Here is a 215,232-nt window from a genome sequence, read left to right on the forward strand (position 1 = left end):
TATGAGACCTCGCTGTGCACAAAATTGACAGCTGCAGTTGGTACATGACAATGGTGACCACAATTCCAAAATTCCTCATTGATTGGTTGTCAAGCGCTTTATGACATTCCAAGGATGCAAATGGCACCATATCAAGGCCAGTCTTCTTTCTTTCAGTGTGATGTGGAGATGCCGGCGTTGGACTGGGGTGAGCACAGTAAGAAGTCTTACCACACCAGATTAAAGTCCAACTGGTTTGTTTCAAACACAAGCTTTCGGAGCACTGCTCCCTCCTCAGGTGAATGGAGAGGTATGTTCCAGAAACATTTATATAGACAAAGTCAGAGATGTTGGACAATGCTTGGAATGCGAGCATTTGCAGGTAATCAAATCATTACAGATCAAATAAATCACAACAGGGATCTTGGATTCATGTCGCATTACATCCACCCCCCACCATCTGGCCTGGACTTGCAAAATCCCACCAACTGTTCTGGCTTGAGACAATTCACACCTCTTTAACCTGTGATTATTCCTCTTCCTGGATCTGTAATGATTTGATTACCTGCAAAATGCTCGAAATCCAAGCATTGTCCAGCATCTCTGACTTTGTCTAAATGTTTCTGGAACATACCTCTCCATTCACCTGAGGAAGGAGCTGCGCTCCGAAAGCTCGTGTTTGAAACAAACCTGTTGGACTTTAACCTGGTGTTGTAAGACTTCTTTCAGTGTGGGATGGCATCAGTCACCATAAGGCTGTAAGCTCCTAAGAAATAGCAGGAGTAGACCATGTGGCCCCATTCGGCAGCTCCGCCATTAAGTACAATCATGGCTGATCTTCTGCCTCTTGGACGAAGAAGAGGGAGATAGTGACTAAAGAGAAGTAACAAGAAGTTTCAGTCCAGTGATTAATGTGCTGGTCGGAGAATTCTTCAATTGTGCCGTATTAAACAGCAGGTGTCCATCTACAGGATGAGGTTTGGACTGGTTGAGATGTTACCTGGATTCCAGTGACAAAGATCAGAAGAAAATTAAGTAATTCCTTGTAAAATCACCAGAGTAAATAATTTTATTAGCACCGATGTCGTATCCAGTGAAATACAGTTATTACTGAGTTGACCATCGATGAATCATCAACCATCGAGTTGACCATGGGAAACGACAAGGCTGTCTTATTTGGGAAAACTGTGGGCTTTCCATTTACACAGACTGGACATTGTTATATTCTGTGAATGAATCCTAAAGCAATTATGGGGCGGGATTCTCCCCTACCCGGCGTGACAGAGGGTCCCGGCGTAGGGGAGTGGCGCCAACCACTCAGGGGTCGGGCCTCCCCAGGGCCAGCCCCGCGCCGGAGCAGTTGGCACCAGAAGACTGGCGCAAAAAACCGGCGTCCCCGGTCGGCGCATGCGCCGGCAGTGACGTCAGTGGCAGCTGGCCGCTGACGTCACTGCCGGTGCATGCGCGATGTGGGGTTCTCTTCCGCTTCCGCCATGGCGGAGGCCGTGGCGGCCGCGGAAGAGAAATAGTTCACCCAGGGCACTGGCCCGGAGTCTGAGCGGGGGGCCCCGATCGCGGGCCAGGCCATCATGGAGGCACCCCCCGGGGTTCGATCACCCCCCGCCCCCCCCCCCACACCCCCCCCAGGAACCCGGGGCCCACTCGCGCCGCTGATCCCGCCATTCCAGAGGTGGTTCAAACCTCGGCGGCAGGAGAGGCCTCCCAGCGGCGGGACTTCGGCCCATATGGGCCGGAGAATCACCGCAGGGGCCTCTCCAATCGGAGAGGCGAGATTCCCGCCACCGCCACTTCCCGGGTGGCGGAGAATCTCTGCCACGGCGGGGGCGGAGAATTTCGCCCATGGTTAGCATCAGTGAACAGGGATTTAGAAGACAAAAAATTGACTGTGTTAAAATTGCACTGACAATTTGCCCACCTGTTTTCCCAAAGATTAAAGAAGAATACACCAAACCTATAAAGCAGATAAGCGATAGATGTGGTAAATGTAAGTAATCTAGAAGAACGGCATCACTACCCATGTGACTATGCCCAGAGCGAGAGATTTTAATGAAGTTGTGGCCATGGATTTTAAGGTATGGGATAAAGAAAGGGCGGTTCATTTCACACTTTGTAGACTTGGCAACTAGGTTTAGTCAGTTGACGATTATATGCAGTAATGAAAATAATTGTGGAACGGATAATGGAGAAATAGATAAGAACGGAATTGGGGACACCAACTGTTGCGTTCTAGTGCGTTGCAATTATTGAGTCAGTGCACCAAAAAACATCTAGTTTGTGACTAGTAAGATTTATTAAATTACTAGTTAAGATTTATTAAATGGGTACAAAACAATATTAATACTGCTAACGAACTGTAAATTGTTAACAACTAGAATACAAGAGCTAATATAAACGCGGCTATCCATGACGACTCCTCACCCAGACTCCCCAAGGTTGCAGTATCAAATGGCGTAGCTTTACTGCCGCCTGCTGGTCGGAGGTCTAACACAGTAACATACAGAATTGCTTATGAATATCATTACATCCCCTTTCCTATAGATTTTAACAAAAATATAATATACATCATTTCAAACAATTATCGTACATACGATATGCATAGCATAACAATTCAGATTATTTACAATTAGTGTCCACTACTGATTAGGTCTGTCAAGCTTCCTTCGATGTCTCGTTGAACTTCTGAGCTTTTGTTGTTCCACCAAATCTGCTTGACAGTCTAGTGGCTCTGAAGATGCTTCTGTTGGAACTCATTACCCTGGTGCATCTTCAGGTTGTACACTTGATTCTTGTTCAGGTTGCGTTGGTTTGGATAGAGAGAGGTTTTCAGACACATCATCTTCTGATAGTGAAGTAGCAGGTTGCTGAATTTTTAACAAAGCTCTTCTGTTCCTCCTGAGTACCTGCCCTTGCTGTGATGACTCTGTAGGATCTCGGACCTATCTTCTGTATCACTTCACTTTGACCAGCCATCAGGATCCTCCACCCTTACCATAAAATTGTGTTCTTAAGATTGTAGAGACCTGGTTGACCTGCCACAGTATCTCTTCTGCTTCCTCTTTTGAGACTGCAGTTGATGTTTTATTTTGTGACTTGTTGGTTGATTTGAAAGACATGGCAACGTTGTTCTTATCTTTTTGTTCATCAGTAATTGTGATGGTGACAAACTATTGCACAAAGGCGATACTCGATAACTGAGCAATGCGAGATACTGGATCATTGCCTTTTTAAGTAATTGTTTTGCTATTTGTACACCTTTCTCTGCCTTTCCATTTGACTGTGGATATAAAGGACTGCTTAATAACGAAATTCTAGAAGTTGTATTTCTGCGCAAATTCCCGCCATTCCTGACAACTGAAGCATGGGCCATTGTCACTCATGATGAGCAAAGATAACTTTTGTATGCACTATAATACACCTGGCTGATGAGCTGGATAACTGTGCCACTTCAAGAAAATTGGAAAAGTAATCGACACGACCAGTAAATACTCATTCCATTCAAGGTAAAATAAGTCTATCCCTACTTTCTGCCATGGAAATGTCGCTAGACTACCCATCTGTATTGGTTCTTTCATTTGTTCATGTTGGAATTTTTGACATGTCGCCCGTTCCTCTACCATCCTTTGAATATCCTTGTTGACGCCTGGCCAATATACCGTGTCTTGTGCTCTCCTTTTACACTTTTCAATTCCGAGGTGGCCCTCACGAATGTTTTGTAAATTTTTGGCTCGCAGTGACTGTGGTATTATTATCTTTGTTGCCTTAGTATGAATCCATTGGCTACACTTAGTTCTGCTCTGATGCTGTGGTACTTTGAACATGACCCTTTTGGCCATCGCTTGTTAAGATTCTTGATTAGCAACTGCAGAACTTCATGCTTTTTGGTTTCTGCCACTATTAGTTTTGATTTTTCATCAGACACTGGCAGTGTCTCTGCTATCAGATTGACATGCAGTTGGACATCATCTTCCATATGATTGTCTTCCAGCACAGCTGTAGCTTTTGATAGCGCATCTTCAACTACAATGTGCTTACTGGGAGTGTAAATATGATCAAAATCATATTGTTAGTGCTTCATCATCATTCTCTGGTTGCGTGGCAACATCTCACTCAGGTTTTTTTAACGATGGCTGCCAGACGCTACGACAACGGATGAACGGACATTGAGCAACACTTGTTGTTCCCGTCAAGTCGGGGAACACTTCAGCAGTCAAGGGCATTCAGCCTCTGATCTTCGGGTCAGCGTGCTCCAAGGCGGCCTTCAGGACACGCAACAATGCAGAATCGCCGAGCAGAAACTTATAGCCAAGTTCCGCATACATGAGTACGGCCTCACCAGGGACCTTGGATTCATGTCGCTTTGCTCCCCACCATCTGGCCTGAGCTTGTGAAATCCTACCAACATTCGTGGCTTGAGACAATTCACACCTCTTTAACCCGTGATTATCCCTCTCTCCAGTTGCTCCGTCTGGACCTGTAGACTTAATTACCTGCAAAGACTGGCATTCAAAGTATCGTATTGTATCTTTGACTTTGTCTATGTATATGTTTCTGGAACCCACCTCTTCATTCACCCGAGAAAGGAGCTGTGCTCTGAAAGCTAGTGTTTGAAACAGACCTGTTGGACTTTAACCTGGTGTTGTAAGACTTCTTACTGTGCTCACCCCAGTCCAACGCCAGCACACATCATCCTATGATTACAGTAGCTCTGGTAACTCTTGCAATAATTTATCTAGGCTGATGATCCAATGTATTCTTGAGGACATTTGTCAGTGTTGTTCTGTAAAACACTTTCCACCTCACTGAAAGATGTGGCAGGGTGAAAATGGAAGTGTTTTGTTTCGCACTATATTCTTTATTGATGTAATTGCGACCTCTGGTGGTCACTGTGGCAAAACAGACAGAAGAGATCATCAGGATTTTAACCAAAATGTTTGATAGTCACCTTCCCCAAACAAGTTTTGACTTTGGTACTTATACAATTTCATATCACCACTGTAGTAATCCACGGGAGGCAGGAGTTCCGTCACCACACCAATATTTATTTACAATAATGATATTACAGGAGCAGCTACAAACAGTGCTGCTAGCAATCCAGTCAACTTAAGACTGCTCACAAAGCCTACACAGGTGATTATATGGGCCCCCTCAATGAGCTATCATTGAGGGAGCTCATACTCCAATTGGCCAACCAATAAAGCCAATTGGAGTTCATTACAACCACCTTCAAACATGTGGCCATCTTTTTTGCTTTTGCTCAGAATGTGTATGTTTCAGCTGTATAATCAATCTCTGTGAAAAATGTCATTTTTTTATGTTTAATCTCAGGATGTGGATGTCAATGATGACACTGTATCATCCATTCCTGGCGGCTCTGAGAATATTTGCTACATCTAAGTGGCTTACCAGGCCATTTAAAAGGGCAGCTAAGTGTCAACCATGTTGGCATTGGACTGGACTCACGCAGGTGCCAGGCCTGATAAGGAGGTCAGACTTTCTTTCCTGAAGGAAACTTGTGAACAAGTTGGATTTTGATGACAATCCAACAGTTTCATGGCCATTTTTACTGACTGATGCCAGCTTTTGATTTCCCGATTTTAATAAAAACTACATTCATATTGGCAAAACTGCTAATCTTTGAACAGTCCTTTCGGATTTCAACTTGGGAAAATTAGTGTAGATTGAGAGAAACTGGCCCTTGTTGGAGGAGTAGAGAGCTGGAGAACACAGATTGGCCAAAGATGCACAGGCGACACGAGGAAAACATTTTTTTGAATGCAGCAAAGTGAGACAAATTCAATTGTGGTTTCCAAAAGAGAACTGAATAAATACCTGAAGATAAAAAAAAAACAATTACAAGGTCATGGGTGAAGGGTGGGAGTAGCTCTTACAGAGAGAGAGAGAGCATGAACACAAAGGATCAAATGGCCTCCTCCAGTGCAATATTCTATGATTCTATGTGAACTTGGACACTTGAAAAGAAAAAGCAAAAGATTTCATTCTTCTGTTGATTGCGATCCATTATGGAACAGTGAGGAAAGATGCCGCCCAGTGTCTCTGTATCACTCGGGGATATATGTTGTGGTAAGGCACTAAAATGCCCTCTCCCCTCCAGCCCCAGATTTTTTTTTTAACAAACAAATTTATTGAGGTAGTTTTTTGGCATTGTAAACAGTTACAAACATCAACAGAAAGAAAGCAAAAAAGGCAAAAATGTGCAAACATCCACGTACATTTAATACTTCAGTCGTAACATACTGCACAGGACCGCTCCTCTCCCACTGGTACTACCCACCAATTTATCCCTCCTACTCTACTCTACTCTACCCCCCCACCCCCTGCTGACGCTCACTCTCCCGCAAAGAAGTCAATGAATGGCGAACCCCTGTACAGATCCCCTCAAGGCGAACTTAATTTTTTCCATACCCAGGAAACTTGACATGTCCGTAAGCCACAACTCAGTCTTCGGGGGCTTTGAGTCTCTCCATGCCAATAATATTCGTCGCCGGGCTATCAGGGAAGCAAAGGCCAAAACATCGGCCTCTTTCTCACCCTGGACTCCCGGGTCTTCCGAAACCCCAAAAATTGCCACCCCTTGACCCACCGCCACCCTTGTTTTTAGCACCCGGGACATGATCCCCCCAAATCCCTCCCAGTATCCCCTAAGCATCGGGTATGCCCAAAACAGGTGTACGTGGTTCGCTGGTCCTCCTGCGCACCTAGCGCATTTGTCCTCTACCCCAAAGAATTTGCTCATCCGAGCCACTGTCATGTGGGCCCGGTGAACGACCTTAAATTGAATCAGGCCGAGCCTGGCACATGTTGCGGTTGAGTTTAGCCTACTCAGGACTTCTGCCCACAGCCCGTCCTCCATTTCCCCGCCTAGCTCCTCCTCCCATTTGAGTTTCAGTTCCTCCGTCAGGGACCCTTCCTCCTTCATGAGCACCTTATAAATATCAGAGACTCTACCCTCCCCTCCTTCCCCCCCTATATTCTGTCCTGGATCCCCAATTACGGGAGGCGTGGGAAGGATGGGACCTGTCTACGGACAAAGTCCTGCAACTGTAGGTACCTAAAATCATTTCCCCTTACCAGACCAAATTTCTCCTCCAAGCTCCTCAAACTGCCCCAGATTTATTATTAGATAAACAACAGTAAGAATCTCGACTCGGGCAGCATGTGGTGCGGTGGTTAGCACTGCTGCCTCACGCGCCGAGGACTCGGGTTTGATCCCAGCCCTGGGTCACTGTCCGTGAGGAGTTTGCACATTCTCCGCGTGTCTGCATGGGTCTCACCCCCATAACCCAAAAATGTGCAGGCTAGGTGGATTGGTCACGCTAAATTTACCCTTAATTGGAAAAGAACAAATTGGATTCTGTTCGCCTTCATTATTGATTCATACAACATCAAATAATTCGATAAATTTAAAACAAGAAAATAAAGAATCCTGACTCAACTATTCCTGTCTGTCCTCTCTAGGAGACTTGGTGCTCAACCGCTTCAACTGACCTTTCATGAGTAATCATACATACATATTTATAACCCTTGCTCTATCCGATTATGCTGTAATATGTGGGTGGCTATTATCTAACTGGAACAACTATAACCAACTGAAAAAAATTATTCTGCCCCAGACCACATGTGCAGCAATGGAACTGTTCAGAATGAGCTACCACCTTCAAGGGGCTGGTTTAGCTCACTGAGCTAAATCGCTGGCTTTTAAAGCAGACCAAGCAGGCCAGCAGCACGGTTCGATTCCCGTACCAGCCTCTCCGGACAGGTGCCGGAATGTGGCGACTAGGGGCTTTTCACAGTAACTTCATTGAAGACTACTCATGACAATAAGCGATTTTCATTTAATTTAATTTCAAGAGGTGAGTATTGGGAACGACCAGTATAAAGGCTTAAAGTTAAATATAGTATGTAAACACATAGTCTGCAAAATTGGTGATATAAGTTCACATGACAACAAACCAAGCATGGCGAGCGATAATTCTATGTGGAGCCTCCTGATAAGCCTATAGAAACCCTATATTGTTAGTATAATGATAATAGATAAAGGCTACCAACAGTCTGGCCTCCAGCATTATTTTGCAGTCCAGGTCATGAACAACGCTCCTTCAGATCAACAATGGTGATAACAGACAAGCAATACTAATTAAGGCAGGCTTCGAACAGCAACAGTGGCCATGTGCATTAAAATAAAACTGTCCATGTGATTTATACAGCAGCTTTTGTTTGCTGCTCACTACTTTGTATCTGTGGGGAGAGGTGAGGGCCTGCTCCAGGTGCTCTCTTACCAGTTTTGCATATTTATTTATGGTGCCGTGGGATAATGTTCTTCCTTAATTTGAACGAAGCTCATTTGGATGGAGTTACAGGGTGATATTGTATGAATCAATAATGAAGGCGAGCAGAATTATTTTGTAGATCTTGTACACCGCTGTCCTTCCTGGCATGTCAGAGATTACTGGTACGATTCCGCGGACTCAAGTTAAAGTCCGCTGAACGGCACATTTAGCAGGGTGTTTCTTGACGTTAACAGCACTTTGCCATTTTTTTGGCCTTGGTTAGGAACTCCCCATTGAGGCCATTCTGTAAGTCATTTACTGCATTGGGGAGCCTAGTGGCTCATTTAAATATGCACGCCTTGATCTCGTCCAGTGAGGGCTAGATCGTGATGCGCCGCGAGAGTCCATTGAATCTCACAAGACGTTTCGAGCATTGCGAATCTCGAAGCAGGCCTCTTGCGAGTTTCAACGGGCTCGTCTCCACACCAAGGCGGACACGATGAGGTCGCTGAAACGCGCCCAATAGTCAGATTAGAGGTGGGTTTTGCTGGAAAATAGCTCACTTCATCAAAGTGGGCTTCATCAAAATGCAATAAACTAAAACTGGGAGTGATGCAAAACTGGGAGTGAGTTGACTCACTATCGCCTGTTTTATTACTCTTGTGAAGTCTGCGAATGAAATCCCATTTGTCACTAAGAGATTGCTTAGAGAAAGATTTTACAAATCTTTGTCCACCTTTGGTTCACCCTACACCATCCTGTTTAAAATCTAACAAAAGATGCTCACACTGTGGGACTAAGGTTTCTCTGAGGGAAGGAATCCCAAGCATCTGTTGTAATTTTGGCAAAATAATCCTTTGAAATCCAAGAGAAACAGCAGAGAGGGCTTCTAACATAATGGACCTTTGTAGAAGCTCCATCTTATGACTTAATAATAATAATCGTTAATATTGACACAGTAGGCTTACATTAAAACTGCAATGAAGTTACTATGAAAATCCCCTAGTCGCCACACTCTGGCATCTGTTTGGGTACACTGAGGGAGAATTGAGAATGTCCAATTCACCTAAAAAGCACATCTTTGGACTGTGGGAGGAAACCGGAGCACCCGGGGGAAACCCACGCAGACACGGGAAGAATGTGCAAACTCCGCACAGACAGTGACCCAAGCCAGGAATCGAACCCGGGACCCTGGCGCTGTGAAGCAACAATGCTAACTGCTGTGCTACCGTGCCGCCCATTGCTACTGTGCCCCTATTTACATAGCACTGTCCGTGGTGCAAAATGCCACTTCAAAGAGATAAGCCCCAAAAATGTGGTGGAGGGGGTGGTGAATGGTGTCCTGGATGATGTCTGAACAATAGTGTCCATTTTTGATACTGTTCATGTTCCCTTGTTGTAAATGGCAGTGTTGGGTACTGAACCACTTGTAATCCCTCTAGAGGCACAAACTGTTCGATACACTGGACAGTTCAGTGCAAAGTGTTAGCTTTTATTGGTTGAGGAATTGAGTTTCGGAGCCATGAGGTCATGTTGCAGCTATACAAAACTCTGGTGCGGCCGCATTTGGAGTATTGCGTGCAGTTCTGGTCGCCACATTATAGGAAGGATGTGGAAGCAATGGAAAGGGTGCTGAGGAGACTTACCAGGATGTTGCCTGGTATGGAGGGAAGATCTTATGAGGAAAGGCTGAAGGACTTGAGGCTGTTTTCCTTCGAGAGAAGAAGGTTAAGAGGTGACTTAATTGAGGCATACAAGATGATCAGAGGATTAGATAGGGTGGACAGTGAGAGCCTTTTTCCTCGGATGGTGATGTCTAGCACGAGGGGTCATAGCTTTAAATTGAGGGGAGATAGATATAGGACAGATGTCAGAGGTAGGTTCTTTACTCAGGGAGTAGTAAGGGCGTGGAAGGCCCTGCCTACAACAGTAGTGGACTCGCCAACACTAAACGCATTCAAATGGTCATTGGATAGGCATATGGACAACAAGGGAATAGTGTAGATGGGCTTTAGAGGGGTTTCACAGGTTGGCGCAACATCGAGGGCCAAAGGGCCTGTACTGCGCTGTAATGTTCTATGTTCTATGTTCTAAACAACTCGCTCAGGGAAGTGATTGGATCCAATCTGAAACAAGTTATAGGTTCCCTCTCGTGCACTTCGGCTAGTGTTTCAGGCCTCACTCTTAATGTGGACCCTCAGGCGTACTCCATTTCTACTATTCCAGTAGTTTTTCCACCTGGGTTAACCTGCCAACCACACATGGAGAGCTGGCAAAGTTTGACTTCCAAATGCAGGAGGTCTCCAGCCCCATAATAAAATCTTGTGAAGTTGAGGCAACTGGAAGTTTGACCTCCATAAGGCCAACCAAGAAATTCCCAAGCATGCCCAAATTCCATGGGTTCCTACCAGTAGAAACACGGATATTCAGGGCCCAGTCCTATTACAAAATATATTTTAATTGCAGAACGGACAGAAATCACTTAACAGAGACTATTTGATGCGCTGGAGGGCTACATAACACATTTAAATGTGTTGGGGGGCTCATATAGAACATAGAACATAGAACAGTACAGCACAGAACAGGCCCTTCGGCCCTCAATGTTGTGCCGAGCCATGATCACCCTACTCAAACCCACGTATCCACCCTATACCCGTAACCCAACAACCCCCCCCTTAACCTTACTTTTATTAGGACACTACGGGCAATTTAGCATGGCCAATCCACCTAACCCGCACATCTTTGGCCTGTGGGAGGAAACCGGAGCACCCGGAGGAAACCCACGCACACAGGGGGAGGACGTGCAGACTCCACACAGACAATGACCCAGCTGGGAATCGAACCTGGGACCCTGGAGCTGTGAAGCATTTATGCTAACCACCATGCTACCCTGCTGCCCATCTTTGTGAACTTCAGATAACTGCATTAATTATATGAAGTAGGTTCGACAGTGAAGAGATTCAATTTCTACTTCAACAGACCCAAGAGATATATTCCAGTCAGTGTACTCTCAGCTCATCAAGGCCTCTTAAATCAATGCACTTGTAGCTTGCAGAAATGGAGTTCAAAAGGCCATAGCAAATTGCCGCATATTAGTAACAGCAGTGGCACTAATCCACTTTTTCTATCATCAGTTGAATCATCTACCTGAAGAGGGAGCAAATGTACAAGACTAGTATAATCTCTGCTGTATGGTTTCCTAATGGCCCTTGTTACTTTTAACACACATTTCATTTCCATTTTTGTTGTTCTTCCGTTAGCTATCTTGTCTTCTGCTATCTTGGCTCCAAGCTTTGGATTTCCCTCACTAAACCTCTGCATCTTCCTATGTCGCCAGTTTCCTTTACAGGCAGATGCATAAATTTTTTTTAAATGGAAAGTTGTTGTTGTGGGACAAAAGCCACGAGGAGTCTGGAATAAACTGAAGTCAGAATGTCTTCATTACAACTATGCAGGGAGGGCCTTCAACGAACAGAAGTGGCTAAAATAAAAACACAGTTACAGCCGATTAATTCACAAAGCAGTTTACCGGGAAGTGTCCCTTTGTTAATATATTTGTGTCCCCTTGTATAACCACGGCCGGGATTCTCCCTCCAGCGACGCGGGAATTGGGAAACGTGATCGGGCGGAGAATCACGGTTCAGCCGAAAATCAAGGCCAGGCGTCCAACAGAAGGCCCTCAACAGCGCGTGAATGCCATTGGCATATCAGTGACGGGCCTGACCTGGCAACCTCCGGGGGGGCCCCCCTGCCCTCCCCCACCCCCCCCCCCCCCCCCCCCACCCACCCCCCCCCCCCCTCCCCCCACCCACCCCCCCCCCCCTCCCCACCCCTCCCCACCGATGCTCCCCTTCCATCAGGAGGAATTACCGACAGTGAGGTTCACTTGAGGTATTTCAAATCTAAATCATGCACCGTGGCTGCTGAGGGAGAGAGAGGGGTTACGAAAGTGTCCAACATCGCTATAGTGTGCTGTCAGTTGTGGAGCTGGCCACGGATGGTTCTGCCAGGGCCCGGGGGGGATTCGGCCAAATGTGGGCAGTGGGGTTAAGGTAGACAGGCACGGACCACCGTTGCTGCAGTCTTCAATGTAGCCATACGGCTGCTCACACTGCTGACTTTCCACTGTGAACCTAGCGCCATGGGTCTTATGACCCCCCCCCCAGATACCCTCTGGCCCCAGCTGACCCATCAACAAGATGGTTGTGCTCCAGTGCCATCTTCTTGGCTGGGATGAGAGTGTGTGGCGAGTGGAGAGCCGATATGTAGCTCCTGCATGTCAGGCTCCCCAGTGCCGATCCCGGTCATGTCATATCACATGCAGGCATACGTTGGAATTGCATTAACTCCATGTGGCGTCAGTACTAGCCCATTAGGATGTCCTGAATTGCTTTGGGACCAGCGCCGCTATTATGAACGCAGAACACTCGTGATTCAGTCCCGGCATCAGCACTTAGTCCCTCAGGTGGAGAATCCAGCCCCACATTTCTCCTGAACACACAGATAACACACCCAGGGAGGAAAACAGCTTTAACAATGAAATCTGGTCACCCTTCACTCCCTACGTCAGTTGTGATGCAATAGGTCAGTTAGTTCAGTTTGCTAGACGGCTGGCTCATGATGTATTGCGTTGCCAAAAGCAAGGTTTGAATTTCTGTACTGGCTGAGGTTATTCACGAAGATCCCACCTTCTCCACCTTGCCCTTTGTCTAAGATGCGGTGACCCTCAGAATCACCACCAGTCAGCTCTCAAAGGGAAGAGTAGCCTATGGGACTGTGGTGACAATTTATTTTACATCAGTTGTGATGGGACTAGGGAGACTAAAAAATGGACAGAATAAAATCACAGGCAGTCGTTTTGCAGCACAGAACATAAGCATTGCTAAAAAAAAGACTTTTTTGTCAAAGATTACTGACCAGGATAATTTGCAAGGATACCAAATGTAAAGGAACAACAATATACTCTGAAGAAGAGTCACATGGACTCTTCTCCCCAGATGCTGTCATACCTGCGGAGTTCAGCCAGCATTTTCTGTTTTTATTTATAATTTATACTGTATGGAAAGTGAGTGCTGATTGGTTAGCAAGTGAACTCTGATTGATAGAAGCACTGCCATGGAGAATACACCAGTTTTGATAGAGGCATTATCACGGAGAATGCACTAGTTGATGGTAATTGAAAGTTAACTGCCAAGCACTGACTGAAATTTAAACCAGGACTTGAATCTGATTGGTCAGGGCATTTCCCCGAGGAATGAATGGCAAATGGCTGCACTTATTTCAGCTAACCAATAATTGCGAATTGTCCTGTTGAGTACAATAATTCAAATCACAGTAGCGAAATGTCAGCGTTAATGAATTATTATTTTGCTTAATAATTATTTCATGGATCAGGTAAACATGATATCTGAAAATAAGATGAAAAATAATACAAATAAATTTAAAATAAAAAGACGAGAAAACTATTCAATATACATGTACGATATTGTTTGTGACCTAAACCATGGTCTGGTAGAATATTCTTCCTCAATCTGAACTCTAGCAGATAAAGTCACACCATAAGTGCGTATGCATCACGGATACCATTTGACCTGCGTAGGAAGTCTCTTCGTACTCAAACAGCAGGTTGCGAAAACAGCAGTCAGAGGATTAAAGCCCTTTAGGCAAGTCTGCGAAGTAGCGAAGTAGCCAACAGGCGGCAATAACCAACATTTGTATAATAAGCACAGGCAACAAGGGCGGCTCTGTTCACAAACTGAAAGCCGTTGTGTATTTCATGAAGCAGAGCATTCACAAAAAATCATGTTTCTTTTTGTTTAAACCACCAACGTGTGCTCGCAAAAATATAGCAGCTGTTGGCAACACCTAAAGAGATTTGAAGGTAGAAAAAGCACGGAAGGCATCAGATTCCTTTCCTGTCTTTGCCTCGACTTCCTAACTACAAAGAACCCCAACCAAAGAAAGAGAATAAAATAATTTTGCCTCATCAGAAGGGATGATGTGTGACCCAAATTTAAACAGGAGGAAATGCCACAAGTAAACTGTGGAAGGTTTAATGGCATTGAGGGGGCAGCACAGTAGCACAGTGGTTAGCACAGTTGTTTCACAGCTCCAGGGTCCCAGGTTCAATTCCCGGCTTGGGTCACTGACGGTGCGAAGTCTGCACATTCTCCCCATGTCTGCGTGGGTTTCCTCCGGGTGCTCCGGTTTCTTCCCACAGTCCAAAGATGTGCAGGTTAGCTAGATTGGCCATGCTAAATTGCCCTTAGTGTCCAAAAGATGGGGTGGGGTTACTGAATTATGGGAATAGGGTGGAGGTGTGGGATTGGGTAGGGTGTACGGACAGGAGAGTGGCATGGGATACCCAAGCCCACACCTCCAAGGGCCAGTGAAGACCCGATGGGCCGAACAGCCTCCTTCTGCACTGTAATTTCTATGACCTTGAAGAATGCATGGGAATGAATGTATGCAAATGTTCCTATTGTGGTTTTTTTTCTCCCCTTCTGTGATGTCTGGTGATTGCATGAACTTATGAGGTGGTTGGACATTACATTTTTAAAAAGTAGATTTGACCAGATGGGCTCCAGGTGATCTTTGTGCTTTCTGTCCAGATAGGGTTTGAGTCATATGTAGGCGTGCCTATGGGAAGTCAATAAAATTGGGGAATTCCATTAAACAGACATCAGAATGCAACAGACCACTTGTGAGCTCAAAAGTTATTACTGTCTAAATATCTATAGGAACTGAGTTACAATAATCCAGATTTGGGGTAAAATGCAATTCCACAAACATGGATATGAAGAAAACCACTTCATCACAAGAAGATGCAAGTGGCTGAGATTCATTCCGCATTGCGTGACAATTTCTTAGCCCATCAAACTACTTATGTGGACAATAGGAATATCGACACTGTGGTTACATGACAGAAACCAGCTCATGATAGGAAATATCTTATTAATTCACGATGACAGCCCAGAACAGGCATTTTGGGACAAAGACCAGAGAGAGGAGAAATATCAACCAGAAAAGAACCATGCCTAGAAAATTCACCACAGGAAAAGAAGTGGGGTTACATTATACCTTTACATGATCTCTTCACTACAAGAGCTCAATATAAAACTTTGACTAGAGAAAAAGCAAAAACCTAATGTTGTATGGAATAAAGCACTACAGGTTAGCTGCCAGAAACTTACAATCACCATTGTTCAGTGAACCAAGGGAGAATTCTTAGGCATGCAACGTTTCCAACTAGCGTCTTGCGGATTGATAATAGAAGCGCCTACTTTTTAATTCTTCAAGAAGTCTAAGTGCATGTCACACCTCTTGTAATCATCTTTCTTGTGTGCCCTGTGTGAATGAGCTATGGCTGTTGTTGCAATTATAGTTTGGGTGTTGAGAAAATAAGTGTTTACTTTTTTAACTAAACAAATCTTACGAGAAAGCCTGTCTTGTGTCCATTCTTGAAAATCATGACACTCAAGGGGTTAAAACATTTCTCATCTAAAACATATTTGGTGGGAAGTGGGAAAAATGATCCCATGCCACTCTCCTGTCCGTAACAGGTTTTTCGCTAAAGAAAGCACAAACCTTGAAGTAAATTTATTTTTTTAACTGGTATTTCAAATGTGCTGGCAGGCCTAGTTTTCCAGCTCAGATGGAAGCATAAAATCCCATTTTACTATCTGAAGGACTGTGGTTTTTGTTCCTCCAGTATCCTGTCCAAAATTGTTCCCCAAACCAACCCTATGAAAAACAGATTAACCTGCAATTCATTCACTTGCTGGTTGTGGAATTTAACTGGGTGTAAATTCTGTATTTGAAGCGACTTCACTTCAAAAAGTAATCCTCTTGGGGCATTGCATTGTGTGTGCTGCATTTGCCTACAATTCAGCAGTCACTACACTTCAAACTAATTCATTGGATGTGAAGTGTTTGGAGACATCTGTGAGAGCCACTATCAGGTACATATAAATACAAATCTTTATTTTATTTAAATCTTACTGTCAATTAAGAAATAATCAAAGAGAAGGGTTTATTTTCTTACTTCTCAAGTAGTGTTATTCTGTGACTGGCCCTCGAGGGAATACTCACTGTAAATTTGGAGTGGTGAGTAAGCAAAGGAAAACAATCACATTTCTACATATATTAAGTCAAATTAGATTCCTTTTCATAGAATTGGTGCACGGCATTTGTAAAATACCTGATCCTACTTATTGTGAACAATAGAACCATGTGCAGAGCGGCATTAGCTAAAAGCATACACTGACCGGTCAGCTTGACCGTTACATGCTGCAATGGTGCTCGTTTATTTCACATGCAGATAAGCATACAGGGAATGTGAATGATGGGAAAAAGCTCACATGAAAAGAATTAACTATCAAATGTGTTGAGTTTTATTATATTTCGGTCATCGGTAATAATGATGAAACAATTAACAGCACTAAAATTCTACTTAACTGTATTAAAAAACAGCAGAATATCTTCCCATTTGTCCTGATTCTGCTGGAGTTGTGGAATGTGCAGTGTTTGAAAATGTATTGTAACTTGGCTCTGTGAACACTGTTACGTTACCCGGACCAAACTCCAATTTATATTAGGAGACCTGACGAGGCCCCAACAATTTTTCAATTTGTAAACTGCACGGAAAGGATACTTTGCTCCAGGAGTGATTCCACGGACACCTCGGAATCTTTTATATTAAAACAACTTTGTTATTAACACAGAACATACCCCACTTACATCCAAGAAAAAAATAGCTTTTCAATTAACAGTTAAAAGTTCTGAAAGAAAATAATAAAGAAAGGTCTTTGAGCTTACTTTCCCATCGACTTCTAAACTTTCAATTAAGCAAAATCCACACAAACACACACACACACAGGTCAAATGCCACTTATTAATGTAGTTAAGACCCTCTTGGGAGATAAGCTTTCAGACGTCAGTCTGAGAAACACACCTCTTTTCCTCAGACCTAAAAATGAAAATAAAAACAACAGACATAGGGCAGGGCTGAAAAACTAAAGGAAAAACAAACCCAGCCCCTCCCATAAGTGACATCACAGCCTGCCTATCTGTTAACCCCTTAATCACAGCTTTAACAGACATATATATGGATACCTGAACCCAAGTTCTTTTAATAACATCACTGCAACACAATAACACAATATATATAAACATTTCCTGCACTCATCACAACACGACCAACGCTGTCTTATCTTCATAGTATTGCTTCCCATGCCGTGGCTGAAGTTACTTCGAGTGTTGTATGTGTATCCATTCCTATGATTTTCTTTCTTTAATTATCAGCCTGTGATTCATGCTGAGGCTTCAATGAAAACAATCAATTTATTTATTTATTTCAATGATGAATTGATCTCCGATGGCAATTAAAGCTTGAGTCAAAAGTAAAGGCAGCATTCAGGTTGTGGTCTTTGTCCCCTTTAAGGGGCGATCTGAGGAGAGGGTTGTATGACCCAGGTAAGCAATCGGGGACCAGGGTGGGGGATCACCCAAGCAGGGCTGGGTTTCTGGATTGGTTCGACCCTGGAAGCCGACTCACAGCCACGAGGATGCAAACCTCTGCATTGTAGTTATATATAAATAAACGTTGCAGTTATTATTCACCTAACTGATGAACGGAAAATGTTGCAGAGTACGCTTACAGAGGGGGGAGCTGCCACAGAGGGGAGGGGTGGAGGATGGAGTAGATGACAATTCCGAGGGAAAGAAAAAGAGAACAGAAAGAAGGGGAGGATAGTGAGAGAGGTTCAACAGGAGGTTGGAGTCAGGAAGGAGGGCTGAAGGGGGAAATTGGAGAATGGAAGAGAAAGATCTGCAGTTATCGTGACCATGGGATGTTGCAATGCACTTTACAGCAGATGAAATGCTTCTTGAAGTGCAGGAAATGTGATGAGACTGATTTCAGGCAGTGGGCGGGTGGGAGGGAGGGGAGCTCCAATATCCTGCTCAATGGGTGAGTTGGGGGAGGGGTTGGGGGATGGGAGGGAGGGGGGGGGGGCGCAGGTGCTGTTTGTGAGAGGAAGTCATTGCTGGGAATACCGGTGCCAAAAACCAAGACTGGCTGGGATGAAGGTGAGGTGGAGGTTGAAGAAATCATTGTTCAGTGAAAGCAGTAGGTGGGTTGCAGGGGCAGTTCGATTGGAGAGGATATAAACCCAGGTACCCAGGTTCGATTCCAGCTTTGGTTGACTGCCTGTGGGGAGTTTGTACGTTCTCCACGTGTCTGTATGGGTTTCCTCTGGGTTCTCTAGTTTCCTCCCACAGTCCAAAGATGTGTAGGTTAGGTGCGTTGGCCATGCCAAATTGCCCCATAATGCCCAAAGGCTAGGTAGGGTTCGGTGAGGGCGTGAGCCTATGTAGGGTGCTCTTTCAGAGGGTCAGTGCAGACTCGATGGGCTGAATGGCCTCCTTCTGCACTGTAGGGATTCTATGATATCAGAGGAAGAACTAAAAGTGCTGTTCAATAGGGGGCATTATGGAGAATGACACTTCGGGAAAAACCTTAACTCCAGGGAGTAAGGTGGATTGGAGAGAATGAGTGGACCAAAGAGTACAATTTTGTTTGCACAGGAGGAGGGAATGCAGAGGGTTGCTGTGCTAAGATCAGTGCTTGTGTTGTAAGAATCATGTACAAAATGAAGCAGACACTTGATCAATAGGGGTGGGAGAGTTGGGCAATTGAGGGATATTTTCACAAGTTTAACGCCTGAATCATGTTCATTATGAGGGACTGGGTGAGATTGCATGGGGTAGTAATGTTCTGTTTGAAATATTTGTTTGATTCTTCTTGATTGGCTGACAACATTGTGGGAATGTGGACAATTCTGACAGGCCTTCATTCATGCTCTGCATGTTTCTTATTTGGAAGCCCTTCTTCATTGCTGAGTTCCAGGAATACTGCATCATTTAGTTTGTCTTTGTGAATGATTGGGTTGGTTCTTGCTGGAAGCGTGTAGGTTGCGATTCTCTGATACAACTGCATCCCTTTCAAGTCATCTTCTTTGCTGATAAATGAGCCGCTTGAACTTCCTTCACGTACCTCAGGAAGTCAGAGTTAGACAATGTATTTGTCAATATCGGAACACACATTACTTCTTGCTAGTTCCAGTAAGGGCTAGTTTCTTTGTCTAATGACAGCTGAACCCCAGTCCACTTAATGCCACAGACAGAACGACCCCCACAACTCAATACCTTTAGAGTTTTGAGAGCGCTTAATTTTTTTTAATAGAAAACAGAAATAAATGGCCAAAAAAAAAACCTTCAAATATCCCATTTTAAATGATGATTCACCGACAAATCTGTACAACGAAAATGGTTACTGGTCTTCACCAAAGATCTTTCAGATACGAATTTGGGCACATGCTTCAGCCTTCGCTGTATACCAGTTCTATGGAGGCTGGTTAGATCAGAAGCAAATTCATGAGCTGTCTGCTGTAGAGCTTCAGGCTGACACAGCATGCCATAAAAAAGATGTTGACATACAGATGAACAAACTCAGTGCAGATCAATCTTGACTTGTATTGTGTGGCATGGTCAGTTCCTGTGCACGGGTAGAGCCAGAGGAGTAGCTGATGAATAGTCATTCCACTCAGAACCTGCAACACTTTGAGAAAGTTAAAGAAGGAATATTGTAGAAGTCAGGTATTTTAAATACACTTAATATAGGTAAGAAGACTGTTTAAGACAGAAATATTAAATCCCAGTTTTAAAATGAAAGAAATATACAACTTCCAAACTCAGACATGTGTTTGGGAAAAACAGAACCACTGATAAAAACATCACATTTTTCCAAGGGCAAGGGCGGAATCCATAGCAACGAGGGATAAGGATGAAGGATTGTACGGTTCTCACGCCGCTCGAGATTAGGTTGAATCATATCCCATAAATTATACAAGCTAAAAAAAATATCTTGAACTATATTGCCTTGTTTTTAATAAATGGACAGTTAAAACATCGACTCAAATATAATATATATGTATATATTTGATTCCAACATTCTCAGTGAAACAATCTTATAAAAGACAGTTTGAGTTGTATGTTCTGAATTATGCCTAGCCTAGCATGATGAGATAACATGAGGTCTCCATGGTGGCAATAGGTAGGTCAGCATTAGACCAGTTTTTGCTGGTTTTGATAAAGCACAATATCCCATGAGAAACATACCAATAAGCAACAATTAGAAGTGGCGTTACATTGTCATGATGGACGGCTTGTTATCAAATCAAATGTGTTTTGAATATAGCTTAAACCAATTAGGATTATATTGGGGTGTGATCGGATCGCTTAAGACAGATATCAAAGAGTATATCCATGGATAATTTGGCCACCATTTTAAGACTAGAGACTAGAGACTAGAAGTGAGGAGAGGAGAGAAACGGGGGCAGTGAGGAGAGAAACGGGGCGGAGAAAAGACAGGTGGAGAAAGAAAGAGACAGGAAAGAGACAAAAGAGAGAGAGAGAGTAAAGGAAGAGAATTAGAAAGAGTTCTGTATTCCTATTTCATTTTCATACTTTGACTTCAGCCTTTGACTTTTAAAGTTGTGTTCAGGCTATTGTCTCAGAAGATAATTCCTGTGATTCTTTGAAGAAAATCAAATTGTCTACAAACTACCTTTTAAATCATTTTCAAGTTGTCACCAATGAACTTCAATAAAACAATTCTTATTTGCACCTGACAAGTTTTTAACTTGAATTTCTACTGAGTTTCAGCAATGTCTCACCAACAACCGGCAACCGTAAATTAAATAAAACTGGATCAAATCCTAAGATACCACAAATATGAATTTAATTCTCCCAATCTTGACTACAGGTTACAGCTGAAAACACTGAATTTAAGCACACACATCTTATCAAGGTAATCCAGTGACTATTGCTTGGTGCAACCTCTATGAAAGCAATTGTGTTGTTTCGCTGAGGCACCTTGATTCCTTGCACAGTTCTTCCATGCACGTCAAGTTTTCTAATAGTTTTAACGAAAAGCTCGCTGCCTGAATTTAATAAGAACCAGTCACCAATGAGCTTTGCTAACGTGTATTGTGAAATGACCTGAGGAAAGTTCAGGAAGTTTCAATATAATCCCTGATTTTTGGAAGCAAATGCTGAGAGGCGACTACTTGTTAAGATCTTGTTAAGCACATCAGCCTCGTCCAACACCTCTCTGCTGTCATCTGGCTGGGTGGGGATACAGTTGGTTGGCTCCATTCTTATCTATCCAATCACAACCAGAGAACTACCTACAATGACTTCACTTCCTGCTCCTGCACCTTTAACATCTGGTATCCCAAGGATTTAACATTGGCTGCTCCCATTTGTCATCTACATGCTTAGTGACATCATCATAAAGACAACAACCATCTTCATGCTGACAGCATACAGCTCTACCTGTTCACTATCTCTTTCGACTCCTCCACTGTCTATGAATTGTCAGATTTCTGATCTGACGTTCAACGTTCAATGAGAAAAAAAATCCCTGGAAGTGTTTGGAAGACAAAGCCATGTCTTCAGTCCCTGCCAATTAATCCATCCATCTTCCTGGCAACTGTTTTAGGCTTAATCAGACTGTTCACAACCTAAGGTGAGTTTTCCTCAGATATCCACATCCATGGGTTACAGGGATAGGGCAGAGGAGTGGGCTTAGGTAGAGTGACCTTTCCAAGTGCCAGTGCTGACTCGCTGGGCCGAATGGCCTCCTGCACTGTAAATTCTATGATTCTATGTAGTCTACTTCTACCTTTGTAAAATCACCTGGCTCCATCTCGCCATAGCTCTACCTACCTATTTGATCTGTTGTGAAAATCCTTGTCCATATCTTTGTTACCTCCATGCTTGATTATTCTAATGCTCTCCTGGGCATTCTACCATTCAAAACTCAAGATCATCCAATACTTTTCTGTTCATGTTCTAACGTAAACCAAATCCTGTTCACCTGTCACCACCTGTCCTCGCTGACTTACACTGGCTCCCAGTTAAGCAATGCCTCAGTGAAATTCTCGTCTTTGTTTTCAATTCCCTCCCTGGCTTCACCTCTTCCTATGTCTGTAATTCCCCTTCAGCTCTGCAACGCTCTGAGATATCTGCATTCTTCTCATTCTGGCCTCTTGAACATTCCTCATTTTAATTGTTTCATTGTAGATGGCTGGGCCTTCAGCTGCCTGGATGCTATAGGAATTCCCTCCCTGAGCCTCTCTGTTTCTTTCACTCTCTTTTATTCTTTAAGACATTCCTTCAAACCTGCAATATCTGGCATGGGACCAAAGGGATGGGAATGCTGGTCTTCCCTGTTCTCCTTGCAGTGTATGAGGCCCCCCACAAGGGGGACGAGGAGTAAACTGGTTTCCAGTTGACGCTGCTACCTACTGATTTTCTGGACCCAGATTTGGATTTCTTTGATTTACCATGCCTCTGTTTGGGCGGTTAGATGCATTTAGCACCAGTGTTGAAGATAAGGACCAATTATTTCTTCTGGGTCAACACTATCTCAGAGAACAAGCGGCAAACGGTCATATTCTTGACTGCCTGTGGACCGTATATGTTCGGGTGATCATGTACCCAGCGACACCAGATACGCAAACATTTGACCAGCTCATGACACTTATAGCGCAATACTTTAACATCTATAATCGTTTAAAGATATTGGTTAAATACAGTGGAGAGGTTCACCGGTGAGTCCGTCACCAAGTTTGTGTCTCAGCTATGGAAGATAGCTGAGTTTTGTGAGTATGGAACTGTTTTGCTGATATGCTCTGTGATCGCTTGGTCTGCGGTATCAATAATATGGAAAATCAGAAAAAACTTTTGGACAAAGTCTCGTGAACATTTCAGCAAGTACTGAACGTTTCCCTATTCCAAGGAAGTGTGGAACGCAACATCCAAGGGATAGAGGTGAATGTTTTGGGGCGCCACCCTCACCTGCTATCCCTGTGGCCTGAACCGAACGTCACTGCAACTCTGGTTTCTGGACGAAGAGCCGGCTGCTGGGATGTGTGATGTCCCTGGATTCAGCTGAAGGCTATTCCGGTCCATGTGTTACATGTGGACGCCGGTCATGGTGTACCCGCCAGCAGCAGGAAAGCCAATGTTCTGGCACCCCAGTTGAGGTAGGCGTCGGCCCCAGGGCCAGGGCCTGGGACTTGGGATGACCCAGAAGAGGCCGAGGATGAGGTGGAGATTCAGCTGATCTGTTTGGCCCCTATTCGTGGTCTGATAAAAGTGAATGGTCAAATTTTCCAAATGGACGTGGATTCAGGAGCAGCTGTTTCTGTAGTGGCACAGAGCACTTTTGATCTTATCAAACAAGAAGTGCATACTTTATCCTGGCTGACACGGTGGTTCATTTGGCCATTTAAAGAGGGGAACGATTGAATGTTGTGGGATCCACCCTCACTCTGTTGGTTATGGGTGCCAGTCAGTGCGCCTTCCTGTCATTGTCATGCAAGGAAATGGCTCTAGCCTGTTGGGCCATGATTGGCTACACCGGCTGCAGTTGGATTGGCAGCATATACTCCATGTGGGGCCTGGCGGTTTGTGGAAGGTGCTGAGCAAATTCCCAGAAGTTTTCCAGCCAGGTTTGGATATCATTAAAGGGGCCATGGTTAAAATACAGGTGGACCCGGAAGCTCAGCCCTGATATTTTCGTGTCTGCCCGGTTGGAGCAGGTTGAGACCCATCTTCAGTGTTTGGAAAGTTTTCGCATTATTTGGCCTGTAACTTTGCTGATTGGGCGCCACCAGTGGTCCCTGTAATGAAGCTTGATAAGACAATCTGCCTCTGCGGAGACTATAAATTGACAGCAACACGGTTTCAAGGTTAGACCATTACCCTTTACCTCGTATCGAAGATTTATTTGCAACATTGGCCGATGGCTGTACATTCACAGAATTGGATGTGAGCAACACTTGTCTGCAGCTGGAGCTCGATAAATCCTCATAAAGGTATGTCACAACTAATACGCTCAAGGGACTCCATGGATATCGAGACATTGGTAGTGCTCCATCTGTCAGTGGCGCAGTGGTAAGCACTGCTGCCTCACGGCACCGAGGGCTCGGGTTTGATCACGGCCCCAGGTCACTGAAAATGTGGAGTTTGCACATTCTTCCAGTGTCTGCGTGGGTCTCACCCCCATAACCCAAAGATGTGCAGTGTAGGTGGATTGGCTAAATTGCCCCTTAATGGGAAAAATGGATTATGTACTCTAAATTTTTATCTAAAAAAAAACACCAGAACCTCTCCGCGGTGGCACCCATACACCCTTAGGCGTAGTTAGGGTGCCCTTGGGCCCTCGTGAATATCGATTTCCCTGGTCCCTTCTTGAATTCGATGTTTTTCGTCCTGATGGACACCCACTCAAAGTGGCTGAATGTCCCAAAATGGTAACAGGATTCGCCATGTTTGCACCACACATACCATCCAGCATCAAGTGGCTTGATAGAGAGGTCCATGCAGATGGTTAAATAGGGGTCCATGCAGATGGTTAAATGAAAAAGCAATTTGGTTTGACGAACACAAGACTGGCAAGATTTCTATTCACGTGCAGGAAGACATCATAAGCAGTAACTGGGATAGTCCCTGTGGAGATGTTAATGGGTCGTAGACTTGGTTCATGACTCAGTTTGATACTACCATATATCGGCGCGAAGGTGCGTCGTAACCAAAGTTTTCAGGGGCGTTGCGCAGTTCAATGCCGACCTCTTTGCCGCTTTGCACCGAACGGCGTGGTGTTCATTCGGAACTTCAATGACAGTGTTCGCTGGTTCTCTGGAATTATCATCCTTCATACAGGATCAGTCTCTTACAAAGTTCAGGTCCGAAGCGACGCCTGGATCACTTTAGCTCATGGAGGTTGCTTCCTCGTGAAATGCCTCGGAAGAAGCCCGCCCTAGATTCTCCGGCTCCATTGCCGAAGCAGCCTGCTGTAATTCCTCCAGTCTCTCTCGACGCCGACATGCCCGACCTTGTGTCATCCGACTCTGAGATGGAGATGCAGACCTCGGACGCCGATTCCTTGATTCAGCCGCTTCCTGACGATAATCACCATGTCCATGCCTGCCGACAAGGACATTCACGGGCGTGGTGTACGGCGATCGATCCGGCGCACTAGCTCCATGAGGACTTACCGGAGACAAACAGACTCCGAAGTCCTCCGCCTGCTCTTCCTTCTCCGTCTCATCGCTCGTCGAGGGGGTCTTCAGACTTTGGACGGGGTGAGGGGAGAAGAAGGAATGTAACATTCTCTCCATGGAGCGGGAATGTTTGTCTTCTCCGTGCTACTTGCGGAGTACGAGCTCCCCCATTAGCTCCCCCAGCGTATATAAGGTTGGCTAGTAAGGCACTGACCAAGCAGGAACCTGGTAGGAGTTGACCGGGAAGTGTCTATATACATATATATATATATAGTTTGTAAATAAAACTTTGTTCTTATTTTTACTCGGTGTGGACTCCCCGTGTCCTTATTAAAAAACCTACCTCTTTGATCCTGCTTTTGGTTACCTTCCCATATACCTCCTGAGTGGCCTGATGTCATATTTTGTTTTATAATGCCTCTGTGAAGTGCTTCGGGACATTTTATTATATTAAAGACAACCGCATAAAGATAACTTGCTGCTACTGCATCCCATTTATTATTTTGGAAACATTAATTCTTATCATTGCAGTCTATATATTTCCCACATCCTGTCACCATCCTGATCTGTTAAGAGCTCCAAACACTACTCCAACCATCAGCTTTCTGGGCTTAGCATTATAAGTCCTCTTTGGTCATCAGCAGTACTTATTGCTCTCATTTGACATGTTCTGTGCAGAAGTGTTTTGCTGAATATGTGAACATATTGCCAGCTTTTAACTCAGATGAAAGATTGTCTGAGCTGCCTTGTTGTCAGCCCACATGCGTGATCTCAGTTTCCTTATGATCTCTGAACTATACTCACTCTGAGCACTCCATTCCTTTGACCTGTCAGGGGGCCAGTTTCTTCATCATTGAGGCTTAACAATAACCCAACGTTATTTGTGCAACTGTTGAGGAAAGCACCAAACCCTACCCAATTTCTGTTTCGCCTGCTCCCAGCACTCATTAATTTTTGTTAAACACTCATTGAACAACAATATTTTATGGTTAACCTTTCTTCTTGCCGTGAGCAAGTCAAAATATTCTTGGGGCTCTGGCCCACCCTTAGAAGATTTGACTTTGGCTCTGAATTTGCCGTTCACTGTAGCTTACTGTAACTGTCAGACTTCTGGTCTATTTATTTTGGTGAGTACCTGTCTTTATGTATTTTAAGTATGAGGCAGCACGGTAGCACAAGTGGATAGCACTGTGGCTTTACAGCACCAGGGTCCCATGTTTGATTCCCCGCTGGGTCACTGTCTGTGTGGAGTCTGCACTTTCTCCCCGTGTCTGCGTGGGTTTCCTCCGGGTGTTCCGGTTTCCTCCCACTGTCCAAAAATGTGCAGGTTAGGTGGATTGGCCATGCTAAATTGCCCTTAGTGTCCAAAACAATTGGAAGGGGTTATTGGGTTAAGGGGAGAGGGTGGAAGTGAGGGCTTAAGTGGGTTGGTGCAAACTCAATGGGTCGAATGGCCTCCTTCTGCACTCTATGGTCTGTGTTCCATTCTATGTGTATCACTCCAATATCATTATCTACTTACATTCAAAACTGTGGCAACTCCAGAGAAGAAGGAGAGAGAGGAATTGTCAAATAAAGCGATATGTTTAAATTACCACTAAAAGCCAATAGTGAAGTAAATTAACCTTCACTTAAAATGACAGTTGGGAAGGTCTGACAGGTTACTTTTGAGGAAGCTAGGATTTGAAAGCTACATTTTAACATTTTTATTACAATAGATGCTGATGTATAAGCCGAACTGTAAAGCCTCAAAAAATCCCTCCAAAAACATGGGTGACTTGTACGCTGAGTTAGAAGAGTGAACCGCCAGCATTGGTGTGAATAATGGTCATCTTTGTCTTTTGCCACGTGGGTCTGCTTTGGGTGGGCATTTCTTAAACTCCCACATATCTTTGTAGCACAGCCTAAATGCCCTACTTGATTCCTTTTACCCAGCTATAAGAAACTGGAAAGTAAAATGTCCATTTGTGGAGCTAAGAATTGAAGCTGATGACGAACGCGAGTATGGAATGTCATAGCTGGAAAGAGGGTCAACTAACACGCTATTTACAAAAACATGATTTTGGGGCCATAAAAATGCGAGTCAACATTATTAGGAAAACAAAGGTAATTTGTATTGGTAAACATTAATTAATTAAAATCTCTTATTGTCACGAGTAGACTTCAATGACGTTACTGTGAAAAGCCCCTAGTCGCCACATTCCGGCACCTGTCCGGAGCGGCTGGTGCGGGAATCGAACCGTGCGCTGGCCTGCTTGGCCTGCTTTAAAAGCCAGCGATTTAGCCCAGTGAGCTAAACCAGCCCCTGTTGAATGTTGAGCTGAACGAACTGTTCTGATTACAGGAACACAAGGTTCTGTCCCTGGACTGGGAATCCAGAGGCCTGAACTACTCTTTTGTGACCCACCACGCGTCGGCCGCATCATTCTCAGCGCGCCGGGCCTTGACGCCAGCGACAAGGCCCCGCAGCCGAGTTTCCCAGCACGGCCCTCCTAGCCCCCAGGCGGGGGGAGAATAGGGGGCCAGGCAAGGCCTCTGACGCCGTGGTGAACCTCTCCGTGTTTCACGACGACGTTGGGCCTTTGGGAGAATTCCGCACATGATTTTTACTGCAGAACACTGATTTTGTATTCCAAAATCTAGTCTAGGTTTTCTAAGTGACTCTTTTAACAAAAGCTTCCACTCCAGTACAGTTTTAAGTGTGTTTAATTTAATGTTTCATCCCTGGAAGGGCAAAATCTATCGTTAGATTCATGCTTGACAAAGTTTCTTGTATGTGCGAGGGTTGGTTGAGTTCCAACTGTGTTTCTATTGTGCTTAGAGAGGTCTATAGCGTGAAGAGTAAGAAATAGCAGCCATCATTCCTTAGCAAGTGGAGGCACTGTTGAGGTAGAAAAGCTTTTACGTTTTTGTTTTAGATGGATGTGTTGGGGACAGGACACGACGGAGTGAATAGACGGGATTCTCCCGTACCCGGCGGAGCGAGGGGTCCCGGCGGGACGAGTGGCGTGAACCACTCCGGCGTTGGCCCGCCCCAAAGGTGCGGAATCCTCCGCAACTTCAGGGGCTAGGCTGGCTGGCGTGGAAGGCCTTTGGCACCATGCCAGCTGGGGCCGAAGGGACTCCGCTGGCTGGTGCGAGTCCGCACATGCGCAGGAGCGTCAGCGGCTGCTGATGTCAGCCCCGCACAATGCGCAGGGGGGGTTCACCTACGCGTCGGCCATCGCGGAGGCTGACACGGCCGACGCATAGGAAAAGAGTGCTCCCACAGTGGGCCCCGAACGCGGACCAGGCTACCATGGCGGCACCCCCCCGGGGCCAGATCACCTTGCCCTCCCCCCAGGACCCCGAAGCCCGCCCGTGCCGCCAGGTCCCGCCGGTAAGGGACCTAGTCTAATCTACGCCGGCGGGACTGGAAAAGAACCAGCTGGACTTGGCCCATCACAGGTCAGAGAATCGCCGGGGGGGGGGGGGGGGGGGGGGGGGCGCTGTGAGTGCCCGCCGACTGGCGTGGCGCGATTTCCATCCCCGCCAGATCTCCGGTGTCAGAGAATTTGGCGGATGGCGGGGGCGGGATTCATGCCGCCCCCTCCGGGAGAGTCTACGACCCGGCGCAGGGGGTCGAAGAATCCTGCCCATGTCTCTCAATTCTGCCAGGAGAAGCTGTACAAGACAAGGGTGTTACAAAGATGCAGGCTTCCTCAGGAACAATCCAGATAACTAGGGAATTGGGACAGAAAGAATGTCTTAGTACGACTGGAATTAAGAAACCAGGAACCAAGGTATTGTTCAGAAGAATTCAAGAAAGAATAAACAGTATTCTGAATTAAAGGGACATTTGCAGTAAGCAAATTTAAAGTAGGACATCAGATTTCAGAGGTAAATCAAATATTTGATGCCATTGAATGAGAGGAAATCGATAGTTAAAGCAATTGTGAACAGCTTGTCCAACGGTCAAAGCAAATAAATCTGGAAGGGGAGTTGAACATTCTGGACTAGATTCACTGTTAAAACTGGAGTGGAAGCTTTCGTTAAAAGAATCATTTAGAAAACCTAGACTAGATTTTGGAATACAAAATCAGTGTTCTGCAGTAAAAATCATGGGCGGAATTCTCCTAAAGGCCCGACGCCGTCGTGAAACACGGAGAGGTTCACCACGGCGTCAGAGGCCTCGCCTTCCCCCCTATTCTCCCCCCGCCGGAGGGCTAGGAGGGCCGTGTCGGGAAACTCGGCCGCGGGGCCTTGTCGCTGGCGTCAAGGCCCGGCGCGCCGAGAATGACGCGGCCGACGCGCCTAATGATGTCAGCCGCGCATGCGCAGGTTGGCCGGCTCCAACCCGCGCATGCGCGGTTGCCGTCTTCCCCTCCGCCGCCCCGCAAGATGTGGCGGCTTGATCTTGCGGGGCGGCGCAGGGAAAAGAGTGCATCCCATTGAGACGCCGGCCCAACGATTGGTGGGCACCGATCGCGGGCCTGTCCCCTCCCGAGCACGGTCGTGGTGCTCAGTCCCCTCTAGTCCCCCACAAGCCCCAAACGGGCATCTCACGCCGTGTTCACGATGGCAGCGACCAGGTGTGGTTGCCTCCGTCGTGTAACAGTCGCGAATGGCAGGCCGCTCGACCCATTCGGGTCGGAGAATCACGTTTTTCACGGCGGCCCGCGATTCTCCGAGCGGCGTGTCGCAAAACGCGACACGCCATTTTGGGGGGTGGGAGAATCGCGGGAGGTGCGAGAGCGTACCTCCCCCGATTCTCCCACCCGGCGTGAGGAGCGGAGAATTCCGCCCCATATGTTCACTGATATTATAAATTGCCAATATCAAATAGTCAGATCATGTGGATGGTGTGTAGCTGGAGCTCATCACCAAACAGGTTGGAGGGCGAGGCTGGAATTCTCAGAATTCACTGCCCAAAGCAGAGTGAACTTGTGAAAAGTTGACTGGTATGTTGAAGAAACAGTCCTGATGGGTTGAATGAACATATTCAGGGTAGGAAAAGATTGAATAACTTACCAATGGTTAGGTTTCCAATGAAATCACAGAACTGAAAATTAATAGCGACATGTTTGATCATATTACCAATCGCCCATGTGGCAGACGGCTGGCGAGCTGGACAAAACAGTCTGTGCCATTGTTGGCCCCTCATTCTCTTCTTCAAGTATCTGCTACCCGCTTGAATGCTGTGGTTGAATCCACCTCAGTAGCCACTTACAGTAAAACATTCATTTTCTTTTCTAATAACAGTTTTCTTGAAAGATTCTAACATCTCTCTACCTGAAGAAGTGCTACACTGTCGAAGATGCATTCTTCGGGTGAGATATTAAACTGCTCTCTCAGGTGACTGTAAAAGATCCCCATGGCATTAGTTTTAAAAAAGGAAAGGTGGGCCAGTATTTATCTCTTAACGAACATCAAGCACATCATCTGGCTATTATCAAATTGTGGTTTGTAGAACCTTGCTGTGCCTACATGTCTAACCAAGAGAAAAAAAAACTGCATTCTAAATTTCATAAAGCTTTCCTATTAAACACAGCTCTTAATTCCCAGCGAATATGGACAAAATATACAAGGGTCTAGTTTTAAAACCTTCAGCTAAAGTTATGTTTATCGTTAAAACTTATTTCTCCGTACAGAGGTACAGATACCCTGGCAGCGAGGTTACCATATTTTCAGTATTGCAATTCAAAAGGATTTCATTTGCTGTTTGGGATGCTTTGAAGCTGTGAGAAGTGCCAAAGAATGCAAGTTGTTTATTGTATTCTTCTCATATAAGTCTTATTATCGATTCACTCACCTGGAAATAATCTATTATAACTTATCCCATCAACACTGTAATGATCTCCAATTAGCATTATTGGTTGGCCAATTGGAGTATGAGCTGCCTCAATGATAGCTCATTGAGGGGGCCCATATAAGCACCTGTGTAGGCTTTGTGATCCAGTCTTAAGTTGACTGGAATGCTAGCAGCACGGTTGGAGCTGCTCTTGTATATAGTTATTGGCAATAAATATTGGTGTGGTGACGGGACTCCTGCCTCCTTTGGATTATTACAGTGGCGACGAGGTAAACAAAGAACTTTGCGGAGACCAGCTGCCGCACTTGGAGGGTAAGCCTTGCTATTTCAAAAATGACGTTTTTTGGGAGGTTAGATGCATTTGACCCGACTATTGAGGACTGGTTCCAGTATGTGGAGAGAATGTGTTATTTCTGCCGGGTAAATGATATAACGACGGACGAAAGGAAACGGGTTATCCTGCTGTCGGCGTGCGGACCCTCAGCTTTTGCCATTATACGTAGTCGAACTTATCCCGATGCGCCGGACATGAAACCTTTCCAAGAATTAACGGAAATGGTGAAAGAGCACTACGACCCAAAACCACCCCTCATTTTGCGTAGGTACAGATTCTACACAGCGAAGCGTGAAGACAGGGGGTCAGTCACAAATTTCTTGACCCGCCTGAGAAGGCTGGTGGAAAAATGTGAGTTTGGCCCAACGCTAAATGAAATGCTTCGGGACCGGTTAATGTGTGGTATAAACGACCTCACAATACAGAAATGCCTATTGGCAGAAAAGCAGCTAGACTGCAGGCAGGCGTTACAGCTCGCACTGTCCCTAGAAAAGGCAGCAAGTGGGGCGCAGGAACTACAGGGCACGCCAATGGAGGTAGATACCTGTGAGAGGGACTACCACAACGGGTCCAGCTACCAGATAGCCGCTCTCAGGAAAAGCCTGAGGAATAGAGGGCCAAAGGAAAACCCCAGAACTGCCCCCAAGTCTGCTAGGGCTAACTGGAGATAGAGGGAAGTACCGGCTGAGGCTCCCTCAACAGAGAAGGACCGTTTCTGGCACCAGACAGAGTGGGGTAACAGCGACAGAAACCCTAGAAGGAGGTGGCAAAAAGAGGAATAGCAGGTGGGGACGCAGGGAAGTACACAACCTAGACGCCCCATCCTCCTCCGAAGGGGAACAATTATATAATATTGCAATGAAGAAAGCAGAACCTATTAAGATTACCCCATGGGTGAATGGTCAGCCGACAATAATGGAAATAGACACGGGGGCGGCTGTATCAGTAATGGGAGTGGCAGCATTTTAAAAAATCAAAGATGGACTCCGGCCACTAACCCTAACAAAAACATCGACTAAACTTAAAACCTACATGGGGGAACCCATGGAAGTTCTAGGCACGACTCATGTACCCGTGGAATATGAGAAACAATTGCTCAGATTACCGTTGACGATAGTAGAGGGCTCTGGACCGAGCTTAATTGGATGGAACTGGCTGAAAGACCTAAAATTAGATTGGATAAAAATTTTCCAGCGTGGAAGCGGGCAGTTGAGTGGAGTACTCCAAAAATACCCGGAGGCCTTCCAAGAAGGTTTGGGGGAAATCATAGGCGCCAAAGCAACTTTGCATGTGGACCCTGAAGCCCTTCTGAAATTTTGTAAGGCCAGGCCGGTACCTTTTGGATTAAGGAAGAAAGTAGATGACGAAATAGAAAGGTTACGGCGCGACGGCATTATCAGGCCAGTACAGTTCTCGGAATGGGCAGCGCCGGTGGTACCAATTTTGAATCCAGACGGCTCGATACGTCTCTGTGGAGATTTCAAACAGACGGTAAACAAATACGCACTGCTGGACAAATACCCGATCCTGAAAATAGGCGACCTATAGGCCAAATTTGCAGGTGGGCTTTTGTTCACGAAACTGGACATGAACCACGCCTACCTGCAGTTAAAACTGGACAAGGGCTCCCAGAAGTTCGCTACGTCAACACCCTGAAGGGCCTTTTTCGTTATACTAGGCTACCTTTCGGAGTGTCATCAGCCTGCGCTATATTCCAGCGTACGATGGAAAATATTCTGCAGGGACTACCGCAGGTGGCGATTTATTTGGACGATGTCTTAATCACGGGTAGGATGAACAGGGAACACTTAAGGAACCTGGAGGAAGTGCTCAGGCGTTTCGCAAAGGCATGCGTTCGGCTTAATAGAGAAAAATGTGTTTTTCTGGCCTCACAAGTGACATACCTAGGATATAAAGTAGACGAGTCGGGCTTACACCCATTGGAAAACAGAGTAAGGGCAATAAAAGAAGCCCCAGCTCCCACCACGGTCCACGAGCTATGACCATTCCTAGGGTTGGTAACCTATTATGGCAATTTTATTGAAAATAGGGCTTCCATCCTAGAACCCCTCCACCAGCTACTAAAAAAGGGGCAAGAATGGAAATGGTCCATCCGCCAAAACCGAACATTAAGGAACAGCTGTCATCCGAAAATGTGACGCATCCCCTTACGGGGTAGGAGCCATCTTAGCCCATAGAGGAAGGAATGGAGAAGAACGGCCAATAGCCTATGCTTCAAGGACGTTGGCGATGGCTGAGAGGAAGTACGCCCAAAGCGAGAAGGAAGGACTGGCGGTGATATTTGCAGTAAAAACATTTCACCAGTATCTCTACGGGCGGAAATTCACCACAGTAACGGATCATAAGCCGTTATTAGGGTTATTAAAAGAAGACAAGTCAATACACCCGATCGCAACAGATGGAATCCAGCGCTGGGCGTTGCTACTTGCGGTGCATAGATACGTTCTGGAGCACAGACTGGGAACGCGAGTAGCAAATAGAACATAGAACATAGAACGATACAGCGCAGTACAGGCCCTTCGGCCCTCGATGTTGCACCGACATGGAAAAAAAACTAAAGGCCATCTAACCTACACTATGCCCTTATCATCCATATGCTTATCCAATAAATTTTTAAATGCCCTCAATGTTGGCGAGTTCACTACTGTTGCAGGTAGGGCATTCCACGGCCTCACCACTCTTTGCGTAAAAAACCCACCTCTGACCTCTGTCTTATATCTATTACCCCTCAATTTAAGGCTATGTCCCCTCGTGCTAGCCACCTCCATCCGCGGGAGAAGGCTCTCGCTGTCCACCCTATCTAACCCTCTGATCATTTTGTATGCCTCTATTAAGTCACCTCTTAACCTTCTTCTCTCTAACGAAAACAACCTCAAGTCCATCAGCCTTTCCTCATAAGAATTTCCCTCCATACCAGGCAACATCCTGGTAAATCTCCTCTGCACCCGTTCCAAAGCTTCCACGTCTTTCCTATAATGAGGCGACCAGAACTGTACGCAATACTCCAAATGCGGCCGTACTAGAGTTTTGTACAACTGCAACATGACCTCATGGCTCCGGAACTCAATCCCTCTACCAATAAAGGCCAACACACCATAGGCCTTCTTCACAACCCTATCAACCTGGGTGGCAACTTTCAGGGATCTATGTACATGGACACCGAGATCCCTCTGCTCATCCACACTACCAAGAATTTTACCATTAGCCAAATATTCCGCATTCCAGTTATTCTTTCCAAAGTGAATCACCTCACACTTCTCCACATTAAACTCCATTTGCCATCTCTCAGCCCAGGTCTGCAGCTTATCTATGTCCCTCTGTAACCTGCAACATCCTTCCGCACTGTCGACAACTCCACCGTCTTTAGTGTCGTCTGCAAATTTACTCACCCATCCTTCTGCGCCCTCCTCTAGGTCATTTATAAAAATGACAAACAGCAACGGCCCCAGAACAGATCCTTGTGGTACGCCACTCGTAACTGAACTCCATTCTGAACATTTCCCATCAACTACCACTCTCTGTCTTCTTTCAACTAACCAATTTCTGATCCACATCTCTAAATCACCCTCAATCCCCAGCCTCCGTATTTTCTGCAATAGCCGACCATGGGGAACCTTATCAAACGCTTTACTGAAATCCATATACACCACATCAACTGCTCTATCCTCGTCTACCTGTTCAGTCACCTTCTCAAAGAACTCGATAAGGTTTGTGAGGCATGACCTACCCTTCACACAACCATGCTGACTATCCTTAATCATATTATTCCTATCTAGATGATTATAAATCGTATCTTTTATAATCCTCTCCAAGACTTTACCCACCACAGACGTTAGGCTCACCGGCCTATAGTTACCGGGGTTATCTCTACTCCCCTTCTTGAACAAAGGGACCACATTTGCTATCCTCCAGTCCTCTGGCACTATTCCTGTAGCCAATGATGACCTAAAAATCAAAGCCAAAGGCTCAGCAATCTCTTCCCTGGCTTCCCAGAGAATCCTAGGATAAATCCCATCCGGCCCCGGGGACTTATCTATTTTCACCTTGTCCAGAATTGCCAACACTTCTTCCCTACGCACCTCAATGCCATCTATTCTAATAGCCTGGGTCTCAGCATTCTCCTCCACAACATTATCTTTTTCTTGAGTGAATACTGACAAAGTATTCATTTAATATCTCGCTTATCTCCTCAGCCTCCACACACAACTTCCCACCACTGTCCTTGACTGGCCCTACTCTTACCCTAGTCATTCTTTTATTCCTGACATACCTATAGAAAGCTTTTGGGTTTTCCTTGATCCTACCTGCCAAAGACTTCTCATGTCCCCTCCTTGCTCGTCTCAGCTCTCTCTTTAGATCCTTCCTCGCTTCCTTGTAACTATCAAGCGCCCCAACTGAAACTTCACGCCTCATCTTCACATAGGCCTCCTTCTTCCTCTTAACAAGAGATTCCACTTCTTTGGTAAACCACGGTTCCCTCGCTCGACCCCTTCCTCCCTGCCTGACTGGTACGTACTTATCAAGAACATGCAATAGCTGTTCCTTGAACAAGCTCCACATATCCAGTGTGCCCAACCCTTGCAGCCTACTTCTCCAACCAACACATCCTAAGTCATGTCTAATGGCATCATAATTGCCCTTCCCCCAGCTATAACTCTTGCCCTGCGGGGTATACTTATCCCTTTCCATCACTAACGTAAAGGTCACCGAATTGTGGTCACTGTTTCCAAAGTGCTCACCTGCCTCCAGATCTAACACCTGGCCTGGTTCATTACCCAAAACCAAATCCAATGTGGCCTCGCCTCTTGTTGGCCTGTCAACATATTGTGTCAGGAAACCCTCCTGCACACATTGTACAAAGAACGACCCATCTAATGTACTCGAACTATATCTTTTCCAGTCAATATTTGGAAAGTTAAAGTCTCCCATAACAACTACCCTGTTACTTTCGCTCTTTTCCAGAATCATCTTCGCCATCCTTTCCTCTACATCCCTAGAACTATTAGGTGGCCTATAGAAAACTCCCAACAGGGTGACCTCTCCTTTCCTGTTTCTAACCTCAGCCCATACTACCTCAGAAGAAGAGTCCCCATCTAGCATCCTTTCCGCCACCGTAATACTGTCCTTGACTAGCAGCGCCACACCTCCCCCTCTTTTGCCCCCTTCTCTGAGCTTACTAAAACACTCAAAGCAGATGCTTTGAGCAGACTTCCCCTCCCGCCGCTAATACCGAAAGTAGAGGAGACAGTAATGACTCTAAACCAGTGGATGCACAACATATTCGGTTGTGGACGCAAAAAGACCCAGTTTTAGCCAAGATGAAGCATTTACTGCTAACAGGGGAACTGGAAAGACCAGGGGAGCCCCAGATGCACCCATACTGGAGCAGAAGGGACCAAATAACCATTGAAGACGGTATCCTATTATGGGGAGCCGGGTAATAGTCCCAGCTCAGGGCCGTCGGGCAATCTTAACCGAGTTATATCACGGACACCCAGGGGTGTCTAAAATGAAGATGCTGGCTCGAAGCTACGTTTGGTGGCCAGGTTTGGACACAGACATAGCAGCCTTGGTACGTCGGTGCCATGAGTGCCAACAGGAGCAAAGAATGCCACCAGCGGCGCCATTGCACCCGTGGGAATGGCCAGACAGACTGTGGACCCGCCTGTATATTGACCACGCCGGCCCTTTCATGGGCTCAATATTTTTGGTGATAGTGGACGCCCACTCCAAATGGTTGGACGTCCACCGGGTAAACACGGCAAGCACAGCATCGACAATCGAAAAGCTCAGGGCCTCGTTTGCAACACATGGACTTCCGGAGATATTGGTGTCGGACAACGGAACGGCATTCACAAGTGGGGAATTTGGAAAATTCCTAAAAGAAAACTGAGTCAGCCACATCAAAACGACCCCTTACCATCCAGCGTCCAATGGCCTGGCAGAGAGAGCGGTCCAGACACTAAAAGCGGGACTCAAGAAGCAGCCGGCAGCGTCAATGGACACAAAGCTCTCCCGCTGGCTGTTTGATTACAGGACCACACCGCATTCCACAACGGGCATACCGCCAGCTGAACTAATGGGAAGGCGGCTGCGAACGAGGCTGAATCTCCTTTTCCCAAATTTAACGGGGAAAGTGGAGAAACAACAGGAGGCCCAACGCAGGGGGCATGATAATAGTCGGCAGCAGAGACATTTCCAGGTGGGGGCACCGGTTTGGGTCAAGAATTATGGGAATGGACCAACGTGGGTCAAAGGCACGGTAGAGTCCCAAACAGGGCCCATATCCTATGAAGTTTCGATAGGAGGTAAGGTGCTGAAGAAACACCTAGACCAAATAAGGGCAGCGGAACTACACCTGGAGGCAGGCGAAGCAGGACCGCCTCAAGCTGGGATAGCTCAGACGGAAAAGATCCCCAGCCCCGAGCAATTTCTCCAGACCCAGTCATCAGAGTCGGAGATGGACACATTTTATGAGGCCGCCACGACGCCTCTCCCCGAGGAGGAGGAAGAACAACTCCCAAGGAGGTCGTCAAGAAAAAGACGGGCACCTATAAGATACACCCCGCCCACGTCGGAGGACGACACAGGTGACAGGCCCGGACATGAGGAGCAGGAAGAAGCTCCGAGGAATGCCAGCTGGCAGGAATTCCTCGGACCTTGGGGGGGGGAGGGGTGTAATGACCTCCAATTAGCATTATTGGTTGGCCAATTGGAGTATGAGCTCCCTCAATGATAGCTCGTAATTACCTGTGTAGGCTTTGTGATGCAGTCTTAAGTTGACTGGAATGCTAGCAGCACCGTTTGTAGCTGCTCTTGTATATAGTTATTGGCACTAAATATTGGTGTGGTGACAGGACTCCTGCCTCCTGTGGATTATTACAAACGCCCTTTCATAATTTTGAACATCTCTACTAAATACCCATTTTCTCTCCTACATATATTTTGTGATTTTTGTTTACAAAATAATTCAAATCGAAAATCCTCCTTTCTAGCGCAAGTCCACAACTTTATTTTCCATTGTAGTTGGGTGTACACTTGTGGTGTTGTGACTTTTAATTTAAAACCTCCATAGGTTAATCAAATCGATGTCAACATGAAAGCTGGATGAAATATGTACTTGCCTCAGGACATTTGTTGTGGCAGCAAAGTCCGTAAGGACTCCCTGTCATGAGACCCAGTTTGTCTGGAAACACACACGTGCTCTTGTTTCATACATAAGCTAATGCTTCCTTCACCAGCTGTTTACAGGTTTACCTATGCAGTGCACCAGCTGCCTGTAAACAGATCAGGGCATGGCACCAAACAATCTCAGTTCACATGTTCGTTTGACTTTGAAAGAGAGGTCATAACTTGGAAATGTACAGTGCACGGACTAGAAGCCAGAAATAATTTGGACAAGCCCAATTTTGGGTGTGGCTTGGTTTCTTACCAACAGTTTTTAAAAAAAAAAAAACATGCCAGCCACGTTGCACTGTGCCCGCAATGCCACGTAAATAGGTTACTGAGGCTGGTTCTTTACAATAACCACTTGCATATCTACACATATGTAATACTGGCATAATTTCATTGTGTGGCATACTGCTCCTCTGTAAAGACTACACAGGACAATTATATTAAAAATGCAAGTCTCTCCTTTTGCCTGAGTGAACCCAGAGGTCATACTCTCAGACTCCCTTGGCACAGAACAACAACTCAGCAAGTGAGTGGTGTGTGATGTCAACACAAGCTGTTCTTAACATTCAGGTGAAACAAAAACAGACAAGTGAAAAGGGCACTCAGCAGAGTGCATATCTCTGCCACGCTGTGTTAACTCCATGTTATTACATTTAAACAGCTCTTCTTTTGAGGTTTACCCCTGCATGGCTGATGCTTTGTAACTACAAAGTCGAAAAATGAAGTATTTTTATTCACAGCTTCCACCTCACTGAGGAGGCTTCAGGCCAATCCAAAAGCAACAAGCTGCTCTGAAAACTCTGCTCACGTTTTGACAGTTGTGACAAATTCCACCCCAATGCAGTGGCGACAATTCACAACATTCTACAACAATCATCAGCATTCTAGATGAAACTCAAAATATGCTTCAAAAAGTCAATTTGCTCTAATTCCTAATGTTAATTGATCCCTTAAAATATTACAGAATCCAGATCTATATTTTCAGGAAAAGTGTAATCAGTTTTCCATGGGGCATAACCGATCTATATACCAAACTTTCTTCACAACCGTCCAATAGTTGTTAAGATGTATTGTTTACAGACAAACTAACTAACAGGGGTGGAAATATTACCTCCACCCGTGTTCAGTGGCACAGGTAAAAACGCTGGATGCTGCACTAGATCCATCAGCATAGGTCAGGAGCAGTTCATCTTTTGGATGGAGACCCTTTGATAGAGCTCAGACTTATCTCTGGCCAAGTTTTTCTTCAAATTTGTTCATGTTGGTTGTCGGAAAGCTAAAGATCCAATTCTACCAGAAAATGCGAACCCTCACCCCCCCCCTCTCCGTGAGCACTGCAAGTCATTCACTTTGCTGATGACAAAAGGAAGACTGTGTCTTCTACTCTGCCACGATCAGGTATAGACCTCTCCTGTTCACCCCGTTCATACCCACAAGACGTAAACAGATAGTTACTTGCACTTTGCCAAAAGAAGTCTGGTATTCCCACTAAATATGTAAAAATCTATTGTCAACGATTAGATTATTAAGGATGCAACCCAATGTTGGATTGACAGGGATTTAGCAATCTCTACATCAACAATTGTGGGGCAGTTTTCAAATTTTCCCCCTGTCGGTCAAGTTGTGAACATCCCCCCCCCCCCCCCAATACCCCCACCTATTGGATAGCCAAACACAGTTAGGTAAAACATTACCATTGATTTTGTGGCTAATATTTGTCCACTGCCTTTCATAAATCTAGAGAAAGCAAAAGAGTGACTGTGTACCAACATGCGCAGAATAACCCAGCTGATATTTTTTGGAAGGTGGTTTCTAGTGGAGCTAGGCCAAGCCTTGGATGTGAAAAACATATTTCCCTCCATTCCCAAAGCAGACCTTCCATTCCGTTCTGGTCAGTATAAGCCGTTGGTATAATGATTAATTCCTGCATTTTCCTTGAAGGAAAAGCTATTTCAAGGTTGGATGATTTCACTGAGTGAAAGTTAGTTGGCAGTCTATTGTACTTTGAACAGAGCCTCTTCACTTGCCACAGGAGAGCATATCCATACCTTCTTGTAGCTTTATCTATAAAAGCATCTATCTATATACACATCTATCTGTATATATTGATATATTTGAGAGTTTGATTTATTCCTTTAGTAAGTTACTAGTGAGAAGGTCCATTCTTCCACTGGAAACATGAATTTAACGTGACAGTCAGAATGAGAAAAATTGAGGTTCTGGGGTATGGGCCTCTTTTCTGGACCATAGGCTTTATCAATCCTTACACAAGAGAAAAGATTAGATGTCAATGTCCATCTTGGGTGTGCAATAGGCCCCAGCTAAAATGCAGTACTTTTGTACAGCTATGCCTGGCTGCCCTTCCTAATCCCTTGGTCTGGAGAGTATCTCATGTTATATTAACCTCACAAGTATTTGGAGTAAAATTCCTTTTCAGTGGGAGTGCAATTGAACAGTAGCAATTTGATGACCTATGATACAATGATCTGATTTTCCTGTCTTGTGAGATCATGAAGAAATAATGTGCAACGTATATATCAGGCAGATGATTTGCTGCTGCCCACTTTGAAGTCCCATTGTACTTGAATTGCATCTACATGAAGTTTCCATTCAAGGTTTCATGAAAGGTTATGAAATGATTACGCTTTTGCCCTGTTGTTTCTGGTAGACTGTCAATAATCGGCAATTCATTACACCGCTTGCCCTAAAGGAAACCACCTCACACCCAATATGCTAGAATTGCTTCCATCCCATTTCCGACTGTGAGCAGGAAGAGATAAAGCAAAAGGTGTAATTTGGCTTTGAGGAAATTTGAGCTTGAAAATAGCACTTCCACTTTTGATTGGACACTTTACAGTCTTCAACATTCAGTTCAATAATTCCAGACTGGAATGTTTGACCCCGATTTTGTTTCCTTTTTATTTGCTGCTTTTGGTTTGAACCTCTTGTTTTTCTCTCCATTTGTTGCTTTGAGATGGCAGCAGTCCAACATTTTGCTATTCGACTTCCTCTTCCCTTTACTTTCCTCCTTTGGTCTTGTGGCACAAACGCTTTGTTATTTGATCTCTCCTGTCTTTGACCCCAGCATAGACTTTTCCTTTTCTACTTTACTCACTCTCATCTTTCACTTATTTAAAACCTATTATATTTCCAACTATTTTCAGTCATTAATCTGAAACATTGGGCGGAATCTTACCAGAATTTGACAATGCCAGGCTCAGACTGAAAACTAGGGCGTAACACTCCAGTTGCACAGACCAGTTTTCTCGCCAAATATTGAGCATTTTGGAAAGAAAAAATGTGTGGGCGTGGTTTACTCTGGCAGGGTGGGGCCTGATAGTAGCTCCGCAGAGATTGGGTCACCATCTTTAAAGGGTGCCCCAAGCAGCACTGTAGCCTAACGACCTTCAGCTCCCACCACGGAGGTATCGGGGGCTCTTTTCCCCCCCCCCCCCCCCCCCCACCCCTAACAATGCTCACCGGCATTCCAGCAGCCCACCTCAATCTTTGACGGTATTCTACACCCCTCCCACCAACACTGGGGAAGTATTGCCAGCACTCTCCTCCTCAGTGTCTGCTCGCCCCTCATTCACCCTGCACTACACATCAATGCACCCCACCCTATGGGGCTCCCACTAGGGCCCACACTGGCACTGTCCCCTGGCACAGGTTGGCACTTAGGTTTGAATTGCCAGGTTGGCACTGTGCCCCGTCTCCCCCCTGATGTATTGGGCGCTCTGGATCTGTGAAACACATACAGGCCACCAACACTTAAAATAGTTCAACACTATTTTATTAAATCTTATAAACTGCTAAACATAACTGTGGGTTACATGATGCTAGATTAACTAGAGATCTGTGCCTGTCCTAACCAGTCGAATCACTCAGCACATGGTGAGAGTCTGTGCTGTAACTGATAAGCTCTTGTGCTTCTGGGAGGCAGCATACCGAATGAGCGGGAAGAGTCTTTATAGTGAGTGTGTTCTAACTGGTGATTAGCTGTGGTGTTTGTGCATGTTGATTGATCCTAGTGTATGTCCATCAGTGTGTGTGTGTCTGCACCATGGTACACTGGTGTATATTATGTGTATATATCCCTCCCTTTTAAAAAATGTTGTGTCTATGTGACAATAAATAGTGTGAGTGTGTGAAGAATGTTCCTAACTACATGTGTGGTGCAAAGACTTATTTACAGAACTATGCGCAGGAAAACTAAGCTATATACAAGGGAAGGTGCCTGGTGCAGAAAAGTAGTATGCAACACATTGAACGAGAACAGTACTATATACAATCTAAGAGAAAACGAGCAAACAAGGCAGGGAAACATCTCAGAGTCCATTAATTTGCAAAGTTCATCAATTCAGTCTCTGAGGTGGGCGACGATTCTGGTTGACTGCCTCAAGGGTGGGTCAGGAGCCGCCAGGTCAGGAGCAGAGTGGGCTGCAACACAGTCAGGAGGAGGCAGAGTGATCGGAAGCTCTGCACAGTCCATGGCTGGGTCAGCAGAGGAGCAATCTGGAGGATCCCGTGGCGATCATGGAACAAAGCGAAGAGCACGCCGATTGCGGCGCAGAATAGATCCATCTGGTAGCTGAACCAGGAAGGAGCGGGCCGGGGCCACCTGCAGTTGCAGACCAGCCACCATCCGGGAGATGTCCGCGAACATTGTTGTGCGGTGCGATAGCAGGGAGATCAGCAGCACGTGAATCATGTGTCGCCTTTTGCTGCGCCCGAGACGTCTGCATCTTGCGAAGAACTGGAATATGGTCGAGATTTGGTACATAGATAGACGGCACCGTCGTCCTCGGGGTGCGATTCATTAATAACTGTGCGGGCGACAGACCAGTGGAGAGCGGGACGGAGCGATAGGCCAACAAGGCCAGGTAGAAGTCAGACTCGGCAGCCTTGCAGAGGAGCCTCTTGACTATGTGAACCCCCTTTACTGCTTTGCCGTTGGACTGAGGGTACAGGGGACTGGATGTAACGTGGGTGAAATTGTACCGCCAGGCAAAACTGGCCCATTTCTGGCTGGTGAAGCAGGGGCCATTGTCCGACATCACCGTGAGCGGGATGCCGTGCCGAGCAAATGTCTCTTTGCAAGCCCGAATGACAGCGGACGAAGTGAGGTTGTGCAATCTGATTACATCCGGGTAGTAGGGGGTCAGCCGCTGTCCCGCGGCGAATTTGTATCAGGCGTGCATCCAATGCAGGTAAATGGGAGGCTGGGTGTCGACCTGGCAAACTAACCTCTCAGGGTCACATGGAGTGGTGACTGACCTGGAGAGGGTGACCGCAACGATGACGTCCTTGCCTGGGGTATAAACGAGTTGGAAATCATACCGCCGGAGTTTGAGCAGGATGCACTGGAGGCGAGGCGTCAGGTCGTTCAAGTCCTTCTGTATTGTATTGACGAGCGAGCGATGGTCGGTCTCGACAGTGAACTGGGGAAGCCCATAGACATAATCGTGAAACTTCACAAAACCAGTCAGAAGGCCGAGATCATTGCCCGTGATGCATATGCAACGGGGGCCCATGACGAGGCCTCATCACGCTGCAGAAGCACGGCTCCAATGCCAGACTGGTGGCCGTAGAGATTTTTGTCTCTTTTGCCGGATCAAAGAAGGCCAGAACTGGGGCCATGGATAGTTTGGCCTTTAGTTCCCTCCATTCGAGCTCGTGGGCAGGGAGCCACTGGAAGTCCGTTGTCTTCCTGACCAGGTTCCTGAGAGCCGTGGTTTGGGAGGCGAGGTTAGGGATGAACTTTCCTAAAAGTTTACCATTCCCAAAAACCGGAGGACCGCTTTCTTGTCGTCGCATGTTTTCATGGCAGTGATTGCAGCAACTTTGTCCTCATCCGGCCGCACACCCAAATGGGATATGTGGTCCCCTAGGAATTTGATATCTGACTGATCGAAAGAGCATTTAGCTCTATTGAGACGGAGGCCATGCTCGTGTATGCGTTTTGAAACACGCTTGAGGCGACTGATATGCTCCTGCGGGATGGTGGACCAGATTATTATGTCATCAACGTAGACGCGAACACCTTCGATTCCCTCCATCATTTGTTCCATGAGTCTGTGAAACACCTGGGATACCGAGGTGATCCCAAATGGCATTCTGTTGTAGCAATATCTTCCAAAGGGAGTATTGAATGTACATAGCTTTCTGCTAGATTCATCTAGCTAGATTTGCCAGAAGCCTTTTTGAGGCATCGAGCTTTGTGAAGAGCTTGGCGTGAGCCATTTTATGAGTTTTTCACGCTTGGGAATTCCAGTGCATCCTGCTCAAACTCCGGCGGTATGATTTCCAACTCGTTTATACCCCAGGCAAGGACGTCATCGTTGCGGTCACCCTCTCCAGGTCAGTCACCACTCCATGTGACCCTGAGAGGTTAGTTTGCCAGGTCGACACCCAGCCTCCCATTTACCTGCATTGGATGCACGCCTGATACAAATTCGCCGCGGGACAGCGGCTGACCCCCTACGTGCTCCCTCATGATATTTCGATTAAATCCTTAGGAGCTATGCAAATTCTTAATTCACAGGACGGCTTCTTCACACAGATCATGGAACTCACTCAGTCGGTTGGTTTCGTGACCCTGGAGATCACTACTTGGTCCTGGAGGTCTTGGAACTGTTAATAGAGGCGGTCCTTAACGGGCGCTGGGACCCTGCGGGGTGCGCGTACCACCGGCGTGGCGTTCGGCTTGAGTCGAATCTTGTATGTATACGGGAGTGTGCCCATGCCCTCGAAGACATTGTGGTACTGCTGGATGATGGCGTCGAGTTGCGCCCTAAAGTTGGTGTCAGGATAGGCAGACGCATCGATGGGAGAGAGAGAGTGAACCCTCTGCACCAGATTCAGCAGCTTACATGCCTGCGCGCCAAGCAAGGAGGCTTTCGAAGAGGCAACGATTTCAAAAGACAAGACAGCTGTGTGAGCACGATGCGTCACCTCCAGTTGGCATGAGCTGTTGGCAGTAATGGCATTTCCGTTGTAATCAAGCAGTTGGCATGCAGATGGCAGGATGGCTAGCTTGACACAAAGACTTTGAAGGTCAGACCGTGCAATGAGATTGGCAGAGGCACCGGTGTCCAGGCGGAACCGTATTTGGGACCGGTTGACTGTAAGGGTGGCACACCACTCATCATCCAGATCGATGCTGTGTATCGGAATGGGCTTGGTGCTGTGCTTTGGAGACATCCTGTGCTTTGTTATGATGCCGACTTGAAAAGGGGCCTGCAGGTCATCGCTGTCAAAGTCAGGGGACATGTCTGGGACAGGCTCGTTGACTGTGGGCTGAATGGCCCGGACATCCCTGCGAGGCTGAATGGATCGACGAAAACTAGCAGGCTGAATTGACCTGCATAAAGCAGCATAGTGGCCGAATTTGCCACACTGCAAACATCGTCGGGACTTGGCGGGGCACTGCCGCTTTAAGTTGGCAGAACCACAGTTGCCGCAGGCCGTTGCGTCAGTGCGTTCATTTTGCCATCGCGCACTCACAGTGCGATCCGGCGTGGTGAGGCCACGTGACGTGCATTACGTTGGTCGATGTCACCGTCCCCTCGTTCGGTGCGTCCAAGCGCGGGAGCCCCCGAAAAGGTGGCCGCATTCATCCAGGCTGAGGCCCTGGAGCGATTTGATGACTTGGACCCGTTCTGCCTCGTGGGGAGCTTGCCACGCCGTTTCAGCCGCCTGGATGTGGGAATACAGAGTGGTGGTGTGCTCGTGTAGCACGCAGGTCTCCATGGCAATCGCTAGGGTGAGCTGCTTGACCTTAAGAAGCTGCTGGCGAAGGGGGTCCGACTGAACACTGAAAACAATCTGGTCGCGTATCATGGAGTCGGAGGTGGACCCGTATTTGCAGGACTGCGCAAGGATACGGAGATGAGTGATAAAGGACTGGAAAGGTTCGTCCTTGCCCTGTAAGCACTGCTGAAAGATATAGAGATCGAAGCTTTCGTTCACCTCGACATCGCAGTGGCTGTCAAACTTTAGGAGGACCGTCTTGAACTTAGATTTATCTTCCCCATCGGCGAAGATGGGAGAATTAAAGATGTGGAATGCATGGTCCCCGGCTGTGGAGAGGAAGAGAGCAATCTTCCGTGCGTCTGAGGCAGCTTCCAGGTCCATGGCCTCAAGGACACGCTGTTTGAAGATCTTCCAGTTGGACCCCAGGTTGCCGGTAATGCGGAGGGGCGGGTGGACGCTGTCCATGTTGCAGGATGGCTGTATGCTGGTGGAAGGCTGATCACTGGCAGGTAGGTCTCAGAAGTTCTAACATCCCTCAACTACTGGTACCATGATGTGTGAGGGCTCTGGATCCGTGAAACACATACAGGCCACCAACACTTAAAATAGTTCAACACTCTTTTATTAAATCTTATAAACTGCTGAACATACTTTACTGTGGGTTGCACGATGCTAGATTAACTAGAGACCTGTTCCTGTCCTAACTAGTCGAATCACTCAGCACGTGGTGAGAGTCTGTGCTGTAACTGATAAGCTCTTGTGCTTCTGAGAGGCAGCATCCTGAATGAGCGGGAAGAGTGATGCCCTCTGTCTTTATAGTGAGTGTGTTCTAACTGGTGATTAGCTGCGGTGTTTGTGCATGTTGATTGATCCTAGTGTATGTCCATCAGTGTACTGGTGTATATTATGACACCCCCCCTTTCCCCCCCCAGTGGCTACACTTACTTCTGCACCCAGGAAGGATCCCTTTAACTGCCTCTTGTTTGGCCAAGCCTGTTGTAATTCAGTGAGGGGGGAAATCATGTGGCGGGGGAACTTGTTAATGATATTTAAATAAACAGAACTCTGACCTCACACAGAATAATAGTGCCGAAGAGGCCCTTCGGCCCATCAAGCCTGCACTGATGCATGAAAGTCACCTGACCTGCCTACCTCATCCCATTTACCAGCACTTGACCCAAAGCCTTGAATGTTATGATGTGCCAAGTGCTCATCCAGGTACTTTTTAAAAGGTTGTGAGGCAACCCGCCTCTACCACCCTCCCAGGCAGTGAATTCCAGACCATAACCGCCCTCTGGGTTAAAAGGTTTTTCCTCAAATTCTCCCCGAAACATTTCGTCTTGAACTTGTGTCCTCTTGTAACTGACTCTTCAGCCAAGGGTAACAGCTGCTCCCTATCCACCCTCATAATCTTGTACACCTCAATCAGATCTGTGCATGCCCCTCATAATCTTGTACACCTCGATCAGCGTTCTTTGCTCCAGTGAAAACAACCCAAGCCTATCCAACCTCTCTTCATAACTTAAATGTTCCATCCCAGGCTACATTCTGATGAATCCCCTCTGCACCCCCTCTGAGTATTTCCAACATTTTCTATTTTTATTTCAGATTTTGTACCAGGTAATTCTGACCTTGGGTAGTGTTCTAAATAGTAACACCAATTCAGGTGGCTTTATAGATCATGTTCATTTCCACTGACTCTGCACAGACAGTTAACACCCTATTTCCACCTCTGTGATATTGTTTCCACTTAAGTTTGTCTGCCACAGAAACACTAATCCATGCCTTTGTTACTGATAGACTTGATTATTCCTATCCTCTCCTGGTGGCTTTCCATAAACTTGAACTTATCCAAATCTGCTGCCCATATCCTAATTTTTAAAAAATTCTTTCATGGGGTGTGAGCATCGCTGGCAAGGCCAGCATTTGTTCTCCATCCCTAATTTCCCTTAAACTGAGCGGCGTGTTGAACCATTTCAGACAGCAGTAAAGAGTCAACCACATTGCTACGGACCTGGAGTTGCATGTAGGCCAGACCAGGTAAGGAGGGTAGATTTCTAAGTTCCCCTTTTTCTTTGTTTTAAAAAAAATACTATTTATTAGTCTAACTATCTTGCTTGTGCCAGAGTCTGTTTTGCAAGCGGGAACCTCAGACGCCTGAAGCTTGTCACAGGGATAAAGAAAGGTACTGCAGCAGATGACGGAAATTTGTATCGGAATAGTGAGTAGGTATCGAGGTGGGTGGTGCAGTGGCATAGTGGTTACCACTGCTACCTCACAGCAACAGGGGCCCTGCAGTAGTCCCACATTGGTGGAAAGGCGGCCAATGTGTATATGGGAAAGCATACATGTGAAAAGCATTGCGTGCATGTCAGTGAGAGCGGGCGTGTGTGAAGGGGTATACGAACGAATGCCTGCCTGTGCATGCCTGTAAGAATGTGCGTGTACGAGAATGAACCAGAACACCGGAAAAGGGTGCACGACACGTGCCGGTGGGAGAGAGAGAGAGAAAACACCCCTTCCCTTTCATGAGGGGGCACAGTTCAACCCAAAAATGCAGTTCCAATACTCAGACCAAGGCAAAATACAGGTTAAACACAAAAGAGACACAGCGTAGACACCATGCAAAAAAAATGTATCAACTGCACACCAAAGACAAAACAACCAATAAGCAATCAATAAGGCGGCGAAGACGTCAGTACCCGAGTCAGCACACTCTCACCCATCACACCCCCCCCACACCCCCCCCAAACATCGGTGGAACGACACCCAATACGGGAAGCATGCCTATGAACATCAGTGGGTGCACGTCTGTGAGGGTATCCCTTTTTGGTTTTAGGTTGGGGGATTGTTGGTGGTGGTGGCAGTGGGGGGCGGGGACCAGGGTATAATGGTGCATTGCTGAGGATAGTGTCATGATATATATATACACACACATAATGATATACAGACAAGCAGCTAATGGACACAGAGAACAGGACATGACCAATAAGCAGGCAGGACACTCGGGGGTGGGATGTGACTATAAAAGACAGGCACTCGCACTCAGCCTCTTTCCACTGATAAACATCTGGAGAGTCAGTCAAGGGTATTGTTACAATCGCACACCTCCACCACGTGACTAAGAGCAAGTCTGGTTCAGTCACACAGAGTAACCACACTTAAATTTGCAGAGTCGAACTCACAGAGAACTGTGCTAACTGTTATTAGTTCAATTAACCTGACTGAACTAACTTCTGATCTAAGCTGCATCCAGTTGAAGCCGGTGTTAGACCAGTACCTAACACGACATACAGCAGAGGTTTGTGACAGTCCTCCACCCCTCAGGGTGTCAAATGGTCCGGGGGGGGGAGGGTTGGGCAGCAAAGTCAAGCCCAAAGTCCAGTTCGAATTTCTGGAGAAGGAGCGTCGAAAGTTTAATATTTTTTTTGCCATCACTTGGCTGGTTGTGGCTCGGGTGACAGGTGCACACCAGGAAGCCTTTATCACATCATCTCATAGCAACACCCCACAAACCAGCTTAGCAACCGGGACACACGGTGCTGGCGACCATCCAACTTCACAGCATCACCCAACCCAACCAGCCCGCCCCCTCTCCCTCACTCTTCTTCACTTCCTTGTGTGTGTTTTTAAAGTTGTCGAGTATTTCTCTCTCCTCCCTCTCTCCACCCCCCTTCCCTTTCTCTCGGTGATAAAGAAGAAGAAGAGGAGGGGGGAATGGCTGCCAGGCTCACCGGTTTGCTCCTCATCGCGCTCTTTGGCTGCCCGGTGTCCTGCGACCACAAGAGGGAATTCCCCGAGCTGCCGGCCCACCGACTCGAGTTCTTCCAGCAGCTGGCAACCTTCAGGGGCGCCTCCAGGTACAAGAGAGACGCCCCCCACAGTCGAAGTGCCCGCCAGGGGGACTTGCCGCCCACCTGTGGCGGCGCCGCCTCCGACCGGGCCAAGCTGAACAAAAATACCCACAAGGTGAGCCTGTTCTTTATTAACCGTTCAAAAGCAATCGACAGAAACTTGGAGGAGTTAATTTGTCCCCCCACCTCCCCCGGTCAAGGGACAACTTGTCACTTCTGACACCTTTCTGGTTTTAATTCCCCATCCCGTATTTTTTTTAATAAGATAAATATAAAGTGTGGCCACTTGGAGTTTACAATCAGAAAGTGCCGTCATTATTTAGGCTGGAACTCTCAGATTTCAAATCTCACTCGCTTCGCACTGACTCTCGCCCAATTTTGACTTGCACACGACGCTTCGGGGCGATGTTCTGAACAGCTGTTGCACGAAGCGGCTCTCTTTTTTTTTGTTCCCCCTCAGCCAGGCTCATGGATCTCACCCCTGCCCTGCTCCAACCGTCTCAGCTGCTGAGCACTCAGTCAAAGCTCATCCCAGTTCAAAACGACTGGACTTGCTTGCTCAGTGCCAAGCTGTGTGTCCCCACCATATATATACACACACACACATGTCCAGCACTTCCAGCCCATGTACACGCCTGTGAGTACTGTGCAAGTCAGAAGTGGACTGACTGAGAATTAAAACGACTTATTATTTATGAACAGAGATGACCATCAGAAAGGATGCCAGGTGAAATTCCATGGTTGGCAAACTCAAATCTTACAGGCAAAGCACAGGCAAACGGTTGCATTTGAAATGATTAGATAGACATAGCAAAGTAAATGTTTATGATGAAACAGGAAAATAATTAAAATGAAATATAGATGATTAGATAGTCTAAGGAATGGATATTGAGGGACATGGGAGTCACGGCAGATACAAAGTTGTGATCGAGATCAACCGGGATGTAACTGAATTGCAAAACCAACTTGAACTGGAAAGCCTACTTCGGTTCCTGTCTTTCTGGATGAGTATTTTAAATGTTTTAAGGGACATTTTACCCTCAGTAATGCATAAAACCTAGTACTCTGTACTCAGTTTGCTTGAGTTTTTGTTTTGGATGTGAGATGTAGGACAAGAGTACAGATCGAGTATCCTTTCTCAAAACCCTCAAGGCATATTGCATTTTGGTATTCAGATCGTTTTGTTTTTTTTGGTTAACTCATATAATCTTACAATAGCTGACGTTTAGGCTAACTATAGTCTAAATAAATATAATGTCTGGAAAAGTAAGATTATCACTGATTAATTAATACAGGATACCTGAAAAAGTTTAATTTTGACATGTTCACCACAAAAATCCCAATGTAAACATAGAATCCATGGAGTACAGAAGGAGATCATTCAGCCCAACGAGTCTTCACCGACTCATCCACCTAGGCGCACTTCCCCACCCTGTCCTTGTAACCCCAACTGACGTTTGGATGCTAGGGGGAATTTTAGCATAGCCAATTTACCTACCCTGCACATCTTTGGATGGTGGGAGGAAACCACAGCACCTGGAGGAAACTCAAGCAGGCAGAAACTCAAAACATGCAAATGCCACATAGACAGTGACCCAAGGCTGGAATTGAACCCTAGTCCCTGGTGCTGTGAGGCAGTAATGCTAATCACTGTGCCATCATGCCACCCATCACAGACAAACAACTAAACTCCCTTTGCTAAAAGTTGATTAGGTTCAAATTGGGCATGGCTTTTGAATGTGTTCAATTTTCAGATTTACGGATGAAGGATACTCAACTTGTACTGTGAATATTGAATTATGTGGCGTGGTTGGTAGTGTTACCTCAGTTGTTTTGCACAACTAAATAAAAGTTGTTTTAAAACAAATGTTCACTTTATTAAGTGTGATCGAGATCAACATGATGCATTGCAGGAAACAGTTTTAAAATGATTTTCATTGCATGTGTTAACTTTGCATGATAAAATGGTCAGGTCAGTGACTTTGAGTTCCTCCTTCTCCATTGTGGAAGTAAGCAGTTTAAGTAATTAATTCTGATGAGCTGTCAGGAGTGGGTAAGAGTGATTGCCATTGACAAACAGGATAATTTTAACGATTGTCACGATACAACACAACTGGTGTTCCAGGGATTAACAATGGGAATTTGGATGGTGAATGGCCTAACAGCCACATTTGCATAAAAAGTCAGATAATCTGTTTTTAAGATGTTGACTGATAAATTTGGCCTGGATACCAGGAAACTCCATGCTGTATTTTATATAGGTCATGGGATCTTTTGCATTCACCCATTGGCCTGGATACCAGGAAACGCCCTGCTCTACTTCAAATAGTGTCATGGGATCTTTAGCATTCACCGAAGATAGAAAATAGTCTTATATATAATTACATCTGGTCATTTTGTCATGTGCAACTGGTAATAACACATTCTTGTGGCCATTTGTGTATGTGTATAAACAAACCAGAATAAACCAAGTTCAGTTGGGTACATGAACTCCATGTTCACCTATCCAATACTTTGTCCTGCAAAGGTACCAATACCTGGCAACAAGGTGGGATTCCCTAGCCAAACAAATTTTAGGTTGGAGAAACTTCCAACAGAAGAACTGAGCGTTTCTTTGCTGAGAAATAGGCTTATAATTATGACCTTGAAATGTTGTTTGAATGCAGGTGGTCTGGCCTTCAAAAATGGCTGAAACAACTGATATTATTCCTTGACTGGAAAAGTATAGCAATGACCGACAGTCTTTTCCTGTTTCGTTGTGTATGTGGAGTGACTAGAGATGTTTTTCACTGCTAACTATCCTGGACGATCATTATAATCTAGCTGTTAATTAGGGAGTTGGGAAAAGGATGATATTTTTGACAGAAGCTGGCCCAGGTCAAGAATTTGCTCGCCCCTGCTCAGCTAAAAGACACACCACTGCTCGGTCAATTTGTGCCAAGCCATTGGAGATCGCAGAAAGCAATCAGTTTGGAATAAGGAATCAGTTACTCGATGAGGACATTGGAGACTTTATCATGGCTTTGAAAAAGCATTGTAATTTTGGAAAATTTAAAGAGCGAGCATTGTAGGACTGATTTGGGGTGCAGTTTAGAGAGTTGGTGCATTTACAGTAAGTTGCTGAAATGGCAAAGGTACCTTTCGGCATAGCTTGTCAAACAGAAATTGTCCTTAGCACAGCATGAGGAAAGTTAGGATTTAACCATCGTCAGTGATCTGCTGAAGTGAGCTGTGGCTAAGTATTCAGGAAGCCCCAACAATGACAATTAATATTAGACGTATAGCCAAGTCCTGTTACTGGTGCTCAGGCCAACATTGGACACACTAATATCCATTGCTGAAGGCAGAGTGCCACAGCTTCAGGAAGAAGGGTCATCTTGCCAAGGCATGTCAAGAGAATATAAATGAAGAAAATATTGGCTGTAGGAAACAACTATCACTTCATTTGGTTGTCGAACAGCAGAAGGTTAATGAGGGGTCGGTTGACACACACATGACCAGTCGAAATTCACAGGGCATCGTTGTCCAATCAGCATTGGATGGAGCTCTGATAAACATGGGGATCGACACGGGGATCGACACAGATATGTCACTTAGTGTGGTTTACCACGAGCCAACGTCAACTGGACAAACCCCGCATAGAATTACAAAGTTATGGAGGAGAGTAAATTTCCCTTGGAGGAAGTGTGTCCGTTTCTGTCACCTGCAAGGAGCAATTTGTGGACAAGGGTGAAAAATCAGCCTGTTAGGAAGGGACTGGTTAGCAGCATTTACGTTAGAATGAGCTTTTTCACATAGAACGATATTAACAATGAAAGACAAAATGATCCGGTATAGCGAAATGGCAACTCATTTCACGGATATAAGGCCAACATACGATTTCAGAAGAAAGCAAAGACAAGTTTGCTGCAGGCCTTATCCAGTGCTCTATGCTCTTCAAACAGCAACTGCAAAGGCATAGTGGTAGGACCAAAGCCACATGGTTGTGTCAGAGTATGTGACGATTATAAGACACCATTACATCAGATACTGGAATGTAATGCACTTTTCTAACTGTGGAGCATCTATTCACGATATTGACAGGAGTCCAGATTTTTTCAATATCGGAGCCCAGAGATATTCTGAGGGTGTGCTGCATTTCTTAATGCCCGAATCTCACCCTTGGTAGGATAAACCCATCTTTGTCTACCCAGTGACCCAAAAATGTCACATTTCGAAGCATTTCACATTTATGCCTTTGCCCAAACTCCATGCTTTCCTAAAGGTGAAAGCATTGGTCTGACTGTTTGGAACGCAAATAAGTATGTTATCATAATATCACACCGATCTCTAAAGTCGATGCAAAATTCAGTTTGTCAGGCTTTTGAGAATTCTGGCAGTTGAAGAAATACTAAATGGAAGCCGATGAAACTAAAATAAAAAACGTGTTTGTTAGGAGTTAAATATGACTTTGACTCATTAAGCATCCGTTGGACCTAACAGAAAAATACTGGATTTAGAAATTGGCCTTTTTTTGTGCGTCAGAATGAATTTTTAATTGGTTATGTGGGCAGCCAGGGTTGGAATTCTTCACAATTGTGATGTAATCTTCATGATCAATGTTGGGGCTGAGTTTGACAGAGTCTGGCAAGAAGCCACCTTTGGTGGCCAGAGTTTAAAAAGGACATAGAAGACACCGTGAAATAGTGCGGAGTTTATCAAACAATAGAAAATAAGCCACCATGCAAATGGCCAGCTAAAGTATGGCAGAGACTACACGTTGCCCTTCATATTCTGAAAAATTAACTATTTATTGCGAAAGCCATTCAAAATGGGTTGAGGGATTTCCAATGAATCGAACAAGAACAAGATTCTAGATATTTTGCATAGTTTTTTTGCTGTTTGAGTTCCAACGGTAGCACAAGTGGATAGCACTGTGGCTTCACAGCGCCAGAGTCCCAGGATTGATTACTCGCTGGGTCACTGTCTGTGGAGTCTGCACGTTCTCTCCGTGTCTGCGTGGGTTTCCTCCGGGTGCTCCGGTTTCCTCCCGCAGTCCAAAGACGTGCAGGTTAGGTGGATTGGCCATGCTAAATTGCCCTTAGTGTCCAAAAAGGTGAGGAGGGGTTATTGGGTTACGGGGATTGGCCGGAAGTGAGAGCTTAAGTGGATCGGTGCACACTCGATGGTCCGAATGGCCTCCTTCTGCACTATGTTCAATGTCTCCCCGGAGAAAACTGTCTGATTACGGCCTCACAAATCTTTAAAATTCATGAGCATGAACAGGGTAAAACACACATGTCTCCCCATATCATCTTGCTTCAGAGCAAATTGCTAAACGTGCTCTTGCAAAGAGAATGCCAGATACAAATTGGAAGAAATGTCAGTTGTCGTTGAATCGCAAACTGGCAATATTTTTGCTTATTCATTGACACACACCCCACAATACTACCAGCAGGACACCAGCTGAATTGTGGTTTATTGCATTACTGAAGCTATATTTAGCACAGCCAGGAGGAGAACAAAAATGTGAGTAGAAAGAGTGTTATGATGGGAGCAGAGTGAGAGAAAGAAGTCTGAAGCTGAACCAGAAGGTCAAAATGAAAGAGAATCATCATACAGCTATCAGGAAGAGTAGTGAAAATATGTAGTCCAAGATGTTTGGTAGTGGAAAGATTAGGTTTGTACATATAGTTCATGTTTACTTTTAGAGGATCGCTTACAAAAAAAAGGAAGTTGGAACAAATCGAATGAGTCTGATGCATTGGATAGTTGGGATATGAGTAGAGTACCAATAATCACTCCAACACAAGCTGTGCCTGACATCAATTAAGATCCGAGTCAGAGACAAACAGATATGTTTCATGAAGTAGAAATTACAATAGAATGTCAGGGTCAAAATCAGGCTCAGATATGTCAAGGTCCTTTCTCAAGTTCTGAAAGTGTCCATCTTGGGATAGGATGGCTTTATAAATAAATGAAAAACCAATTTATAAAACTGTATGAAATTTTAACTTTGTGTAACACTTTCATGAAGGAGAGAGGAACAAAATAGCCCCTTCTTGTGGCCATTGGTGTATACATGTATATATGTAAATCAGAATAAACCAGTTTTAGTTGTTACTTACACTTCATGTGTGCGTGCGCATTAGTGTTTCTATCCTGCAAAGATATCCTGGCAGTACTTCCTTCTACTGCACTGAATTGCCAGTCTAGATTATGTGCTCATGTTTACGGAGTGCGACTTGAACCAACAATCTGAGGATAGTGGCAGGAGTGTGAAAACTGGGCCAAGGAGAAGATTGTTTGTTGTACATACTGCTGTCTTGTCAATGCATGTTAGATTAAATATGAAACACCTCTGAATATGTTATGATATTTCTGCCTTCACTGATTTAAAATAAAACAATTTTGTCAACCAGCCGTGCATCACAATAGTGTTTGGGTCACGGGCTGTACAGAGTATCACACATAGACCCCTACACGTTACAAGACAGTCAAGAAGCCTGCACTATAAGCCAGAGTGAAGGTGCTTTTCCGCATGCTCCTTCTGTAGTTTGAGTCACCCTGAGTTTACGTTGCTAAAATTAGCTCCCTTCTGATAGAGTCAGAGCCCATGTCCTAACCGAGACAGAGTCAACTTTAGCCATGTAAACATGGGGAGATCATGCACATGATCTCATACGTTCATGTGATATAGGAGCAGAATTAGGCCATTTGAGTCATCAAGTCTGGCTGATCATGGCTGATCTCATCCTGGCCTTTACCATCCTGTCCATTCCCCATAACCCTTCAACACATTACCAACTAAAAATCTGTTTAACTCTCCTTAAATTTACTCATTATCCCAGCATCCACTGCACTCTAGGGTAGCAAATTCCATAGATTCACAATACTTTGGGAGAAGTAGTTTTTCCTCAACGCTGCTTCAAATTTGCTACCTCTTATCCTAAGTCTATGACCTCTTGTTTTAGAATGCCCCACAAGAGGAAGCATCTGCTCCACGTCTGCTTTATCCATACCTTTTATCATCTTCTCTACTGCAATTAGATCTCCCCCTCATTCTTCTAAACTCTAGGGAATATGGGCCTAAACTGTTAAACTGTTAAAACTGCACAATACTCTAGGTGTGGTCTCATCAATGTCTTATATAGTTGCAAAACTTCCTTAACTTTATATTCTATACACTTAGCGGTAAATGCCACCATTCTATTCACTTTCTGTACCTGCATGCTAGTTTTCTGTAAGTCATGAATGAGGACCCCCCGATCTCACTGCATGCTGAACAGCCAAATATATGTGAATCTGAACAGGATTGAATTGAATTCGTCAACGTAATCCAAGCCCATTGAATCACCAGGAGTGGGATTCTCCGACCCCCCGCTGGGTGGGAGAATTGCCGGGGGTCGGCGTGAATCCCGCCCCCCCCCCCCCTCAAAACCGGCCCGACGTGAGTCGCACCGCCCACCTCGGAGAATGGCGGGGTCCGGCGCGACTCAATGGGGGCCGGGGCTGCCCGAAATCTCCGGCCCACGACGGACCGAAGTCCCGCCGGCTGTTGCCGGTCCAGCCGGCATAAATTGGACTAGGTCCCTTACTGGCGGGATCTGGTGGTGCAGGTGGGCTCCGGGGTTCTTGGGGGGGCATGGGGGAACTGGCCCTAGGAGGTGCCCCCACGGTGGCCTGACTCACGATCGTGGCCCAACGATCTGTGCGCGGGCCTGTGCCGTGGGGGCACTGTATTCTTCTGCACCAGAGGCTGTGATCCTCCGCCATTCCCGGTGCGGAAGCGAATCACTCTGCACATGTTGGGATGACGCCAGCTCACGATGGCACTCCCACGCATGCGCCGGCCGGCGGAGGCCCTTCGGCGCTTGTTGGTGTGGCGCCAAGCCCCTTTCCCACCGGCCGGCGGGGCGCCAACGACTCTGGGATGGGCCTGGCCCCTGAAGGTGCGGAGGATTCTGCACCATTGTGGCGGCCCGACGACGGAGTGGATCACGCCACTCCGTCCCGCCGGGACCCCCCCACCCGGTAGGGCGAAACCCGCCACAGATGTTTCAATGAAATGCTGGTCTGTGTAATTAACAACAATCTGAAATCGATGACTCATGGTACCATTTTATTGTGGTTTAAATGACCGTGAAAAATGGATGGCAGCTGCTGCACTTAATGGATTGTTTTTTAAAACTAAAATTGCATTGCAGCATGTATTTTGAACTGCATTGATATTGGATTATTTATGAATCCTTCCTGGTTATTTCTTTTCCTCCCGTTTCTTTTATTTTATTATTTTGTTCCGCGGACTCATAATCGGGATGTGCCTTGAAGCAAAAGACACCAAGTTGAAACAGCCTGCTTGCCAGGACACTGTGTTCCTTGGTTTTGTTTTTGGAAAGGAGACGCCAGATGCCATAGAACGTAGAACAGTGCAGCACAGAACAGGCCCTTCAGCCCTCAATGTTGTGCCGAGCCTTGTCCGAAACCAAGATCTAGCTATCCCATTCCCTGTCATTCTGGTGTGCTCCATGTGCCTATCCAATAACCGCTTGAAAGTTCCTGAAGTGTCCGACTCCACTATCACAGCAGGCAGTCCATTCCACACCCTGACCACTCTCTGAGTAAAGAACCTACCTTGGACATCCCTACTATAAACTCCCACCCTGAACCTTATTGTTAAGCCCTCTTGTAACAGCTACATCCACCCGAGGAAATAGTCTCTGAACATCCACTCTATCTATCCCCCTCATCGTCTTATAAACCTCTATTAAGTCGCCTCTCATCCTCCTCCGCTCCAGAGAAACGCCCTAGCTCCCTCAACCTTTCCTCATAAGACCTATCCTCCAAACCAGGCAGCATCCTGTAAATCTCCTTTGCACCATTTCCAATGCTTACATATCCTTCCTATTGTGAGGCGACCAGTACTGCACACAATACTCCAAATGTGGTCTCACCAGGGTCATGTACAGTTGCAGCATAACCCCACGGCTCTTAAACTCAAGCCCCCTGTTAATAAAAGCTAACACACTATAGGCCTTCTTCACTGCTCTATCCACTTGAGTGGCATGGCATTGAGTGGATCATAGGAACCAGGTTTGGAGGGCGTCGGATTGATTGGTTAACTGGAAACCGGTGGGTTGGCCAGGGACAGTGTTCTGCCTGACAATGGTCAATGATTGGATCCTGTGTGATGCATTCTGAAAGAACTGGACAGAAATGTTTAGACCTTGGAAGTGAAAAGAACTATCTCTCTCTCTGCACCTGAAATAATGCTGAGTTTTCAGAGAAAGTAGATAACCTTTCCAGAGAAAGCCATCTGAAACCGAGAAAGAAGTACCAAATGGAAGCCTAAACTTTAGAAAGACATTGACTAGAAGTCATCTTTCTCCTTTAATTTTTATGAATATTTTCTTTCCCTTTTGTCCAGCCATTCTCCTTTGTGTTGTCTGTGTGTGTGTGTGTGTGTGTGTGTGTGTGTGTGTGTGTGTGTGTATATATAGAGAGTGGGGTGAGTTAGGAAGGGGCGGGGTTGTTGGGGGAAAAGGGTAGTAGACAGTCAGTTACATTTTCTTACGGTTAATTATAATACTGTACATAATAAAAGGTTACTTGTATTTTAGTTACAAACCTGGTGACTGTAGTTTATTAGGCTCAACCAAGGACCTTGGTCAGGTATTTTAAATAAATCTAATTTTACCTGTGTTGCGACTCTGGGTCAAGTGGAGGGTGTCGTGACAATTCAATTTCACTACATGTTATGGTGAATCATAACTTTTACATGGCTACAGCATGTTTGTAGGGCAGTGTGAGATAAGTCAGCCAAAGCAAAGATCACAATTCTTTCAGTATGCAAGAGCCCTGAACATACATTTAACCATTTAAAAGCATTCCTCCTGAATTCAGGGGATTTGGATGCTGTGACGACTTAGAAAACAAAGCTCAGTCGGGTTTTTAAAGTCATCTGAAACCCAGGATTATATTGCAGATTTTTAATATAAACATGTTCAAGCCAGCTGATGTTTCAAACATGCACACCTTTCAATTAACATTTTCAAATATTTGTTTTATTCCCCTGATATGTTTTGGTAGCACTGCACGTTTTAAATGATTGCAGGATGGTTCTTCTGAAGTAAACATTCAAACAGTTGGAAAGAAAGGAGTTGTTAACTTGCTTGCCAATTTTTACATCAATTTTTCTCCTTTCCTGAAGGCAATCATTCTGCTGGGTTACAGCTTTATAGGTCAGAATTTTCCAGACCTCCCTCATGGTTGGTGTGTTTTCCCACAACAGAGGTGGCACACCAGGGCTACTGGCAGGATCTTCCGGTCCTGCCGAACTCGATGGCATTTTGCATGCATTGTTCAACCAGCCGGCGAGGTTGGCAGGACCAGACGATCTCACCAGTGGGAAGGACCAGAAAACCCTGCCTACAGTGTCATTTGCCTTCTCATGCCTTGGTAAAGTGCAACTCTTACATAGAATTGTACTGAACATACAGCACACAAACAGGGCATTTGGCCCATTGGTCTATGCTGGTGTTTATGCTCCACACCAGTCTCCTCTCACCCCTTTTCATCTCAGTATACCCTTTGCTTATTTTTTTCATGTGTTTATGTTTTCAAGGCATCTATGGTATTCTTGTAAACATGAATTCTGCACACAAACCACTCTTTGGGTAAAGAAGTTTCTTCAGAATTCCTGATTGGAATATCAGTAATTTATTTAATATTGTTATGTAATTCTTGGCCATAAAGGTGAATTTTGCACACAAACTTTGGGCTAGGGTGGCATGGCGGCGCAGTGGTTGGCACTGCTGCCTCACAGCACCGAGGACCCCGGGTCACTGTCCATGTGGAGTTTTCACATTCTCCCCGTGTCTGCATGGGTCTCACTCCCACAACCCAAACAGATGTTCAGGGTAGGTGGATTGGCCATGCTAAATTGCCCCTTAATTGTGGGGGGGAAAAAAAGAATTGGGTACTGTACATTTATTTAAAAAAAACACTCATTGGGCAAATGAGTTTCTTCTGAATTCCTGATTGGAATATTAGTAATTTAGTTAATATTGTTGCATAATTCCTGGCAGTAAACATGAATTTTGCACTCAAACCACTCTTTGGGTAAAGACATTTCTTCTGAATTCTTGATTAGAATATTATTTAATATTGTTACACAATTTTTGGCAGTGACTGTTTATTTCAAATCCCCATCCAATTTCCTTGAAATGATTCATCATCCCTGTTTCCACTACCCTTGTGTGTAGCAAGTTGCAGGTTATTACATCCTGCTGTTTTTGATAAAAAACCTTCCTCACATTTTCCCCTGCATATTCTTGCTTGAGACCTGTATCCCCCAGCACTTGCACCTTCGCTAATGGAAACGGTTCTTCCTTGTCTACCATATTCAAACTGGTTTTAATTTTTAAAATAAATTTGGAGTGCCCAATTCATTTTTCCCAATTAACGGCAATTTAGCGTGATCAATCCATCTACCTTGCACATTTTTGGGTTGTGGGGGCGAAACCCATGCAAAAACGGGCAGAATATGAAAAGTCCACACGGACAGTGACCCAGAGCCGGGATCGAATCTGCAACCTCAGCGCTGTGAGGCAGCAATGCTAACCACTGCGCCACCGTGCTGCCCCAAACCTGTCATAAACTTGTACAACTCTACACAATCTCCCCATAATCTCCTTTGCTCCCAGGAGAGAATAACGCTGGCTTCTCCGTCCTGACCTTGTAGCCAAAATTCCCCAACTCCAGGACCATTCTGGTAAGTCTCCCCTGGCATTCTTCCAAAAGTGTGGTAACCAGAGTTGAATGCAATATTCTAAATGTGGGCTGAGCAGAGATTCAGCATAACGTCCCTGCTTTTGTACTCAATACATCTATCTATGAAACCCAAGGTCCCAAATACTTACTACTCTCTCAGTATGTCCTGCCCACTTCAAAGATCTTAACATGCCCCCTAATGTCACTGCACACTATGTAGAACTGTGCCATTAAGTTTATATCGCTTTTCTCTCCTGCCAAAATTCATCATCGTACAAATTTGAAGTCTTCTTGCTTTGTCTCAGCTACTCTTAGGTGAAATTAACCGAGCAGAGAGTGGTATGGAAAGACGTTTCACTCTATTATTTCATTACCATCTCTCTTACAGCAATGCTATAAACAGTAGATGGTTTTACTGAAAAATAATAGCAGTGCTTTGAAAGGATTTAAATTAGCCTTTGTGTATATGTATAATGTAAAACAATTTCTTGCATATTTGTTATATGGACACCAAGAACGTTCTTTGACTTCTCCATTATGCATGGTTAGCAGATTATTTTTTTGGCCATAGTATGGTAAAGCTCTTAGAAACATGCAGTTCTTTCAGCATGAAAAAAATGCTCAGATAATGGATTAACTATTTTAATTAGAGTGTAATCCATCTTTAGATTATTATAGAAATGTACTCAAGCTTCCACCGAAAGGTAACAATAGCCTGAGTGCTCTTATGTTGCTCTCATTACAATACCTGGTACCACTTCCTTCAAAATTAGTATGTTATTGATTTATAATTTAAGAATGTAGTCAATTCTAGTGCAGGTAGCTCTCTTAATGGCCCAGCTGGTAAGGGAGCGTTTGGTGTGGTACTAAGTCCAATGGATCTGAAGGTCGCAGCAGTGAGTTCCCCTGTCTATGCTGACTTATATGATCCAGCTGCAACAATAACAAAGATTGTACTTACATAGCACTTGTAACAAACCAGGAATAAAATGATCCCCAAGTTGGTTCAAACCAAAGTTTAGCCTCAAACCATAAGATACTTGGGCAGATGACCAAAGGAATATGTTTGAAGGAAAGAGAGGTTGAAAAGCGGAGAGGTTTAACAAGGAGATTCCAGAGCCTGGGGCCAAGGGTGAAACTATCGGCAATGCATAATGGGCCAGAATTAGCAGAGCGCAGAGATCTCAGGGGATTATAGGGCTGGAGGAGGTTAGAGAGGTTCATGGAGGGTTAAAAATGAGAGGTCACTCAGGAGACTGGTGGAATAATCACGTCTGGAAGTAACCAATGCATGGTGAGCAGTCGTTGGGAGTTCTTCAAGTCAGCCTCTTATGGCCCATGGCTAAGAAATGTTTAAGATCAGCTCAAATTCTTGCCTCAGTCTCCTATTTGGAGTGTCATGTGTGGAAATTGGATAAATAAATGCTTGGTATTTACTGCACGGTTCATGGTTCAATAGCCTGGTATCACTCATTGTACTGCATGAAGAATGACCGTTCTCCCGATGGTTCAGCAGTATCTCCAGTAAGTTGCTGAACCCCACAGATCATGATGTTTTCTGGTTCCATCCCCAGTCCCTGTTCATTTATTGATCTCAGTTCAGATATTAGGCGGGCTATCAAAGTTGTCCTCGATACACTTCAAAAAAGTGCATAGAAAAATCATGCAAATTTTACACTCCTGAACATGTCTGAATGATGAATGTTAAAAATAAATGAGATGAAACTCACTCCTGCCTGGGCTTTGATGCATTGACGAACCTGCCAGCGTTCACTGCCAAGGTTTGTATGTCAAAATGGCCATCTGGTTAAGCATGTAGAGGGTGTTTGTGAACTGTAGACTAACTCCATAGAGTGGCATGGTGACGCATTGGTTAGCACTGCTGCCTACAGCACTGAGGACTCTGGTTCGATCCTGGCCGCGGGTCACTGGCTGTGTGGGGTTTGCACATTTCCTCCGTGTCTGCGCATATCTCACCCCCACAACCCAAAGATATGCAGGATAGGTAGATAGGCCACGCTAAATTGCCCCTTAATTGGAAAAATATATAATTGGGTACTCTAAATTTATTTTTTTTAAAGTACGAGGTCAGTGCCTTCAGGAGATGGGGAGGTAATAAAATTGAAGAAAAAAGCTTCATGGGAAGGCTATGGAGCTTGTGGTCAGAGATTACTGTCAGAGTCTCCAAGAGAGGAAGGCAAAATCCGAGGGGGAAAAAAATTACTTCATTATTGTACAAAACAAAGAAAATAGAGAATTTAAAATTTTAGGATGTCTTTGTAAAAAAACAAATGAACATGCAATTCTATTAAATGCAGGCCTGGCCTGCTAATTGCTTAAGTTCAGCCCAGCCCCAATAGCCCATTTCAGTCCTGCTCTTCATTGTACTCCTTCACAATTAACATAAATCCTCCTTTTGTGCAGTTTCCTGGTTGCTACAAATTATTGTTGGCCAGATCAACGGACAAACATTATGCAGGTCATTCCTCTGCTAACACAAACCCAACTTGTCTGTGACAAATGGCAGAGCTGAATTAGCACACCAAAAAAATTAATCTGATGCAGTACAGTAAACCGATGTCATCATTTCTTGCTGGTCATTGTATTAATCATTTGTGCAAGATTTTCTCCTCATTCTTTGGGTTTTTGCACAGGATGCCAGTCTGTCAATGCAGGCCTCCATATTCATATAGTGCCTGTAGGCTGCCTTTCAGTTCCATCTTCTCGTGGAGAAAGTGGCAACCATAGATTAAGGAGAAGTGTCCATTCATGTGTTCAGAATCACTGGTAATCCCCCACTCTCCATGCTGTGATGTAACCCAAGCTCTACGCCTACTCTGCTGCAGTGTGGGTTTGGTATCGCAGCAAGTTTCTGAAAATGCGTTTCGAGCTTATATTTTGGACCAACACTAACAGTGGGATTGAAGCTTCATTTGCAAAGAAACGGGAAAAGTCACAGAGTGCAGGGTTTCAACCAACCAGTGCAAGGCATCACAGTGAAAGGGCAGAAAATGATTTGCTTATGAATGTAACATATTCCATACAAAACATTCGGTCATCACTTGTCAAGAATCAGCAGCCAAAGCACTTGCGATGAATGAAAGAAAATAATTTGTGATTAGAATTTTGTTTAAACTGCAAAGAACCAATTAAACCCATTTCTGTTGGAGTCACAGTTGTTTATGGCAAAGTGGGAGGCCTTTCGGTCCATCCATGCTAGCTCCCCGTGGAGCAATCCATTCACTCCCACTCCCCTACTCAATCCCCATAGCCCCACAGGTTTATTTCCTTCAAGTGCCCGATACCCTTTTGAAATCATTTGATCTTTTCCGCTTGCAGACAGTTCTGGGTCACTATCTCTCCTTATCTACAACCTATCCCTGAGCTTCTATTCTGCCCACCTCCTCTACACTCCTCTCCCACCATATAATCCGTCACATTCCTACCCCTCTTCAGCTCTGAAGAAGAGTCATACGGGCTCAAAACATTAACTCTGTTTCTATCTCCTCAGATTTGCAGTTTATCCAACATTTTGTGTTTTTATTTCAGAACACTACCACATGTTGCATAAACAGAAGTTTTATCTCCATGCCTTTCTGCAAAACAGCTCTGCTACTCTCCGTTATATTTTATTCCATCTTGGAAATTTAATTAGCAGGGACCAGAATCAGAAATAACTTAATTACAACTATTCATGAATCTAGCTCCAATTTCTCAAAATATTTCATGGTCTTACATGTTACCTGTATGACGTCTCGTTTAAATAGACATTCCTCTGCCTATGTAGACTTGCAAAGTGGCCCATTGCTTAACATTGATCATCTGCTTTCTTGGGCAATTTGATGTGTCTCTCCTCTTCTTTCCATGAAGACATGTATTTGTTACCGGAAGATGATTTCAAAGATACTTGCTCCCTCGTCTGTCTCACTCATTTTTGATAGTTTTAACTTTTTAGTGTCAGTAAATCTCAGAATTGGAAATGTAGGTTGCTTTGTGGCGCATAGCTAAAATACCCTCTGATGTATCCTTTGAGTCTCTCCGCCTTATCCTCACCCCAGTGAGGTTAGGAAAATATGAAGCCATTGTGGGGGTGAGGGGCAGACCAATGCTTTAACTGGATATGGAACACTGAATTCCCTTTGATAACCCCAGCTGATTACATGCGAATGTGCACCTGTTTGGAATTGACTGGTCATTTGGTGAAATTGTTTAAATACTTTACATTTTTATCCACATCAGTTTGTTCCTTTTAGCTAATGGTCACAAAGTAGGGGTTATGGAATTTGTTCTTGCCCAGCCAAGAGGAATAGCCTATACTTTATAATTAGTTGGGTGTACTTCCTTTCCCTGAGTGAAACTGGAGTGAAAGAAGGTTCAGCAGGAAGAGATGCACAGCCAAACTTGGAAGTGACATCAATTGAATCAGGAAGGCATAACATTTCTAGGCCAGTTAAGTCACAAAAAGGATCAATCTATAAGCCCCCTAACAGTCTGAGAGAAACAGAAGAGCAGAGATGTAGGCAAATTTGAGAGAGCAGATATGTAGGCAAATTTCAGAAAAGTGTAAAAGTAATACGGTAGTGATCGTGGGGATTTCGACTTCCCCAACATGGATTCAGGAGAACTTTTTAAGCCAGTTTGTAGAAGGTCCCACAAGAGAGGGGGCAGTCCTGGACTTTATGTAATGAAGCCGAGCAAGTGGTTAAAGTCTAGGTGGGGGAGCATTTTGTAGAGAGCGATCATAATTCCGTAAGATTCATAGAATTTATAGAATTCATAGAATTTGCAGTGCAGAAGGAGGCCATTCGGCCCATCGAGTCTGCACCGGCTCCTGGAAAGAGCACCCTACCCACGGTTAACACCTCCACCTTATCCCCATAACCCAGTAACCCCACCCAACACTACGGGCAATTTTGGACACTAAGGGCAATGTATCATGTCCAATCCACCTAACCTGCACATCTTAACAAGACCAGATATGTTTTGGCCAGAGTGGACTGGGAGCAGACGCTTTTATGTAAATCTGTGTCAGAACAATGGGATGCATTCAAGGAGAAAATGATTGAATTTTTTTGAATAGGTGACCAGGTGTATAGATGAGGGCAATGCTTTTGATGTCGTCTACTTGGACTTCAGCAAGGCTTTTGATGAGGTCCCACATGGGAGACTGAAAGCAAAAGTAGAAGCCCATGGGATCCAAGGAAATTTGGCAAATTGGATCCAGAAGCAGAAGCAGAGGGCGATGGTTGAGGGGTGTTTTTCTGACTGGAAGCCTGTATCCAGTGGGGTCACGCAGGGGTCAGTGTTGGGGATCTCGCTGTTTGTGGTTTAAGCAAATTATTTAGACATGAGAGTTGATCAGTAAGTTTGTGGATTATACAAAAATTGGTTGGATGGTGAATAGTCTGCGGGCCAAGTGCTGGAAAATGGGATTGGAATACTTGGGTGGTTGCATTTGACTGGCGCAGATGCAGTGGGCCGAAGGGCCTTTTCTTTGCTGTAGACTCTGAGAGCATGGGATGCTGACCTGCTAGCATGTGTTTGTTGACATCACTCAATCACTGTAGGATTGTTCTCGGGAGGCATGTCACTTTTAAATTGCTTATTTCCTTTTTTTGTGGCCAAGTACCTCACCTTATTGAGATCTGTGGTATGCCAAATATCAGGAGCTTTCTCTGCGGAGAATTCAGTGCCATAGCCCACATGGTGCCATGCAATGGCACAGCACACTAGTGCTCCAATAGATAGGGGCATTATGTTCTTACCCAAGGGTCTATCCCAATCTTTCCCGCTAGGCAGGAAGTTCTTTGTTTGATGGGGAAATAATCTTCTTTCCACTCACAGTAGTATTAGGAAGGGACCCTATATCTGATTTGAGGATTGGGTGCTGGCATTTCAGTGATCCTGGTTCACTGTGTGGCTATTTGATTTCCAAAGAGATGCTTCTGGTATGCCATTGGGTCATTTGGCCATTGGAGCAAATTGAGCTGGGAGAGGTGGAATGTGTCTCTTACATTAATACTGTAGGCTATTGTCAAACAACCTCCCTTTCCTATTCCACCTGAACAGCACGACTTGAGTCTGAACCGATTAAAGTTTGTTAGACTCATGGGATCTGAAAGTATTGAGAGCCAAGGGCCAATTCAGGACTGTCTTGGGTCTTTGGTCTTTTCTGGCATGTGATTCCAGCATGATGCTTGGCAAATGTCATCCGTGACCTTAGTCACTCATCTGCCTTCTGGGTACCACAGGAATGCTCACAATAAGATAAGTGCAGGTGACGTGGACATAGTGGTTAACATGAGATTTTAAATGAGCTGACATCCTCACCCATTTAACCCCACATGATAAATCTCCGTACTGTAAATTTATGATTTCAGCTTTAGCGTCACTCTGTAATGTTTATCATCATGGGGCATTTGCAATGTTTATCATCATGGGGTATTTTAAAAGGGAACATGTTCAGTAAACTTTTTTTAAAAAAGGAAATTGAATTCCGAAAGAAGAAAATGGCATTTCTATTGTACCTTCCACAACAATGCTTCATTGTTATTTAGTACTTTGGAAGTGTTTCTACTATTAACACTTTAGGGAATTGTGACAGCCAGTTTGGGCAAAACAACAATGAGAAGACAAATTAAACTCTTCTAAAGTTAGTTGAAGGACTGTCAGGATGGCAGGAGAACTCCTCTTCCAGTAGCGATCAGTTACTTCCATTTGATGGGTAAATGGGGTCTCGGTTTAATACATAACACCTCCAGCAGTGCAAGCACTGTCTCAGCAATGTCAGTCAAGATTATGCGGTGTGAGAGTTGAATTAATGATCCTCCCTCTGACAGAGGCTACAGTGCTACTGCTGAGTCAAGCCCAACACCTAAACTTGATCCTGACATTTCCTTAAAAGGCAGAAATGGGACAAAATGAGAATAAATGTTCAACATGGGGAGAACAGGTAGTTTCGGAGAATGGGCCTTTTTAATGCTTACATCATTTCTTGGATCAGTGATTATCCTGTTGACTTTTGAAGTGATAAGTATTCTCGGGAATAAAAAAAATACTATCTTTCCCTTATCACTCAGCTTTACCAATCTGCTTGCATTTTTTTTGTGGGAAGTCACCTGTTTAGTGGATGAGATTTAGTGGTCACCCAGTAGGCATTATTAATCTGGACTTGCAGAGAGCTTTGATTAAATACAGAATAAGAGAATTCTCTACAAGAGGAAATCTTGTGGAATTAATGGAAATGTATTGTGATCATGAATTGTTTGAATGTCTGTCAGCAGAAAATGGCCAACTGGGGTCATTTTACGATTTACAATTTTTATTGACTATCTAGGCACTGGGTGGGGAAGACTGAATGATCTGCATGTTTGAGGATTATCCTGAGATCCGTGTAAGCGATAGAACGAGAGAGCATATTTGACTACTTCTAGCATTTACTGGGAAATTGCAACACTGGCTGTGATCTTGAACCGCACTCACATCCGCGCGATAGGCGGCACAGGCGAAAAATATTGTGAGAATTGTGAAACGGGGTTCTCACTGGAGAGATGGTGTTTCCTGATTTTCCCCACCCCTTGCCGGTGACATCACAGGATTCACGCCCAAAAAGGGCGAGAACTCAGTATTAATAAATTTGAATGTATTTAAGTACCATTAGCCCCTGCCTGCCAGCAAATAACCCCCTCACTAAATATTCATACCTGACCGACGTGACATCACATTTGTGAATTTTACAATAGGTTTGGCCAGCCGCAAGGTAGTCGAGTGGATCCCTCCAGGGGTAGGTTTAGTCCCTGGGGGCACAGAAGGACATGCCCTGGGGCACTGCCCTAGGCACAGGTTGGCACTGCCAGTTTGACAGTGTCTTTTAAAGATGGCATGCTGATCTCTTTGCAACGAGTTCACGGTTTGGTAAGACACCCCCCCCCCCCCCCCCCCCCGCCAAAGTGTGTAAACTATGTCAACTCATTTGTTTTGACAAAGAGGCTCAAGATTCCGTGAGAAACTGTGCCACTGGATAGTTACAAAACAGCTTTCTATTTGAGCCTGACACTTTGTCAAATTCTGGCGTTATGGGCCAGGGTTTAGAAATTCCAAAGTATATTGTGGAGTTGACCTGACCTAGAACTTTTTGTTGAATTTGGCTAGGATGAGCACAAGAGCCTTCACTTGAGGTGTGATTCAACAGTCTTCTTGGACACTTTAATCAAAATAAGCTTTATTCTAAGAACTTAGTTAACATTTATATGACCACACAGCAAGAATTGTTATCAATTACTAACATAAAGACACCCCACAGCTACAGCAATCTATGTATAACACTTAATGAATTTCCCCTTAACTGTTCCAATTCAAAAACAAAATCCCATAAACGAAAAAAAACCTCTTCAAGGGCGTGGCCACACTCGGCATTCTCACTTGAATAAGACTGGCTTTTCCTGAGTTTCTGACCCCATCTCATCAGCAAGTTTAAACCCTTCCAGGAAGTAAACTATATCTTTTACGTTCGCAAAACAGCAGGTATTTAATAAATTGCTTTTTTACTGGAAGAGATATTTAAAATGAAACTAGAGAGAGACAGGCCAAAGCACTTTTGTTCTCCATCTGAGTCCCCATTAGCCAAATGTGAAAGAGAAACCAAAAACAGCTCACAAGAGCCACAGCCCAGCTCCATCCACAAAATGACATCACTTAAATCAAATCGAGTTTACCCTTGTGAAGATCTTGGTAAGTTAGAATACTGTACCCAGTTTTGATTGCCTGTGGAGTTTATTGAGACTTTGGAATGGCACAACTGAACGTCACAAGATCAATTCCCTGTTTAAAACACCTTAATTAAGCAGGCTGACTCAACATGCCGGGTTCCTATACTTCTAGAGATGTAAATCAAAGTTTATGAAACAATGAAGGGATTAGCTTCTATTTTTTTTGGCCAATTATAGGTTAAAGTGGAGGATTAGGGTGTTGTTCATAAATTATGTAAAGTCAGAACTAGGTTGAATGTTGGACATTTTATTTGTTTTCTCAACTGGTGGAGCAGGTTGCTGGCTCATGTTGATGACTATTACTTCATTTCAAGCAATTATTGGATCTATTTCTGGGATGGAACAGCTTGTATAAGATGTACCCTGCAAAGGAAAGCAAGCCCATCTGATCCTATCTAGTACAATTGCCTCAAAGTGTCAGAAAGAAACGTTCCAGTTTGTTTTCCATAATTAACCTGGGACTGAATTCTCTGCCGGAATTCTCTGTTCCGCCGAGAGCGTACCCTGCCCGCCGGTTTCCCAGCGGCGTGGGGTGGCTACAATGGGAAATCTCATTGGCCGGCAGCTAGAATGGAGAATCCCACTGCCAGTGGTTGGCGTGTCACCAAAGAACACGCAGCTCTCTCCCTTTGCCTCTCCAGGAGATTCCATGGTTCCAGATGGTTGAGGACTGTATATGTTGTGATGCACAAGGTATCACAACTGTGTGGGACATGCTGAATGGAACTATCATGTCCAGAATTTTCAAATAACATTGAAGTTATCAACAAGGACTTTATAGAGATATTCAAAAATTATGAGATAGCATAGACTGGAGAAATGTCCTCATTGGCAGGAGAACGGATAGCCACAAGATGCAGATTTAAGATAATTTTGCAAAAGAGCCAGAGGGAAAATTGGAGAAAAAAAGAGAATTGGATAAATGCTTGACAAAAAGAAAACATTGCAAGGCTGGGGAGAAGAGCAGGGAGGTGAGCCAACACTTTCAAATAGCTACCATTTGCACAATTGACCAAATGACCTCCTTTGGGGGACTGCAAGATTCTATGAAAATATGATGGTGACTGAGTGACAAGAAACAATCAAAAGTAGTAAGTATGACACTTGCAGTCTTTGTATTGTGCACAAAATTTGAAATATATTATCAGCCAACTCTGGCAGTGCGGTACAGAGAGGATGAACAGCGCATGCAGTCTTTCGGTAAAGAAAGGCTAGTCAAGGTAGAGAAATTGGACCAAGGTGTGCAGACGTAATTCATTTTAGAATCGTACATTTTAGTCTAATGTTAAATACCCTTCCACTTCGACCAGTGCTGCTTAAATAATGCAGACAATCATCTAAATTGGGTAAATGGTACTAACCACTCCCTATTCCTATATTGTCAATGACAAAATGTTGTTTACAGCATGTGAAGTATTCCTGCTCTTTCGTGCAGTAACAGGTGTTTAATGAGCAGTTCACACCTCAATAACATGCAATTACCTTGTACACTTAATCCCAGCTCAGCAGTGTTGGATTATCATTTGTGATCAATTGTTATCAGAAATAGTGCAGGTCACTTTTACATTCATTTTCATTGTACAGCCCCGTTCAGAACTTGAGGCTGTTCCAAAGCGCTTCACAGCCAATGAAGCACTTTTGAAGTATGGTCACTTGCAATATATGTACACAGGAAGCTCCCACAATTTGCAGTGTGATGACACACAGCTAATCTAGTTTAGTAGTGTAGGTTTCTGGGATGAATCATCGACTGGCACATCAAGGAGAACCAAACCATTTGTCATTGTAATAATGCCATGAAATCTTTGACATCTACCTGAGAGGGCAGATAGGACCTTTTGCTTAACATCTCTTCCTAAAGGTGACACCTCTGGCAGTGCAGAATTCCCTCAGTACTGCAGTGGAGTATCAGCCTGGATTTTATGCTCCTGTTTCTGGTAGGGATCTTGTACCCACCACCTTTGAACTCTGATGTGAGAATATGTCCACAGAGCCACAGCTGGCAGACATGTAATATGAAAAATGGAACTTTTCTTAAAGGCTGAGAAAATTCACATCGACCATCCAAAAAATCAGGATGAGAGCAGAATAAATATTTCCCACACTCTTACGCAAGAGAAACAATAGCAAGATGAGATCAAGTACCTTCCAATGTTGTGCTAGACAGGGAGCAAGGCATTTCGCAACCCCAGTGGAAAATTGATTAGATATCCACCACTCATTGCGATAAGTGTACCAAGATTGCATATAAATCACCCAACTGTACAAAATCATATTCGTATCAACATGCCCGTCATAATTGCCGAGGGCTGTAATACTAGATTTAGTTGTGTTACTGGTTAACTAGCAAAATTGGTGTGAATTTGACCGGCAGAAATATCGACATTGTTAATGGTTCTGGTGAATCTGCACTGCATCCCTGCCCATATGTTGTCAGGTAGAAAACGGAGGTGCTACTGTGAGAAACTTTTAAAAAGATGTTTGACTTTCCAGAAGAATTGCAGAAGATTTCAACTTTTAAAATTTTTACTGTAACAAATTAAAAGCCACGTTGACTAACCGATATTTAGTAGACACCTTCTATTTTAATTACAGAGAAGCTCCCCTGTGTGACTTCTAACACCCGGATAATGCCACACTCGGGCCTTTAAGCTAGTGAACTAGTGCTAAGCTTTACCTCAGTCCTGATAGCTGCTTCCATTTTCCTTTCCCAGCAGGGTAACCTCTTTTTTTATTTTTCCCGCTTTCCGCACATTTCCTGGCCTCCATACCCACAGTATGTAATTGTCCACCAGTGTGAGCATCTTGCACCTCCTTCCCAATAAACCTGTGGCCTTAACAACCAAGCCACCCAGGTTTGTTATAGGACAGGGTATGGAGCAGCTCACATGGCTCCCTTCATTCCCCCATGTTATCTTAAATTAAAGAGACAGTCCCAAAACATACAAATACAAACTTTATAAGATTTTTAACAGATTATGTCAGTAATTTTCATTGTAAAAGTAGATATCGGAACTTAAATTAACCAGGTTGATGGCATGTGTGCACAGACCTAGATACGGTTGCTTAGATTGTGATTTGCATGGGCTCCTTTCTCACCTTCTGCTCTGGAAACACCCTATGGGCGGAATCTTCCGATCGTTTGCCAGAGTGTCGGTTTCGGTGAGGAAACCGGCGTGTGTTGTATCCAGCTGCACAGCTAAGCTTTCTCTCCAGATATCTCTGTACACAGAATGCCAGAGAATCTGGGGCATTGCTTCCACCGTCACTTTGGCAGGGTGAGGCCTAATAGAACCGGCTCCAGTGGAAAATTTGGGGCGTCAATCTGCATTTGAAAGCCACCCTCCCCCCACCCCCTCCATGGAGACAAGGGACACTCATACAAACACTGGGACTGCAGCACAGTGTGAGGGTTGGAGTTTGGGGACTGAGGGAGCGCTGTCTGGGACTGCAGCTTTTGGGAAACCTCACCCACCCCATCCTCCACAAGCATCGGGGCCACCCCATCCTCCACGAGCATCGGGGCCACCCCCCCTCCCACCCCGAGCGCAAGGGCAACCCTACCCCCCCCCCCCCATACACATAATGAGGCGGCTACCTGGGGGCAGTGCCAGGGGTAGGGACAGTATTCCTCTCTCTCTGGGGGCTATACTCTGCATCCCTGGCAGGTCCCCCTCGACTGCTTCCCGTTTTGGAGTAGCCGATGTAAACATTGCTGATGTGACGACCACATCAGGGAGGGGCAAATTCCCTATCTTCTGGGGGGGAAACCTATGGTGGAGAAGCCCTTTGAATACATTTAAATTTATTTTAGTACATTATGTCACCGGCAAGGGGTGTGGACAGAACAAGACCTCGTGAGATTTTCTGCTGGCGCTGCGATTTTCACTTGTGGCGAACTCTGGCTGAAAATCAGACTCTGTGTGTGGGATTTAAATGGTCCATTGAATCTGCCCTGACCACTGCCAACCTGGCAGTGCCAGCAGGCTGTACCAGGGTGGGCCTTTTGGGGAGCCCCATTGTGGAGTTCCTCTTGTATGTTTCGGGGCAGGGTTACCCCAGTGCTTGTGAGGGAAGGGGGATTACCCCAGTGTTGGTGTGGGTGTCCCCAGTGTCCATTGGGTGGGGGGAATGGGGAAGAGTGTCTTTCAAAAGCAGATGATTCCCGTGGTGGGAGAGATCGGAAAATGTACCCCTATATTTTACAACCTCCTCTCCACTTTCTGAAAAAAAGGAAATAATTTTTAAAAAATCTAACATATTAAAGCACGGATAGGCATACTGAGCATGTAAGATCAAAATCTCATGCCTAAATATTTTCTATTTACAAAATCTACGTTTGCTTGCAGAATGCATACATGGTGGCTGAATTTCTGCACTGTAGAATTCTATGATTCTATGACTGGGCATTTAGAACATCAAAATAGCCTCACAAGGACCTTCCATTATGATAAACACATGATCATCAACTGATGAAATAGCTCTAAGGCCGAGGATGCAAAAAACCATAGAATTACTACAGTACAGAAGGAGACAATTCGGCCCATCAAGTCTGCACCGACCCAGCCTAGACCCAAACCCCTGCCCTATCATTGTAACCCCACCTAACCTGCACATCTTTGGACCGTGAGAGGAAACCAGAGCACCAAGAGGAAACACACACAAACACTAGGAGAATGTGCAAACTACACACAATTACCCCAGGCCTGAATCGAACACTGGCCCCTGAAGTTGTGAGGCAGAAGTGCTAACCAATTGCCACCACTCTTGTCACTGTGACAACAGCTTCCCAAACGCAGATCACACATACATTACAGAGAGGCTAGAGTTTTCTGTTAAATGTCTACTCCTGAGCTGCAGAACTATTGTTTTAGGTGTGGCCACGCTGTGGTTAGGAGGATGGTAGCTATACGGTTTCAAATCTTAGATTGTGTTGCACCACTCGACTTTCTTGGCTTTCTACTACCCACTCTTTGCATGGGAAGTGTTTTGGTCTTATTTGGGAGACTAAATGTTATAGCTTGACCCAGCTGTGGGGTTGGTGAGAGTGAGTAAACTGTCCAGAGGTTTAAAATCAGCAGATGAGTGATCTCCACCAAATGCTTCAAATAAGCACCTCACAAGTTACAACATGGTATCTGTAGAAAACCTGAACATCATTGCACTTTCTGTAATAGCCATTTTGAAATGTATGAAATTTTGTGAATAAAATATACCTTTGCAAAGAAATATTTCTAAAGGGTGGATGACATAATAAAACAAAAGTTTGGCAGTTGCTTCATGTTTGTAATAATACCATATACAATTAAATCATGTTGAAATACTGCACAAGATATTCTTGCAAGTACACCTCAATTTTATTTTATTCATTTACGGGATGTTGGATGTTGCTGTTTCGGTCAGCATTTATTGCCCATCCCTAGTTGCCCTTTAGAAGGTGGTGGTGAGTTGACTTCTTGAAGTCCTTGAGATGTAGGTACACCGACTCTGCTGTTAGCGAGAAAGTGCCAGGATTTTGCCCCAGCGACAGTGAAGGAACGGTGATATATTTCTTTAATTTAGAGTACCCAATTAATTTTTTCCAATTAAGGGGCAATTTAGCATGGCCAATCCACCTACCCTGCACATCTTTTGGGTTGTGGGGGCGAAACCCACGCAGACACGGGGAGAATGTAAAAACTCCACATGGACAGTGACCCAGAGCCGGGATCGAACTTGGGACCTCGGCTCCATGAGACTGCAGTGCTACCACTGCGCCCCCATGCTGCCCTGGTGATATTTTTCTAAGTCAGGGTGGTGAGTGACCTGGAGAGGAGCCTCCAGGTGGTAGTGTTCCCAGATATCTGCTGCTTTTGGTCTTCTAGAAGGTGGTCGTGGGTTTGGAAGGAGCTGTCTAATAAACCTTGATAAGTTACTGCAGTGCATCTTGTAGATTATACACACGGCTGCCAGTGTTCGTCGGTGGTGGAAGGTTTGAATATTTGTGGAAGGAGGAGCCGATCAGTCTGTGGCTGTACCGGTTGCTTGATTGGAGTTCTATTGTCCTGGGAAAATGGGCCATTAAAATGTAAACGAGCGGGGGTTTTGGTCAAGTCTGGTTACCTGTGTTTTAGATACACATAGGCTATGTATCTGTCTGAGCCCTGGGTTGGCCATAATGCCCATGGTCCTTTGAAGGTGGCCATCTTAGATGGCTACAATTGTGAATGGTGCTGAAAATTGTGCAGTCAGCTGCAGATATCCCCACTTCTGACCTTATGATGGAAGGAAGGTCAGCTGAAGATACTTGGACCAAGGACACTACCCTGAGGAACTCGTGATTAGTTCAGTATGCCCAACTATGCAGGTGAATTGCAATTGTATTCTGGTTTCCTGACTTGGGAGTGACATTCCTGAATTTCAAAATATCATGCTAGCTTCAAAATTGTTGCTCCTAACTTAGTTTCTCAACGTATAGAAATAAGTCCAGACAAATCAAGTCTGAAATTCTCAATTTGTTTGTCACATTCATTAGTTGGAATAGATGAGCAGAGTCTGCATGTTCTCCCTGTGTATGCGTGGGTTTCCTGGGGACAGGAGGGGCAAGAAAGGAGAAATCGCAGTGGTGGGGTGGGAGGGGAGGGGAGGGGGTAGACCAGATGGAGTTCCAATGTCCCAGTGGGGAGGGCGCCCCAACTCGGAGGAGCCTTCAGAATGAAGTGCCACCCCCTTCCCACCTGAGATGGGGAAAGGTTTTTATTTTCAGTTTCCCACCCTACCCATATCTGCTCCCGCGGCTGGGTTTGGGTGGGCGGGAATCCCATTCTTTCACTTTTATACCCCCACCCCCCAACCAGTCTTCGGGTGAAACGCAAAATTTTGCCCATCATAGAATCATAGAATTTACAGTGCAGAAGGAGGCCATTCGACCCATTGAGTCTGCACCGGCTCTTGGAAAGAGCACCCTACACAAGGTCAACACCCCCGCCCTATCCCCATAACCCAGTAACCCCACCCAACACTAAGGGCAATTTTGGACACTAAGGGCAATTTAGCACGGCCAATGACACATCTTTGGACTGTGGGAGGAAACCGGAGCACCCGGAGGAAACCCACGCACACAAGGGGAAAACGTGCAGTCTCCTCACAGACAGTGACCCAAGCCGGGAATCGAACCTGGGACCCTGGAGCTGTGAAGCAGTTGTGCTAACCACTATGCTACCGTGCTGCCATGGTGCCTCTCATCAGATTTTTCCATCAGTCCATGTTTCTATGTGCTGTGCTCTGACGTCCTTGCTTGAACATTGCGAGACTATACCAAAAAGAATGCAACTTTTTGTCCCCTTCACATATTTGTCATGAGCTTTTGCCATATGAATGACATTTTTGCAAATACTGTCCATTTATTTGTTCACTCATTGGAAACTTTTCACCTGATTTTCAGTTATCTAAAATAATTAAATTAATCTTTTCTTATCCTGCGGTTTAATGTATCTAGCTGTTGCCAGTAAGAAAGAAATGAGGAAATGAATTTGCCAAAGGATAAACAGAACAAGAAAGTTGAGAGACATGTTCTTGCAGACCTTCATATCAGGTCAATTTTAAACCTAACCACTAAAACCTCTCTAGAATTGGGAAAATAATTATATCAAATGTGTTTGCATTCCTTTAGTTATTCTTGCCTGAGAGTTCTCTGAATTGTATAAATTGAAATAGTTCTGTTCCAAGAGCTGATGATAGTGATGTGTGAACTGAGGCACTGATGAGTTGGGCAGCACATGCAGTTAGCGCTGCTGCCCCAAAGCGCCAAAGACCCGGGTTCAATTTAAGCCTTGGGTGACTGTATGTGGAGTTTGCACATTCTCACCATGTCCACGTGGGTTTCCTCCAGGTGCTTCGGTTTCTTCCCACAGCCTAAAGACGGTGCAGGTTAGGTGGATTGGCCTTGATAAAAAAGATTTCCCCTTGATATCCAGGGATGTGAAAGTTGGGTGGGGTTACGGTGATAGGGTGGGGGAGTGGGCCTAGGTGGGGTACTCTTTCAGAGGGTTGGTGCAGACTCGATGGGCCGAATGGCCTCCTTCAGCACTGTGCGAATTGTCTGGTTCTACAGTTCTATAGATGTATTATTGCTTCATTTTGAACATCACCAAAAATTGGTATATCGATACATCCACATTTTACGAAATGGGATTTGGAAAAAGCCAATCAAACCTGGATTAACCATAGAGTGTGCTACCAGTCCAACTCATTATTGGAACATAATTCTTGGGCAGAATGGAGCTTTTGAGGATCTGTGGGGATAGAAACAGAGTTAAAGTTTCAAGCCCATATTACTCTTCTTCAGCGCTTCCTTTTTCAGAGGAAGAACGATACCGACGGTTTCTCTCTCCACATATGCTGCCAGACCTGCTGGATTTATCCAATATTTTTGGTTTTTGTTTCAGATTTCCAACATCTGCAGTATTTTGTTTTTATTTAGAATTGTAAGTCCATCTTTCTTTTGGGGCATGGTTAAGATAATGGGTCATTTGCTCACAGTTGTTGTGTGATTCATTCTCAAAAAATGGAACTTGAAGGAAACCTCTCGTCCCCATTTTATTTATGCTGTGTCCCCCCCCCGCCTTCCTACCCAAATCCACCACTGTTATATTAACAATTGATGTGTTGGGTATGCTGGGTCTGCGAGGACTGCGTTTACCAGAGCAGTGAGAGAGACAGGCTACCAACACTTGTAGAAGTACAACTCTATTTTATTTAACTATGACCTGTTAAACATACTTGCACTGTGGGTCGACACTGTGTTAGGTTGACTGGAGACCTGAGGCTAACCTGACCAGACTATACTGCTAGCAAATGGTAAATGTTCGTGTTACTGATTACGGGCTCTGGCTGTCTCAGAGGCTGCATCCCGAATGAGCAGGAAAACTAGTGCCCTCTGGCTTTATAGTGGCCGTGTCCTGTCTGGTGATTGGCTGCTGTGTTCTGTGTGTTGATTGGTCTTTCAGTGTCAGTCAGTCAGTGTGTGTCTATGCACCATCATATACTTGTGTGTATATTATGACAGCAATAACACTGGACTCCCACAGGGGCAATTAGTCGACTTCATTATCAGGGAGTGTTAGCTACCAACAGCAGGTTTTGTGAATAAATAGTATGCATCTTGCATATTATTTTACTCTCTGTCTGTTGAAATGGTCATAACATCAGACACAGAATGTGGCAGAACTATCAGTCAGCACTGCCTGGGGGTGATGCTCCTCTCCTAGCCCCCCCCCCCCCCCATTCCTTTTGATAATGCAGAAAATCAACATTTGTATTTACGATTGATGATACGAAAGGATACTTGCCTATTTTGAAGGGGAAATAACGAGTTTACTGACCTGTGATGGAATAACAATACTGTAAAATAATGTCTCACTTTCTTAATCAACTGAGCCCCCCTTATCATTGAGATCAGCAATATTAATCTCTATGCTATTTCTAATGGTCTTTACTGACACCTTTAGAATAATGGTTTTTCTGGCATTTTCGTTCAAAAGGAAATTGCTGTTTTCTCAGTTCTTTTTCAACTGTGTTAAGCAAGCTGACATTCGTATTTTCTGGCATTCTCCCACAACATGTCGATACGAGTTATTTATGAGAATTCAGTTAGGCTTCAACTGACAGTCTTTGACCAGTGCAATATGCAGGCAGCATTGTGACATTGTTCATGGTTAGTCAAAGGTTTTGTAAAATTGGGGGTGTTGCATCTAGGAACATTACAAGGAGACTGAATTTTTTTGTTTGTTTTTGTTCTCAGCACTGAGGCATCCTGTGTCCTTCGTGCCCTAAGAAAGGAACCTGTATTGTGGCAGGGCTTGCAATGGTAGCAGTAGATTGGGAGACTCGAGAGTCGTAGAGTCATTACCACACATAAAAAGTCCATGCCCGCTCTCTGTAGAGCAATCTTGGCAGTCCCATTGCCTCGCTGTATCTCCATAGCCCTGCTAGTTTATTTCCCTCAAGCGTCTATTCTGACAAAAGTTCTTGCTCACATTTCCCCTGGTATTTCTTTCCCAATACCTTAATTCTTTGTTCTCTGGATCTTGTACCATCAGCTGTTGCAAACCGCTTTTCTTTGCCTACTTTATCTAAACCTGTCATAATATTGTGAACCTCTATCAAATCGTCCCTCAATCTCCTTTGCTCCAAAGTGAACAATCTCAGTTTCTCTAATCTAACCATGGAGCTAAAATTCGTCGTCTCTTGAACTATTCTGGTAAATCTCTGCTGCACCTAACCCTTGAATCATTCCTAAAGTGTGGTGACCAGAACTGGATGCAGTCCTCTAGTTGTGGCATAACCAGAGCTTCAGTATAACTTGGATAAAATCAAATTACCGCGGATGCTGGAATCTGAAACAAAAGTAGAAAATACTGGACAATCTCACCAGGTCTAACAGGATCTGTGGAGAGAGAAGGGAACTAACATTTTTAGTCTGGATGACTCTTTGCCAAAGCTAGAGAGAACTAGTAGGGTCAGATTTATACTGTTGTGGGGGGTGGGGTTGTGGAGCAGTGGGGCTGGATAGAGGGCCTCTGACAATGCTATCAGCCTTCCTGAGGCAGCGAGAGATGTATACAGAATCAATGTGGGGGTGGCAAGCTTGTGTGATGCATTGGACCGAGCAGCTGCCATACCAGGCTGTGATGTATATAGCGCACATCTGTAGAAGTTTGTGAGAGTCGATGTAGACATGCCAAATTTCTTTAGCTTCCGTAGGAAGTAGAGACGTTGTTGGGCTTTCTTGACTGTTGCATCAACGTGAGTGGACCAGGACAGACTGTTGGTGATGGTGACCCCTAGAAACTTAAAGCTATCGACCATCTCCACTTCGGAGCCATTGATGCAGATGGGGGTGTGTGTCGTGCTACGCTTCCTGAAGTCGATGATCAGTTCCTTGGTCTTTCCAAAATTTATAGAGAGGTTGTTTTCGGTACACCATGCAACCAAGGGATTTATCTCCCTCCTGTAGTCTGATTCGTCGTTGTTTGAGATACGGCCCAACACAGATGTATCATCCGCAAACTTATAGATTGAGTTGGGGTTAAATCTTGCTACATAGCCATGTATATACAGTATAAGGAGTACAGAATAGGACTGAGCACACATCCTTGCGGGGCCCTGGTGTTGTGGACTATTCTGGAGGAGGTACTGTTGCCTATCCTGACAGATTGCGGTCTGTTGGTGAGGAAGTCGAGGATCGAGCTGCACAGGGAGGGGTCAAGTCCAAGATTGCGGAGTTTGGTTATTAGTCTTGTTAGGATAATGGTGTTGAAGGTGGAGCTGTAGTCTATGAACAGCAGTCTTACATAGGTGTCCTTGTTGTCGAGGTGATCCAGTGTTGATTGTAGAGCCTGGAAGATAGCATCTGTTGTGGACCGGTTGCGGTGATAGGCAAACTGCAGTGGATCGAGACCATCTGGGAGGCTGGCATTGATCCATCTCATGACTAGCCGCTCGAAGCATTTCATGATAACAGACGTCAGGGCCACCAGTCGGTAGTCATTGAGGCAGGCTACCTTGTTTTTCTTTGGTACTGGTACTTCTTAAAGACCACTTCTTAAAGGAGGTGGGGACCTCAGAGCGGAGGAGTGAGGTGGTGAAGATATCTGCGAATACACTTGCCAGCTGGTCCATGCAGGCTCGGAGTGCTTGCCCAGGGACTCCGTCGGGGCCCATCGCTTTCTGCGGATTAACTTTCAAGAAGGCAGCTCTTACCTCTGAGGCTGTAATAGTGGGTATAGGTGTGTCCAGGGCTGTTGGGGCGGGTGGCACTGATACATTGGCTGACTGCTCAAAGCGAGTATAGAACTTGTTCAGATCATCAGCTAGGGATGCTTCAGCCCCAGATATTCTGCCTGCTGTTTGCAATCCGGAAGTAGGAATACCAACTTGTGGTCGGATTTGCCAAAGTGAGGTCAGGGAATGGAGCGGTAGGCTCCTTTGATGCTCGTGTAGCTGTGATCCAGGGTGTTTGCATCTCTGGTGGAGCAGCAGATATGTTTATTTTTAAAATAAATTTAGAGTACCCAATTATTTTTTCCAATTAAGGGGCAATTTAGCGTGGCCAATCCGCCTATCCTACACATCTTTGGGTTGTGGGGGTGAAACCCACGCAGACACTGGGAGAATGTGCAAACTCCACACGGACAGTGACCCAGGGCCGGGATTCGAACCCAGGTCCACAGCGCCGTAGGCAGCAATGCTAACCACTGTGCCACCGTGCTGCCCTGGGAAGCAGATATGTTAATGGAGTTTGGGTAGGACCTTCCTGAGGTTGGCCTGGTTGAAGTCTCCAGCCACAATTGTCAGGGTTCGGGGTGATTTGTTTCGTGGTTGTTGATGGTGGAATGTAGTTCGTCAAGTGCTTTCTTCACTTCCGCCTGGGGTGGGATGTAGACTCCTGTGCTGAGTACAGGGGTGAATTCACCTGGGAGGTAGAAGGGGCGACACTTCACAGTTAGGTATTCTAGGTCTGGGGAGCAACGGCACGCTAGGGACACCACATCCCAGCACCAGAAGGTGTTGACCAGGAGGCAAACACCCCCGCCTTTCGACTTGCCTGAGGCCTTCGTGCAGTCCATTCAGTGGATTGAAAACCTTCGGGTTGGATGGGGCAGTCTGGTGTGGCTGGAGTGAGTCATGTCTCGGTGAACCAGAGCACACAGCAGTTTCTCACTTCACTCTGGGAAGTAAGTCTAGCGTTGAGGTCATCCAGCTCAATCGCTTGGACGTTCGCCAGGGGTGCGCTGGGGAGAGGTGTCTTGAAGCCGCGTAATTTAAGTTTCATCTTCAGGCCAACGCGTTTTCCCCTCTTCCTGGGTAAATGGTGTTCTAAACGACAAGTAGCAACAGGGAACAGGTGGCTCAAGTGGGGTCGGGTAGGGGGAAACGGGGGAAGGGGAAACAATGATGAGGGGAAAACAGATGGATGGTAGAAATGAAAATAAATTGATAGAAATAAAAGTGGGGTGAAGGTGGAGGCGAGAACTCACAGTCTGAAGTTGTTGAATTTAACGTTAAGTCTGGACGGCTGTAAAGTGCCTAATTGGAAGATGAAGTGCTGCTCCTCTAGTTTGTGGTGGGCTTCACTGGAATGTTGTAGTAGGACAAGGACAGATATGTCAAAATGAGAGCAGGACGGTGAGTTGAAATGGCAAGTGATGAGAACCGTGAAAGCCACATCTCACAAGAACCCGATGTTTGCTTCTTCATCCCAATCTCGTTGCCAGTGTAGAATCCGCTAGAGCAGCACAAATAGATCAGCCATGCAGAAAACAAAGATTCTGTTTATTCACAATATTACATTCTCCTCTCCTCGAAGGACCTCCCCCCTGACCTGTACCCAGGCCGGGGTTTTTATACTGGAGAGCTGCCAACGGGGAGCTCTTATTCAGAGGAGGTCACCTGAAATATGATTGTTCTGGTCTTGTGACTTCCCTGAGGGTTATCTGGAGCTAGGTCCATGTCCATGTCTGCGGCCAGATCTACTGGCTCTTTAGGCATCCTAGCTGGGAACGGCCTTCAAGGGCCAGTGGCGTGTACCTGGGGAGCACTTTGACAGGGTTGTAGGCACTGTGGCAGCCAGGGTCATGGACATGCTTGATCAGTCAGTGGAAATATGTCCGTATCGAATTCGGAATCAGTGTCCAGTGGATCCTCATCTGGCATTTCGGTGTCCTCTCCATCCAAGACCGGTTTCTCGACAGTAGGTGCTTCCAGGACCAACCGCAGCGATTGGGGCAGAGATGCCAGTTCGAGCTGGGGATGGTTTTGGTCCGAAGTCTCCAAAATCAGATCTGGCGTCTCTTGGATGTATGCTCAGAGGTGATTCATTTGCCAGTTCAGTTTGCGTCCGTGTGCTCGTACTCGAGATAAGACTTGTCCAGTCTGGGCCAACATGATGCCTGGTGTCCTCGTGGTTCCTTCTCCACAATTCCAGACACTGAGTTTCCCACCACAGCTTCGGCTCGATCCTGGCGACTGCGGATTTTCTCTGCATTGACCAGGAGGACTAAACTTTTTGCATCATTAATTCGGCCAGAGCGACCTCTGTCGTGGCATTTGGCGTCATTCTGTGACAAAAAAAGAACGGTGCAGGCCACGTTTCCAAGACCCCAAGGTCTGTTTCTTCACCCCATCCTCGTCGCCAGTGTAGAGTCTGCTAAAGCAGCACACTTGGATCAGCCAGGTAGAAAACAAAGATTCTGTTTATTCGCAATGTTACATTCTCCACTCTCTGAAGGGCCTGACCTGCTCCTAGGCTGGGGTTTTTATACAAGAGAGCTGAGCTCTTTGTTAAGAAGGAATCCCACCCCCACGTTACCAGGGGAACTCCTATTCCAAAGAGGTCAACTGGAATCTGATTGTCCTGATTTTGTGACCTCCCTAAGGTTTATAACGTATCGTTGGCAAATGCTGAAATTTTACTCTGTATTCTAATATCCAAGTCAGATAATGAACAGTGTTTATAGTACTATACCTTGGGGAACTCCACTCTGCCATCATCCTGTTTTAAAAATAACCGTTTACCACAGCTCGCTGTTTTCTGTCCTTGCATCCGAAGAGTTAATGGCAGAAACATTCCGTCCTCGTTCGTGGCTGGGATTTTCCGGTGCCACTGACAGTAAATGGGGCTTTGGCTGGAGCGCCAGATTCTCCGTTCAGAATGGGTCCCACCACAGAAGAGAGCCAACGTTTTGTGTCCAATATGACCCTTCATATTCAGTATGACCCTTTGAACTAAAGAGGGGTAGAAATATGTGAGGTTTTATGCTGTTAAAAAAGCAGGGAGGGCCATGTGCAGAGAAAGGGACAATCGGGAATAAGTTAGAGGGTGGGGATTCAGCCTCGGACTGGATGCTAACTGCCTGGTCATGTTGATTTGCACTCCAGCTTTGCTGACTGAGCGTCCCAACACTGGGTCCGACTGTACAACAGGGTGACCGGCGGCATCCACACCCCCCACCACCCACCCCATGTTGAGGCCCTGTGCCTCGGCATGGTGTATTTCATTAAAAATCCACCCCTGAGCCCCTCATCCTAGGCGTGATTGTTAAATTACTTTACCCTATTCATGACCTTGACCTTCTTCACAAAGTAGGACACACAAAACGGGGCCAATATATTTTCCCACCTTACTTTACTGGAGGCCTCTTATCTCATTCCAATATTTTTTTAAGATTACAAGGTTTCATTAGCTAATGGCATTCCTATTTATGTTGTGGTTGCAATATTCTGTGATTATAGGTGCTGCACGCCCATGCCAGTCACTGACACATGAAAAGGTGTTGACCAGTTGACTTTCTGTGATGAATGTTGTGCAGCCCATTTGCTCTCCTCTTTCAAAAAAGGCAACAAATACTGTTGCTCTATTACACGGTCAAGCTGTTGGTCAGCTGACTGGTGCCCTGAACTCCGTCGCCCATTGCTTTGGCCAAAGCGTTGCTCTGATAAATCAAAGTCGACTTGACAACCTATCAGCGCCCTTCTGTCCTGTAGTACAAAATGTTGTGATTGTTTGAAATTTAGCATTCTTGTGTTTGTCTTAATAAGTGCAAGATGATACAATTTGGCAATGTGTCTCTATCCTGCAGTTTTCAAATACAGAAAAAGGAAATGCAAAATCTTGTTGGTTTACATTCTGGCAAATTCCAGTGTATCAGTTCTCCTGTCTCAACTTTGAGATCCTGGATGAGCCCCCAATGTGTTTTGATTGCCCTGGAGACTAATAACTTGAAAAGAAAGGTGTTCTCATCATGCCAATGGAAATAAAACCAATGGACATGTTTTAACTTTTCAAAATTGTACTGTAACAAACCAAAACTAAAATTAATGCAACTCAAACATTAAGTGTAAATGTCACCACAGTCCTAGAGGACCATAGGCTGTTCTCTCCTTTTGAGGGATGACTGGTGGTGATTTAACTTTAGAGTCATCACACCTCAGGTGAGGGGCAAGGTTGAGAAGGTGGGGCCTTCATGAATAACCTCAGCCAGTACGAGAATTGAACGCACGCAGTTGGCATCGTTCTACATCATGAACCAGGCGTCCAACCAATTGAGGTAACCCTATAACTCAAACAATTAACAGGCGAAGGATATTTCAAATAAAAAGATACATTTTACTTCAACTAGTCAATAAAGCAAAGATACACCTCATATAACATTACTTCCTGCTCAACAGTTGCATTATGTGCAATTTCCCAGTTTCCCTAACTCAGCTTCCACTATGTAGTATCGCTCATTTCCCACTCAATCATTTTGGTCCTTGAGTCACATTCACCAGCAAGGTGCATTAAGGGCAGCAGGGTAGCATGGTGGTTAGCATAAATGCTTCACAGCTCCAGGGTCCCAGGTTCGATTCCCGGCTGGGTCACTGTCTGTGCGGAGTCTGCACGTCCTCCCCGTGTGTGCGTGGGTTTCCTCCGGGTGCTCCGGTTTCCTCCCACAGTCCAAAGATGTGCGGGTTAGGTGGATTGGCCATGCTAAATTACCCGTAGTGTCCTACAAAAAGTAAGGTTAATGGGGGGGGTTGTAACGGGTATAGGGTGGATACGTGGGTTTGAGTAGGGTGATCATGGCTCGGCACAACATTGAGGGCCGAAGGGCCTGTTCTGTGCTGTACTGTTCTATGTTCTATGTAACCCTATTCCGTCCAAAATGCCTAGTCATGGTTCACAGCACAAGGGCCATATCTACAAATCTTCTCTCCCTGACTGTGATGAAACATAATCCCAGAGACTGGGCGCGTTCCTCCGATCACGGGACAGATGGCGCGAAACGGGCACAGGTACTAGCGATTTCACAGCGCTGGAGCGGTTCACGCCGCTCCAGCCTCACTTCCTGCGCGCACTGGGGGCAGCGCTAATCCGCGCATGCGCAGTGGTGGCGCACCAACCCGCGCATGTGCAGTGGCTTTACAGAACGTGCCGGCCCCGATGCAACATGGCGTGGGGGTTCTGTGGCCGGACACGCAACAAAGTAGGCCCGGGGGAGGGGGTGGTGGGGGAAGAGGCCGGCCCACCGATTGGTGGGCCCCAATCACAGACCAGACCCCATCGGAGGCCCCCCCGGGGGCAGACCACCCCTCCGCCCCCCCGACCCTTCGTGCAGAGTTCCCGCCGGCAGCGGCCAGGTGTGGACGGCGCCGGTGTTACTCTGCTTTATCCGCGCGGCCTCTCGGGCCGGAGAATTGGCGGCCCGGCCTCGTACAGCGGCCCATGACTGGCGCCGCACCAAACATGCCAGCACAAATGGCGCCGATTCTTCGCACCTTGGAGAATCACGTGCCAGCGTGACGCAATTGCAGCGATTCTCCGGCCCGGCACGGGGCTGGGAGAATAGCGCCCTCTCTTCTCCGATCCATTTAATCAGTCTGCTGGACTCTGGCAACACTGAAACAGCAGCAAAGTCCTTGTCAAATCAATAATCCCTTGCTCTTTCTATCTTCAGTTTTCTGTCCTTTCTAAATGCAGGAACACAGTCTATGCTCTCTTCTCAGATACCTGCTTCAACACCAGGATCTGTTTGAAACTGCCAAACAGAAACCTTCCATTCAGAGGGCAACCCTTGCTTGCTTCCTCTATAATGAATTCCCAATTTGAGTGAACTGCCTGTCACCTCATGGACTGAAATCCAGCACCACTGCAATTAACTTTGTATTTATGATTTCATTCCCATGGAAACCTTGGGTCACATGGGCATTTCTTGGAACCTAATGATCTCATAATCAGTAAACCAATTAACCCTCTTTCAGAATATTCCCCCATTCACCATGGCCTTAAATTGAACATTGCTGTTTTGTATGTACATTAATGAATTGGACTTGGGGATAATGAATTGGACTTGGGGGTATGGGCACAAGTTAGAAATTTGCAGCTAAAATTAAGTTTGTGATTGTAGTAAGCAGTGAAGTCGGTAAACATCGACCTCGAGGACATAAGCGGGTGGAATGAGTGGACACATAGCACATGAAATTCAGTGTAGAAATGTTTGATATTTAATGGTAGGAAGAATAAGGAGAGCCAATATATGCTGAATGGTTTATTTTTAAGCAGTGCGAGGTGCAAGAAGGAGGGACTGGTATCTGTTTAGGGCTGTTTTAAATTAGATAGCGAAGAAAGAGAAACTTTCCACTGGCTGTGGTTACCAGGGGGCACAGGTTTAAGGTGTTTGCCAAAAGAACCAGAGGTGGCACAAGGAAAACCTTTCTATGCAACTCGTGTTTGGGTTTTAGAATGCATTGCCCACTCTTGGTGGATACAGATTAGCAGCTTCAAAAGGAATAATCAATTGCAGGGGTGTGGGAGAAAAGAACCAATTTAATTTCTGTTTGAGAGAGTGATGCAGAGCCGATGTGCTGTATTATTCTTCCGTGCTGTACTATTCATTGACTCCTGACGCGCAAGATTGTGAAATTCTGATGGTCCAATCCGAAACCTCTGAATCATTGAATCCTTATAGTGCAGAAGGAGGCCATTTGGCTCTGAAAGAGCACCCTACCTAGCCCCCCACCCCACCCCCCTGCTTTGTCCGCATTACCCCATAACCTAACCTGCACATCCCTGGGCAACTTAGCATGGCCAATCCACCTAACCTGTGCATCTTTGGACTATCGAGGAAGCCGGAGCACCTGGAGGAAACACACACGTGCAAGCACCATACAGATAAGAATTGAACCCAGGTCCCTGGCACTGTGAGGCAGCAGTGCTAAGCACTGTGAGGCCATAGTACTAACCACTGTGCCACCCAACATGCCACCCAAAACAAAATCAATAAAATAAGGGGAACATGTAGCGCTTTAAAATTGGGGCAAAATTACAACTGCTCCTGTGTCCATTTATCTATCGACTGCTCTCTAACCCCTTCCCCTGAAAGCCACACCACGTCTTAGCCTTGATTTCCTGTCTGCAATCCCACAAAGTCATCCCCTTTTAATTTGTTGCTCTTGATCCATGCTGTAATTTTGAAACTAAAAATTAGAAAAATAAAATTGTAAACTTCAGATGGTCATAGTATACACAGCTCTCATCAGCATTGAGGACCGCGGTGTCATCCTACAATTTGGGAATATTTTCTACCAGAGATTGTGTTTCTTCTCTCTCTCAATTTATCTATGCATTGTTGAGCTTTCCAATAAATGATCTTTTACTCTGCAAAGCCAACCAAGTTGCAGCTTTCTCTTCGCACGTCTGGGAGGGTATTTCCACCTCCACTGGGCGATAAAGCGATGTCTGTTTTTCTTTCCTTTGTCACAGACAATTTTAAGGTGTTACTTTTTGACTGCCCATGATGATTTAGATTTGTACGTGAGTGAGTCAATTTTAAATAGCCCAGCAGCAAGCCTTTTGTGTTTAAAAGGGAAAAATGTTAATTTACTTTTTATACCTTTGCCCTGGAAGTTACAAAAGAAAACTGTGCGTGGGATTTTTCAGCCCCCTCCTACTGGTGGGAACTTCCACTCCTGCTGGAGTCAACTGCTCCTAGTTCCCCAGAGCCGGGGCAGGGATATGCCAAAGCTCATATAATTCAGCAGGACCAGAAGGTCCCACCAGCGGCAGTGGTTCGCCACATCCTCTGCAGGGTGGGGGTTGCTGGAAACTCCCAGCCTGTGTCTATATCTCATTCACTTGGGTGAGATTTTCTGGCCGTTCACGCTGGTGGGATCTTGCGGTCCCACTGATGGCACTCCCGCCGCCGTGCATTTCACAGCTATGTGGGATGCATTCAACAGGAAATCTCATTGACGAGGGCAGGGGAGGCACAATGTGTTCACATGCTCCATCTGTCTGTAATGGACTGGGTCCTGTCATGCCTCTTTCATGCATAAGTGAATCACACTGCAAGCCCAACCGATGTTTTAATTAGTTTTCAGTGTAATTCTCGGCATAATCAGAGTTCTTTAGCAGGTGTTGTTGCATCTAATATTGGACACTCTGGGGGTGATATTGAGCCCGCGATAGCAGTCCGCTGGGATTGCCGACATGGTCGGAAAATCCAGAGAGAATTGGGAAACATAATTCTCTCCGGAAAGACAGTCTTCCCGATTTTTCCACGCCCATTACCGTGATGTCACGAGATTCACGCCCACACATGGTGAGAATATAATGTTAATGGTTTTGCATACATTTTAATATGCCAGCCCCTCCGCCACGTGATCTCCCCCCCCCCCACCCCACCCTGTCCGGGACACAATGATAAGTATAGCCCCTGGCGAGAGGGATGTGTCTGGGCAGTGGCGTGGCTCTACACCATGACACAGGTTGCCAGACGAGGGTCCCTGGGAAGCAAATGGGAGGGATATATGCCCTTGTGTTAGGGAGGGCTGATGCCTGTGAGGGAGAGAGAGTGCTACCAAGACTGCTTGGGGTGGAGGATGGCCTACCCGACGCCTGCAAAGGGATGGGAGGTCTGGGGGGGGGGGGGGAGGGGGGGGGGGGGGGGGTCGCCGGCTGCTTGTAAAAGGAGAAGGGAAGGGTGGGGAGAGCCCCATATCTTGTTTTGGTGGGAGGGGGAATCCCCTGATGCTTTTGAGGGGGTCCTAATGTTTATGTGTGTGTGTGTGTATGGGGGGGGAGGGATTCATTTTATTTGCTCATTGGGGCACCCATTAAAGATGGCGCCCCAATCTTTGTGGGCCAGCTCCATCAGGCCCTTCCAGTGTAACAGTGCAAACCACGCCCACTCATTTATTTTACTCCAAGAGGCTGAAGATCTGGAGTGAAAACTGGTCTGTGCAACTGGAGAGCTACTTACCGGTTTCAGTCTGAGCCTGACAGTCTGAAAGAAATATGGTAAGATTCCTCCACCCTATGTTTTGAGTTGTGAAAGCACAGGCTGTTTGTGAATGGTCAGTACCTGATTATTATTAGCCTATAGGTATGTGCTGTGTGATCCACTATTGTTGATATGCAAACCTGGCACTGAAATTCATACATCATGTTACTCATTAATGTGATAAGCAACATTCTTAACAGTTCACGTCATTGTGCCTGAAGAGAGGCCACCGAAAGTCAATGAAGAGGTGCTACCTCTACCGTGAGACTATTAACTGGACATTGTAGTGGACCATCCTATTGGGCCTCCTACTTCCCTTGTTCGTCCGCCATGTTTAATTGGACAAGGAATCCTGGAGGTCGCTTCTTAATTTGTCACTTCTGGGAAATTTGCAACCATCTTACCACGGCCACATTTGAATTCCCAACCCAGAATATCGACTGGCATCAGGATCACAACCCTACTGCAAAAGTATAGCCCAGTGAGTCGGTTATTTCAGTTTTGTTGCAAGGAAGAGGTGCCGATTTAAAGAACAGTGCCTCCCCACAAGGCAAAACCTCTGCTGGTTTTCTTTGAAAGATCAACAATTTCCACAATGGTCAGTAATCTATATGTGGGGTTGGTCCAACGTGTGAAGCTCATATGCAAGTCCTGATGATTCATTTCAACTTTTCATTTTTCCTTCGATCACATATTCACTTTTCTTTGACTGTTTAGATGTTGTTCTTACATTTGTGAGATTTTCACCAAAGCCTCCCGGATCAGTTAGGGATGCAGAGGACCCTGAGGTTGCCATTTCATATGAAGCGCTCACCTTGTTGTGAAGGCTTGCACTTTTCAGTTGACGCCTAAAGCAGTATGTAACAGTGGCTGACTGTATAGTAGCATTATTAGAAATATGAGCACGTTTCTGAATTGTGTTGCTGGCCAACTGAGCCGGTTTTTGGTCTTTTCTCTGTATGGGGAAGTGGGTAAAAGCCAATATTAGACACACAAAAGGCATTCGAAACAACTCAAGGAAAGTCTCTTGTGGAAAAGGAGAAGGCAAAAGGAAAGTGAAAAGACAATTTTTAAAGAAACGTTGCATGAAATTTAATATTTCTTAACTAATTTTTTAATATGTTGAAGAGATATTTATTTCTGACAAACCTCCTTGATTTTAAGGAATGCACCTTTTGAAAAAGGAATTATGGGCCCGATGTAACACGCAAAAATCAAGTCCTGTTTTAGGCACGTATAGCAGGGTTTTTCATGGTGCCTGCACCGAGCGATTGAGAACGACCCCGCTGACAATGAGGCTCTCGGTTTTTTTTCTGGCCTTAGTTGGGAACGCCCCACTGAGGCCGCACTTACCTAATTTCCAGCACTGATGTCAGTGCAAGAAGAGATTAGAGCGCCATTTATAAATGCAGTCTCAATCTCTCGACTCTCCCTCAGTTACCCCAGTGTGGCCTCCGGAACCCCTCACTTCCCCAACTTCTCTCTTAAGAGGACCCCCTAAGGGCAGGATATTGCTGGGCCTGATGCCTGGTAGTGCCAACTTGGCAGTCGGACAGGGTGCCCAGGTACCACTTCCAAGGTGCCATGCTGGCACTGCTGATGTGCCTGGGTGGCAGCGGCTGCGCCAGGGTACCACCCGACTCCGAGCCCAACCGCTCGGGGCCTCCGATGGCAAGGGAGCTTGCCCAGAGAGGGCGAGATCCAGATCGCGAGATCTCTCACAAGGAATTCTGAGCGGCGCAAATCTCCCAAGAAGCCTCTCGCAAGATTTAACAGCCTTGTCGCATCACCGAGTCAGTCGCAACGAGGCCATTCGATCGCGTCTTGTTTTCCAGTTATGGAAATATTTCAGAAATGCCAGTTACCCTGCTGGATGCACCAGGAATTAATTCCAATGTCAGTGTTTTTACTCGATTAGAGATTTGATCATTTTTCAGTTTTTAATTTGTTCTTGGGATGTGGGCCTTGCTTACAAGGGCAACATTTATTGCCCATCCTCAAACTGATAGTGGCGAGCCACTTACAACTCATTGACTTGCTATGCCATTTCAGTGAGCAGTTCAGAGTCAATCACTTTGGTGGGAGTCTGGAGTGACATGGAGGCTAGACTGAGTAAGGACAGCAGATTTTCTTTCCTGATGGATGGTGAACCAAATGGGTTTTCAACATTCCGGTAGGTTCATGATCATTATGTTAATGGAACTAGCACTTTAGTCCACATGTACGTGTTGTCTGCTCTGCTTTCACATGAAATCAAGAACAATGTGTGAAGTTTTCAGAGTTGGTGGTGGTCTGTTTTACGCAGTGCTGATATAGTGCCATTGTGTGAGGTGACTTTGTTCCTGTTCATATTACCAGTAGAAATGAGGCAATGAGAACTATAAATATGCCATGATGTGGAGATGCCGGCGTTGGACTGGGGTGAGCACAGTAAGAAGTCTTACAACACCAGGTTAAAGTCCAACAGGTTTGTTTCAAACACGAGCTTTCGGAGCACGGCTCCTTCTTCAGGTGAATTCTTCACGGCTCCTTCTTCACCTGAAGAAGGAGCCGTGCTCCGAAAGCTCGTGTTTGAAACAAACCTGTTGGACTTTAACCTGGTGTTGTAAGACTTCTTACTATAAATATGCCGACAGAGGTCAAACAGTGCACTGAGTACACACAATAGGCAGCGGCAAGGGTTAGAGGTTATGGGTTGTTGTTACATCAAATAGAATAGTAAGAAGTCTTACAACACCAGGTTAAAGTCCAACAGGTTTGTTTCAAACACGAGCTTTCGGAGCACGGCTCCTTCTTCAGGTGAATGGAAAGGCTTGTTCCAGAAATGTTTATATAGACACAGTCAGAGATGCCCTGGAATGCGAGCACCTGCAGGCAATCAAATCATCAAAGATGCAGAGAGAGAGGTAACTCCAGGTTAAAGAGGTGTGAATTGTCCCAAGCCAGTTCAGTCGGTAGGCCTCTGCAAGTCCAGGCTTGTTGGTGGGGGCCGAATGTAATGCGACATGAATCCCAGATCCCGGTTGAGTCCGCATTCATGCGTGCGGAACTTAGCTATAAGTTTTTGCTCAGCAATTTTGCGTTGTCGCGTCTCCTGAAGGCCTCCTTGTAGAATGCTGACCCGGAGATCAGAGGCTGAATGTCCTTGACTGCTGAAGTGTTCCCCAACTGGAAGGGAACAGTCCTGCCTGTTGATAGTCGCACGATGCCCGTTTATTCGTTGTCGCAGTGTCTGCATGGTCTCGCCAATGTACCACGCTTCGGGACATCCTTTCCTGCAGCGTAAGAGGTAGACTACATTGGTCGAGTCGCACGAGTATGCGCCGCGTACCTGGTGGGTGGTGTTTCCACGTGTAATGGTGGTGTCCATGTCGATGATCTGGCATGTCTTGCAGAGATTACCCTGGCAGGGTTTTGTGGTGTTGTGGTTGCTGTTCTGAAGGCTGGGTAATTTGCTGCAAACAATGGTTTGTTTGAGGTTGCGCGGTTGTTTGAAGGCCAGTAGTGGGGGTGTGGGGATGACCTTGGCAAGATGTCCATCCTCGCTGATGATGTGTTGGAGGCTGCGAAGAAGATGTCGTAGTTTCTCCGCCCCAGGAAAGTACTGGACGACGAAGGGTACTCTGTCAGTGGTGTCCCGTGTTTGTCTTCTGAGGAGGTCGGTGCGGTTTTTTGCTGTGGCGCGGTGGAACTGTCGATCAATGAGTCGAGCGCCATATCCCGTTCGTACGAGGGCATCTTTCAGCATCTGTAGGTGTCTGTTGCGCTCCTCCTTGTCTGAGCAGATCCTGTGTATACGGAGGGCTTGTCCATAGGGGATGGCTTCTTTAATGTGTTTCGGGTGAAAGCTGGAGAAGTGGAGCATCGTGAGATTATCTGTGGGCTTGCGGTAAAGCGAGGTGCTGAGGTGACCGTCCTTGATGGAGACGAGTGTGTCCAAGAATGGAACTGAATTTGGAGAATAGTCCATGGTGAGTCCACAGCGAGGATGGACATCTTGCCAAGGTCATCCCCACACCCCCACTACTAACTCACCATGGACTATTCTCCAAATTCAGTTCCATTCTTGGACACACTCGTCTCCATCAAGGACGGTCACCTCAGCACCTCGCTTTACCGCAAGCCCACAGATAATCTCACGATGCTCCACTTCTCCAGCTTTCACCCGAAACACATTAAAGAAGCCATCCCCTCTGGACAAGCCCTCCGTATACACAGGATCTGCTCAGACAAGGAGGAGCGCAACAGACACCTACAGATGCTGAAAGATGCCCTCGTACGAACGGGATATGGCGCTCGACTCATTGATCGACAGTTCCACCGCGCCACAGCAAAAAACCGCACCGACCTCCTCAGAAGACAAACACGGGACACCACTGACAGAGTACCCTTCGTCGTCCAGTACTTTCCTGGGGCGGAGAAACTATGACATCTTCTTCGCAGCCTCCAACACATCATCAGCGAGGATGGACATCTTGCCAAGGTCATCCCCACACCCCCACTACTGGCCTTCAAACAACCGCGCAACCTCAAACAAACCATTGTTTGCAGCAAATTACCCAGCCTTCAGAACAGCAACCACAACACCACAAAACCCTGCCAGGGTAATCTCTGCAAGACATGCCAGATCATCGACATGGACACCACCATTACACGTGGAAACACCACCCACCAGGTACGCGGCGCATACTCGTGCGACTCGACCAATGTAGTCTACCTCTTACGCTGCAGGAAAGGATGTCCCGAAGCGTGGTACATTGGCGAGACCATGCAGACACTGCGACAACGAATAAACGGGCATCGTGCGACTATCAACAGGCAGGACTGTTCCCTTCCAGTTGGGGAACACTTCAGCAGTCAAGGACATTCAGCCTCTGATCTCCGGGTCAGCATTCTACTAGGAGGCCTTCAGGAGACGCGACAACGCAAAATTGCTGAGCAAAAACTTATAGCTAAGTTCCGCACGCATGAATGCGGACTCAACCGGGATCTGGGATTCATGTCGCATTACATTCGGCCCCCACCAACAAGCCTGGACTTGCAGAGGCCTACCGACTGAACTGGCTTGGGACAATTCACACCTCTTTAACCTGGAGTTACCTCTCTCTCTGCATCTTTGATGATTTGATTGCCTGCAGGTGCTCGCATTCCGGGGCATCTCTGACTGTGTCTATATAAACATTTCTGGAACAAGCCTTTCCATTCACCTGAAGAAGGAGCCGTGCTCCGAAAGCTCGTGTTTGAAACAAACCTGTTGGACTTTAACCTGGTGTTGTAAGACTTCTTACTGTGCTCACCCCAGTCCAACGCCGGCATCTCCACATCATCAAATAGAATGATAGCTCACAACAGGCAAAAATGACAAAGTGGGATAATAAATGTATGGAAAGACTTGCAGCTCTGGAGAATTTTGCTGTCGGAGTTGGATACCGTTGAAGCTCGTGAGGGTGTGGTAAATCTTGCAGTTCACTGATTTACACAGAATATGCAGCGACAGAAAGTGTGCTCAATTAGTCTGCGTCTCTGTTCATACTCTGCACGAGTTTCCTCCTATTTCACCTACCTCCTCTCAGCCTTTCAGTAAATCTTTCTGTTCTCTAAATTTTCTCTCATCTACATGTGTAGTTTCCTCTTAAAAGTATCTGAACGATTTGCCTAAACCACTTCTTCATGTGGTAAGAAGTTCCACAGTAACCACTCTCTATGAAGAAACCCCTCCTCATTTCCCTGTTAGATTTATAAGTACTACCTTGTATTCATGGTTCCTTTTACATTTGCCCCGAGTGAAAACATTCCCCCTCCATGTCTATTCTGTTCAATACATGCTTAATTTAAAACCAAGGGCTGAATTCTTCCACCCCGCTCGTACAAGAACGCCATGGGGTGAGACGCAATGGAAAAGTTAATTGACCTCGGGCAGGATTCTCCAGTCGCAGGGCGGACGCAGCCAGATTATCCAGCCCCGTCTTTTCTCCAAAGAAGAGACCCCATCTGTTGATCTTTTTGTAGTATGGAGACCAGGACTATCCCACGTGCAACCTGACCTGAGTCCTATATACGTTTAATATAACTTCAGTGCTTTTGAATTCCATAGTTTTTGCTTCTCTTCCTTTACTTAGTTTTGCCCAGGATGGACTTTCATCGCCTGCCACCAGAAGCTTCTTGCGAGATGGGCGCCAGACCTCATGGCTGACTAGGAGCCTCTCCCGTTCTTACTGCCTGTCATTGATGTCTGGAAAGGATTTTGCTGGCTGCTACTCAGCCTGTTTGGCAGTTTTATGAATGCACCTTCCTTGGCCATCAAGCCCTGGGTGGGACTCGAACCCAGAACGTCTGGCTCAGAGACAGGGATGCTACCCACTGCATCACAAGTCCTACTTTCTTTGTACCTATACCCTTGTAGCATTTTAAATTGTTTTGCTGACATGTAATGTTGCTTTTAATAACTTGTAGATCTGCATCCATAGATCTTTTTGTTCTTTTCCAACATTCCATAATGGGCCCCTTTTGTTTTGCACATTTCATAATATTACAACCATGTGAGGAGGGATGAAAAGACTTGTCTATGCTTCCTCTCCAGATCTCCCCATAATGTGTTACCTTGTATTCATGGTTCCTTTTACATGAGAGAGAGAACAAACAGCATTTGCCACCTTTTTCAGTACAGCATTTGTAATTGATTTACAAATGCTTGGGAAGCAGTCCTTTAAAATAATCTGCTAGCTCCAGGAGAACTCTATTAATTCATGTCTACTGCGGTTATTGTTTGAGAACCAGCAATTACATTTTGATGTCATCTCAAAAGCATTTGAAACGTGCCAGATTGGTAATTCCAGGTTGGTTTAAAGCCAACAGGAAATGGGTTATTTCATGATGGGGGCCCACGGTAGCACAGTGGTTAGCGCAGTTGCGTCACAACTCCAGGGTCCTTGGTTCGATTCCTGGCTTGGGTCACTATCTGTGTGGAGTTTGCACTTTCTCCCCGTGTCTGTGTGGCTTTCCTCCTAGTACTCCGTTTTCCTCCCATAGTCCAAAGATGTGCAGGTCAGGTGGATTGGCCATGATAAATTGCCATGCTAAATTGCCATGCTAAATTTCCCTTAGTATCCAAAAAAGGTTGAGTTGGGTTGGGTGGGGTTACTGGGTTACCGGGATTGGATGGGGGGTGGGCTTGGGTAGGGTGCTCTTTCCAAGAGCCGGTGCAGACCCAATGGGTTGAATGGCCTCCTTCTGCACTGTAAATTCTATGATTCTATGTTCCCCAGGAGGCCTTTTTTTCCATCCCACTTGGTGGAAGCAGGTTGTGAATTTTATCAGTCTGGCCGTTTCCATGATTTTCAGAGGGTTCCGTTTTCTTTTTTAAAGTTCAACCACAAAAATAGAAAATTGTAAATTGTGTCTTGAAAAGAAACACGTCTTGAAGCAATGTCACTCTGGAAATGTAATGTTCCTAGGAAAACTTTGGCTTTTGCTTTTAGTGCACTGAGTGCGATTCATTGAAGAACCTCTGTGTGAGCATGAGAAACGAGGTGCTCCTGATGCAAGGATCATAGAACATACAATGGGTGAATTGCAGTCGGGTTACCAACTCTGGCTGGGTCTTTTCGGGAGACGTCGGCAGAAGTGATGTCACAGAACCCTGGTGGTGTGGCGTGGACAGGTGAACCCATCCAAGGAAGGAGGCAAAGTCCAAAGCCCCACACACTAGCAGGTGGAGATAGGTTTCCTTCGCATAAATGGACAGACGTACTTTGTATCCATGTTTAGAATTGGCGAGTTCAGGCACTGCTGCGTGCAAATGCCAAGTGGCTCCACAATCAGGTACTTTTAAAGCAGCAGCTGCTGAATCCCCGCTACCTCCAGATCAGACCTCACTCTTCCCCACCTTCCCACACACAGGCACACTCCGCGCACCCTCTCCCAGTCGGTTACATTAGCAAACTCGCGCTCCATCCCGGGGACCATGGCCTGTCCTGTACCCGATTGCTCCCGAGGCACCGATTTCCCCTGCCGCTCTCCCTGCATCCACCTCAGCGCCAGGGGGGGAATAAATCAGGCAAGGCAACAAGCAACGACGTCCATCAGCTCAGTACATGTGTGCAACCGTGATGTAATGTGCTCTGTCATTACAATGGCTGCGCCTGAGCAGGAGCACTGCCGAGTCTGTCTGTGTAATGCCATTCAGTGAAATGGACTCTGTGGCTGCTTGGGGCATTAGCCAATCAATTAAGTGGGAATCCTATTTTAAAATCTCCATTACTGCTTTCAATAGCTGCCTGACAATTGGGGGCCACCTTTCAGCAAAACAACTTGTGTAACTTATATTAAAATGCTAAGATTTTTTGAACGAGGAATAATTTTCTCATCTTGAGCATTGTCTTATAATGGTGAATTATAAAACTTCTAAAGCTGAAAGAATGTTATATTCCAATGCTGTAACTCATTCCAATGACCAGTTTGTGAGTTTATCATAAACTTGTTTCCCTCTGGTCTTTGAAGCTTGTTGGTTTCAGCCAATCAAATCTGTTGGTGAATCCAGTCGATGATCAACTATTTTAAAAAAAATTCATTTATGTGATATGGGTGTTGCTGGTTAGGCCAGCATTTATAACCATCCATCGTTGTCCTTCAGAGGGTGGTAGCGAGCTGCCTTCTTGAACCGCTGCAGTCCCTGAGTTGTAGGTACATCCACAGTGCTGTTAGGGAGGTGGTTTCAGGAATAGTGAAAGAGTGGCGATATATTTCAAAGTCATGGTGATGAGTGACTTGGAGGTGAACCTCTAGGTGGTGGGGCTCCCAGGTATTTGCTACTCTTGGCCTTCTAGATGGTAGTGGTCAGGGGTTTGGAAGGTGCTATCTAAGGAACCTTGGTGAGTTCCTGCAGTGCATCTTGTAGATGGTACACATAGCTGCCACGATTCATCGGTGGTGGACGGTTTGAATGTTTGTGGAAGGGGGAAGCAATCAAATGGGCTGCCTTGTCCTGGATGGTTTTGAGCTTCTTGAGTATTTTTGGAGCTACACTCATCCAGGCAAGTGGAGAGTATTCCATTACACTCCTGACTTGTGCCTTGTAGATGCTGGACAGGCTTTGGGGAAGGTGGGGTGGGGTGGGGTGGGGTCAGGAGGTGAGTTACTTGCCATAGTATTATAACAACTACCGTTTAGGTTTGTTTACTTAGTGTTTGTTTAATTTGTAAAAGTACACCATGATTCAGATATACAGATAGCCTATTGTGTGGGCGTTGTCTGGTTATGAATTGTAACTTGGAAAGTCGGTTTTTGCATTAGTGTTGTTACTGCATGTGGAGCATGACGAGAGTTAGAACTGTCTATATAGCATAATGAGCAAACGTGGGATGAATGTAGAGAGTGCTAATTACTAATATTTTATTTACAATCAAATTCCAAATTGGAGTCGAGTCATTCAGGTTCAACTGAAAGCACAAAGTTCTCCTTTCTGGCTCTGAAAAGCACATTTGCAAACATTTTCAAATTAGCAATTGCATTATGTAATGATCATTATTTCCAGTACAAGAAAATAAACTTTTTTGTTTGGTCGAACAACCAGTAAAGACACTGTGAAAACGTAGAAATCGTAAGGTCTACAGCACTGGAAAGGTCTACAGCCAGTGTCTGCGCCAGTCAAAAAACAACCACCTGAGTATTGTAAATCCATTTTCCAGCACTTAGCCCATTTCCTTGTATGCCTTGGCATTGCAAGTGCACATCTAATTACCTCTTAAATGTTATGAGGGTCTCTGCCTCCACCACCTTTTCATGGAGTGAGTTCCAAACTCTCACATGTTTTCCTCACATCCCCTCTAAACCTCCTGCCCCTTACCTTAAATCTGTGCCCCCAGGTGATCGATCCCTCCTGCAAAGGGAAAGGTTTCTTCCTGCCCCTCATAATTCTATACATCTAAATCATATCCCCCCACCCCCGCCCCATCCCCTTCTGCTCCAAGGAAAACAACCCCAGTCTATCCACTCTCTCTTCATAACTAAAACTCTTCAGCCCAGGCAACATCCTGGTAAATCTCCTCTGCACCCTTTCAGAACTGCACAAAATACTCTAGCTCTGGCCTAATCAACATTTTATACAGTTTTAGCATGACGTCCTTGCTCTTAAACTCTGTGCTTCGGAAGGCCTTCTTAACCACTGTATCCACCTGCCATACTACCTTAAGCATCTGAACATTTCAGGAAGTTGTGTGTGGGGACATTATTTTGCTATGCGTCGTTATTAAGTTGGATCTCACAAACTGAGGGTTTGGGGCGACTCGCCACACCTCACTTTAAAAATAATCCAGAAACACCTCTGATTATGGATAGATGGGGAGAGGATTAAAGAAGTTCAGTTTCCCTCTCTCCTGCCCATAACAGAAGGTGCTTAAAATCAGTGATGTTCAAGAATCCAGGGTTAGACGAGCGCCAATTCATCGGAGAATTGAGAGTGGAGGGCCGGGATTCTCCACTACCCGGCGGGCGGGGGTCCCGGCGTATTGGAGTGGCGTGAACCACTCCGGTGTCGGGCTGCCCCAAAGGTGCGGAATTCTCCACACGTTTAGGGGCTAAGCCCTCACATTGAGGGGCTAGGCCCGCGCCGGAGTGGTTCTCACTCCACCGGCTGGCGTGAATGGCCTTTGGCGCCACGCCAGCCGGGGCCGAAAGGACTTCGCCGGCTGGTGTAAGTCCGCGCATGCGCCGGAGCGTCAGCGGCTGCTGATGTCATACCAGCGCATGTGCAGGGGAGGCGGTCTCTTCCGCCTCCACCAAGGTGAAGACCATGGTGAAGGCAGAAGAAAAAGAGTTCCCCCACGGTGGGCCCCGATCGCGGGCCAGGCCACCGTGGGGGCACCCCACGGGGTCAGATCGCCCCGCGCCCCCTCTCCAGGACCCCGGAGGTCGCCCGCGCCGCCAATCCTGCCGGTCAGGTTTAATCCACGCCGGCGGGAGAGGCCTGTCAGCGGCGAGACTTCGGGCCATCGCTGGCCAGAGAATCACCGCGGGGGGCCTGTCGACCGGCGCGGCGCGATTCCCACCCCCGCCGAATCTCAGGGGGGCGGAGAATTCGGGACACGGCGGGGGCGGGATTGACGCCGGCCCCGGGCGATTATAGAGATAGTGAGGAAAGATTTAAAAGCAAGGATGAGAATTTTCTCATCCAATTTAGAAGCCAGTGTAGGCCAGCAAACACATAATAGGTGAACGGGATTTGGTACGAGTTAGGATAAAGGCACCAGGGTTTTGGATGATCTAACTTTTGGGTAGAATATTGAAGACGAGCCAGAAGTGCATTAGAATGGTCAAGTTGGGAGGTAATAATGTGGACAGGGGGCTGAGACAGGGAGGGGACAGATGATATCAAAGAAGTGGATGAAGGAGGTCTTTGTGGCATTGCGGATTTGTGGTTAAAAGCCCATCTCTGGGTCATGACGTAAAGATTGTGAACAGTTTGGTTCAGCCACAGAGGAGTTGCCAGGGAAAGGGATAGGGAGTAGGTGAAAAGGGAATTTTTGGTGGGGACTGAAAACGTCAGTCTTCCCAATATTTAATTGGATGAAATGTCAGCTTATCTAGTTCTGAATGTCCAATCAGCAAACTGATAAGTAAGCAACAAGTGGAGATGACGAGAGAGATGGTGATGGGGTAGAGCCTGGGATCACCGGCATAAATGTGGAAACTGACGTTGTGTTCTTGGATGATGTTGGCCAGGAGCAGCGTGTAGCTGAGAAATAAGTGAGGTCCAAGGATAGGTCCTTGGGGGACACCTGAGGTAACTGTGGGAATGAAAAGAGAAACTGTTGTAATTCTGGATGCAAGTAGGTAGGAATGAAAGTAGTTGAGTGTTGGCGTAGTTAGCTGAACTACGATGGAGGAGGATGACAGGGACAACTGTGTCAAAGGCTGCAAACAGGCCGAGAATGACATGGTGGAAAGGTTTATCTTTGTCACAGTCACATAGGATGCCATTTGTGACTTTGGTAAGAGCTATTTCAGCACTGTAGCAGGGCAGAAACCTGATTGGAAGGATTCAGACAAAGAATTTTGAGAAAACTGGGTATGAATGAACAACGCAACACATTCAAGGGCTGTTGAGAAAAAGTGGAGATGCTGGTTTGCAAGGACTGAGGAATAAGGCTGGCTTTCCTTTAGGAGACTGGTGATGATGTCAGATTTGAAGGCAAGAGAATAGTTAACAATATCTGCTAACATGGGTACCAGGCAGGAAGGTTGGGACTCACCAACACTAAACGCATTCAAATGGTCATTCGTTAGGCATATGGACGATAAGTGTAGATGGGCTTTAGAGGGGTTTCACAGGTCGGCGCAACATCGAGGGCCGAAGGGCCTGTACTGCGCTGTTATGTTCTATGACTTTTTTGGAAAAGGGTCAAGAGATCAAGAGGACTTTAAACTTGAGACATTGATAGACTCGAGCCAATTTCAGTCATTAGAGGTGATGGGTGAATGAGACTTGATGTGAGTTAGAATGCAGACAGCAAAGCTTTGGATGTGATAAACTTTATAGAGAGGGCAGCACAGTGGATAGCACTGCTGCCTCACGGCGCTGAGTTCCCAGGTTCAATCTCGGCTCTGGGTCACTGTGTGGAGTTTGTACATTCTCCCCGTGTCTGCATGGGTCTCATTGGATTTGCCAAACAGCCTGGTAAGAATGGAACCAAGCAAGAAGAGTCCCACTCAGATGGAAACACAAAAGAGGTGTTGGAGGAAGATAGCTTGTAAAGGCTACAGGTCGGTCGAGAAGATTGGCATAAATAGTGCATCATGAGGATGTCATTTGTGCCTTTGATTAGAACTTTTGTAGTGCTGTGGTAGGAGATCTAAATACAAAGAAGTTATAGGAGAGATTGGCAAAGATCTGAGAATGAACACAACAATATTCATGAGCTTTGGTTTGGATAGTAAGATTTGAGGTGGGGGCAGTATTTCATAAAAACAATTGAGTTTTTATGAATTAAAACAGCTTAATAATTCCTAGCAGGCCTTGTCTAGCCAACCATTGTGTGGTATTTACTTGTCTTTTCCCAGCTTGGTTTTATCCATATATGTTACCCAACCTTTTTAAATATTGGTCAGCTTGGGAGTTAAGTATATTTCTGTTGAACAAAATAGGCAGTGTTACCAGTTTTAACCATATTGTGATTAGTTGACAAACTTGGGCTATCTTCAAAAGCCAGAAGTTCAGAGCTGTTATTTGCATACTTCAATTTGTTATACCCTGGACAAGTGCGCGGTCAATTCCAGCCCCACTGTCCCAGAGTCACAACACAATTGAATAACCAATAATTCATACAAAAACTTCCTGTCTTTGGCCCTTGGCTGCCAAAAAATTACAGTCACCAGGTGTGTAAGTTTAAACACGATTGTGCATTTATACCAAGAAATATCATGAAATATGCAGTGAATACAACTGGATAGCAACAAGTTAAAACCTACTTACCTCATTCAACTGTCCCATCCTCTACCCATACACACAAGACAGGCAAACACAGAGGGGTGGAAAGGGATAAAATAATAAGGGTGAAGGCCAAAAGTCTTTGCTTCAGATGGTGGTTCTTTTCCACACTTTCCCAACAGGACCCAGCTGGTTAAAGTATCTGATTTGCCACTAGTAATGGTCTTCTTTGTAGAGTCATTCATTCAGGGTCCCCTCAGGTTAGAAAATGCAGTACTCACAGGCAGCAGGCTTTCTGAAGAGATACTTTATTTCTCATCAAACTGGGCCTTCGGCTTGAGGTTCACATTCAGGCCTCTATCTTTCTGTATAGGAAGAAGTCTTACAACACCAGGTTAAAGTCCAACAGGTTTGTTTCAAACACGAGCTTTCGGAGCACTTTCGGAGACTTTAACCTGGTGTTGTAAGACTTCTTACTGTGCTCACCCCAGTCCAACGCCGGCATCTCCACATCATTTCTGTATAGGAACTTTATGTCACATCAAACTTTTCTTCCAGCTTCTGGTTTGACTTCAGGCCTCTACAGTCTCAAGAGAACGGTACCTAGTCTTGCTGGAGAGAAAATCAGCCTTCACAGTGGCCTCGGAGAAAATCTGATCATATGTCATAGAATTTACAATGCAGAAGGAAGCCATTTGGCCCATTGAGTCTGCACCAGCTCTTGGAAAGAGCACCCTAACTAAGCTCACACCTCCACCATATCCCTGTAATGCAGTAACCCCAACCTTTTTGGACACTAAGGACAATTCAGCATGGCCAATCCACCTGCACATCTTTGGACTGTGGGAGGAAGCCAGAGCACTCTGAGGAAACCCACGCAGACACGGGGAGAACACGCAGACTCCAGACAAACAGTGACCCACGCCGGGAATCGAACCTGGGATCCTGGAGCTGTGAAGCAACTGTGCTAACCACTGTGCTAACTACTGTGCTACCGTGCTGCGCACGATTAGTTGGATCTTTTTTGGAGAGAGTTAGTGAGATACCTTTACCAGGCTACCAGAATCAAAACTGAAACCAAACTGGAACCTCGGGACTGTGAAAAGTCTTCCAATGGAATAATGTCCAATAATATACCTGTTACCAGGCTAGCACAGCCTTTTGAGCCAATTCAGTGCCCATCAAAGAAATCAATCAAATCAAGTCCCAATCATCTCTGCCATTGGTGCCGGTCAGTTTACAGCTCCAGTTTGAACCAGCATAGACTAACAAAGTGATCTCTCCTGCTGTTGAAATCCTCTGCTTGAATTAATGGCACAGGTCCCTTCTTTCTTCCTCTTGAATTAAAGATACAGATTGCCTTAAATTCACATGTCCATAAATCATCCATGGATTCAAAATGTAACGGCAAAAATAAAAAAATGGGGAAAGAAGGGAATAAACGGAAATGACCCTTACTATTTGTACAATTAATTAAGAGAACCAGCTTTTTTTAATAATGCCTTCTACGGTGGATTAAAAGCTTTGAAATAAAAGCAGAAAATGCTGGAAACACTTGGGTCAAGCAGCATGAATGGGGTGATTAACAAAATTAATATTTCATGTTAATTCAGGTCATCAGAAACGACACTAAAAGCTTTGATAAATTTTCACAACTTTTATTTTGCATTTCAGTACACATTTGTGGATGATGATGGTTCTACCGTAACATTGGCTTGGGTTGGAGATGGAACTGGGGTAAGTTAATATTTTGATCTATGTGTCACAGTATTTCTGTTGCTTCCCTTGTAAAATGTAGCAAGCTTTTTATCATTTATAAAGTCGGTCGTTTAATAATGTGCTTGTTTTTGGGAAACATCCATTTTGCACTGACTCGAAACTGAAAGCTGTTTTCACGATGAAGCTAGTGCCAACTATTAGGCAAGTAGGATGGATTCCATGATCCTACTCTTCTGGTAGGGAAGCTGTGTTTTCAGAGGATGCTGGGCGGTTTTGGAGCTACAAGATGGGTTCTGACGTACAACTCCTGCAAATGCAGATATCTATCCAGAGCATGGAATTGCAGAATCATTCCTACTGAGTAGTTAAGGTATTTCAGTCAGTTATGCGACATTTGCTGTCTGTGTTTACTGTAATATTGCTGAAATTAGAACATTCGGGTCTGCTATAGATGACAACGATGAGTTGCTTGATTGGAATGAGGATATCACAGCTATCAAAGTTCTAAGTTCCAGTCTGTGTATTGTGTCATCATGTCCTGGAGGATTGTGCAGACTCTCCACATAAGTAGTTGATAGATTGTGATTTAAAAATTGGAAAAATGTGTTACTACACATACACCTCATTAAACTTACTGGAGCTGATCGGCACGCTCACTACGCACACAGACGATGTTTCAAGTGACAATGACTCTCTGTGATGGTCTAATGTCACATTAGTGTGGTTTCTGATGTATTGTGCTGTGACAATATTACAAAGCATGCTCATTGGTTGCTCCATAGTTAATTTGCTAACTTTACTGATTTTTCAATTCATAGAATCCCTTCAGTGCAGAGGGAGGCCATTCGGCCGATCAAGTCTGCACTGACCCTCATGGCTCTGATCATAATAATGCTTCAGTTTCTAATTTACATACATGATAAAGCCCCAGAATGTACTACAAATTGGGCAGAATTTCCAGTGATAAGCTAAAAAGGATAGTGGAATTGGAAGAGGAAACTCAGAAATTACAAAATAAATTGGCCAAAATCTGAACGTGGGCAGAAGATCTCTCTCAGTTAAAAGGGCCCGTCCAGTGCCCATCATATTTTCATTCTAGGACGGAGGTTTTTGGGGGGTGGGCTGTGGCTCAGACCCATCGCTGCAGGACACAGTTCAAGGATAGCCATGGAGTTGGATGAGTGCTGAGGCAGGTTGTTTAGAAGGTACACCTTTCTTGTCTGGGACTTCAGCTCAGTTAAATTAAAGGCTGTTAAGCCCTCACTCTCTCATACACCGCCCCCCAATTTCCCCCAAATGCCTTTCTTACCCATTGCCCTTTCATATTCCCTGAGCCCTCTCACATCACCTGCTGTCTGTTATACTTGTATGAACAGCAATCACTCATGAGGGTTTGTCTGAACACATTGTGGCTTCATTTGTTTAGAATAGGCATACGGGAATATTTGTACATCGGTCAAAAGCTCGAAGACTCAGCAGTTGCAGAGCTGAGTGTTGGTGTGTGCGCTAAAAGGCAAAAATGAAACTGAGACTGGATTATACAACATCTAGTGAAGGGATGCTGCTATCCTTTGAAGGCACACCATGCCCCTTCTGTAGCCCAACCAATACCCTCATGCCCCGCTCTATGCTAACTCCTGCAGTCTTCATGCCCATTCATCCAGTATGCACTGTGTACAGAACAAGTGGGTCATATAATAACAGTGGCAAGTTTTTAAACAGCTAATGAAAAAAACGCGAGAAACAGCTGAATAAATCTCTGAAAAGAACTATTGCTCTTACAACTTTATAAAAACATTCGCAGATACTGCCGTTGATAGTATCGAACGCAGACATTTTACCCACTCCACACCTCTTAATCCTGCCCAAGTAAACATACAGACATTGAAACACCACATCAAATGGTAAATTATATTTCCATAACGATGACAGTCAATCAAGCTGTCATCCACACTGCAGCTACCTTGAGGGCAATTTAAGCAGAGCAACTTGGCAACAGTGAAGCTAGGGTCAATTACTAATCGATGTAATTGAAGGTGGGGGGGGGCATAAGAGTTTGAATGAGTAGCCCGCCTCTATGATTGGTATTATTTGGTGACACGATGAAATAACAACAGATACGAAGATGTTATTTATTCATGGTGACCTTGTGGTTTTGGTTGAGCTGCCACAGATTTATGGAAGTGCTGGGGGTTTCCCTGTAAGCGGCAGAGGGAAATCAGAGGCAGAGTCAGCCCAAGGATTTCAATGACAGGCCACCTGTGGCTTTCACAACTCGATTGGTGGTCTTGCTGCCTCTCGGAATCCTAAAATAGTGTACAAATGTTTGCAGTTACATTTGGAGAGAAGCATTTTGGCTTCTCTGCATAAAAGTCAACAGACATGGTTGGGCTGGGTACCATGTTTTGTGCAAATTACCAGATGGTGGATTTTTCTAAATATTCTCGTAGTTGCAGTGCACGGGTAACAAGCAAATGCTAAGCAACTTCTCAAGAAATTATTTTATTTTTTGTCTGTGGTGGTATGGTTAGCATAGCTGCCTGCCATTGGTGCAGAACACCGGCTTACCATTGGCCCTGGTTGGTCATGTGCCTCTCGACCGGTTGGTTGAGACCAGTCATGTGACGGCTCCCCGATTGGTCGAGAGGCTGAGTTAACCCCGCCTCCAGGGCAGGGTATAAATACCCAGTACTCCTGGCGGTCGTCCTTCTACTGTAATCGACCGCTGGGCTTAACATAGAACATAGAACAGTACAGCACAGAACAGGCCCTTCGGCCCTCGATGTTGTGCCGAGCAATGATCACCCCACTTAAACCCACATACCCCTAACCCAACAATCCCCCCATTAACCTTTACACTACGGGCAATTTAGCATGGCCAATCCACCTAACCCGCACATCTTTGGACTGTGGGAGGAAACCGGAGCACCCGGAGGAAACCCACGCACACACGGGGAGGACGTGCAGACTCCACACAGACAGTGACCCAGCCGGGAATCGAACCTGGGACCCTGGAGCTGTGAAGCATTGATGCTAACCACCATGCTACCGTGAGGCCATCTAGTATAGTATTAACATCTAGTATATTAAAGCCATACTTTTGTTCAGCAACTCGTCTCGCGTTCAATTGATGGTACATCAATTTAATATACTAGAAATTTGAAGTTGGAGCTCCGGATGAAGCCCGACTGCCTCCGCATCAACCCACAAACTCCGAACGCATCGGCAATCTTCAAGCATTGGCTGGCGTGTTTCGATAGCTATTTGGCGACCGCAAGCAGCCCTCACACCATGGCACAGAAACTTCATATTCTCCATTCCAGCGTAGGCCTGGCGGCCTACGCCTTGATAGAGGAAGAAAAGGAATATGACGTGGCCATGGATACGCTAAAAGGACAATTTCTTAAGCCGATTTCGTAAACCGAGTGTACGCCCGACATCTGCTGGCTACCAGACAACAGTACCCCGGTGAGTCCTTAGATGATTTTTACCGGGCCCACGCTGTCCTGGGGAGGAATTGCTCCTGCCTCCAAGTTTCAGCCACTGAGCACATGGAACATTTAATCAGAGATGCTTACGTGGCTGGGATGCAGTCCGCCGCAATCCACCAGCGGCTGCTGGAAAAAGATGACCTCAGCCTAACTGAGGCACGGACTCCCTCCACCTCCCTGGAGGTCGCCGACTTAAACGCCCGCGTCTATGTCCCCAGCCGCGCTGCAGCGCCCTGGGCCTCCTGGCATGCTTCCCCACTGCCATCCGCCGCTCCCGACCCCCCTCATGCCTGCGCCGCGGGATGCCTCGACATGTCCGCGGGGCGCCGCTGCTATTTCTGTGGGCTTGCCAAACACCCCCGCCCGCGCTGCCCGGCCCTCTCCGCCCTTTGTAAGACCTGTGGGAAGAAGGGCCATTTTTCGACGGTCTGCCAGGCCAAATCGGTCGCTGCTGTGCCGCGCAGCAACCGGGGATCTCCTCCTCCGGGCCCTTCCAGCGCACCGCGTCAATCTCCCCCCCCCCCCCCCCCCCCCCCGGCCCCTGCATCCGTCCTGCGCGCCTCTCTGCCCCCGCTCTTAGCCGCTCCGATCGGCCCGCCGGCACCGCTAACCCCGCCCCCAGCAACCACGAGGGTCCTGCGGGCGCCGCCATTTGGGCCCCGGACGCCACGTGCAGGTCCTGGGTGCCGCCATCTTGGGGCCTCGACTCCACGTTCGGGTCCTGGGCGCTGCCATCTTGGGGCCCCGACCCCACGTGTGGGTCCTGGGTGCTGCCATCTTGGGGCCCCGACTCCATGTGCAGGTCCTGGGCGCCGCCATCCTGGACTGGCACACAAGGTCCTGCCAGCACCTACTCGGCCGACGACGACGACTATAGATCTTCTCCACGGCTCGCGGCCATTCAGCTCGACCAGTCACGTCCACGCACGCTCGTCAAGACAACGACGTAAATCCACCTCAACGGGCACGAGACGGACTGCCTGCTGGACTCCGGGAGCACGGAAAGCTTCGTACACCCTGACATGGTAAGATGCTGCGCGCTCCCTGTCCACCCTGTAAAACACAAAATCGGGTTAGCCTCAGGTTCGCACTCCGTCCGCATCACCGGGTGCTGCATCGCGGACCTCATGGTCCAGGTTTTTAAAAATTATAAACTCCTTATCCTCCCCGATCTTTGTGCACCGGCACTCCTAGGACTGGACTTCCAGTGCAACCTGCAGAGCTTGACCTTCCAAATCGGCGGCCCTATACCCCCCTCACTGTCTGCAGTCTCGCGTCCCTCAAAGTAGAACCCCCTCCTTGTTTGCTAATCTCACCCCCGATTGCAAACCCGTCGCGACCCGGAGCAGACGGTACAGCGCCCAGGACCGGACCTTCATCAGGTCCGAGGTCCATAGGTTGCTGAAGGAAGGGGTCATCGAGGGCAGCAACAGTCCCTGGCGAGCCCAAGTGCTGGTGGTCCGGACTGTGCAGAAAAACCGGATGGTCATCGACTACAGTCAGACCATCAACCGGTTTACACAACTGGGCGCGTATCCTCTCCCCCATATTTCCGCCATGGTAAACGAGATTGTGAAATACAAAGTCTTCTCCACGGTGGACCTCAAATCCGCTTATCACCAGCTCCCCATCCGCGTGAGTGACCGCAAGTACACTGCGTTCGAGGCTGATGGGGGCCTCTACTACTTCCTCAGGGTTCCATTCGGTGTCACAAATGGGGTCTCGGTCTTCCAATGGGAGATGGACCGAATGGTCGACAAGTACGGATTACGAGCTACCTTCCCGTATCTCGATAATGTCACCATCTGCGGCCACGACCAGCAGGACCATGATACCAACCTCCGAAAATTCCTCCAAACCGCAAAACTCCTTAACCTAACTTACAATAAGGATAAGTGCGTGTTTAGCACCGACTGTCTAACCATCCTCGGCTACGTAGTGCGTAACGGAGTGATAGGCCCCGACCCCGAACGCATGCGCCCCCTGATGGAACTCCCTCTCCCCAATACCCTCAAATCCCTCAAACGCTTACTACGCCCAATAGGTTCCCAATTACGCTGACAAGGCCTGTCCCCTCATTCAGTCCACGACCTTCCCGCCGTCGACAGAGGCCTGCCAGGCCTTTGGCCGCATCAAAGCGGACATCGCAAAGGCCAAGATGCGCGCCATCAACGAGTCCCTTCCCTTCCAGGTCGAGAGCGACGCTTCAGAAGTAGCTCTGGCGACCACCCTGAACCAAGCGGGCAGACCCGTGGTCTTCTTCTCCAGAACCCTCCAGGCTTCCGAACTCCGCCACTCCTCAGTGGAAAAGGAAGCCCAGGCCATTGTCGAAGCTGTGCGACATTGGAGGCACTATTTGGCAGGCAGGAAGTTTACCCTCCTCACAGACCAACGGTCAGTAGCCTTCATGTTCGATAATGCACAGAGGGGCAAGATTAAGAACGACAAGATCTTGCGGTGTCGAATCGAGTTGTCCACATACAACTATGATATCTTGTATCGTCCTGGGAAGCTCAATGAGCCTCCTGATGCCCTGTCCCGCGGTACCTGCGCCAGCATGCAGATAGACCGCCTCCGCTCCCTCCACGCGGACCTCTGCCATCCAGGGGTGACCCGTTTCTATCATTCATAAAGACCTGCAACCTGCCCTACTCCATCGAGGAAGTCAGGACAGTAACCCGTGACTGCCACATCTGCGCAGAGTCCAAACCGCACTTCTACCGCCCCGAGCACGCGCATCTGATCAAAGCATCCCGCCCCTTCGAACGTCTCAGCATTGACTTCAAGGGGCCCTTTCCCTCTAGCAACCGCAACATTTACTTCCTGATGGTGATCGATGAATACTCCCGCTTCCCCGTCGCCATTTCCTGCCCCGACATGACCACATCGACCGTCATTAAGGCCCTCCTCTCCATTTTCTCTCTGTTCGGCTACCCCGCATACATACATAGCGATCGGGGGTCTTCCTTTATGAGCGACAAGCTGTGTCAATTCCTGCTCAGCAGGGGCATCGCCTCTAGCAGTACGACCAGCCGGGGTAACGGACAGGTCGAGCGGGAGAATGGTACCATCTGGAAGACCATCCTACTGGCCCTCCGTTCCAGAGATCTCCCTATTTCCCAATGGCAAGAGGTTATCCCCGATGCCCTACATTCCATCCGCTCCCTCCTCTGTACAACAACTAATCAAACACCTACATGAACGTCTTCTGGTTTTCCCCAGGAAGTCGTCCTCCGGATCCCCTCTCCCGACGTTGCTGGCCGCCCCCGGACCCATCTTGCTCCGGAAGCATGTGCGGGTGCACAAGTCCGACCCGTTACTCCACGCTAACCTGCAGTATGCGTACGTGGAGTACCCCGACGGTCGGCAGGACACGGTCTCCCTCTGGGACCTGGCATCCGCCGGCGTGCGGCCTTCCTCCCCTTCACCACAAACCCCCACCCAGGCCACCCCTTCCCCATCCATGGTGTCTCCACCACCAGCCCGGGGTACGGAGACAGTTCAAGGACCACCGCTCCCGGAGTCCAGGACATCAGCTGAACCACCATCATCGGCTGAACCAACGTTACCAACTCCCCTGCGGCGGTCTGCCAGGACGTCATGGGCAACGAAAAGGCTGATCGAGTCCATTTAACTTCAACACTACCATGGACCTTGTATGGACACTATGTACTGTTGCTAAATGTCTGGGCCAGTGGGAAGCCAAGGAAACATTTTTTTTTCTCCTTACTACTCTTACCACCAGTTCCCCCCGGCTTCTTTATCCCGAAGGGGTGAATGTGGTGGTATGATTAGCATAGCTGCCTGCCATTGGTGCAGAACACCGGCTTACCATTGGACCCGGTCGGTCATGTGCCTCTCGACCGGTTGGTTGAGACCAGTCATGTGACGGCTCCCCGATTGGTCGTGAGGTTGAGTTAACCCCGCCATACCCAGTATTCCCGGCGGTAGTCCTTCTACTGTAATCGACCACTGCGCTTAACATCTAGTATATTAAAGCCATACTTTTGTTCAGCAACTCTTCTCGCGTTCAATTGATGGTACATCATTGTCTTTCCCTCTGAAATATTTTATTCTTTACAGGGTAAGATTATGAACATGCGTTACCTGCTCTTTTGAAATTTTCCTTCCCCTCTCTCTATAATTACTAGGGGGGGGCCATAGGTTTAAGGTGCGAGGGGCAAGGTTTAGAGGAGATGTACGTAGGCATGTTTTTTTTTATGCATAGGGTGGTGGGTGCCTGGAACCCGCTGCCGAATGGGAATAGAGGGATACGGACCCCGGAAGTGTAGAAGATTTCAGTTTAGACGGGCAGCATGGTTGGTGCAGGCTTGGAGGGCCGAAGGGCCTGGTCCTGCGCTGTACTTTTCTTTGTTTAATAAGGACAAATCATTTTGGAGAAGCAATACGATCAGGTGTGCAACAGTTAGTGCTCCAGTGCATTAGTGCTTGAAAAATGAACTATTTTTGATATTTTTAGAAGCCTGCAGCATATTCCTAAATGTGAATTGTTATATTTTCTTACTTAATATGCATACCTCTCAACAGTCTCGTTAACTAAAAGGGTGGGGCAGCTAAAGTGCTAAAGTTACAGACATCTCAGTCATAACTCTCATCGGTTCAAGTGTAACCAGTTTTCAACTGACACTCTGTAATGTGGAATGACCAGCTCTGCCAGTTTTTAATCACCTTCAAGAGGAATTATTCATTCTGCTTGTGTAAGAGAAACTTGTTCTGCCTGCTCGCTCTTCTGACACTAAAGTACATTATCCTACATATTCCTTCCCCTTCCTGCAAGAGTTCACATTGTTAAACTTAAGCTTCATTACACAATCTCCTACACTCAGTCCCTCTTTCCGAGAATATTAAAAACTGCAGGTCTACAGATGCACAGGAGTCTTTCTGACCAAGTTAAATTGAGGAACAAATCAGCCTGCCTGATTTTCATTTTTAAAATTTATATTTGCATTCAAGTTTTATTATTTTTATGGATAACGCAACAAACATTCAAAAAGAAACTGGTACAGTACAGAACAATTTTTGCTGTATACATCTTAGAAAAAGACAGGATAACCTCAGAACTATGGTTCTGAGAATTTTGTGTCTCTAACTGTACAATGGATCGAGTAGAGAATGGAGGGGAAGAGGGTAAAGCCACGCGAGCATGATTGAATGACATAAACAGATGCACTCATTTATGTAAAGCGAAACTAAGACTTGCTGCATGGAGCATGGTAGAGCAAACAATGTGGAGCCAACAAATTTGAGATGGGGTTCCACACTTTTCAGAATGTGTCAGATTTGGAATGAGGTACAGAAGTCAGGTATTTTTGGGACTGCAGCGCTGAGGACCCAGGTTCAAATCCCAGCCCTGGGTCACTGTCCGTGTGGAGTTTGCACATTCTCCCCGTGTCAGCGTGGGTTTCACCCCCACAACCCAAAGATGTGCAGGTTAGGTGGATTGGCCACGCTAAATTGCCACTTAATTGGAAAAAAAATAATTGGGTACTCTAAATTTATTTAAAAAAAAGGAATTTCCTAGGGATATAATCCATAATTATTTTATGCCAATTTTGAATCAAAGGATACTTGTCACTAATTCAGGAAGAGGGGATATTTTACAATGCTGCAAAAGTTAGGGTATTATGCAGCCTTTTTTCACTCGTGTCAATCATTCTCTCGCCTGGGAGACCTAGAATTAGGAATAAAGGATACAATTCCTACGCCATGCCTCATATCATCTCAAGCTCTTTAACTACACTAGAGCAATATGAATAAATTGTTACACCGGCCTGTTCGCAGTGTGTGTAGTCACCTGTGACTACCTGGCACTTTAGGTACATTGAGGATATAGCAGAATAAAACCTTTGCCTCAAACGTGGCGCAGTATGAAAACAGTGCACTATTTTGAACTGAGACTCTTTCATTCTATTGCATACTGAAATTTTATTGGCATATTCCCATATGCTACCCTATGCCTCATCATCGATGTTGAGTGCCAAGTCTCTCTCCCAAGCCTGCCCAGTATAAGAACAAAGAACAGTACAGCACAGGAACAGGCTCTTCGGCCCTCCAAGCCCATGCCGATCACGTGTCCTATATCCTTCTATACCCTGTCTGTTCATGTGTCTATCCAGATAAGTCTTAAAGGTCGCTAACGTATCTGCCTCATACTCAGGATCTGGAAAACAAAATATCCTAAAACCTGCTAATTAACTGTTTAGGGTCCGCCAAAGTCTGAATCTTTACGCCAGGGACATTGAAGCACAAGGTGCACAGTTGTCTTATTAAGGATAAAGTCTCTAAGTTGCAGATATTTAAAAAATGAGTGTCTCAGGATGTCAAATTATTGGCATAGTTGCTCAAAGGATGATGAGGAGGCACCACTGAACACCAGATATCGAATCCATGGGCCCTAAGGCCTGGTGGAAAATCTGGATTAGAGAGAGTGTGGAGATGACAGACCATCCTCCAAGATCCTAATTGTAGGATTCTCACACTTAGCAGAACCAGGCCAGTCCTGTAAAACAATAAGGCCTGCAAAAGATGCACAGCTGGGCCTGTTTCAACATCGAGCCAAATGGAGGAAGGGTCCTTTTATAACCCAATCCTTTATAAACCTAAGATGAGAGGCTAATTGGTACATTTTAAATTTCAGCATCCACAATTTCCCCCTTAAACTCTGGAAGCTGCAACTTAATGTACTTCAAACGAGGTTTCTTTTTATTCCATATAAATAAATTGATCACGCCATTGAACAACATAAAAATCTCTAAATACCTTAATATCCACTACCCTTGGAATCTAGCACAGAGAGGATAGCCCTAGAATTGGCTCTCTTGTTAGTCAAAAAAGCCAAGTGTTTGCTCCCAAACTCGTACAATTTTTGCTTCGCAAACTTTAAACTCCTCTAGGCCCGCAGAGTTAGCAAGGAATCGAGCACCGGCTGAACTGCGTTAATCCCCCTCAACACCGAGTGGTTGGGCTTCCTACTGTACTCCCCCCTCAGCCTCAGCCAATCTAACTTCCGACCGATGCTGACACCCCCGCATTCTACGCCTTTCGTTGGCTGTATAAGAAATAACCAACCACCTAGCATAAGCCTTGCAAGTTTCCCACAAAATGATGGGGTTACATCGGAAAGGAAATTGAATGAATAAGAAAGCTGAAATTCCAAAGGTTTATCCCTGAGCAAGAACACGTCAAAAAACCATGGTGTGGGTCAGGGGACGGGAAAAATCTTTGAGTAAAAACTCAAGGTCAACAGGAGCATGATCAGAAATGACAATATAGAGCAGGGGGACACCAAATGTCGGATTGTTCTTGGCATGAAGAAATAGTCAATTCTAGTATGGCATTGATGAGGAGCAGAGAAAAATTATTTGTCCCTAGGTTACCGTGCTCTCCACATCATGTCCTCGCATACCGATGCTAGCTTCGTAGCCTGAAGGGTGGGAGGATTTCTGCTTACTGGGAGTTCATCCAACAGGAGATTTAGGTGACAATTAACGTTCCCACCCACAAAATAATTTGCCAATGACAGCTTGGGAAATACATGAAATACATGGTAACAAACTCCGGGGAATAATTTGGAGCACCATACACACACGTTATTGAAACAGATTCTCCATATACAAGCATCTTAACAATTACATATCTGCCCCTCATGCCCTTCACATAATTCCTTACCTTGAAGAGAACATTTTTATTGACTAGAATTGCTACTCCCCCACACCTGATCGAGACCAAGGTGAAAATACCTGCCCCAGTCCCGATTTCGCTTTAAATGCTCCTGGTCCGCTGAATGAGTCTCCTCTAACGAGGCTATTTCCACTTTCTTCTTTCTAAGTAAGGACAAGAATCCATTTCCTTTCGATAGGATGACCTTAACCCCACACATTCCAGGAGCATGGTTTTAAATTTGCCACACCATTTCTCAATTAACCAGAAGAAAAATAGAATAGGATTTTCGTGCTACATTCGGGCGTGCACCAAAACTGCCAGAATGAAACTCTGGCTCAAAAGACCATGGGCGCGATTCTCCACCCCCCAAGCTGGGTGGGAGAATAGCGGGAGGGCCTCCCGACATTTTTCACGCCCTCCCGCTATTCTCCCCCCCCCCCCCCCCCCCCCACGCCGTTTTTTACGGCGAGCGGTGATTATCCGAGGCCGATGGGCCGAGCAGTCGGGCCTTCGCACCCGTTTCAACACGGCAGCAAACACACCTGCTTGCTGCCGTTTTGAAACGGGTGCCAGATGCCCGTTTGGGGCATCTGGGGGCCCGATTGGCACGGCAGTACCACGGCCGTGCCAAGGGGGGCATAGGCCCATGATCGGTGCCCACCGATCATGGGCCGTGCGTCCGTAACGGACGTACTCTTTTCCCTCCGCTGCCCCGCAAGATCAAGCCGCCACATCTTGCGGGGCGGCTGAGGGAAATGAGCCAACTGCACATGCGTTGTCCAACCTGTCAGCTGGCGTGCGGCCTTGACGACCGTCGTCAAGGCCGCGCCGCCGTGACGCACGTGGCCGCACTCCTAGCCCCGCCCGGGGGGGGAGAATCGGCCCCGGAAGTGGGAGTGAAGGCTGCCGAGATCACGGCCTGTCCCACGTCAGTCTTTACGATTCTCCGCATTTGCGGAGAATCTCGCCCCATAACTTTTTGTGTAAAACATGGAGGAACAGAGTCACTGATTACTTTTAACAATAAGAAAGATTTATGAAACATGATTATTATACAATACTCCTTTATTCCACCTTTAGTTTAACAATTACACACAGATTTTAACACGGATTACAAAGTACATCTTAAGCTACAATGGTCTCAATAACACACACAGTCCCTTTTAAGCACTCAAGGTGACTGTGGTAAGACATGTCTGTGGATTTCCCCTCAAAATCTCTGCAGATGATTCTTATACCCTGACCCACCTGATCTCACTGAACTCGCGCTTCCATATGAGTGATTTCAAATTCCGCTTTCAAAAGTAACAATTTCAAATCTTTCTTTTAAGTTATGCTTTCCCTCCTTTGCTTCCATCAAGGTTTCGCTTTCAGGTTTTACACCTCTCCCTTCAGGGTCCCTTTGTCTTAAAGACGTTTACACAAACACTGAGATCCAGCCACCAATTTCCACAATTATTTCAAATCATGGGCGCGATTCTCCCAAAGGGAGACTGAGTGCCGACGCCGGAATGAAACCCGGAGTGTTTCACTCCGGCGTCGGAGGCCGCTCCTCGCCCCCTATTCTCCCTACCCCAGGGGGCTAGGAGCGGCATTGCGAGAAACTCGGCCGCCGGGCATTGACGCTTGCGTCAAAGCGGCGCGCCGAGAATGACGCGGCCGGCTGCGCCTAAGTGACGTCATACGTGCATGCGCAGGTTGGCCGGCTCCAAACCGCACATGCGCGTTTGCCGTCTTCCCCTCCGCTGCCCCGCAAGACATGGCGGCTTGATCTTGCGGGGCGGCTGAGGGGAAAGAGTGCGTCTCTTAGAGACGCCGGCTTGACGATCGGTGGGCACTGATCGTGGGCCAGTCACCTCCTGAGCACGCCCGTGATGCTCGATCCTCCCTCCGCCCCCCACAGGCCCCACACTTACCTGTCGCGCTATGTTCACGCCGTCAGCGACCAGGTGTGGTTGGCGCCGGCGTGAACCGGTCGGGTTCGTCAGGCCGCTCGGCCCATAGCGGCCGGAGAATCGCCGGTCACCGTGAAAAACGGCGAGCGGCGATTCCGCGACACGCCATTTTGAGGGTGGTGGGAGAATCACGGGGGGTGCCAGGGCGGCGTGTCGTGATTCACCCGGCGTGGGGAGCGGAGAATCGCGCCCAATGTCTCCCAAGCTTTCTCATAAACATTAGCACTACTGCCGATATCGCAATCCAATCCCTTTTCAACTCTGTGACTTCACTGAACAGTAATCTGTTCTGGTTTCCAGTTTCCTCCAGTTCCGTTACTCCAGATTTCTTGGAAATGACTCTTCATTTCTTTTTCCTTTTCTACTGGACTTTCCAGCATCCATTTTCTGTTTTTCTTCTAGCAAGGCGGAGCGAGACGTTCAATCTTTAGCCTTCTAAATCCAGTTGCTTCCAGCAGAGCTGTGAGAGCTGTCTTCTCTCTCACTATCTCCAACTGCCAAAAAATTCAGCTAAAACTAAAACTTAACTTTCTTTATACTTATAAGGGCCTCCAGTGGCTAAGCAACCCCTGCTAGTTCTATTTATTCTTCATGCTGTAGCCCTCTCTAAGCACCCAAGAATGACAGTGGGGATTGAAACCAACTCCAACACAGTATACAAATGCCTTGCCCAGCATGAATCTAGCTATAGGTTTTTACCCTTCCAGGTACAGAAACATTAAACTAAACCCACTTAAAACAAGACCATGTTTCTAATGTTTACCAATACATATATAAATCCCTTAAAACCAACTACTTTTGTTTTCCTAATAATGGCTACTACTGGATTTTGCCTAGATAAAGCTGTAGAGTATTGGGAAGCTTCCTGATGCACTCCAGGTAAGACCACAATAATCTTTAAGAGCAGGATTAACTGGAGTTGAGTTCTAGTGCCCCAATCCTCCTATCAATAAGGGGATCGGGGGGGGAGAAGGCAGGAGAATGGGGATGAGAAAATATCAGCCGTGATTGAATGGCGGAGCAGACTCGATGGGCTGAGTGGCCCAATTCTGCTCCTATGTCTTATGGTCTTATTACAAACTTGCCCCTACAGTTTCTCCCACTGCACCGGATGGAGTGGTCAATTGTGAGCAATAACCTTGAATGCGGATGGCCTGCTGGTGTCCGAATAACACGCATCCAAGAGGTTGATTCAGTTATCCTTTCTCATCTCCAGATATGTTTTGGGGAGCCATTTTTGATGTAATGGTGTCACTGGACTAATAATCCAGAGACCTAGGGTAATGCCCTGGTGACCAGGCTGCGAATCCCCCCAGGGTAGATGGTGAAATCTGAATTCAATAAAAATCTGGAATTAAGGGTCTAGAGATGACCATTGTCGATTGTTGTAAAAAAAAAACATCTGGTTCACTAATGTCCGTTTGGAAAGGAAATCTGCCATCCTTACCTTACCTCATCTTGGCTTCACCAAGGATTGACTTTTGAAATGGCATAGCAAGTCACTCAGTTCAAGGGCAACGATGGATGGACAATAAATGCTGGCCCAGTCAGTGACGCCCACATCCCATGAATGAATAAATAAAACCGCACTTACCTACTCTCCCATATATCATTGGGTCATTTGGACACGAGGCCAAGGGGGAATAACCACCGGCACACTCCGGTCAAGGGAGGTCGTAGAACAGACTTTTGTTGCTGATGGATTTTAATTATGCTCCCTCCTGCTGACAGGAGCACCCTGGTATTTAGAAGCATTTGTTTCATTTCCACTGTCCTGGTGATGTGTCAAAATGGTGTCTCATTGCAGCAAAGCAGTTCCGGGAGCGTGGGTATGCAGGTATTTGGCCTATGAGTTTACAACTCAGAAGGAGGCGTTTGGCCCATTGTTAGAGGATCCACACTGTCCTGTTCTCTGCCCCTTGCCATGTGCTGCATCGGGGAGAATGTGGAGAAACAGAAACAGTAACAAACTTGCAGTCAGTGCGCAGTGCTAAAGGTGGGGGACGTTGGTCGGAACCTTGAGCTATGTTACAAATTCACTTCTGTTAAATTAAAAAGCCATAAAAGGCCCTGTGATATTTTTATAACTTGAGTCCTCATTTTGATTATCTTCAAGGAATGAGCACCTTATGATGGTTTATAAAGCCCTTTTAATAAACAGTTCCCTCAATATATTTGAAAAAAAATGAAATGAAAATCGCTTATTGTCACGAGTAGGCTTCAATGAAGTTACTGTGAAAAGCCCCTAGTCGCCACATTCCGGCGCCTGTCCGGGGAGTCTGGTACGGGAATCGAACCGTGCTGCTGGCCTGCTTGGTCTGCTTTAAAAGCCAGCGATTTAGCCGAGTGAGCTAAACCAGCCCTACTGGCACCCTACTGGCAGCACGTACAGAGCATAGTGCCCATATATAGAAATTGGTTCCCACATCTCTTTTCTCCCACTTTTAGTAAACTTAAAATATAATACTTACCTTGTTATCTTGAATTCTTCAACACTGTACTTTACTGTGGGCAGCACGGTAGCACAAGTGGATAGCACTGTGGCTTCACAGCGCCAGGGTCCCCGGTTCGATTCCCTGCTGAGTCACTGTCTGTGCGGAGTCTGCATGTTCTCCCCGTGTCTGCATGGGTTTCCTTCAGGTGCTCCGGTTTCCTCCCACAGTCCAAAGACGTGCAGGTTAGGTGGATTGGGCATGATAAATTGCCCTTAGTGACCAAAAAGGTTAGAAGGGGTTACGGGGGTAGGGTGGAGGACTTAAGTGGGTCGGTACAGATTCAATGGGCCGGAGAGCCTCCTTCTGCACTGTATTTTCTATGTTTAGCACTAAAATTGATACACATTTTTTTCAGATCGTTCTTGCTTTGACTACTTTCAACTTACCACTTGCTTGGCTGTTTTTTGGCGGAAGTTCACGACTGTACCGAAGGTAAGGCAGTGCAACTGATATCCTTGTATACTGAAATTCTGGTGTCGGGCTCCACATAATGAGTTTAGTCACATCTGCAATAGAAAAGGCGACTGATATAAGATCATCCTCTACAGAAAATAGCTTTAAGAAATGAACACACCACAACACAAGGACATAAGAAATAGGAGCAGGAGTGCCATTCGGCCCCTCACCGCTCAATAAAAACATGGTTGATCTGATTGTAGTGTCAACTCCACTTTCCTGTCCTAACACACGCAACCCCTGACTCCCTGCTTGATCAAAAATTTTCCAATTCAGCCTATACTAGTCAATGAAAGAATTCCACAGACTAAATGATCCTCTGAGATGAGAGAAAACTCCTCTTTATCTCACTCTTAATGGGAAGGCAACCATTGACTAGACGATTATAAATTCCGTGAGGCACAGAAGCAGGTCAGGTCAGAGGACGCTCTTTGATGAGTAACCCCCTTCTGGCTTCCCCAAAGCCCGTCCACCATCAAAAGGCATGAGTCAGCAGTCTGTTGGAACTTGCCAGGATGAGTGCAGCTCAAACAACACTCCAGAAACAGGATAAAATACAGGACAAAGCAGCCTGCCCGATCACCTTAAACACTCGCTCTCCAACATCGACAGTCGATGATCAATCTGCCTTTCTTGGGATACAGTTGTGCTGGCAATTTATTGTCCATCCCTAGTTTTCCCGAGAGGCGGTGGTGGTGACCCACCTTCTGAATCTGTTGTAGTCGGTCTGCTGTAGTCCAAAGTGCTGTTTGATCAGAAATTCCAGGAATTTGACCCAGTGTCTTTGAAGGGGTGGCATAATACATCCAAATCTGGATGTTTTGGCTTTGGGGGGCAACTTGGAGGTGATCGCATTTCTCCGCACCTGCTATCCTTGTACACCCAGCAGATTGCAGATTTGTTAGATGCTCTTGTTAGGAACTCAACAGAAACATGTTAAACAGGGGAGGTTATTCCCAAGGCCTTTACGAATAATAAATGAGTGGTGATTAATGTGCCTGCGTAAGTGGTAGACCTGGGCCTAAATTCAACAGCTTCCGAGCACATGCATGAGGTTCACCAAACTTGGTTAACCCACACCCTTTGAGTGTCATGAAGATTGCATGCCATTTAATTCTGCTTGTTCATTTTAATAATTCAGTGGTAACTGTTTTTGTTTTTTGGCTGATGCATCAACAGGAAGCCAATATCAATAGTCACCGGCAGCACTTAAATCCTGCTCGCACCTCTTAAAGCGGAGGCAGATTGTGGCTGGAGCACGTGTTGACAGTCATGCAGGAATTGAATGGGAAGCCTTGAATAAGAGCACAACATGAGAGAGCATTGGATCCGAGATTTATGAGCATCGAGCTGGAGGCCTTGCTGGAGGGGGAGAAATTCCCTCCCCTCAGAGGTCTGCCAGGAACATGTTCAAAAAGAGGGGGGGGGGCGGGCAAATATCTGTGGATATCAATGGCAGAAGACAAGCCCTGAAGCTTTTTGTATGTGCATGTGCTGAAAAACGTTTAATGACATTGTGCTCACGCATGGGCTGCTGTTGCCCATGCTCCAATGGGCCCTCTGAGAGCCAAAGCTGCTCAACTCTGTTCTCCAAGGTTATCTTCAGTCACCACTACTGAAATTCAACAGCTTTCACCAGCCACGCTGCAACCACTGAGGTAGCACTAAGACAGGCAAAGGCAGGAAGAAGGCCAGTACTAAGGCCACTGCACAAGGACTTTGGTGTGCAATTTGGAATAATTTCATTTAGAAATTGGTTTGTAATGTTTATTTTTGTAATGTGGCCTGGTGGATGCTGTGATGGTCAGTAGGGAAAGGCACTGTTGATGAATGGGGAATTGGAGTTGTGGTTACTGGGATCTATATGGACAGCCCAGCCAACAAAGGGCTGTGTAGTACGAGAATTACTCCCTGAATGCAATGAGTAGATTGGCTTCCTGTTGAGAGCCTTCTTGCTCCTCATTATCGGCCTCCTACATATCGTCATTGTTGTCTTTTTATTGTCATTGTCATTGTCGTCCTCCCCCTCTTCCTCATCCTCCTCCGCTTTGTCGTCCACCTCCTCGTCCTCGTCCTCCACCTCCTCGTCCTCCTCGTCCTCGTCCTCGTCCTCCTCGTCCTCGTCCTCGTCCTCGTACTCGTACTCGTCCTCCACCTCCACCTCCTCCTCCTCGTCCTCCACCTCCTCCTCCTCGTCCTCCACCTCCTCGTCCTCGTCCTCGTCCTCGTCCTCCACCTCGTCCTCGTCCTCGTCCTCCACCTCCTCCTCCTCGTCCTCCACCTCCTCCTCCTCGTCCTCCTCGTCCTCCTCCTCCTCCTCCTCCTCCTCCTCGTCCTCGTCCTCGACCTCCTCGTCCTCGTCGTCCTCCTCGTCCTCGTCCTCGTCCTCGTCCTCGTCCTCCTCCTCCTCCTCGTCCTCCTCGTCCTCCTCGTCCTCGTCCTCGTCCTCGTCCTCGTCCTCGTCCTCGTCCTCGTCCTCCACCTCCTCCTCGTCCTCCACCTCCTTGTCGTCCTCCATCTCCTTGTCGTCCTCCACCTCCTCCTCGTCCTCCACCTCCTTGTCGTCCTCCATCTCCTTGTCGTCCTCCACCTCCTCCTCGTCCTCCACCTCCTTGTCGTCCTCCACCTCCTTGTCGTCCTCCACCTCCTTGTCGTCCTCCACCTCCTTGTCGTCCTCCACCTCCTTGTCGTCCTCCACCTCCTTGTCGTCCTCCACCTCCTTGTCGTCCTCCACCTCCTTGTCGTCCTCCACCTCCTTGTCGTCCTCCACCTCCTTGTCGTCCTCCACCTCCTTGTCGTCCTCCACCTCCTTGTCGTCCTCCACCTCCTTGTCGTCCTCCACCTCCTTGTCGTCCTCCACCTCCTTGTCGTCCTCCACCTCCTTGTCGTCCTCCACCTCCTTGTCGTCCTCCACCTCCTTGTCGTCATCCTTCTCTTTGTCGTCCTCCTCCTCTTTGTTCTCCTCCTCCTCTTTGTTCTCCTCCTCCTCTTTGTTCTCCTCCTCCTCTTTGTTCTCCTCCTCCTCTTTGTTCTCCTCCTCCTCTTTGTTCTCTTCCTCCTCTTTGTTCTCTTCCTCCTCTTTGTTCTCCTCCTCCTCTTTGTTCTCCTCCTCCTCTTCGTTCTCCTCTGCCTCTGCTTCGTCCTCCTCTGCCTCCTCTTTGTCCTACTCCGCCTCTTTGCCGTCCTACTCCTCCTCTTCATCTTCCTCCTCCATTCCGTCGTTCTCCTATTCGTTGTCCTCCTCCTCTTTATCGTCCTCTTCGTCTTCCTCCTCCACTCCGTCATTCTCCTCCTCTTCGTCATCCTCCTCCTCCTCCTCTTCATCCTCATTGTCGCCCTCATCCTCTTTGTCCTCCTCCTCCTCCTCTTTGTCCTCCTCCTCCTCTTTCTCCTCTTTGCCATCCTTCTCATCATCCTCATTATCCTCCTTCTCCTCATTGTCCTCCTGCTCCTTACTCTCTACATCCTCATCCTCTCCTCATCATCATCATCCTCCTCCTCTTCCTCTTCCCATCATCTCTGTGCATTCTCTCAATCATGCTGGATTTCAGGGGCAATGCCTAGTCATGCAACCTTGTCTGGGAGCAGGATCCTGGAAGTCATCAAAAACTCTTGAGCACCTGCCACACAACTCCCTACAGACTTGCAACTTTTAACAGCTATGCAAAATACTTTGGAGAATTGAAGCAACAGCCAGAAGAAATCAACCAGCAAATAACCTGATGATCCCTATAAATAGAACACTCTGGAGGGATTCACCCCGATGCTGAGATCTGTATGGGATTGGGAGAGCGTTAGCTGGAATGAGGAGCTCAAACATGGGCGCGCTGAAGGCAGGTCAGCATTGCACATATCTAAGTTCTGCTAGCTGCCCAGTTTCTTTGGCCAATGTTCTTTCATCAGAACCAATGTTTTGATGATGGTTCATCAAATTGAAACATTGGCCTGAATTTCCGGGTTTCCTGGCAGCATTGGGTGGATACAATGGGAAATCCCATGGAGAAGCGGCGGGAAGATAGAATCCTGCCACCAGTGAACGGCACACCACTGAGGAACATCCAGCTGGGGGACTGGAGAATCCAGCCCATTAACTCTTTTTCTCTCCAGAGATGCTGACCTGCAGTTCATATTTAACCCAAATGTGCAATGTGTAGGATCAGTAGCGGGTGTGATGAAGTTTATAACCTCACTTCAGTTGAATAAGAAATTTATTGTACTTATGTGATGGAACCCAGCCAAAATAACTTCCTTGTGGCATGATGGGGATGGGAGGAATCAGGTGAGTTCACATTCTGCCCCAGTGAGCTCCATCTGTAACCATAACAACCCCTGCCTAAAAATGACGGCTGAGATATGATCAGGTGGGAATATGACAAACACTAATGCTGCCCAGGAGAGAGACAAATCATGTCAACATCAGGAGGTAGCATCATGCAATGCTGATCTCTAACTATTTCCCACAACTATGAGTGCCTGACGACCAGATTGTGACAGTGTGGCAAGCACTATGCGTGGTTCTGGTATTATCGTGTTGTCACACCCCTCCACCACCCTCCCACTGATCTACCATGAAGCTCACGTGAAAGGAAACTCGATGAATGGCAGATGGAGTTTAATTTAGGTCAATGTGAGATAAAGCATTTTGGTAGATCAAATCAGGGCAGGTACTCAGATAAGATAGATAGTCGACATCTTTTCCCAAAGGTAAAGGAATCTAGAACTAGAGGGCATAGGTTTACGGTGAGAGGGGAGAGATACAAAAGAGATCAGAGGAGAAATTTCTTCACACAGAGGGCGGTGAGCATCTGGAACGGGCTGCCAGAGGCAGTGGTAGAGGCGGGTATGATTTTGTCTTTTAAAAAGCAGTCAGGCAGGATGGGTATAGAGGGATATGGGCCAAATGTGGGCAGGATGGGTATAGAGGGATATGGGCCAAATGCAGGCAGGTGGGACTAGCCTCATGATGGAAACCGGGCAGCATTGACAAGCCGGGCCGAAAGGCCTGTTTCCATGCTGCAAACATCTATGACTCTATGACGGTCTGTATGAAGAGCAGCATATTTACCACCTCTTGCACAGGAGCAGGAATAGGCCATTCAGCTCCTCGAGCCTGTTCCAACATTTCATGGCTGATCTGTGGCCTAACGTCGTATACCTGCCTTGCCCCCATGTCCCTTAGTATCTTTGCTTAACCTATCTGTCCCGTATTTAAAATTAACAATTGTTCTAGCTTCAACTGCTGTTTATGGGAGAGAGTACCAAACCACTATCGCCCTTTGATTGAAGAAGTGCTTCTTGCACATGCATCAATCTACTCCCAAATGGATTTTTTTTGTGGTGGGCAAATCGTTACTCCGGGGGGGATGGGTACTCGGCGATTGTAATATATATATATATATATATTTTTAATTTAGATTGTAATACCTGACCACCCTCCACATATGGATTTACATGCTGCCCGTCTAAACTAAAATCTTCTACACTTCCGGGCTCCGTGTCCCTCTATTCCCATCATATTCATATATTTGTCAAGATGTCCCTTAAACTCGTCCCTGCTTCCACCTCCTCCGGCAGTGAGTTCCAGGCACCCATTACGCTCTGTGTAAAAAAAAAAAAAAAACTTGCCTCGTACATCTCTAAACCTTGCTCCTTGCACCTTAAACCTATGCCCCCTAGTAATTGACCCATCTACCCTGGGAAAAAGTCTCGGACTATCCACGCTGTCTATGCCCCTCATAATTTTGTAGACCTCTATCAGGTCGCCCCTCAACCTCCTTCGTTCCAGTGAGAACAAACCGAGTTTATTCAACCTCTCCTCATAGCTAATGCCCTCCATACCAGGCAACATCCTCGTAAATCTCTTCTGCACCCTCTCTAAAGTCTCCACATCCTTCTGGTAGTGTGGCGACCAGAATTGAACACTATACTCCATGTGTGGCCCAACTAAGGTTCTATACAGCTGCAACATGACTTGCCAATTTTTATACTCAATGCCCCGGCCAATGAAGGCAAGCATGCCCTATGCCTTCTTGACTACCTTCTCTACCTCTGTTGCCCCTTTCAGTGACCTGTGGACCTGTACACCTAGATATCTCTGACTGTCTTGAGGGTTCTACCATTCACTGTATATTCCCTACCTGTATTAGACCTTCCAAAATGCATTACCTCACATTTGTCCAGATTAAACTCCAACTGCCATCTCTCCGCCCAAGTCTCCAGACGATCTGAATCCTGCTGTATCCTCTGACAGTCCTCATCACTATCCACAATTCCACCAACCATTGTGTCGTCCGCAAACTTACTATCAGACCAGTTACATTTTCCTCCAAATCATTTATATGTACTACGAACAGCAAAGATCCCAGCACTGACCCCTGCAGAACACCATTAGTCACAGCCCTCCAATCAGAAAAGTACCCTTCCATTGCTACTCTCTGCCTTCTATGACCTAGCCAGTTCTGTATCCATCTTGCCAGCTCACCTCTGATCCCGTGTGACTTCACCTTTTGTACCAGTCTGCCATGAGGGACCTTGTCAAAGCCTTACTGAAGTCCATACAGACAACATCCACTGCCCTACCTGCATCAATCATCTTTGTGACCTCCTCGAAAAAACTCTATCAAGTTAGTGGGGGAGTTCCAAGTTAGAAGGGCAAGGATCTTGGGGACTGTGGGTCTTACAGGCCTATGGCACTGTTAAATATCGACGCAAAGGTGCTGGTGATGTGCTTCTTGGATGTGGTGTCTGAGGACCAGGCAGTGTTGTCAAGGGCCGACCATTGTCAACCAACATCAGGAGACTTTTAAATGTGGTCCTTGGGGAAGGTTCTGGAGGTAATTATCTCCATGGATGGCGAGAAGGCCACTCAGGTGGAGTGGAGGTATCTCTTCGAGACGTTTATCTCCTGGGTGAGACAGCTATATAGCCCCCCAGCGACTAGTGTCCAGACCAACATGGTAAGTTCAGGGTACAGCCGGTTGCACAGGGCACAAGGCAGGGGGATGCCCTCAGTCCCCGTTACTGTATCTGCTGCCAAATGATCCATTGGTATTTGCACTTGGATCATCAGATGGGTGGAGGGGTAATGAGGGGGGGGGGGGGCATGGAGCATAGGGTGTCCCTTTTTGCTGGTGACCTACTGTCATACATTTCAGATCCTCTCTCTAGTCAGTAGGATAATGGAGCTGTTGAGGAATTTTGGGTCCTTCTCAGGGTACAAATTTCATGTGATCAAGAGCAAGATCTTCCAGTGAATCTACTGGGAAGGAGGGGGATTTGGGGAGGCTGCTGTTTAGTCTGGCCAGTGGTTTAGATATTTCTGGAGTCAGGTGCCTCATGACTGGGCCTTGCTGCATGAATTGAACGTGGTCACTCTGGTGGAGGGGATTTGAGGTGGGATGCCCTCCCGTTGTCCTTGGCCGACACAGTGTCGACAGTCAAAACGAACATTCTACTGAGGTTCCGATTTGTGTCTCCCAATCTTCCTCCCTAAATCTTTTCGTTAGGGTTGATAAGTTAATCTCGGCCTTTGTCTGCAGGGGTAAGACTCAGATTCAAAGAGCCTTCCTGCAGAGGGAGCGGCAATCTAGAGGGCTGGTTCTACCCAATCTGATGTTTTATATTGGGCGCCAAACATCGAGAAAATGCGAGGGTGGCTGCAGGAGCTGGGCCCGAGGTGAGAATGGATGGAGGAAGCTTCCTGTGTACGTACGTGTCGAATGGCGTGGGTTACGGCCCCTCTTCCATTCTCTCTGGCCAGGTTCTTTCTGAGCCTCGTGGTGGTGGCAGTGTCTCTAAGAATTTGGAACCAATTTAGGCAGCATTTTATACTGGGGCAATGTCATTACTGTCACCAATTTATAGAAACCATAGGTGCCGTCTGGGACGTCTGCAATGTATAGAATTTGGAAGAGGGAGAGGGTCGAGAGGACCAGGGATTTGTTTATGGAGCATATGAGGGATATTTGTTTATGGAGGATATGGGCGGCGCAGTGGTTAGCACTGCTGCCTCACAGCAGCAGGGACCCAGGTTCAATTCCGGCCTCGGGTGACTGTCTTTGTGGAATCTGTACATTTTCCCAGTATCTGCATGGGTTTCCTGCAGGTGCTCCGGTTTCCCCCCACAGTCCAAAGATGCGCTGGTTGGGCGAATTTGTCATGATAAATTGCCCTTAGTGTGCAAAGGTTAGGTGGGGTTATGGGGTTACCGGGATGGGGTGTGGGAGTGAGTCTGGGTTGGTCTTTGAGAGGGTCGGTGTAGACTCAATGGGCCAAATGACCTGCTTCTACACTGTCGGGATTCTATGACGATACGTTTTTGGGACTGGAGGCGATAGTGGCTAAATTTTGATTCCCAAGAGGGAGTTTGTTTAGGTATCATGCGGCGGTGATCGGGCTGGGGGAGGGGGGGGGGGGGGGGGGGGGGGGGGGGCTGTGCACTTATAGTGAGTTGGGGATTGGGAGGGATTCTGTAGTCGCGTCGGGATTTTAAAATGGCGTCCCGATCTCTCGCTGCACTGAGGAGTTCCAGCGAGTGGAGCTCCTAAGTGTAGAAAACGGGGCTGAGTGCGGCCTCGGGCGCGTTCCCTGCTGAGGCCCCCTATCTAACCGGATGGCTGTTTGTTTGCTAGTGGGGTGTTTCTTGGCACTGCAAGTGCCGGGAAACACACGGTTAAACGTGCTCATTTTGGGACCCTGTTCCCATTTGGTTAGATCATCTTGTCAATAACTGTACCAGATAACAATAAGATTACCATAAATCATTCTTGTCTTCTGCTTCGATGGATGAAAGAAGCTATAATTTCTATCCCTACTGTCAACTGTAAATTTATTATTAAGGTCTGAACATAATCTCTCAAACTGAAACATAGGTATATCGAAGATGCAAGATGGAAACAGGTCATTTTGCAAAATTGTGTGGTAATCATGCACAAATGCATTATGTATTTGTGTGAAGGCCCTTTGCCCACTCAGCTAGTTTATCAGAGACTTTTGCCTTTCTACATCCACCTGCCTAAACAATTTTACTACAAGTATTTGCACACTCACCTTTCATAGCAATTTCACAACCTTAATTGTAATAGGTTTACTTCCCACTTTTTCTTTTGTATTGCCATCTCTATTTTTCTCTTTTGCTACTCTGTTCATTTCTTTCCCTCTTTTTCAGTTTTCTGTTCTTCATGCATATGTGTAGTTTTACCCGACTCTTTGTGCCACGTGCTTTACATCTTTCCACCTGTTAAGCATTTAGGAGGCTGGACTCTGATGTATTAATTACAATTCAACAATACCTCACCTCCTCCCCCTGAGGGTAAAGAATTGTTGCCTTCCCTTCTGTTGTCTAGCTGATTGCACAAGTATCATGTTTGTTTTTCATTCATTTGTAAAAAGGTGTCTTTTGAATTTCAGTGAGGATTATGGAAAAACATTTTCTGACATCTCAAACCTCCTCAGCAACTTTTATATCCGGAAGGATTTTGGAATTAATGTAGGACCAGAGCATTCCAAGAAGGTGAGATTCTTTTCAAAAGGATTGAAACATGAAGGGCGCGATTTAACAAAATTGGAACAAAGTCCCATAGCGAGCAAGTTCATCCGGCATTCACAGCGCCGAGAAACACAACACTATCACATGTAACTCGGGTTAGATACGGGGCATCATTGCATCAATGCATCATTGAATGCATGGCCGAAGCTTTACTTCGCCCCATTTTCTTCACTGAGGAGCTCCATTCGCCGGAACACCTCAAAGAAGTGAGAGAATGGGATGCCGTTTAGAAATGGCATTCACATCTCTGCAGCGACCCTTTGTCCCCCCCCCCCCCCCCCCCCGCAAGCCCCAACCCACCATGAGAGAGTCCCCGCCCCGCCCCTAACACCCACGCAGAACCAGGGCATCCCCACCCCCCCGGCCTGATCGTCGCCACATGAAAAATGCCAGCTTGGCATGTTGGTACACGACATGCCAGACGTGTCCCCTGGCAGTGTCACCTGGGCACCTTGGCAGTGCCAACTGGCACCCAGGTGGCAGTGCTGGGTACCACCCTGCCAAAAAGGCTTGCACCTAGGGCCTCTGATCCTCTAGGAGATTCCACAAGTGCCATTCCATCTGGTGCCAGTATGTAGAGACCAATACTGAACAGCGCTTGCCGAGGTCTCTGAGTTGAAGGGGCTAGATCACATACTTTGGGTACTTCGGGAAACTGCACATTAAAGTGAGATTAGCTGTCTTGCTCTAATATGTGAATTTTCCAAAAAGTGGTCCCACCCACAATGGGCAGATTCACACCTGCAATGTCTCGCGAGATCGAGTTAGATCCCACGAGGCGTTGCGATCTAGCAAGATCCTGGGAACAGAGTCTCACGGCTTTTATCAGCCACCTTGCGCTGCGGTGCGCTGCTCTATGCACAATTTGGCCATTCCTCTCAGCATAAATCACGAAACCCCTGCACAATTGTTAACCATTCATTCCTTTGTCTTCAAATACAAGGTAATACTGACTGCTGATGTCTCGAGACATTTAGGCCAAAGTGCGAAACACGGCGGTGTCATAATTCGATCGTCTGATTCTGGTGAAACGTTTCATTCTATCCTGCTACCCTTCCACCCTGGCCAGCCGATGCGCTATCATCCCACCAATTCAGACTACCTGCTGGCCTACAGTAGTGACGTGAGTATCCCAAAGCTGAAATCAACCAAACCGATTGATTTCACATTTACATTTTCTGCCACTGTAACTGATTAGCTGTAAAAATAAAAATCAGAAGGCCCCTGCTCAGCTTTTAACATCAACGTTTGATGGAAGCTCACACTTTGATATTGCTTTCTCCCACTGCAGCACTCCCTGTGGTTTACTCGGAACTTTGGTGCGACGTGGGTAACGATCCATCATTTTGTGTATACATACTCATGGTAAGTTGGATATTTTTTTAAAAACGTAGGATTGGATATTACATAAGCATTGCAATGTAAGCCTACTTGTCACAATGAAGATTGTTATTATTATTATTACCTGTTCGAGAAATGTATATTTTTTTGTATCATTGGGTTTCTAACATTTAGGAAAATTGCACCACAATTTAAAGTATTTTGCCATTGTGGGCACTAAATTAAGTGTTCCAGTGCTTGTAAATTTGTGTAATCAATTGGATTCTCCCCGCCCCTTTCTTTTTCTGACAATGTTGTCCTTTTTTATTTCATTTAAAAGGCACTATGTACCAAATTGATGGACAGGAAAAAGACCACCTGACATCCTTTAAAAAGTACCTAGATGAGCACTTGGCACGTCGTAACACTCAAGGCTGTGGGCCATGTGCTGGCAAATGGGATTAGGTAGGCAGGTCAGGTGTTTTTCATACGTCGATGCAGACCCGATGAGCCGAAGGCCTCTTCTGCGCTGTATTATTCTGTCATTCTGATTCTGTGACCCATCAAGCCATGACTAGAATGTGTTGACTCTTAAATGCCCTCCGGGATGGGCAATAAATGCTGGGCCAGCCAGCGATGCCCACAACCCTTGAACGAATAAAAAAAAAAGAGAAAACTACTCTGGGAAAATACCTTATCCAACTCCCGTAAGGAATCAAAATCGCTCAAATGTATCGTTACACTGGAATAGAAGTTGATCATTCAGATCCTCAGCTTATTCCACAGATTGTCAAAATACAACAAGATAGGCTGCAAAATTGGGCAGAGAAATGGCAGATGGAATTTAACCTGGACAAATGCGAGGTGTTGCATTTTGGTAGATCCAATTCAGGTGGGAGCTATAAAATAAATGGCTCGTCCATCAGGAGCATAGAGACTCCGAGAGATCTCGGGTGCAGGTCCACAGATCCTTAAAAGTGGCAGCACAGGTGGAAATGGTGGTAAAGAAAGCATAAGGCATGCTTGCCTTCACAGGACGTGGTATCGAGCCTAAAAGCTCGAACATTATGTTACAATTATATAAAACGTTGGTTAGACCACATTTGGAATACTATGTCAAATTCTGGTCACCGTACTATCAGAAGGACGTGGAAGCTTTGGCGAGAGTACAGAAAATGTTTACCAGAATGTATGGAGGGTATTAGCTATGAGGAGAGATTGAATATATTGTGATTGTTCTCACTCGAGAGATGGAGGCTAAGGGGCGACCTGATAGACGTTTATAAAATTATTTGGGGTATTGATAGGGTGAATAGTTGGAGGCTTTTTCCCAGGGCATAAATGACAATTACAAGGGGGCATATGTTTAAGGTGAGGGGGAGGAAAGGTTCACTGGAGAAGTGGGGGGGGGGGGGGAAGGTTTTTAAACAGAGGGTGGTAGTGGCCTGGAATGCACTGCCAAGTGAGATGGCTGAGGCAGATACGTTAGCGACCTTTAAGACTTATCTGGATAGGCAATGAACAGACGGGGTATAGAAGGATGCAAGTGGTTGGTCTAGATAGGACACGTGATCAGTGCAGGCTTGGAGGGCCGAAGGGCCTATTCCTGTGCTGTATTGTTCTTTGTTCTTTTATTTATTCCGTTAGATCATGGCTAATCTGCCCCTATGCTCCATCACCCTGATATCATTAAATAATTTTTTTAAATCTGTCATCATCACTCAAAGATGTTCCATTGTTTCATGACCTACAACGAGTACCTATTGTGGAACAGCAGACACTGGAACAATTTAATTCACAGATTTTTATGGTACTGCAGCACACATTATTGTATCTTTCTGACCAGGTTGCCTTTGAATCTTGAACAATATAATATTTATGCCACCGCTTGTTCATCTGTTTGTAAGCAAATATCTCAGAAACTAATGGATGAGTTTCAATTAAACTTGTTAAACAGGTAGGGGATACGGCACAAGGAAGAACTGATTCATTTTTGGTTGGGTTTAGATCCAAACCCTGGAATGTTTTAAAGGATCAGTTAATATTGGGAGATAGGGCAAATTTACATTTTGTTTTTAAGGGTTGTCCTGGGGGTTGTTTTATTTAGAACGTTGTTGATTGTTTTGGAATGTTGTGGATTGTCCCAGCCCATGTGGCGGAATTTGTCACAGCTGTCAAAATGTAAGCAGAGTTTTTAGAGCAGATTATTGGATATGGTTTGACCTGAAGCCTCCTCAGTGAGATGAAAAGTCTGAATTTTTTTTAACTTTATAGTTACAGAGCATCAGTCAGGTAGGGAAAAGCGTCAAAGGAGAACTGCATAATTGGAATAATGGGTTAGCACAGTGTAGTGGAGATATATGCTCTGCTTAGTACCCTCTTCACTTGTTTCTCATGATTTTCTTTGTTTCCTAGGGGACCCGGAAACACCATTTTCTTCTCGACACACCCTGATGGCGTTTGTAAGTTAACTGATTTTTTAAAATGATTTTGTTTGAAACCTAAATTGGTTCATGCATATTAATCCCCTCACTGACTTTAATTTATTTTACTCTTTATCCCGCCCTGACTCTCTCCCTTCAAGCTGCAATTGCTGCTCTTGCTCTCAGTTGTAGGTAGATTTTCTCTTCTCCCTCTCTCTATAGGAATGTTTTTATTGTTGGTTGAGATGTAATTGCAGCGATTTGATATCTGTCACAATGTTTTCACTAGAATTGTGGTGAGAATGTTGGAAACTGCATTCGGACTAAATAACATCAAGTTATTTAGACAAGCAATGTCTCGGTGGTCCAATGTTACCATAGCTGTACACACCATCCTGATCTCGGGCTCAGTGCCTTGTCTGAGCTGAGTAATCTGTTCTTAACCAGCTGAGTGCCACATCTCTTGGACCAGAAAAAGGGGAAGATTCGGCCAGATTTCCCATTCTACGATACAGTGACTAATACCTTTGGATGGATATGATTGAAACCAGGGCCACACTTGACTCTGATGGCCACTACTCTACAGCTAAATAGCTGGTGATACTTGCTGGGGTGAAATTTGACTTGGCACGAAACAGGCAACAGTTTTTCACTCATCAAAAGCACTGAAAAAGAAAATTAGTCAGGGTGGCTGCTGGTTTGCTTGAGTTGGGCTATCTTGTTAGACTAACTTAAATCCCATTGGTTAATACATTACTTGAATTGCATGTGTACAGCTGCTCGATGATGACCAACATCTCGAGAATTGTACTTGAGCAAAAGTCAGAGCATGAGGAAGGGAGAAACTCGGGAAGTAAAAGGCATTGCGATAGTGGTGAATACACTGACTTAGCAGCCAGCTGGAACTCTGTACATTTTCCTGATTAAACAATAGCTACTAGTGATATGATAGCACTTAATTGAATGTAGGATAAATTTATCCACATTATCCACATCAATAAGAAGTGAGATGTTACATTAGACCAGTGAATGTGACCGTCCTTATCAGCGAGGGGTCAGGAACAGCCAAAGTGTAAACAGAACCGCTTGCTCAAGTGAAACATTAAGAGCCCTTTTTGGAACAAAATTCTTGAATCTAAGAAAGCTTGAACACTGATCATATGTAGTCAACACTTTCCAAGATTTCATGAAGTGCAGAGGATTGCTTTAAACATATCATTGAAAGGGCAACAATGATGAAAGTCAATTGCACAATACGGTGAAGAAGCCAACACACATTTATATTTATAAAAATACTATCGTTGGGCTGATCACAACATTGACAAATCTGGATAAAGGCGACAGTATCCCTCAGGATCAGAACTCGCTGGTAAGTGTGAAATATATATTTTATTTCCATAAACTGCTGTCCATTGCAATTGGAAAAAGTATGTAAATGCTATCATGAATCAACTTCAAAGATTAGTTTGCACTCATGGAAACACTTGAAGAATATTCTGAACCTAGAAAAACCCTTGTTAGTATCAGAATTTTGGGGTAGGAGGCAGGCGCTCGAGACTCTTTTGTAGCTAATATCCAGGAGCATGTGTTTCTGTCCAGTGAACTGATGCGGCTTCAGCTGGGCGGAACATCTGCCTACCCCAAGGTAGGGGGTGGGGGGATGGGCTGGGATTTCTCATGCCAGTATTCCTTCAGCTCTTGATTCCGTTCTGCTCAGTGATTCTAATGCCAGGGAAAATCTCAGTTTAGGAAACCACCTGTGGTTCCACTTTCAGGTTTCTGGCTTTGCATATTCTCTGAATACCAACCTCCTTATAAAGGATGTTGACTCGAAATGTGCCAACCGGCCTCTGAGCGGCTTACCTTTGCTGCTTTCTCTTCCCTTTCCTTGTGCGTTGGTGCACAGGTGCCTATCAAACATGTTCACATGAAATTACTCTGCTGTGACACCCCCCCCAATAGCTCAACTGGCTTAGGAGTGGAGGTCAGATGTGTCAGTTCTACCACATTTGAGCTCGCAAATGAGCTTCATAATTATGTAGGACCCCATGCTAATACTGTTCCACTGAACTTGAACTGCATATATTATTCAGTGCTTCTCCACGTCTGCAATTCTCCTACATTTCTACTCTGTCAAATGGAATTAATGAAATAATCTAATTTGTGTTCTGACAGATGATCACCTTCATTTAAATCTGTCGACTTCAACCCTGAAAGAGTTACGGTATCAGAGAAGGTTGCGAAGATATTAGATATTGAAACTTTAGAATGACGTTGGAATGAAAATTCAACAGCAGCAAACCAGGAATTGTAGCGTACTTTGCATTGAAAGGAACAGGCAAACCAACTGGGTTGCCTTGGGAGTAGATCATATAAGACCAGGACCCACAGAAGTTTTTCACTGGCTTGAGAGCTTTTTGGTATGGGTTGTGTGCAGTCTTCCGAACCATTAGTGATGCCCCTGTCAGTGTGCATCCCAATCAAGTCCTGATGGGCAACTGCACATAGTGACCAATTTGTACAACTGAGAAGCCAAAGGCCTGCCTCTGTGCTGCCCCATGCGCCACCTTTAATAATCAGAATGCCTTTTCTGGCAGCAGTGAGACCTTCTTGCTACTCTCCCTCCACCGTTAATCCAGAGTGCCAAATTCTTTGAAACCCAAAGTTTGGCAACTAGTACTGCTTTTTTAGATTCTTTGAGAGCAAAACAATGCACAGATAATATAATTTAACGTGCATCACTAATGGTGTTACTGGGTTTTTTTTAAATCACTGTTGTCCAATGCCACAATGCTCCTGTAAGTGACTGAAACTATGGGCGGCACGGTAGCACAGTGGTTAGCACTGTTGCTTCACAGCGCCAGAGACCCAGGCTCGATCACTGTCTGTGCACAGTCTGCACTTTCTCCCTGTGTCTGCGTTGGTTTCCTCCGGGTGCTCCGGATTCCTCCCACAATCCAAAGATGTGCGGGGTAGGTGGATGGGAATGCTAAATTGCCCCGTAGTGTCCAAACGTTAGGTGGGGTTGCTGGTTATGGCGAGAGGGTGGAAGTGTGGGCTTAGGCAGGGTGCGCTTTCAGAGGTCATTACAGACTCAATGGGCCGAATGGCCTCCTTCTGCACTGTAAATTCTATGATTCTGTGGTGAAAATGCAAAACTTTCATATAATAGTGAATTATTTTTCTTTTGCTGTTCTACCATGTTTATATGTATACTTGGCTTGAAGATAGAAGTGAAAATGTACCTGTATGTATTTATCTGACACTGAAGTAAAGAGATTTATTTTCTAAATTTCTCTACAGTCTATTCTTCTCTTTCCCCCCCCCCCCCCCCCCCCCCCCCCTCCCCCATACAAATTTCCATTTCATGTGGCTAAAAGCCTTTGACGGTTTGGCTGATTGTCCTCTGGAAGTTCATGCCATGTATGAGTTTAGTTTGTCTCTTGGATCCTGTAAGCTGTATCAGCGCCTTGACTTATCTTAACGAATTGCATCTGTAGTCATTCTCTTCAGTATGGTAACATAGGAATTAGGAGCAGAAGTAGGCAATTCAGCTCTTTGAGCCTACTCCGCCATTCAATCAGATCATAGCTGATCTCTTTCTGGTCTCAAATCCACCTCCCTACCTGTTACCCTTTAACCCGTTTAAAAAAAATCAGAAATATATCTATCTCCCTCTTGAAACCATTTAATGATTCGGCCTCCACCGCACTATGGGGGAGCGAGTTCTACAAATTCATCATCCTCTGTAGTGCCTCTTCATCTCAGTTTTAAACATCACTTCTCAACCTATATCATGACTCTCGTCCGAGATTGCCCCACAAGGGGGGAAAAGTTGGTCTACCTTTACTTTCTCAACCCCTTTAAGTATTTTATATACCTCAAGCAGATCCCCTCTCATCCTTCTAAACCCCAGCGAGTGTAAGCCCAAACTGTTTAATCTCTCCTCATTCGTCAACCCCTTCATCCACAGAATCAAATCTGGTGAACCTCCTCTGAACTGCCTCCAATGCCACCACATCCTTCCTCAAAGACCAAAACAGGAAACAATAGTCCAGATGTGGTCTCACCAACACCCTTTATAATTGCAACAATACTTCTCTTTCATTATGAAGCATTAAAATTATTATTAATTTGGGCCTTGCGTATTTTGGAAACCTAGAGTTAATTTGAATAATTTCTCCATTACAGTTTGGTGGCATCACCAGGAATTATAATTATACTCCATACTTATGCTCTCAAACGTAAAAGGTCACCATATGTTGCACACCTGTTGAAGACAGAAAATCTATTGAGCACAATTCCTTCAAATGATTCAATTTGTTGTGCATGTTGATTGACATTGCATCTTAATCCAGATTTATTATTTATTTAATATGCCTGCACTTATTTCAAGTTGGTCCAATTTAAAATTGGTCCCATATATAAAATTAATCAACAGTCAAATATGGCAGTGTATTCTTTCCTCCTGCTCATTGGGAAATACTAGTTTAGAGCAGTGAGAAGTAATATTTACAGATCCGCACATGTCCCCAAAATTTAAACAGCCGCCACCCTTGCACAAAATAATGATGTCTTCATCGAAACACAATTGACGAGAATAATTTAAGCTATAAATGAAAGATTAATTCTCGGCAATCAGAATAGCATTTTGACTAGAATTCCGCTGAACTAGAATTGTGAGATTTTTTCCTTAATGATTTCCCATTGCCAAGGAAACTTCATGACGAAAGCCCATGGCTTTAATCTCATATGATCATGGAGGCAACAGAGTTGGGAGTTATATGAAGAATATTTCCAAGCTGGATATATTGTAAAGTGAATTAATAGGTATTTTGACCATGTAATTCAATCATTTCATTATGAAGCATTAAAATTATTATTTATTTGGGCCTTGCATATTTTGGAAACCTGGAGTTCATTGAATAATTTCTTCACTACAGTTAGGTGGTTTGTGATCCATCACCAGGAATCATATACTGTTATTAAATTACCTTCAGAATAGATGACAAAAAATTTTGGATTTTACATTTACGTTGAAGAGAAAAAAATGCTAAACATTCAGCTACAATTTTTCAAGGCTGTTTTGTAACCTTTATTTGTATTGTTAAATCTACTTTATAGTTGATGTGTGTAATATATTACTAATCATTCTAATTTATCAGGATTTTGAGCTATGAACTAACAGGTATGGTTCCTCTAAAGCATGATTTTGATTCCAGCAATATGATAGCCTGACGTATCCATCTGAAAATAAAAAGCTGCAACTTGTCCCTAACATGCGCATGACAATTAAGTTTCAAAACAAATATTTTCTATGTTCCAGATTTAAAAAAAAAATATTTTTATTCTCCTTTTTCATATTTTCTCCCAAATTTACACCCATCAACAATAAACAATAACATTAACAAATGCAATGTCGATCTCCATATCATTAACAACAATCCCATCTTCCCACTAAACCCCCAAACAGGAGCCCGCATATTAACAAATAACAAAAAAGGAATCAGGAATCACCCATAATCACCATTAACACACACACACAGTCAGTCCTTCTCCCAACCGCCCCCCGCTAATGTTCGATGTAATCCAATTCTCAAAAGTGCATAATGAATAATGCCCATGGGAGGAGAAAGGAATCAGGACACTAGAAGATTTGTTTCTTGGGGGTCGGTTTGCAGGATTGAAGGAGCTGGGAGCAAAGTATGGGCTGGAGCAGGGGGAAATAATTAGATACATGTAGGTTTGAGACCATGCTAGAAAGGAGATACAGAGCTCCCCGGTAGGGCCGGTCTCCACATTGCTGGAGAAGGAGCTGACGGCTGGGGGGGCTGGAGAAGGAAGTAGCGTTGGAGGTTTAATGGGCAATTTTGGAAGAGGCGAACGCACTGCTGGATCAAAATCCTGATAAATTATAATGATTGGTAATATATTACACACATCAACTATAAAGTAGATTTACAATACAAATAAACCTCCCTCACATTCCATGTGATTATCCTAACTGGGAGTCTCTCAACCCCTCCCTTCTTTTCCACCATCACCATACCACCGGGCCTTGCCCCATGAGCTTGACCCGCCCCTGTCCATTATTAACAACGAACCCTCTTCCCCCCCCAACCCCCATGCACTTCCCCTCAAAAAAAATGATGTTCCAAATTCTTAAGTGGGGACCAAACCCATAGAGCCATCTTAACTAAAGAGTGTGTGGCTTTAGAACAAAATATAAGTAATGAGTTTTATGAGCGATGCCACCACCATTTGGTTGTTCCATGACTAATTGTTTTAATATCGTTTTGCAGATGATAAAGATGCAAAAGGGGTATTGGAGCTAATGAGGACAACAGATTTTGGAGGATCGTTTACAACACTTCTCAGCAACATTTACTCGTTTGGTTTTGCTGGCCGTTTCCTCTTTGCCTCTGTTATCAGTAACCAGGTAAAATAACGACTCATAGAATAAAAGCAAAATATTGCAGATGCTGGAAATAAACAAAAACTGAAAGTGCTGGAAATACTCCGGTCTGGCAGCATTTGTGGAGTGTTACTACATCCTCTGCCAGTCCCCGGTCAATTCCAGCCATACTTAACCCATAGTCACAACGTGGCTGAAATTGACTTTTATTTTTTATACCTGACACGGTCACAAGGTTTGTAAATCTAAACACAATTAACTTTTTATTATTAACAATAACTATTATTAAATAGGCAACAAACACAATTACTATCTAATCTCTAACCCCTCTATCCCCTTTAAGTCGCCCAACCCTCTATGTACATGTGTGTGTGTATATATATAAACAAAATACCAAAGGGAAAGCAGGGTGTAAAATAATGAGCATATAAAATTATGAAGGGAATAGATAGGATAGATGCGAGCAGGTTGTTTCCACTGGCGGGTGAAAGCAAAACTAGGGGGCATAGCTTCAAAATAAGGGGAAGTAGATTTAGGACTGAGTTTAGGAGGAACTTCTTCACCCAAAGGGTTGTGAATCTATGGAATTCCTTGCCCAGTGAAGCAGTTGAGGCTCCTTCGTTAAATGTTTTTAAAGTAAAGATAGATAGTTTTTTGAAGAATAAAGGGATTAAAGGTTATGGTGTTCAGGCCGGAAAGTGGAGTTGAGTCCACAAAAGAACAGCCATGATCTCATTGAATGGCGGAGCAGGCTCGAGGGGCCAGATGGCCTACTCCTGCTCCTAGTTCTTATATTCTTATGTTCTTATGGGGTGAGAGTGATTATCCTCGACATAAGGCAGCATTTGACCGAGTATGGCATCAAGGAGCCCCAGCACAACGGGAGTCAACGGGACTGGTTTAGCTCACTGGGCTAAATCGCTGGCTTTTAAAGCAGACCAAGCAGGCCAGCAGCACGGTTCGTACCAGCCTCCCCGGACAGGCACCGGAATGTGGCGACTAGGGGCTTTTCACAGTAACTTCATTGAAGCCTACTCGTGACAATAAGCGATTTTCATTTTTCATTTCAATTGGGGGGAAACTCTCTGCTGGTTGGAGTCATACTAGAATACTAGCACAAAGGAAGATGGTTGTGTTGGTTGGAGGTCATCTCAGTTAAAGGGCATCACTGTTCCTGAGTGGATGTGTACTATGTTCACTTGCACAGTCTCACATACTATAGTACTTGCAATTGTCTTATTAATTAAAGCAGCATTAATCAAAGCTTGCAATTAATTTAACATCTATTCATCCTTTATAGAGCTAACACGCACACAATCTTTAAAAATTAATTTACAGCTCTATAATTCAGTGCTTTAAATGATGGTCTAGCTTTCTCTTGTGATTTGAATAGATTAGGTATGTCCCTGGAGTTCATATTTTAAAAAAAACAAAGCGTTTAAAAAAAATTTGAAAAATGTATGACATATTTATTTTTTTGTTTTCAGACACTGCCCAGATCGGTTTATGTGTCTGCTGATCGGGGTGATTTGTGGAATAAAGCTCAGCTGCCTCCTGTCAGTCATGAACAGGTATATTCAATCAAATGATCAATACCCTTTCAATCTGTTATTGACTACTTAGAAATATTGAGCTATTACAGAGAACGGAGAATGGCAGATGGAAGTATGAAGATCAAAAGTGGTTTTACACACATATATATATATTTTTTTTTTTTTATTTTATATATATATACACACACACACACAAGTGACTGTATGATGTATGAACAATTTGTTTGGAAAGTAAATACCGTAGTTTCCGGACTATAAGCCGCTACTTCTTTCCCACGTTTTGAACCTCGCGGCTTATACAACGACGCGGCTTATTTATGGATTTTTCCCGCTTTCACTAAACCAATGAAATTGCGTAACGGGTTAAGGTAAAACAATGTAACTTTTTAGTTTACTGTTTAGATTAAATCGAGCGCGCTCAAACATCCCATCATTCTGATTACGGTAGTCATTTTGTCACCCTCATCATGGCAAAGACACGGAGAAATGCATATGATGCAGCTTTCAAGTTGAAGGCGATCGATCTGGCTGTTGGAAAAGGAAATAGAGCTGCTGCACTAGAGCTTGGTCTTAATGAGTCGATGATAAGACGTTGGAAACAGCAGCGTGAGGAATTGACTCAGTGCAAAAAGACAACTAAAGCTTTCAGAGGGAAGAAAAGCAGATGGCCCGAACTAGAAAATGAGCTCGAAGACTGGGTCAACATGCAGAGAGCAGACGGCCGAGGTGTTTCAACTGTACAGATCCGACTGAAAGCCAAAACAATCGCCACCGCAATGAAGTTTGAGAATTTTAGAGGTGGACCATCGTGGTGTCTCAGATTTATGAGACGTAAAGGCCTGTCCATCAGGGTACGGCCGAGTTTGTGTCAGCAGCTCCCTCCCGACTACGAGGAAAAAATTTCAAACTTCCGCAAATTCATTGATGCAAAGATAGCGGAGCATTCCATTGGCCCGCACAATATCATAAATATGGATGAGGTTCCTCTGACATTTGACCTGCCTCTCACTCGGACTGTCAACAGGAAAGGTGAATCATCCGTCATGCTGAAAACAACTGGGCATGAAAAAACGCACTTCACCTGTGTTCTGAGTTGCACGGCATCGGGAGAAAAGCTTCCACCGATGGTGATTTTTAAACGCACGACGATACCAAAAGAAAAATTCCCTACAGGAATTGTTGTGAAAGTCAACAAGAAAGGATGGATGACGGAAAGCCTAATGCATGAATGGCATACGGAGTGCTACGGCAAGCGACCGGGAGGATTCTTTCACAGGAACAAGGCATTGCTCGTTTTGGACAGCATGAGGGCCCACATACAGATTCTGTGAAAGAAGCCATCAAGAGGACAAACTCAATTCCAGCTGTGATTCCTGGGGGCACAACAAAGTATTTACAGCCACTCGACATCAGTTTAAATCGTGCATTTAAGGTGGCGCTTCGTGTTCAGTGGGAGGCTTGGATGACAAGTGGGGAGAAATCCTTCACTAAAACGGGCCGCATGCGAAGAGCAACTTATGGTCAAGTCTGCCAGTGGGTCCTGACAGCGTGGAGCATTGTTAAAAAATCCACTATCATCAACGGGTTTCGAAAAGCTGGATTGCTGCGTGTTGAAGAGGGCAGCATGAGCTCAGCGGGAAATTTGCCTCCGGATGAAAGTGATTAGAGCGACAATGAAAACAATCCAACATCGGATGAAGCAATTCTGAGGCTATTCAACTCTGACACCGAAGGAGATGACTTCAGTGGTTTCAGTGCACAAGAGGAGGATAGTGACTGTGATCACCTGGGTTGGTGATATCTTGATTACGATCAGTAATAAAAGACTTCTTTTTACACATGATTTATTTATTTTTAATGTTTCAAACTGATGATTCTATGTTAATCTTAAGAGCTTAATCGGATTGATTTCGCTCCACAGTGACCAATGACTTTCTTGGTAGGCTATTCTTTACCGCTAATTTTTTATTTTTGTTACAAGCTGTATTTTGTTAAAGCCTGTGTAAAGCTCATTTGTTTCAATGTACCGGTAAGCACCTGCGGCTTATATACGTGTGCGGCTTATTTATGTTCAAAATAAAAAAAAATTCAAAATCAGTGGGTGTGGCTTATAGTCAGGTGCGCTTTATAGTCCGGAAATTACGGGTAGGCGGAATTCTCCGCTCCCCACGTGGCGTGGGAGAATCATGGGAGGGCCTCCTGACATTTTTTACACCCCCCTGGCCAGCGTCCAAAACGGACGCACTAATTCCCCTCTGCCGCCCAGCAAGATCAAGCCGCCACGTCTTGCCGGGCTGCGGTGGAGAAAGACGGCACCGCGCATGCGCGGGTTCGTGCCGTCTGCACGATGAAGTCATCTGCGCATGCGTGGATTGGAACCGGCAACCCGGGCATGCGCGGATGACTTCACATTCTCGGCGCGACAAGGTCGCTGCTGAGAAAGGCGGAGGCCCACTCCTAGCCCCCCGGGTGGGGGTGAATTAGGTGCGGGGAGCGGGCTCCGAGGCCGTCGTGAACCTTGGCCGAGTTCACAACGGCCTTCACGAATCCTGCCCCCTGCGGAGAATTCCGCCCAATGATTTTCACTTGGATGCTGTAGTTAGAGGTTATCCATCTAATTTCATCTTTGAGAATGCAAACCCTTTTTATAAAGTAACCTTTCTCCCTATTTTTATTCTGGTTTTGTAGCTATCCGCTGTATCCAAGAGATTCCAGGCTGTTGTTAAACTATGAACTTTACCTATTTATTCGTGAGCTATCTTTAAGATCATCAAAAAAACAATGGGAGAATCATTATCTCCAAACCCACACCCTCCTGCTATACTCCATGAAATCACGTGCTTCAGTACTGCATCATTTTCACCTAATGTCATTCCGTTTGCTCCGATTCTCGTTTCTGTTCTCTTATATTTCCATTAACTCAGGTTCCAAGACCTCAGAGTGGAGATCGATTAGCTGCTATTGTTGCGTTTAGAAATTACCTTTTGCACCTTTTTCTCTGACATAACAAGATTTGGGGTGAGACAAAGGAGGGAAGGGCAAAGGGAGGGATAGAAGGTAGGAGGGGCCTTCCATCAGGAGCTGCCACACTGGCAGGTAATGCTGGTGGACGGAAGTGAGGTTGGGGAGGTGGCCAAAGGGAGTGACCAAATTGGGGGGGAGAGGTGGGGGGATATTCAATGAGGCAGTGTTGGAGAATGAGTGAGTGTTGGAGAATGAGTGTGGTCAAGGATGGGTGCAGCGATTTAGGAGTTTGTGTGCGGGGAAGGTACCTCAGGTAAAAAGGGGCCCTGGCAGAGGCAGAAAGGGGGACTGGCACTACCAAACCTGCTGCATTACTACTGGAGAACGTGAAGCGGTGGTGGGAAGGAGTGGGTTAAGATGGAGGAAGGGTCCTGTAAAGAATCAAGCCTGAGGGCTATGGTGACGGCGTCGCTTCCGCTGGCACCGGGGAGGTACACGGTGATCCTGGTGGTGCAGTCCACGATTAGGGAGTGGAACCAGTTGAGGAGACACTTTAGGATGGAGGGGATGTCGGTGCTGACACCGCTGTGGGGAACCATGGGTTTAAACTGGGGAGGTGGATGGGATGTATAGGAAGTGGAGGGTGGTAGGGCTGGTGAGGGCGAGGGATCTATACCTGGAGGAGGTTTGCAGGTCTGTGGGAGGTGCTGAAGGGAAGCGAGTTCAGGTATGTACAGGTGAGGGACTTTGCACGGAAGGAATGGAGAGGGTTTCCCAAGCTGCCAGAGTATACTCTATTGGAGCGGTTTCTGCTCTGGGTTGTGGAATGGGATTGGCGATATATGAGTGGCTTGGGGAGCAGGGGAGTGCAAGTGGTGAGGATTAAGGAAAAATTGGAGGAGCACTGGGGGTGGAGGAGGGTGGGGGGGGGGGGGGAAGAGGTCGGACGGGGAGTGTGGAATGAGGCGATCCATAGGGTAAATTCAACCTCCTCGTGTGCGAGGATGAGTTTGATTCAATGCAAGGTGTTGCTTGTGACTTGGACGAGGATGAGTGGATTCTTCCAGGGGGTGGCAATGAGTGTGAGAAGTGTGGGCAAGGACCAGCAAATCACGCACATATATTCTGGGGCTGCGAGAAGTTGGAGAGATACTGGGAGGGGGGTGTTTGGGACGCTATTGGAGATTGTGGGGATAGAGGCCGGGCCGGACCCAATGGTAGCGATTTTTGGGGTATTGGAAATGCCGGAGCTAATGGAGGGTAGGAAGGCCAATGTTGTGGCCTTCGCCTCTCTTATTGCCTGGCGGATGACAACACTGCTGGGGGTGGCAGCCTGGCTGGGGTACCTGTATGATTTCCTCCGACTGGAAAACATCGAATTGAGGGGTTCAGCGGAGGGCTTTGAGACACGGTGCGGACTGTTCATGACAATATTTGAGGAATTGGTGAAATGGAGACAAACTTGCACAAACTGTGAACTGTGGGGTAATGTATTTTGATTTATGTCTTTGTACTTTTGAATATGTTTGGAATAAAAATACACCTTTTTAAAAAAAGAAAAGATTTGGGGTGAGAACATTATCCTTTAGAAGAACACTTCTGTGGATCAGTAAGCTTCAATTTGTTTAGTTTTGGCAGTATTGAACTCTATTCACAGGAAGAGGGCAGCTTTGAGTTGTTATACTGTCTGGGTTCTTGCAAGTAAATATAAGGATTATTGGTAAGACGAACAGAAATGTGTGATTTTACACTTCCTGCAATGCATAGAAATTTATCGTGTATATAGGTTGCATGTGAATCGAGTCCCTTTTCTCTAGATTGTTAGCAAGCTATTCCACTATAGGGGCATCACCGTTGGACATGCTCACCTTCACCTAGTCAATATCCTGTTTTCCCCCTTTCCATGTTTGCGGGAGGAGAAGGGAGGGGTACTGAGCCCAAATGTATGGCCCCCAACTGCTGAATGGTTAAAATCAGCAAACTGAGCATTGGCCTGGGATTCAATTGTTTATCATTTCAAATTCAAGGAAGCCACGCTACAGATGGAAATATTTCAGAATATTTTTCACTGCACATAATGTAATTGTGAGGAAAGGTTTCACAAATAGGAGCTGTCCCTGGAGAACTTCCAAATAATGAAGAAAGGCTCACAAACATAATTTGATCAAGTTTCCCTGGAGCATTTGTCATATACTCAGGGGGTGGGTGTAAATCAGATTTGGGGCTTGATTATTTTGATCTTGTGCATCCTGTGCTTGTAATTCCTTCTTGTGCATTTATTTTATTCATGGGGTTGTCCTTTTGCATCAGTTTGTGCCAGTAATTCCTCTTTTTACTGTTGCTTCTATTCCAGATAAAAATAGCAATGATTAAATTATCCGTTCTTGTTTATGTTATTGACTTGATATTGGTACCAAACAGTTCTGCAATTGGAAAATAGTCAGATTGCTTGATTGGGAAGTCTCAAATTGTTAACACACCTGGGTCCATGGAAGAAGCATCAGTATTTGTAGTGGTATTTGTCCACATTTCCCCGAGGCTTCCACGGCAAGATCCATTCTGTCCACCAGAGGGCAGAGTTTGCTTTTAGATAGCCCCGGCAGTCCTGTTTACTGCTCGTACACGTCTGCAACCAGTTTTCCTGCTCAAACTCTGGGCCTGCTCCCTCGTACCAGAAAGGTTGTGAACAACCGTGTCGGAGAGCAAACGAAATGGGAGCAGGAGTTGACCATGTGGCCAGCTCAAGCCTGCTCTGCCATTCTGCCAGATTATCGCTGATCAACGTCAGTTCTGCTTTTACACCCTATCCCCATATCCCTCCCTTGTTTCTGAGTTTTAACCTTTTATCCTAGACTGTCTGAGGTGGTAGAACCACCACCAACCCCCATTTCCCAAATGCCTGAATGCAAGAAAGGCTGTCTATCAGCGGGGGGGGGGGGGGGGGGGGGGGGGGTGCAGTTTTAACCCACCCTACAGGGTGAGAAGAGAGCACCTTTCGCATTGACTGGGCAAGGGTTGGGAGGAAGGCAGGGAAAGCAGACACTTGCAGACCCAGGGTATCTTAACTCCAGAACGCTCCAGGTTAGCTGTTTGCTGGAAACAGGCCTTATTTTGGGCACGTAAAGAGGCTATAAGCAAAGACAAAACTGTGTCCCACTAGGAATGGAAGGGCAGGATTCCTGGCGGCAGATTCTCTCCCCACCTTCCCTGGTTGGGAAATATCATAAATCAACAAGGAACCAAGTAACAAGTAATTTATAAAATGCATTCTGAGCAATCTTGTAAAGAGAAAAGTTTGTCCTTCTCGTGTGAATATTTAACAATATATATTTTGTATGAAAATTGTGTAATCGGGATACAATCTGGGGAGGAATTTGCCAGCCTTTTTAAAAAAATACGGTTGGATATGCAATTTGAGTCTTTGAATAATCAGGAGCGAATTATATTATTATTAAATCACTGAATAGTTGTTGCTCCCTTGTAATTAATATCACCAGTCACTTCTGTTAGTGGACCTTGTGTGTCTTATGGTTCAGAGGTGACCCTTTGCTGCCCAATACTCTGATACGAAGGACTGACCCAGAGACTCTGTGTAGTGGCTCTGGAATGTTCCCCTTGTCATCATCCTCCCTTTATACCAGGTGACTGGAGTAGGCACCCCACCAAGATGCTGACCTTGAAGCAATACCGATAGATCCTGTTTTCATGAATGGGTCAGGGCCAAGTCCATTCCGTACAAAAGGAAAAATGAAAAACGCTTATTGTCACAAGTAGGCTTCAAGTGAAGTTATTGTGAAAAGCCCGTAGTCGCCGCATTCTGGCACCTGTGCAGGGAAGCAGTTGAACCGTGCTGCTGGCCTCTTTAGTCCTGTGCTAAACCAGCCCCAAAGTTCCTCAAAATTTCCACGTAATCGACTCCGCCAGCAATATGACCCTGTACTGCAGGACTGACCAGTCCAGAACTGTCGCGCTAAAGCTGCAGTTTCTCCGAAGAAGTAGATCGGCACAAGTACTGCTCTGCTGACTGACTTTGAAGATCAAAAAACTATATAAATCGATCCACTATGAAAAGGAGACGAACGCCCACAATCCAGTCTGCAAGCCTGTCCGTAAAGCTGAAGTTTCCAGTAAATCGTTTCACCGAAAATCATGATTTACCTGTGCCTCATTTAGAACATAGAACGTACAGTGCAGAAGGAGGCTATTCGGCCCATCAAGTCTGCGCCGACCCACTTAAGCCCTCACTTCCACCCTATCCCCGTAACCCAAGAACCCCATATAACCTATTTGGTCACTCAGGGCAATTTATCATGGCCAATCCACCTAACCTGCACGTTTTTCGACTGTGGGAGGAAACCGGAGCACCCGGAGGAAACCCACACAGACACGGAGAGAACGTGCAGACTCCGCACAAACAGTGACCCAGCCGGGAATCGAACCTAGGACCCTAGTGCTGTAAAGCCACAGTGCTAACCACTTGTGCTACTGTGCTGCCGTTTATCAGATATTATATACAAACAGCCCAAGAATCCTTTACAGTGGGAGTATATATTCTTCTCAATGCTCTTTGTGAGACACACTTGCTTTCACTTTAAATATGTTTCCGACAAGCCCCACTTTGTTTTGTTTAACCTTTTGGGGCTAATCTGGCTCAGCTACATTGCAGGCAACCTTTGGCTATTGTCTGGTGATGAGACCATCAATTCACGAGACACGTGCTTTAGGATGTGAACAGTAGTTTTAATCAACTTACAACAGAGCCAGCCTGTAACACTATGAACTCCAGATGAACTGGTGGCTGGCTCTTCGGCATCATCCTTTATACATCAGTCTAGGGGGAGGAGCTGTGGGTGGAGCCAAGGGTGGAGCCCAAGTACAAACTCCTGTACATTCCCAGTGCAACTCCCCCTAGTGGTAGGGCAACACAACTGCTCGTATGTTGAGCTTACAGTGACATGGTATAATATATATTACAGTGTGAATTACATTCACCACATCTGGAAAATCTACATCATCTGAGTTTGCCTTGCTGTGAACTGCTCCTTAAGTACATTAGACAAAGCTGCTAACTGTCTTTGAGCTGAATGCAACAAACTCACAAAGTGATCAGACATCATCATCTACAACAGACTTAGAAAAGTTGTCAGTCCAAGTCATTGTCCTCGACTGTTAACCAGCATTTGGCGTGTGACCAACAGGTTTCCAAAAGTCTGTACTAATCCAATCAGGCTTGGATGCCCTCCCAAGCCCCATTACACTATGAGGGGGCCCTCGGGGGGGGGGGGGGGGGGGGGGGGGGGGCTTTTATCCCCACAACACCTGGGCAGAGCATCCAAGCCCGATTGTCTAGGGGGAGGAGCCAAGGGTGGAGCCCAAGTACAAACTCCTGTACATTCCCAGTGCAACTCCCCCTAGTGGTAGGGCAACGCAACTGCTCATATGTCGAGCTTACAGTGACATGGTATAATATATATTACAGTGTGAATTACATTCACCACATTCACCTCCTACAAAAAAATCAAGTCTGGCTGGGGTGGTGGTTGACAGGTTGAGTCTGTCCGGTGGTCGAGTCGTCCGCTGCGATCTGCGGAGCACCGGGGTTGCAGCCTCTTGTGGTGGCTGGATGGGTGTTGTGGGTTGGGGTATGATGGCGGACTCCGGGGGGTTATTCCGTCCGAGCTCCGTACCCGTCTGGTTCGACTGGGGACTGGGGGCGCTGGGAGCTAGCCGGTGTGGGTGCGCGAAACAAATGTAGCTGTTGAGGGGGCCCTCGGGGGGGGGGGGGGGGCTTTTATCCCCACAATACCTGGGCAGAGCACCCAAGCCCGATTGTAGCCACTTGAGAAATGCCAGCTTGGCATCTTGGCAGTGCCTACGTGGTATCCTGGCAGTGCCCCTGCCAGTTGGCAGTGCCACCTGCACAGTGCCAGGCGGGCACCCAGGTGGCACGGCTAGGGTGCCCACCCTCCTCAAAGGGCAAGAACCTGGGCACCTCCAATCGCCTGGGTGGCCCCAGGAGTGCCATTCCATCTCGTCCCCACTTGTGGAGACCAGTACGAACGGCGCCTGTCCGAGGCGAAGAGGATAGATCCCAAAGACTCGTGAAACTGCATATTAAGGTGAGACTAGCTGTCTCGCTTTCAGATGTAGATTTGCCAAAATGTGATCCCGCCCATTCACATCACAACATCTTGCAAGATCCCATTAGGTTTCAAGAGATGCTGGGCGGCATGTTGCGCAATGAGTAGCACTGGGACTGCGGCGCTGAGGACCCGGTTTCGAATCCCGGCCCTGGGTCACTGTCTGAGTGGAGTTTGCACATTCTCCCCATATCTGCGTGGGTCTCACCCACACAACCCAAAGATGTGCAGGTTAGGTGGATTGGCCATGCTAAATTGCCCCTTAATTGGAATAAAAAATAATTAGGTACACTATAATTTAAAAAAAAAAAATCACGAGATGTTTGGTGCTTGGTAGATCCCGGAAGCGGGTTCTCCTGGCCCCTATTTACCATGCTGTGCCGTGGCATGCTGCTTTTCAGCCCCAGGCGCAATGTAGCCTTTCAATTGTGCCCATTGTGAATAGCTGGGATCCCAGCACTGATCCCTGCAGTACCACACTGGACATTGCCTGTCATGTGGAAAAAGATCTGTTAATTCCTACTCGTGTTTCCTGTCTGACAAACAGTTTCCTGTCTATCTCAATACACTACCCCTAATCCCATGGGGTTTAATTTCTCATGCTAATCTCTTCTGTGGGAATTTATCGAAAGCCTTCTGACAGTCTAAATAAACCACATCCACTGGCTCCCCCTCATCAACTCTACTAGTTACAACCTTGAAGAATTCCAGTAGATTTGTCAAACATGATTTCTTCTTCATAAATTGTCTTCACCAGTCTTTTTCGCTTCACGTACCTATAGAAACTTTTACAGTCTGTTTTTATGTTCCCTGCAAGCTTAATTCTCATGCTCTATTTTTCGCTTCTTAATTACTTGGTCCTCCTTCACTGAATGGTCTACTCCTGCTTCTCGCTCCTCGTTTGTATGTTCAAGGCCTAAGGAAGGAATGTACTCTAAACGTGAACTTGTCTTTCTACCTGACGATGAGCCTGTGTGTGCATTTCCAGCATTTTCAATTTATTTTCAAGAGATGTTAACTTTGTTTCCCAGCAAACCCTCGGCAAATCAATTATATTTTCTGATATGTTAGTAAGAGGTAGAATTGGTGCTGATGTCTCACTTCTAATATTTAATGAACAGATTATAGTGTGTGTATACGTGTGGAGAGATGCAGGTAGCCTTACAGCACTGAGTGACATAAGTAATCTTGTGCAAATGCTCTGTTTTGCAGTTTTACTCCATACTCGCAGCAGACGAAGAAATGATTTTCATACATGTGGATGAACCTGGCAGTAAGTTATACTTCATTGTAGTTCTTTTATCAATCAGTTTGAGTTAATATACAAATGTACTAATTTAATCAATGAATGTTAGTTTATTTAGTGTGTTTGCATCAGCCTCTGTGTCCAGAAAGAAAATGGCCAACCACACGTTTTCTGCCTGGCGCTGTTCAGCTAGCAGCTGAGTATTGTAGTCTCTGTGTAAAGGTTGTGTTCATAGGTGTTTAGCCAGTTCATTCACTCGAGGGGGTAAAATTAAATCCACCCCAAGGCAGGTACAACTGACATGATTAGGTATTTATTTAATCTGGTTTCCTCTCCCCCCTTAACAGTAGATGTTTGAGAAAGTCATGGTTACCCTCCAGTATCTCGATCAAGTAGCCGTTTTTCAGGGCATATTTTGGCTTCCTTTCCCACCTGCCACAAATGGGGTAGGCACGTGTTTAATGAAATGTCGAATGGGCACTTCCCGCTGTGTTCCTGGCAGATCCGCACCTACCGCCATTATAATTCACTTTTTTGTTTTTAGTTGCAGGGAAGACACCAGCTGCAGGCAGGTGGGAGCGCGCAGTCCAGCCAGCAATTTATTCCACATCCCTGGAAAGAAAAGGAAGGTTGGTGTTAGGATGGTAGTAAGAGAAAATGAGTGGAAGATGGATTTATTAGGAAGGTTATATTGGCATTCATGAGTGATGCACGGATAGTTAGCGGTTGACGGTTGAGCAAGAACGGGGCTGAAGTTGGGTAGCCAGGTGCTGGGCGGATATGGGATTTGGAGAACATGTTCATTGACAGGGTGAGCATGTTGAGAGAATATAAAGGCTTTGTTGGACTGAAAATAGGAGATGAGGCTGGATAAAAGAGGGATGTTAGAGGAGAAACAAATATTGATAGTTAATTGAGCAATTGGCCAACTTGCCCTGTCAGACGCTCTGGTCAATTCACTGTAAACAGGAAGTTAAGTGCACTAAAGTTCAATTAAGGTGCAGTGACCCATCTCTGCTAAGTTCTTGTCGAGTGTGCCCAGGCATAGATGAAATGCTCCCCGTCAGCCTTCTCAAGTTCCAAAATTAAATTAGTGTAACACGGTGTATAGCAACGAATAAAACCTCAAGAAAGACCACGTCACCTTAGATGCTGATATCAGCTGAGCATAATGCCTTTCGGTATCAGAAATGAGGGATCAATGTGTGTGCATGTCAATAAAAGCTTTTAAGTGGAGCCGCAGGTTTATCTGCAGGACTCGAGACGAGAAGACATGAAAGCAAACACAGGATTAAGAGCGCAGTAGAAAACCAAGTTGTTCTTCAATAACAGAAACACCAAATGCTGGAAATCGGCAATTAACTGTGGAAAGAAACAGTTTCTTCAATAACAGAAACACCAAATGCTGGAAATCGGCAATTAACTGTGGAAAGAATGTCCAACCGAGTGTTTATTTCCAGCACTTTCTGTTTTTATTTCAGATTTCCAGCATCTGTAATATTTTCCTTTTTGTATAGCAGTTGTTGTACACTTGAACAACGACATATTCACAAGAGTTCTCAGCTGACCTTCCCCACCTTTGCTGTGACCCGAGTAGCTTCCTTTTAGATGCGGATGTTGTTGTATTTCCAATAAAGTGAGGACGGCCTCGCTGATGGGAATTTTGAGGAGGCTCCATCTAACATTTGCTGTTCAAACAGGCATCGTTTTAAACGGAAGCTTCCACACTTGATGGCTTTGCATTTAATATTTCTTTTAGATTCTGGGTTTGGCACAATTTACGCTTCTGATGATCGGGGAATTCTGTTCTCCAAGTCACTGGAACGTCATTTGTTTTCTGACACCAGCGGGACAACGGATTTCACAAACGTGACATCGCTGCGTGGGGTCTACATCACAAACGTGCTTGATAAAGGTAAAATAAAATCATTTCAAAGCAAAGCTTGGTTTCTACTTTTAAGCTGGTCTCCCTGCCAATGTTTCTTTCAACAGTGTGAAAGGTAACCCTGAAGTGAGTGATTTCAGTGCCACACGAATTGGTGTGGTTTTACAGAGATTTAAAGTGATCGGATTTAAGTTAGTCCAGTGCATGAACACTTAAGTTATAAAGGGAGACATTGCTTTTATGTTGGACCTTTCACGACCTCAGAACGGCCCAATCAACAACTGATGAATTTTTGCAACATTATCCTGTAGTAATGTTGGAAAAGTGGCAGCCAATTTGTGCACTGTAATGCCACACAGACAGCAATATAATCTTGACCGAATAACCTTTTTTTATTTAATGATGTTGTTGTGTTTGAGGAATAAACATTGGCCAGGACAATTGGGGATAAATGGGATCTTTGCGTACAAATTGAAATGGTAGTCAGTCCCTCTGTTTAACATCTCATCAAAATGACAGCACCCCCAAAGTGCTCATGCCTGTGGAGTGGTACTTGGACCCTTCTACTCAGAAGCGGGTGAGATCCCGCAGTGTCATGGCTGATGTGTGAAGAGGACCATGACCATATTTTAAATTCCTCTTTGATTTAATGTGTAAGGGTAGATTATAAGAATTTACATTTCTGCTTTGGAACAAGAGTACAATTGCATAAAATCTACTCTACCATGTTCACATACAGGTGTAAGCCCAATTACCCATTCTCTCAATAACTTCAACTCTCAGTTTTCAAATGGAGGGTGAAAACTTTTCTGGTGTTATCATAGAACCATAGAATTTACAGCGCAGAAGGAGGCCATGCGGCCCATTGAGTCTGCTTGGTCCTTGGAAAGAGCACCCTACCTAAGACCACACCTCAACCCTATCCCCGTAACCCAGTAACCCCACCCAATCTTTTTGGACACTAAGGGCAATTTAGATGGCCAATCCACCTAACCTGTACATCTTTGGACTGTGGGAGGAAACCGGAGCACCTGGAGAAACCCACACAGATACGGGGAGAACATGCAGACTCCGCACAGGCAGTGACCCAAGCCGAGTCATGTACTTGCGACTTTGGAGCTACTGTGCAACCATGCTGCCCCTGTTATCTGAGTTTGTTTTAACCACATTATCACTGATTGCAGTGCCTGAATTCCTGTAGGAGTTATCCACTGGGAGATCGTCAGACTTGTTGGAAAAATGGCATAAACAATAAATTGAACTGTTTCCCCAGGAGTTTTAGCCCTGCTCTTGCACGCCCCGGTGCTCCAGTATGCAAATGATACCCTAAATATACTGCAATATCTTAAATCCACTCCATTTCCAGACTTTTCCCTTTCAGAGCTTCTGCCCCTTGAACCACCCCTTGAACCCCTTGAACCACCAACCCCCACCCCTTTCAGTGATGCCAGGTGTGCTCCCCACAATCCTCGTGAATGTCACCCCTCCATTGTCTCAGCAGAGAGACATTGGAGACAGCTAGTGGAATAAATCAACAGAAGAGAGTGGGGTACAAAAGGGTGATGCAGAACCACAGCAAATGCAGAACCACTGCGAACGAGACAATCATCCAGTAACCAAAGTCAGAAAAGTATCTGACAGCCACAGGGAGGGAATGAGAAAGAAAGAGAGGGAGACAAATGGAGGGGAAAAAAACAAGGAACTAATCAGAAAGAAAGAACTTGCATTTATATTGCACTGATCAGGCCCCATGATGTCTCAACATACCATAGGTTACTTTGAAGTGCAATCACTGTTGCCACTTAGACAAACACAACAGTCACTTTGTGCACAGCAATGTCACACAGGCAGTAAATGAAGCAAGTGATTAGTGGTGCCAGTTGAGGGAGAGTTACCCAATCATTTTCCAATGGTATTACGGTGTCATAATATACATCTATGTATAAAATGGAGTGCAGACAGGCGGTGATTGACACACAGGATGACCAGTAAGCACACAGAACAGAGCAGCCAGTCACCAGACAGGACTCGACCACTATAAAGCCAGAGGGCACCAGCTTTCCTTCTCTCTCGGGCCCAAGCCTCTGAGACAGTCAGAGCTCGTGAGCATAGCCAGTGCAAACACCATGTGGTAGCTGGTAAGTCTGGTCAGGCTAGCATCAGGTCTCCATTCAAGTCAGCATAGTGTCAACCCACAGTTGAACATGTATAATAGTTTAGAGGTTAAATAAAATCGTGTTGCATCTCATCAAGTGTTGGAAGTCTGTCTCTCGCTACACTGCATCAAGTGCAGTCCACATCGGCCCATCCAGTCCAACACATCATATGGAACAAACCAAAATCCAGTTAGACGAAGGAAGAGAAATTATTCTTCAAATTCGCTATCGTCAAAATAGTGCATGGTATGTGCTGGGGTGTCCATATACATCAAATCAACACATTCACATGATCTGAGGCTACGCAGCACTCTCTGATCTGACTCCTGGATTGTGAACGTAGCTTGGCTCCAGCCACCGATCGTAAGTCCAGTTGCCAGCAGCTCCTGTTACTCTGATATCTTGGCTTCTGGGCCGTTTGCTCTCCAACCTGGTTTTGCAGGGAAACTGTGCACACTGTAGGGACCATTCTGGGAATTTAATGGCAATCTGGGAGGTGGATGGGTGGATGGCAAATGCACTACGCCTGTCAAGTGTGATCTCTGTGTAAATTAAAGTCACTTGGTGAGTCAGCCCAATCAACTGGTTGAAAACAGGAGATGTGACACTCCAGGCATTAATCATAAGCTGCCTTACCATATAGCCTGCCCACGTAATGACTGACCCCAGGGCTGCCCGGGACCACATGGCTACTTATTTGGACTCATGCAGCCTTTCATAATTAGGTTCCTCATTTGGAGAATGAGTTTGGTGAACCAGGGACGCTTCTGGGAATATTGCCGGAGGACACGGTACAGCTGGAAAATGGGAATGTGTGGTCACTCCAGCATGTGCGTGGTGTCTGCTACATTGGAAAAGGCTCTTGCCTAGGCGCCTAGCTTCTGCACCAAAGACAGGTGCTGGTCCTTCACAAAAGCCAAGCGGGGACTTCACTCCTGCTCCACGCCCCTTTTGTAAACGTGTTAGTGGCTCAGTGTAACTCTCCTGCCATTAGAAAATAACATGTTCTCTCAGCTGATCATCAGCAACATAATGGAGAGTCTGCTCGTGTTTAATAATCTCTCTTTCAATGCATTTGTAGATAACAACATTCGATCAGTGATTACATTTGACAATGGTGGAGAATGGAAACCTTTGAAAAAGCCAGATAATAGTCACTGTGATACAACAGCCAAGAATTCACAGATGGTCAGTAGAAACATTTGTTGTTTTGGAAAATTCTTTCTAGTAGTGCTTCAATAGCATTTTAGTGGAGTTTTGTTGACCAAGAGACTGTTCAGGCAACATAGTTGCTCTTTACGTCTTCTCCCAGCCCGACTGTGCAATACAGCACAGTATTCCAATACTTGTACTTGTACAGGTACTTTCAATACCTGGATGTAGATGCTGTTGAATGTCATTGTTGGTAATACCTGCTTTCTTAGTGCATGACTCAGTTCAAAAGGAGACAAAATTCCTCTCTTATTGAGGTTCAACATAATTGTTCACTTGGTACCCAGATCAGAACTAATAGAGCTTATATAAACAACAAATTCTTCTCTTCAAACAATATGTGAAACGTAGACTTTTCTGATTTTTCTATGTCCAGTATCCCAACAAAATACTGAGAAACTGTTTGACTACTGCTGAGCTAACAGCTTATGGGGCTGCTGTATTGCTTGTCTCTAGTTACCCTTGAGAAGGTAGAGGTGAGCTACCGCTTTGAACAATGCAGTCTGTGTGCTGAATATGTGATCAGTGTTCTTGGGTAGGGGGTTATATAGGATTTTGTCACAAAAATGTGTGTATCTGTGTCATGAGAATGTCACTTTAAGGAATGTTTGGCTGCTCATGCTATGGCAGTGATGTTAGAGTGTGGGTGGAGCGGAACTCTGGCTCTGCTTTTTAGTTTCACTTTGAGAAAAGCTTGGGTGTACCTGTGTCTTTTTGGTTTCGTTTCAGTGTTGGAGCTGAAGCCAGACAAAGCAGGTGTACTGTTGTTCTCTCTGCCATGAAAAGACTATCTCTTGATCATTTGGTGAATTCAGAATTATAAATGTTCTCAATAGTGAATTTAAACCGGATGTGCTTCTGTTAAAAGGTGTTTCTTTTGTCTTCTGGATGTTGTTTGGGAATTTATTAAGGGTTACTTAGTGTTGTATTCTTTGGGGGTTGTATTTGAATTAATGGTTGCTAAGATGTTCACTATGTTTTTAAAAGGTTAACTTGAGTTCATAGAAAAACATTGTTTTGCTTTAAGAAATACTTTTTGATTTTTGCTGTACCACACCTGTAGAGTGGACCATGTGCTCACCATACCACAATCTATTAAAAGTTGTGGGTCAGGTGAACTCCATGATACACTTTAGGGTCTCTAAACGCTGGCTCATAACAATCTGTGTGTCTATGTTGTTGCTCCATTGTTTGCTGTCTCATCAAGCAGTCTGGAGGCTTGTATGCTTGAGCATAAACAATTTATTATTAACCCAAAACTATGCACAGCTCGAAGATATAGCCCAACACGGGTGCTGCTGCCATGCTGGCTCCTTCTAGTCTCTTCTATGTGACTCCATACATTACTATATGGGCGATACTGTTCCCAGCCCCACATTAACCCTTAAAATGCCTGGACACAATTTATACTACACCTCCCCAGTCCTTGAATAAATATATTCAAAATACAGTCTTTTTGCTTAAACATCTCCCACCAACCATGACTCCCCCTACCCAACCCCAAGACTCTGACTTTACAAGTTCAAATGGTCTGGAGGATTATCAATTCTTCCACATCCTGTTCTTGTCACGTTTGGAGGAATGGTACTTTTTTTGTGGTTGACTTTGTAGGTTTGATATTGAAATTGTAGTATTCTGTATTCCTGGCATTTGGTTTTTTTACATTTGATTTAATTTTCCCCCTCCGAGTTGCATTTCTCTTTATCACCAACCCTTCCCCTTTGTTTGGACCCTCTGGGCTTGTCCCATTCGGAGGGTCACTCCCTCCATTTCTAGAGTGGACTTATCTGAGTGACGATGTTTCAAAAATGGAACCTTCATTTCCACTTGCTTCACAATGTCGGTCAAATATTCCTTTATTCTCTCATTGCCCAGAAGGTATTCAGGCTGCTGAGATTTTTTCATTCGCCTCGACAACGACTGTGGTGATTTCAGTTGTCGTTATTTCAGAGTTCTCTATGAAACCCTTAGAGAAGCTTAACAGTTTCAGTTCCTTCTAGAATCTTTCTTCCATGGTCACTGACTGCTCTTTGGTGTTTTCCAATTCACTTGTTAGATCCTTGATCTGTTTCCTAGAATTTTCCTGATATTTTATAATGCCTGGATTTGCTCTTCTCTACTGCATATCCCATCTTTAATGTCTACTTCAAATGTTCGTCTTCCAGAATTCTCCTTGGTTCTATTTTTTCATCAGCAAAAACTCACCTTTCGTCCATGAATATTGGTCTCCTTCACCGAACAGTTCTTCCTTCGCAAAGCCTACTTTCTGTGTGCTATCCTTCAAGCTCACATTTTTAAATTGTACTTCTCCCAGTTGGCTCTGACGCTCTTCACCTTTTTTTGTGAGGATTTCGTCTTTCTCTTGCAACCGTTGAGCTTTATCTTGGCATTCTAGGTTTCTGATTTTCATTTCAGCCATTTTATTTTTCTGCAGCTCAATATTTCTCAGTACATTTGAATTCCTTGCGCTTCATTGTCGGATTTACATTTTCTGATCTTATTTCTGATGTTTCTTTCTCCATCTGCAGCAGAGCTTTGTCTTTGCCCTTCATTTTGGTTTCACTGTTGGCCAGGTCTCTTTCTGGTGAAGCCTTCTACTCATGGCTTCATTATCTGTTTACTCGGAACGTTCTATGGCCTACCCTTTCAATGCCTCATCTTCTCCATTCAGCTGATTCTTCAGCTTTTCAGTCTCTTAGTTTCTTCCTGGAGTATTTGAATATAGCTGAGTCTTCTCTGTTGACTGATTCTTCAGTTCTTGTAGTGCGACATTAAATTTGTTTTGCTTCTCTTCATAATTTTCCAGAGGAACAAACTTTGACCTGAGGTATCCTTGGAGCAGGTGGAAGTCCTTCACCAAATTTTCCTTTTCTTTTTGAAGCTCAATTGCATATCATCTTGAATTTCCTTGCAATTCAAAAAAGTCTTCTCTCATTTCTTCTGTTCTCCCATTCTTCTGTTCCAGGCGGTCTTCATTTCTTCATTCTTCTGAAGGGTTATGTGCCTGTTTTGCACTTGATCAAGAAGAACCATCAGTTGTTCATTCAATTGTTTATTTTTTTGTTTCTTCTTGCCCACTTGCCCTGCACTTCCTGTGCATTACTTTGACACAACTGATAGCTCCATTTGCAGAAGTAGTATTCAACATCATTTTTTAGTTCATGGTTTTTCCTAGGCTATGTATTGACTCTGAGTCTTTCTGGACTGCAACTTTGAGCACATCTTCTGCCTGCTGTTGTGCCTGGCTATACTACTGGTTGGGTTTGTCCAATTCAGCTTTGATATGACCATTTTTTCTGTTGTTCAGCTTCACTTTCGTTTTGTAAATTTTGTTTTTTTGGATTACATGGGGCAGGATTCTCCCAGCTGCTCGTTTTTTTGATCACAGCAGGCGGCGCACTGGCAGAGGGATTCTCTGCTCCCGTCACTGTCAATAGTAATTCCTATTAAAGCCATCTCATTCTGCTGGGAAACCCGCGGGCGTGGGTGTGCTGCCAGTGGGACCAGCGAATGGCCGGAGAATTCCAACCGAGATAACATTTCTTTATTGTCGCTCCACACTGCCACCTGCTGCTGCAGTTTGGGTACTTTACGGAATTTTCAAAAAGTTGGTATTTTTTAAGCCTTTTCCTTCCTCTGCATTAAACTCTTCTGCTCCTGCACTTCATTGTAATTTTTTAAAAATTCATTCATGGAGCGTGGGCATTGCTGGCCCGGCCAGCCTTTATTGCCCATCCCTAATTGCTATTGAGGGGCAATGAAGAGTCAACCACATTTCTGTGGGTCTGGGGCAGCACAGCGCAGTGGTTAGCACTGCTGCATCACGGTGCAGTAGTTAGCACTGGTCCCAGGTTCGATTCCAGCTCTGGGTCACTGTCCATGTGGAATTGGCACATTCTCCCCGCGTTTGCATGGATTTTGCCCCCACAACCCAAAGATGTGCAGGGTAGGCGGATTGGCCACGCTAAATTGCCCCTTAATTGGAAAAAAAATAACTTGATACTAAAAAATTTAAAAAATTGAAGTCTCACGTAGGTCAGTAAGGACGGCAGATTTCCTTTTGTGAAGGATATTAGTGAACCGGATGGGTTTTACGACAATCGGCAATGGTTTCATGGTCACCATTAGACTTTCAATTCCAGATTTTTATTGAATTCAAATCTGCAGTGGTTGGATTTGAACCCGGGTCTCCAGAGCATTACCCTGGTATTCTGGTTTACTAGTCCAATGACAATACCACTACGGCACTGCCTCCTCAGTGCTTACATGGTCTGTGACCGTACTGTGTTTTGTTTGAGTATTGTCTCCCTCGGTCTGGCCTCTCCTATGTCTTTTGGCCTGTGGTATCCTGTCTTCCTCTCCTCAACCCCCTCAGTGCTTCATTGGGGTGTTCTCGGCTTTTTGTTTATAAAGGTCTGTGCACTCTACAACATGGAGTTTGTCAAAGACTTTTAATATTTCACCAATTGTGGTTGAGGATTCACCGATACTTTGTTTTAGGATTACTTCATCCGCAAATATAAGAACAGGTTAATTTGTACTTTGTTCCTGATTCTTTACTTAATCCTGATGTACTCTTATAATGTAAAACCGTTTTCTCTCCAAAACTCAGAATTTTGTGTGTAGTTTGGCTTTTGACTTGGCCCAAATTCGTTTGGTAATTTGTTTTACTATCAATGTCTTTTTTTTGTAACAGGCGAGGTAGATCTTTAAATTTCCTTCACCAATAGCTCCATGGGTGAAATTCTCCCAAAGGGAGACAAACTGCCGATGCCAGAGTGAAACCCGGAGTGTTTCACTCCGGTGTCGGAGGCCACTCCTCACCCCCTATTCTCCTCCCCCCCCCCCCCCCCCCCCCCCTCCCCGGGGGCTAGGTGCGGCGGCGCATCAATCTCGCGCGCTGGGCCTTGACACTTGCGTCAAAGCGGAGCGGCCTGAATGACACGGCCGGCGGCGCCTAAATGACGTCACCCGCGCATGCGCGGTTGCTGTCTTCCCCTCCGCTTCCCCGCAAGACATGGAGGATTGATCTTGCGGGGCGGCGGAGGGAAAAGAGTGCGTCTTTTAGAGACACCGGCCCGATGATCAGTGGGCACCAATCGTGGGCCAGACCCCTCCTGAGCACGCCACTGGTGCTCGATCCTCCCTCCACAGGCCCCACATGCAGCAGTCGCGCGATGTTCACGCCGGCAGCGACCAGGTGCGGTTGGCACCGGTGTGAACCGGTCGGGTTCGGCCACCGCACGGCCCATGCGGGCCGGAGAATCGCCGTTCGACCGGAGCGGCGATTCTCCGAGCGGCCTGTCGCAAAACGCGACACGCCATTTGGGGGGGGGGGGGGTTGGAGAATCGCGTGGGGGTGCCAGGGCAGCGTGGCGTGATTCACCCGGCACTCCCACGATTCTCCCACCTGGCGTGGGGGTTGGAGAATCGCATCCCATGTCTTTTCTCTCTTTGATCCTTCTATGTTTTGTCAGGTTTCGGTCAGCTTCCAGTGCACCCATAGGACCGTTTTCTTTCCAAACTAATCGATTCTTGAGGAAACATCAAAACAAGTTGTTTGGACCAGCGCCTGCCCATCCATGCCTGGGAATATACTGGGAGGCAATTTTCTCTTTTTTTTAGCTCTGCCTAGTTGCAAAAACATTTTTTTAGTTTCAGTTGAGCTTGACCACCAGGTGCTACGGTGCCAACTGTAGACACGTTACTGCAGCTTTAAAGCAGTTACACTCTGGAATGCTAGTGGTCCTAATTCCTGATATTTTAAAAGGCAATTTCACCTTTTTAAAACTGTATTTTGTTCACCCTTCTTGTGATTTGACTCGGTCTCTGGACTCTGCATTCACTTTTTCATCATTCACTTTTTCATCTGTGAAGTGTATCTTCTGCTGTTTTTTCAGTTTATTTTATCCTTTTATAGAAACTTTGCTCAATTTTGTGATCTGGCCAGGTCCTTTGACTCTGTGTCTGATTAGTTCTGGCAGTAGAGCTTTTTAATTCATCTGTAATTGTGTCTTCAAATTAGGTGCAGTTCGTTCAAGCTTTAGTTTCTTTATTTTGTTTCATGCTTTGAGATTTGGGGTTCCTTCTCCAGCCTTTCTCGGATTTTGGGGTTTATCCTTCATTACCACCATGTTGTAAAATTGTTTGGTGTGGCGATAAGAGATCTAGAGACTTGTATGAGTGAGCATAAGCAATTTATTGTAACCCATAACTATACACATATCCAAGGCACTTCCATGCTGGCTCCTTCCAGACTCTACTATACACAGTCTATCATTGTGTGATTCAGTACATAATTACATGGCTACTATCCAGTCACACATTAACCCTTGTTCTGCCTCAGCACCCTTATACTACAGGTAGATGTGTCTGTATCTGCACCTGTGTGTTCACATCAGCCTGCGTGCATTTATGTTTGTGAATGTATTTACTTCTCTCAATCTTGCTCCTCTTCAAGTTTCTTCTCCAGGTGGTGCAGACTTCCATGACTGAATAGGGAGGCTGAATCCATAACTGGCTTCATAGAGTCGTGCAGGTTAATTTAACCTGATTTCTACTCCCCCCACCTTCCCCTTTTCTTTTCTTTTACTGCTGCCTTTGCAGGGCTCCATTTCCAATCTCTGGTCAGGATTTTCCAGCCCTCCCCGGCGGGATCGTGTGGTCCTGCCAAAGGTGTTATTCCCACCCCCACAACGACGGGTTCCTCGGTGGCGCGGCCAGCAAGCAACGCAAATGACCCATTGACTTTGGCGGAAACAGAACATCCCGCTGGCGGTCAATGGCGCGCTGCCTCCATTACTGGAAAACCCGCTGCTGGGGGGGGGGGGGGGGGGGGGTTGGACTGGAAAATCCCGGCATCTGTTCTCTTTACTGATCACCGTAAATATGACCGAACCTTTCCTTGATGTTGACAGGCTTGGTGCTCGACTGTTGAACAAAAGGCAGAATGCAACATTGTTCGATATTCCTACCTCCATTTCCCTTTAAACTTTGCACACCCTCCATTTCATTATTCCTCTAATCTCGGTGCAAAGTAAGGATCATGAGAGACCATTTATGGGCGGGTGGCGTGGGGGTGGGGGGGGGGGGGGGGGAGTAATTCTCCTTCCACTTTAAAATCTCAACAGTATTCGGAAAGTTTAAAACCTAATTCTGAACAACTGTTTCCTTTGTTGCTTCCTTTGCTCACTGTTGCAATGTCTGTTGCTATGGTTACGTGCACTGAAGAAAAACAGCATTATGAAAGCATTGTTTCACTTTCTCCAGCAGACTAAGATAGGCTAACAAAACCAGTAGTTCCATTTTATACTGGAGTCACATTTGGAATGAACATTATTGCACTGATGAAGCTCAGTTTCTCAAAACCTTTTCATGTGGATGTAAATTTCTAACCCCCTGCCCAAATTCACTGATGGTCATCTCAGTGGGCGAATCTATATCTACTCCATTTCTATTCCCACACAATCTGTTGAATATAGGCAGGAAGTAAGAAAGAGAAGCACATGGTTCATCAATTAGTAAGAGTTTGTTGAAAGTACTCCTCTGCTGTTTATTCAAGCTCATTAAATAGCTTCATATCACAATTTTTTAAAAGCCTGAGCAAAACTTTGTGTTGTGCATAGTTTTTGTAATGCAGTTGTATTTTGTCATCAGGTAAATAAATCTGTTTGTTTGCCTCTCTTGCTGCATATCACAACACGAAAGAGCAATTAGTCGCTCGTTCAGGCTCCATGTTGCTCATTTTATCTCTTTTTGAAATACCACATGCTGTCCAGAGGAACATTGTGTAGAAATGGATTAGGTCCTGTCTCTATGCCGATGATGCACATCTCTACTAGTTCATCCCATCCACTATCTCTGCATTGTCACGTTGCTTGTCTGATATCTAGTCCATGATTCCCCTAATTTCATGCAACTAACCACTGGAAAGATTGAAGTTATTGGGAGACTAAGTGTTGACGCCAGCGAAGCATGTGTGGACTTTCGCGACCGGAAAATCGGCGTGGAACCTTCATCGATTCCGGTACCAGTGAGGGGTTAGCACTAGTGCCAAGTGAAACTCCCGGCGGATCGCAGCGAAAACGGCTGGAGAGTAGCCGGGTCCCGGTCCGCGCATGCGCACAGCTGACGACCTGCACCAGTCGGACTGTAAAACATGGCACCAGCCGTGTGCGAACCCAACCCGCCCCAGCAACAGCCAGCAGCACAAATCCCGGCCAAGTGTGGCAGCGCTGGACACTGTCCACAGCAGGCACGCCGGGTTCCCAAACGCTCGGGACCACATGTGACCCGTGCTGTCGGGAACTCGGCCCATCGGGGGCGAAGCATTGTGGCGTTGAAACGGTTTGTGGCACGCATCACGATGGCGCCGGTTTTGAGGGGGTGGAGCATGGCGGACTGGCATCAAAGCGGCACCGGCATTGATTTTGGCATCGAAATCCATTTTCCACCCAATCGCTGATCACGATTTTGTTGTCGGGCTATAAAGAATCCAGCCCATTATCTTTGGCCTCCGCACAAACTTCATTCACTCGGCACTAATTTGTCCACTCTGAGCTTCCAAAAGTTTGGACGCTTCCACCTCTCCTATCACTGACCCTTCCTAGTCTACCTTGCAGCTCAAACTCTCATGCATGCTTTTCTTAGCTTCACACTGGCGATTCTAATTCTTTCCTTGCTGTCCTCCTCTACTCTGCTCGCCATGAACCTGAGCTCATCAAAAGATTTGCAGTCCACATCTTAACCTGGACCAAGTCCCACTCGCTAATCGCCTGTGCTGTCGTACTGATCAACATTGATTCCCGGTTCACCAATGCGTTGAATTTAAAATTGGTCTTCTGATAATTTCCCTGATGTCCTTGCCTCTTCCCAAGTCTGTTCCCTCATCTAATCTTGCAACCTCCGAGAATACTGTATTCCTCCAACTCTGGCCTCAGCCATCCTCCAATTCCTTCTGGCCATCTTTAGTGGCCATGTTTTCGGCTAGAATGTGGCTCTGAAATTCTTTCCCTAAACTTCTGCACCCTTGCCACATCTTCTCAGTGGAAATGCATCTTGAACCCCAACACTATGTCAGTTTTGGTTTATTCTCTGTGAAGTTCCTTCGAATGGTATTGATGTTAAAAACTCTATCCAGGGGAAGTAGATGCTCCATTGTTATTGTGTGGAATGGCTGATTATTGTGTGGAACTAACATATGGGCAACAGAGTTTTTGATGACCTCAAACTCATGCAGGAAGGAGTATGGGAGGCAGACCAGTCCAGCAATTAAATGTATGAGAAGAATAATAACCACACGTTTATCTCCTGGAGTGCAGTTGCATTCTTGGGTGACAAACTGGACCTTGAAGAGTAGCAGATAATTCGACACACTGATTAATAAAACAATACTTCAAATGCAAATTCATCTGACACATCTTGAGCTCAGTCAGTATAGCAGATTATTTTACAACTTACTTTTTCGATAATTTGATGAATTTTGTGATGGTTTTTTTGACCCACCTGGAACAATGTTACGATCCTCGTCAGGAAACCATAAACCAAACCAACCAAATTTGCAGAATAATCCCCACGTGAAGAAATCACCCTCAAGATTTCACTTTTTGTACCTTTTTTTACTTTAACATGAATCAAGATCAAACTAAATTGAGCATGAATTGAACAGGTAAATGATAATTCAAATAAATTTCACTTTATAAAAGCTGATACAATAAAGATACAAGCTGAAGGGCCTGCATCACTCCGCAGACATGTGTGGCCCCATGTGCTGTCCCAGTCTTCCAACTCAATCTCTTTGGCCCTCTTGTTACAATCACCTGCCAGTGTAGTCCATCTGAGGTCCCTTGGATACAGTTAACACACACGCCCACTTGGGTGGCACGTGGCAGAGTAGTTAGCATTACTGCCTCACAACACCAGGGATCCGGGTTCAATTCCGACCTCGGGTGAGCTTGCACATTCTCCCCATGCCTGGGAGGGTTTCCTCCTGGTTTACCAGTCCTCCCAAAGTCCAAAGGTGGATTGCAGATTAGTTGGATTGGCTGTGCTAAATTGCCTCCTGGTGGGGATAGGGCGAGGAATGGGCCTAGGTAGGGTGCTCTTTCAGAGGGTCGGTGCAGACTCGATGGGCCGAATGGCCTCCTTCTGCACTGATTCTATGTCTACCATGCAGATCATGCCATTCTTGATGGTGTACTTTTCCAAAGTTCCTTTTTCCAACCAACAACGCCAAGTTCACAACCTGGTCCTCTGATGCAAGCTCTCAACTCTTTTGCATGCCTCAGCTACCTTTCAGGGTTGAGTTGCTCTTAGCTTCATTGTACCTCACTTTCCTGAGAGCTTCTGGAATTCTGTTTTTCTTTTTACTGGACAAAAACAAACAACTTTTGCAGCATTTTGCTGCCTTCTATGAATAAATTCTATGTTACTCTATCTGCCGCTTTCTCTTTGTGTCTGATATCCTTTGGCCTCAGCTTTCCTCCTTGTACTTTTCTTTGTCCCTTAATTCTTCATTTTAAGGTTGTAAACAATTTTATCGGATAGAAACGAATCTCAAAGCAGTACTGAAGAGGGATGAATGGCGAGTTAGCGTTTTCTGCTGGTATAAAGCTCACATCTGCTTTGCTAATGAAATTACAGAGCGCAAAGAGTGTTTAACATGCAGTTTCTAAATAACACATTGGCCAGCCATTTCTTCGAGCTCTTGTATATACGGGTTTGTCACATGCCAAAGCAGATCCAAAGCCAACCTAAAAGATTAATTTTATGAGCTGATTGCCAAACCTTCTGCAATATTACTTAAAACGTGCTCGTCTTTTCTTCCAGTGTAACCTTCACATCCATGCTGCGTACAGCATCTCCCAGACCCTGGATGTCCCTGTGCCTCCGCTCAGTGCACCAAATGCAGTGGGCCTGATCTTAGCCCATGGTAAGTCATAATTTTCAGCATGTTCCGCTTTTACTGAAAGCTTAGCGTTTTGTGTCAGCCTCTCTCTGAATTGCCTAGCAAGAGAAATGCTTTGTCTTGTTGAATCTATTGTGATTCCACAGGTAGCGTAGGAGATGCCATTTCTACCATGATCCCAGATGTTTATGTATCTGATGATGGCGGGTATACATGGTCAAAAGCACTGACCGGCCCACACTACTATGCCATTCTCGACTCAGGAGGTTTAATTGTGGCAGTGAAATCCAGTCCGGACAAGGCCATCCACACTGTAAAGTAGGTTGCTTTTTCTAATTAAATTATTGTACGCAAATATTGCATGCTTGTTTATAATGTGTTGGCACCTCATGTTTAGCAGGCTACACATGTTGAAGCATGCGGTGCAGCTTGTTTGTTTTAAAAGGATTCTCGATGGGTCAGATTTTATTACAGAAAATGCATGTGTGATGCTTGTGGTGTTTGTCCCTTTAAGGGTAGCACAGCAGAAGAGGACCACCTGGCTTGAGGGACCATTCGGGACTGAGAGTGGGTAAACGCCCCCCCCCCCCCCTCCCTCTCCCCTCCCCCCATGAGATCTAGTCCTACCTTAGGCAGAAGACAAGCTGGCGGGACTGGTGCAGCTGGTAGGCTGCTCAAAGGTAGCCGGGGTCTCTGTACAGTTTTTATTTATTAATAAATAACCTTTGTGTTCCTGATGAGGTTTGTCAGCGTGCAGTTATTACATTGGTGACGTGCACTGCCTGTGACCTGACACGTGTGAATACCCTATTTTAATCAAAGTCTCGAGAAGAGGAAATGTCTATCTGTCTTTTCAAACAGAAAGAAACAGATGATGTGCCAGAACAAGATTGGTGAAATGGTCACACGAATGGAAAAGCACAAGAACCTATATGGTAGCACGGTAGCGCAATAGCACAGTGGTCAGCACAGTTGCTTCACAACTCCAGGGTCCCAGGTTCGATTCCCGGGATTAGGTCACTGTCTGTGCAGAGTTTGCACTTTCTCCCCATGTCTGCGTGGGTTTTCTCCGGATGCTCCAGTTTCCTCCCACAGTCCAAAGATGTGCAGGTGGTTGGCCACGCTAAATTGCCCCTGAGTATCCAAAAAAATTTAGATGGGGTTACTGGGTTACAAGGAGGTGTGAGTTTAGCTAGGGTGCACTCTCCCAAGGGCCGGTGCAGACTCGATGGGCCAAATGGCATCCTTCCGGACTGTAAATTCTATGATTCTATGAAATGGTCGGTGAAAAAGATGCTGGGCGGGATTCTTCCCAACCCCTGTCGTATGTTTTTCGGAGGTACGCCGTTCACTGGCAGCGGGATTATATCCTGCCACTGCTTGTCAATGGAATCACTCATTGAAACCACCTCATACCACTGGAAACACACTGGCTGGGCTGCACTGCATGTGGTATCCTGACAGTCAGAGAATTTAGTCCACTGAATTGAAATGTTGAAATAAGAAGAAACCGAAGAACCAAAATTTTGAAAGCACTGTGAAGACAGAAGACATAAGACTGGGTTGTATTGTGATGAAATGTGCCTGCATGCATTATAATGTAAAGTGTTCAGCATAGCAAGAGTCAACATGGGACTGGAACGTGACACAGCTCTTAATGTGAAGTATGTAGTCACATGGTCAGAGTACAGCCTGGGACAGAGGTTCGGTAAGCAACAAGCCTGTATGGAAGAGCTCTATATTTGGATGCCTACCGATAAAAGTGTTTACGTTTCAGCCTTAAGATCTCATCAATGAGCCATTACCGTTTTACAAGAAACAGAAAAACCCTCAAAGACTCGATTTATAATTGCCCAACTTGTGTATAATGTTTAGTTAGAATATGGGCTTGAGTAACTTGGTTATTAAAAGTTGTATAAAAGGGATAAAGGGGAAGGGCAGTGTGTATCCCTATATGGGAAGCACAGCAGAAGAGGGTCACCTGTCTTGAGGAACCAGTTGGGACTAAGAGTACCTGATCACCCCAGGGTGGTGGAGTCTTACCTTAGGCAGAAGACAACCAGAATACATATCGGGACTGATGTTGCCGCAGGGCTGCTCCAGGGCAGCTCGGGCCGGTCTGCCTCTGTACAGCTTTTCCTTATGAAAATGTAACATTTGCATTCCTGACGAAGTCTGTTTGCGTGCAATTATTATAACACATTTCAGATAGTAAGATGAAAATGTGCCATTATCGGATGACCACCGTCCGACTACTAAAATTGACCCTAACTTCAAAATCTGAGATTAAATTTGTTCTAATCCATCTGATCTGGGTAGCTGAATTGGTTCACCATCCATAGGTGTACTCCTTTCTGTTTATCCTGGCCGACATTGGCCATTGACTAATATCCATATTTGTTTCGGTGCCATCTGTTTGTACCGTTTATCATCAACTGCACCCTTGTACATATTAACACCTTTTTTTTAAAAAAGGTACTCGACTGATGAAGGGCAGTGCTGGAAAAATTATAACTTCACAAATGAGACATTTATATTTGCGGGACTTGTGTCAGAACCAGGAACCAAGTCAATGAACGTCAGCCTATGGGGATACAGACAAGACAGCCTTTATTCAACAACTTGGATGTCAATAACAATCGATTTTGAGGAGCTCCTAACAAGAGACTGTAAGTTACAACTAAGTTTGTGGCTAGTTATTTAACTCCTTCCATGTAGCAGGCTGGAGCTGACCAACTTCCCAACTAATGCAAGGCAGAAAGGGGGGGAGATTACGGGTTGGGATTGGAGGTGGTTGTGTCAATGCCATACCTCCCTTTGGATGCTTACATTCCCACATTGAGAAATGGCTCTCTCTCTCTCTCTCCAGCTGACAATACCTGTCTCAATCCACGCTATGCTTGAGGCACTGTCCGATGATATGGGCCCTTGGATCATTCCCTGGGTATCTGTTGCTGGTGAATTAGCTGCAATCATTCACTGCTCCCTGTTAATCCCTAAAGGATTATGCGAAGTGTATAGTATCAGTCTCCTTATCTCAGGAAAGTCTAACATGTTTCACCAATGCATTAGAAACAGTTCATGGAAGGTTTACTAATATCAGGAATGAACGGGTTGTCTAGAGTTCAGAAATGTAAGAGGTGACGGTTGAAATCTTTAAGATCCTGATGGTATGATATGTAGAGGATGTTTCCCCTTGTCAGGAAATCCAGAACTAAGTGTCACTGTTTAACGATAATGGGTCGCTCATTTAAAACGAGATGAAGCTACATTTTTTTCTCAGAGGGCTGTCAGCCTCTGGAACTCTGCCTCAAAAGGCAGTGGAAGCAGAACCTCTAAATAGTTTTATCGCAGAGCTAGGGAGATTCTTGATAAACAAGGGGGTGAAAGATTATCGGGGGTAGGAGGGGATGTGGGATTGAGGTTACAATCAGATCAGCCATGACCTTATTGAATGGTGGAGCGGGATCGAGTGGCCGAATGGCCTCTTCCTGCTCCAAATTTGTTTGTTTGTGTATCTCTTTTCCATGTAGTGTTTCCATAAGCCATTGTTTCAAAAACCTTCTAATTGCTGAAAATGCCGTCTTTAAACTGAAACATTCTCTTCAATCAGGCCAAGAAAAGGATTATGTAAGGTGGTTAGCTCATTCCACGGATGCTGGTGAGAAAACTGACGGCTGCATCTTGGGATATAAAGAAACGTTTCAGAGACTCGCAAAGGCCTCTGTTTGCAGAAACGGAAGGGACTATGTTGTTAGCAAAGACCAAAGTTTATGCCAATGCACTATGGGTGATTATATGTGGTATGTTCAATTAGTTTCACATTATTGAATTCTCTTTCTTATATAATTCTGTCCATCACCTATGTGTTAAATTGAATATTAAACGTAGTCATGTGAACTCCATTGATATCAGCACAGTAATGAATCCTGTTTGGTCAAAAAACCAAATACTGTTTGGCTATATAAATCTACTGTGCAATCGAATGGCCTCGTCGCTCCTGACTCGGTGACGCAACAAGGTCGTTTTCGTCATTCAGACTTTATGATCCAAAGATAATGGGGGCGATTCTCTGAGCCCCGCTGCGGACCGGAGAATCGCCGCAACTGAGCCACGACGCCCTGACGCCGGCACACGATTCTCTGAGATGAGGAGAATTGGTGCCATTTGCGCTGGCGCGGTTGGTGCGACGCCGGCTGCTGTAATCGGCGGGGCCGCCAATTCTCTGGCCCGGATGGGCCGAGTCAGGGGCGGCGCGCTGAAGAAGTCCCCCCATGCATGCTCAGGTTGGCGTGGCCTAACTGCTCATGTGTGGGTTGGCGCGACGCCCATTTGGTGCCGCAAAAGGAACCTGGAGTGGCGTGAACCGCTCCAGTGCTGTGCAGAATCGGTCGTACCCGGGCCCTGTTCGCGACGGCGTTCACGACGGCACAAACACTTGGGTTCCATTTTGGAGAATCACCCCCAAAAGTATAGCTAAGAGAAATCAAAGTTGGGAGAAACCTTGCGACGTGAGAGCTTTCTGATCTCACTGTGGGGAATTAATCGGTTTTAGTATACAGGATCCTGACAGAGCATTCCTTGAATTGAAGAGCCTGTGGCAACAAATAGAGCAGGTGGAGCAAGAGAGTTAGAGGCAAGCAGTTTACAGAGAAGAGAGATAATTACAGCAGGTGGGGAGAGGAGGGAGGGGTGATGACGGCAGAGATTAGAACAGCGTATTCAATAAAAAGGTTTGACCTCTTTTGGGAAGGATCGTTGCATTTTGAAAAGGAATAGTACGGAGAAATTGAGAGGACCCTTTAGAAAGAATAGCTTCAGGATCTTATTCTTTGGCACATGCGGAGGAAATAATCTCCAAATATAACAAGGAATCTTTTTTTGTTTAGAACACCTTTTGTCAAGTCCAGTTCCCCTCAGAAAGTACAATCCGGATGGGGCTTGGCTTGAATTCTGTTTTCATTTCTGATGACGCAATTTAAAAACCTTTTGTAAGATTAATTGGGCGGCCGTTTGTGGAATCTCCAGGTTTATGATTACATGACTTGGGGCAATTATTTAGAAACTCGCTCGCTCAAGAGCGACGTGAATGGCAATCCTAATTATTATTAAACTTTGCACCTTCTGAAAGCGCCACAGGACAAAATATTTCACCGCAGGGTACCGCACGCGACAAAGGCACAGAATAACATGTTCAAATTCTTACACTCTGACCCTTTGCACAAATGGCTACCATTTGGAAATGGGAATTATGCTTTTCTCTACGATGTTGAAAATAGGCTCCTTGTCAAAGCGTTGCCATGGCCCCATGATTGTCAAATGGTTGTGTGAAAAGTAATTTTTATTAAACAAAATAGGTAAATGACAGTATTTGATTTAGTGAGGGGACACTGCCTTCAGTGTCCATGAGAAAAAAAATTTCAGCAAGTATCAATAAGTTTTAGAAATATTTTTCCCTTCATTTCCACACAAGTGATTTTGGATACTACCGTGCAGACAATAGTGATAAATGTGTGGAGCAGCCTGACCTGGCGGATCGTGTATTGGAATTCTGCTTACAAGGAAAGGAAGAACTGCTGAAAACGCAAGGGTGAGCTATTTTTTTGCAATGTGTCTTTAGTACTTAATGCAGCCCCTGATGGTCAGCGTGAGTTATACCTAATTTCTACATAGGTTGCCTCGGGAAGACAATTAATTGTACTGCGCTCAGTAAGGAAAAGACTTTGCCTTTTACTGGCCTGGTAAAGTTTCCTAAACTTGAACTTGTGAATGCCTACCCAGGATGCAGCTGGGAACTACACAATAGACCCACATCATTAGTTGATGCTTTATGGGGAGACAGCCACTCCACGGTGATGAAAAACCTCAAGGAATCCACCCCGAGTTGGCAAACTTGGGTCAGATAAATTCTGGAAGCAATAACTTTTAAACCAAATTAGCTTTACTCATAAATGAACTACAGGCCTTGATTATTACCTAGCAGAGAAAACCCAGAACTGATCTTCACACAAAGAATGTTTACATACCAAGACTGCTGAAGCCACAGTGCAGTGAAACTTTCTGTATGTTTTGCACGCTTCAAAAGAGTTAATACTCGGTTCACAACAGTTACATTCCTCCTTTTGCAGTGCTAAATCGTACTGAATAATAAGAATGTGGCTGTGTTTGTTTGCATCAACCGAACCCTCCACCCCCATCCAAGATTCGCTACAGGACACCTCAGAATTCCAAATGCTATAATTCTATGGTAATTCCCGGGAACCTAGGACTTCCAATGGGAAATTTCCCTACTCCCCAGGACACGAAAAAAGGTCTCCAGTTAGAATGGGAGAATTCAGATAGTTCTGGTACTCTTACCTGGATAGTTACCCAGAAAATGTAAGACAGAAAAATCCCAGTCTGACTCCTAGGTAATGATACAACTGACTGCTAACACCCCATCCCCTCCCTAGATACCCTCCCCACTACATTCCTTACCCCCCCCCCCCCTCCCCGACCCCACCTCATGAGCCAATTCTGTCCCCCGCCTCCTCTTGACCCAACCTCACCACTGTTTCCCACCCTGACCCATCCTCACCAACCAATTCCACCCCAACTCTTTTCTGGAGGTAGTTAGTTGCCCTCAACGCTTTGGGGCGGGGGGGAATTAAATAACGTCCACTAACATTAGTTTTGCTGGGTTCCTTGTTTTAATTCGAGCCCTTGGACAAGCTGTGAATCTGTCTGCACTGGCCTACAACTTAATTTTATCATTATCAGTTGAATAGGATAACGACCTTGATCACTTTATTTTTCTTTTGGGTTTATGCTCTACCTAGCATAAGAATTTCCTGTTTGTAAGAGATATATCCGAGCCATAATCACCTGTACAGCGGAGAATTCACAGGACCATGGGCACCTATGCCATTACCGCTGGTTCACAATCTCCTGCCAGTAGACTGAATGGGTGGTCTCTATTATTGCTGTTCTGAGATGGATCATTGGGATACTCAAGGATACAAGTGCCTAGCCGAAAACTAACTCCACTTTTCTTCAGGGCTGGCAAATACAAGCACTAGGCAAAACCAGAACTTGAACCCAGTTGGTTGAATGACAGACACAACCATTGCTTCCAGATAGTTCACACTATTCTCAGTGACACATTGGATAGTTTCTGATTGGTTCTCTGATTATTATTAGGTTAATGGTAAAAATACATAATTACATAAGATCGGCATAAAAGATTGCTTACTCCATTAATTCTTAAAGGTATCGAAAGGTCCCTGGTGATAAATGTGAAGGCGGTTTCACACCCAATCGATCAGAACAGATGACAAACATGAAATGTGAACAAATTTTGTCGCTGGAAGATCCTGTAAGTAAGCTGAGCCGCATGAGAAAGGAACAACTTATCCATTGATATTCTTTATTGTGCACTGGGAGCAGGTTCTGACTAAAGCAATAGGGGCAATATCCTGGATACATGCCACCCCATGGTGCCTCACCCACCAGCGTAACTAATTGCGGGGGCACTGTGCCACTAATGGGTAGAATATCCTTGACAGCAGAATAATACATTGCCTGCTGTGAGATTGAATTGGCTTTCTCTTCTTTTAATGTATGTTTTTATTGTATGCACAGAGACAATCATTGGCCTGGAGCCAGAGATTCACGAGCAGGCGCAACTTCACTTTTGGCCTCAGCAGCCTTTTCAGTGAGCTGCAGTTATGTGAAGTTAGAGCAGCAACAGCCAGGTTAGCTAACCATCGCAACCACAATCCAAACTTGTGAGCAACATCACAGGGGAGCTGCTAGCCTTTATTGAAAGTTTATGGAGTGTTTATATGCTGCAAGTCCGAGCCCACGAGGACCAATATTGACATTGAACCTCATTTTGTGTTTAACCCTCACAATTTACAAGAGACTGAAAACCAACCAAACTGGGGCAAGTTTCTATCTCAGAGAGGCAAATTGATAGTACAGGTATTATCTAATTATAATACACATTGTGCTGTTCGTTCATCCTTGCAAGTGATTAGCTGCATTTTGGCTGATCTTGCCTAACTTTTTATTCTGTCAAGGATTTATTGTCCATCCCAAATCCCCCTGAGAAGGTGGCAATGAGCTGCCGCCTTGAGCCGTTGCAGTCCTTGTGGAGCAGGTACAAAGTCATAACATTATATACATTACAAAGCCAAGTGTCAGCTCGGCACTCCAGTTTTGGATCATAAGATCTGGGCTGAGATTCCAGTGCAGGACTGAGGGAGTTCTGCATTTTGTAGAGGTTCCAATGGACCAAGCACATCTTTGTCCACCATCCCACTCCAGACCGTGATCCACCTGCTCCGGCAGAAATTGAAGTGCCATAGCAACCTTTGAAGAAGCACATCAAGTTCTGGTGTCCGAACTACATTCCCCTCTCAGCCACCAAAAGCACAGATTCACTGACAATCCAAGATCATTGCTGTTGGTGGGATTTCATTGTCTGCAAAATGGCTGTTTGCCTACGTAACGTGAAATAATTTCAGAAGGATTGGACATGGAGTTGCCGAAATTTCTGCAATAAACTTTTGGTTTATGCCAAAATTTCAACCAAAAGGTATTTAAACCAAAAATACTTTACACGGAAAGGTATCGGAGTAAACAATCAGAGCTGAGAGATGGCACAGACCTCCATGCTCCTTCTTTATTTTGCAAGAGCAAAGAGGAACTTAAAGAAGGAATCCATCGAGTGGTTATTTGCACTCAATAACACAGCGCATTAAAGAAAATGCATGTGTGGGAAGTTTGTGGATTTTCAAGTTCTGATGCAAAAGAGCTGGTGGCGGGATTCTCTGGTCCTGCCGGCAGAGGACCCGCGCAAGTGGGATTCCCGATTTCTGGCTTGAATGAAAATTTCCATTGACAGCAACGAGAGTAGAGAATCCCGCTGCCAGCAAATGGAGCGCCGCCTCCCGCCGCCAAGAAACACCTGGCTGCGGGGTCGAAGAATCCCATTCAATGCATTTCAAGATAAAGAAAACCTATTTCAGCACTTGGGGAGACAACATGCAAAAGACTTTGATTAAAAAATCAGAAGTATGACTGTGTTTTGTCGTTCTGAAAGTTTTATGTATAAATTTACAGCTGCGTTCAGAACGATGTAGCTTCGGAAATTTGTGCGAACTGTATATTTGTATGGGAATTGGGGGAATTGCCTACATTAATGAGAGGGCACAGCTAGGGTTTAGGCAGAGATTTCCCAGAATCGATCTCAGAGATTGAGGAAAACGGCTGTCAATCACTTGTGCCGCAATTTCCTTAAGATTTTCCTTAAGATCAAGACAGGGGCTGGTTTAGCACAGGGCTAAATCGCTGGCTTTGAAAGCAGACCAAGGCAGGCCAGCAGCACGGTTCAATTCCCGTCCCAGCCTTCCCGAACAGGCGCCGAAATGTGGCGACTGGGGGCTTTTCACAGTAACTTCATTTGAAGCCGACTTGTGACAATAAGCGATTTTCATTTCATTTTCAAGACTTTGCTCCAGAAATTTTCAGTACCAAGTTGTTCCAGCGAAAAGTTTCCGGAGATAGTAAAGAGTTTTGGCATGTTCCTGAAATATGTGATATGGTGCAATTAATTAAAATGAGTTTTCGCTGTCTGAATTTTGTAAACATTGTTGTATTTATTAACAGTTACCCAAGATTACTATCGTCATGATAGTTGTTAGTGTATTGGCAGCATCAGTGCTGATGATGTCCGGCGTTATCCTTATTTTCAAGAAATATGTGTGTGGAGGAAGGTAAGAACCTGAAATCTCTCATTGCTTTTCCCTGTTTTTCTAACATTTATTTACTGAATTTAAAGAAGTGAAACTAGCCCCTGCTCTGCAGTATTGGGCAGCACGGTGGCACAGTTGTTAGCACTGCTGCCTCACAATGCCAGGGACCCGGTTTCAATTCCGGCCTCGGGTGACTGTCTGTGTGGAGTCTTCAACTTCTCTCCCTGTCTGCGTGGGTTTCCTCCGGGTGCTTCGGCTTCCTCCCACATTTCAACGATGTGCAAGTTAGGGGGATTGGCCATGCTAAATTGCCCCTTCATTTCTAAAAGGTTAGGTGGGGTTACTGGGTTACAGGGATAAGTAGGGTGCTCTTTCCAAGGGCGGGTGCAGACCCAATGAGCCGAATGGCCTCCTTCTCCACTGTAAGTTCTATGATTCTATTTTAGCCATGCATTCATTATGAGCACGTTCAAAAGGTGCGGATCATTAAGACTGTAGAAAGAAACGGTGTCATTCTGATCCCTCATCATCTTACTTTCAGCTAATGCTGAACCTAGAAAGGCTGTGATTCCCAGCTTGCCTGAATGAGTTTCAGTTTTTTTCAACCCAAAGCAAAGTTGCCAGGCAATTTTAGTTAGGATACTTGATTCAACATGAGCAGAAACTAATCAATGTAATCAAAGGAGTTGGCCACAGACTCTACAGCCTAAACATTTGAAGAGTTTTCCAATCTGGAGCTGGTTTAGCACAGTGGGCTAAATAGCTGGCTTGCAATGCAGAATAATGCCAGCAGCGCGGGTTCAATTCTCAAACAGGCACCGGATTGTGGTGACTAGGGGTTTTTCACAGTAACTTCATTGAAGCCTATTTGTGACAATAAGCGATTATTATTATAATCTTTCTTCTCTTACTTTTGAAATTTTATTTTGGCGTCTGGGTACATGATGGCTTAACAGCTTCTTCCTTGCTAATGTACCTTTTGCATCTGCATCCAATTAGTGGAAGGATCTGCAACTATCTTTTTATTTCCTAGTAGTTGTTAAGTTTAGAGGTTTGATGCAGCATATCTCTCAGTTCAACATGTATGAAATTACTCAAAACGGCTAAATTTCTCCTCTTCATTAGGGCCTTGGTCTATCGCTATTCAGTTCTGCAAACAAACACTGATGAAGCCTGCATTGCTGATAACCTGGACAGTAGCAGATCAAACACTGAGAGAGTTTACCATGATGATTCTGATGTTGTGAGTATTTCACCTACTTTAAAAGTGTGTTAAGTGAGTGAACCCTGAGAGTCGGTGCATAATCCTTTCCCGCTGACTCTGACAGGCCCACTGCCATTTCAAGCTCAATTGGCATTGATTGGCAATTACCAGGACTTCCGTCCGCCCTTGGAAGGATGTCTCGCTTTGGAGAGCTGTTGATCGACAGCTCTCCAACCGCCAAACACAGCACTACAGTGGCCAGAAGAGGTACTGCAGTGCGGTTCCTCAGCCTAAATCCCAGGACTACACTTGAGGTACGTCCTGGTCGTTGAGGCAAGTCCCAGGTGCAGGAGGTTAGGGAATGCCCCTGGGAGAGGGATTATCTCTGTGTCGTAGGTAGACCATCAGGTGTGGAGGGGAGGGGAGGGGAGGTCTTAGGTCCCATTGGGGAGCATGCCCCAAATTTAGAAGGGTCTTCAGACTAAGGAACTTTCCCATCTGAGATGGAGATTCAGAACTCAGGCAACCACACCCCCCTGTCTGTTGTCGAGCTTCATAAATGATGAGACTAAAAATTCAGGTTTCCAGACTGAACTGTCGAGAGAAGAAAGTTAAATATTTGAGCAGCTTGTAGAAAAGTGGGAAGCTCCAACAGTCCCACTTCTATACTGGTCCGAACAGCAACTTCATTAGTGAGGAGAAAACCTGAGTTGCTGATGTGACCTGAAAGATGCCCCCACAAAATAAAACAGTCAAGAAAATGAAGAACAGGATTGAATCCCTGTATTGGAAATGAAATAAAAGGCGAATGCAGATACTATATATGAAGAATCAAAAAATAACTGAATCAAGAATGAATCACTGGAGGCCCAGCTTAAACTGTCCGACAGTCCAGGTGACAAAGATTGAAAAGTCCCACTTGTCAGCACCTGATTGACAGTGTCTGGTTGGAATTGCAATCTCTGTGGGGTAAAATTGGCTTTTATCCTTCGTATAAAACTGAGCCATAGTGAATGGGCAGCCCACTTTCCAATAGACTTGATTATTTTCTTTTAGATCTCAAAGTGCAAAGCAGGCTCTTCATTCACTCGGAGCATGTGTCACCAATTGATGACCAATTCCACCCCCTCTGTCCTCATGCTCATGCATGGAGCTGCTCACTCCAGTGTTAACTTGTAAATACTTTGACTATCAGCTTTTATTAAAATATCTTTGGAAACCTTTGCTTGCGTTTGTGGTTCCCAAATGGCCCAGTGGAGACCCTGAACCTTTGAAGCACTGTACTTACTTCATGCACTAATAAACCCAAGCCACATGAGATAGGTTTTCAATGGGTCTCGCTGTCATTTCAGCATTTTCAGTAAAAAGGAAATGACTTCATAGTGATGCGGAATTGACATTCATCTGCAAACCTGCTTTAGGGCCCTTTGCCATGAAAGGGTATTGTGCCAAAATCTTGCACACTTCCCAAAGTACAAGAAGGGATTTTCAATTTCCACCGATAACAATTGCGAGCTGGAGCCCGAGACAAAGAACTATTTTCTGATTTGGGCTTCTTTGAATTGCAGTGAGCTGTGGGAACTCAGGACATGGCCGGTCTGATGTTGAGTTTTTCAAAAGATTGAGCCTGGTTGGTGGGAGCATTTGATCACAGGCCAGTACTGAGCCACAGTATTTTTGCACAGCACAGCTGAGAGAGAGAAAAAAAGAAATTTGGGTATTTTGGTGACTTGGCCACCAGCTGTCACCTTCACCGCTGTTAGTTAAACCGGTACACGTTTACAAATAGTTGAAGCATCCACAGTAAGCTTTCCTACCACTTGTACCACTTAATTACTGTTGAGTTCCAACGACAGTACATGATCACAAATTTGCATAATTAACCAGTCTCGCACCTGAAACAGACAAACGTGATGTGTTGACTGACCTTCTTGAAAATACTTTTGGAATCTAAAAAGTGCCATAAGGTTCATTTCCCCCCCCGCCCCACTCCATTTTCCTCCACACATTGCCCCATTATCCAGCTAGATTTAAACTTTACCAGGTCACTGCCTACAAAAAGTGGTGAAAGTGGAAATGATCAATGACCTCAAAAGGAAACCAGATCGGCACTTGAGGGAAATAAACTTGCAGGGATAGAGTGAGGGAATGGGACTGACTGGATTTGCTCTACAGAGAGCCAACATGGACTTGATGGGCCAAATGACCGCCTCCCGCTGTGCCATAAGTAGCTCTGAACCTGTATTATAACATAGAGTCGTTGCCACCTTTTGCAGAATCGAAATTGGATGCTTCCAGTCCTGTGACCGGTCAGGGTTCAAAACATTGAAAGGAAAGGTGGCCAACATTTTATTCTGATCTCACCTGACATTTCCGAGCTTTTGGGGGTAATCTTCCACAGGGTGACTGCTCTCCTCAAGCAGCAGTGTTTGAGCTGTTAACTCTGTGGCTTCCTTAGCGGCTGCACATTCTTCACTGCTCACATGAGGAATGAGCACAGCTGCTTTGTGTTCCAGCGGATACAGAGACCATTCCTACTCCCCCAAGTCATTCTGCAGGAAACTAAGAACTCAGTTGAAGTAGTACTTTTATACTCTTTAATTTGTGCCCCATCATGTGATGATTTTCTAAGGTCAGGCTATGGGAAAATAGCAGGGGGTGCGGCCTGATTGGATAATTCTGTCAAATAGTTGACACAGGCACAATGAGCATAATGCCCCCCTGCACAATTCAATGAACGTACAAGAACAGAGGATGTTTGGAGTTCAAATACTGGATCAGTAACACACTAACAGTAACGTCTGTTGTGGGTAAAGTCTTGGAGAGGATTATAAAAGATATGATTTATAATCATCTAGACAGGAATGATATGATTAGGGATAGTCAGCATGGTTTTATGAAGGGTAGGTCATGCCTCACAAACCTTATCGAGTTCTTTGAGAAGGTGACTGAACAGGTAGACGAGGGTAGAGCAATTGATGTGGTGTATATAGATTTCAGTAAAGCTTTTGATAAGGTTCCCCACGGTCGGCTATTGCAGAAAATACGGAGGCTGGGGATTGAGGGTGATTTAGAGATGTGGATCAGAAATTGGCTAGTTGAAAGAAGACAGAGGGTGGTGGTTGATGTGAAATGTTCAGGATAGAGTTCAGTTACGAGTGGCATACCACAAGGATCTGTTCTGGGGCCGTTGCTGTTTGTCATTTTTATAAATGACCTAGAGGAGGGCGCAGAAGGTTGGGTGAGTAAATTTGCAGACGACACTAAAGTCGGTGGAGTTGTAGACAGTGTGGAAGGATGTTGCAGGTTACAGGGGGACATAGATAAGCTGCAGAGCTGGGCTGAGAGGTGGCAAATGGAGTTTAATGTAGAGAAGTGTGAGGTGATTCACTTTGGAAAGAATAACAGGAATGCGGAATATTTGGCTAATGGTAAAATTCTTGGTAGTGTGGATGAGCAGAGGGATCTCGGTGTCCATGTACATAGATCCCTGAAATTTGCCATCCAGGTTGATAGGGTTGTGAAGAAGGCCTATGGTGTGTTAGCCTTTATTGGTAGAGGGATTGAGTTCTGGAGCCATGAGGTCATGTTGCAGCTGTACAAAGCTCTGGTACGGCCGCATTTGGAGTATTGCGTACAGTTCTGGTCGCCTCATTATAGGAAGGACGTGCAGGAAGCTTTGGAACTGGTGCAGAGGAGATTTACCAGGATGTTGCCTGGTATGGAGGGAAAATCTTATGAGGAAAGGCTGATGGACTTGAGGTTGTTTTCGTTAGAGAGAAGAAGGTTAAGAGGTGACTTAATAGAGGCATATAAAATGATCAGAGGGTTAGATAGGGTGGACAGTGAGAGCCTTCTCCCGTGGATGGAGGTGGCTAGCACGAGGGGACATAGCCTTAAATTGAGGGGTAATAGGTATAGGACAGAGGTCAGAGGTAGGTATTTTACGCAAAGCGTGGTGCGGCCGTGGAATGCCCTACCTTACAGTAGTGAACTCGCCAACATTGAGGGCATTTAAAAGTTTATTGGATAAGCATATGGATGATAAGGGCATAGTGTAGGTTAGATGGCCTTTAGTTTTTGACTTTCCATGTTGGTGCAACATCGTGGGCCGAAGGGCCTGTACTGCGCTGTATTGTTCTATGTTCTATGTACTAGTCACAAAACAAGTGTAAATCTCTTATCCCATTGAGTAAATTTTACAAAAGACAAGGCCACAATTGCCTTAAAAAATAAACTATAACCATATTGTGTATTTACTAGTTATTTACTTATCCCAGAAATGCACAGATCACAAGTTCTTTGTTATGAGATACTCAATGGGCAGGATTCTCCGAAATGGAGGCAGAGTGTCCGCGCCGTTGTGAATGCTGTTGCGTTTCACGATGGCGCGAAACGGGTGCAGGCACTACTGATTCTGGCACCCATAGGGGGCCAGCACAGCGCTGGAGCAGTTCATGCCGCTCCAGCCTCCCTTCCCGGCGCCAACTGGATGCCGCGCCAACACACGCATGCACAGTGGCATCGCGCCAACCCGCACATGCGCGGGGGACTTCCTCAACACGCCAGCCCCAACGAAACATGGCATGGGGGTCAGGTGCCAGTCACGTAACAAAACAGAGTCGGGGCTGGGGAAGCCGACCCGCCGATCGGTGAGCCCTGACTGCGGGCCAGACACTCCTGGTGAAGGAGCCCCCTCCCTCCCTACAGGCCTCCCCCCACCCCACCCCCAGACCCTGCTCGCAGAGTTCTCGCCGGCTGCAAGCAGGTGTGGACGGTGCCGGCGGGATTCTGCTGTTTCTGCGCAGCCGCTTGGCCCATCAAGGCCGGAGAAGCGGCAGCCCGGCCGCGGACAGCCGCCGCATCTGGCGCCACGTCAAATGCGCCGGCGCTCCTCGGAGAATCGGGTCCCGGCGTCGGGGCAGCGTGGCGCGATTGTGACGATTCTCCAGTCCGGCGCGGGGCTCGGAGAATCCCGCCCAATATGTCCAGCAAATAACTGCCTATGGAACAGCTTGGACAAACTTGAGCTGAAAGTAATTCTGTTTGTCTTGGCTTCCTATGTGTAAATATTCGGTTAAAAATATCAAACATTTTTTTCCCACCCCTCCCCACTTCCCAGGATCTTCTTGAGTAAGCCTGCCCTTGGCCTGGACAATATGAAAATGATCATTTGCTGACTTAAATCTGCAAAACGGACTTTGATTCATCAGGTTATAAACCTTGTGCAAAAAAAAAAAATGTTGCCTGCTGCCGTTGGCAGAACCTCCTTCCTGCTAGACGGTCTCTTTTGCCAGCCATTTGCTGTTTACAAATTTAAAGCAAGTTTTTTTTTGTGCCACTGCTAATAAAAAAGATGGTGAAAGTATAGTTCCTTTAATTGTGTGTGGATGTGTACACGTTAGCACTGTGCGTGGAATCTCATTTAAAGGATAAAACTGGGATGGGAAAGACATTATGACTGGTCCAAAACAATAAGCCTCTTTGGAAGAGGGGAGGGGAGTCAAACATTTGTCTTCACTGCCTGGGTCTCAATATATCACCATTTGAGAACCACCATTCTCATTTACATTCAATTTGATCAGGCGGTGCATTCTGTTCTACCAGATTACTGGCCAGCCTTTGAAGATAGAGATTTGACACATTACCCTTCACCTTGTCACACAAGAGGCTCTTCTGGTGATGTATTCGCCTCATGAAACCAAGGGAATGTTGCATCCTCAAGAAGTGCTGTTCAGGGACAAAACATGACATTTAATTTCAGTGTGAGGGCCGTAATATTCGTGGAAATTGTCCCAATCTTCCGGCATAATCTCCGCAGGAAATCAGCAGAACCTTCTCCCGATGCCGAGAGCGTAAATGGCCAGTTTCCACCGGTGTCCTCCTCAAATCAGACCAGCAGATGCAAAGAGATTCGGGGCCATGTTTTTGTCCTTAAATAAAAATTGTCATTTATTTTATTGTTGCTTGTCTGTTTCTTGTCTGTGATCGTATTATTTATCTCTGTGCTGCATCTGGAGTAGAAATTCTTCTTTGTCATCCAAAGCAAGTGCAGCAGTCGCTCGTACGCCCCACCCAATATTAACTTACACTCAATCTGATATTGGGCAGGGGTATACTAGGTGCCTCATGCAATAGCGTCTGACTTCCAGTCCCAGCCAAGATGCATTATAGTGTCTTGTGATCGTTACCCTGCATGCTAATTGATTATATTTTACTGAAATGCCAAATTGATTTTTTTTTTAAGGTTATATACCAATACTTTGATTGGGATTCCACATAGATGAAATGACTTCATAATTAATCATCCTTCCTCAGAACCTCCAGATCTGGTGGGCCAGACTGTGAGTTCACTGCACTAAAAATATTTGAAAATGCTGAAGCATAAGGCTTCCCACCCCTAGCATTTTCAAGCACCCCTTTACTACTGCACCTGCCTCTCTCTTCTGTTATACCTATCCCCTCATCCATAAATTGTATGAAGAAACTTATCACCCTTTGTGAAAGTAATTAACTTAAACAAGAAATAATTACTGAGTACCTGAGCTGGAGCCATGTAAATAACTTACAACAGTGGAGTGTTAGCTTCTCCGAGTAAATTCCTCAAGCCAAAGTTCCCTTCATCTCCATTGAGTCTTTTGCATTAAATAATTTTTGCCTTGTTTAGTTCTGATGTTAAGGATTCAGTTGCCAAGTCAAGTCGAAGTGTGTAATAAAGGACCTTTACTGACATCTTGCATTATTTTGAAATGCACTAACAACACTATTGTATATGTACACTGAAACAGTGGCCTACATAAAGCTATGTACAGCGATGGCTGCTTAACGTTCAGACAGGCAGGGGCCCAACCAAGCCAGCTCATTCCCATGACAACGGGCCACTCAGACATCCCCCAGTACCTGAAACCAGGACACCGGTCAGTCATCTCCTTCTTACTTCTGCATTGTTTTCCCAATGAACTGACTGAATCAGGAGCTACATGATCACCGAAAGGCAGAATTGTTCACCGCTCCAAGTCTGAGAGACAGGTACAGCAGCCTAATGTGAGTCAAAGTGGGACACCTGACCAGTGACTACATAAGGCTTTGTACTGGAAGATGCCAAAGGATACAAGTAAATGGAATTCCACAATGGCTTGACTCTTTTTTTGAGTGTTTCTGGGGAAAAATAGCTTTGCATTGTATCAAATTTTGAATTTTTAAATAAAAGCAAATAACGTGAAGAAAATTGGCTGATCTCCTGAGTCAGGCTTTCCAACTTGGCCGCCATCAGGCATTTCTTTGCTCAGCTAAGAGCTTTCAACATCGAAATGATTAAGCACCAGGGTTGCTTAGAAACCAGCCTAATCACCACTCGTCAAGCAAGTTTCTTTTAACTCATTGGTAAAGGATATTAATTAAACAAACAAGAAATACAAAATAATTCCATTTGAGGCTCCACCTGTTCTGAAGCCAACAGTGACAAACTTATGCAATAAGTTCTAACTTGTACCACAAACCGCTACTATGTTGGCCGATATCAGCCCATCTCCAATTGTCACGTTTAATGGAAAGAGAAGTACCTGAGTGGAGCATATCTTTGGAACACGACTCGTACCAGCTTGGAGTCAGGCAGTTCGTGACCTAAAAAAACCAGATCACCTCATTTACATTGGTTTAATTGCAATTGGCCTGGATTTGTAGGGGGGGGAGGGGAGGGGCAGGGGAGGGCGATAGTTGGTGGTGAAAGAGTTTCCAGTTCTTGGTGCATTCAATATGGATTTTTTTTTTCTAATGCTGTGAACTTTATAATTTCTGAAGTAATTCAGGATAGTTTGGACGTGGTATTTGTGGATATAAAATGATGTTTGTTCAAGCTAAAAAGCTGTTTTGGCTGGGAAATCAAATCAATTAGATTATGTTGGTCTTGCAACTGCTCAATAAATTCTACTTTGTTAACTATTTACGTGTATGATTCTCTTTGCACTGACCACTTGTACATGTACAAGGTTCAAGGGCTGGTTTAGCACAGGGTTAAGTTGCTGGCTTGAAAGCAGACCAGCAGTATGGTTCAATTCCCGTACCAGCCTCCGCTGACCCTGACCCCCCCCCCCCCCCCCAGGCCTGCGCTGCGGGATGCTCCGACAAGCTAACGGGGTTCCGCTGCTATTTTTGCGGCCCCTCAAAACACCCCCGCCCGCGCTGCCCGGCCGGCTCCGCTCTGTGTAAGAGCTGCGGAAAGAAGGGCCATTACGCTGTAGTCTGCCAGACCAAGTCGGTCGCTGCTGTTCCGCGCAGCGACCGCGTTTCGCCCCCCCGGGCCCTCCCAAGGGCCAGCGCCGCGCACCGACCTCTCCGGCCCACCTCCCGGCCCCCGCAACAGGCCCACGGTCCTCCCTACTCCCGCTCCCGGCTGCCCTGACCAGCCCGCAAACGCCGCTGACCTTGCCCCCAGCCGCCACGACGTCCCCACGGGCACCGCCATCTTGGGCCCCGGACGCCACGTACAGGTCCTGGGTGCCGCCATCTTGGGGCCTCGGCTCCACGTGCGGGTCCTGGGCGCCGCCATCTTGGGCCAACACGGAAGGCCCTGCCAGCGATTACTCTGCCACCGAGGATGATCTGGAACTCTCACCACGACTTGCTTCCATCATGCTCGACCAGTCACGACCACGCACGCTCGCCAAGACAACGACAACGATCCAGCTCAACGGGCATGAGGTGAAATGCCTACTGGACTCCGGGAGCACGGAAAGTTTCGTCCACCCGAACTGTAGTTCGGACTGGGGAGAAAAACCGGATGGTCATCGATTACAGTCAGACCATCAACAGGTTTACGCAGCTGGACACGTACCCTCTACCCCGTATTTCCGACCTGGTTAACAGGATTGCGAAATACAAACTTTTTTCCACGGTGGATCTTAAGTCTGCCTACCACCAGCTCCCCATCCGCGCGAGTGACCGCAAGTACACCGCGTTTGAGGCAGATGGGCGCCTCTACCACTTCCTCAGGGTTCCATTCGGTGTCACAAATGGGGTCTTGGTCTTCCAACGGGAGATGGACCGAATGGTCGACAAGTACGGTTTACGGGCTACCTTCCCATATCTCGATAACGTCACCATCTGCGGCTACGACCAGCAGGACCATGACATCAACCTTCAAAAATTCCTCCGAACCGCGAAACTCCTTAATTTAACCTACAATAAGGATAAGTGCGTGTTTAGCACCGTTCGTCTAGCCATCCTTGGCTACGTAGTGCTTAACGGAGTGATAGGACCCGATCCTGAACGCATGCGCCCCCTAATGGAACTCCCGATCCCCAACACCCTCAAATCCCTCAAACGCTGCCTGGGTTTCTTCTCATACTATGTCCAGTGGGTCCCCAACTACGCCGTCAAAGCCCGCCCCATCATTCAGTCCACCTCCTTTCCCCAGTCGATGGAGGCCCACCAGGCCTTTAGCGGTATCAAAGCGGATATCGCAAAGGCCACGATGCACGCTATCGACGAGTCCCTCCCATTTCAGGTCGAGAGCGACGCGTCTGATGTAGCTCTGGCGACCGCCCTGAACCAAGCGGGATGACCCGTGGCCTTCTTCTCCCGGACCCTCCACGCTTCCGAAATCCACCATTCTTCGGTGGAAAAGGAGGCTGTGCGATATTGGAGGCACTATCTGGCCGGCAGGAAGTTTACCCTCCTCACGGACCAACGGTCAGTAGCCTTCACGTTCGATAATGCACAGAGGGGCAAGATCAAGAACGACAAGATCTTGCGGTGGCGGATCGAGTTGTCCACGGACAACTACGATATCTTGTATCAGCCTGGGAAGCTCAACGAGCCTCCCGATGCCCTATCCCGTGGTACCTGCGCCAGCGCGCAGATTGACCGCCTCGGCTCCCTCCACACGGACCTCTGCCATCCAGGGGTAACCCGTTTTTACCACTTTATCAAGACCCGCAACCTGCCCTACTCCGTTGAGGAATTCAGGGCCGTCACCAGGGACTGCCACATCTGCGCAGAGTGCAAACTGCACTTCTACCGCCCTGAGCAAGCGCCCCTTCGAACGTCTCAGTATCGCCTTCAAGGGTCCCCTCCCCTCCAACAACCGCAACATATATTTCTTGAGTGTTATTGACAAGTACTCCTGCTTCCCTTTCGCCATCCCCTCCCCCGACATGACCACAACAACCGTCATAAAGGCCCTCCTGTCCATTTTCTCCCTGTTCGGTTACCCCGCGTACATCCACAGCGACCGGGGGGTCCTCCTTTATGAGTGACTGCGTCAATTCCTGCTCAGCAGGGGCATAGCCTCCAGCAGGACGACCAGTTATAACCCCCGGGGTAACGGTCAGGTCGAGCGGGAGAATGGCATCATCTGGAAGACTATCCTGCTGGCCCTACGGTCCAGAGATCTCCCTATCCCCCGCTGGCAGAGGTCATCCCCGATGCCCTCCATTCAATCTGGTCTCCTCTGTACTACCACTAATCAAACACCTCATGAACGTCTTCTTGTTTTCCCTAGGAAGTCGTCCTCAGGATCCCCTCTCCTGACCTGGCTGGCCACCCCCGGGCCCATCTTGCTCCGGAAGCATGTGCAGGTGCACAAGTCCGACCCGTTGGTTTAGCAAGTCCAGTTACTCCACGCCAACCTGCAGTATGCGTACGTGGAGTATCCCGACGGTCAGCAGGATACGGTCTCGCTTCGGGACCTGGCATCCGCCGGCGTGCAGCCTTCCCCCTACATCAACACCTCCTCCCCAACCCCAATTCCCCCCAGCGCCCCCTGCACCCCCATGACCCAGCGCACAGACCCCCCCCCTTCCCCGATCACAGCGTCTCCACCACCGGCGCGGGGTACGGAGACACACCTACGACCGACGCTCCCGGAGTCAAGGACGACCACCGGCCCGACGTCACCGGCTCCACTGCGACGGTCCACCAGAACACCACGGGCACCCGACAGGCTGATCACGTCCATCTGATGCAACCATGGGACTTTATTGGACTCTATTGTAATTATTTTGCACCCAACTGTATTCGGTTGTGTTCATTTTTGCCACAAGCCAGTGGGCAGCCCCCATCTTCTCGATTGTCTCTACTCATACCACCAGTCCTCGGGCCCCCCCCCTCTCTCCGTTCCCCTTACAACACCACCCCCCCCGGCTTCTTTCTCCACAAGGGGTGAATGTGGTGGTATGAATCGGAGCACTGCCATTGGTGCAGAGCACTGGTTTCCCATTGGAGGCGGGGTATAAGTACCCAGAGTTCCCGGCGGTCGGCCTTGCACTGTCGTCGACCACCGGGCTAACATCTAGCTGATTAAAGCCTAAGTTTGGACCTTCATCATGTCTCGCGTCCAATTGATGGTACATCAGGGAGGAAACCGGAGCACCTGGAGGAAACCCACGCAGATACGGGGAGAACGTACAAACTGTACACTTAACAGTCGACCAACATCAGAATCCAGGTCCCTGGCACTGTGAGGCAGCACTGTGCCACCATACCGCCTTTATATTTCAGATGTTATTATTTGAATTTAAATCCCATCAGCTGCAATTGCGGGATTTTAATCCATCTCCCCAGAGTGAGGGTCTGGGCCTCTAGATTGCTCATCCAGCGGCATTGCCAATGTGCCACTGTCTGCCATCCTCCCATGAAAGGTAATATTTGCAAACAAATAATAAGAAGCATTCATGTTACCTAAAGATAATTTTTCTGAGGAGGGTTTGGTGAATAACTGCAGAAGCAGATACCACTACAATTGTTAATTTTGCCTCATCAAAGTTGTCGCTGATTTGCCACTGAAACATAGAAGTTGAACTCTTAACTAGATCAGAGCATTCTTTGTGCAGTCAGTAGACAGACCAATTAAACCACAGTGAACCTTTGCAAGGACATTCTGACATTTTGGTGTAACCAGAGGGGAGTGGTGTCACACTTATATTGTTTACTGGATATATAACCAGCAAGGTTGCCATGTGTTATAATGTAGAGCTACAGTGTGTGCTGGAGGTCTGGGAGGAGGTTCTATTACATGTTCACTGGTTATAAAGATAGATGAAGCAATGCATAATGTTGGAACCAACAATTCTACAGACACGTGCTTGTAGGATTAGAATAGCGGTTTTAATATACTCACAACAGAGCCAGCCTATTAGCCATTGAACTTTCGGTGAACTGGCCGGCTGACCATGTGGCACTGACCTTTTATACAGCAGCTTCCGGGGGAGGAGTCCTGGGCAGAGCCAAGGGAGAAGCCCCATACAACTCGAGCATTCCCAGAGCTACTCCCCCTGGAGGACAGGTAGTGCAACTGCACTTACAATACAGACACATGTATACTGTATACAGATTACAATCCGGTGTGAATCACATTCACCACACATAAATAAGTGCATTGTGTTTTCATGAACATGCTTGTAACAAACCTCAGCCACACACAATAGCATGGCAGTTTCACTTACTGTGGTTTACAATAAATTCCATAGTGCACATTGGGATTGAATACAGACGGGTGACCAAAAAGACTGCGGATGCTAGGAATCTGAAATAAAAACAGCGTCTGTGAAGAGAGGAGCAGAGTTCATGACTATGAGGGAGTCTTGCGCCGGATCATCTACAGGTGGCACGGTAACACAATCATCAGCACTGTTGCTTTATAGAGCCAGGAAACTGGGTTTGATTCCAGGCTTGGGTCACTGTCTGTGCGGAGTCTGCATGTTCTCCCCGTGTCTGTGTGGGTTTCCTCCCACAAGTCCCGAAAGACATGTTTGTTAGGTGAATTGGACTTTCTGAATTCTCCCTCGTTGTACCTGAACAGGCGCCGGAGTGTGGCGGCGAGGAGATTTTCACAATAACTTCATTGCACTGTTAATGTAAGCCTAATTGTGACACTAATAAAGATTATAATTAATACTTTACTTTCCTTTTCGTTATTTGGCCACTTTTGTGCTCAGTGAAGCTCCCAAGATGGCCTACATCTGCCTTTGCCGCTTGCACACAGCAGGCAGCTTCCTCATGGTTACACTCAGCGCTGAGCACCAGCCAAATTCGGGCACTTACATTTCATGATAGCATCGTGGGAGTGACAAAGTTGGACTGCGGAGTCAGGACCCAGAGGTTATCCAGGCATTAGGTTCCCAAGCCCAATTAGAAAATCAAAGCAACATTTCAGCTCAATGGCCTTTTATCAGAGCACTAGGAGTTCCTACCAGGGTCATTACTTTCTCTGAGACAGCCTTGTAGCACCGTGGGAGTACAGTGATCACAAACCAACCCTCATGGTTGGTGGGGTGGGGGTTGCTGATTGTTTTCTTATTGGTTTTAATTTGTCGGTTGACAAATTCCTGCCGCTGTAGCTGTCTTTTTTTTAATGCAGAAGTTTGATATGCCAATAGAGTATGTGAATGAAGCCTGTGCAGTGTGGAAAATAAAATACAGAAAACATTTGAGAGGGGATCTTAGTGTGAGAAAGTTCGCAACCATGTTGTGTAACCCTGCAACTTAATGTACAGTAATAGTCGTCTCTCACTGAAACACCATTGGTTGTTGAAACAAATAACAGTGGGATTTAGGTTGTTTATCTCACCACAGACTTTTTATGGGAAATGTTTTTATTAAATATTTAACATTTGATAACGTTGAGCTGCGTGTACCGATTGATGGTCTGACTGTAGTCAACGACCATCCTGTTTTTCTCCCCGGTTTTCACCACTACCACTTGGGCTCTCCAGGGGTTATTGCCGGCCTCGATAATACTTCCTGCAGCAGCCGCTGGACCTCAGACCTGATGAAGGTCCTGTCCTGGGCGCTGTACCATCTGCTCCTGGTGGCGACTGGTTTGCAAACAGGGAAGGCAGGTCGACCTTGAGGGTCGTGAGGCCGCAAACAGTAAGGGCTGGTAGGGGCCCACCAAATTTCAGGGTTAGGCTCTGGAGGTTATACTGGAAGTCCAGGCCGAGTAGCAAGGCAGCGCAGAGGTTGGGGAGGACGTAGAGCCGGAAGCCGCTGGACTCCATGCCCTGGATGGTGAGGGTGGCGATGCAGTACCCCCGGATCACCATGGAGTGGGATCCAGAGGCCAGAGAGATTCTTCAGTTAGCGGGGTGGACCATGATGGAGCAGCGCCTTACCGTATTGGACTGGATGAAGCTCACAGTGCTCCCGGATGCCCGAAGGCAGGATATCTCGTGCCCGTCGACCTTCACCTTTGTCAACTTCGTCGCAAGGTTGTGCGGCCGAGACTGGTCGATCATGACCGAGGCAAGACGCGAGTGGTCGTCAGCGGTTGCAGGCGATGAGCGGCCCGATGAAGTGCCCGACGGGCAGGGGTCCTGAGGCGGGTAAGATGGCGGTGCCCACGGGCGCACATGTTGTGGGTGGAGCAAGATGGCGCAGCCCATGGGCCGCATGTGGTCTGAGGAGAGGAAGATGGCGGTGCCCACTGGCCGCACGTGGGGGGGGGTGCAGGGGCAATAGCGGCGATTGAGCGGGCTTGGCACACTGTACATTGCGTGAGGTGACCGTGAGCGGGAGCGCTAGTTTCTTGGTCGCCGCGAGGTCATGCATGGCCCCTTCTAAGAGGTGCTGGCGGATGTAGTCAGACCCTATGCCCGTAACAAACGCCTCTCTTTAGCAGGTTTGAATGTTCAGTGGCCGAATGGCCTGGCAATCACAGTCTCTCACCAGGGCGAGCAGAGCACGCCAGAAATCTTCCACAGACTCACCGGGAAGTTGGTGCCGCGTGGACAGGATGTGCCTGGCATAGATCTTGTTGGTCTGCTGAGCGTAATTCTCCTTCAGTAGCCCCATGGCCTCTGCGTAGGTCGGCGCGTCCTGGACGAGGGGAAAGATGTTGGAGCTCAGCCGCGTGTACAGAATCTGGAGCTCCTGGGCTTCTGAGATTGGGTCTGGAGCAGACCCGATGTACGCTTCAAAGCAAGCTAGCCAATGTTCAAAGTCCTTTTTGGTGTTGTCTGCTTGAGGATGAAGCTGCAGGCGATCTGGCTTGATGTGGAGGTCCATCTGTGTAATGAATTGGTGCACTATCAATTATGATGAATCGAGAGTAGAGAATAATCAAGGCTTTATTACACAGAGATGTGTGGCCTCCTACAGAAGCTGACAAAATGGCTGCTGTTCGGAGAGCACACACATTTATACTCCGTCTACTGGGCAGAGCCAGCAGGCAGGGATCTACCCCCGTACCTGTAGTACAGGGGCCTTACCGTAATACCAATATATACAATATAATTGATAGAACCATCAATTCACTAGACATGTGCTTTAAGATATGAACAGTGGTTTTAATCTACTTACAACTGTTCCGTGTTGAACTCTCGATAAACTGAACAACTGGCTCGGAGCATTGGTATTTATACAGCAGTCCAGGGGGAGGAGTCGTGGGCGGAGCCAAGGGTGGAGCCCTGTACAAACTCCTAAGAATTCCCAGCGCTACTCCCCCTAGTGGTCGGGCAACGCAACTGGTCTCATGTATATATAATACAGTGTCAATTACGGAGTTACATTCACCACATTCACCCCCTACAAAAAAATCAAGTCCGGCAGGGGTGGTGGTTCATAAATTGAGTCTGTCCGGTGGTCGGACTGTCCGCTGTGATCTGCGGAGCACCGGGGTTGCAGCCTCTTGCCGCAGATAGTGACATTGTCCAACTACAGAAATGTGGCCCGCAGCCCGTACTGGTCCACCATTCGGTCCATTGCTCGTTGGAACACCGAAACCCTGTTAGTGACGCCGAAGGGGACCCGGAGGAAATGGAAGAGGCGGCCATCGGCCTCGATTGCCGTGTAGTGGCGGTCCTCCGGGCGGATTGGGATCTGCTGGTATGCAGACTTCAGATCCACCGTGGAAAAGAGCCGATACTGGGCGATCTGGTTTACCATGTCTGCAATCCTGGGGAGGGGATACGCCTCAAGGAGCGTAAATCTATTTATGGTTTGAATATAGTCGACAAACATACGGAATTTTTCCCCGGTCTTCATGACCACCACCTGAGCTCTCCAGGGACTGTTGCTGGCCTCTATGATCCCCTCACTGAGAAGCCTTCTGACCTCCGATCGGATGAACACCCTATCCTGCAGGCTGTATCACCTGCTACGCGTGGCTATGGGTTTACAGTCCGGGGTGAGGTTGGCAAAGAGGGGAGGGGGGGAGATTCTCAGCATGGCGAGGCTGCAGATAGTGAGTGGGGGCAGGGGCCCTTTGAAGCTGAGGGTGAGGCTCTTAAGGTTACATTGAAAATCTAGGCCTAATAAGAGTGGCGCGCAGAGTTCGGGCAAGACGTAGAGTTCAAATTTTGCATAGCTAGCGCCTCGGATTGTGAGTGTCGCGGCGGTGCGCCCCTGGATCTGGACAGAGTGGGAGCCCGAAGCGAGAGAGATAGTTTGCCGCATGGGGAAAATGGGGAGCGAACAGCGTCTTATCAGATCTGGGTGTATGAAGCTCTCAGTACTCCCGGAGTCGAAAAGGCATGGCGTGCTGTACCCGTTGATTTGGACCTCTGTCATCGAGTTTAGCAGATGCTTCGGGCGCGATTGACCCAGAGTGACTGCGGTGAGTTGCGGGTAGTCGGCGGCTCGATCAGCTGTGCTGGAGTGGCCCCGTGATGATTGCCCTCTGAGTTCGTGGTCGTCGAGGTGAGTTTCAGAGTTTGAAGGGGATGGATCCCAAGATGGCCGCCCCCATGAGTCGCACATGGCTGGCCGCATGGAGGAGGATTGCCAAGATGGCTGCCCCCATGAGTCGCACATGGCCGGCCGCATAGAGGAGGATTGCCAAGATGGCCGCCCCCATGAGTCGCACATGTCGGGTGGGGGCGGAGTCGGCATACAGGCTGCAGCATTTCGGGGCCTGCGGGCCTGTGAATTAAGGGAATGAGTGCTTTGAGCCGTGGAAGGGTTAGAGCAGGGTTGGGCAAACTTTTCCGTGCAAGGGCCACATTCAGAAATTCACAATTTTAAAGGGCCGCATAGTATATTAATTAATAGTCCCGGTTGTAACCAATTAGCGTGCAGCATATACCTCAGCGCTTCCCTGGCGGCATCCTGCCTTTAGCCCTCTTTTTGTCTACTTTTCAAAAATGGCGTATCACCCGGATATGATTCTGGGCGCCTCATATAGAACATAGAACAGTACAGCACAGAACAGGCCCTTCGGCCCTCGATGTTATGCCGAGCAATGATCACCCTACTCAAGTCAACATATCCACCCTATACCAGTAACCCAACAGCCACCTCCCATTAACCTTATTAAGAAAATATAAAGAATTAAAAAAAAAAAAAAAATTTTTTTTTTTAATGACTTGATCTTGGTGGGCCACATAAAGACCTTTGGAGGGCCGCATGCGGCCCGTGGGCCATAGTTTGCCCACCCTTGGGTTAGAGGCTGGGGCTTTCTTCGCCAGACACACTCTGACATAGTGTCCTTTTCACCCGCAGCTGCTGCAGGTCACGTTGTGGGCCAGGCAGTGCTGCCGCGAGTGCTGATTCTGGCCGCAAAAGTGGCAGGCTGGGGCAGCATTGTGGCTGGGCGGCCGCACGGCGCAGGCGTGGGGGAGTCGCTGGTCGGGGCCCATGACGGGGTCGTGGGGTCCGCGGGGAACGAGGTGAGGCTGCGGAAGGAGACCTCCATAGTGGCAGCAAGTTCAACAGTCGCTTCAAGATTTAGGGCCCCCTTTTCCAGCAGTCGCTGGCGCACATAATTTGACCTAAGGCCCGCAACAAAGGCATCGAGTACAGCAAGTTCTCTATGTTCTGCCGCGGTAACCGCCTGGTAATTACAGTCACTAGATAAAGTTTTAAGCTCTCTCAGGAATTCTGCGGGTGATTCCGTAGGCCGCTGGCGGCGAGTAGTGAACACGTGTCGTGCATAGGCTTCATTAACAGGCCTCACATACATTTTGTCGAGTAACGCTAGGGCTTCAGTATACGAACCGGCACAGTTTAGTTGAGTAGAGATTCTGTGGCTCACCCTCGCGTGAAGTGGGCTCATTTTCTGCTCCTCCATTGTTTCGGCTGTGCTTGTTTCCGCCAGGTAGGCTTTAGAACACCGCAGCCAATGAGAAAAAATTTCTTTTGGCTCTGCATCCTGCGGGTCGAGTTCCAGTCGCTCAGGCTTGAGGGCTGATTCCATGATTGATCCTGACTGTTTCTTAAGTAGATTAAATTGATGGAACCATAAATTCACTAGACACATGCTTTAAAATATGAATAGTGGTTTTAATCTACTTCCAACGGAGCCAGCCTGTTCCGCGTTGAACTCTCGATGAACTGAACGACTGGCTCTGAGCATTGGTATTTATACAGCAGTCCAGGGGGAGGAGTTGTCGGCGGAGCCAAGAGTGGAGCCCTGTACAAACTCCTAAGCATTCCCAGCGCTACTCCCCTTAGTGGTCGGGCAACGCAACTGCGCTTACAAATGCATGGTCTCATGTATATACAATAGTGTGAATTACGGAGTTACATTCACCACAATAATACAACAGTGGTGACTACCACAAACAACAACTGTTAATGAGCAGGAACCAATGTCAGATGGCCATGAGCTACTCTTGGTAGTGAGCATAGCAAACAAGAGGAGCCAGCCTCCTTAGTTATGTCTGATTTGCATGTTTTGTCCAAAATGAAATTCAGCTAATTCAACAGACAGTCGTTCTGTTCTGATCGACACAAAATGGAGGAACAATACAAAATGGAGGAAAACCCAAATTCTGAATCCTTCAGGAATAAAGAAATGGCTGACCAACCAAATACATACTTTGGTTCTGTCTTCACAAAGGAGGACACAAATAACTTTGGGGAACACAGGGTTTAGTGAGAGGGAGAAACTGAAGGAAACCAGTATTAATAGAGAAATACTTTGGGGAAATTGATGGGATTGAAGGCCGATAAGTCCCCAGGACGTGATAATCTACATCCCAGAGTACTTAAGTCAGTGACCCCAGAAAGAGTGGATGCATTGTTCGTCATCTTCCAAGATTGTATATGTAGTGATCCTCGCCTGAGTGTGTACAGAAGGGGCTGATGGGAAATGGAAGTACCACCAGGGGGCAGCACTGGGACATATAAGAGTGACGCCAAAGGTCCGCCCTCGCTCACTTTGGCTGGAGAGACAGGGGAGCAGGACAGGGACGGAAGTTGAGCTCAGGGCTGCAAGTGTGGTTAGGCCTAGTTGCAGAGCAAAGAAAAGCAGTATCTTTACAAGTGCCATTCTGTAAGTAAATATTGTCCAAAATTGAAGGATGCCTCCTTGTTAGCCAGCTGGCAGGATAAAGAAGTAAAATTGAGTATAGAATTGACAGATCTTGAAAACGGAATGCGCATATGGAAAAGAACCAAGTTAGGCTATCCACCTTGATTAGAAAGTTGCTAAAACACTCCTTTAGTTTTTGTTCAGGAATATCTGAGGATGACAAATCTCCCAAAATGAAAAAAAAAAGGGGAGCAAAGTCAAAACAAGATTACGGTTAGGAACTTAACAATGGATTCTTGTCTAAAATAACTTCAGATCGTTTCAGGCTGTCCAGATAGACTCGGCGGTGGTTCAGTTCATTTGAAATAAAAAGAAATAACAAACATCCAGTAATGTCTCTTTCCAAAAAAAACCGGGTAAATAGCAAATATTGAAAATTGACTGAAATATGTCCCAGTCATAGTCTTCTCCCAGGAAGGATGTACCTCAACTAGCGACACCTGACCATATTAGGCAGACAGACACTGCAAATTCGGAGCGGTAATACAAGTGCATTGATAATGGTATGTTTATAGAACTGTCTCAAATACGAGGTCACCAGCTGCAGAATTTAATAACTTCTGTGCCTGCGCCTGATTGCTCTGTGTTCTATGCTGGCAGCTAATGTTAACCCTGAGTACCACTGTTTAAAACACCCGATAGAGTCCAGATGAGAGAATATAGTGACCCAAGGCTTGATAACCGCATTACCATATCACCTATCCCGCAGGCCCAGCTTCGAAACTTTCCCCTATTCACTACTCCACAGTGGTGGTCGATTGATTTTGATCCCTCACACTTTTCACCTCCCTTAGATATTCCCAATCCACATGTCACTCTTTGCTACAATCATACAGTAACCTCGCCCGATTTGGAGAGCATTTACCAAGACAAAAGAAGGGTCTGCCTTTCTTGTCGATTTACCCCACAGCCTATGGCGTCAGTTGAGACTTGTATCACCCCACGTGACCCTTTCTGTCAACGAAGGCTACAGTGCCAAGTCCTTGGGATTTCTGGCAGCTGCACTACGAGGACAAGTTGATCCTTTCCTTAATGATAGTCAAACCCTACCCGCAGGCACTTTAGAATATTTTAAACGCCCATTTGTCCACATTGGCACACTGCACCATCATCATTCAACCTGATCTACGACTCCTGAACTACCCACAGATTTATGGGCAGCCTCCAAACACGAAGTTGGTCTCACTAATGTCCCTCCTGTTGTTATTAGAGTCAAACCTGATATGCCCTTACCCTCTATTTCACAGTACCCTTTGCGGCCCGAGGCTGAAGAAGGAGTCTCGGTCATGATTCAATCGTTCCTTCAACAGGGAATTCTGATACCGTGCCAATCACCCTGTAACACCCCGATTCTTCCAGTTCCTAAGATAGGAAGACCATCCGAATGCCGTTTAGTCCAAGACCTCCGGCTTATTAATCAGATAGTTGAACCCTTACATCCTATTGTCCCAAATCCAGGGACAATCCTTAGCAATGTCCCACCGGAAGCGACTATTTTTACCCTTGTTGATTTGCAACATGCCTTTTTTGCTATACCCCTCGCCCCTGAATCACAGTATTTGTTTGCCTTTACATTTAAGAAGACGCAATACACTTGGACTCGACTTCCACAGGGCTTCATTCATTCTCCAACCCTTTTCTCACAGGCATTGCACTCCCAGTTAGCGACATTAGCACCTCCTGGTGGCTCCACCATCATTCAATATGTTGATGACTTACTCCTTGCCAGCCCTGATTTCATTGCTAACCAACGTGACACTTTTTACCTGCTCATCCGTCTCCATTCATGGGGATATGTGATCCCGCCCGCTAAAGTTCATAAAGGCCAACGACAAGTCAAATTTTTGGATGTCCTAATAAGTGCTACTGATCGCTCCCTTACTCAGGAATGCATTACTCCTATACTGCAGACCCCATTTCCTACATTGCCCAAGCAGGTGCGAGCCTTTTTAGGATTAGTGAACTTTTGCAGACAATGGATTCCTAATGTTACTGTGCATTCTAAAGAATTAACTCCGTACTCCTCTCAAAATGCTCCTCTTAAGTTTGAACTACCTGATTCAGCAAAGCTATCTTTTATTACTCTGAAAAATGTCCTGGCTACCGCCCCAGCACACGACCTATGTATGACAGACCTTGTCACCCAAATTCTTACTGCTGTCCATTTATTAGTCCAGGCAGCCTCCAATCTAACCCTTCACCAACCAGTACAAGTGCATACTTCACATTCTATCGTGGCTCTCCTAACGTCTCAGCAAACCCAGCATCTGACTTAAGCACGATTGAGCCGCTATGAGGTTTCATTATTGCAAAACCCCTACCTCTCTTTTCATTATTGTTCAACCTTAAATCCTGCTGTGTTCCTCGAACAGCCCCCCGATAACCTTGAGGACCCACCACACGATTGTTTACTTCGGAATCACTTCCTTACCGCACCTCGCCCGGATTTAACAGACAGGCCTATTGATAATCCAGATCTAATTTTTTATGTTGATGGCAGTTCTTCCATTTCCCCATTTCCCGTCCCACAGTCGAAATATGCCGTGGTAACCGACACTGACGTGCAGGAAGCAGCAGCCTTCCAGACCCCTGTCTCTGCACAACAAGCCGAGCTATTCGCCCTTACTCGAGCATGTATTTTGGCCACAGACAAAAGTACTAATGTTTTTTTCCTTTTTTTTTAATAAATTTAGATTAGCCAATTATTTTTTCCAATTAAGGGGCAATTTAGCGTGGCCAATCCACCTACTCTGCACATTTTTGGGTTGTGGGGGCGAAACCCACGCAGACACGGGGAGAATGTGCAAACTCCACACGGACAGTGACCCAGAGCCGGGATTGAACCTGGGACCTCAGCGCCGTGAGGCGGTTGTGCTAACCACTAGGCCACCGTGCTGCCCTCAAAAGTACTAATGTTTACAGTGATTCTAGATATGCCTTTGGCATGACCCCATGATTTCGGCCGCCTCTGGCAACAGCGAGGTTTTCTCACCTCTACGGGAATTCCCATTCAAAATGCTCTTTGGGTTAAAAATCTCCTCAATGCTATTCAGCTTCCCCGTCAATTGGCAATTATTAAATGCGTTGCGCACACGAAGGGTGACACTCCTGTTCAATTAGGAAATGCCCGTGCTGATTCAGCTGCTAAAACTGCAGCTTCATCAACCTCTTTAATTGTTCCCAGTGGGGCTAATCAGGCTCTAAACCAGGTACCTGCATTGCGGACGAAGGGCATGCCAGAGATAGCTGAAGTTCAAAATTTACAGAGGGACGCCTCTGATTCTGAGTGAACACTATGGAAGTCAATGGGGTGTTCGCACTCCTTGACACGAGACCTCTGGCTGACTCCAGTTGGTCAAGTTTGTATTCCGAATTCTTTATTGCCGTTACTTGTTAATTATTTGCATTCTTGTACCCATCTTGGCAAGGAGGGAGTGGTACAGCTACTCCTAAAAACTTGGTGGTACCCAGATTTGAATACAGCAGCGCAAACGCGGCTGGATCGATGCGTCATTTGCATGAAACATAATAAGGGTAAAGGTATTAAATGCCCTCCGGGAACCACTCCCTTGCCAGATGATCCTTTTGCTTGTATACAGCTTGATTTTATCGAATTGCCAAAAGCACAGTGCTATAAATATTGTTTAGTAATAATCGATGTGTTTAGTAAATGGATTGAAGCCTTCCCCACCACTAATTGTACGGCACATACAGTAGTGAAGTTGTTGTTAACGGAAGTCATTCCTTGTTTTGGGGTACCCAAAATGGTGAGCTCAGACAATGGACCACATTTTGTAGCTCAGATCAATACTGAATTGTGCAAAGCCCTTGTAATTGAACAGCAACTGCACTGCGCGTATCACCCGCAGGTAGCAGGAATTCTGGAAAGAGCCAATGGGACTTTAAAAGAAAAATTATCTAAATTAACTGAAGAAACTGGGTAAAATTGGCTAAAAGTATAACCCTTGGCACTGTTTCACATGCGAGTGACTCCCCATTCGCGGACCGGACTGTCAGCTGCAGAGATAGTCTATGGTCGGCCAATGAGGACTCCCTGGGATGCCCATGAAAAAAACCCCTAGAGGGAGTAGACCTCCATGTGATGGGGAACAAATCCAGAACTATTTGATGCAATTAACACTTTCTTTGAAGTTTCTTCACTCACAGGTAAAACAGGTACATCTACCAGTAATGACAGGGACAGCCGCCCCTCGATATCCAGTGGTCAAACCCGGAGACCTCGTGTTGGTAAAAAAACTGGGACAGAAAGAAACTAGGACAACGCTGGAGCGGACCCTTCCTCGTATTACTGACGACGCCAACTTCGGTCAAACTTGAAGGACGTTCAAGTTGGATACATCTATCCGATTGCAAAAAGATAGTCTCCAACCCAGATGAGAACACAGGATGAAGATCTTCAGTATAATTTTTGGACTTTCTGGACTACTTAGCCTTAATGGCCACTCGTTAGTAAAAAAAAAACGAACTAAACGAGACCTGCCTTCCAATACCTATTTACATATGTCATATCTTTACGCCGAAAAATTGAATATTAGCAAGTGTTGGGTTTGTACCCATATCCCCGTCCAGTCAAGGGAAGGAATACCTCTCCTATCTCTCCCCTTTCATACCACAGAAACAGTTGAATGGATTGTACGACAAAATCAAACAGGAATCAGGGGAGATAGGGGGAATATGAAAATATGGAGATCTGCTGGCTATGACATGACTAAATTTTCAGCTTCGTATCAACCTACCTGTAATCATGCCTTAACTCCACCCTCCCTCACTGTCCACTCGTATAATGTTCAAGGTCCCATATGTTTTAATAAATCAGGGAAAGGAAAGTTAATGGGGCAAAGTAGGTGCAACCTACCAATACAATCCCCTGGATGACATCAGCTGATGATTTTACAGCCTACAATGGAACCTATTTCATATGCGGCACTAAAGCATATCCGTGGCTCCCCATTGATTGGACAGGGTCCTGCTTTTTGGGATATGTCATACCCCAAATGCATCATCGACCCACCCTTAAGCACCCTTAAGCACTCCCCCTCGCGAGCAAAAAGAACAATTTCTAAAACGGAACGGGCAAGGCATGAACGAACTGATCTACATGGCCTCAGCATTGGAACATCTGGCAAACGTAACGGCAACAGAAGCCAGGGACACTGGACAGGCACTGGCCGAGGTCTCAGCTGAGCTAGTGACTGTCCGGACCGTGGCATTACAAAATCGACTGGCTTTGGATTATCTGGTAGCCTCGCAGGGAGGAACGTGCGCTATCATAGGCCAAGAGTGCTGTACTTACATTCCAGATGGCTCTGAAAATATCACTAACCTGGCCGACCATATTAAGAGACAGGCTGCTCAAATTCAAGAAATTGGCAGTGAATTTCACGACTATAACCCGCCGGGTTGGCTAGGGTGGTTGGGTCATGGATTATTTGACTGGATCTTTAAGGCCTTTTTTCTACTGCTACTAATGCTACTAGGGATAGGATTGCTTGCCTGCTTGTGTAAATGCATTTTCAAACGAATCATGGATATACCTATTTAGCTAGTTGTCATGATATGACAAAAGGGGGGAGTGCGGTATTGTGTGAAGCAAATAATGGCATGATGGGAAAACTAGTCAAGTCTTCTTGGTACAATTGAATTTAACTAAGACACAGATTCAGAATACACATAGACAGCATGTCCTGAGAGTCTAGATAAGGCTTGGAGCTAGAAGTAGTCTTAATACATAACAAGCTGAACAACTATTTCTTCCTGTTCCTAAACAACTTCTTCCCTTTCTTAAAACAAAGACAAGATAATGATATGAAACTCAAGTCCCCTGGAGGTCAGCAAGGTGACGCCATTGTAACGATTATTACTTATGTTTTACTTTTGATCAAATTCCTAACCGAGTTGTATTCATGTTATCTTGATCCTATAATGTATAAGAATCGCCTTCTTTTCCTGTAATATCGCAGACTTGGGACGGACTCCGCAGTTTGTAATTGACTGCCTTCCGACTCCAAGTTTCTGCCATTTCTGCTAGCAGTTCTAATTAGTGAATAAAGTTCAGTTTTGCTTATCTAATGAATGCTGTTTGAATTTCTCTATCACAGTCAAGACGCGGGGAAAATATAAAATACAACAATAGTGGCAAAATTTCATGACCACTGTAAATCACAATTCAATGAAATCATTGAAAGATTCAACCTGCGTAACAGATTCCAAAAAAACGGGGAGACTATCTCCCACTTTATAACAGATCTGCGCTTGCTAGCACAAGGTTGCAACTATACTGATTTAACAGACTCACTCATCAGAGATCAATTAATCTATGGTCTTGCCGACGGAAATCTAAAAGAATCATTAATGCTGCAAAATGACTTAACACTGAAAACCACCATAGATAAATGCTTACTACAGGAGCAGAAAAAGCAGCAGTTACTGGAGCTGTCTGACAAACATACCTTTGAAAAAACTCACCACGAGGCAGATGTGAAAAAGGTGACCTCTCCTCATGGGCCCTCTCTTCCGGTCGCCGGCCCCTCTGCGCGCCATCCCGAAAGACGCGTCCCCGGAAGTACTCGGTACGCGCATGCGCACTTCTCGCAATACCGGCCCCAGACTAAAAGTCGCACTGCGCATGCGTGAACGCAACATACGCATGATGTCACGACGTGTCATCACTGTGGCTCCACCCATTTAAAAGGGCAATGTCCTGCACAAGGAAAAAGGTGCAGAAAATACTCCAAAATGAACCATTGTGCCTCCCAAATCAGTCCACAGCCAAATATTACTCCACAATGCAAAGGCATGGAGACTTTAAAGTACGCACAGTTGATGTAATGGACGCTCCGGCACCCGAAGAAAATTTCTCCAACCATGAAGAATTCCACTCCTGGGAGAACACGTACGCCATTGGAATCATAAACGCCACAGCGGAACCACAGGAGCTGACAACAAAGCCTTGACACGTGCATGCCATCGACTCCGCAAGCGAATGGAGTGCTACGGTGCAAGTCAATGACTTCCCCATCACGTTCAAGCTGAACACGGGAGCGTCCGCAAACTTGATGACGAGCAAAGATCTCGCATCCGTCCCAGGGACGCACGAGATGTTACCTGCCGCATGCAAGTTAACTGATCACCTCAAAGGGATCCTGCCACCTACAAGTTGCCAACAAAACAGTCACAACAGGACTACGATTTGAAATTGTAGATGACAAAAGATCCTCACTGCTAGGTGCTCAAGCCTGCAAGGGTTTGCGGCTAATTCGAAGGATCTTCATGCACGCGGCTGACTCATCACGCATTGCCGATGACATACAGCTGCTACTCAGCGAGTACCCCGACGTCTTCTCTGGCATCGGTACGCTACCCTACAAATACAAAATCCTGCTCAAAAAAGATGCCATACCGGTCGTTCATGCCCCACGGAGGGTGCCGGCTCCATTATGGGACAAGCTAAAAGCTGAACTTCAACGTCTCCAATCTCAAGGCATTATCTCACGAGTCACACAGCCGACTGACTGGGTCAGCTCGCTGGTGTGTGTTAAGAAGCCGTCCGGTGAACTGAGGATCTGTTTTGATCCCAAGGACTTGAACAAGAACATTTGCAGGGAACACTATCCTATCCCCAAGCGATAGGAGATAACGAGCGAAATGGCACAAGCTCGCATATTTACCAAACTTGATGCCTCACACGGCTTCTGGCAAATGCTGCTCGATGAGTCCAGCCACCTGCTGTGCACCTTCAAAACACCGTTTGGAAGGTACTGTTATAATCAGAAGCCCTTCGGCATTATATCTGCATCCGAAATATTTCACAGAACAATGGAGCAGATGACCGAAGGCATTGAAGGTGTCCGTGTCTATGTGGATGACATCATAATATGGTCAACGACAGAGGAAGACCACATTGCGAGGTTGAAGCAAGTCTTCCAAAGGATCCACCACTTTGGACTGAAGCTCAACCGGGCCGTGCACCTTTGCACGGTCCTCTCTGACCTTCCTGGGCGACACACTATCAGAGCACGGGGTGAAGCCGGACGCTGAGAAGATCGCCGCAATTCAGAGCATGCAGAGACCACATGACAAGAAAGCGGTGCTCAGGTTCCTGGGATTCATCAACTTCCTCGGCAAGTTCATACCGAACCTGGCAGCACGGACGATGGCGTTAAGGAAAGTGATAAGGAAGGACACGGAGTTTGCCTGGACTCAACATCACCAAGATGAATGGGATGATCTGAGACACCAATTGATGGCAGCTCCAATGCTCGCATTTTTTGACCCGGCAAAACCTACAAAGATCTCCACCGACGCCAGTCAACATGGAATTGGTGCAGTGCTACTGCAACAGAATGACCAGTCGGACTGGGTCCCAGTGGCTTACGCTTCACGAGCGATGACCGCCACAGAGTGCAGGTACGCACAGATGGAGAAGGAGTGCCGAGGGCTGATCACAGGCGTGACCAAATTCCACCACTATGTGTACGGTCTCCCCACGTTTCTCGTGGAAACTGATCATAGGCCACTGGTAAACATCATCGACAAAGATCTAAATGATATGACACCGCGCCTACAACGGAGGTACGGCTTCACGCTGGTCTACACCCCTGGCAAGGACCTTGTAATAGCTGACACATTTTCACGAGCCATGGACGCTGACAACCCACCACTGGCTTCCATCAATGATGTGGAAACTCATGCACAGTGGTGCAAGGAGACACTCCCAGCAACGGACGAGAGGCTGCAGCAAATTCGTCAGGCGACACAGGAGGACGCCACCCTCCTTCAAGTCATACACAACCTTCAGCATGGCTGGCCAAGAGGGCGGTGCCCACAGTTCCAAAACGTCAGGACTGAACTGTCCGTGGTGGATGGCATCATACTGCGGAATGACAGAATCGTCATCCCACTGGCGGACATGCTCCGCAGGATTCACGAGGGGCACCTTGGTGCCGAAAAGTGCAAAAGGAGAGCACGACAATCCGTTTACTGGCCAGGGATAAACGAGGACATAACAAACATGGTGCTCACCTGTGACACGTGTCAAAGACAACGACAAGCACAATGCAAGGAGCCACTGCAGCAGCATGAGATGGCCACGTCACCGTGGGACAAAGTTGGCATTGACTTGTTCCACGCCATGGGCCGCAACTATGTTCTGCTCATCGACTACTACTCCAACTTTCCGGAAGTACTGAAACTCCCGGATCTCACAGCGGCATCAGTCATCAAGGCCTGCAAAGAAACCTTCTCCAGACATAGCATCCCACGGACGGTCATGTCCGACAATGGTCCTTGCTTTGCCAGCTGGGAATGGATGGACTTCGCCAAGCACTACAACTTCAAGCATGTGACGTCGAGTCTACACTTTCTGCAATCGAATGGCAGGGTGGAGAAAGGTGTCCACATTATTAAACAACTAATCAACAAGGCTGCGGACTCAAAGTCCGACATACACTTGGCCCTCTTGTCATACCGTTCGTCACCTTTGAGCTCTGGACTATCACCGGCTCAAATGCTCTTCAACAGAAATGTGCGGACAACATTACCAGCACTACAATTCACCAATCCCGATCACTCGCCTGTCCTGGCTAAGATGCGTCACCAACGTCAAGTGCAAAAGCAGCACTATGACCAGCAGGCAAAAGTACTGCATCCGTTGGCAATCAACAATACGGTGAGGTTGCGACACCCGGCTGGGGGCTGGTCTAACATGGCGACGGTTCTCCGCCAAATATCGCCACGATCTTACGTTGTGCAGTCTGACGATGGAACACTGTTTCGACGAAATCGCCGAGACCTTCGAAAAGTTACACCTCGTCGACAGGTATTTCCAACACTAGATCTGCAGGACTCTGTCATGCAACATCCTGGAACTCCAGCAGCAGGTGTCCAAATGGACGTAAAAGACTCTGGATCTCCATGCCCACTCAGGAGGTCTACCCGGATCAGACGTGCACCCAACTGTCTGAACTTATGAACATGGACTGACAATATCATTGCTCTGCCTTGTCTTTGTATATAAACCTAACTGTGTTTGAATTTGTGTTTAGTTACAGCTCTGCAATGCAAAATAAAAGTGAAAAAGGGGGATGTAGTGATCCTCGCCTGAGTGTGTACAGAAGGGGCTGATGGGAAATGGAAGTACCACCAGGGGGCAGCACGGGGACATATAAGAGTGACGCCGAAGGCCCGCCCTCGCTCACTTTGGCTGGAGAGACAGGGGAGCAGGACAGGGACGGAAGTTGAGCTCAGGGCTGCAAGTGTGGTTAGGCCTAGTTGCAGAGCATAGAAAAGCAGTATCTTTACAAGTGCCATTCTGTAAGTAAAAGCTAACAAAGTCATTGATTGTGGAGCACAATAAACCATCATTCAAGTGCTGAACGACTTCTAGCATTCATTTAAGAAACATAACAGACTGGAAAAGTTCCTACAGGTGGGAGGGTAGTTAATGTAACCCGATTATTTATGAAATGAAAAAATGAAAATCGCTTATTGTCACGAGTAGGCTTCAATGAAGTTACTGTGAAAAGCCCCTAGTCGCCATATTCCGGCGCCTGTCCGGGGGGGCTGGTACGGGAGGTAGAGAGAAAACAGGGAATTATAGACCAGTCAGCCTGACGTCAGTAGTGGAGAAAGTTCTAGAGTCCATTCTAAAAGATTTAGTAGCAGAGCACTTTGGAAACAGTGGCAGAATCGGACACAGTTAGCATGGACTTACGAAATGGAAATCATGCTTGACAAATCCGCTGCAATTATCCAAGCACATAACAACTAGAGATACATAATTCACATTCCCACTATTTTTCACTGAAGTCCATGTTTGAATCTGGCCCTTGATTTTTCAGCCTATGATGAGTAGAGGGGGAACCACTGCATGTGGTTTATTTGGACTTTCAGAAGACTTTCGACAAAGTCCTACATAAGAGAATAGCCTGTAAAATTAAAGCACATGGGATTGGGCGTTGTGCATTGAGATGGAATGAAAACTGGTCGGCAGACTGAAAATAAAGAGTAGGAATAAACAGGTTTTTCTCCGAATGGCAGGCAGTGACTAGTGGTGTACTGCATGGTGGTTCTGAAATGAATTGGCACCTGAACAGAATGGTTTATTGGGAATTTGGAGGCAGTGGGAATTCAGAGAAAAGACAGAAGGATCTTGTGTATAAAATCAAATGCATAAAAGACTGAGGAATATAAATGATAATAGTTAAGTTACAGCTACAGAAGCTGACATGCGAGAGAGCAGCGTGGCAGAGCAGAGTACTCCAGACATACTCAGTCGGTAGTGAGTAAGTTGTTTTCTCGACTTTAAAGCTACATTAAGGTAAGTGTTCTTGCTTTTAACAAAAGACTTAAATACATTTCTACTGGATATAAATTAATGGTAAGAGTCTTTTAACTAAGGTTTTGGCAGGGGAGCTCAGTCCTGTATGTTGTACCACCTGCAACATGTGGGATTCGTAGACACTCCTTGCAATCTGGAGGACCACATTTATGGGAGGTGCCACCGGTCTGACCAACTTGAGCTTCGGGTTTCGGAATTTGAGCATCGACTGGAGGCTTAGGGGTGCATCTGCGAGGCTGAGAGTTACGTGGAAAGCACATCTTTAGATGTAATCACCCTGCAGCTTAAGAAAGTGCGGAGAGAGAGGGAATGGGTGACCACCAGGCAGGTGGTTAGAAAAGCACCAGAGTGCATCTCACTCAAGAACTGTTTTCCGGTCTTGAGAATAGGGTTCCATTGGGGAATTCAGCCAGACCTATGGTCGCGGCACTGTAGTGGCTTAGCTGCCATGCGACAAGATCTCGCATGGGATTCAGGGCAATTTGGCAAATTAGATCCAAATTTGACTTAGTAGCAGGAGGCAGAGGATGATGGTCGAAGGTTGTTTTTGTGACTGGAAACCTGTGTCCAGAGATTTTCCGCAGGGATCAGTGCTGGGTCCCTTGATGTTTGCAGTATACATTAATCATCTGGATGTGAATGTAGGAGGTTTGCAGATGACACAAAAATTGTGGTGTGGTAAATAGTGAGGAGGAAAGCCTTAGATTACAGGGTGGTATAGATGGGCTGGTTAGATGGGCAGGACAGTACTAAATGGAATTTAACCATGGAAAGTGTGAGGTAAGCATTTTGGGATGACTAACAAGGCAAAGGAATACACAATGAATGGTAGGTTCCTCGGAAGTATAGAGGATCAGCGGGACCTTTGCGTGCATGTTCATAGATCCCTGAAGGCAGCAGGACGGGTAGATAAGGTGGTTATTTATTAATTGAGGCATAGAATATAAGAGCAGGGAGGGTATGATGGAACAGTACTCGTTAGATCACAGCTAGAGTACTGTGTGCAGTTCTGATCGGCAATTATAGGAAGACAGAGCTTGCACCAGAGAGGGTGCAGAGGAGATTCACCAGGATGTTGCCTGGGCTGGAGCATTTCAGCTAATAGGAGAGACTGGATAGGCTGGGGTTGGTTTTCTTGGAGCAGAGAAGGATGAGGGGGGACCTGATTGAAGGGTATAAAATTATGAGGGGCATAGATAGGGTAGATAGGAAGAAACTTTTCCCCTTAGTGGAGCAGTTAATAATCAGGAGGAGATTTAAGGTAAGGGGCTGAAGATTTAGAGCGGATTTGAGGGAAAACGTTCTCACCCAGAGGGTGGTGAGAAGCTGGAACTCACTGCCTGAAAGGGTGATAGAGACAGAAACCCTCACAACATTTAAGCAGTATTTAGATGAGCACTTGCGATCCCAAGGCCTATAAGGCTATGAACGAACAAGTGCTGGAAAATGGGATTTGAGTAAATAGGTATTTGATGGTCATTGCCGAAGGGTCTCTTTCCATGCTGTAAAGCTCTATCACTATATTCACAATATGTGTTAGTGATTTAGATGAATAAATGTAATATCTCCAAATTTGCAGGTGACACAAACGTGGGTGGGAGGATGCTGTGATGCTTCAGACTGATTTGGACAAGTTGAGTGAGTGGTCAAGTGCATGGCAGGTGCAGTATAATGTGTATAAATGTGAGGTTATTCACTTTGGCAGCAAAAAACAGGAACGCAGATTATTATCTTAATGGCTATAAATTGAGAGAGGGGATTATACAATGAGACGTGGGTGTCCTTGTGCAGCAGACGCTGAAGGTAAGCATGTAAGCAGGCAGTAAAGAAGGCAAATGGCATGTTGGCCTTCTCAGCGAGAGATTTCAAGTTCAGGGGGAGGGAACTCTTACTGCAATTTTACAGGGCCTTGGTGAGACCACAGAACACACCTGAAATATTGTGTGCAGTTCTGGTCACCGTATCCAAGGAAGGATGTTCTTGCTCGAGTAGGAGTGCAGCAAAGGTTTACCAGACTGATTCCCAGAATGGCAGGACTGACATACGAGGAGAGGAGTCAGTTAGGATTATATTCACTGGAGGGGGGTGGGGATCTCATAGAAACCTATAAAACTGTAACAGGACTAGACAGGGTAGATGCAGGAAGGATGTTCCTGATGCTGGGTGTGTCCAGTGTGGTGATACGCCTATGGGCTATTATCATAGATGGATGGTGTGCAACCTCCAATCAACAGACACACCATGTGGTCTCTAGACCAAGGTCATGTGACCTGTGAACAATGGTTTCAATCTACTTACTACAGAGCCCGCCTGTTACCCGTTGATGAACTCGCGATGAACTGCAGGCTGACTCTGGACAAGGGTATTTATACAGCAGCACGGGGGGAGGAGTCATGGGTGGAGCCAAGGGTGGAGCCCTGTACAAACTCCTGAGCATTCCCAGAGCTACTCCCCCTAGTGGTCGGATAATGCTACTGCGCTTACAAAGGTATTGGTAAATACAGTGTGAATTACCAAGTTACATTCACCACAGTGATAGATAGAACAGCACAGCACAGAACAGGCCCTTCGGCCCTCGATGTTGTGCCGAGCAATGATCACCCTACTCAAACCCACGTATCCACCCTATACCCGTAACCCAACAACCCCCCCCCCCTTAACCTTACTTTTTAGGACACTACGGGCAATTTAGCATTGCCAATCCACCTAACCCGCACATCTTTGGACTGTGGGAGGAAACCGGAGCACCCGGAGGAAACCCACGCACACACAGGGAGGACGTGCAGACTCCGCACAGACAGTGACCCAGCCGGGAACCGAACCTGGGACCCTGGAGCTGTGAAGCATTTATGCTAACCACCATGCTACCGTGCTGCCCCAGTGCTCTGTATCAGATTGCTATCTTACCACACGAGACTCAATAAAAGATTCTGGTTTGGCCAAGTTGAAGTGTTTGGTGGATTCCTTCCTAAGGTACAAAGGACAAAACACAACATAGGGGTCGCAGTCTGAGTATACAA

The 215,232-nt window shown here is 46.0% G+C and overlaps 1 protein-coding gene across 1 annotated transcript; it reads left to right on the plus strand.

Moving 5' to 3' along the window:
- Positions 1-50,042: 50,042 nt before the first annotated feature.
- LOC119954961 (sortilin-like) lies at positions 50,043-188,827 on the plus strand. Its single transcript, XM_038780709.1, has 21 exons — positions 50,043-50,469; positions 106,772-106,834; positions 122,796-122,872; positions 132,305-132,407; positions 133,387-133,566; positions 133,735-133,808; positions 136,179-136,225; positions 142,489-142,625; positions 144,089-144,172; positions 154,471-154,531; positions 156,264-156,419; positions 159,627-159,733; positions 170,585-170,687; positions 170,810-170,981; positions 173,139-173,332; positions 174,277-174,466; positions 176,137-176,253; positions 177,912-178,017; positions 180,315-180,421; positions 181,526-181,643; positions 186,727-188,827. Exons 1-21 carry the CDS (start codon positions 50,218-50,220, stop codon positions 186,739-186,741), a joined length of 2,463 nt encoding a protein of 820 aa, XP_038636637.1. The 5' UTR covers positions 50,043-50,217; the 3' UTR covers positions 186,742-188,827.
- The last annotated feature ends 26,405 nt before the right edge of the window (positions 188,828-215,232 follow it).

The sequence above is a fragment of the Scyliorhinus canicula genome, chromosome 20 (genome assembly GCF_902713615.1).
Source record: "Scyliorhinus canicula chromosome 20, sScyCan1.1, whole genome shotgun sequence".
Taxonomy (NCBI): Eukaryota; Metazoa; Chordata; class Chondrichthyes; order Carcharhiniformes; family Scyliorhinidae; genus Scyliorhinus; species Scyliorhinus canicula.

Excerpts from the sequence above, each read along its gene's own strand:
- LOC119954961 (XM_038780709.1), top strand. The coding sequence starts at position 50,218 with ATGGCTGCCAGGCTCACCGGTTTGCTCCTCATCGCGCTCTTTGGCTGC. Across the intron at positions 132,408-133,386 it reads GACCAGAGCATTCCAAGAAG|GTAATACTGACTGCTGATGT; the intron begins GTGAGATTCTTT and ends TTCAAATACAAG. Across the intron at positions 159,734-170,584 it reads CAGCCAAGAATTCACAGATG|TGTAACCTTCACATCCATGC; the intron begins GTCAGTAGAAAC and ends CTTTTCTTCCAG.